Here is a 288,358-nt window from a genome sequence, read left to right as displayed (position 1 = left end):
TGGGGATGTCATGGTCTGCCTGGACTTGAAGGACGCATACCTCCACGTACCCATAAAAAAGGAGGACAGAAAATTTTTGAGAATAGCTGTCCAAGGGAGAGATCAGGTCCATCATTTTCAGTTCAGGGCGCTGCCCTTTGGGTTGTCACCCGCACCCAGGATTTTTACCAAGCTGGTCGTTGTTCTGGTAGCAGCACTTCGGCTCCAGGGAATAAAGATTGTGCCGTACCTCGACGACTGGCTAATCATTGCCAGCAATACGGAAACTTTGAAGAACCATCTTCAAATCTGCCTCTCTATGCTGCAGAAGGTGGGGTTCATGGTGAACCATCAGAAATCCAAGTTAACCCCCTCCTCTCGTGTTCAGTTTCTGGGGCTTCTGGTGGATCTGCAGCAAATGAAAATTTTTCTTCCAGAAGAAAAAATAGTTCGCACAAGACAGAAAATCATGAAGCTCCAGCGTTGCTCAAGAATTTCTATCAGGGAAGCGATGAGTACGCTGGGATTACTAACAGCCTCCATAGAGGCAGTGCCATGGGCAAAAAGCCATTTGAGGAGCTTCCAGCAAGAAATTCTGAAAGCATGGAACAAGAGCCTGGCACATCTGAACTCCTTCATGAAAATCTCCCCTGTTGTCAGAAGGGATTTGCTGTGGTGGACCATCAGGGCGAATGTGAGTCAAGGGAAGAGTTTTGTTACCGAGCATCAAACTGTCATCACTACGGATGCCTCAGCCGCAGGTTGGGGTGCACACCTCGGCAATCACTGGACCCAAGGTACTTGGTCTGCGAAGATGAGATTAAGATCCTCCAACTATCGGGAGTTAAAAGCCATCCATCTTGCCCTGCTCCACTTCGAGTCTTATGTCTGCAAGAGATCTGTTCTGTTGCAAACAGACAACGCAACAGCGGCTTATTATTTAAACAAACAGGGCGGCACACGGTGCGCGACCCTACAACACCTGTGTGCCCAGATCATGCACTGGGCGGAACAAGTTGTCACAGATCTGAAGGCAATTCACATCAGAGGAACTTTGAATCAGCAGGCGGACCTCCTGAGCAGGCAGGCCCTACTTCCTACAGAATGGTCTCTCAACATGAAGCATCTCAGACCACTATTCCTCAGATGGGGGTTTCCAGAGATCGACCTTATGGCAACCAAAGAGAACACCAGGTTGAAGAAATTCGGGTCTCTGAATGCGTGGGAACATCCGGAAGTCCTGGATGCGTTCTCCATCCCTTGGAACAACAAGTTTATCTATCTGTTTCCCCCACTGCCTCTTCTACCGAGAGTCTTAGGGAAAATCCTGAAGGAAGGACCATCGGCCATCCTAATAGCACCATTCTGGCCTCGCAGAGTGTGGTTCCCGCTACTGCTCCAGTTAGCGGAGGGGAGTTTCTTCAGGTTTCCTGCAGCAGTGGACCTTCTAATACAGAAAGGGTTCTTTCATCCTCAACCAGGCAGACTACATCTAACTGCCTGGTTTCTGAGAGGGAAAGACTATTGAACCTGGGTCTCTCTGATGAAGTTATAAATACTTTGCTGTCATCCAGGAGGCCATCAACTAACCTCGTATATACAAAATTGTGGAGAAAATTTGTGAGCTGGCTATCATCGGCTAACCTGCAGTTTTCAGTGGAAAACGTGCTTCAATTTCTGCAAGAGGGGTTCGACAAAGGTCTTAAACCAAATACCCTTAGGGTTCACATGACCTCTATTAATGCAATGTCTGATGGAAAATTTGCAAACCACCCTCTTATTTCCAGATTTTTTAAAGCCCTGAAGAAACTGAGACCGACAGTGAAGCCTCCAGTTGCACTTTGGGATCTGACTCTAGTTTTGAACGCCCTCACAAAAGAACCGTTTGAGCCCATTGCAGAAGTGGAACTAAAATGGCTCACCATGAAGCTTCTCTTTCTCATTGCCATTACATCAGCCAAGAGGGTAGGGGAGCTACAGGCTCTCTCTTCAAAGTCTCCTTTTCTGAAGATCCTTCCAGAGGGTGTGAGACTTCGCACCGTTCCTTCTTTTATACCTAAGGTAGCATCAGTGGCTAACATTAACAGAGAGGTGTTTCTACCAGTGTTTTGCCCCAACCCTGTATCAGAGGAGCAGGAAAAGTTCCATCGACTTGATGTCAAGCGTTCCCTGGTCTCTTATTTAAGTCGAGTCCAGCACTTTCGGAAGGAAGAGAATCTTTTTGTTCTGCCTGCAGGAGCTAGAATGGGTTACAAAGCTTCTAAGGATACGCTGGCCAGATGGATCCGGTCTACTATTGTGGAAGCCTACCAGAAAGATGGAAGGGATCCTCCACATCCATTGAAAGCCCATTCAACCAGAGCTACATCTACATCTTGGGCAGAAAGGGAGCAAGTCTCCTTACTGGAAATCTGCAATGCAGCATCGTGGTCATCTACATCTACCTTCGCCCGTCATTACAGGCTGGACCTGCAGACCCAGAGCCCAGCCTTTAGTACCGGAGTATTGTCTGCTGTTGGCAAGAATTAACCCCCCCTTTGTTATCTTTGGTAGATCCCTTCTGTGCTGCTGTAGGGACGATGAGGAAAGTCGGTATTTACTTACCGTAATAGTTCTTTCCTCGAGTCCCGAAGGCAGCACAACACCCACCCTAATAAATTCGTTTTTGTTATTGCATCAGTTGGTCTTAATTATTACACAGTGTGACATTGGTGAAAGGGGCCTTTATGGGGGTCTGGCCCGCCCCGTTACTAATTAAGTATTAATTGTTAATTAAGTCCTAGGGGACGGTCCTGACATGGGAGCGGGATCTGATATATCCCTTCTGTGCTGCCTTCGGGACTCGAGGAAAGAACTATTACGGTAAGTAAATACCGACTATATATATATATATATATATATATATATATATATATATATGCACATATAAATGCTGGTCATGATCGCCATAGTTTACCCAATCAAACATAGTTCTCCACATACTGGTATGTGAGAGACAAAAAAAGAGAACATAAAAAATTGTATGAAAGCAGGAAAAAATGTATACAGAAACCAGTAAAAACATTTTTTTCATAGTCCACTGAATCTGGCATAGTCCTCTGCAAACTGGTATCTGAAAGGCAAAAAAGAGAACACAAAAAAAATGTACAATTGAGGTTCTCTCCACAGTAGGAAAAAGCACCTGCAAAGTGATGGCAGGCGGTGTTCACACATTAAAAGTATGTCAAAATCGCAATATGTGAACACAGCCTGCCTAAGTCTTACCACTCCAGCTCCTGTCTGTATTTTTAGCCAAACTGTAGCCTTTAGTGACCATCACTAGAGGGCTGCAGTACAAAAGAAGACAGACTGGAGCAGGACTCTCTGTCCTGTATGGACCTGTAGGGGTTACATAGTGATTCTCAGCATTGCTACTTTACTCCTTTCCTGCTTGTCATTTTTTTTATTACACTTTTTAGTACCCTATTTATTTCAATAGATCCAATGAGAAGTAGATCAGAAATAACTCAAATAGTCTTATACATAGCTTATATATTGTATAATATTTCCAAAAATTACAAGCCACAACAATATTGGAACCAACAAATTTTCAAGGAGTTAAATCAAAGTTTATTGAATATAATTAACAAATACCCAACCAGTCACCCGTAAAAACATAAGAACATATGCACACAAGACATAGTAAAAAAGCGATGGGGAAACCAGAAATTCATATGAGTTACAATCTAATTAGATATTATAAATAAAAGAGCGCAATATAGAATAATAATGGCAAATGCCTGTGAACACTGAATAGATTGCACTATTATGCCACTCTAAAGGTAAATCACATGTCAATACAAATGATGAATATATATATAGGGCCAAAAATAGCGAATTCATAAATACCATTTACAATCAGAGATGTGCAAATTCATATATACTATGTACAACTGAACATGTCCAAATAGCATAACAATAGCAGCTTAGTATTAGCAGCAAAATATCATGAAGACATCATCAAAGTGGATATGTGCAAACAGCATAACACTAGCAGCTTGGTATTAGCAGTAAGGCCTCACAGTGGCATTTCTCACAATAAAGGCATAGTTTATGTAAAGTGCAATAGTAAATGAAATAAATGATTGGGTGATAATATACCCAATGCTGCTGATGTCCACAGAATAGTATGTCCCGGCTCCCCCACCTCGCCCTCCGACAGGTTTCACCTCTGATTTGTCCAGGAGCGGTGATTTATTTCAATTTTTGGATTGCAGATAATGAACAGTGCTATGCATAAGCATAGCAGTGATCAGTGTTATCTGAGATCTTCTTCTTCCAGCAGACCAGAGAAGAAGACTGCGGGAGCCGGCTGGATGAGGTGAGAGGAGCTCCATCGGTTATCTGACCACATCGGACCACCTGTGATTGCACCGCGGGTGGTTGGATGTGTGTCTGAACAGACCGCAATACTTCAGATGCCGTGATCAGTATTGATCACAGCATCTGAAGGGTTAATGGCGGACCTCAGCGGGATTGTTGATGTCCGCCATTATCCACAAGATCCTGGCTGCTGATAACAGCAGACGACTGATTCCGATTACCATGTGCACTGTGCGCACCGCGACATACATGTATACCGCATGTCCTCTATGGGTTAAAGTTCTTTATTCGGAAAATAAAGCATTGCAGGAGACTTACAGGCACAGTGTCTGAACACTGTGCCCGACAGCTACAAGGCACTGGTGAGCATTTATAAGCCATAAAGGGAGCTGACTGGTTTCCTTTATCACTAATAAAGAGTTTTTCATATTAACTGTTACCTGTTCTGTACCCCCTTGTGTGACTTGTAACCACCAAGCTGATTTTCTCACTGTGAGGTACTTCTTCTGGACCTATGGGTCTGTGCCTCAGCTTCGGAAGACTGACTGGGCATTTTCCTCAGAGGCACACTTGACTTTCTCTAATTTTTGCCCACTGTTGCCCCTCTCAGTGGAACTCCTCCTCAGGGCAACAACAGATTTCTTTAAAGGGGAACTCCGGTGGAAAACTCTTTGTTTGAAATCAACTGGTGCCAGAAAGTTATACAGATTTGTGAGTTACTTTTATTTTAAAAAAAAGCTTAATCCTTCTAGTACTTATCAGCTGCTGTATACTACAGAGAAAGTTCTTTTGTTTTTGAATTTCTTCTTCACCATTAATGTATAGCAATTGTTACGCCGAGCGCTCCGGGTCCCTGCTCCTCCCCGGAGCGCTCGCGGCGTCCCTCTCTCTGCAGCGCCCCGGTCGGACCCGCTGACCGGGAGCGCTGCACTGACATTGCCGGCGGGGATGCGATTCGCATAGCGGGACGCGCCCGCTCGCGAATCGCATCCCAAGTCACTCACCTGTCCCGGTCCCCGGCTGTCACGTCCTGGCACACGCGGCTCCGCTCCTTAGGGAGCGCGCGCGCCAGCTCTCTAAGATTTAAAGGGCCAGTGCACCAGTGATTGGTGCCTGGCCCAATCAGCCTAATTAGCTTCCACCTGCTCCCTGGCTATATTACCTCACTTCCCCTGCACTCCCTTGCCGGATCTTGTTGCCTTGTGCCAGTGAAAGCGTTTAGTGTTATTCAAAGCCTGTGTTCCAGATCTCCTGCTATCGTCATTGAATACGAACCTTTCCCCCTGCCCCGACCTTCTGCTACGTCTGACCTTGCCTCTGCCTAGTCCTTCTGTCCCACGCCTTCTCAGCAGTCAGCGAGGTTGAGCCGTTGCCGGTGGATACGACCTGGTTGCTACCGCCGCAGCAAGACCATTCCGCTTTGCGGCGGGCTCTGGTGAAAACCAGTAGCAACCCTAGAACCGGTCCACCGACACGGTCCACGCCAATCCCTCGCTGACACAGAGGATCCACATCCAGCCTGCCGAATCGTAACAGTAATATATATTGTGACGTATATTGAAGCATATACATTAAACTGAATTATTGTCATGATTGAATTATTGAAACCTGTCGGAGGGTGAAGTGGGGGAGCCGGGACCTCATATATATATATATATATATATATATATATATATATATATATATATATATATACATACATATGTGTGCATATAAAGTGCGTGTGCTACAAAAAATACATATTAGATATAAAATGCAAATTTGTAAGTTACTTTAATTAAAAAAAAAGCTTAATCCTTCTAATACTTATCAGCTGCTGTATACTACAGAAATAGTTCTTTTGTTTTTGAATTTCTTCTATGTCTGACCACAGTGCTCTCTGCTGACACCTCTGTCCATGTCAGGTACTGTCCAGAGTAGGAGCAAATCCCCATAGCAAACCTATCCTACTCTGGACAGTTCCTGACATGGTCAGAGGTGTCAGCAGAGATCACTGTCGTCAGACAGAAAAGAAATTCAAAAAGAAAAGAACTTTCTCTGTAGTAAACAGCAGCTGATAAGTACTGGAAGGATTAAAAAATTTTAATAGAAGCCATTTACAAATCTAAAAAATACACAATGTAGCCCGGACCTTCTAGGTGAGTAAATGAAAATAGATATACGTGGATCGTGCTTCAATAATAATCAGTATTTATTATAAGAATATTAATAAAATTAGGTACTTCTCACAGGGACCTTGTGAGGAGAACATACATATTAAAAGGCAACCTAACAATATATTTAGGCATATAATAATTAAAACAATAATCCTGGCATAAGATAACAAAAAAATTAGAACTGTACCAAACAAGTATGTTAAAGAATTGCTCTTATGAATATTTAGGGTAGATATGTCCCTTTTAAATGCAGTATCAAACAGTCTGTAGTATTAAAGATTATGTTACCGGTCTTTGAATGATAACTCAGGCGATGGGTGTTGTTCCCGCAATGACTGGGTGTCCGTGGTGCACACAATCCTCTGTGTAGCGCTTCCAATCGTAGGCCCGGTCCAGTATTGTCCGATTGAGAGTGGTAGCAGTGGCTAACGGCTGAGGCGCTGGCAGGCGCCGAAGATCGCAATAGTGCCCGGGGACTGCTGGCGCTGGCGTGCGCTGGAGTTGGTAATTCCTCACCGCTTTGCTGGTTGATAAGCAGGACCGTACACTGGAAGGCTGAAAGCTCGCCTCGTGTTGCCAGCGTCTGACGTCAGCTGTGGTCAGAGTCGGGATGGCTGCACCGGGATGGTTGCACCGGGATGGATTTGAACTGCTGGACCGGGTAGGTAACAGAGTAAGAGCACTGATGGGGGTACAGTTCATGAAAGGTAACCGGCCTTGAGGTTTGGGCACAGTTCTCCAAGGGTAGTATTATGCCAGTAAATGTGCATAAACGACTAGACGCGTTTCAGGGTTGTATAATATAACCCTTTCCTCAGTAGTCATAATGACTTAATGTAGTTTTGCAACAGCCTGAGGCACCCCTGGTTAGAAAACTACTGAGCTGTGCTATATACTACTATCTAGTCCAACATGCTGGGAGTTGTAGTTTTCTTTTGGGGCAGCTGCTGAGCCACAGGCTGTATCAGGGCATTCTGGGAGTTGTAGTTAGTAACTAATTGCAACTCCTGAATTTAATATAAAAAAAAAGCGATTAAAATGTCCCCTGAAAACAAAAATGATACTATTAAAATCTACAGATCGGGGCGCAAAAAATGAGCCCTCATACAGGCCCGTTTAAGGAGAAATAAAAAGTTATAGGGGTCAGAATAGGACATAGGATAAAATTTCCCTCGCATACAGTATGTGTATGCTGTGATGTCACGCATATATAATTAATTATGCAAATTTGCATGGCCGGTATTTTTTGCAAGAAAGATGGCAATCCCATAAACACATCATCATCACATATACATGATGAGAATAGTGTAACACTATAGTGTAATATTTTTTTTAAGTGATACAAATATGGTTTTCACTTAACCCCTTAAGGACCAAGCCCATTTTAACCTTAAGGGGTACTCCGGTTAAAAACATATTTTTTTCTGTTTTTAATCAACTGGTGCCAGAAAGTTAAACAGATTTGTAAATTACTTCTATTAAAAAAATCTTAATCCTTCCAGTAATTATTAGCTGCTGAATACTACAGCGGAAATTCTTTTCTTTTTGAAACACAGAACTGCTGACATCATGACCACAGTGCTCTCTGCTGACATCTCTGTCCATTTTATGAACTGTCCAGAACAGCATATGTTTGCTATGGGGATTTTCTTTTACCCTGGACAGTTCCTAAAAATGGACAGAGATGTCAGCAGAGAGCACTGTGCTCATGATGTCAGCAGACAGCTCTGTGTTTCAAATGGAAAAGTATTTCCACTGTAGTATTCAGCAGCTAATAAGTACAGGAAGGATTAAGATTTTTTAATAGAAGTAATTTACAAATCTGTTTACCTTTCTGGCACCAATTGATTTAAAAAAAAAAAGTTTTTCACCGGAGTACCCCTTTAAGGACCTGGCCAATTTTATTTTTGCGTTTTCGTTTCTTCCTCCTCGCCTTCTAAAATCCATAACTCCTTTATATTTCCATGTACAGACCCATATAAGGGCTTGTTTTTTGTGTGACCAATTGTACTTTGTAAATAAACCTCTCATTTTACCATAAAATGTACGGCGAACCCAAAAAATTATTTTTTAGGGAGAAAATTTGAATGAAAACCACAATTTTGCACATTTTGGAAGCTTTCGTTTTCACAATGTACACGTTACGGTAAAAATGACATGTGTTCTTTATTCTGTGGGTCAATACGATTAAAATGATACCCATGGCTAGATACTTTTATATTTTTGTACCGCTTAAAAAAAATCCAAAACGTTTTGTACAAAATCAATAATCTAAAATTGCCCTATTTTGACCACCTATAACTTTTTCATTTTACTGTATATAGGGCGGTATGAGGGCTAATTTTTTGCGCCGTCATCTGTACTTTTTAACAATACCACATTTGCATATATACCGTATATACTCGAGTATAAGCCGACCCGAGTATAAGCCGAGACCCCTAATTTCAACCCAAAATCCCAGGAAAAGTTATTGACTCGAGTATAAGCCTAGGGTGGGAAATACCTCATCCCCCCCTGTCATCATCCAGACCCGTCATTAACATCCTCATCATCCCCTTGTCATCATCCCACACATCCCCCCTTCATCATCCCCTTGTCATCATCCCACACATCCCCTTATCATCCCACACATCCCCCCTTCATCATCCCCTTGTCATCATCCCACACATCCCCTTATCCCACACATCCCCCCTTCATCATCCCCTTGTCATCATCCCACACATCCCCTTATCCCACACATCCCCCCTTCATCATCCCCTTGTCATCATCCCACACATCCCCCCTTCATCATCCCCTTGTCATCATCCCACACATCCCCTTATCATCCCACACATCCCCCCTTCATCATCCCCTTGTCATCATCCCACACCCCCCCCCCCTTCATCATCCCCACCCCCCTTCATCATCCCCCCCCCCCCCCCCCCCTTCATCATCCTCTTCTCATCATTCGCCCTCAGTGGTCTTCAACCTGCGGACCTCCAGAGGTTTCAAAACTACAACTCCCAGCAAGCCCGGGCAGCCATCGGCTGTCCGGGCTTGCTGGGAGTTGTAGTTTTGAAACCTCCGGAGGTCCGCAGGTTGAAGACCACTGCGGCCTTCAACATGCGGACCTCCAGAGGTTTCAAAACTACAACTCCCAGCAAGCCCGGGCAGCCATCGGCTGTCCGGGCTTGCTGGGAGTTGTAGTTTTGAAACCTCCGGAGGTCCGCAGGTTGAAGACCACTGCGGCCTTCAACATGCGGACCTCCAGAGGTTTCAAAACTACAACTCCCAGCAAGCCCGGGCAGCCATCGGCTGTCCGGGCTTGCTGGGAGTTGTAGTTTTGAAACCTCCGGAGGTCCGCAGGTTGAAGACCACTGCGGCCTTCAACATCATCCAGCCCCCTCTCACCCCCTTTAGTTCTGAGTACTCACCTCCGCTCGGCGCTGGTCCGGTCCTGCAGGGCTGTCCGGTAAGGAGGTGGTCCGGTGAGGAGGTGGTCCGGGCTGCTATCTTCACCGGGGCGCCTCTTCTCCGCGCTTCCGGCCCGGAATAGAGCCGTTGCCTTGACAGCGACGTATCTGCGTCGTTGTCAAGGCAACGTGACTATTCTGAGGCCGGGCCCGAAGCGCTTAGAAGAGGCCTCCCCGGTGAAGATAGCAGCCCGGACCACCTCCTCACCGGACCACCTCCTTACCGGACAGCCCTGCAGGACCGGACCAGCGCCGAGCGGAGGTGAGTACTCAGAACTAAAGGGGGTGAGAGGGGGCTGGATGATGTTGAAGGCCGCAGTGGTCTTCAACCTGCGGACCTCCGGAGGTTTCAAAACTACAACTCCCAGCAAGCCCGGACAGCCGATGGCTGCCCGGGCTTGCTGGGAGTTGTAGTTTTGAAACCTCTGGAGGTCCGCAGGTTGAAGACCACTGCGGGTGGGGGAGTTCACTCGAGTATAAGCCGAGGGGGGTGTTTTCAGCACGAAAAATCGTGCTGAAAAACTCGGCCTATACTCGAGTATATACGGTATATATATATATATATATATATATATATATATATATATATATATATATATATTTATTATTATTATTTTTTTTGATAATTTTTTATAAAAAAAAATTGGAATTAAATGTGACAAAAAAGCAGGATTTTTGGGCTTTTTTAAAATTTTGCACATTTACGCCGTTCCCCATACGGGATCATTAACAATTTATTTTGATAGTTCAGACATTTACGCACACGGTGATATATGGTATATGGTATATGTGATATACGGTGAAATATGTTTATTAAAAAAATTACGCTTTTTGGGGGTAAAATGGGAAAAAGGGACAATTTTCATTTTTATTGGGGGAGGGGATTTTTCACTTTTTTTTTTACTTTTGATTTTTACATTTTTCAACTTTTTTTTTAACTTTTTATGTCCCCATAGGGGACTAACTATAGCAATCATTTGATTGCTAATACTGTTAAATGGGCACTGTCACCAACATTATTTTTTGATATGTTGTAGTACTTATGTACTACAACATATCTGTAATATACTTTTATTATTATTATTTTTTTATTAAAATGGTTTAATTTACATTTGAAAACCGGCCACTAGGGGTCTCCCTCCTAGTGGCCGGCTGCAGCCTGGCGTGACGTCACGCCTGAAAAAGGACTGATGCGACCAGGCATCGGTCCTTTTTCATTCAGCCTGCGCTCGCTCCCTGCCTGTCAATCAGACAGGCAGGGAGCGAGCGCATTGGCTCCCCGGCCACTGGCTGGGAGGCCACTCCTCCCTCACATTGCCGCCGCCTCGTAGCCGCCGCTGTCCCTGCACACCCGCTGCCGGACTCTGCAGTAAGTGTAATGAGGGAACGGGGTATGCGGGAGGGGGGTTTGTGATGGAGGGAACGGGGTATGCGGGGGGGGGGGTTGTGATGGAGGGAACGGGGTTTAGCGTGAGGGGAAGGAGACGGAGGAGAAGGGCTGGCTCCGCAGCGCTGCATGTAACTAACTAATAGTTTATCTACACAGGGTGCCTCCAGCTGTTTCAATACTACAACTCCCAGCATGCCCTGACAGCCAATAGATGTCAGGGCAAGCTGGGAGTTGTAGTGGTGAAACAGCTGGAGGCACCCTGTGTAGATGAACTAAGGGCAGAAGTCCCCCCCAGCAGGCATCAGTGACGTGGTGCCTGCTGGGGAAGTCTGCCTGGTAGTGAGCACACTGCCAGGCAGACAAAAGGCATTTTTAATATAGTAAAAATAAAAATTAAAAGCAGGGAGGGGGTTAGGGATAGATTGGCAATAGGCAGGGACAGAAAAAAAATAGGATGGTGGGAGCTACTCTTTAAGTGCTACGCATAGAGCATAGCACTAATCAGTATTATTGGTGATCTTCTGCTCTGGTCTGCTCGATCTCAGACTAGAGGAGAAGACCCGAGGAGACGGACAGAGGCAGGTGAGGGGACCTCCGTCTGCCATTACAGATCTGTACTGATCACGGCATCTGAGGGGTTAATGGCGGACATCCGTGCGATTGCAGATGACGGCCATTACCGGCGGGTCCGCGGCTGCTGATAGCAGCCGGAACCTGCCGTGTATGATGCGAGCACCACTCCGATGCGCGCAGTCATACACAGGACATAAATGTACGTCCTGGTGCGCCAAGTACCGCCAAACCAGCACGTACATTTACCTCCGTGGTCGTTAAGGGGTTAAAGCGGTACTATCCTTGAGAACTTTTTTTTTGTTTTAAATCATCTGATGCCAGAAAGTTAAACAGATTAGTAAATTACTTCTATTTCTTAATCTTAACCCTTCCAGAACTTAGCTGCTGTATGCTCCACAGGAAGTTATTTTCTTTCTGTCTGACCACGGTGCTCTCTGCTGACACCTCTATCCATTTTAGTAACTGTCCAGAGCAGGATAGGTTTGCTATGGGGATTTGCTCCTACTCTGGACAGTTCCTAAAATGGATAGAGGTGTCAGCAGAGAGCACTGTGGTCAGACAGGAAGGAAATTTAACATAAAGCAACTGATAAGTACTTGAAGGGTTAAGATTTTTTAAATAGAAGTAACTTACAAATCTTTTTAACTTTCTGGCCCCAGTTGATAAAAAAAAATGTTTACCCCTTTAAGAAGGGTGGGGGGAGTATAAGCTTAGCCCCATGCAATTTTCCTTCCTTGCATTCTGTGCACTAAGGAGTTGTATGTGCCCTAAGGAAAAGTTTCATTCAAGAGCATACAATGTGAATTGGGAAACAAATAACACTGCCTGAAGGTTTTCCAAAATACTCTTTCCCGATTATATTCTGGAGGAAAACACTGGGTGATATAAATATTGGTTTTGTCCCAGCACAGGACTGGAAAACAGCTTTGAAATTCCGTCTTGGAGCTAGGCACCAGGAATGGCTCGTGTTTATTTATAGTTACACACGTGCTTCCCTTGGTAACTCTTTCGTTGCAGACGTAATGCTTCATCGGTGTCCAAATCCATCGGTGGATGTGAGCTTTATTTGCCGTATTATTTACACTCAGCAGGAAGGAAGAAATGCTTAATGCAGCTTTACTAGCTAGGACCTACAGAAAGGATTCTTCTGCAGAACTTTTCCTTGGCTCCTACAGTGACGAAACCATGTAATCTGAGAACAGATACCTCTTCTTAGGCATGTCATCAGCCAACAAGGAGAAAAAGCTCCCCAACAGCAGCCCAGATGTTGAAATAGTGTGGTAGCATCCAGCAGAAGAGACCAATCTCACTCACCACAGACAAGTCGTGTGTTACTCCGACTGCTCCTTAAGAAGGCACCAGAGTCTGTTGTATTCTTCACAATATTTTGTCTGCAAACCAAGAAGGATTTTATTTAAGCAGATTTACACTCCCAAGGTGCTGGAGACCTGGAAACCACAGGACAATATTTCATTCGGTAATGTAAATATCATCAGCTTGTGGAATGCAAAGGGTGGATCCAGACGTCAAAGCAAAATATTCTTGCTGGAGTATAGCTTGGGGGTTATAATCCTTATACTCCTGTGACACCACGCTGTCATAGAATACAGTATTCCATTTCTTGCCTCCGGTGCTGGAGAGACGAACAAGTTACAATGACTGGAATTTATCTCCTGTGGTTGGGAATTGTGTGCAACCTATGCTATGGTTATTACAATGGACCCCTCCAGCCAGAAATGTCCAATGGAACTTTGCACCATTACTTTGTTCCTGATGGGGACTATGAGGAGAACGATGACCCCGAGAAGTGTCAGATGCTTTTCAGAGTTTCAGATGAAAGATCCTGTCCAGGAGATGGACAAGCTCTCTCCTTGAGAGAAGAATTTATAGTGATAAAAAGGCACATTGAAGATGTGGAAAGAGCCATTGAAAGCATTGGTAAAAGCATATCTTACGACTTGGATGGCGAGGAAAGTTATGGAAAGTATCTTGGAAGGGAATCGTCTCAGATAAGCGAAGCCTTCTCCAATTCGGACAAATCGTTGACAGAGCTGGAGATCAAATTTAAGCAGAGCCAGGAGAATGAGAAGAACGAGTTGAAGGGGTTAAATGACGACTTTGTGGATATGATGATCCACACTAGAGCTGTTCTGAAGGAAACCTTAGACGTCTCCCTGGGACTGAGGGATAAACACGAACTTCTTTCTTTAACTATTCGAAGTCATGGTGCAAGACTAAGCAGACTGAAAAATGACTACCTGAAGGTTTGAGAAGCTGGAATTCATTGTCCCTATTAATTTATGCAAGTTGATACATAGCGATGGGTAACGCTGTTCACATAGTACAACACAGTTATCCACTAAAGATCTGTGTGACTCTCAATCTGAAGAAGACCTCCTCTTATTGGAGGTGATACCATGCCGCACTCATGGTCCACCAGCCAACAGGCTCATTCAGTTATAGTAAAGGTCTATTCACATGGCAGAATTTCCGCTTGCGGAATTCTGCCTCAAATTAAGGCTCATAGACTTCTATGGGATTCCGCATTTCTGCTTGCGGAATTCTGCCTCAAATTAAAGGCCATAGACTTCTATGGGATTCCGCATTTCTGCTTGCGGAATTCTGCCTCAAATTAAAGGCCATAGACTTCTATGGGATTCCGCATTTCTGCTTGCGGAATTCTGCCTCAAATTAAAGGCCATAGACTTCTATGGGATTCCGCATTTCCGCTTGCGGAATTCTGTCTCAAATTACAGCCCATAGACTTCTATGGGATTCCGCACTCCCATTCACACTTCTGAATTTCCGCTTGCGGAATTCCGCAAGCGGAAATTCAGGAGTGTGAATGGGAGTGCAGAATCCCATAGAAGTCTATGGGCTTTAATTTGAGGCGGAATTCCGCAAGCTGAAATTCTGTCGTGTGAATAGACCCTAAGAGCTGCTGTGCAGTACACTGCAGACCCCCCCCCCCTCCCCCTGGATAGTGAAGGGGTTAAAGGAACCCATGACATCATCCGAATAGTTTACAAGGAAGTAATAAAATGCATTGTAAATCTGTCTATGCATTCTTTTTAATATTTAAATATTTGCTTTCTATGTCAACATTTTGGTTGATCCTTATAAATGTGTCAAATGCTGGCAGAACCATAACCCCCTGGTATCTATAATCCTCTCAGCATTTATTTAGTTAACTTATATAGAAAAGCTTTATGACAGGATATGCACAGGTTCTGTAATATAACTGATATAATGTACGCCGGTATAGTTTATTTATTTGATCAGTATTGCTGTATATAAGTAGCATCCTATCACAGATCCTATTTGTCTGTAAAATGAAATCCCTGAACTGTTTGTTACTAGTGCATCACGGTATTATGCATTGTACTTAGCTATTTCTATATAGAATTAAAATGAGTCTGTTTTATTTCCCTACAACAGCGCCCCTCTTGTATATATAGACTGTCTGCTATTGCAGCTCAGCCTCAATCTGAATGGTACCAGACACATCCCAGAGACAATGCAGGAAAATGCAGATCCTTTTTTTTTTGTAATTTCAGAAAACCCCTATTCTTATCATATATATAAAGTTATTAAATCATATGAGTCCTCCTTTCTCTTTTTAGACTGCTGCCGTCCATGCATTAATTCCAAGCTATATATGAAGTTTGTGTAGTTAATGTGGTGACATTATCATGTTGCATTGTAATAATAATAATAATAATAATAATAATTATTATTATTATTATTATTATTATTATAGTAGAATGTCCCAATAGCGAACACTCACGGGGAATAAAAAAAAGCGTCCACTATTCAGAGATGTCCCTTATTGGGAAAAAGGCTCAAAATTCTTCCTAAATGACAGAATACTGTCCAGTACTCACTCCTGGGTGTAATTACCTATTAAACATGATAAAAAGCAATATTACAGTCCAATCTCCCAGTGTTGTTTAATCTTCCCTTATCCCTCCCCCGTATCATTTCACCACCCTTTATACCCTGTGCCACCTTATTCCCCCATGCCTTGTGCCATATTATCCCCCCTTACCCCCTGTGCCATATCATTTCCTCTTGATAACCCCCCCCCCTGTGCCATATCATTCCCTCTTCATTACCTCTGTGTAAATTAATCGCCCCCTCTTTATGAAGTGGCACAGGGGGATAAAGGGGGAATAAAATGGCACCGGGGGTGGTAAAGAGGGGGTGATGAATTTGCACATGGGGTAATAAAGGGGGAATAAAATGTCACGGGGGGAGCGGGATCAAGAGGAAATGATGTGGCACAGGGGGTAATAAAGGGGGGGGGGTGATTTGGCACAGGGAAATAAAGTGGCACGAGGAGGGGGTGAGTGATGTTGCCAGTGGATGTACAGAAGCAGGAGACCACTGTTTAAACATTGATCTTCTGCTTCTTTACTGGGGCTTCTGCAGGGGGTGCGTCAGGGGCCTGGGCCCCTTTCTGGGGTATTGGCTGTACCCCCTGATGGTGGCCCTTTGTGCAAGGTAGGGACAGCACATAAGCCTGGTTGTCCCCTATTGGGAGTGTTTTGTCCCCTATTGTCCCTATTGGGAGAGTTTTGTCCCCTATTGTCCCCTATTGGGAGTGTTTTGTCCCCTATTGTCCCCTATTGGGAGTGTTTTGTCCTTTCAGGTGTGTCCGCGGACGCTATTGGGAATTTCCCCTGTTCGGTGGGGGCAAATACATTAAGTCTTATGGTACTCTGCCGGGGAATTAAAAACTGTCCATTATTGGGAGGTTCCACTAAGGGAGATTTCACTGTAGTATTATTATTATTATTATTATTATTAATAATAATAATAATAATAATACTCTGGCTGTCAGCTTATTACAGTCTTGGTTATAACAGATTATTGCAGTGATCCCCAATTGACATTACTGCAGACATATCCTAAGCATGGAACACCCCCAGGGGATATCATAATATAAGAGTCAGATTAAGAATCAAAATGTGTATCAACAAATTTGTAAATTCAATGTTTTTGTGTCCCATGTCACCCGAATGCATTAGCTAAAGTTGATATTAGCTGACAAAGCGATGAAGGGTTTGGGACGTCTAGTCTATAGTCTATTTCAGTGGTCTTCACACTGAGGACCTCCAGTTTTTGCAACAACTCAATTTGGTCCTCAATATGGAGACCACTGGTCTATGTCCTGTATGCAGCTTGGTCTATGTCCTCTATATCAGGCACCAAGACAACGAAAGGCATCTGAGGATCCCTGCAGCTATGAATCTTAATATTCTAACCTATGTAAAGCAATTGCTCTTTATGTAACTGCCTGAAATTTTTGTGACTATGTCTCCCTTGCAAATATATACTAAAATAATACTAAAACGGTTTGGTCTATGCAAAAATAATATATAATCAAGATATGTTATGTTCAGGATTAAAGTGGTCCTTTAGAGGGAATATTTTTTAAATCAACTGGTGCCAGAAAGTTAAACAGATTTGTAAATTACTTCTATTTAAAAATCGTAATCCTTTCAGTACTTATCAGCTGCTGAATACTACAGAGGAAATTGGGAAGTTATTTTCTGTCTGACCACATTGCTCTCTGCTGACACCTCTGTCCATGACAGTAACTGCCCATAGCAGGAGCAAATTACCACAGCAAATCTCTCCTGCTCTGGACAGTTCCTAACATGCACAAAGGTGGCAACAGAGAGCACTGTGGTCAGACTGGAAAAAACTACACAACGTCCTCTGGAGCATACAGTAGTTGATAAGTAATAGAAGGCTTAATTTTAAAAAGGAGTAATTCAAAATCTGTATAACTATCTGGCACCAATTCATTTTTTTTTTCATCCAGAGTCCTCCTTTAATGAACCCTCACAGACGCTTTATATTGTGATAAAGACAGCTATGTGTATATAAAGACCAATGGATGGTACATTTACAATGGGCCACTACCTACACCAGTTGCATTATGACAAGTGTACAGAATATCCTACTCTCCTTGGGTCCTGAGCCCAGAGGCCATTGGTATCTGTCCAAGCTTGCACACTTTTGGGAGAAAGCACACAGCACACTAACTCTGGTTATCCAATGTTTTTGGAAGAATTTAAAGGGGAACTCCGGTGAAAACAAGCAGAAAACAAATGTTTTCAAATCAACTGGTGCCAGAAAGTTAATCAGATTTGTAAATTACTTCTATTTCAAAATCTTAATCCTTCCAGTACTTATCAGCTGCTGTATGCTCCAGAGAAAATGATGTAGTTTTTTCAGTCTGACAACAGTGTTCTCTGCTAACACCACTGTCCGTGTCAGGGACTGTCCAGATAAGAAGCAAGTCCCCATAGTAAACCTCTCCTGCTCTGGACAGTTCCTGACAGGGACAGAGGTGTCAGCAGAGAGCACTGTGTACAGGCTGGAAAGAACTTCACACATTTCTCTGAAGTATATCTTGAGCATAAGGCAACTGGAAGTAGTGATTAAGATTTTTAAATGGAAGTAATTTACAAATCTGTTTAACTTTCTGACACCAGCTGATTAGAATTTTTTTCCCCACGGGAGTACCCCTTTAGCTGTTTTTCTATTACTGGATAACCCCTTAAAATTGATATGATCATCTACGGACATTTCAGTAGAAGCTTAATAGCTTAATTTCACAATTTATCTCAACCAATAAATAGTATGGTCACATGTATTCCATACACTATTGATCTATAACTCATGGATCTCCAGCTGCTGCAAAATGACAGCTCCCAATTTCCTTGGGCTGTCAGGGCCTGGTAGGAGTTGTAGTATTATAACAGCTGGTTGGAGATCACATACGGTTATAAGTGCTGCACCATGCACAGCTATGCTCCACAAAGGAATACTATTCCCATAGGGCTCACTTCATTGTATACCACATTTAACTGCAAGACGTGTCCATATATTCCCATTTTATTAGCGGTAAAATAGACTAATTGATCATAAATTTTATACAAGCACAAGAGTCCCATGAAATTGGATACACTCACCGCCAGAGAGGTTCAAGAAGATGCATTTCACTGAATTTATAGGTCCTTAAGTAATTTACAGTCTTATGTCCACCTACTAAGTTATAGATACTCTGAAAGGACCAGTTATATACTCCTACAAGTGTATTAAACAGCACGCACATTATCACATAGAAGCTGTCAGAGGTGAACTATATGTACAGTATGTACATGTCAGCCTTAGGCTACATTCACACTGCCGGTTGTCCTCCGTTATTTTAGGATCGAGAAAAGCCAGAGAAAAAATTGTGCTTGCACTGTCTTTTTCTCTCTGAAAATAATGTTGCCCAATGGACCCCATTGACTATTATGGGTCCATTGAGGTGCATTATTGGCCTGTATGACCCGTCAAAATTACATCCGTCAAACTGCAAAAAAAAAAAAAAGGTAGTTTGACGGCCGAATTTGACAGGGCATACGGGCAGTGTGAAAGGGGCCTAAGACTAGGTCTCCACACAGTTTGTAAAAGTGCCACTGCAATTTTTGAGCCAAAGTCAGAAGTGGATCCAGTAAGAAGGAGAAATATAAGTCCTTCCTTTATATTTCCCATTCCTTCTGAATACACTCCCAGCTTTAGGTCAAAATGTGCAGAGGCAGTTCTCCAAAATATGCCAGAAAAAAACTGCGTGGAAACCTAGCCCTAGGGCTGCGTGACTATTGCACTCAAAGGCTATGTTCACACAACATTTGTTGAGATGCTTCTTCAGCTATAAACAGCTGAAAAATGGAACCCAAAAAGGGCTAAAAAAAACTATGTATTAACAAAAAAAAACTGCCTAAAATGAGACTCTAAAAACAGTGTGTGAACATAGCCATGGCTTGTCATTACTGAAGTGGAAAGCTAGTTCACATTACTGAGATTCCACTCAGAATTTCCACAGGGAAATTCAACAAGGAAACACTTGCAGCAGCCTTATTCCAAAACAAAACGTCCTTCATGGAATTGGATTTTGGTAAAAGCAAAGTCCAGCAGAGAAGTCCCATCTGTCAATAGGACATCACTTATGTTTGTGGCAAAAGTTCCATATCCGGATCATTTCTGCTCCATGTAGATTGCGGATCCACAGAGGAAATTCACAAATAAATTTTCCTGAGGGCCCATTCAGGCAGCAAAATATTGGCTTTTCTTTGACCACTCAGACATGTGCTGTCTCTACTGATGCCAATATCTGATACCGCCAAAAATGTTCATTTTTTTCAGTGTCCAGAATTAGAATTTCCATGGCAGAATTTTCCGTTGAGGAAATTTTGATGTGAGCACGGTGCAGCAGAATCCCATTGAAAGGGATGAAAGGCTGCTGCACCGGAATTTCCAAGATGAATTTTTCCACTCGATTCAACTCAGAAAATCCGCCGTATGAATAGGCTCTTAAAGGTTGGCAGCCTGGGAATGCTCTTCTTGTTTCATACTGGATGTCTAACCCATGAAAAGGAACTGCACAAGGCTTAGGCTAGGTTCACACGGAAAAAAAATTGAAAACTGCATCTCAACTGTTAATCCATGTCAAGCAAAATACTGTAGAATTTTCCTACATGGATTTGTAAATCCTTGTGACGAAGGACGACACAGAAGTGTCTTGTCATTTCTTGACTTGAAATAGCCCCAACGAGAAGGGCTAAAGCCCCATCCAAAACTGCTGCAAATCAGCATCATAGAAAGGGAAAATACATAACATCAATCCAATGGTATGCCTGAAGTTCTGCTGTGGATCCATAATGTATTAAATATCAAAGGAAAGTGCTTAAAACTTAATTTTTAATGAAGTAAAAAAAAAAAAAAAAACATCCACCACTATATTGTGAGGTATAATAGACAATACCCAGGGCTTCTGATTGTGAGCCAGCAAGGACAAACCATATAAACCCTCCACCAACAGTTAAGAACTAAGGGTAAACAAATGTACTGTGGTCTACAGAAAAGTGAGCAATAGAACATATCTCTCACCACCTATCCCTACGCGTTTTGGTCACACCACAAAGGGACCTCATCAGGGGAAAAGGTATAGGGGTTGTTGATAAATTCAAATGCCATAAGACCAAAATAGGCCTATATACAGTATGCAGCATTCCTATATGCCAGTGTTTCCCAACCCCGTCCTCAAGGCACACCACCAGTCCAGGATTTTAATTTTTCCCTGTTCTATTCCAATGGAGTAACTGAAAAAACCCGGAATGTTGGTGTGCCTTGAGGACTGGGTTGGAAAACACTGCTATATGCAATAGCTCTAGAAACCACCTATAGCGATAAATCTAGCCTCGGGTGTACTTCGAGCAAAGTGAGCGACATCCTTGCCCACAATGGATAGGTTAACGGCATCCTAGAAGATCTCCTGTTGTGCACCCACAGTTGCCGGGGGGGTTGGCTTGCGATTATGCCAGCCTGCTCAGCACACACCAATGTGGATCCATAATGGACTTTTCCAAGAGAAAGGTTCATCTTCTGAACATAGCCATGCATCTATTCCTTAGTCTACTCAGTAAAGGAAAAGTTGACCATTTGTCCATAGCAACCATTTACAGGACAGCTTTTCCTCTGCACAGGTTTTGATAAATCTACCCATATGTTATTTAGGAAACTGTTTGCCAGTGTAATTCGGACTCTATTTATCAAAACCTGTGTAGAAATCTGATTGGTTGCTAGGGGTAACTGCACCACTCTTCCTCTACAAAGGTTTTGATAAATCTCCCCCATAGTGTTCCAATAACACTGGCAAACAGTTGCCTAAATAATATAAGAAGAGATCAGGGTCATTTTAACCCCTTCATGACCCAGCGTTTAGATTTTATTTTATCTTTTTTAATTTAAATTTTTTTTTGTTCCTGACATTCTCAGACCCATAACTTTTTTTTTTTTCTTCTGCCAAAGTTGTATTAAGGCTTCTTTTTTTGTGGGACAAGTTGCACTTTTCATAGTCACACTTTATTTTATGATATATTGTATTACAAAGCCAGAAATGAAATATATGTAAGGCAAGAATTGAAAAAAAATATGGAATTGCGTAATGTTGTGGGGCAATAATTTTTTTGGAGTTCACAATATGGAAAATCTGACATTATATCTTTATTCTCTGGTAAATATGATTCCAGTCATACCAAACTCTGATCATTTTTGTTTCCTTTTTAAGGTAGAAAAAATAGAAAACTTGAAAAACCAAAAAAAAAAGTTTGCTCAAGGCAGCCTTAAAGGACATCTGTAGTGCAATATAACGTATCCCCCTATCCGAAGGATAGAGGATAAGTTATAGTTGGCGGGGGGGGGGGGGGGTCAGAGCGCTGGGGCCCTCCCGCGATCTCCTGGACGAGGCCGCGGCAGTCTGCAGGAAGAGCAGTGTCGTCCCCAGCAGAAAGCCGTATCTATGGGATACATGGAGGGGGCATGTCGGCTGCCGCGTCATGCGGGGACGGAACACCCCTTTCCAGCAGACTGGCGGAGCCCTGTACAGGAGATCGTGGGGGGCCCCAGCGCTCGGACCCCTTTGATCTATAAATTATCTCCTATCCGAAGGACAGGGGATAATTTATATTGCACTACAGGTGTCATTTAAGCAATTGCTGATGCCCCGAGGACTAGGAAAGACGAGTAAGTTCCCGTTCTTCCCAAGCAACCGATCTGCAGCCCGTGATTACATTGTGGGAGATTCTGGGCGGACATTTCACATATTTCATTCTATTCTAATGTCTCTAAAGAATATTCCAGCAGAATTAGACATGAAAATTCTGCAGTGTGAATATACCCTAAAAAGCTTTTCCCTGCTTGCTGTTAATGAGCCCCTTTTTAATATGCGTTACCTGTGGACTTTTGCGCATTTCACTTGTCATCAGATATCACATTGTACTGTTTATGTTATGTTTTTGCTGGCTTCATTACATTGTATATTATTATGTTCAACATGTCCGACAAAGGCAAAAGTTCGAAACATTACAAAAATGCTTGAAGACATCAGTACTGTAAATGTAAATAATCAAATAAAAACAGTCATTGAATCTTGTACAAAGTCGTTTTTCATTTATTTACAATAAAGGTATATTCACATGAAGGACTTTTCCAGGTATATCTCAGGTATATCCCTGGATTTCTGTTATGGATTTGCTATGTTTACACGCTGAAATGTCCGCACGGAGAATCTTCGTGTGGAAATTCCAGAGAGTGCAGGTGTCGGAATAATCTGCCAGTGCAGGGACCTCACTGGAACGCGCTGTTTCATAGACGGCTATGCATTCTGTGCAGTTTCCGCACCAAGAATGTATGTGTTCATTCTTTCCGCGAACACAGAAGTTGGGTTTTCTGTACTGGAAACATCTGGCACGGAAATTCTGCCCTGAGCACAGAGCAGCAGAATCCAATTGAATTCAACAGGAGGACTCTGCTGCAGTGGAATCTCCAATGCGGAATCTGGCACGGAAATTCTGCCATGTGAACATGGCCTCAATGTTTTGGACATGGGTTAGCTTACGTAAAAGAAGGATTCGCTGCCACAAAAGTCACATGGTAATATGTATATATTTTTTTCCACAAGAAAGACTTTCAAATTTTGACATGTACATCAATAGGTTGCAGATTTCAGGTCAAAAAAATAGAGTACAGTGATCCCTCAACTTACGATGGCCTCAACATACAATAGTCTCAACATACGATGGTCTTTTCTGGACCATTGTAACTTGAAACCAGACTCAACATACAATGCTATGGAATCTGCGAAACGTGTCAATGGCTGGAAGAACCGACCAATCAGAATGGATATTTCACTGGTAAAACCCCTGTATTCCTAAAGTGCATGCACTGACTGGTGTCTGGTAGCGCCTCCTACAGTACAGGGAGGCATTACATGTTCTGTACTCTTTACCTGTATTACTGAAGTGTATGCACTGACTGGTGTCTGGTAGCGCCCCCTACAGTACAGGGAGGCATTACATGTTCTGTACTCTTTACCTGTGTTACTGAAGTGTATGCAGTGACTGGTGTCTGGTAGCGCCCCCTACAGTACAGGGAGGTATTACATGTTCTGTACTCTTTACCTGTGCCAGAGTTAGCTGCTCCTTTGGGCATCAGGTGAGGGAGGTTACATTTTCCTTTTTTTTTAGGACATTGTGTGTTCTGTACAGGACCCTGAAGAAGCTTCTGTCGTCTACATAGACCAGTGTTTCCCAAAGAGGGTGCCTCCAGCTGTTGCAAAACTACAACTTCCAGCATGCCCGGACAGCCGAAGGCTGTCCGGGCATGCTGGGAGTTGTAGTTTTGCAACAGCTGGAGGCACCCTGGTTAGAAAACACTGAAATAGACAATGATTTACAGCTCCCAGCAGATCTTTCTTACTTTTATATGTAAAGATTTGCTTTATCTGTATCAGTTATCTACTTATTTTTCTTTAATCCTGGATGACATTTTGGTGGCTTCAGAACCAATTACCAGGTTTCCATAGAGTTCTGGTCTCAACATACAATGGTTTCAACATACAATGGTCATCCTGGAACCAATTAATATTGTAACTTGAGGGACCACTGTACATAGCAGGGGTATATAGCTCCATAGCAAAGCATATGCCGACCCCATCATCTTCCAATAAATTCGAATCCAAGTTGGCCCTTTTATGGCGTACTTGGCGGGAACATTGAACACATTCAGTCTTCCACTGGAATCCTATTCCTCGTTGGAAGTTTTTACGCTATGCAACTTCTGACGTGGAAACAAAGCAGCAGAATCCCACTGAAATTAATGGGAGGCTGCTACTAGAGGACTCTACGCTGAATTCATGTAGCGTGAACAAACCCTTATAGCAGAATTTCCCAACTGGGGTGTCTCCACCTGTTGTAAAACTACAACTCTCAGCATGGCCTGACAGCCTTTGGCTGTCCGGGCATGCTGGGAGTTGTAGTTTTGCAACAGCTGGAAGCACCCTGTTTGGGATATACTGCCTCACAGTGCGACAGGAATCAGTGAGACTTTTTTAAACAAAGTATCGTCATTCTTGCGGGAATTCTTTTCATCTGCCCTTTGATCTGTAACTCTCAATGGGCCGGAGCTATAGGACTGAGCAGTCTGGATAATATAAATCAGGTTAGTTATAACGTTTTTTGGATGAAAGGAGAGACGGCTAACAAACAATTACGGTACAAAGAAGCATACAATGTATTCTTTGACAAATCTGTTTTTATTGAACTAATAAATTGTACTGTCAACTTAAAAGGTACCAGTCTACAGGACGGATTTGTGCTTCCAATCTCTTACTGCAAGGCATTGCATGCAACACACTCCATATGGTGTGGTATGGATTTACTATGGTACAACTCAAAGAAGGATTTACTTCTAGGCTAGGCCTTTATGTAGTAATAGTTTATGGAGACTGATGTGTCTCCGTTATGGAAGGGACTAATGGAAGCCAAAACTAGAGAGAAGTCAGAACTACAGAGGACATTGGCCCTGATTTACTAAGAGTGTTGTGTAGGTTTCTTTGTGGGATTTAATTCCCTACAATTTATTTTCCACGGTATTTACTAAGGTTTCCCTACATTTTGCATTTTTCCCTACATTTTGCTTTTCTTTTTTACACATGCTCTGATCTGTAGGGTTTTCCTCAGCTCAAATCCACCACATTTTCTGTGGAAATCTTAGTAAATATGTTCAGTGGCGTCGCTAGGGGGGGGCGCCAGAGGGGGCCATGGCCCCCCCTTGGGCCCCCCAATTTAAAATAAATAGGGATGTCCCTATACATTGATGGCTCCACCCCCAGCACAGGAGAGAACAGGCCGAGAGCTGACAGGTCACACAGCAGAGCGGCCGCTTCATGTGAGGTGAGTGATGTCCACTAGTGTTGAGCGGCATAGGCCATATTCGAATTCGCGAATATTCGCGAATATATGGACGAATATTCGTCATATATTCGCGAATATTCGCATATTCGTTATATTCTCGTTTTATTTTCGCATATGCGAAAATTCGCGTATGCGAAAATTTACATCTGTGAAAAGTAGCATATAAAAAATTAACATACGCTAAAATTCGCATATGCGAAAATTAACATAAGCTAATTTTCGCATATGCGAATGTTTGCACGCCAGTCTCACACAGTAGTATTAGAGCCTTCTTTACACCACACAAGCTGGAAGCAGAGAGGGGTGATCACTGTGATGTGTACTGTGAAGAAAAAACAAAACAAACAAAAAAAAAAAAAACGAATATTCGTAATTACGAATATATAGCGTTATATTCGCGAAATTCGCAAATATGCGATATTCGCGAATAATATTCGAATTTCGAATATTCGCGAGCAACACTAATGTCCACGTGTCCTGCCTCTCTCCCCCCCTGATCAGCAGTATAACGCGGGGCTGAGTAATGTGTATGGAAGCAGTCCAGAGGGGTCACTTTCCCTCCTCCAGTGTCCACAGGTCACCAACAGCCAACATCATCACAACAATTTTTGGGAAAAATCGCTGCAAAAATTTTTGCCGCAATTTTTCCATAAATTGTTCTGGTAATGTGACCTGTTGGAGACCTGTGGACACTGGAGGAGGGAAAGTGACCCCTCTGGGAGGACAACATGTGAACACACTGCTAGTTTATCATTAACCCCTTAAGGGTACATTCACATGTACAGGATCTGCTGCATATTTTTGCTGCATATTTTGTGCAGCTGATTTTGCAACCCATTAGCTTCAATAGGTAGCAAAATCAGCTGCAGAAAATATACAGCAGATCCTGTACTTGTGAACATACCCTAAGGGCTCATTCAGGGGTGGATCCACAGTGTATTTTATGCTGCAGATTCACCGACAATGGACCCTACTGTGCTGCCTCCATCTGTGCCTGCACATAACGGCAATCCGCCACTACGAGCAGACACGCTTTGATGTGTATACTCGCACACATCATGACCGCTCCTCCTGCTCTCTGAGCTAGGCCGAGAGCAGCCGCGATGTGTGCGAGTATACACATGAAAGCGTGTCTGCTCGTAGCGGAGGATTGCTGTTATGAGCAGGCACAGATGGAGGCAGCACTGAAGGGTCCATTGTCAGGGGATCCGCAGCGTAAAATATGCTGGGGATCCATCCGTGTAAATGAGACCTAAGGACACAAGCCGTATGTGTACGCACAGTGCCTGCTCCCACTGTGTTGTATAAATCATTAGCTAGAACACTCGGCTAATGCCAGACATCACCAATCAGGCTAATGTCCGACATTAACCCTTTAGATGCCGCTATCAAAGTTGATGGTAGTGTCCAAAAGTTTTAACGCCTTAAGGACCGAGCGTTTTTCCGTTTTTGCACTTTTCTTTTTTCCTCCTCACCTTTTAAAAATCATAACCCTTTCAATTTTGCACCTAAAAGTCCATATGATGGCTTATTTTTTGCGGCACCAATTCTACTTTATAATGACATCAGTCATTTTACCCAAAAATCTATGGCAAAAACGGAAAAAAATAATTGTGTGTGTATATATATATATATATATATATATATATATATATATATATACATACACGCACACACGTTTTAAAATTGCCCCCCCCCCCCCACTCTTGTCACTGGCCCCCCATGTGCCCCCCCTAAATATGAATGCTGGAGACGCCACTGAATATGTTGGGTCTTTGTGACATGCCTTTTTATGTGACCACACCCCCTTTCCGTGATGGCCAAGCCCCTTTTGGGTTTTCTCAGTAAAATGGAGAGTTGGTTAGGTTTTTTTCCTTTATGGCGCAATGAGACAGAATCTGTCGCAATGCGCCAGCATCTGGCGCACAACCCGACAAAACATGTCGGGTTTACAATAGTAGATCAGGTCCATTGTCTTCCTACTTTTCACTCAAGGATTGAATGGACACAGTATACCTACAATTACATTAAAAGTAGACTAATACATATATATTTATATATATTTTTATATATAAAACTAGCCGTACCCGGCGTTACACGGTTTTTCCTTCCTATGAAGCTTTTGACTTCATATCCCATCCTCATATATTTTTGTCATATCCCAGACCCATATCCTGTCCTCATATCCCGTGCTCATATCCCGTCCTCATATCCCGTACTCATATCTCGGCCTCCTATCCCAACCTCCTATCCCAACCTCATATCCTATCCTCCTATCCTGACCTCATATCCCATCCCCCATCTCATCCTCATATCCTGACTTTATATCCAGACCTCATATCCACACCTCATATCCTGTCCTCATTTCCCAACCTCATATCCTGTCTTCATATCCCGTTCTCATATCCCGTTCTCATATCCCGATCTCATATCCTGACCTCCTATTCCATTCTCCTATCCTGTCCTTATGTCCCATCCTCATATCCCGACCTCATATCCCGTCCTCATATATCGTCATTATGTCCCGACCTCATATCCCATCCTCATATTCCTTCCTCATATCCCGTCCTCATGTCCGATCCTCATGTCCCGTGCTCATGTCCCGTCCTCATGTCATGTCCTTATGTCCCATCCCCATGTCCCAACCTCCTATCCCGGCCTCCTATGCCGACCTCATATTCTGACCTCCTATCCCATCCTCAAATCCTGTCCTCATATCCACACCTCATATCCTGTCCTCATTTCCCGACATCATATCCTGTCCTAATATCTCATCCTCCTATCCTGACCTCATATCTTGTCCTCATATCCCGTTCTCATATCCCGTTCTCATATCCCGACCTCCTATCCCATCCTCCTATCCTGTCCTTATGTCCCATCCTCATATCCCGACCTCATATCCCGTCCTCATATATCGTCCTTATGTCCCGACCTCATATCCCATCCTCATATTCCTTCCTCATATCCCGTCCTCATATCCCAACCTCCTTTCCAACCTCCTGTCCCAACCTCCTATCCTGACCTCATACCCCGTCCTCATATCCTGACCTCCTATCCTGTCCTCCTATCTTGACCTCATATCCCGTCCTCATATTCCAACCTCATATCCCATCCTCATATCTCGACCTCCTATCCCGACCTCCTATCCTGACCCCCTTATCCCGACCTCGTATTCCCTCCTGATATTCTGTTCTCATATCTCAACCTCATATCCCATCCTCATATCCCGACCTCCTATCTCAACCTCATATCCCGTCCTCATATCCCGACCTCATATCCCATCCTCATATCCCGTCCTCACATCCAATCTTCATATCCTGACCTCATATACCGTCCTTATATCCGTCCTCATATCCCGACCTCATATCCCTTCCTCAAGTGGGACTGATTTGTGATGAAGATATTGTAAGCTGAAAATAGAAGGGGATGTGACTATTTGGGACTGGGCGTGATATGCAAGCCTGACACCTCTGTCCATGTCAAGAACTGTCCAGAGCCAGATAATGTCCCCATAACAAACTTCTCCTGCTCTGGACAGTTCCTGACATGAACAGAGGTGTCAGCAGAGAGCACTGTGGTCAGACTGAAAAGAACTCCTCAACTTCCTCTGCATCATACAGCAGCTGATCAGTATTATAAGGATTTAATATTGTGAGTATGTTGTTATATTTTTTTATTTTTTTCCATCAAGGGTATTGGTGGATTATTGTTGTGTTTGTATTGCAGGTACCATTTTGTTCCTGTTAAAGTCTTAAGGGCCTAGATGCTGTGAAAGGACAGCCAAAAGTACTCTCCAGCAGCTGTTGTAGACAAATACTGTTTTAAGCATAGTGGAGCGCATTGTACTCCCCTCATAAGTGCATACCACGTACGTACATCTAAGTGGTTTACCATTTTGTTCCTGTTAAAGTCTTATGGGCCTATATACTGTGAAAGTACACACCTGCTGCTGTTCTAGACAAATACTGTTTTAAGCATAGTGGAGCGTATTTCAAGCAGAGAAGTACCAAAGCGTGCACAGAGGAGTGGCAGAGGCCTAGATTCCTCAGGTGTAGGCAGAGTTTGCAGCAGACTAGGTGGCGAGTGGCAGCGAGAGGCCTGAGCTCCTGTTATCAGCTAGCGGTTGTGTCTCGACCAGCAACCCATCTGCTTTCATTGACTGGTTAAGTCGGTCATCCACTTCAACACAAGTGACATCTGACACCCCCAGTCGACAGTCGGTGGGTTCCTCAGACACAAACATCAGTTGGCATGGCCCGGGAGCAGTCCCTGTCCTCCAATTGCCTCTGTCCTATGCTGTTCCCTCACCCATAGAAGTATCCTATGCTGTTGGTTCAGCTCTACTTTTTAGTCAAGACGATCTACTAGAGCAGGAATACTCAACTGGCGGACCGCTGTTGCAAGTCATACGGACTGCCTGCCAGATTTCCCCTCAATCATTTGTATAGGTCTTTAGACATTGATACAAATGAATAGCCATGGCCAAACGTTGTGTTCCTGCCCACCCGGCGCTTCTTTTGTGATGCAGGCTGCACGATTAGCGTTGCATGCATCATCTGCTCTTGCCAGGCCACTGTTATTGCCACTGCTGCTTTATACAGCGGTGGCTTTTGGGAGGTAGTGTGGCGCAGTGTAACATGCCGTGCGGACTGAATACCGGGAGATGGAGCGAGGAACAGACGTGGGCCGCGCAGGCACGCACATCTTTTCTTGGCCCCGCCTGTATCTTCCATCATGTGCTGAGTGAGGGGGAAAAAGTGAATGCCAGCCCGGTGCACTGGTGCCCTGTCAGAGTGGGCTGTGAGCACTGCCGACCCGCACTACATCCACTGCAACTAAAGCTGCTGAGCGATGCTAATCTCCTGTCAGAAAGGTGAGGGGTGGGGGGGTGAGAAGGGGCACAGTGGCATCATTCATTGTGGGAGAATTAGCTCACAGCCAGCGAGTGCGGCCGGAGCGCATAACGTAACACACCATACATTTTATGGTAAAATAAGTGATGTCATTACAAAGTAAAATTGGTGACGCAAAAAACAAGGATGGAAATATAAAAGAGTTATGATTTTTAGAAGGCGAGGAGGAAAAAACTAAAATGCAAAAATAAAATTGGCCTGGTCCTTAAGGCCAAAATGGGCTTGGTCCTTAAGTGGTTAAGAAACACCATTGCTTTTTTCCTCAGTTTCTATGTGGCATTGCAGCTCAGTTCTATTGAAGTGAATGGAGCCGAGTTTTAATACCATACACAACATAAAGACATGGGTGGTGCTATTTTTGGAAGAAAGCATCAATGTTTCTCTAATCTTGGAAAACCACTTTAACTCTTGTAGTATGCACTATAATGCAGTTTAATATAATGGAACAGGTATCATACGGCGGGGGGAGGGATGGCACATATTGCTAGAGAGATGGCCCACTGGTTTAGCACGCAATACTATAGCCTTTTAATGGGCACTGTCAGATTCAAAAACTTTTGACATATTGTACATCTTGGCAGAATATGCTTCATAAAAAATTATTTATTTTCTTTTTATAGAAAAATTGGCTTTTAACTAGGAGTTCTCATACCACTCGGAACAAATTTTTGTCTGGCAGCATCATCATCCTTGTCCCAGCTGAAGCACAGGCTGGGCAAAGTCCAGGCAGTAAGAGCGGGACTAGTACTCATCTGTGCTCACTTCTGCCCTATCAAACAGCATCAGAATGTAAAAGACTATGAAGGTAAACAGAGAAGATGGGGTTACAAAGAACACTGCAGTGATTGGTTAAAGAGACCCAGCACAGCACAGCAGACTAAGGGAGGAAGTGAATATGCATGGTGAGTGAGGGCAGGCTCAATGCTTTCCTTTCCTGACCAGTGAATGTAAGAATGAGTGAGCGGCAGAACAGAGGAATTTGTGAGCCAGAAACACAAGCTGGACAGATTTTTAAAAAAACAAGTGCACGACCTAGTGAGTAACAAATATAAGCATTATTTTTTTGTTATATGACAGGTACGCTTTAAACTACAGAAACACATATTTTAATATGAATTTGTTGTAGACGCGAAAAGAAATACAATAAGTCCTATAACAAAGTATCCAGACTGAAAAATTACATGAAGAAATGCAAAACTCGTCACTACTAGTACAATCTGTTGAGTTGTTACAATAAACCAGTCATGCACATGGTAAGAGGCTCTCAGACGTGTAGACAGCTGAGGATTCTCACTCTTCAGATGATTTAATGCTACGCGATGGAGATGTCATGCTCAATCTACAACCCCCCACCTGCCCCAACCCCCAGTCAGCTGAGTCACGGGCAGGTTGAGACACAGATCGCTGTCCGGTGAAGGCGACAATGCAAAACACACATTAGGTAATGCAGTACTCCTGTATACACAAAGGGTGAAGTTCATTAGTCATATGAAAGGAAGAATTTTTATAATTTATTTCTAACGTGTCTAACTATTATATTGGTGCTTAAAAGTTTGTGAACCCTTTCGAATTTTCCATATTTCTGTATTCATTTGACCTAAAACTACATCGGATTTTCACACATGTCCTAAACGTAGATAAAGAGAACCAAATCAAAATCCACCACTGACAAGAAGGAGCACAAAAAAGGAGTTACAAAAAATTGGAATCGAATGAACGTATACAGTAAAGTCTCAAGCGTAATTTTTTTTATTATTGGTCACTTCATATACTAGGAAAAAATGAATAAAACTCGATCAAAAGGTGCCATAAAAAAATGGTCCTAAAAAAAAACTACAGTGTTAGGACAGGCCGGATCTTACTGTTAGGAATGTTACGCCGAGCGCTCCGGGTCCCCGCTCCTCCCCGGAGCGCTCGCTTCACTCTCCCCGCGGCAGCGCTCCGGTCACGTCCTCTGACCCGGGGCGCTGCGATTCCGCTGCCAGCCGGGATGCGATTCGCGATGCGGGTAGCGCCCGCTCGCGATGCGCACCCCGGCTCCCCTACCTGACTCGCTCTCCGTCTGTTCTGTCCCGGCGCGCGCGGCCCCGCTCCCTAGGGCGCGCGCGCGCCGGGTCTCTGCGATTTAAAGGGCCACTGCGCCGCTGATTGGCGCAGTGGTTCCAATCAGTGTGTTCACCTGTGCACTTCCCTATATCACCTCACTTCCCCTGCACTCCCTTGCCGGATCTTGTTGCCTTAGTGCCAGTGAAAGCGTTCCTTGTGTGTTCCTTGCCTGTGTTTCCAGACCTTCTGCCGTTGCCCCTGACTACGATCCTTGCTGCCTGCCCCGACCTTCTGCTACGTCCGACCTTGCTTTTGCCTACTCCCTTGTACCGCGCCTATCTTCAGCAGCCAGAGAGGTGAGCCGTTGCTAGTGGATACGACCTGGTCACTACCGCCGCAGCAAGACCATCCCGCTTTGCGGCGGGCTCTGGTGAAAACCAGTAGTGGCTTAGAACCGGTCCACTAGCACGGTCCACGCCAATCCCTCTCTGGCACAGAGGATCCACTACCTGCCAGCCGGCATCGTGACAGTAGATCCGGCCATGGATCCCGCTGAAGTTCCTCTGCCAGTTGTCGCTGACCTCACCACGGTGGTCGCCCAGCAGTCACAACAGATAGCGCAACAAGGCCAACAGCTGTCTCAACTGACCGTTATGCTACAACAGTTACTACCACAGCTTCAGCAGTCATCTCCTCCGCCAGCTCCTGCACCTCCTCCGCAGCGAGTGGCCGCTCCTGGGATACGCTTATCCTTGCCGGATAAATTTGATGGGGACTCTAAGTTTTGCCGTGGCTTTCTTTCCCAATGTTCCCTGCATCTGGAGATGATGTCGGACCTGTTTCCCACTGAAAGGTCTAAGGTGGCTTTCGTAGTCAGCCTTCTGTCCGGAAAAGCCCTGTCATGGGCCACACCGCTCTGGGACCGCAATGACCCCGTCACTGCCTCTGTACACTCCTTCTTCTCGGAAATCCGAAGTGTCTTTGAGGAACCTGCCCGAGCCTCTTCTGCTGAGACTGCCCTGTTGAACCTGGTCCAGGGTAATTCTTCCGTTGGCGAGTATGCCGTACAATTCCGTACTCTTGCTTCAGAATTGTCCTGGAATAATGAGGCCCTCTGCGCGACCTTCAAAAAAGGCCTATCCAGCAACATTAAAGATGTTCTGGCCGCACGAGAAATTCCTGCTAATCTACATGAACTTATTCACCTAGCCACTCGCATTGACATGCGTTTTTCCGAAAGGCGTCAGGAACTCCGCCAAGATATGGACTCTGTTCGCACGAGGCGTTTCTTCTCCTCGGCTCCTCTCTCCTCTGGTCCCCTGCAATCTGTTCCTGTGCCTCCCGCCGTGGAGGCTATGCAGGTCGACCGGTCTCGCCTGACACCTCAAGAGAGGACACGACGCCGTATGGAGAACCTCTGCCTGTACTGTGCTAGTACCGAACACTTCCTGAGAGATTGTCCTATCCGTCCTCCCCGCCTGGAAAGACGTACGCTGACTCCGCACAAAGATGAGACAGTCCTTGATGTCTACTCTGCTTCTCCACGTCTTACTGTGCCTGTGCGGATGTCTGCCTCTGCCTTCTCCTTCTCTACAGTGGCCTTCTTGGACTCTGGATCTGCAGGAAATTTTATTTTGGCCTCTCTCGTCAACAGGTTCAACATCCCGGTGACCAGTCTCGCCAGACCCCTCTACATCAATTGTGTAAATAATGAAAGATTGGACTGTACCATACGTTTCCGCACGGAGCCCCTTCTTATGAGCATCGGATCTCATCATGAGAGGATTGAACTTTTGGTCCTCCCCAATTGCACCTCGGAAATTCTCCTTGGACTTCCCTGGCTTCAACTTCATTCCCCTACCCTGGATTGGTCCACTGGGGAGATCAAGAGTTGGGGGTCCTCTTGTTCCAAGAACTGTCTAAAACCGGTTCCCAGTAACCCTTGCCGTAACTCTGTGGTTCCTCCAGTAACCGGTCTCCCTAAGGCCTATATGGACTTCGCGGATGTTTTCTGCAAAAAACAAGCTGAGACTCTACCTCCTCACAGGCCTTATGATTGCCCTATCGACCTCCTCCCGGGCACTACTCCACCCCGGGGCAGAATTTATCCTCTCTCTGCCCCAGAGACTCTTGCCATGTCCGAATACGTCCAGGAGAATCTAAAAAAGGGCTTTATCCGTAAATCCTCCTCTCCTGCCGGAGCCGGATTTTTCTTTGTGTCCAAAAAAGATGGCTCCCTACGTCCATGCATTGACTACCGCGGTCTTAATAAAATCACGGTTAAGAACCGCTACCCCTTACCCCTCATCTCTGAACTCTTTGATCGCCTCCAAGGTGCCCACATCTTCACTAAATTGGACTTAAGAGGCGCCTATAACCTCATCCGCATCAGAGAGGGGGACGAGTGGAAAACGGCATTTAACACCAGAGATGGACACTTTGAGTATCTGGTCATGCCCTTTGGACTGTGCAACGCCCCTGCCGTCTTCCAAGACTTTGTCAATGAAATTTTTCGTGATCTGTTATACTCCTGTGTTGTTGTATATCTGGACGATATCCTAATTTTTTCTGCCAATCTAGAAGAACACCGCCAGCATGTCCGTATGGTTCTTCAGAGACTTCGTGACAACCAACTCTATGCCAAAATTGAGAAATGTCTGTTTGAATGCCAATCTCTTCCTTTTCTAGGATATTTGGTCTCTGGCCAGGGACTACAGATGGATCCAGACAAACTCTCTGCCGTCTTAGATTGGCCACGCCCCTCCGGACTCCGTGCTATCCAACGCTTTTTGGGGTTCGCCAATTATTACAGGCAATTTATTCCACATTTTTCTACCATTGTGGCTCCTATCGTGGCTTTAACCAAAAAAAATGCTGATCCCAAGTCCTGGCCCCCTCAAGCAGAAGACGCCTTTAAACGACTCAAGTCTGCCTTTTCTTCGGCTCCCGTCCTCTCCAGACCTGACCCTTCCAAACCCTTCCTATTGGAGGTTGATGCCTCCTCAGTGGGAGCTGGAGCTGTTCTTCTACAAAAAAATTCTTCCGGGCATGCTGTCACTTGTGGTTTTTTCTCTAGGACCTTCTCTCCAGCGGAGAGGAACTACTCCATCGGGGATCGAGAGCTTCTAGCCATTAAATTAGCACTTGAGGAATGGAGGCATCTGCTGGAGGGATCAAGTTCTCCTGTTATTATCTACACCGACCACAAGAACCTCTCCTACCTCCAGTCTGCCCAACGGCTGAATCCTCGCCAGGCCCGGTGGTCTCTGTTCTTTGCCCGATTTAATTTTGAGATTCACTTTCGTCCTGCCGATAAGAACATTAGGGCCGATGCTCTCTCTCGTTCCTCGGATGCCTCAGAAGTTGAACTCTCTCCGCAACACATCATTCCACCTGACTGCCTGATCTCCACTTCTCCTGCCTCCATCAGGCAGACTCCTCCAGGAAAGACCTTTGTTTCTCCTCGCCAACGCCTCGGAATCCTCAAATGGGGTCACTCCTCCCATCTCGCAGGTCATGCGGGTATCAAGAAATCTGTGCAACTCATCTCCCGCTTCTATTGGTGGCCGACTCTGGAGACGGATGTTGTGGACTTTGTGCGAGCCTGCACTATCTGTGCCCGGGATAAGACTCCTCGCCAGAAGCCCGCTGGTTTTCTTCATCCTCTGCCTGTCCCCGAACAGCCTTGGTCTCTGATTGGTATGGATTTTATTACTGATTTACCCCCTTCCCGTGGCAACACTGTTATTTGGGTGGTCGTTGATCGATTCTCCAAAATGGCACATTTCATCCCTCTTCCTGGTCTTCCTTCTGCGCCTCAGTTGGCTAAACAATTTTTTGTACACATTTTTCGTCTTCACGGGTTGCCTACGCAGATTGTCTCGGATAGAGGCGTCCAATTCGTGTCTAAATTCTGGAGGGCTCTCTGTAAACAACTCAAGATTAAATTAAATTTTTCTTCTGCATATCATCCCCAGTCCAATGGACAAGTAGAAAGGATTAACCAGATCTTGGGTGATTATTTGCGACATTTTGTTTCCTCCCGCCAGGATGACTGGGCAGATCTCCTCCCATGGGCCGAATTCTCGTATAACTTCAGGGTCTCTGAGTCTTCCTCCAAATCCCCATTTTTCGTGGTGTACGGCCGTCACCCTCTTCCCCCCCTCCCTACTCCCTTGCCCTCTGGTCTGCCCGCTGTGGATGAAATTTCTCGTGACCTTTCCATCATATGGAGAGAGACCCAAAATTCTCTCTTACAGGCTTCATCACGCATGAAGAAGTTCGCGGATAAGAAAAGAAGAGCTCCCCCCGTTTTTTCCCCTGGAGACAAGGTATGGCTCTCCGCTAAATATGTCCGCTTCCGTGTCCCTAGCTACAAGTTGGGACCACGCTATCTTGGTCCTTTCAAAATTTTGTGTCAAATTAATCCTGTCTCTTATAAACTTCTTCTTCCTCACTCTCTTCGTATCCCTAATGCCTTTCACGTCTCTCTTCTCAAACCACTCATCCTCAACCGTTTTTCTCCCAAATCTGTTCCTCCCACTCCTGTTTCCGGCTCCTCGGACATCTTCTCGGTCAAAGAAATTTTAGCTGCCAAAAAGGTCAGAGGGAAAAATTTTTTTTTAGTGGACTGGGAGGGTTGTGGTCCTGAAGAGAGATCCTGGGAACCTGAGGACAACATCCTAGACAAAAGTCTGCTCCTCAGGTTCTCAGGCTCTAAGAAGAGGGGGAGACCCAAGGGGGGGGGTACTGTTACGCCGAGCGCTCCGGGTCCCCGCTCCTCCCCGGAGCGCTCGCTTCACTCTCCCCGCGGCAGCGCTCCGGTCACGTCCTCTGACCCGGGGCGCTGCGATTCCGCTGCCAGCCGGGATGCGATTCGCGATGCGGGTAGCGCCCGCTCGCGATGCGCACCCCGGCTCCCCTACCTGACTCGCTCTCCGTCTGTTCTGTCCCGGCGCGCGCGGCCCCGCTCCCTAGGGCGCGCGCGCGCCGGGTCTCTGCGATTTAAAGGGCCACTGCGCCGCTGATTGGCGCAGTGGTTCCAATCAGTGTGTTCACCTGTGCACTTCCCTATATCACCTCACTTCCCCTGCACTCCCTTGCCGGATCTTGTTGCCTTAGTGCCAGTGAAAGCGTTCCTTGTGTGTTCCTTGCCTGTGTTTCCAGACCTTCTGCCGTTGCCCCTGACTACGATCCTTGCTGCCTGCCCCGACCTTCTGCTACGTCCGACCTTGCTTTTGCCTACTCCCTTGTACCGCGCCTATCTTCAGCAGCCAGAGAGGTGAGCCGTTGCTAGTGGATACGACCTGGTCACTACCGCCGCAGCAAGACCATCCCGCTTTGCGGCGGGCTCTGGTGAAAACCAGTAGTGGCTTAGAACCGGTCCACTAGCACGGTCCACGCCAATCCCTCTCTGGCACAGAGGATCCACTACCTGCCAGCCGGCATCGTGACAAGGAATCACCCCAGGAGGATGGCAGGAGGTGGATTCTCTGGACCTGTGTGGATGGAGACTTGAGCCGTGCCAGGGAGCCCGCCGCAAAGTGGGATGGTCTTGCTGCAACAGGTGGCACCCAGGTCGCTACCCCTGGCACGACTCGTCCACACAGGTAGCTGAGGGATGGCGTGACATTGACATGGACTGGCAGAACGGGGCAGACAGGACATGGCGGGAAGGACTTAGCTGGCAGGGCAGAAGGACAAGGCAGGAACACAGGTACAGGACTTTAGATGGAAAAATAAAAGAGTTATGTCTATTAGAAGGTAAGGAGGAAAAAATGAAACCTCAAAAAAAAAAATGGAATTGTTTAGATGCAGTTATTGCTGCACAAGGGGGTCATACCAGATACTAAAAACAATGGTTTGTACATTTTTACCAGATATGTGAGATTGGATAATGGATAATGTTTCTCTATAAAGAAATTGCTAAGTCTAATATTTTTGACCCATTTGTTTGATTTGGTTCTCTTTATCAATTTTTAGGACTTGTACAAATCTGATGTAATTTTCGGTCAAATGGCAGAAATATAGAAGATTCTAAAAGTTGTATAAACTTTAAAGCATCACTGTATGTTGTAAAGTTATATGTTATAAAGTTTTCATATACCTAATACAATCGAAAAAAAATGTTAAATATATTATTACATTGGGTTTTGTGTCACTTAAAAGGGGTTGTCTGCTATGGACAATCCCTTATTTCCATAGGGTTCATCCACAAATCATCAGTATCATAGATTATATTAGTATCATAAATTATATGGTGGACTGCTGGTGGGAATCCCAAATACCACTACCCAAGCCTTTCCCTGGACAAAACCATGAGAACCTAGGTCAAGCTTCAACCCGTTTGGTGAATTTGCATTGTTCAATAAGGGGTTTTGTTTAATCCTGATTGTGAGAATAAAAAGCTACTTGTCCTGGAGATTGGAATTGGATGTTCTGCACTATGGAGAAGATTTATCAAAATCAGTGCAAAGGAAACGTTACTCAGTTGCTCATATCAACCAATCATATTGTTTCTTTCTTTTTGCAGGGGCCTTGTTAAAAATGAAAGAAGCGATCTGATTGGTTGCTATGGGCAACTGGGCAATTTTTCCTCTGCACAAGTTTTGATAAATCCCCCCCCCCCTATGTGTCTCCCCTTCATGCACTAGTGTGACATCTCTCTTTCTGTATGAGAATTTGGGTGGAGGCGATACTGCTGTGGTGTGAATGACAGCCTAACTGCAGGTGGAGGACTCAGCTTTGGATGATCGGGGTCTTCAGGTCGTATGCAGAGTCCACTATTACAATGAACATTTCAAGCTAAATCCTGACTTATCAACTCCAAAGGTTTTACTCCGTTTAGTTGCCAGGGTGAAATGTTTACATCCCCATCAAGAAGCATTGCTAATGTTGAGAAAATGCTTTGCTGCCTGGCACTATCTTAGACCTTAAAGGGGTACTCTGCCCATAGACATCTTATCCCCTATCCTTTGGATAGGGGATAAGATGTCTGATCGCGGGTGTCCCGCCACTGGGTTCCCCTGCGATCTTGGCACCGGCACCCCAGACGTCTGGTGCATGGAGAGAACTTCGCTCGGTCCTCGATGACTTGCGATGCGGAGGCTCGTGACGTCACAGTCACTCCCCGCTCGTGACGACACAGCCATGCCCCCTCAATGCAAGTCTATGGGAGGGGGCATGACGGCCGTCATGCCCCCCCCCCCCCCCCCCCCCAAAAGACTTGCATTGAGGGGGCATGGCTGTGATGTCACGAGAATCCAGCACTGCACCGAAGCTCTAAACGAATGCCGGGTGCAGCAGGGAGATCGCGGGGGTCCCCAACAGCTGGACCGCAGCTATCAGACATCTTATCCCCTATCCTTTGGATAGGGAATATGCTGTCTAGGGGCGGAGTACCCCTTTAAAGCACATTCTTTCAATACAAGAGTAAACCCTGGTGGGCATAATACCAGATGGTTGCCTAGTAGCACATTGGACAACAAATCCCCTCATAACGCATGTCCCTGACTCCGTATTGGTGTAACAAATCATACTTTGTGATAGATTATTGTGCAACAAAAGGACGATATTTCATCCTTAATATTCTTGAAGGGAAAAAATACAAGACCATAGAAGGTATACAAACATGACAGGGATGACATCCATGTATGAAATAAAACCTTTTTAAAGTACAGGTTGTAACTTGTGTTTGTGTCTTTGTGGAACATGTCATCCAGAGCAGTGCCAATGTTTGCCAACATTTTTTGGCCATATTGAAGAGGAAAATGTAATATTGTTTAACAGTCTTTCATTTGTCTAGACATTGGCATTTCTTCAAATGTCATTAAAATGGAGAAATAAGCGCAAGACGTAAAAGAAAAGGGATCATTCTACATGAAAAGCACGTTGTATGGAAAATGGAGACAAGTACAGTACATGCATCAGATTCCTTTTCCCCTTTAAATTAAACCAGCCAAGGTATTTCTTTCTTCTATTATCTTATGTAAATGCACCCGATGTTAAGAATTACACATTCATATGTGTTTATGGGGGGTCAATAGTATGAATGGCATATGGTAGGTGTGTTGCCTCCTAAAGATTTAGCATTGGGACCAAGGAGCTTCAGATTAAAGGGGTACTCCGCCCCGAGACATCTCATCTCTTATCCAAAGGATAGGGGATAAGATGTCTAATCATGGGGGTCCCACTGCTGGGAGCCCCCACAATCTCTCCTGCAGCACCCCCTGTCATCTGGTGCATGGAGCGAGCTTCACGCCATGCCTTATGACTGGCAATGCAGGGGCTGGAGGATTGTGATGTTACGGCCCTGCCCCCTCGGGATGTCATGCCCCGCCCCCTCAATGCAAGTCTATGGGAGGGAGTGTGATGGCCGTCACGATCCTCCAGTCCCTGCATCGCCAATCATCAGGCACGGAGGGAAGCTCGCTCAATGCACCAGATGACAGAGGTTGCTGCAGAGATCTTGGAGGTTCCCAGCGTTGGGACCCCCCGCAATCAGACATCTTTTACCCTATCTTTTACTCCAGTGGGAAAACTATTTTTTTTTAATTACCTGGTGCCAGATCAGTTAAACAGATTTGTAAATGACTTCTATTAAAAAATCTTAATCCTTCCAGTACTTATCAGCTGCTGTATACTACAGAGGAAGTTCTTTTCATTTTAAATTTCCTTTCTTTCTGACCACAGTGCTCTCTGCTGACACCTATGTCCATGTCAGGAACTGTCCAGAGCAGAAGCAAATCCCCCGTAGAAAACCTATCCTGCTCTGGACAGTTCCTGACATGGACAGAGGTGTCAGCAGAGAGCACTATGGTCAGACAGAAAGGAAAGCACACAGCAGCTGATAAGTACTAGAAGGCTTAAGATTTTTAAATAGAATTAATTTACAAATCTGTATAACTTTCTGGCACCAGTTGATTAAAAAAAACGTGTTTTCCACCAGAGTACCCCTTTAAGCCTCTGGATCTAGACAGCTTGGTTATCACAACTTCATTCCATTTCTTGGAATCCTAGCAGAAAGATGTTGAAATCTGACAGGAAGATGTCATTCCCGTTCTTCAAAGTAATAATATGACTCTTGACCCAATTACAACTTATGTAGAAATGTGTGAGACTGCTGCCAGCTCAGCAGAGAAAGGTTCAAAGGTTTTGTTATGTGGGAATTACACGTCAACAACAAAAGGTTTTACATAAAATGGACTTTGTCATACAGCAGTGCAGCCATCTACAGCGTGGGGTAAATGCCTTTATACAGTCTCCAACTATTAGTTACGCTAGTTATGCTGTACCTAGAGGGCAGGGTGCCCCATAACAAAGATAACAACGAGGCCTCTATCAGGTGCTATTGGCACCAACATGAATATCTTGTTTACTTACATTGGAGCACAAATGGAGACCACATCCTCATGAAGATTGTCATTGTCTATTAAAAAAAGGGGCAAGAGTGTTATTAAATTATCTAGGAGTAAAAAAAATCTTATTTGTTCCAAAAACAGCACCACATCTGTCAGCAGGTTGTGTGTGATATTGCAGCTCAGTACCATTGAAGTGAATGAAGCCAAGTTGTAATACTAAAAAGGTGTAATGGAAAGGTGTGGTGCTGTTTTTAAAACTAGCTGTTGTTCTATTCCTGAATAACCGCTTAGGCGGATAAGTATCATGTAGCATCCAAAGTATAGGGGATAAGTTTTAGAAGGCGGGGAGGGGGGAGCTCTGACTGCTGGGACCCCCCCACGATCTTCTGCATCGGAGCCTGGCTCTCCCCAGGAACGGAATGTGTTGAACCCCGCACAAAGAGGCAGCCAACATGTCCCCTCCATGTATCTATATAGCAGAGCCAGAGATAGCAGAATGGGGAAAGCTGGGGTCCGACTGCCGGGACCCTCTGCTATCTAAAACTCTTCCCCATCCATTGGATAAAGGACAAGTTTTTCTGCATGATAGTTCTCCTTTAATGGCAGCTGGATGGACTGCCTGTATGATACACACGGGTTACATGGCCTCAGGTTACAGGTTGCATTTGAATCTAACAATCAGGGTATGTTCACCCTATATATATGCAGAGAAGAGAGTAAAGGAATACCGGCAACTCACCGACTTCACGTCATCCGACTTCTTTATTATTGATTCTATGTGAGTATTCATTCTAATAAAGAATAAAGTTGGATGACGTGAAGTCGGTGAGTTGCCGGTATTCCTTTACTCTCTTGTCTACACATGAAGATTACACTGTTACATTTTCCAGAGCACCACCACACGACCGCACTTAGCAATTAACATCCACCCCCACCCAGCGCCTCCTAACACCCTCGTAGTGCCGGACCACTCCTGTATACATTCACCCTATATATATGGGATGTCCTAGCACAGGACATGGTTCTGCACTACACTTAGGCCCTGTCAGGTTGAGTCCCTCAGTGACCTGGGGCTCTCCTGCAGTGTCACTATACTGCCATTTATTGTAATAGAATCAGAATAAGTACCATTAATAACCACCCTCTGTGTCCTATCACTGAGCCAGTTACTTACCCACTTGCACACATTCTTCCCCCAGTCCAAGCATTATCATTTTTTGCAACAACCTTTTATGGGCACCATATCAAATGCTTTGGAAAAATCCAGATATACGACATCCAGCGATTCCCCCTGGTCTAGTCTGGAGCTCACCTCCTCATAAAAGCTGATCTGGATAGTTTGACAGGACCGATCCCTCATAAACCCATGCTGATATGGAGTTATACATTTATTTTTATAAAGATATTCCAAAATAGCATCTCTTAGAAAACCCTCAAACTATTTACATACAACGGAGGTTAAATTAACAGGTCTATAATTCCCAGGGTCACCTTTTGACCCCTTTTTAAATATTGGGGAACATTCCCTATTACTATAGAGTCCCTGAATATTAAAAATAGGCAATTACACTACTTAATTCCTTTAGAACACAGGGGTGAATGCCATCTGGACCTGGCGATTTGTCTATTTTGATTTTTTGTAGGCGGCACTGTACTTCTTCCTGGGTTAGACAGGGGACCTGTGCTGTATTTCACCTGGCATTTCCTTTTCCTCAGTGAATACAGTGGAGAAGAATTTGTTTAATATATTTTCTTTTTCCTGATCCCCGTTTAAAATTTCTTCCTCATTATTTTTTAAAGGGCCAATATTTTCATTTTTACCCCTTTTTGCAATTTAAATAGTTAAAAAAAACATTTTGGGGTTAGTTTTACTCTCTTTGGCAATGAGTCTTTCTGACTCTATTTTTGTGGCTTTTATCTGTTTTTTTTTTTTTTTTACATATTTTAAATTTTTCTCTATAGCTTTTTAATGCTTCTTCACTGTCATCCTGTATTAGTAGTTTAAATGCTTTATTTTTGTCATTTATTTCCCCCTTAACGTTTTTATTCATCCATATTGGTTTTCTTTTATTTCTGACCCTTTTATTCCCATAAGGTGTATACATCTTACAGTGAGAATTTAAGATATTTTTAAAAGTCTCCAATTTAGTGTCAGTATTCTTGTTTTTGGCTTTCCGGAGCCAGTTGATATATAAAAGAAAGTTTTTGCCTGGAATACCCCTTTAAGGGCTTCTCTGAGTTGATCAAACTTTGTATCCCTAAAGTTCATTGTTTTTGTGGCCCCTCAAGAGATTCCCTTATTGAAGAACAAGTTATAATGTATTTTATTATGATCACTATTTCCTAGGTGTCCTTCTACTTGCACATTAGTTACTCTGTCAGGTCTGTTGGATAATATTGAATCTAGTAGGGCGCCCCCTCTGGTCGGGTCATGCACCATTCTGGACAGATAATTGTCTTTTGCTATAGTCAGAAACCTGTTTCCTTTATGAGATTCACAGGTCTCAGTCTCCCAATTTATATCAGGATAGTTAAAGTCCCCCATTATTATCACGTCATTTGGATTTGCTGCTTTGTTTATTTGCCTCAGTAATTGATCTTCTGCCTCTTCCATTATGTTTGGTGGCATATAGCAGACCCCTATAAGAATTTTTTAATTTTCATTATCATTTCCCTCTCATATGTCCTCCTGCAGTGCGGCCTTCAGACTCTATTTCACATAAAGACAAACTCCTCCCCCTTTCCGTTTTGTCCAATCCTTCCTGAATAGACTATAACCCTGTATGTTGACCTCCTAATTACAGCTATTGTCCAACCAAGTCTCTGTTATACCCACTATGTCATAATCCTCCTCAGACACTAACCACTCCAGTTCCTCTGTTTTATTGGTCAGACTTCTGGCATTAGTCAACATGCAATTTGCAACATGCAATCCCATCCCTATTAACCATTCTAAATAGTCCTTCAACTCCACACCCAGGTATATTAATAAGTCCTCCCTCTCTATCCTCACTATCACCCTTCTAGCCATCTTCTCCCCAAGGACAACTGCACCCTCCCCATTGATGTGCAGCCCGTCCCTACGGTAGAGCCGGTATCCGACAGCAAAGTCGGCCCAGTTTTCCATGAACCTAAACCCCTCCTTCCTACATCAGCTTCTGAGCCACTTGTTTATCTCCCCAATCTCCCGCTGCCTCTCTGGTGGGGCTCGTGGTACAGGTAATATTTCAGAAAATATTACCTTGGAGGTCCTTACCTTAACCCCTTAAGGACATAGGGCGTATCCATACGCCCCCGTTTCCAAGTCCTTAAGGACCGAGGGCGTATGGATACGCCCTGAGCATTTCTGGCCCCCACCGCTAGCCGGAGGGGAGCAGGAGCCGGATGCCTGCTGAAATCGTTCAGCAGGCATCCCGGCATATCGCCCAGGGGGGTCATTATGTCCCCCCATGTCGGCGTTTGCCGCAGATCACTGGACAATTCAGTCCAGCGATCTGCGGCGGATTCCGGGTCAATCGGGTCTCCAGTGACACAATGACCCGGAATTACTGGCTGATCGGGGCCGTCAGAGACGGCCCCGAACAGCCAGAGCCTGCAGGAGTGAGGTGGCACTGGTGCCACCTCACGATCGCCCTGATTCGTCGGCCGGATTACCGGCCGACCAATCAGGGCGCCTGCTGCGGGTGTCACTCCCGCAACCCGCTCCGCCCCTCTTCCGGAGGACGTGAGCGGGTGCAGGAAGACGACCCCGGGTGCTGGGGACCCCGATCCCCGGCATCCCTGTTGGGATCGGGGCCCCAGGAGCGACGGCGGCGGCGGCGAGGGACAGTCCTGTGTGGATCGTTGGAGGTGAGTGACAGCCTCCTGCTGTTGCTTAGCAACAGCTCCCAGCATGCAACAAGGGCATGCTGGGAGCTGTAGTTATGCAACAGCAGGAGGCAGACCACCACAACTCCCAGCATGCCCTTATGGGCATGCTGGGACTTGTAGTTTTGCAACAGCTGGAGGCACATTCTTTCTATGGAAAAGTGTACCTTCAGCTGTTGTGTAACTACAACTCCCAGCTTGCACAATCAGCTAAAGTGCATGCTGGGAGTTGTAGTGGTGCATCTGGTGGTTGCATAACTACAACTCCCAGCATGCCCGTTGGCTGTCGGTGACTGCTGAGAGTTGTAGTTTTGCAACAGCTGAAGGCACACTGAGTTAAGTAGTAAACCAGTGTGTCTCCAGCTGTTGCATAACTACAATCCCCAGCATCCCCAGCCAATGTAGTATGCCTCCGGCTGTTGCATAACTACAAGACCCAGCATGCCCTTCCGCTGTCCGTACATGCTGGGGGTTGTAGCTTTTGCAACAGCTGAAGGCACACTGGTTGCAAAACACTGAGTTTGTTACCAAACTCGGTGTTTCACAACCTGTGTGTCTCCAGCTGTTGCAAAACTACAACTCCCAGCATGCACTGATAGACCGTCCATGCTGGGAGTTGTAGTTTTGCAACAGCTGGATGTTTCCCCCCCCCAATGTGAACGTTCAGGGTACACTCACATGGGCAGAGGATTACAGTAAGTATCCGGCTGCAAGTTTGAGCTGCAGCAAATTTTCTGCCGCTGCTCAAACTGCCAGCGAGAAACTACTGTGAACCCCCCGCCCGTGCGACTGTACCCTAAAAACACTACACTACACTACCACAAAATAAAATAAAAAGTAAAAAACACTACATATACACATACCCCTACACAGCCCCCCTCCCCTCCCCAATAAAAATGAAAAACGTCTGGTACGCCACTGTTTCCAGAACGGAGCCTCCAGCTGTTGCAAAACAACTACTCCCAGTATTGCCAGATAGCCACTGACTGTCCAGGCATGCTGGGAGTTTTACAACAGCTGGAGGCACCCTGTTTGGGAATCACTGGCGTAGAATACCCCTATGTCCACCCCTATGCAAGTCCCTAATTTAGGCCTCAAATGCGCATGGCGCTCTCACTTTGGAGCCCTGTCGTATTTCAAGGCAACAGTTTAGGGACACATATTTTGGCGGATATTTTCTGCTATTACCCTTTTTAAAAATGTAAAATTTTTGGGAAACCAAGCATTTTAGGTAAAAAAAAATAATTTTTTTTACATATGCAAAAGTCGTGAAACACCTGTGGGGTATTAAGGTTCACTTTACCCCTTGTTACGTTCCCTGAAGGGTCTAGTTTCCAAAATGGTATGCCATGTGTGTATTTTTGCTGTCCTGGCACCATAGGGGCTTCCTAAATGCGGCATGCCCCCAGAGCAAAATTTGCTTTCAAAAAGCCAAATGTGACTCCTTCTCTTCTGAGACCTGTAGTGCGCCAGCAGAGCACTTTTCACCCCCATATGGGGTGTTTTCTGAATCGGGAGAAATTGGGCTTCAAATTTTGGGGGGTATTTTCTGCTATTACACTTTTTAAAAATGTAAAATTTTTGGGAAATCAAGCATTTTAGGTAAAAAAAATATATATTTTTTTTTACATATGCAAAAGTCGTGAAACACCTGTGGGGTATTAAGGTTCACTTTACCACTTGTTACATTCCCTGAGGGGTCTAGTTTCCAAAATGGTATGCCATGTGTGTTTTTTTGCTGTCCTGGCACCATAGGGGCTTCCTAAAGGTGACCTGCCCCCCAAAAACCATTTGTCGCTCCTTCCCTTCTGAGCCCTCTACTGCGCCCGCCGAACAATTAACATAGACATATGAGGTATGTGCTTACTCGAGAGAAATTGGGGTTCAAATACAAGTAAAAATTTTCTTCTTTTTACCCCTTGCAAAAATTCAAAAATTGTGTCTACAAGAACATGCAAGTGTAAAAAATGAAGATTTTGAATTTTCTCCTTCACTTTGCTGCTATTCCTGTGAAACACCTAAAGGGTTAATACACTTACTGAATGTCATTTTGAATACTTTGGGGGGTGTAGTTTTTATAATGGGGTCTTTTATGGGGTATTTCTAATATGAAGACCCTTCAAATCCACTTCAAACCTGAACTGGTCCATGAAAAATAGCGAGTTTGAAAATTTTGGGAAAAATTTCAAAATTGCTGCTGAACTTTGAAGCCCTCTGGTGTCTTCCAAAAGTAAAAACTCATACATTTTATGATGCAAACATAAAGTAGACATATTGTATATGTGAACCCCAAAAAAATTATTTTGAATATCCATTTTCCTTACAAGCAGAGAGCTTCAAAGTTAGAAAAATGCTAAATTTTCATTTTTTTCATCAAATTTGGGGATTTTTCACCAAGAAAGGATGCAAGTTACCATAAAATTTTACCACTAAGTTAAAGTAGAATATGTCACGAAAAAACTATCTCGGAATCAGAATGATAACTAAAAGCATTCCAGAGTTATTAATGTTTAAAGTGACAGTGGTCAGAATTGCAAAAAACGCTCCGGTCCTTAAGGTGAAAAAGGGCTCGGTCCTTAAGGGGTTAAGCTTGCGGCCTATGTCCCTGAAACAATTTTTAAGGACACTCCACCTACCTCTTACTTTGCCATTGGTGCCAATATGTACCATGACTGCTGGGTCCTCCCCAGCCCCACCCAGCAACCTGTCAACCTGATCCACGATGTGCCGAACTCGAGCTCCAGGAAGACAACACACTGATCGGCGATCCTGGTCTTTGTGACAGATCACTCTATCTGTCCCCCTTATAATTGAGTGCCTTACTACCAGTACCTGTCCCGCCTGCCCTGCACTCCTTCCTCCCTCCTTACTGGAGCAGACACCCCCCTGGTGGTCAGAGGCAGAGTCCTGCTGCAGTACTGCTAGCTCTGAAATGGCATCCCCCTCATCTGCCAAACAGGCAAACTTGTTGGGGTGTGCCAGTTCAGGACTAGCCTCCCTGACACTTTTCCCTCTACCCCGTTTTCTAACTGTAACCCAGCTAGCTGCCTTACTGTCCTGCACCTCCATCCCACTATCCTCCCCCACCTCTACCTCAGAGAGTACTTGCTCAGTGAGCAGGAGACTCCTCTCCCAGTTGTCAATACATCTCAGTGTTGCCAGTTGCTCCTTTAGATCCAGGATCTGGGCTACCAAATGAACAACTCGCACACATCTCACACAACAATATGCACCCTCAAAGTTCTGTTCAAGGATTGCATACATTGTGCAAGATACACACTGGACTGCCTTTTCCAACATGGAGGCCATACTAGATTTGGGGATTGCAAAAATGAACAGAAAAAAAAAACAATCAAATATTTCAATTAAACTCCCAGAATTTAAAGTCCCTTTCACTTTTATACTTGCACTCACTTGTATATTTCACACTCTTGTATACAGACACACAATCACTAGCTCAAACAATCGTTTAGTGTACTTGCTTTTATAGTTACCAGATACCACTCTCTCTTCCACTGCCTGGAAGGGAATGCAAAGCTACAGTGTATTGCAAGGCATCTTAAAGAGACAGTGCACTCAAGTGATGGCGCACTCAAATCCTCATAAAGCAACGACACATTCAAATCTTCTTAAAGTGACAATGCACTCAAATCTTCTTACAGTGACAGCGCACTCAAATCTTAAAGTGACAGCACACTCAAGTCTTCTTAAAGTGACTCAAAGAGATTGACAACATATCAGCACCCAACTCTCCAGATCAACCTGGCGAAAGTGCCCCTCCATCACCAGCAGCGGGAACATCTGCTACACCAGAGGTAGGGGTCCTGCCAGTCCCGCTTGCAGTCGATGTCAATCATGTGGGTGCCCAAGCAACCGCACCAATATTTCTGGGGAATCCTGTCATTCCTACCTACAGCGGAGACCCCTTTACCCTGAGGGATTTCAAGAAAATATTCAGAGCTTGTTTGTCTTTTACGCTCTCCCTCCTAATCAACAGGTACCACTGCTCACAAGACAACTACAAGGACCAGCACTTGAGGAAGTCCGCACCTGGCCCGCCTCCATGAAGGCTACGGTAGAACCGATCTTCGAAGGGTTATATCAGGTATTTGAGTCACATTTTCTGTCAGAGGTACGGCTCCGGTTTTACTAGAGGCGACGAAAACCAGGTGAGAGTCTGAGAGCTTATGCAGGGCTTTACAAAATGCTCTAGATACTGTTGGTATCACTCCCAATCAGGGTAACAAAGTATTGATGGACAGGATTATTGAAGGGGCTCTTAACAAATGGGACAAAGCTCAGTTGAGGATGTTAGGGGTATAAAAGTCTGAAGAGAGTTATGCCTCTATGCCAGAACCCCTGGGTGCAGCAGCCAGCCCTATACCACCACCACCACCAGCTCTCGCCCCAGTGTCCAATACCCTACCAGCCTCCACAGCCTCAGAATTTCAGAGTGTCAAACAGGACATTGAACAACTGACTCAGTATGTGAAGGAACTTGCCAGTCAGGTCACTCAGGCCAACCATGAACCGCCCCTACCTAAGAGACCTGTATCTGCTTCTGCCCCTCGTCAAGTTAACCCCTGCCAGAATCTGTCCAATAGGCCCCCAGGGACTCAAAGGCCCTTTTGTACCTATTGCAACAAATCGGGACATTGGAAGGTACAATGTTGGGATTAAAACAGATTTCCCCTGAGGTCGCGGACCAGCCCTCAGGGAAGCAGATATCAAGTCAGAACTCAGAACAATCTAAGAAAGGACTCTCACTATATGCCCCCTGCCCCTATGTAAAAGTCATTGTAGAAGGTATCCCATTGGAGGCGCTAATAGATACAGGTTCACAAGTGTCCACTATATCTAAAGACATGTTTTACAAGTACTGGAATGCTAATTTGTTGTGTGAACCTGAGAGTGTTGATTTCAAGGTAGTGGCAGGTAACGGTAAACCAATACCCAGGCGTGGATATTCGGAGTCCACCATTACATTGGAAAAACATGGGCTTAATGGATAGGGAGTCATTGTAACTGATGTGTCTGATAAGGGGTCTGCAGAATTCACATTGGGTATGAATATCATGAAATATTGCTTTACTTACATAATAGATTCTTTGCATGCCTTTCTGCCCTACATGTCCCCCTCAGGCCAGCGGGCTGCACAGCACCACTTAAAGGTTCTCCAAGCGGAGCAGAAGTTTGCCAATTGATGAGGAGAAGTTTGCAAAGTACTGATTCAAGACATCAGATCGGTAACCTTACAACCTAACACAGAGACAATCCTGTGGTGCCGTGCACGTCCTGGAGTGAGAAACAAGGACTATCAAGCCCTGTTAGAGCCTATATAGTAGGACGTTCATCCACTAGTTCGAGCAGCAAGGAGTCTAGTCACAGTTATTAATAGGAAAGTTCCCGTCCGGCTAGTAAATCTGTCAAGTGTGGCTACCATCTTACCAAAGTATACTCCAGTGGCCCAGTTGTATCTTTTAGAACCAAGTGACATTTTATCAGAACACAAAGTGGCTCGACAGCAAGCAGCTCAGATTCTGTGGAAAGTCCTCCCGAACCCTGGTGTGCACTACTTGAAGTGGGAGACGAGACCATGCCGAAGGATCAAGTCAACTGGGTCATCAATGTCGCCAGGAGGTACCAAGAAGCCTTCAGTAAACATCCTACAGACTTTGGACGTACGTCCATGATCCAGCATTGGATTTTGACAGGCGACAGCCCACATATCAAAGAGAGACACTGTGCGTTTGCGCCAGGCATGTACCAAACTGTCAAGAAGATGTTAGTTGACATGAGGGACGCAGATGTCATCCAGGAAAGTCAGAGTCCCTGGGCGGCGCCCCTTGTCCTGGTCAAAAAGAAGGATAGGACCATCCGTTTCTGTGTCGATTATTGGAAACTGAATGATATCACCCATAAGGACGCTTATCCTCTTCCAAGAATCGAGGAATGACTCACCGCCCTTGGGTAGGCAGCATACTTCTCTACCTTGGACTTAACCAGTTGTTATTGGCAAGTGCCTATGGCTGTGGAAGACCAAGAGAAGACAGCCTTCGTGACCCCCATGGGATTGTTTGATTCAAGAGTATGCCGTTCGGGCTGTGCAATGCCCCTGCTACCTTCCAGCGGCAGGATGGAGCGATGCTTGGGCCACTTAAAATTCCAGAATGTCCTGCTGTACCTCGATGATGCCATCGTATACTCTAAGTCCTACCAGGAGCATCTGTCGGACGTATTCCAAGTGTTGATCAAACATGGACTGAAGATCAACCCAAGTGCCATCTGATTAAACATCAGGTACACTACCTTGGTCGCGTTGTCAGCACCGAGGGAGTCCAGCCTAATACCGACAAGGTAGAAATTGTTAAGAACTGGCCTACCCCGCACACAGTGAAAGACTTCCGGAGCTTCCTTGGATTTGCCGGCTACTCCCGCCGCTTCATTCCTCACCTCGTCCAGATTGCAGAACCCCTCACAGCCCTCTTGCGAGGTACAGCGAAGGAGAACTACAGTGGGAAGCTACCTGTGGACTGGACCAAGAGGCACAAGACAGCTTTCCAAGCCCTGAAACACCTGATGAGAGAACCACCCATCCTGGCGTATCCAGACTACACTCAGCCATTCTGGCTGTATACCAATGCCAGCTTCGAAGGTTTGGCGGCGGTCCTATCCCAAGTCCAGGGAGGACAAGAGCGAGTGATAGCCTATGCCAGTCCTAATCTGTGTGCGTGGAGCAGAGAAGAACGATTCCAATTACAGCTCTTTCAAGCTGGAACTCCTTGCCCTCGTATGGGCTGTGACTGAGAGGTTTAAAGAATACATGGCTGCCCCCCCCCCCCCGTTCACTGTCTATACAGATAATCCGCTGGCCCACCTGACCACTGCCAAACTGGGTGCCATTGAGCAGCGGTGGGCTTCAAGGTTGGCCAATTATGACTTCACCATCAAGTACAGAACCGGCAAGTCCAATGTCAAAGCTGATATACTATCTCGAATGGCCCCCGGCGAAGAACCACCTGTCGAAGCCGAGTGGGAAGGCATGGAGATGCCCCCATTCTACCAGAGATTCGTGAGTCAGAAAACTGTGACCACCTTCAAAGAAGGGGAATCTAGGTCCCAGAAGGTCCAGGAAGATTTATACACCTGGAGGACTCTGCAAAACGAAAGTCGAGTCATGGGGGACCTGTTAGACTCCCTTCTAATGAAAAAGGTACCAACCCATCTAAGCCGGGCTAGGAACGACTACGAGTTGAAGTGTTTGTGGCGACAAAGGAAGCGACTGTTCATACACAAGGGACTGTTGTACTGAAACTCTTTGGATCCGGTTTCAGGTGAGCGACTTCATCAGATCCTGGTTCCCCGAAGGGACACGGCGATGGTCCTCAATGCCTACCATGATCAGGCGGGACACTTCAGAGTCCACAAGACAGAAGCCACTGGCAGTCGGCGGTTTTACTGGATTGGGATGTGAGCGACATTGAGAAATGGTGCAGTGAGTGTGCCATCTACAATGTCACCAAAAACGGGCGCAAGGATGCCAGAGCACCCCTCCATTCCATCCAGAGTGAAAGGCCTAACCAGTTGGTCGCGCTAGACCATGTCAAGTTGTCTCCTAATTGGTCTGGGTATTCTTATATCTCATCATGGTGGATAATTACTCCAAGTTGGTTGTAGTCATGCCAGTCAAAGATCTTACAGCCAAAATCACAGTCAAGATGTTCTACTCCCACTGGGTACAAATCCTCGGATGTCCGGAGTCTGTCCTCACTGATTGAGGAACGGCCTTTGAGGCCCAACTCTTCCAGGAGCTGTGTCAATTTCATGCCTGCAAGAAACACCAGATGACTGCTTATTACCCTCAAGGGAATGGGCTCTGTGAGAGAATCAATCAAGTCTTCATTCACATACTGCGAGCAGCGTCTGTGTCTAGACACGAAGAGTGGCCCCGGTTGTTACCCTAACTATTGGAGATTTATAACAAAACAGTGCACTGTTCCACTGGATACACTCCGTTCTATTTGATGATGGTCTGACATGGCCAGCTACCAAAAGATCGCATGTTTGGACTCCAAGCTCCATTCAATAACTCTCCGCAAGCTTCTATGGAATGGGTCTCCAACCACCAAAGAAGGATCCAGGAAGCAAAAGAGATTGTCAACAGAAAGATGGATGAGGCTCAACATAGGCAGCAGCAAGACTACAACCGTCATGCCTCCGCCAAACCTCTCTAGATAGGTGACAAGGTCTGGCTGCGGAAGTTCCTGAGAACCCAGAAACTGGACTCCATCTGGTAAACGAAGCTCCATACAGTGACTGCAGTACCCTATTCCGACTCAGATGTGTATGCAATCCAGAAGTCAGGGTACGAACCGCAAGTCATTCATCGTAATCTAATCAAGTTGTGTCACAAAAAGGATCTGCCTGTGCTCCCTATACCTCCCTCACCACCAGTCAAACCTACAAGGGAGTATGTGCCCGGAGAGGGAACTCACCAGTCCATGGATGTTCCCATGTTCCCTCCTGGCCGAGCTGCAATCTTCGGTTTCATGCCAACCTGTGGGCCTGTACAACCAACTCTAGTCACCACACCGGCTCAAGTTCTGTCACCGTTGGTGCAAGAGTATACTCCAGTCTCCAGACCACCTGCTTCACCCATGTCCAAACCCCCAAGTCCAAGTCCTGCTAGTGTTGAGCGGCATAGGCCATATTCGAATTTGCGATATTTCGTGAATATATAGATGAATATTCGTCATATATTCGCTAAATTCGCATATTCGTAATATTCGCGAAAATTCGCACGCCAGTCTCACACAGTAGTATTAGAGCCTTCTTACACCACACAAGCTGGAAGCAGAGAGGGATGATCACTGTGATGTGTACTGTGAAAAAAAAACGAATATTCATAATTACGAATATATAGTGTTATATTCGCGAATTCGCGAATATGCGATATTCGCGAATAAAATTCGCATTGCGAATATTCGTGAGCAACACTAAGTCCTGCCAGTCCAGAGTTACAACCTACTTCAGCTGCTGAAGGGGGGGAACATGTCGTTCCTGAGTCCCAAGAGATGGTGCTGCGTAGGTCCCAACGGTCCATGCAAGGGCAGATACCAGCCATATAAAGAGACTAAGCATTTTGTACATATACAATAAGCAGTATGTGTAGTACACATAGTTATGCACACCACAAGTAATGTACACCTCAAGTCACATGCAGTAGTACTGTAGCACTCACAGTCTACACACAGTTTACTTTAATGTCATATGTCAAATGTTGAATGTCATATGTTCTTGTGTTCGTACACAGGGTGCTTTACTGGCCAGAAGGTACTTCTGATACTAGGTAATGCACATAGTCAATATGAGGTAACAGAAATGCCAAAATGTTATCTATATCTGTTATCTGGCATAAAAATGTCTAGAATAAACTTAATATAGTGTTCTGGGGAGAAGTGTTTTAAATGCCAAGGGACCCCAGTAGCCAAGGCATTGGGCAGAAAGCCTCAGGCAACCCAATCCGCAAATGTCTAGTGTAAAGTATTAAAGGTTATCCAGGAAAAAACTTTTTTTTTATATATCAACAGGCTCCAGAAAATTAAACAGATTTGTACCTTACTTCTATTAAAAAATCTTAATCCTTTCAGTACTTATGAGCTGCTGAAGTTGAGTTGTTCTTTTCTGTCTAAGTGTTCTCTGATGACACCTGTCTCGGGAACTGTCCAGAGTAGAAGCAAATCCCATAGCAAACCTCTTCTACTCTGTGCAGTTCCCGAGACAAGCAGAGATGTCAGCAGAGAGCACTGTTGCCAGACAAAAAAGAACTCAACTTCAGCAGTTGATAATTATTGGAAGGATTAAGATTTATTAATAGAAGTAATTTACAAATCTGTTTAACTTTCTGGAGCCAGTTGATAAAAAAAAGTTTTGGCCTGGAATACCCCTTTAACAATATAAAATGGGATAATGTTTTTCCCTGGAATACCCCTTTAAGTCTAGTCATGATTATTATGTTACATGCAAAGTCCAAATGTCATGTTGTGTTTAATCCACTGTTTTGCATAGTCAAGTCCTCAAATGCATAGTCAAGGGTCCTTAAAGTAAAGTTATAAGTATTGGTCCTAGTCATTATTAATCCTGTTCCCGGTTGAGCAATCAAAAAAAATCATAGCATGTATGGACAATATTACAGAGACTCTTATGTTATCAGTTTTTACCAAAGGAAATTTACCAGCCTGGAATGGACATTTGTTTGCAGAAAATGCCTAAGGACTGCATCCGGCCCCAGGGCCACCTCGACCCTTGAACCCGTGTCGAGGGCGACTTGTGTTAAGTAGGGGGGGGGGGGGGTTGTGATGTCTCAGTACATGTTCCTGCACTACACTTAGGCCCTGTCAGGTTGAGTCCCTCAGTGACCTGGGGCTCTCCTGCAGTGTCTACTCTGCTGTTACTATACTGTCATTTATTGTGATAGACTTGTAGTCAGTGTGTTAATGTATAGTTAGTATAAAGGACATGTGAGAGGTCATCTAAAGGACCTGTGAGATGACATATCTTATGTTTATGTTATCACATGTTACCCAGAGGGCACCAGGTTAACGCATGACCCACAGCTTGACCAATGGGCTTTGGTTCAGCCCCCCTCTCACAGCCCCCCTCTCCATTACAATTCTATCTCTTCTACCATCTCTCTTTCTGCTGAGGCGAATAAATCTTGGAAAAACCCGGTTGTAGCGCAAACCACACGGACATCTATTGGTTAGGTGCAAAGTTTCTTTATTTAAGCCAGACAACAACGCGTTTCGAGGCAGTAGTGCCTCTTCATCAGGTAAAAGGCTTGTGTGAGGACAGTAAAGCACAGACATCACAGATCCTGTGTCCAGTACACGTGGAGGCTACGAAGCCTGCACACCAGCCACATTGTCAGTAAGTCATCTCATCTATGTCTGCTGTCTCTACTAAAGTCAAGACACTGATCAAGTCTATTCTAGTCTGTGTGGCTAAACTAAAGTCTATTACAATAACTACAAGTCCCAGCAAGCTGCAGGGCCATTTCCGTATTACTGTTCGACTCTCTGGGATTCTGACCTAGCTGTGAAGATAATAACACCTTTCTTAACTCAGTAAAGCCTCCGTTAAACCATAACTTGGTTGTGGACTCTCCTTTCACTGCCTAGCCATTGGAATAGCGGAGATACCGTTCGTGTGGTTCCGGTACCCAGTCACCAACATTAGGGGTTAATAACACCTTGCCCCTTTGGTTAATACCATCGTGCCCCACCATCCTGCTACACCACTGCACCCCGTGGTCCTGCCATAAGTGTGGGTCACCACATATATATATATATATATATATTTTTTTTTTTTTTCTTCTGAAAAACCTGTTTGCAGAAATCTGAATTGTGCCTTTACATTTCTACTTTAGATTTGCAGATTGTATGCCAATTCAGCAGACTGCACAGATTCTAACTCAAAAAAGTAATATGTCATTTTTTTTTTTTTTCGGAACAAAGCTTTTCTCTGCTGGGTCCAGCTGCTAGCAAACAGCAGCGGTGACATCAGGAATCCCAACCCATGCTCTAAGTCAGCCCTGGAGTGGAAGATACGGAGGAAGATAGCAAGAGAACAGGAGCATGGAACGGGACCAGGTAAGTATTGTTGTCATCAGTGTCACCTGCACTACCTGTCTGTCAGGTTAGTGCAGGTGAAAATGATGACAGATTTATCAATCTGCCTAAAAAGACAAAAGTGTCTGGTTTTGCCCATAACAGCCAATCACAGACCAGATTGGTTGTTATGGACAAAACCAGAAAAAATTTTGGTTTCAGGCAGACTGATAAATCTGGACCTAAGACTTCTCTAATGAAAGCCATTCCTATCTTTTGTATTCTATAATTACAATTAAAAACCTAAACGTGATCACACCATCATAAAGAACAAATCTTGGTATAATACATCACATGTGCATGTTCTGCGCACCGTGTAAGAAGAAGTGAAGCGGTTTGCCAAAGTTTACTGGGTGAAAGGTATTTATTGCCATGTGATCTCTACTAGGTGAAAAGTCTGTGCTTGGACAGCACAGAGTGTAATAACCAAACATGCTTTGTAGAAAGTTAAGCCAGCAACCAAATACACTGCTCAAAAAAATAAAGGGAACACTTAAACAACACAATGTAACTCCAAGTCAATCACACTTCTCTGAAATAACACTTTCCACTCAGGAAGCAACACTGATTGACAATCAATTTCACATGCTGCTGTGCAAATGGAACAGACAACAGGTGGAAATTATAGGCAATTAGCAAGACACCCCCAATAAAGGAATGGTTCTGCAGGTGGTGACCACAGACCTCACTCAGTTCCTATGCTTCCTGGCTGATGTTTTGGTCACTTTTGAATGCGGTAACTCTAGTGGTAGCATGAGACGGAGTCTACAACCCACACAAGTGGCTCAGGTAGTGCAGCTCATCCAGGATGGCATCTCAATGCGAGCTGTGGCAAGAAGGTTTGCTGTGTCTGTCAGCGCAGTGTCCAGATCATGGAGGCGCTACCAGGAGACAGGCCAGTACATCAGGAGACGTGGAGGAGGCCGTAGGAGGGTAAAAACCCAGCAGCAGGACCTCTACCTCCGCCTTTGTGCAAGGAGGAGCAGGAGCAGCACTGCCAAAGCCTGGGAAAATGACCTCCAGCAGGCCACAAATGTGCATGTGTCCACTCAAACGGTCAGTAACAGACTCCATGAGGGTAGTATGAGGACCCGACGTCCACAGGTGGGGGTTGAGCTTACAGCCCAACACCGTGCAGGACGTTTTGCATTTGCCAGAGAACACCAAGATTGGCAAATCCCCACTGGCACCCTGTGCTCTTCACAGATGAAAGCAGGTTCACACTGAGCACATGTGACAGACATGACAGAGTCTTGAGACGCTGTGGGGAAAGTTCTGCTGCCTGCAACATCCTCCAGCATGACCGGTTTGGCGGTGGGTCAGTAATGGTGTGGGGTGGCATTTCTTTGGGGGTCCGCACAGCCTTCCATATGCTTGCCAGAGGTAGCCTGACTGCCATTAGGTACTGAGATGAGATCCTCAGACCCCTTGTGAGACCATATGCTGGTGCAGTTAGCCCTGGGTTCCTCCTAATGCAAGACAATGCTAGACCTCATGTGGCTGGAGTGTGTCAGCAGTTCCTGCAAGAGGAAGGCATTGATGCTATGGACTGGCCCGCCCATTCCCCAGGCCTGAATTCGATTGAGCACATCTGGGACATCATGTTTCGCTCGTTGCACCACAGACTGTACAGGAGTTGGCTGATGCTTTAGTCCAGGTCTAGGAGACATCCATCAGGAGATTATCCGCCACCTCATCAGGAGCATGCCCAGGGATTGTAGGGAGGTCATACGGGTATGTGGAGGCCACACACACTACTGAGCCTATTTTTTTACTTGTTTTAAGGAGTTTTCCATGGGTTGATAAATTTGATTTCCATTGACAATTTTTGTGTGATTTTGTCGTCAGCACATTCAGCTATGTAAAGCTGAAAGTATTTCATACAAATAGTTAATTCATCCAGATCTAGGATGCGTTATCTTAGTGTTCCCTTTATTTTTTTGAGCATTGTTACAACAGAAGTGTCTCACGTGTTTAAGAGGTTATTTCTAGTGGTTTAGCAGCTCTGAAGATCTACCATAATTTTCTAGTGCTGTTTGAGCACCCAAATGAATGGGGCCATCAGAATATCTCTATAAACTATGTTACTATGCGCACATTATTAAAGGAAATCTGTCATCAGTTTCACCTGTACTGACCTATCGGTACAGACAGGAAGTGCAGGTGACACTGATGGCAACTATACTTACCAGGTCCTGTTCTGTGCTCCCATTTTCCAAATATCTTCTTCTGTATCTTCAGTCCCAGGACTGACTTGGAGCATGGGCGGAGCTTTGTGACTTCAATACAGCTGCTAGCAAACTGCAGTGGTGACGCCACAAAGCTCTGCCCATGCTCCAAGTCGACCCTGGGACAGAAGATACAAAAGAAAGCAGCAGGAGAACCAAAGCATGGAAAAGGATCAGGTAAATATTGTTGTCATCAGTGCTGTCTGCTCTGTGCACTGAGGATCTATGACACTCCCCGGCTCACACAGCAGGCTGATTGATAAGCTAGGAGCCTGCACAGAGCTTGCCCTGTCCACACTTTCAATGTTTTGTTCCAGCCAAGACACACAGGCACTAGCTGCAGGGACAAGACCATATTCTGGACAGTGGAGGGACCCTAGTGGTAATAAGTATGGAGCATTGTTTCACCTGAAAATATGTACATTTTTTAACCAATGTATAATATGAATATACATGTAATGTTATTAGCTACATTATATTAAAAGTTTATGTAATACAGATGACACCATCTCTGTTGTACCCTTCCCCCCTAAATTACCAATTGAAGCCCCAAATAATACTTCCATGCCACTAAAAATCACTCAGTTTCTACCAAAATCAATAGCCTGTATGTAATGCCCAGACTTGACTCCTTCCTTGGAGAGAGAGAGAGAGAGACACTCTTTGTATTGCTTTTTTTTTTTTTTTAAGGAAATTCCCCCTTTTATAATAACTTTCCAAAATGTGAAATTATAAGTCCCTTTTAATACCCTATTCTGCTATTTCGAGGTTAACAAGCATGAGTTCATTATACACAAGCTTAAAATGCAAGTTAACATATTGAATGAAGTAATTGGCCGTTTTATGGAGTGAATTGCCGGTAAAATAATATGGGCTCTGTTAGGACTTCAGGCCTCTGTTTTCAATGTAGACATTAATTTTGGATTTTTATGCATATACCTGCCCCGTTACAGGACAGGCAGTCTGAATTTTGACCTTTCATGCATTTTTTCCACCACACAATCACGTAGTATACATGAGGCGATGAAAAGTCAAAGAATAGCTGCTATTCACCTCTGCTGCTTAACTATTACATGTTCGGGCCATTTATGTCACTGTTAATATAATTTCTATAAATATAGGAGTAGATATGTGTTCTCTTGTACATTATTTTAGGAGAAATTACCTATACAGACAAAGCACTATTTCTAATATCTGACGCAACCTATAGAGTCTCAATGAATAAAGAGGACAAACACCTTCATGCTATAACTAAGCTTGTACTGCATCTTTACCCAACAGAAGCTATAACATTAATGTAAACTTTCATTTCTCTGTCTCAGACTTGCATTGTTGTAAAGCAACCATCATACAACAGTATCATGCTACATGAAAGTTGTACTATGACTACATAGGACTATTACATTCAACCTTATCATGGAACCTGAAGACACGATGCAGAGCAAGCATTCTTGATGTTCATTGATGTTCATGCTGCCTGGTTTATTAATATACTAGTAATATATTGTAATGTTATACATTAGCTATTGTTTGGACTATATTAGGGTGTATCTTTAAAGAGGAACTCCAGGTTTATTTTTTTTTGCCCATATTAGGCACACTCACCACCACTATTTCTACAGCACAATCTATTTCATTCCAGTACAGCTACATCCATACATCCTGTAAAAGACCACCGTGAGACCACCAGAACACTACATGGCTTTATGTGTCTCATCACCTATCAGATCCCTTCTGGATACTGCTTCTACATATGGGATCAGGGTATATAGAAGTTATACACCTCCCCTCCATCAGTCATCTGGACCACCAGACAACTCTCTGCTCATTCATTTGTATTGATGTGAATACCCAAGCGCCGCTGGAGCGAAGAAATACTCTGTTCCCTGACAGGCCACCTGGCGCCTCTCCTGTGATGCAGTTGGCATAAATAGCGTTGCCTGCAACATACTGGTCTGACCAAGCTGGACTGTTAGGTGAGTAATTGTTGTTGCAGAACTACAGCTCCCACAGGGGATAAGATGTCTGATCTCGGGGGTCCAGCCGCTGGGCGTCCCATAGACTTGCATTGAGGGGACGGGCGTGACGTCACACGGGGGCAGAGTCCTGTCGTCACGGGCTTCCGTTCCAGTAGTCGCGACTCAGACCCTTCAGCGCTTCCGCACAAAAGCAGGTGGGTGCCGCATGCAATACTGCGGGGGTCCCCAGCGGCGGGACCCCCGAGATCAGACATCTTATCCCCTATCCTTTGGATAGGGGATAAGATGTCTAGGGTGGGGGTACCCCTTTAAGGTGGCACAGACACCCCGTGCATTGTTAAAAGGGATGCAAAGATACAATTATTTGGTACAGGGCACAGTTGTTGTCATTATTATATTTGGGGGCATAGCATGTGGCAGTATTATATTCAGGGTCACAATGTGTGGCAGTATTATACCAGGGGCACAGCGTGTAGCAGTATTATACCAGTTGCACAGTGTGTGGAAGACTTATATTCAGGGGTACTGTGTGTGGTAGTATTATATTCAGGGGCACGGTGTGGAGAAGTATTATATTCAGGGGTACTGTGTGTGGCAGTATTATATTCAGGGTACAGTGTGTGGCAGTTTTATATTCAGGCTCACAGTGTGTGGCAGTATTATGTTCAGGGTTACTGTGTGTGGCAGTATTATATTCAGGGTAGCTGTGTGTGGCAGTATTATATTCAGGGGTACTGTGTGTGGCAGTATTATATTCAGGGGTACTGTGTGTGGCAGTATTATATTCAGGGTTACTGTGTGTGGCAGTATTATATTCAGGGGTATTGTGTGTGGCAGTATTATATTCAGGGGTACTGTGTGTGGCAGTATTATATTCCGGGTCACAGTGTGTGGCAGTATTATATTCAGGGTTACTGTGTGTGGCAGTATTATATTCAGGGGTACTGTGTGTGGCAGCATTATGCCAGAGGCACAGTATGTGACAGTATTACATTCAGAGGCACAGTATATGGCAGTATTCAGGTCATACATGGAACAATAGATTTATGCCTTCCACACTTAAGTCGCTCATTTTATCGTGTGTAATATTAATAGTCTACAACAGGTAGCACCTATCTATTTCATGGCACTGTAGCCACTAGATGAACCAGCCCTAGTTCAGCTTGGACCTTCACTGGATGGCAGACCTGGGTAAGTGAACCCTCAAAACTAGTACCCATGCTCTACATTATCTATTATATAAGTAGCATTTTCCAGAGTGCTTCTTTAAGAAGTAGCATCAAACAGCACGCTTCCCTTATCTACTATATATCTAGAGATCAGTAGGGGTAAAAACACTCAGAGCTGACTGATGGAAAATTTTGAATACCTCTACCTAAAATGTAGTCATTTGAAAAAAGTTTCCACCCCTAGGTATAACAGGTACCATCCTATTACAGTGGACTTAAAGGGGCACTCTGCCCCTAGACATCTAATCCCCTATCCAAAGGATAGGGGATAAGATGTCTGATCATGGGGGTCACGCCACTGGGAATCCCCGTGATCTTCCTGCTGCACCCGTCGTTCGTTTAGAGCGTCAGGTGCAGCACCGAAGGCTCGTGATGTCACGGCCATGCCCCCTCAATGTAAGTGTATAGGAGGGGGAGTGACGGCCGTCACGCTTCCTCCCATAGACTTGCATTGAGGGGGCGTGCCCTTTATGTCACAAGCCTCTGCCCGCATCGCCAGTCATCCGGCATGGAGCGAAGTTCGCTCCGTGCACCGGATGTCTGGGGTGCCACAGCCGAGATCATGATAGATAATGATAGACATCTTATCCCCTATCCAAAGGATGGGGGAGTACCCCTTTAAGTCCTATTCACATGATGTCTTGGGTCCCTTCCACCAGTATTCATCAAAAACTAATACCACATATACCACAGGGTACACATCATGTGACTTTGTTCTGTTTCACAACACAACCATACGTGTTTTAATTCTGAATACTATCCACTGTGTCAGGATGTTTTGTTACGATTATGTAAATATTTACATTTTCATTGTAGTTTTCTATGACTAGAGACTGAATACTGACAATTGTAGTGTAGATGTTTGGATTTTTTACAGCAGCTTTTTCTTCCTCATGCAGAGTACTCTGTAAGGGAGAGATAAGCCCTTGTACTGTGCTCAGGCTGTAGGTGTCACATTTCCAGAAGCACAGGACTGGATTTGTGTGGATGGGATCCAATGGCTGGGTCAGGAGAATGATCTGCCAGCTAGAGTAAGCATGACGAAGGGAGAGAGGCTAAGACAACAGAAGGCAATGCTGGGGGCCGAGTGTGCGCTTCATAGACCACTCTCTGTAATGCTCATATTCTGGAGGCTATAAAGCAGAACAGATACAGAACTGTTGTAGATCAGAAGGTATTGTATTATATTTCCACCACTCGGCTCTTACAATACACAATACAGTGTGCAGGAAATACAAATGCTGTTGTAGTGGTTGGGGGAGGGGAAGTCATGGAAATAGAAAAGAGCTGTGTAAATAGAAGTGTTTCTAGGATCAGCTCTGATATAGTGCGGGGCCCGGTTCAGATTCGCTTTTTTTTGTCTAACAGGTCTGTACAGACTTGAAACAGAAGCAACAGATGTTTAACAAGCTAGCTTCAAGCCTCTTGCGTGGCGGCGGAGTAATTGTTTTAAACAATATATAATTTATTTTAATGTTTTCTTACATTTTTTTTATAAAATATAAAATACATAATAAAATCTGTGCAGTCTACAGGGAATTTTGCTGAAATTAAAGACCACATAGTGTTTTGAAGTTGGACATTGCATTGCACTTAAAAGGATATTTCTAACCTCAGAAGTTATCCCTACTCAACACGAGAGAGGATGAGCTGATCAGTGAGGGGTTAACCGCTAGAACCCCCATAGATCACAAGGATCGGGAAATGTGTCCCCTGAATATATTGCAGCATGTGAGTATGGCTTTTGAACATTCTTGAACAAAAAAAAATCTTAAAGGAGCACAGAAGCCTAAGGCTGGCGTTTTTTTTTTTTTTTGCAAAAACGCCAATTTTCCCGCACAGCATTTTTTCAGCAATTTTGGGCTCAGAGGCTGGTTTTTCAAAACGCCTGACCAAACCTAGTTTGGCATTTTTTTCAGGTGTTTTTTTTTTTCTTTTTTGGACTTTAGCGATCCAAAAAAGTGATAGAGATACCTTTTTTAATAACATTTCGTAGGGTACCATTAAAAAAAATATAATAAAAAAGATACAGTAGTGATGGAAAAAATTGTATTTAACAACATTTATCTTTTTTATTACAAAATTTTTATACATTTTTAAACAGGGATCAAGTTATGTGGGAGGGTAAAGCACTAAAAATGTAGCCGACAATAATAAAAATGTAGTGTGCGTGTGTTTTTCACTTATTTTTTTCAACATTTTTTAGGTAGTACTACTATTCCCAGCATGGGTTCCGTGATGGGAGTAGTAGTACGTGTACTAATAGATCGCCCGTTGCGATCCTTCTGTATAATTTATAGATGCGGCCAGCCATTCTTCTATGGTCCCCTGCACTGCTGTATATATACTCCTATTCATATTTCCCGCAGAGAGCTGTGATTGGCCAGATGGTTCCAGCCAATCACAACTCTCTGTGGGAAACAGGAATATGTGTATATATACGGCCATGCAGGGGACCATAGAAGAGCGGCCGGCCGCATCAATACATTATACAGAAGGATCACAGCGGGTGTCAGTAGTGATACCCTCTGTGATCTGTTCTTAACTACAATAACTACTACTCACAACATGGAGCACACTCTGCTCCATGCTGGGAGCTGTAGTACCTGCATTAATAGACAGATCGCATCATGTGTCAGAAATTACACTCGCTGCAATCTGTCTATTAATGCAGGTACTACAGCTCCCAGCATGGAGCAGAGTATGCTCCATGTTGGGAGTAGTAGTACCTGCAGGTAAGAACAGATCACAGAGGGTATCACTGCTGGCATCCGCTGAGATTGTCCTGTCTATAGCAGAGCTCTCTGCACTGTACTCAAGCCACTCACCATTCATATTTCCCTCGGAGAGCTGTGATAGGCTGCAACCATCCGGCCAATCACCACTCTGGGCGATAAATATGAATGAATGATGTGAATTTCTATTCACATCACTGGCTGGAGTATAGTGATGTGAGCGTTGTATAGAGCCGCATCTCTGCTATATTATGGACGATCGCATTGGGTGTCAGACTGACACCCGGGGCAATATCTCTATTAGTACAGGTTCTATTACTCCCATCATGGAACAGTGTGTTCCATGCTGGGAGTAGTAGTACTACCTAAAAAATGGGGAAAAAAAGTTCAACACACACACAGACACACACTTTATAAAAATAATTATTAAAATTTTGTTCTAAAAAAAAACCAAAACATTTAGTTAAATACATTTTTTTTACATCCCTATTGCATCCTTTTTTTTTTTTTTTTTTTTTTTTTTGGTACCCAACTAATTTTGTACAGAAAATGCCAAAGGGGCCAAAAAAGGCAAATTCCACACAAAGGTAAAAATGCCAGAAAAAAACGCCAAAACGCAGGGAAAAACAGTGGCAGTTTTTCTGGCGTTTTTAAGCCAAAAAAAAAATAAAACGCAGGGCAAAAACCTTATTGGAATTCTAGCCTAATACAACTTATCCCTATCTGCAGGATATCTGTCAACTTCTTAGTGAAGTTGACGACACAGACATTAGCCGCACAGAGCCACAACAGTTCCGGGGCCCCGTACAGGAAATTGCAGGGGGTCCCAACGGAATTACCCCCCACGATCAGACAATTATTACCTATCTGCAGATAGGGAAAAAACTCATCTAAGGCTGCAGTACTTCTTTAAAAAGAGTAGATTAGAAAAACTGGGCTAAGTTCTAAAAACAGCCCCACATCTGTCCTCAGGTTCTGTTAGGTATTACGACTAGGCTCAATTCAATTCAATGGAACTAAGCTGCAAAACCACACACAACTTGAGGACAGATATGGTGCTGTTTTTTGAAGAAATCAGTTTGTATTTCTAATCCTTGACATCCCTTTTAATTGTGATCAGGGGCGCTGAATCAATTCCGCTATTTGTCGTCCTGCACCAATAAAGCAACATGGGAAATATTTAAAATATATGTCCAAAAATGCACCAGCCGCAACTTACAATATGAACAGCAGTGCGTATTCCGATTGAAAATAATGAGCGTGCACTGAACACATAATAACTCGCCAAAATATGTACGGAAAATCTGTGTGAACACAGTCTTATTGGAAAACGGATTGTAAAACAGATGTTGCAATTTTCCAAAAAGATCCTTGGGACAAATGAAATGTGATAAATTTGGTCTGGATTCTATTCCGTTATGACATAATTTACTACACAGAATAGCTTAGTTCACAGACTGGCTCTGTGGTCGATGCACTCCCTATAGCTCTGGAGCCATTTTAGTGGAATCATAGTTGTAAGTTTGCCTGGGAATGGAGCTCTGAGTCATTGGGACAGTCCATGGCCGTGATTGATAGTTCTTTTTCTATATGCACGTACTGAGATATCTGGTAGTCAGGGATGGGCCCTGAGGACTCCAAGGTTGGCTTCCTGTTATGATTACTCTGAAATGGCACAGTTGTTCCGAGTCAATCATGTATCACTGTAATAAGAATGCATTCAATCTTTCATGCTGCCTGTGGTTCAGGCAGCATAAAAGTAGTGACAGCTTACCTTTAAATGATCCTGTCTCTTTTAATGTGTATAATAGACATGCAGCTCAGCACAAGCTACTTAAATTTGTATGTGTAATCAGGTTTTTAGGTTAACCATATTTTTTAATAATTTTTGGTGATGTGTGTTTTTCTAATTTTCCATTTTACGATCTACATTTTATAATAATCCTGAAATCTTGCAGTTGTCACGAGGCCTAAAACTAAGCTGAGACTTTGTGTTCTGTACAGATCTTTTCTCAGTAATCAGGATTACAGTGAAAGGTGACACCTGTAGAGAGATAACACTGGGTCCACCACCATTCACAGTAGAGATCAGCACCTCCTCTTACCTGTAGAATGACCTCTGAAAAGGTCCCAGAGAAGGCCCAGTAATGTCTCCAGTTCATGTAAATGAGACAGGTCCTGTCTTTTGTTGTCTATGGTCCATGAGTCTTGCAGTAAGGCATTTATCTAAATGTTGTTTAACACAGCTCACGCAAGATGGCGCCCACATAATAATGAACAAAAAAAATTACAATCAGAAAATAGAAACATATTGGAAAAAAAGATGTATTATTATCGAATCAGGAAAAGAAAATCTAGGTGATACATCCCCTTTAACATTTGGCAATGACATCATGAAGGTTTCTTAAGATGACAAGGTGTCTTTTGGTCTAGCCTAGGTTCTAAGCATGTAAAGCCAGTCTATGGATGCAGTTTGCATATAGTAGTCTGATAAGAGAGAATTTCAGCTCAAAGTGATCACATTTCTTGAAACAAATTTTGACCATCTTCTTCATAGAAAAATAACCAAGACATATCGAGTGACCAGATAGAAGAGGACAGCTAAATTGCATGATCAGATTAGACTCTGCCTAGTAGTTGGGGTATTGGAATGTTATAACCCCAAAATACTTTCTTTGGACCAAACTATTATTTTTTACCTTATCCATTTATAGGAAATAGCAAAAATCTGGTACATTTTTTATGTATGTTCCAGCATATTCTGCTGCCTCGAAGTAATACAAATATTTATTTCCTTTTCAGACTTCAAGTGAAATTTTAAGAATTGTGAAGGCTGATACACAATGTGGGCTACTGTAGCTAAACATTTATTACGGAGCAAAGTCCAATTCTCTTTGGCACACACATCACTAAAAGTTCAAAGGAACAAATGTTCTCCTTGTAGTTCTCTGCTATATTTCTCCCGCTGGCAGCACAGTGCTCCTGTGTATGAACAGACGTGTCCCACTGAGGCCATGATTCGGAATGTCGAGACTTTAGATGCTCAGCGCTTTGTCTGTGTGCACTGGGAGGATGGAGGACAAAGTCTGTACCCATACGTGTGGCTGAGAGATAACTGCCAGTGTCCAGCGTGCTTCCTTCAATCTGCAAAAGCAAGAAAACTCCCCATAGTGGATTTAGATGTGAACACTGGTCTAAGAAATGTGAATCTGACTGACACAAATAAGGTAATATTATTGTTTTCATAAGGTTACATTGATGCACATCCAAATAATAGAAAATATAGCAATGGCTCTCACCTACAGCTGTTTCGCACAGAGCTTGCTTATTCCGGCCCAGAAAGTTCTGTGTGAAACGGCTGTAGCCCACTCCAGTGGAATATGCCTATGTTGAGCTCCACCTTTTCCCAGTAGCTAAATAAAAAGAAGCCATGGTGAGCACTATTGCTATATTTTCTATTATTTGGATGGACTATGCATTCTTGCCTTCTAATATGTACCTCTGTATTGATGGTCACTGAAAACTAGAGGGCCGAGTCTGAGCTGCATCCCGTTGTGGAATTAAGTAGCACTATTCTGGGACCTGTAGTGCTGACATTTCTAAAATGTTATTGGGTTATATTGATGACATTTATCCGCATCATGCCATCAGTATTGTACATCTGTCACTGAGTAACACTGTTCACTAGACTCCTAAGCACAGAATGAGCAGAAATTTAAGTAAATGAAAGACAGGTTTTACGGAATGTTTTTCCCACGACAATAGATATCAATTTTCTCAACTTCTTCTGTTCTAGGATGCTGGCAGATCAGACAGCTTGTTCAACATGACAGATTAGAATTAGAGAGTGTCTACCAGAGGCCGTCAATACCCGGTCATAAGTGGAAGAAGGTTTATTTATGAATTCATACGAAATACATTTGGCTAAATATTAGAGCAATTTCCTTATAAAGAAACATATTAATGAAAACATATTAACCAAAGTGTTTTATACTGTATTGTAGACTAGAAGGAACAATATACTCTAACTCGGGTAGAAGACCCATCAAGGGTAATATTTTTTCTTAAAGTGTACATATGGTTTAAAAAAAAATGTAAACCTGCATGGTTTCATTTTAAATCTTGTCCTCTATAGCATTTGATTTCGGGAGACATACTGGGGCTGGTATCCCCTGGCTCTTCTCGTGCACAGAGCAGGGTAGAAATGCCGCCTCCATGCATCTCAACAGAAGAGCCAGAAATACAATCCTATAGAGATGGATGGAGGAGGCGTGTTAACCATTCTTCATACTCTGGGAGAGCCATGGCGCCGGATCCCAGCGATCAAACCCCCAATGGTAAGATCCTGTGAATAAGGGATAACATTTAAAGTAGTGGAATAACCCATTAACTCTTCAGAGTGTTGCCAAGTTCACATATTCCGCATTGTTATGCCATGACATATTGCTGATTAAAGTGCAATGACTAGTACACTACTATAGATGGTATTTTAGGAAAGAAGGGATTACTGATGTACTGGGATTGTGCATGAGCAGAAATGAAAAACGTCAGGTCAGCAAGGAAATGGTTAACCTCTTAACCCCTTAGCGACACAGGACGTAAATGTACGTCCTGGTGATGTGGTACTTAACGCACCAGAACGTACATTTACGTCCTGAGCATAACCGCGGGCATCGGAGCGATGCCGGCATCATGTGCGGCAGGTCCCGGCTGTGGATCGCAGCCAGGGACCCGCCGGTAATGGCAGACACCCGCGATCCCACGGATGTCCGCCATTAACCCCTCAGATGCCGTGATCAATACAGATCACGGCATCTGCAGCATCGCGATCACTTAACAGGATGATCGGATCGCCCGCAGCACTGCCGCGGCGATACGATCATCCTGCACGGCAGACGGAGGTCCCCTCACCTGCCTCCGCTGTCTTCCGGGAGTCTTCTGCTCTGATCTACCTTCCCGCAGACCAGAGCAGAAGATGACAGATAACCCTGATCAGTGCTGTGTTCTATACATAGCACTGAACAGGATTAGCAATCGAGTGATTGCTATAAATAGTCCCCTATGGGGACTATAAGAGGGTAAAAATAAAAGTAAAAAAAGTAAAAAAATTAAGTAAAAAAATTTTGAAAAACCCCCTCCCCCAATAAAAAAGTAAATTGTCCCATTTTCCTTATTTTACCCCCAACAAGTGTAAATAAATGATTTTATATACATATTTGGTATCCGTACTATTAAAATAAAATGTAAATGATCCCGTACGGTGAACTGCGTGAAGGTAAAAAAAAAAAAAAAATCCAAAATGGCTGCTTTTTTTTATAACATTTTATTCCCAAAAAAATTTATAAACATGTAATAAAAGTTTTGTATAAGCAAATTTGGTACTAAAAAAAAGTACAGATCACGGCGCAAAAAATGAGCCCTCATACCACCGCTTATACGGAAAAATGAAAAAGTTATAGGTCTTCAAAATAGGGGGATTTTAAACATATTAATTTGGTTAAAAAGTTAGCGATTTTTTTAAGCGCAACAGTAATAGAAAAGTGTATAATCATGGATATCATTTTAATCGTATTGACCCAGAGAATAAAAAACACATGTAATTTTTACCATAAATTGTACGGCGTGAAAACAAAACCTTCCAAAATTTGCAAAATTGCGGTTTTCTTTTTAATTTCCCCACACAAATAGTATTTTTTTGGTTGCGCCATACATTTTATGGTAAAGTGAGTGATGTCATTACAACGGACAACTGGTCGCGCAAAAAACAAGCTCTCATACTAGTCTGTGGATGAAAATATAAAAGAGTTATGATTTTTTGAAGGGGAGGAGGAAAAAACTAAAGCGTAAAAATAAAATTGTCGGAGTCCTTAAAGTCCAAAATGGGCTGAGTCCTTAAGGGGTTAAGGACGCAGGGCTTACCTGTATGCCCTGCACCCGGTCCTGGTTTAAAACGTGGGGTCACGCCGTGACCCCGCATCATATCGGGTCGGTCCTGGCGGCTAATGACAGCCGGGACCCTGGACTAATAGCACGCGGCTCCAATCATTGTGCCATGTGCTATTAACCCTTTAGATGCGGCGTTCAAAGTTGATTGGCACATCTAAAATAAAAGTAAAAGCTTCTTGGCAGCTCAGTCGGGCTGATCGGGATCATCGCGGTGAAAACGCGATGTCCCGATCAGCTAGAACACGAGCGGAGGTCCCCTCACCTGCCTCCGTCGCGTTAGATCGGTGATTGATTGCTCAAAGCCTGAAATCCAGACTTGAGCAATCAACTGCCGATTACACTGATCTTTGCCATGTCAATGATCTGTGTATGAGATCGGTATGTGCAGTGAAATAGCCATCAGGGGGGGCTATAACACTGCAAAAAAAAGTGCAAAAAAAAAAAAGCTAATAAAGATCATTTAACCCCTTTCCTAATAAAAGTAAGAATCACCCCCCTTTTCCCATTTAAAAAAAAAAAAAACTGTGGAAATAAAAATAAACGTGTGGTATCGCCGAGTGCGGAAGTGTCCGAACTATAAAAATATATTGTTAATTAAAACACACGGTTAATGGAGTACGCGCAAAGAAAAATCCAAAGTCCAAAATAGCGTATTTTTGGTCACTTTTTATATCATGAACATTTTTTAATAAAAAGTGATCAAAAAAGTCTGATCAATATAAAAATGGAACCGATAAAAACTTCAGGTCACAGTGCAAAAAATGAGCCCTCATACCGGCCAGTACGCAGAAAAATAAAAAAGTTATAGGGGTCAGAAAATTACTATTTTAAACGTATAAATTGTCCTGCATGTAGTTATGATTTACATAAGTAGGGTATCATTTTAATCATATGGACCTACAGAATAAAAATAGGATGTCATTTTTACCGAAAAATGTATTGCGTAGAAACGGAAGCCCCCAAAAGTTACAAAATGGCATTTTTTCTTCAATTTTGTCGCACAATGAATTTTTTTCCTGCTTCGCTGTGGATATTTTGGTAAAATGACTAATGTCACTGCAAAGTAGAATTGGTGGATGGAATTTTAGTAGCAAAATTGAAACGTTATGATTTTTAGAAGGTGATGAGGAAAAAATGGAAATGCAAAAACGGAAAAACGGAAAAACGGAAAAATCAGAGAACACAGACAGAAAAGAACAACCTTAACTTCAGAAGCTCATAAGTACTGAAAGGATTAAGATTTTTTAACAGAAGTAATTTACAAATATGTTTAACTTTCTGGAGCCAGTTGATATATGAAAAAAAGTTTTTTTTCCTGGAATTCCCCTTTAAAGTCTATACCATGTGATAAAACAATCAAATAATCAGCTCAGAGCAGTTTTCTGGTTAGTAAATGTCTTACGAGACTTGTCTCCTTCACATGAACATTTATTTTGCAAGGCAGATGGACACATGAAAGGAAACAGTGGATTCCTTTAAAGATAATCCAAATGAAAGAATTCAGTGACTGATGCAATAATGGCTGTTTTTTTTCCTTCTCTAATGGTCCATGTAGGTATTAACGCAATTACCCCAAACTGCTTTAATGCGGCCATGATGTAGGGTTGCGAGTAAAGGAAATGGAGGATTAACTTGAATATACTGTGGAAACCACTACTACTACGGAACCAGCTCATTGTACCATACAATAAGAGAATACATCAATTTGGGGGGGGGGGGGGTGAAATGGCCAAATAATTGTTTTAAAGGATTAAGTACATTCTATATTTCTTCTGCTCTCCTAGTAAACTGGGCGAGATATATACAAACGGATGCAAAGAAAAAGTAAACAATGAGAATTCATCTCTTATTTTCCGTGAGGCCCTTAGGCTTGAATTTCACTGAGGTTTTTTTTTGCAAAAACGCCTTTTCAGCGGAAAAACGCAGCATCCAGATGTTAGCTGCAAGTCAATAGTAAACTGCAAAATGCCAGATCCACTTGGCGTTTTTCAGTTTGGCGTTTTTTTTTATCCTTTTGGCGTTTTCAGCAATTTTGGGCTCAGAGGCTGGTTTTTCAAAACACCCAACAAAACCTAGTTTGGCGTTTTTTGCACAGAAATTGTGGAGTTTTTCACCGATTGAAATCTATGGGAGAGCAAAAACACCAAGAAAAACGCTATGTTGGTTTTAACTTTGGCGTTTTTGCCGGAGATGGAGATACCTTTTGTATAAAAATTTCGTAGGGTACCATTAACTTGTTGGGGATGGAGGGCGTCCCTTGTTGGGGATGGAGGGCGAGGATACGCCCTCGCGTCTTTTCACTTAAGGACGGAGGGTGTACCTGTACGCCCTCCGCATTTGGGATGGGATGCCTGCTGAAATCATTCAGCAAACATCCCGTGCCATTGCCCAGGACCCCCCCCCCCCCCCTGGGTCTGCAATCGCCACAAATCGCTGGTGAATTCACACCAGCGATTTGCGGTGATTCCAGGTTAGACGGGTCTCCAGTGACCCGGAAAATAAGGGGGATCGGGGTTGTCCAAGATACCCACGATCCCCCTTAAGGATTAGGAGTGAGGTGGCAGGGGTGCCACCCCTCCTATCCCTGCTATTGGTCATTAAGAAGCGAAAACCAATAGCAGATCGGGGGGGGGGGGGGTTAATGTTCGGTTCCCCGTTCTGCCCACCCACAGTAGGCTGGGCAGAACGGGGAAACTGACAGGGACCACTTACGCATCGGGGGCAGCAGAGGATGGCGATGAGGCTCCCTGGATCCTACGGAAGCCGGGGAGTTGCCTAGCAACATCTGGAGGGCTACAGTCTGAGACCACTATACAGTGGTCTCTAAACTGTAGCCCTCCAGATGTTGCAAAACTACAACTACTAGCATGCACACACAGCAGTTTGCTGTCTGGGCATGCTGGGATTTGTAGTTTTGCAACATCTGGAGGGCCACAGTTTGGAGATCACCGTGCAGTGGTTTCTAAACTGTTACCATTCAGATCTTGCAAAACTACAACTTCCAGCATGCCCAAACGGCTGTCTCGGCATGCTGGGAGTTGTAGTTGCGTTCCTCGAGCAGTTGCATAACTACATCTCCCAGCATACGCTTTGGCGATCAGTACATGCTGGGAGTTGTAGTTTTGCAACAGCTGGAGGCACACTGGTTGGAAAATACTGAGTTAGGTAACAGAACCTAACTGAATGTTTTCCAACCAGTGTGCCTCCAGCTGTTGCAAAAGTAAAACTCCCAGCATGCACGGTCTGTCAGTGCATGCTGGGAGTTGTAGTTTTGCAACAGCTGAAGGTTCCCCCCCCCCCCCCCCAATGTGAATGTACAGGGTACTTTCACACGGGCAGGTTTACAGTGAGTTTCCTGCTGCAAGTTTGAGCTGTGGCAAATTTTCCGCCGCAGCGCAAACTCCTAGCGGGAAACTCACCATAAACCCCTTCCAGTGCAAATGTTCCCCAAAAACACTACACTACCACAAAATTAAGGGTAAAACATTACATATACACCCCCTTACACTGCCCCCCCTCCAATAAAAATTAAAACATGTCGTACGGCAGTGTTTCCAAAATGGAGCCTCCAGCTGTTGCAAAACAACAACTCCCAGCATTTCCAGACAGCCACTGACTGTCCAGGCATGCTGGGAGTTTAGCAACAGCTGGAGGCACCCTGTTTGGGAATCACTGGTGTAGAATACCCCTATGTCCACCCCATGCAATCCCTAATTTAGTCCTCAAATGTGCATGGCGATCTCTCACTTCAGAGCCCTGTAGTATTTCAAGGAAACAGTTTAGGGCCACAAATGGGGTATTTCCGTACTCGGGAGCAATTGCACTACACATTTTGGAGGGCTTTTTCTCTTTTTACCCCTTATGAAAAGGAAAAGTTGGGGTCTACACCAGCCTGTTAGTGTAAAAAAAATTACACTAACATGCTGGTCTTGCCCCATACTTTTCATTTTCACAAGAGGTAAAAGGAAAAAAAAAGACACAAGAAATTTGTAACACAATTTCTCCTGAGTACAGAAATACCACATATGTGGGAGTAAAATGCTCTGCTGGCACACACAAGGCTCAGGAGTGAGAGCGATGTACATTTGAGGCTTAAATTGGTGATTTGCACAGGGGTGGCTGATTTTACAGTGGTTCTAACATAAATGCAAAAAATAAAAATACCCAGGTGTGACCCCATTTCGGAAACTACACCCCTCATGGAACGTAACAAGGGGTTTAGTGAGCCTTAACACCCCACAGGCGTTTTTTTTTGTTAAAGTTGGATGGGAAAATGAAGAAAAACATTTTTTTTCACTAAATTGCTGGTGTTACCTTAAATTTTTCATTTTCACAAGGGAAAATAGGAAAAAAGCCCACCCAAAATTTGTAACCCCATTTCTTCTGAGTAAGAACATACCCCATATGTGGATGTAAAGTGCTCTGCGGGTGCACTGCAATGCTCAGAAGAGAAGGAGCGACATTGGGCTTTTAGAGAGAAAATTTGTCCAGAATTGAAGGCCACGTGTGTTTACAAAGCCCCCATAGTGCCCGAACAATGGACCCCCCACATGTGACCCCATTTTGGAAACTACACCCCTCACGGAATGTAATAGTGGTATAGTGAGCATTTACGCCCCACAGGTGTACAAGTACATGTCATTTTTCATTTGCACAGCCCATTGTTAGGCTGGGTCCACACTACGTTTTGTCCCATACGGGAGCGCATACGGCAGGGGGGGAGCTAAAAGCTCGCTCTCCCGTATGTTACCGTATGCGCTCCCGTATGCCATTCATTTCAATGAGCCGACCGGAGTGAAACGTTCGGTCCGGTCGGCTCATTTTTGCGCCGTATGCGCTTTTACAACCGGACCTCAAACCGTGGTTGACCACAGTTTTAGGTCCGGTTGTAAAAGCGCATACGGCGCAAAAATGAGCCGACCGGACCGAACGTTTCACTCCGGCCGGCTCATTGAAATGAATGGCATACGGGAGCGCATACGGTAACATACGGGAGCGCGAGCTTTTAGCTCCCCCCTGCCGTATGCGCTCCCGTATGGGAGAAAACGTAGTGTGGACCCAGCCTTACAAAGATCTGTCAAACACCAGTGGGGTGTAAATGCTCACTGCACACCTTATTAAATTCTGTGAGGTGTGTAGTTTCCAAAATGGGGTGACATGTGGGAGGGTCCACTGTTCTGGCACCATGGGGGGCTTTGTAAACGCACATGGCCCCTGACTTCCATTCCAAACAAATTCTCTCTCCAAAAGCTCAATGGCGCTCCTCCTCTTCTGAGCATTATATTGTGTGCCAGCAGAACACTTGATGTCCACACATGGGGTATTTTCATACTCAAAAGAAATGGGGTTACACATTTTGGGGGGAATTTTCTACTATTACCCCTTGTAAAAATGTAAAATTTGGGGTAAAACCAGCATTTTAGTGAAAAAAAAATTTCTTTCATTTACACATCCGACTTTAACAAAAAGTCATCAAACACCTGTGGGGTGTTAAGGCTCACTGTACCCCTTGTTACAGTTACATTCCTTTGAGCGTCCCTTGAGAAAGTCGGGTGACGAAACATACATTGGGATGGTGCAGGCAGGCATCCATTATGGGTAAGTAAGGTCCTATACTAATTCCTGGCATGTACTTTGTATGCATTGATATTTATATGATAGGGCGGGCAGCTAAAGATTAGACTATGGGAGGGTCATTCTGACCCCTGTCTGTATTGCATTGCATACTATACGGAGCCTCTAACCATTCTCCTCACCTCATTTAGTATATAGAAATCCATTGTGATTTATATTTCTACCTGCCTCACCCACGTATTGTGGTTGAATCTGTTTACATCTGATTTATATTGCTTTAAATAACACTGTTCTGGTATCTTGCCTCTACTCCATTCAGTCAATAAAATTTGTTTATTATTCAGTAGCGATTGCTCTTTGTTTCATTCTCTGGTGTAAGTAGTTATGGAGCTATACTGATCTAATTATAGACCCCCAGCACATAGTGTACACAACATGCAGATTTTAACACAAAAATAAATATTTGGTGCTGTATTTTCCTGTGTCTAATTCCTTGAGGGTTGTAGTTTCCAAAATAGTGTGCCATGTGTTTTTTTTTTTTTAAATGCTACATGCCCTCAAAAACCATTTCAGCAAAATTTGCTTTCCAAAAGCCAAATGTGACTCCTTCTCTTCTGAGCATTGTAGTTCACCCGCAGAGCATTTTATGTCCTCACATTGGGTATTTCCATACTCAGAAGAGATGGTGTTACAAATTTTGGGGGGAATTTTCTCCCATTACCCTTTGTAAAAATGGTAAATTTTAGGGGAAAAAAACTGCACTTTAGTGAAAAAAAAATATTTCATTTACACATCAGATTTTAACGAAAAGTTGTTAAACACCTGTGGGGTGTTTAGGCTCACTGTACCCCTTGTTACGTGCCTTGAGGGGTGTAGTTTCCAAAATAGTATGCCTTGTGGGTTTATTTTTTATTTATTTTTTTTTTTGCTATTCTGGCACCATAGGGGCTTCCTAAATGCGACATGCCCCTCAAAAACCATTTCATAAAAAAACACTCTCCAAAAGTCGCTCCTTCCCTTCTGAGCCCTCTACTGCGCTTGCTGAGCACTTCACATACACATATGAGGTATTTACTTATTCAAGAGAAATTGGGTTACAAATTTTGGGGGGCTTTTTCTCCTATTACCCCTTGTAAAATTTCAAAAACTGGGTTTACAAGAACATGCAAGTGTAAAAAATGAAGATTTAGAATTTTCTCCTTCACTTTACTGCTATTCCTGTGAAACACCTAAAGGGTTAACAAACTTTCCGAACCTAATTTTGAATAATATTAGGGGTGCAGTTTTTATAATGGGGTCATTTATGGGGTATTTCTAGTATGAAGGCCCTTCAAATTCACTTCAAAACTGAACTGGTCCCCTAAAAAATCCAATTTTGAAAATGTTGTGAAAAATTTGAAAATTGCTGCTGAACTTTGAAGCCCTCTGATGTCTTCCAAAGGTAAAAACATGTCAACTTTATGATGCAAGCATAAAGTAGACATATTGTATATGTGAATCAATATATAATTTACTTGGAATGTCTATGTTCCCTGCAAGCAGAGAGCTTCAAAGTTAGAAAAATGCAAAATTTTCTATTTTTTATCAAATTTTGGAATTTTTCACCAAGAAATGATGCAAGTATCAACGAAAATTTACTAATAACATAAAGTAGAATATGTCACGAAAAAACTATCTTGGAATCAAATTTATAAGTAAAAGCATCCCAGAGTTATTAATGCATAAAGTGATAGAGGTCAGATTTGAAAAAAACACTCCCATTCTTAGGGTCATAATGGGCTCCATCCCCAAGGGGTTAAAAAAATTTATCAGAAAGATACAGTAGTGATAGGAAAAATTGTATTTAATGAAATCTATCTTTTTTATTACAGTTTTTTTTTTTTTTTTTTTAAACAGGGATCAATTTATATGGGGACGGGCAGGGCAATAAAAATGTAGCCAACAATAATAAAAATGTAGTGTGTGTGTGTGTGTTTCCCTTTTTTTATTTTTTTTACATTTTTTATTTAGTACTACTATTCTCAGCATGGAACACACTGTTCCATGATGGGAGTAGTAGTACCTGTACTAATTGACAGATGGCCTCCTGTATAATTTATAGATAGTTCCCTTCACTGCCGTATATATATATACACCTATTCATATTTCCCGCAGAGAGCTGTGATTGGCCAGATGGTTCCAGCCATTCACAACTTTCTGTGGGAAATATGAATAAGTGTATAATATACCACAGTACAGGGGACCATAGAAGAGCGGCCGCCCGCATCTATACATTATACAGGAGGATCACAGCGGTTGTCAGTAGTGACACCCGTTTTCATCTGTCCTTAAAGGGGTATTCCAGGCAAAACCTTTTTTTTATATATGTCAACTGGCTCCGGAAAGTTAAAGGGGTATTCCAGGCCAAAACTTTTTTTTATATATCAACTGGCTCCGGAAAGTTAAACAGATTTGTAAATTACTTCTATTAAAAAAATCTTAATCTTCCAATAGTTATTAGCTTCTGAAGTTTAGTTGCTGTTTTCTGTCAAACTGCTTTCTGATGACTCACATCCCGGGAGCTGTCCAGCTCCTATGGGGATATTCTCCCATCATGCACAGCTCCCGGGACGTGACATCATCATTGAGCAGTTAGACAGAAAACTTCAGAAGCTAATAACTATTGGAAGGATTAAGATTTTTTTTATAGAAGTAATTTACAAATCTGTTTAACTTTCCGGAGCCAGTTGATATATATATATAAAAAGGTTTTGCCTGGAATACCCCTTTAAACAGATTTTTGAATTACTTCTATTAAAATATCTTAATCCTTCCAATAGTTATTAGCGTCTGAAGTTTTCTGTCTAACTGCTCAATGATGATGTCACGTCCCGGGAGCTGTGCATGATGGGAGAATATCCCCATAGGAACTGCACAGCTCCCTGGACGTGAGTCATCAGAGAGCAGTTAGACAGAAAACAACAACTCAACTTCAGAAGCTAATAACTATTGGAAGGATTAAGATTTTTTAATAGAAGTCATTTACAAATCTGTTTAACTTTCCGGAGCCAGTTAATATATAAAAAAAAAGTTTTGCCTGGAATACCCCTTTAACCGCAAGTACTACTACTCCCAACATGGAGCCACTCTGCTCCATGCTGGGAGCTGTAGTACCTGCATTAATAGCCAGATCACAACAGGTGTCAGAAGTTAAACTCACTGCGATCTGGCGATATGTCTATTAGTACTGGTACTACTACTCTCATCATGAAACAGTCTGTTTCATGCTGGGAGTAGTAGTACTACCTAAAAAATGTAAACAAATAAATAAATAAAAAAGAGAGAAAAAAAAGTGAAACACACACACTTTATAAAAAATTATTTATAATTTCATTAAAAAAAATAAACATTTCGTTAAATACATTTTTCTCCATCCCGCCAGAAAAAATGCAACAATGCAGGGAAAAACAGTGGCAGTTCTTCTGGTGTTTTTTCTGGCATTTTTAAGCCCACAAAAATGCAGTGCAAAAACCTCTGTGGAATTCTAGCCTCAGGAATATGAACTCAGCAACTTGACTGATTTCCATATGGAACTACTCCACTTTAAGTTTGCACTAATTTTGATACGTGACATTTGGACATCCATACAGTATACATTATATCTAACTATTTTAGCTATAGTGTTTACACTTGCCTTTCATCTTTAAAAAAAAAAAAAGGTTATTTCTAAGGATGTTTTCAGCTTCCAAGATATCAATGAACTGAAGCTTCAGTTAGTAAAACTTAAAATGTACCTGTCATGATGTCCAGCGGCAGGATATCCTGTGGGCCAGTCTTATTGATAGCCTGTGCTCCATCTGCTTAGGGAGCAGAACGATGCCTAAAAGGACTACTTATGGGGAAGACTTACGGGGAAGACCTACGAACTTCATATCCTATATATATTTTCTATATATAACGCGCTGCCAAGCATTATATATGGTAAGATGTAATGCTTAGTTCCCTTTAAGTTGGTTCTATATATTAGATATATGTTGACCCAACCAATTGTGGCAAGACTGGCCCACTGTTTCCTGATAGCAGATGTGAAGTGAGGGTTGGGTTTCCACTGTCGGATCCTTTTATTCTCAGGGAGATAAGAGCATGGGATTGTTTTTTTTTTCCTTCTTCCTAATGAAAACACTTGCCTCTGTATGGCAGGATCAGTTGAGATATCCATGTATATGGCCAGCTTGGGACTTCCAGTTCTCAGTCTGTCATCCCAAATCTGCCATTTACTACAAAACACAATGCAGTTCCATTGCTCTGAACGTTCATCTTTCCAACTTGGATATAGATCTCTAGGGTACAAGACAGATCCCCAGTGGTGTCCACAGTGACATGTTATACGACGTTTATGCCTTCCCTTTCAGTTGAACGACCACATTTAGATTAAAAACAGCAACTATTTTGACAGTCATTTGATGGTCTTTTGGCATCCTAAAAGATATTTTGGAAGAAAAATATTAAAAATGTAAAGTCAGTGTGATTCATATAGATAATTTTGGTCAAAATTATATAATAAATACCGTAGTATCAGCTTTAGGTTGATCAAAACATGAGGTTATTGAATTATGTAAAAAATATATCTTCAGAAAGACTTGAAGAACAAAAAAAAATCTTCTTTCTTCTGGAGGAAAACTATTATGCATAATGTATTTTTAGCAGGGATTGACCGATATTGATTTTTTAGGGCCGATACTGATAATGTGTGGAGATTAGGGTCGATAATTAATACCGATATTCCAGTATAAGTTATCGGTTATTTCTCCAAACCCCCCCCCGCCCGAAGAAGCTGCTGCAGATCATTGATTTAAAGCAGGCGCTTTAAATCAATGAACTGCAGTGGTTTTTGCGGTGCCAGAGACCGCTGCCACCACTCGCTTCTCTCCCCCTTCCTGTCCTGGGGTCCTCCTGAGTCCTACCACCACCACCGCACCTCACTGCCCCGGCCAGAGACCAAAGCCGCCGCTGCCCCTTTGCCTCCCCCATTCCCGGTTTTATAATTACCTGTTCCCGGGGCCCGGGGTCCGTGCTACTTCTGGCTCCGGCGGCGTCCTCCTGAGCTGTCACTGTGGGCACTGACGGTGACGTCGCGTTGAGGACGTCACTCGTCATTGCGCAGCGCACAGCGTAACAGGACGCCGCAGGAGCCAGAAGTAGCCCGGGCCCCCGGGAACAGGTAATTATAAAACTGGGGATGAGGGAGGCAATGGGGCAGCTGCGGTGGAGGGTGCGGTGCAGTAGGGGGTGCGGTGCGGTGGGGGGGGTGCGCTGCGGTGGTGGGGGTGCAGGGGCGGGGCATTATCGGATTATCGGCAAGGTAATTGCCTATACCGATAACGTCCAAAATCGTGAATATCGGCCGATAATATCGGCCAAACCGATAATCAGTTGATCCCTAATTTTTAGTATTAGGGAATTTATAGAACATGGCTTTACTATGATTTCCAAAATGGACAAATTGACATATAGAAGTGGATCTCTCTTAGCAAAATAGAGATCCGTTCTGTAGCGACACCATCTGTTCAGTAGTGATGAGCGGCAGGGGCCATTTTCAAATTTGCAATATTTTGCTAATATATGGAAGAATATTCGTCCTATGTTCGCGAAATTTGCATATTCGCTATGTTTATGTTCTCTTTTTTTTCATGCAAAAATTCATAATGAAATTCGCATGGTGCGCATGCGCAATTATATCTTTCATCTAAAAGAAGGGAGGAATCAGTGTCCACTCTGACTGGAAGTGCCGATATTTTTGCATATATTATTATTCTCATATATTTGCATATTCTCAAAAAAGGGGGTGGGACCAGGTTGATCACGTGATTGCTTTGGTGGCTGAATTTGAAATACAGAGACAAGCCCTTTCTACTTCCATGGTCATACAAAATAATAACGATACATTAGTAATGTAACAGTAAATTCCTTCTTGTTAGTTTTGAATACTGTATATTTATATATTTTAATGTTATTTTTGCTTTGCACAAAATCTATAACATTTTACGTTCAGTTCTTTTAAAATGACTGCTTTAGAAGAGTGAATTAAGTATACACAGTTGTTCATTAATCTTTTTTATGGGTCGTATTAAAAAGCAGTAAATAACTACTAAGAGAACCAGATCATTTAAGTGATCCGCTAAGATTTATGAGTGGAAGTGGAAATTTTCTCCAACTTTTTTTGTGAACTCTTTAGTCTGGTGAAAGGATTTAGACAGCTGCTTAGACCAGCCTAATACTTCACACACTGGAGAACGCAGCTTGTGGGCACCTGTTATGTATTAAGAGGGCAGAAGATCACACAATAATGATGTCTCCTGTCTGAGATTTACAGCACAGTTTCCTTACCTATACTTGGGATATATTAAATACTCCTTAAAAAAATTATCTTGATTCCCGGTATTGAATTGTATGTTTTTTACTCCAAAGAAACAGTACAACATTTGAGGTCATACTAAGAAGAAAAAGAACAAGCACTTTTGCCAGTCTGCATGATTTTGTGAAAGTTCCTAAAATAAAATTTGTAAAAAAAACGGAAAAAAAAAACAAAACAAGGATCCATCACCCAAGATGGATAGTGCTATGGGAAAGGGTCGGTCAATAAAGAGAAGGAAATTATGCTGCTATTGGAGTTTTAGTTATTAGTTTTTTATTCAATATAAAATTAATGGTCAGATTTTTTTGCTCATGAGTGTATTACCAATGTATACAAACCTCTGGTTGTACAGCACCATAATATGGCCCATAGTGAAGCTCCCCTATGCCTCCATTTTCATATGGAGCCCTACAGAGTTTCCTTTTTCATTAGGATTCCATGTAATTCTGACAGAAAATATCCATTGAAGCCACATTACAGATTCTCACAAGAGATGAGCGAATTTTAGAAAAATTCAATTAGGCCGATTTGCCGAATTAAAAAAAAATAATCAATTTGATTCAAATAAATTATTGGCAAATTTTTATTAGTAATGTTTTTTTTATGATGTGTTTAATAAAGTGTGTGTGTGTTTTCTCTATTTTGTAACATTTTTAAGGTAGTACTACTACTCCCAGCATACAACAGACTGCTCCATAATGGAAATAGTAGTACCTGTATTAATAGACAGATCACCCCGGGTGTCACTCCTGATAATGTATAGATGCGGGCGGCTTTCACACATCTAGATAGGTCGATCATATCGGGAATCAGGAGTGATACATGCTGTGATCTGTCCTCAACTGCAGTTACTACTGCTTCCAACATGGAGCACACTCTGCTCCATACTGAGAGCTGTAGTACCTGCATTAATAGACAGATTATTACTTCTGACACCCGATGTGATAGTCCTGTATAATGTATAGAAGCGGGCGGCCAGCCACTCTTCTCTGGTTCCACTGTAGTATGAGTATATGCCGTATATATACCTATTATTCATATTTCCCGCAGAGAGTTGTGATTGGCTTGAAACATTTGGCCAAACACAGCTCTCTACGGGAAATATGAATAAGTGATGTGAATTCTATTCACATGACTTGCCGTCCGGAGTATAGTGCAGAGATGCGGAGCGCAGGAGAAAGCCGCTCCATCTCTGCAATACAAAGGACAATCACATCGGGTGTCAGGAGTGATACCTGCTTTGATCTGTCTATTAGTACAGGTACTACAGCTCCCATCATGGAACAGTCTGTTCCATGCTGGGAGTAGTAGTACTACCTAAAAAATGAAAAAAAAATTGAGAAAAAAAGTGAAACACACATACACTTTATTAAACACGATATTAAAATACATTACTAATAAAAAAATTAAAATTTCTTAAAAAAATATATATATATATTATTTTTACATTTAAATGGCCCCTTTCTACTTTTTTATTATTATCGGCTACATTTTTAGGTCCCTGCCAGCCCACATATATTGATCACTGTTTAAAAATTAACATTAACATTTTTTTTTTTTTTTTGGTGGCTTTATAATTTTTTATACACCCAAGAATGGAGTCTACATTTTAGGCTGCTTTCACACTATGAGTATTCATCCGTTATTAAACATCCATTTTCTGTATTGCATGATTAAAAAACAGATGTATAATAATGGATGAAATAACGGGTGCTATTGGCTGAATAATGTCCGTCAAAATAATGGGCATATTCATCCGTTAAGACCCGTTATAACATCCTTCATGTACTGTTATTTTATGGCCATTTAAACACCTCTGCCTACAGACTCCTGCAGCCGGGACTACTACTACTCCCATCATGGAACAGACTTGCTTTTAATAATTAATTGCCCCAGGTGTCCTTATTTCCCCTCCCTGATTGCGCTAGGAGCAGGGCAGCAGCGGGGACATGCGGTACATGTCAGCTTCATTCATTCACTGTCGCCGGTTCCCGACATGTCCCGCTGCTGTCCTGCTCCAAGAAGATGAGGAGCAGGCATCAAGAGGGCAAATAAGGACACTGGGCGGGGGGGATAAGGATAAGCACACTGGGGCCAATGAATTATTATAAACACACTGGGGCCAATGAATTATTATAAATATGCATGGGGGCATACATTTGGGGGTCAAATTAGTAGTTTAAAAACCCCGCCGGGAGCCCTGAATGGCTCCTGGGTACCGGCCATTCAGGGCTCCCAGCGGGGAATTTAAAAGTGAAAGTAAAAATACGCTGTACATCGCTGGGGAGCGAAGCATGCCGCCCGTTCCCTGTTTAATAACTTCTGATCGCATCGGATTTCAGAAGTGAGACCCAGTGCGATCCCTTAGCCCATGTACTACAACCCCCATCATGGAACAGAGTCTGTTCCAAGATGGGGTAGTAGTAAAAACACTAATGTAGCCTCCACAGCCACCAGCAGACTCACGCAGAAGGGGAACTTTTACTCCCATTATGGAAACAAGTATGTTCCATGATGGGAGTAGTAGTAGTCCTGGCTGTGGGAGTCTGTAGACAGAGGTGTTAAAATGGCCATAAAATAACCGTACATGATGGACGTTATAACGGGTGTAACGGATGAATATGCCCGTTATTTTGACAGACCTTATTCAGCCGTTACCACCCGTTATTTCATCCGTTATTATACATCCGTTTTTAATTATACAATACAGAAAACGGATGTTTAATAATGGATGAATACTCAAAGTGTGAAAGCAGCCTAAAATGTAGACTCCATTCTTGGGTGTATAAAAAATTATAAAACCACAAAAAAAAAATGTTAATGTTAATTTTTAAACTGATCAATTTATGTGAGTGGGCATGGACCTAAAAATTTAGCCGGCAATAATAAAAATTTAGAAAGGGGCCATTTAAATGTAAAAATAATATATTTTTTATAATTAATTAAAACATGTTTTTTATTAGTAATGTATTTTAATATTGTGCTTAATAAAGTGTGTGTATGTGTGTTTCACTTTTTTCTATATTTTCTACATTTTTTAGGTAGTACTACTACTCCCAGCATGGAACAGACTGTTCCATGATGGGGGCTGTAGTACCTGTACTAATAGACAGATCACAGCAGGTATCACTCCTGACACCTGATGCGATCGTCCTATCTGTTGCAGAGATGCGAGCGCAGGAGAAAGCTGCTCGCATCTATACATTATACTGGACAATCATAGGGGTGTCGCTAATGTAGAAATTAGTTATTTCGAATAGAGTCGAGGTTTGAATTTGGTCCAAAACTAATTTTTCATGAATTTCAGAACGAATTCCACTTCTTCAGATTCGATTCACTCATCTCTAATTCTCACCAGGAAAAATAGGGTTATACAATACCCTAGTGAGGAGCCTGACCATTATTTCTTGGATTTTATGACATTACAGTAGTATAACCATTGTCAAGAAGCAGCATGGGAAGACGTATACAATTCGTCATAGTCCCTTTTTTTTGTTTCACAACATTGCAGGTGTCTATTACATGGCCGGATGATCACCAAAGTGAATATGATGCGCAATGGCTAAAGAAGAGATGTTTTTCAAAAGAGTCAAGAGCAGAAATGCAAGAGGATCTTTTTCTTCAAGGTATATGAGAACAAATTTAAAAAAAAAAGTATTTTTGCATTGAAATAGAAATTTCCTTGAACATTTTAGGATACTTTAAATATCACTTTACTTCATTTGATTATGTCTTCTTTTGGAAAAGGTCTACACTTTGCGTTACCTTGTGAAAATGTATCTACACAATACAATAAAGTTTTAAAAAAATTTCGAAGAAAGTGACATCCATTATATTGGTTAATTGAAAGTGTTCTGCAATTGAAAAACCTAGTTTCAAATACCATATAATTCTGAGTTAATAAAAGAGTCCTTTGTTCAAGATCCTAATCTCTTGGGCATAGTCAAGAGAGGTTACATAGGACAGTCTCTTGCTCCGGCGGACCTGTTTTTTCTTGCCTTACACAGACATCCCATTGATATGAATAGATATTGTGTAATGTTTAATTTCTCCTATAGTGACAATGCAAAGAAACTAACACTTAGGCTGTTGTCACACACGCCACTGCAGTTTTTGAGCCAAAGCCAAAAGTGGATCCAGCATGAAGGAGACGTATAAATCCTTCCTTTATATTTCTCATTCCCTATGTATACACTTTTGGCTTTGACACAAAAACTGAAACTGCAGTGACAGTTTTCCATAACACTACTGTGTGTGACAGTAACCTTACTACAAGGTTTCTCTACAGACTTAAATGGGCACTCTCATTAAAACTAGTTTTTGCTATTGCACTCCTTTTGGTAAATAAAAAATCTTTATAGTGTACTTTGTTTTAAAAAAAAAAGAGGAAATTCAGTCTGGAGTGCTGAGGGGTGTGTGTGTGCAGCCTTAGCCAATCATAGCTCATATCACACTGAACTGCTCTGGGCTGTGTGTAGCAGAGTGAGGGAGGAAGTTCTCCCCTGTATGGCTTCAGATGATGTCACACCTGCTGGGTAACGCCCCTTCCCAGTCTGTGAATCTGACTGAGCAGAAAATACAGAGCAATATCAAGGTAGAAAACTAACTAATAATAAAAATTATGTCAGGCTGGTGGTTGATCATGATGGCGGCAGTGAACTGGGAGGATTATAACATTTAACAAGATCATGATACTGGTACTCTTTAACTGCGCGGGGTCCCAGCAGGGGGATCTTTGTGATCAGCATATTATAAAGTAATACATGGCAATGATCCTAAGAAGAGACTTCCCTTAACCAAGAGAATATTGGGTTTCAATACCGTTTCCACCCAAATGGCCTAAACATGTTGAGAAAGTCATGCATCTCCCATTCTGCAAGCCTTGATAGAATTCCACCAAGGCTTGAAGATCTTTTTTGCCCCTACTAGATTGCTGCAATGGAATTTGTAAGCGGAATTTTTTTCACTGTATTCTGTTCCGAAATTCCATCTTGTGAACATGGCCTTAAGTTTATGTAGACTGGACCCATGAATCAGGTTTGAGATGCTGCAGGTTCCACAGGACCCAATAAAAAAAACTTGCAGTTAAGGGCGGTAATTAGGTTTTTCCGGGCTGGAGTGGGCAGTTACAGAACCTGTGAAGGTTAACGCAAAATACCTCCCAGTCCTGCAAGCCTCTGAAATTCCACAGGGGGCTGATGAAATGGCAAAAGGGGTAATGAAATGGCACAGGAGTTAATTAAATGGTAAGGAGTGTACTGTCTCTAAAAGCTGTGAGAGAATGTTTGTGGGAGCATGCGGGAGTGGAGCACCTTGCGGGTGTATGCGGTAATAGTCAAAAAAAGAGGGAGTGGAATAAAAGGGGTACTCCGCCCCTAGACATCTTCTCCCCTATCCAAAGGATAGGGGATAATGTGTCCGATTGCGGGGCTCCCGCGATCTCTCTGCTGCACCCAGCTTTCGTTTAGAGCATCGGGTGCAGCTCCAAAGGCTTATGACGTCACGGACCCCCTATATCTCGGCTGCGACACCCCAGAAATGCGTCGCATGGAGCTATCTCAACTGGCGATGCCGGGCGGTCGTCACGCCCCCTCCCATAGACTTGCATTGAGGGGGCGTGGCTGTGACTTCACGAGTGGGGTGTGACCGTGACGTTTCGAGCCTCCGCCCGGCATCGCCAGTTGAGATAGCTCCATGCAACGCATTTCTGGGGTGTCGCAGCCAAGATATAGGGGGTCCCCAGTGGTGGGACCCCGCGATCAGACATCTTATCCCCTATCCTTTGGATAGGGGATAAGATGTCTAGGGATGGAGTACCCCTTTAAGAAGACAATCCCATGCAGGGGTTTAATGTAGACTACATTTTAATACCATAGTTTTGTTAGTATTCTGTTCTTCTAGTTGCCACAACCTGCTGTTACAACCTTTAGCAGTCCACATACATTTACAGATAATCATATGGCACAGTTTATCACAACCAGGGAAATTAGTTGTATTTTTGCAACAGCTGGAGACACCCTGGTTGGGTAACATTGATATAGCACATAGAGCCTCATCATGCCATCCGTGACTACATGTAAGAATTTCCAATGTCGATACAAAGTGTTGTGCAGCATTGATATGAGTATGACAGTACGTAACACATTCACTTGTTTGGACAGCATCTTATGTGTCATGCAGGAAATTGCATTCATGTACACTGACCCATATGAGTTTTTATAAGGTTTCAACCACAGGTCACTTTTGTGTTTACCGTATATACTCGAGTATAAGCCGACCCGAGTATAAGCCGAGACCCCTAATTTCAACCCAAAATCCCAGGAAAAGTTATTGACTCGAGTATAAGCCTAGGGTGGGAAATACCTCATCCCCCCCTGTCATCATCCAGACCTGTCATTAACATCCTCATCATCCCCTTGTCATCATCCCACACATCCCCCCTTCATCATCCCCTTGTCATCATCCCACACATCCCCTTATCATCCCACACATCCCCCCTTCATCATCCCCTTGTCATCATCCCACACATCCCCCCTTCATCATCCCCTTGTCATCATCCCACACATCCCCTTATCCCACACATCCCCCCTTCATCATCCCCTTGTCATCATCCCACACATCCCCTTATCCCACACATCCCCCCTTCATCATCCCCTTGTCATCATCCCACACATCCCCCCTTCATCATCCCCTTGTCATCATCCCACACATCCCCTTATCATCCCACACATCCCCCCTTCATCATCCCCTTGTAATCATCCCACACCCCCCCCCCCTTCATCATCCCCACCCCCCTTCATCATCCCCACACCCCCCCCCCCTTCATCATCCTCTTCTCATCATTCGCCCTCAGTGGTCTTCAACCTGCGGACCTCCAGAGGTTTCAAAACTACAACTCCCAGCAAGCCCGGGCAGCCATCGGCTGTCCGGGCTTGCTGGGAGTTGTAGTTTTGAAACCTCCGGAGGTCCGCAGGTTGAAGACCACTGCGGCCTTCAACCTGCGGACCTCCAGAGGTTTCAAAACTACAACTCCCAGCAAGCCCGGGCAGCCATCGGCTGTCCGGGCTTGCTGGGAGTTGTAGTTTTGAAACCTCCGGAGGTCCGCAGGTTGAAGACCACTGCGGCCTTCAACATGCGGACCTCCAGAGGTTTCAAAACTACAACTCCCAGCAAGCCCGGGCAGCCATCGGCTGTCCGGGCTTGCTGGGAGTTGTAGTTTTGAAACCTCCGGAGGTCCGCAGGTTGAAGACCACTGCGGCCTTCAACATCATCCAGCCCCCTCTCACCCCCTTTAGTTCTGAGTACTCACCTCCGCTCGGCGCTGGTCCGGTCCTGCAGGGCTGTCCGGTGAGGAGGTGGTCCGGTGAGGAGGTGGTCCGGGCTGCTATCTTCACCGGGGGCGCCTCTTCTCCGCGCTTCCGGCCCGGAATAGAGCCGTTGCCTAGACAACGACGCATCTGCGTCGTTGTTAAGGCAACGTGACTATTCTGAGGCCGGGCCCGAAGCGCTTAGAAGAGGCCTCCCCGGTGAAGATAGCAGCCCGGACCACCTCTTCACCGGACCACCTCCTCACCGGACCACCTCCTTACCGGACAGCCCTGCAGGACCGGACCAGCGCCGAGCGGAGGTGAGTACTCAGAACTAAAGGGGGTGAGAGGGGGCTTGATGATGTTGAAGGCCGCAGTGGTCTTCAACCTGCGGACCTCCGGAGGTTTCAAAACTACAACTCCCAGCAAGCCCGGACAGCCGATGGCTGCCCGGGCTTGCTGGGAGTTGTAGTTTTGAAACCTCTGGAGGTCCGCAGGTTGAAGACCACTGCGGGTGGGGGAGTTCACTCGAGTATAAGCCGAGGGGGGTGTTTTCAGCACGAAAAATCGTGCTGAAAAACTCGGCCTATACTCGAGTATATACGGTAGTTTTATATGTGGAATATATGTATGAAGTCACCTATGTAACTGTGCATTTTACACTTCTAAAGATGCAGTAAAATTAATGATAACCAGGATTTCGTTTTCACATTCATTCTTTCCCTAGGGTCTTTTTCCTTCATTTTTTCTTGGCTTCTACACATAATTCTTCTACAAATTGTAATTTTCTCCAGTTATTCGTTTATTAAGGCAATACAATTCAGCTTATATGGTTGTGTTTTTCTTTCTTTTTTTTTTTTTTTGAAAAGAAGTAAATGCATTATTATTCCGAATTTGGAGCGTCTGTACTGCTTAAATTTTCGTTGATACTTGCATCATTTCTTGATGAAAAATTCCAAAATTTTCATTTAGCATTTTTCTAGCTTTGATGCTCTCCTTGTAAGGAAAATAGACATCCCAAATAAATTATATATTGATTCACATATACAATATATCTACTTTATGTTTGAATCATAAAGTTGACATGTTTTTACTTTTGGAAGACACCAGAGGGCTTTAAAGTTAAGCAGCAATTTTCCAATTTTTCACCAAATTTTCAAAATCGTAATTATTCAGGGACCAGTTCAGTTTTAAAGTGGATTTGAGGGATTTTCATATTAGAAATACCCCATAAATGACCCCATTATAAAAACTCCACCCCCAAAGTATTCAAAATGATATTCAGAAAGTTTGTTAACCCTTTAGGTGTTTCACAGGAATAGCAGCAAAGTAAAGGAGAAAATTCAAAATCTCAATTTTTTTACACTAAAATGTTCTTGTAAACCCCATTTTTGAATTTTTACAAGGGGTAAAAGGAGAGAAAAAAAAAAATTTGTAACACAATTTCTCTCGAGTAAAGAAATACCTCATATGTGAACCTAAAGTGCTCTGTTGGTGCACTAGAGGGCTCAGAAGCGAAGGAGCGACAATGGGATTTTGGAGAGTGAACTTTGCTGCATGTTACATTTAGGAAGCCCTATGGTGCCATAACAGCAAAAAAAAAAAAAAACACATGGCATACTATTTTGGAAACTACACCCTTCATGGCATGTAACAAGGGGTACAGTGAGCCTTAACACCTCAAGGGTGTTTGACAACTTTTCGGTAAAGTCGGATGTTGAAATAAAAATTAGTAAATGTCCCCCAAAAGTTGTAACCCCATTTCTTCTGAGAATGAAAATACCCCATGTGTGGACGTAAAGTGCTCTGCACTACAATGCTCAGAATAGAAGGAGCCACATTTGGCTTTTTGAAAGCAAATTTTGCTGAAATGGTTTTTGGGGGGCATGTTGCATTTAGGAAGCCCCTATGGTTCCATAACAGGAAAAAAAAATACATACCATTTTGGAAACTACACCACTCAAGAAACGTAAGAAGGGGTATAGTGAGCCTTAACACCCCACAGGTGTTTGACGACTTTTCATTAAAGTCGGATGTGTAAATGAATTTTCTTTTTCACTAAAATACAGTTTTTTCCCCCCAAATTTACCATTTTTACAAAAGGTAATAGGAGAAAATGCCCCCCCAAAATTTGTAACCCTATTTCTTCTGAGTAGAAAAAAATGTGCCACCAGCTGTTGCATAACTACAACCCCAAGCATGCACAAACTACATAAGAGCATGTTGGGCGTTGTAGTTGTGCCTTCTGCTGTTACATAACATCAACTCCCAGCATGCCCTTTTGTGCATGCTGGGAGTTGTTGCTAAGCAACAGCAGGAGGCCAGCCATTACCTCCTGATGCTGCGTGATCATCCTCCTGCCTGCTGCCACCAGACTCCATGGCACCCGCTCTTGTCCTCCGGAATAGGGGTGGAGTGGGTGCCATTAGGGACACCCCCACAGCAGGAGTCCTGATTTGTCAGCCGGTAATGGCCGACGAATCAGGACGGACATGAGGTGGCACCAGTGCCACCTCACTCCTGCTTCTAAAGGTTGATAGGTGCCCTCACAGATGGCAGCTATCAACCTTTTTTTTCCGGGTCACCGGGGACCCGATTGACCCGGAATCGCCGAAAATCGCCGATCTGAATTGATAATCGGGGGTCTCAGGACCCCCCCCCCAGGGGTTTGCACAGGGTGCCTGCAGGGACCGGAATTCCCATTGGCGTACCTGTATGTACGTACCTGTACACCAATGGTCCTTAACCTCTTAAGGACCCATGACGTACCGGTACGTCATGAGTCCGCTCCCAATCTATAACGCGTGGCCATGGCGTGGCCCCACGCCATAGCAGGTCAGGCCCGGCCTCTAACAACGGCCAGGACCCGTGGCTAATAGCGCACTGTATTGATCACGGTGCCGCGCACTATTGACCCTTTAGTTGAATGCTGTGTCTAAAGTGAAAGTAAAACCATGCCGGTTAGCTCAGGGAGCTGTTCGGTATTGCCACGGCGAAATCGCGGCATCCCGAACAGCTTACAAGACAGCCGGAGGATCCCTACCTGCCTCCATGCTGTCCAATCGCCGAATGACTGCTCAGTGCCTGAGAGCCAGGCATGAGCAGTCAAGCGGCAGAATCATCGATCAGTGATTTCTTATGAGAAACCATTGATCAATGTAAAAGATCAGTGTGTGCAGTGTTATAGGTCCCTATGGGAGCTATAACACTGCAAAAAAAAGTGAAAAAAAAGTGTATAAAGATCATTTAACCCCTTCCCTAATAAAAGTTTGAATCACCCCCCTTTCCCCATTAAAAAACAGTGTAAATAAAAATAAACATATGTGGTATCGCCGCGTACAGAAATGTCCGAATTATAAAAAAATATATCGTTAATTAAACCGCACGGTCAATGGCGTACGCGCAAAAAAAATTCCAAAGTACAAAATAGTTTATTTTTGGTCACTTTTTATATAATGAAAAAATGAATAAAAAGCGATTGTTACGCCGAGCGCTCCGGGTCCCCGCTCCTCCCCGGAGCGCTCGCTACACTCCTCTCACTGCAGCGCTCCGGTCGGTTCCACGGACCCGGGGCGCTGCGATACCGCCTCTGGCCGGGATGCGATTCGCGATGCGGGTAGCGCCCGCTCGCGATGCGCACCCCGGCTCCCGTACCTGACTCGCTCTCCGTCAGTTCTGTCCCGGCGCGCGCGGCCCCGCTCCCTAGGGCGCGCGCGCGCCGGGTCTTTGCGATTTAAAGGGCCACTGCGCCGCTGATTGGCGCAGTGGTTCCAATTAGTGTTTACACCTGTGCACTTCCCTATATCACCTCACTTCCCCTTCACTCCCTCGCCGGATCTTGTTGCCTTAGTGCCAGTGAAAGCGTTTCCTTGTGTGTTCCTAGCCTGTGTTCCAGACCTCCTGCCGTTGCCCCTGACTACGATCCTTGCTGCCTGCCCCGACCTTCTGCTACGTCCGACCTTGCTTCTGTCTACTCCCTTGTACCGCGCCTATCTTCAGCAGCCAGAGAGGTTGAGCCGTTGCTAGGGGATACGACCTGGTCACTACCGCCGCAGCAAGACCATCCCGCTTTGCGGCGGGCTCTGGTGAAAACCAGTAGTGACTTAGAACCGATCCTCTAGCACGGTCCACGCCAATCCCTCTCTGGCACAGAGGATCCACTACCTGCCAGCCGGCATCGTGACAGTAGATCCGGCCATGGATCCCGCTGAAGTTCCTCTGCCAGTTGTCGCTGACCTCACCACGGTGGTCGCCCAGCAGTCACAACAGATAGCGCAACAAGGCCTACAGCTGTCTCAACTGACTGTTATGCTACAACAGTTACTACCACAGCTCCAGCAATCATCTCCTCCGCCAGCTCCTGTACCTCCTCCGCAGCGAGTGGCCGCTTCTGGACTACGACTATCCTTGCCGGATAAATTTGATGGGGACTCTAAGTTTTGCCGTGGCTTCCTTTCCCAATGTTCATTACACTTGGAGATGATGTCGGACCAGTTCCCCACTGAAAGGTCTAAGGTGGCTTTCGTAGTCAGCCTGCTGTCTGGAAAAGCCCTGGCTTGGGCCACGCCGCTCTGGGACTGCAATGACCCCGTCACTGCCTCTGTACACTCCTTCTTCTCGGAAATTCGAAGTGTCTTTGAGGAACCTGCCCGAGCCTCTTCTGCTGAGACTGCCCTGTTGAACCTGGTCCAGGGTAATTCTTCCGTTGGCGAGTATGCCGTACAATTCCGTACTCTTGCTTCTGAATTATCCTGGAACAATGAGGCCCTCTGCGCGACCTTTAAAAAAGGCCTATCCAGCAACATTAAAGATGTTCTGGCCGCACGAGAAATGCCTGCTAATCTTCATGAACTTATTCACCTAGCCACTCGCATTGACATGCGTTTTTCCGAAAGGCGTCAGGAGCTCCGCCAAGATATGGACTCTGTTCGCACGAGGCGTTTCTTCTCCTCGGCTCCTCTCTCCTCTGGTTCCCTGCAATCTGTTCCTGTGCCTCCCGCCGTGGAGGTTATGCAGGTCGACCGGTCTCGCCTGACATCTCAAGAGAGGACACGACGCCGCATGGAGAACCTCTGCCTGTACTGTGCTAGTACCGAACACTTCCTGAGGGATTGTCCTATCCGCCCTCCCCGCCTGGAAAGACGTACGCTGACTCCGCACAAAGGTGAGACAATCCTTGATGTCTACTCTGCTTCTCCACGTCTTACTGTGCCTGTGCGGATGTCTGCCTCTGCCTTCTCCTTCTCTTCTGTGGCCTTCTTGGACTCTGGATCTGCAGGAAATTTTATTTCGGCCTCTCTCGTCAACAGGTTCAACATCCCTGTGACCAGTCTCACCAGACCCCTTTACATCAATTGTATAAACAATGAAAGATTGGACTGTTCCATACGTTTCCGCACGGAGCCCCTTCTAATGAGCATCGGATCTCATCAAGAGAGGATTGAACTTTTGGTCCTCCCCAATTGCACCTCGGAAATTCTCCTTGGACTTCCCTGGCTTCAACTTCATTCCCCAACCCTGGATTGGTCCACTGGGGAGATCAAGAGTTGGGGGCCCTCTTGTTCCAAGGACTGTCTAAAACCGGTTCCCAGTAACCCTTGCCGTGACTCTGTGCTTCCTCCAGTAACCGGTCTCCCTAAGGCCTATATGGACTTCGCGGATGTTTTCTGCAAAAAACAAGCGGAGACTCTACCTCCTCACAGGCCTTATGATTGTCCTATCGACCTCCTCCCGGGCACTACTCCACCCCGGGGCAGAATTTATCCTCTCTCTGCCCCAGAGACTCTTGCCATGTCTGAATACGTCCAGGAGAATCTAAAAAAGGGCTTTATCCGTAAATCCTCCTCTCCTGCCGGAGCCGGATTTTTCTTTGTGTCCAAAAAAGATGGCTCTCTACGTCCTTGCATTGACTACCGCGGACTTAATAAAATCACGGTTAAGAACCGCTACCCCTTACCCCTCATCTCTGAACTCTTTGATCGCCTCCAAGGTGCCCACATCTTTACTAAATTGGACTTAAGAGGCGCCTATAACCTCATCCGCATCAGAGAGGGGGATGAGTGGAAAACAGCATTTAACACCAGAGATGGACACTTTGAGTATCTGGTCATGCCCTTTGGCCTGTGCAACGCCCCTGCTGTCTTCCAAGACTTTGTTAATGAAATTTTTCGTGATCTGTTATACTCCTGTGTTGTTGTATATCTTGATGATATCCTAATTTTTTCGGCCAATCTAGAAGAACACCGCCAGCATGTCCGTATGGTTCTTCAGAGACTTCGTGACAATCAACTCTATGCTAAAATTGAGAAATGTCTGTTTGAATGCCAATCTCTTCCTTTTCTAGGATACTTGGTCTCTGGCCAGGGACTACAAATGGACCCAGATAAACTTTCTGCCGTCTTAGATTGGCCACGCCCCTCCGGACTCCGTGCCATCCAACGTTTTTTGGGGTTCGCCAATTATTACAGGCAATTTATTCCACATTTTTCTACCATTGTGGCTCCTATTGTGGCTTTAACCAAAAAAAATGCCGATCCCAAGTCTTGGCCTCCTCAAGCGGAAGACGCCTTTAAACGACTCAAGTCTGCCTTCTCTTCGGCTCCCGTGCTCTCCAGACCTGACCCATCTAAACCCTTCCTATTGGAGGTTGATGCCTCCTCAGTGGGAGCTGGAGCTGTCCTTCTACAAAAAAACTCCTCCGGGCATGCTGTTACTTGTGGTTTTTTTTCTAGGACCTTCTCTCCGGCGGAGAGGAACTACTCCATCGGGGATCGAGAGCTTCTAGCCATTAAATTAGCACTTGAGGAATGGAGACATCTGCTGGAGGGATCAAGATTCCCAGTTATTATTTACACCGATCACAAGAACCTCTCCTACCTCCAGTCTGCCCAACGGCTGAATCCTCGTCAGGCCAGGTGGTCTCTGTTCTTTGCCCGATTTAATTTTGAAATTCACTTTCGGTCTGCTGATAAGAACATTAGGGCCGATGCTCTCTCTCGTTCCTCGGATGCTTCTGAAATTGAACTCTCTCCTCAACACATCATTCCTCCTGACTGCCTGATTTCCACTTCTCTAGCCTCCATCAGGCAAACTCCTCCAGGAAAGACCTTTGTTTCTCCACGCCAACGTCTCGGAATCCTCAAATGGGGTCACTCCTCCCATCTCGCAGGTCATGCGGGCATCAAGAAATCTGTGCAACTCATCTCTCGCTTCTATTGGTGGCCGACTCTAGAGACTGATGTGGTGGACTTTGTGCGAGCCTGCACTATCTGTGCCCGGGATAAGACTCCTCGCCAGAAGCCCGCTGGTTTTCTTCTTCCTCTGCCTGTCCCCGAACAACCTTGGTCTCTGATTGGTATGGATTTTATTACTGACTTACCCCCATCCCATGGCAACACTGTTATTTGGGTGGTCGTTGATCGATTCTCCAAAATGGCACATTTCATCCCTCTTCCTGGTCTTCCTTCAGCGCCTCAGTTGGCTAAACAATTTTTTGTACACATTTTTCGTCTTCACGGGTTGCCTACGCAGATCGTCTCGGATAGAGGCGTCCAATTTGTGTCTAAATTCTGGAGGGCTCTCTGTAAACAACTCAAGATTAAATTAAATTTTTCTTCTGCATACCATCCTCAATCCAATGGACAAGTAGAAAGAATTAACCAGATCTTGGGTGACTATTTACGACATTTTGTTTCCTCCCGCCAGGATGACTGGGCAGATCTTCTACCTTGGGCCGAGTTCTCGTATAATTTCAGAATCTCTGAATCTTCCTCCAAATCCCCGTTTTTCGTGGTGTACGGCCGTCACCCTCTTCCCCCCCTCCCTACCCCCTTGCCCTCTGGTCTGCCCGCTGTGGATGAAATTTCTCGTGATCTCTCCATCATATGGAGAGAGACCCAAAATTCTCTCTTACAGGCTTCTTCACGCATGAAGAGATTCGCGGATAAGAAAAGAAGAGCTCCTCCCATTTTTTCCCCTGGAGACAAGGTATGGCTCTCCGCCAAATATGTCCGCTTCCGTGTCCCTAGCTATAAGTTGGGACCACGCTATCTTGGTCCTTTTAAGGTTTTGCGCCAGATTAATCCTGTCTCTTACAAACTTCTTCTTCCTCCTTCTCTTCGTATTCCTAATGCCTTTCATGTTTCTCTTCTTAAACCACTTATCATTAACCGTTTCTCTCCCAAATCTGTTCCCCCCACTCCTGTCTCCGGCTCCTCGGACATCTTCTCCGTTAAAGAAATTTTAGCATCTAAAAAGGTCAGAGGGAAAACCTTCTTTTTAGTGGATTGGGAGGGTTGTGGTCCAGAAGAGAGGTCCTGGGAACCTGAGGACAATATCCTGGACAAAAGTCTGGTCCTCAGGTTCTCAGGCTCCAAGAAGAGGGGGAGACCCAAGGGGGGGGGTACTGTTACGCCGAGCGCTCCGGGTCCCCGCTCCTCCCCGGAGCGCTCGCTACACTCCTCTCACTGCAGCGCTCCGGTCGGTTCCACGGACCCGGGGCGCTGCGATACCGCCTCTGGCCGGGATGCGATTCGCGATGCGGGTAGCGCCCGCTCGCGATGCGCACCCCGGCTCCCGTACCTGACTCGCTCTCCGTCAGTTCTGTCCCGGCGCGCGCGGCCCCGCTCCCTAGGGCGCGCGCGCGCCGGGTCTTTGCGATTTAAAGGGCCACTGCGCCGCTGATTGGCGCAGTGGTTCCAATTAGTGTTTACACCTGTGCACTTCCCTATATCACCTCACTTCCCCTTCACTCCCTCGCCGGATCTTGTTGCCTTAGTGCCAGTGAAAGCGTTTCCTTGTGTGTTCCTAGCCTGTGTTCCAGACCTCCTGCCGTTGCCCCTGACTACGATCCTTGCTGCCTGCCCCGACCTTCTGCTACGTCCGACCTTGCTTCTGTCTACTCCCTTGTACCGCGCCTATCTTCAGCAGCCAGAGAGGTTGAGCCGTTGCTAGGGGATACGACCTGGTCACTACCGCCGCAGCAAGACCATCCCGCTTTGCGGCGGGCTCTGGTGAAAACCAGTAGTGACTTAGAACCGATCCTCTAGCACGGTCCACGCCAATCCCTCTCTGGCACAGAGGATCCACTACCTGCCAGCCGGCATCGTGACAGCGATCAATAAGTCCTATCAATGCAGAAATGGTACCACTTAAAATTTCAGATCACGGTGCAAAAAAATCGCCCCATACCATCATATACGCGGAACAATTAAAAAAAAATGATAGGGGTCAGAAGATTTTAAATGTATAAATTTTCCTGGATGTAGTTATGATTTTTTCCAGAAGTACAACAAAATCAAACCTACATAAGTAGGATATAATTTTAATCGTATGGACCTACAGAATAAAGAGAAGGTGTCATTTTTACCAAAAAATGTACTGTGTAAAAACAGAAGCCCCCAAAAGTTAGAAACTGTCCGGAGCAGGAGAGGTTTCCTATGGGAATATTCTCCTACTGTGGACAGTTCTTGACACAGACAGATGTGTCAGCAGAGAGCACTGTGGTCAGACAGAAAAGAACAATTCAACTTCCTCTGGACAATATAGCAACTGATAAGTACTTGAAGGATTAAGATGTTTTAATAGAAGTAATTTACAAATCTGTTTAACTTTCTGGCACCAGTTGATTTGAAAACAATTGTTTTACCCCGGAGTACCCCTTTAAGGAATGATAATTATAAACACTTAGCAATACGTCCATTTGGCTGCTTTGTGTAGGTGTCTCGGGAAATATATTTATACGCGGTAAAGGATGAATATCTCTGAAATATTCTCCAACCACTGGTTCAGGAGCTGACGCCAGAATTTATTTTCCACTGTGGATTCCAGAGTATCATAATACATTTGTTGTTTCATTGCATTTGGCAACTAAACCACAATTTTACTCTCTAATGGATTCAGCCTCTTGATGGTTACTATATACAGTAGCTGGGGAAATACCACTTTGTTGTTAGGACACAAGTAACATTGTGTTACTTATTTGTAATTCTTACAGAAATGGATATTTGCTACATTTATTAACAATATAATAATGGCACAGATCCAGTAACAAACAAAAAGGGGGCTAAAAAATAATAAAAATGTCTAAATTTGCAGAGATGTGGCTCCCCATGGATGATGGCAGCTGACATTTTTGGGAGAGGCCATGAGTTCTCCTACTGGCTTTTGCAACCTGTGCATTTGTGCAGACTATATCCCTTGTCACTACTGAAGGGGACTCCATTAACTCTGACAACTCTGAGTATGGGGGGATTTCACAATCAATGTGATTCTTGGCATCTAAACCCATCTACAGTACAGGCAAATGCATTCCCTAGTTTACTAACTGAGCATTCCTATTTAGGAACTATTATTTGAGTACTGTATGGTATAGTCAGTGGCGTAGCGTGGGTTGTCAGCACCCGGGGCAAGGCAAGTCATTTGCGCCCCCTAACCCGTGGATTTTAGCACTCGAGTCTCTTCCACTAGATTAGTTAAAGAAACCCTTACCCCCTAAGCACATGTATTGTTTGTTATGAAAATACTGATGTAATGAAAGTAAAATGCATCTAAATACAAGTTTATTTTCAAACACTTTATTGAGAGCGAACATGCATTACACATTCTCCACATTTTCAGCAGGTCTATGAATACAAATCTACAAATGTAGTAACCTAGCATGGGCCATGCTATTATATATCGTCTCACAACCATCGTAAACGACAAAAAAATTGCCCTGTTGCCCCCCCCCCCTTGGATCCGCCACTGCCTCCACAGTGAGCGGCGGCTCGGATCGGATTCGCACAGCCAGCACTGCAGAGAGAGTGAGTGAGCCAGGCAGGGGCAGAGAGCTGCGAGTGCAAGCGTGCCCCCCCAGATGTTGCGCCCCCCCCCAGAAGCTACGCCTCTGGGTATAGTTAGTTGTAACTGTATATATACTGGTAATTTGGCTACTGTGTAGCACTTGTGCTGGAATACTTTTGTGTTTTGTAAATGTATAGTGATACATTTTATTTTATTTATTTATTTAAAATATATATTTTTTATGTATGTCAAGGTGACATTTATTCAAGGGCACAATACATATGCATAATATTTACATACATATATATATATATATATATATATATATATATATATTTTTTTTTTTTTTTTTTTTTTTTTAAAGGAGAACTGTGGTTAAACATTTTTCATTTCCCCTGTAACCAGGCTACAAAAACTTTAAAAAAAATAAAATAAATAAACTTCAACTCACCTTCCTACTAGTGCTGAGCTGCAAGGGCCATATTCAAATGTGCGATATTTCGTGAATAATGGACAAATATTCTTCCTACGTTTGAGAAATTTGCATATTTGCTATGTTCGTTCACTTTTTTCCATGAAATTCGTATAGTGCACAAGCGTGATTATATCTTTCAACTAACAAACACTATAGCCTACACTAGAACCTATCTGCTAAACTAACTTACTCTATGTAAAGCTAAAAGAAGGGAGGGATCAGGGGGGAAGAGCCAATATTCGTGAATATTTGCATATTCCCATATACAAAATATTCGCGCTCCACACGGACTCACACAGTAAATAATATTGGAGCCTTCTTTGGACCTCAAGCTGGAAGCAGGGAGGGATGATCACTTTTTTTTCTACACAGTACACATCATTGTTGTGATGTGTACTGTAAAGGAAAAAAAAGAATATTTGTCATTACGAATATATAGCGCTACATTCTAAATATTCGCAAAGTGCCGATATTCACAGTAAAAATTTGCATTTCTAATATTCACACCCAATACTACTTTCTACGTTCCCTCAATATCAGTGTCCAGGTCTTCCGTGCTGGTCTTCTTCCTGCTTCTTGGGCTCGATGACTCATACTGGGCTCAGCGAAGTATGGAAGACAAAAAGGGGCAATGTGCCTATCTATGTGCCATTATCCTTAGTACAAGTGACAGGTGAGGAAGCGTAAGGAATGCTCTCACCTGGTGGTGTTATGCTGAGAGCATAACACCTGTTGCAGCTTGAAGGGGCCCAACTGGTGTGGGTAAGTGGAAATCCACGGTGTGCTGCCCGGATCCACCCGTCCGGCCGGACGGTCTGAGAGTAGGAGTGATAGCGGTGAAAAAGGAATCCGATCCTGGCGCTCACCCATGCAGCAGCTGAGGAAATTATGTCAGGAGCCGTAATGAGGTAAAAGATGCACTTTATTTTGGATAAAGCAGGGACTACGCGTTGCAAGGGGACACGCTCCCCTCTTCCTCATGGCCAATCGATTGGACCTGAGGAAGAGGGGAGCGTGTCCCCTCGCAACGCGTAGTCCCTGCTTTATCCAAAATAAAGTGCATCTTTTACCTCATTACGGCTCCTGACATAATTTCCTCAGCTGCCGCACGGGTGAGCGCCAGGATCGGATTCCTTTTTCACCGCTACCACTCATACTGGGCTCAGCGTATCACCGGCTGCAGCGATGTCCCTCCTTGGCCCGTGATAGTATGAGTGCAGTGTCATGTAAGGAGCCCAGACAGCAGGAAGAAGGCAGGGCTCGGGCTCCTTACATGACACTGCATTCAGCCTATACTCTGAGTGCATGATGAGTCACCGAGCCCAAGAAGCAGGAAGAAAACTGGCACTGGAGGACCGGGATGCCGATATCGGCACAACAGGGGAAAGTAGGAATGTGAGCTAAAGTTAGTTTTTTTTTTTGCAGCCAGTGCACAGGGGAAATGGAAGATATTTAACCACAGTTCTCCTTTAACATGCAAAACAAGTACAATAAACATGAAATACACGTGGCAAGTATGAATACAAGTGACAAACTGGCACAGAGAGGTAGAGAGGACCCTCCCCATAGAGGCTTACAATGTAAGTGTTTTCCATCTTCCTTTGCATTTAGAGAAATTTATTCTCTAATATAGTGTCAAAAGAAGTGCAGATTCAGTGCATAAAGAACAGTAAATGGGTCCAATTTATTCCAAAAAAAAAAACATGGGCACAAGTGGAATGAAAGAAGTCAAATGTTTCGGGTGTGCTCCAGCATTCTAAACATTTTGTTCAGAACGCTCGGAGCTGGAGGCCGAGATGGGGAGGTCACGGAAACACCCCCTCATGATGTCACGCCACAACCCTCCATTCATGTCTATGGGAAGGGGCATGAATGGAGGGGGTGTGGCTTGGTGTCACAAAGGGCGTGGTTGTGGCATCACAACCACTGCTGCAGGAACTCAGTGTTTGTTTAGAATGCCGGGTGCTGCTGGAGATCATGGGGGGGCCCAGTAGCAGGACGACGGCAATCAGACATCTTATACTGTATCCTTTGGATAGAGTCAGGGCCAGATTAAGACTGCCTGGAAGATGGAGCACTTCATTATGATGCCCCCCCCCCCCCCCCCCGATAGTCTCCCTTCCCTTCCACTGAGACCTGTTGCGGGCCTGTCAAGTAAGGAACAGACTAAAACCAAAAATAGGCCTGGGTATATTAGACTATGTCCCCTTTTTTTTTTGGGTGTTGGGTGGGTGTCACAGGAGTCAGGCCCCCGTTAAAATAAAATGGGCTGCATGGTCTAAAATCACTTCACTTCAAGTCACTCTTTCCAGCTGTTGCAAAGCTACAACACCCATTATGTCTGGAGATCTTCAGGCATTATAGGAGTTGTAGTTTTGTAACAGCTGGAGCCTCAAATTGGGGAACAGTGTCATCCATTATTAGTGCAAAACTAGTCAGGAGAAAACACAAATATAAAATGACTGACAGGAGACGTCTTCTCTATTGTCTTTCCTTTTCTTCTTCATCTGGTCCAGACGCCAGGTCGTCTTCCAGCTCCATCTTCCTCTGTAAAGTTTGACGCCTGGACATCATTGGTTCCTCACTCTGCCAGCCGCTCCTCATCCTCTGTATAAAGACAACAATCATTAAAACCCTTCAAGAGACTGTGCTTCCTAAATATAATACTGCCAAACCCTGTGTACCCTGTATATTATACTGCCAAACATCATGCCCTTTTAAAATAATACTACCACACACTGTGTTTTCCGTAGTGTGCACAGAGCAGCAGCATCCCATTGAAAGCAAGCAAAATTCTGCTGGCGGAAGTTCGTAGTGTGGACGAGCCCTAATTCCCCCAGACCCTTCTACCCCCCCAGACCCCTAAGTCCTCCTCCAGACTCCTGCTCCCAAAGAACCCTAAGGCTAGGTTTCCACCTTTTTTTACCTGCAAAAACACAGAAAAACTGCTACTGCTTTTTCCTGTGTTATGGTAATTTTTTGGCATTTTTTTTCTTGTGCTTTTGCCTTCTCTGGAAACTTAGCCTTAGTCCTCCCCTGGTCCTTAAAGGGGTACTCCACCTCTAGACATCTTATCCCCTATCCAAAGGATAGGGGATAAGATGTTTAGGGGTGGAGTACCCCTTTAAGTCCCCCTTCAACACTCCTGGTCCTTCTCCACTGCACCCCCTACCCCCCCTCAGTCCCCTTCACACTCCTCTGCCCCCTTTACCAAACCCACACTTACCTCACCCCCCCCCCCCCCAAACAACCTCACTTCAGCCCCCCATGCCCTCCTGGTCCTTCTCCACTACACTTTTGTCCACCAACCCCACCCCCAGTTCCCCCACATTAGGTTGTAGTTCCCCCACATTAGGTTTTAGTTCCCCCACAGTAGGTTGCAGTTCCCCCGCATTAGGTTGTAGTCCCCCCACTTTATGTTGGCAGTGTCCCCCACAGACATACAACCTCCAGCCATATACAATGTATGGCTGGAGGCTGTATGTCTGTTTACTGCCCCACTACAGTGCTCCGACCACCGCTCCTCTGGTCCGGGGTCATGATCTACTACAATGGCCTAGGGGCCATAGCAGTAGGTCCCGGGACTGGAGGAGCAGTGGTCAGAGAACTGAAGACGACGTGTGGGTAACTTACCATGCTAGCATCCTCGTTGCTCCGCTCCTATGGGCGCACGCACAGGACGTCAGTGATGTCCCTGCGTGCACTACCTCCCTGCATTTTTAAAGTTATTGGGAAGCCCTGCTGAATGTGAAGGGGGGGAGGGGGAATTACAGTATTTATCTGCTATAACACACACTGGCATATAACACATACCCTCATTTTCACAGGAAAATTTGAGGGGAAAAAATAAATGTAAAATAAATGACTATAGCTCTGAACTATATGCCTCATCATCCCCCCAACTTTGATTCCCCTTGATCCTCAGTTTCCCCCCCCCTTCTTCCTCCCCCTTTTATCAGCCCCTGTGCCATATTTAACCCCCCCCCCCGTCTCCTTTCCCATGTTTTCCCCTGCTCATCATTCCCCCCCCTCCTGCTCATCATTCCCCCCTGCTAATCATTCCCCCCCTGCTCATCATTCCCCCCCTCCTGCTCATCATTCCCCCCTGCTAATCATTCCCCCCCCCGCTCATCATTCTCCCCCCTCCTGCTCATCATCCCCCCCTACTCATCATTCCTCCCTGCTCATCATTCTCCCCTCTGCTCATCATTCCCCGCCTGCTCATCATTCTCACCCCTGCTCATCATTACCCCCCTGCTCATTATTACCCCCCCCTGCTCAATATTACCCCCCTGCTCATTATTACCCCCCTGATCATTATTACCCCCCCTGCTCATTATTACCCCCCCTGCTCATCATTACCCCCCCCTGCTCATTATTACCCCCCTGCTCATTATTACCCCCCCTTTCTCATTATTACCCCCCCTGCTCATTATTACCCCCCTGCTCATTATTACCCCCCTGCTCATCATTACCCCCTGCTCATTTTTACCTCCCTGCTCATCATTACCCCCCTGCTGATCATTCTCCCCCCCTGCCAACCCGCCGCTCATCATTCCCCCCCGCTCATCATTCCCCCCCGCTCATCATTACCCCCCTGCTCATCATTACCCCCCCTGCTCATCATTACCCCCCCTGCTCATTATTACCCCCCTGCTCATCATTAAAAAAACCCTGCTCATCCCCCCCCTGCTCATCATTCCCCCCCTGCTCATCATCCCCCTGCTCATCATTCTCCCCCCCCCCCCTGCTCATCATCCCCCTGCTCATCATTCTCCCCCCTTCTCATCATTACCCCCCCCCCCTGCTCATCATTCTCCCCCTGCTCATCATTTCCTCCCCGCTCATCATTACCCCCCTGCTCATAATTCTCCCCCCCTGCTCCCCCCTGCTCATCATTCTCCCCCCCTGCTCATCATTCCCCCCTGCTCATCATTACCCCCCTACTCATCATTACCCCCCTGCTCATTATTACCCCCCCTGCTCATTATTACCCCCTGCTCATCATTAACCTCCCCTGCTCATCATTAACCCCCCCTGCTCATCATCCCCCCTGCTCATCATCCCCCCCTGCTCATCATTCCCCCCTGCTCATCATTACCCCCCCTGCTCATTATTCTCCCCCCTGCTCATCATTCCCCCCTGCTCATCATTCCCCCCTGCTCATCATTCTCCCCCTGCTCATCATTCTCCCCCCTACTCATCATTACCCCCCTGCTCATCATTCTCCCCCCCCCCTTGCTCATCATCCCTCCCCCTGCTCCCCCCTGCTCATCATTCACACCCCTGCTCATCATTCCCCTCCTTGCTCATAATTAACCCCCCCTGCTCATCATTAACCCCCCCTGCTCATCATTAACCCCCCTTCTCATCATTAACCCCCCTTCTCATCATTAACCCCCCTCCCGCTCATCATTAACCCCCCTGCTCATCATTAACCCCTTGCTCATCATTAACCCCCCCTGCTCATCATTACCCCCCCGCTCATCATTAACCCCCCTGCTCATCATTACCGCCCCCCCCGCTCATCATTCCCCCCCTGCTCATCATTCCCCCCCATCATTGCTCCCCCCACCTCCTCCTCTAGGAGCCGCCGCTGGTCACTGTTTTAAAGTGGCCGCGGCCAGGCTATCGGGGGGCCCCGATCCGCTACTGAGCATCCCACAGGGATGTCCCGAATGTGACGTGGCCCCCTGCGGGCACGGGGCCCGGAGCACCAATGAGCGCCAATGATTATCCTGCCCTGGATAGGGTATAAGATGTTTAGCAGCGGAGTACCCCTTTAATCATACCATTTGGTGGCATAAGAACTAGGCTTCTTCTACAGTGTGACTACCCTTCTTTGATTTCACTTTACTGTAGCAATATCTTATTATTCATTGGGAACACTGCCTCGCCCGGAGTGTTTTTAAACATTTCATGACTGTATGGAAATGTTTACATAGGCTGTTAACACAGCAATAAATTACATTGTACGGCAAGGAAACCATGGCAGTGTACAAGTCATACTTAATATAATGTATTACTAAACATCTGGCTACAAGGAAACAATTATGTAATCTACACCAGACAATGGAGTAAAGGCTACACTTGTACACAATTACACATGTTACATGTGCCGTATTAAGATTGCTTTGCCTTTGATTCCCAGTCATGGGACTTAGCAGTTCATGGTGGTTTCCTGTGCTATGGATGCAATGCAATTTAGTAAAAAAAAACAAAACAATTTAGAACAATTAAACCAATGATTTAATCATCGCCATTGGGATCTCTGACCAGAATCCATAGGAAGCCTTTTAATTACAAAGAAGTGAACACATTTAGAAATATTAAATGTCATCCTTCAGATATATATTAAGTCATAGTAATCATCTGAAATGACTCCTTTAGTAGTTTGATCTACAAGATTTACTGGTGACTTTTATTAAACAATTTGAAATGTTCTTAATAATATTTTTAAAAAATGGTATTTATTTACTCTTATTTTTCCATAGGATTATTGATGCATTTTTAAGGATCTAAATTTTGTACATATGGCTGTTGGCATGTTTAATATAAAAGCCATTCTCCCCTACCTCGATCCTCCTTAGTTGGCATTCTGATGCCTCCCACTCGTCATTTTTCAGGGCCATTTCTTGCTTCCCAAGTCATCTCTTTGATCACAGCAGTATTCAAGGGGTGCTCCGCCCCTAGACATCTTATCCCCTATCCAAAGGATCTCTCCGGCAGTACTCCCATTTCTCAGCTGCACAGAGCGAGCATCGATCTGTGGCTGATGAAGGGCGATGCAGGGAACAGAGAATCGTGACATCACGGCTCCGCCCCCTTGTGATGTCACGTCACGCCCCCTCAATGCAAGTCTATGGGAGGGGGCATGGAACTCACCACGCCACCTCCCATAGACTTGCATTGAGGGGGTGGGCGTGACATCACGAGGGGGCGGGGCTGTGATGTCACGATGCTCCGGCCACTGCATCGCCAGTCATTGGGCACAGAGCGAAGCTCGCTCCATGCACCAGATGACATGAAGTGCTGCAGGAGATAACGCAGGGGGTCCCCAGTTGCAGGACCCCCATGATCAGACATCTTATCCCATATCCTTTGGAAAGGGGATAAGATGTCTGTGGCTGAAAGGGGTACTCCACCCCTAGTCAATGATTGACTGAGCAAGGTCAGCACTTAAAGGGGTACCCCGGCGGAAAACTATTTTTGAAAATCAACAAGTGCCAGAAAGTTAAACAGATGTATAAATTACAGATGTACAGATGTGTACATCTATCATACATTCATGCATACATCTATTGTAAATATATACAGTCATGGCTGTAAATGTTGGCACTACGGAAATTTTTCTAAAAAATTGAGTATTTCTCACAGAAAAGGATTGCAGTAATACAAATTTTGCTATACACATATTTATTCCATTTTTGTGTATTGGAACTAAACCAAAAAAGGAGGAAAAAAGCTAATTGGACATAATGTCACACCAATCTCCAAAAATGGTCTGGACAAAATTATTGGCACCCTTAACTTAATATTTGGTTAACTGAAATCAGTTGCTTCCTATAACATTCAATAAGCTTCTTACACCTCTCAGCCGGAATGTTGGACCACTCTTCCTTTGTAAACTGCTCCAGGTCTCTTTTATTGGAAGGGCGCCTTTTACCAACAGCAATTTTAAGATCTCTCCACAGGTGTTCAATGGGATTTAGATCTTGGCTCAATGTTGGCCACTTCAGAACTCTCCAGCGCTTTGTTGCCATCCATTTCTGGGTGCTTTTTGACATATCTTTGGGGTCATTGTCCTGCTGGAAGTCCCAAGATCTCAGACACAAACTCAGCTTTCTGACACTGGGCTGTACAGTGTGATCCAATATCAGTTGATGTCCGCCGCTCCCTTGAAGGCTCCTTGGCTTTTTGTCTATCTGTTCTGAGGTGGATCGGCTGCCGGCATACTTTTACACAAGCCTTTTTCCATTGTTATACTTGGCGAGTGTAACATCCTGGTTGAGCATTGTATTTACTCTGTTCACCCTTGTATTTTTAAGTGGTAATGCGCTAGGTTGCACCCTCTCTATTCTTTGCTGTTGCACACTTTCAAGGCACCTAGTGCCAGAGGCAGCAAAACAACCCCAAAACATCATTGAACCTCCACCATATTTCACTGTAGGTACTGTGTTCTTTTCTTTGTAGGCCTCATTCCATATTCGGTATAGAATGATGTGCTTTAGTAAAAAGCTCTATCTTGGTCACATCTGTCCACAGGACGTTTTCCCAGAATGATTTTGGCTTACCCAAGTTCATTTTGGCAAAATGTATTCTTGCTTTTTATGTCTTTGTGTTAGCAGTGGGGTCCTCCTGGGTCTCCTACCATAGCGTTTCATTTCATTTAAATGTCGATGGATAGTTTGCGCTGACACTGATGCTCCCTGAGCCTGCAGGACAGCTTGAATATATTTGGAACTTGTTTGGGGCTGCTTATCCACCATTAGGACTATCCTGTGTTGACACCTTTCATCAATTGTTCTCTTCCGTCCACGCCCAGGAAGATTAGCTACAGTGCCATGGGTTGCAAACATCTTGATAATGTTGTGCTCTGTGGACAAAGGCAAATCTAGGTCTCTGTAGATGGACTTGTAACCTCGAGGTTGTTGATATTTTTCCATAATTTTGGTCCTCAGACAGTTCTCTTCTCCTCTTTATGTTGTCCATGCTTAGTGTGGCACACACAGACACACAATGCAAAGACTAATTGAACTTTTCTCCATTTTATCTGCTTTCAGGTGGGATTTTTATATTGCCCACACCTGTTACTTGCCTCAGGTGAGTTTAAAGGAGCATCACATGCTTGAAACAATCTTATTTTTCCACAATTTTGAAAGGGTGCCAATAATTTTGTCCAGACCATTTCTGGAGTTTGGTGTGACATTATGTCCAATTGACTTTTTTTCCTCCATTTTTTTGGTTTAGTTCCAATACACACAAAGGAAATAAACATGTGTATAGCAAAACATGTGTTACTGCAATCCTTTTCTGTGAGAAATACTTCATTTTATAGAAAAATTTCAGGGGTGCCAACATATACGGCCATGACTGTATATCTATAATGCATGCATCATACATCTATCTTCTATCTATCTATCTATCTATCTATCTATCATACATACATACATCTTACATGCACACCTCTATCATGCATACCTTCAACATCCCCTCCCCTCCCCTCCCCCTTTGTCACCCTTTTGACAGGAGATCAGCTTTGCTCGTTGCTCAGCAGCTTCAGTGCAGGAGATGTAGCAAGGGTCGGCAGTGCTCACAGCCAGCTATGACACCGTACTTCACTTAACTTTTTCTCCCTCACTCTGTGGGCCTAGGAACAGACGTGCGTGCCTGCACGGGGCACGTCTGCTCCCAGCAGCCTCCCTGCCCCATCTCCTGGTGTCCAGTCCGCGCGGCATCTGGCGTACCTACGTGCAACATGTCACGCCACGCTTCACTACTTCCCAAAAGCCACCGCTGTCTTAAAACAGTGGTGGAAATAACTTGAGATCCAGGGCTATGGGCTTGACACTCAGGGCTATAGCCCCGTTAAACACCCATCCCACACACACACATACCTGCGGTGAAGCCCCTGCGTTTGACCCTAGAATTTTACTCCCTCTTGCAGCAAGACAGAGTCTGATCAGATACCACCTGTTATCATTTACATATATGCTTGAGACATAACTGCATGGCAAGTTGTGTAGCAATGCAACAGTTGTATTTGGGTGCATAGTTTTTTTGCAATGGGTATATTTATGATTTTCCCTGAGTGGCAAAAGAGGCTATTAAAACACTTTCCTTTAAAGTCTTAACAATTCTGCTTTCTGTCTTTACCTGTGTACATACTGTTTATCTCTCCTGCAGACTGCCTTGTATCTGTTCTCCCCTCTTTTTTCAGCTGTGTAAGCAGCCCTCCATATTATGCTCTCCAGACTTCCCACACTCTGAACTTGTGTGTAACTAACTTCCTCTCCCTGCTCCTATCTCTAAAGGTATGTTCATACTATGGAATCTCCATTCGCGGAATTCCACGAGCAGAAATTCTTTCACGTGGCCGCCGTCAAAAAAACTTTGGCGGTAAGATCGCAGGGCACTGCACCGCCACCAAGGACGGCTATGCAGTACTCGCGGAATTACGCGCAATGAATGAACATGCTCTTTCTTTGCCCTGAAATTCCGCAGGGTGAACGGGTCTTGCGGAAGATCCATTCACACTGACGGTACTCTTCACTGCACGGAATTCCACAGTGTCAACATACCCTAATACTGAGAGAGCAGTAAATTCACCTGATGGAGTTATCTTATTTTCTCTGAGTAGCAGCTAAATGATAGAGCATTTTCTAATTAATACTATTTAGAAAGCTGCAGTTTGCATTCAGGAAACAGATCAACAATAGAGGAAATTCTGGGATAAAGATGTCAATAATCTTTAAGAATCAAATGAAAGTAAAGTTGACTTAGAATATATATGAAACATCCAAGGAATGTTAATACAAGGTATATTTAAAGGGGTATTCTGGCTTCATACATCCTATCCCCTATCCAATGGATAGGGGTATGATGTGTGATCGCACAGGTCCCGCTGCTGTGGACCCCCACAATCTCAGTGCAGCTCCAGGCATTCTGTGCCAGGCGCTGCCTCCATGACAGGGACATGATATCATGGCCACGCCCCCAAGTGGCGTCACACCACACCCCTCCATTCATGTCCATGGGAGGAGACGTGACGGCAGTCACGCCCCCTCCCATGGACATGAATAGTGGGTGCATGGCATGACGTCACTAGGGAGCATGGCCGTGATGTCACATCCCCGCCTCGGAGGCAGCGCCCGGCACAGAATGCCAGGGGCTGCACAGAGACCACGGGGGTCCCCAGCGGCAGAACCCCTGCGATCATACATCTCATCCCCTATCCTTTGGATAGGGCATAAGATGTATAAAGCCAGAATACCCCTTTAAGGTTTCAGAGAGTTTGCAAAATGTCATGGCCTTCCATCAAAGAGAAACCCATTCAGATGTTTACCTTTCTGCAACAAATGTGCTATGTGAGTCTAGAAAATAAGGTGCAACTCAAGGGCTGATAAAGCTCATTTGAGTCATATGATGATGAATGTAGGCGCCTTCAGGTAAATTTACATTCTATAGACCTTTGTTAAACACATAATCAGTCTTTGAGTCTTCTCCTAGACTTTGTTCTACAGTAGTTTGAAGATGTCTTGAGGGCTTTTACTGTAAAGAAAGTCTGAGATAAGACAAAAAGCCACAGATGTTGTGAAGTTGTTAGTACATGTAATCTGCATGTGTCATACTTTCCAAAAAGCTTCAGAGTGTCTGTGGGTTTTCAAGGTTCTTCAAAAATTCTTTCTTCATTTGCATTGAGAAAATTACAAAAGACATCCGTAATGTCTTCTAACCATGACATTTGACAGTCTCCTTGAACACATCAGCAAGTTCATGTTGTTGTAGATGAATTCCTGACATAGCCTCAGATGAAGACTGGCTGTCGGCAATATGTCTACATGTAAGATTTTGGGGTTTTCTTTCCATTCATTTTTCTTGGAACTTCTGGCATCTACCAGATTCCTGGTACTGAGGTTCTGGTTTACTTTTCTAGTCCTTATTAAAATAAATGAGTCTTGGCTTCTGAATAACAATCAGTAATGTGCTCCTTCAGTTACATTTACTGCGTTACGCTCCAAAGGCAGATCTGGTATCTGTTCTTTCCTTACTTTGTGGTCTGACTTCAGCCAAGTTAATATTTTGGGATATTTTTATTTACTTTTCTATTACCAGAGGTACTTCCTATGCAGCTATTACTTTCTGCACAACGCAGTAAGTTCTTGGTTCTTTAGATCAAGAATCATTAAAGCAGCTGATCTAAGAAGATACATTGGGTATTATGACTATAGTTCAGTCACAGGACAAGAACTAAAAACATGTTGTTCCTGTATGGATCTCTCACTATCCAAAACCAGTCTTGGGTAGGTACCCTTAATGTACAAATGTAAGGCATCGTTCCCATTGCTTTCGGACTCTTTGGAGTCCACTCTGCAATTTTGCCAGAACGAAAGGAATTTAGTGAAGAAAACAAAAGTGCTTGCACTATATTTCTCTGCTAAACTACCGGATCTCCGACAAACCCCATTCAAGTGAATGGGATCCATCTAGACCCGCCATTGTCCTATGTGTTTCAACCTGTTTCAAGGTTGTTCTGCTCAAGGGGAAAAAGAGCCACACAGACCCTGAGCAGGACGAAATACCACAGCAATGTGAACCTAGCCTAAGGATTTTTCTATTCCTGCCTCTTCAACATCTGTAAATGATGTCCTGAGTCATCTACATCAACCATTACTTCCTTTACTGGATCCTATAATATAAAATATTATATAGGGTAGTTATTTATGAAGAGAAATCGCATATGATTATTGATCTGTGTGCTTTGATCCTGCTTGACAGTATCCAAATGTTTACGGTGGGAAACATACCAATTTGCTTTATGTTTAGTCCTATTTTGTTTTTTTCTCTTTGAAACTTTTACTTACATGTCTCCTAATTTACTTTGTTGATTTATTGATTAGAATATGCTACAGGAATTCTACCAACATTACTACAATATTCGTTGTGATCAACATGGGTTTATTTATGAATGGTGCCAATATGTATAAACCACCAGAAATCCACCGATTTCACATGTCCACCGCTGATTTATCCATGTCAGGAGAAGTTCCCCCAAGGTGCTGTTAGATCCCAACATGTGGGAACTTAAAAGGTTCCCTAAGACAAATAAGTATATACTATTCTCTGGAACCATAAAAATATATTCCTAGTATTTACCTTTGCTCATAAACATAAATAAACAACAATCAGCATATGTTCAGCATACCGAGTGAACTGTATATGTATTGCATATGTATGGAGGTCTCCACACAACCATTAAGCAAAAAAAGACAAATAAATGGAGTTCTCTTCTATAAAGAAGAATGCTTTCATTTGTAACATACAAGTAGCCTTTAATCTTTTAAAGTTAGTTATTTTAGTAAAAAATGTGGAGAAAAAAAATCTGTGTTCTCCTTGTATTTGGGTTCTGGTTGCTGTTCAAAATGCAACAACCCAAATGGAAACCAGATGGAACCCATTAAAATCAATGAGATTCATTAGAATTTCTTGAAGTTAGGGATGAGCAAACCTCCCGAAATTCTGGGGGACTGGCTTGAATTGATTGTCAAATATAATTAGGATTTGACTGCCAGTTCTGATTCATTCAGGAGCAGAGACTTCTTTCAAGCTACAGGAGTCCCTGCTCCTGTACACTGAGCAGTGAGAAATAGGCGGTATGCCTTGCTTCACACTACGGAATTTGCTGGTAATGAGATTCTGCTGCATAGTGCACACTACTGACGCTGAAATAATGCTGCCAAAAGAATGAACTTGTCCATACTTAAGACAAAATCTGCTCTGCGGCACATCTATGGGGACAATTATATCTGCGCAGTCCGAGCACCGACTAAGTCAGTCGGCGCTGGCCGCACACAGAAGCTCTGGATGTCAGTTTTCTCTCTGAAGATTCAGAAATGGGAACCCGGGCCTAAGAGGTGATTGCTTATATCAGGCATGTACACACAGCAACATTTTACTAACACATGCACCAATACAGAATTACCAATGCAATCCTTTGATGTGCCAAATCTATTAAAATCTGCAGTGTCTTTAATATATGCCTGGTAATCAAATAAATAACCAGATAATTCCCTTGCAGAACATCAGTATTGGGGCAGTGATCTGAAAATACCTACAATGTCATATGAAGAAGTCCTTTGCTGTGACCAGGCGGCTTTCCAGTGGCTCTGCACCCTGCGGAAGGTGGGGATTGTCCTATTGAAAGGTGCCCCCGTGAAGCAGGGGGAACTGGTTACACTTGGCAAAAGGATTGGCTTTATGAGGCACACATTTTATGGGTAAGTATATACATATGATATTATTGCTATTTTTTTAAAGGGGTTTTCCAGGAATAGATAAACACAGCTAATTTCTTTCAAAAACAGCTCCACATATGTCTCCAGGTTATGTGTGGTATTACAACTTGGCTCCATTCACTTTTATGGGACTGAGCTGCAGGACCACACCCAATCTAGAGACAGATGGGGAGCGGTTTTTGATAGAAAGTAGCTGAGTTTATCTATTCCTGGATAACCCTTTTAAATGGTCCAAACAGGCCGAAAGTGTGATCTGAATGTTGTTAAACTTGTCTGTTTGAGATAAATGCTTGTCGTAAAAGCGATTTCTTTCTTTGTGAACCCTGGAGAAGATTTGGAAATAGCAGTCAGTATGTTTATATGTAGTTTGTTTACAGAAAAGTTTGCACAATATTTCACATTACTGAAATGAAATAACACATTACTCATCCAGTCCAACATATTTACAAATTCCATCCACATGCTGCAAAAACGAAAATGTTATTATCCACAGTGTGTCGATTTCTCCTGTACATTTGTACTGTAGACAACACTCCTTTTACTGAAGCAGTCGTGTAATCCATGCTGCATAACCTTTGTAACTGTGCCAGTAAAATCCGCTGGGTGCTGACCTACCTTAAAGGGGTACTCCACTGCCCCAGGGTCCACTGACCCCTCAATGCCACGCCCCCTTCCATAGACTTTCATTGAGGGTGCGTGGCGTCATGCCACGGGGGCGTGACGGGACATCACTGGGGCGTGGCCATGATGTCATGACCCCCACACCCAGCGTTTGGAACGAAATGTTACGAACACTGGGGCAGTGGAGTACCCCTTTAATGTTACCGCTGTGAGTGCTCTACACATGTTCAAATAATGCATTCAGAAAGTTTTCGGACCATTTCCCTTGTTTTCCCATTCTGTTATGTGGCGGACTTGTGCTAATTAAATACAGAATGTTTTTCTAGAAACATTTGCTAATTTATGGATATTGAAAAGAAAAAACTTAAATATACCATTGATATAAGTATTCCGACACTCTATTTGGTTGAGGCACCTTCCCCATTGATTACAGCCTCCTGTCTTCTTGGGGATAACATCACAAGGTTTGTACTGGATTTGGGGATTTTCTGCAGATCATCTCAAGCTCTGTCAGGTTGGATGGGGACCATCAGTGGAGAGACATCAGTGGAGAGGCATCACATCATGGTCGGTCCCGGCGCTCATCAACGGCCGGGACCCGCAGCTAATACCACACATCGCCGATTGCGGCAATGTGCGGTATTAACCCTTTAGAAGCGGCAGTCAAAGCTGACCGCCGCTTCTAAAGTGAAAGTGAAACTATCCCGGCTAGTCAGTCGGGCTGTTCGGGACTGCCGCGGTGAAATCGCGGCATCCCGAACAGCTTACAGGACACCGGGAGGGCCCTTACCTGCCTCCTCGGTGTCCGATCGACGGATGACTTGCTCGTGCCTGAGATCCAGGCAGGAGCAGTCAAGCGCCGATAACCATGATCACAGGCGTGTTAATACACGCCAATGATCAGCATAGGAGATCAGTGTGTGCAGTGTTATAGGTCCCTATGGGACCTATAACACTGCAAAACAAAGTTAAAAAAAAGTGTTAAGAAAGGTCATTTAACCCCTTCCCTAATAAAAGTTTGAATCACCCCCCTTTTCCCATCAAAAAAATAAAACAGTGTAAATAAAATAAAAAATAAAGATATGTGGTATCGCCGCGTGCATAAATGTCCGAACTATAAAAATATATAATTAATTAAACCGCACGGTCAATGGCGTAAGCGCCAAAAAAATTCCAAAGTCCAAAAAAGCGTATTTTTGGTCACTTTTTATACCATTAAATAATGAATAAGAAGTGAGCAAAAAGTCAGATCAAATCAAAAATCATACAGATAAAAACTTCAGATAACTGCACAAAAAAGAAGCCCTCATACCGCCCTGTATGTGGAAAAATAAAAAAGTTATAGGGGTCAGAAGAGGACATTTTTAAACGTATAAATTTTCCTGCATGTAGTTATGATTTTTTCCAGAAGTGCGACAAAATCAAACCTATATAAGTAGGGTAGCATTTTAACCGTATGGACCTACAGAATAATGATAAGATGTCATTTTGTACCGAAATATGCACTGCGTAGAAACGGAAGCCCCCAAAATTTACAAAATGGCGTTTTTTCTTTGTTTTTGTCGCACAATGATTTTTTTTTTCATTTCGCTGTGAATTTTTGGGTAAAATGACTAATGTCACTGCAAAGTAGAATTGGTGACGCAAAAAATAAGCCATAAAATGGATTTTTAGGTGGAAAATTGAAAGGGTTATGATTTTTAAAAGGTAAGGAGGAAAAAACGAAAGTGCAAAAACTGAAAAACCCTGAGTCCTTAAGGGGTTAAAGGAGTACTCCACTGGAAAAAAAAAATTTTCTAAATTCAACTGGTGCCAGAAAGTTAAACAGATTTGTAAATTACTTCTATTGAAAAATCTTTAATCCTTCCAGTACTTATCAGCTGTTATATGCTCCACGGAAAGTTCCTTTCTTTTTTAATTTCCTTTCTGTATAACCACAGTGCTCTTTGCTGACACCTCTGTCCATTTTAGGAACTGTCCAAAGTAGAAGCAAATCCCCATAGCAAACCTATCCTGAGTGTGCTGGAGCTTTACAATAGAACTCCATGCAGCTGGCTGGATCTACACTATCAATACCTCATAATCCAGTTGGGACCCACAAAAGAGAAGAAAAAAAAATTGTGTTAAACAAGTATAAACAGTGAGGGGATGAACAAATATTTTTATCTTACTTTATTATCCACATGAGTAGCACAAAGGTTCTTTGTGTGAAACAATTCTTATTTAAAATATTTTAGTGAAGGCCTGCCATAAATTGTAAACCGCTGAGTCCTAAAAATTAGTGTTATATAGTATGAGTCACCCACACGACCTGCCAGATTGGGCTTTATTCGGATTGATACCCTTGTGAGGAAGTTAATGAGGTGGAAATGAATAATTAAAATGACCCTGGAACAGTGAGAATATTGCACAATTCTTGGCACAGGGACGCGGCGTACAGGATATAAATGTATGAGATGTTTCATCAGGGAGTCCTCCTTCCAAAGCTTCTGCAGCCGCTGGGAAGAGGGCATTAAGGAACTAAAGAGAAGAAATCATAGAGGCATAGTAAACATATGTGGTGAGGGTGTTCGAAAGGCAGATGTTGTTAACACTTTGTGACGCCAGGGCCTAGTTATCCTCTACACCACCTGAGGTATGGCTGCTGGTTCCGGGGCCAGGCGCAGGGTAATTAATCACTCCGATGCAAGGTTACGGAACAACGGCACTTGACTGAGGCAGACAGATGTTATAGTCTTTACAGCTCAGTTCAGGCCCAAGGAGATGCTCGGTGAACTTTAGGGAGCTTGTAGCTCGCTGGGACTTGTAGTAGATTTAGACTGAATGATACAACCCACGCTGACTTGAGTAATTGACACTTGACTGACTTGACTAGACTTCTCTCCTGTATTTGTGCTTACCAGGCTTTGATTTTCACCTGCAGGGGTTACTGGTGGTGGATGCATGGCTACAGGACTATGCCTTGGTCTCCCTCAGGAACACCAGACAACTCTCAGGACCCCCTATTAAGATATATATATATATATATATATATATATATATATATATATATATATATAATGCTACTACTCAACAAAAAAGTCTTGACATGTTTAGATTAAAGGGGTACTCCGCCCCTAGACATCTTATCCCCTATCCAAAGGATAGGGGATAAGATGTCTGATGGTGGGGTACCCACCGCTGGGGACGACCGAAATCTCCCTGCTGCACCCAGTATTTGTTTAGAGCGTCTTGTGTCTGTGATGCCGGGATGGCCCTATAGATTACATTATGAAGTCGTCCAGGTCATGTGACACAGAGGTGGGAGAGAACGCTCTAATATTCCCTTTTAATTATTATTTTTTTATTAAAGAAAGGTGCCTATTAAAGAAAGCCCCCTGATGTCGCAAAAATAAATAATAAAGCATACACCCTGTCACTGCCTTTCTGACAGCTCCAGGTCCCTGATGCTCTCTGCTTAAAGAGGTACTGCGCCCCTAGACATCTTATCTCCTATCCAAAGTATAGGGGATATGATGTCTGATCCCTGGGATCTGACCGCTGGGGACCACCGCAATCTCGGCTGTGGCACCACAGACATCCAGTGCACGGAGCCAACTGGTGATGAGGGGCGGAGGCTCGTGACATCACGGTCACGCCCTGCTTGTGACGTCACAGCCATGCCCCCTCAATGCAAGTCTATGGGAGGGGGTGTGATGCCATAGTCTTACATTGAGGGGGCGTGGCCATGACGTCACGAGCAGGGCGCGGCCGTGACGACAAGAGCCTACGGTGCTTAACCAGATGCTCTAAATGAATGCCGGGTGCAGCATGGAGATCCTTTGGATAGGGGACAAGATGTCTAGGGGTGGAGTACCCCTTTAAATAAAATTAAATTATAGGGGAATTAAGAAGTAGGTGGTACCCCACATGCCTATCGGCCCCTGTCCTGCTGAAGTTACCATGTCTACCCTCCTGCACCAGGTAATTGTGCACATTGACAGGTATTATCAGACATGCAGAGCTTACTATGGCGCCACTATAGTCATGTGCTTTAGAAATAGAGTAGCTTCCAGCGCAGGCAGACAAGGCTTGGTGACACTTTAAGGAAGTGCAAATTACCTTTTGATTAATAAGGACTGTCTAACTTGCCATGCTTTTTCCATTTTACGAAAGTAATTCACGTACAGCCACCGCCAGAGTGACTGCTACGAATTAGGAAAATATTTTTTCTATTTTAAGTGGTCTCCAAACCTAGTTATTATTAGTACCAATAACGTAACAGGCCCTTCATGTCTGAAAGCAAATGCACAGATGTGTTTAATATTTCTGTCGTCCTTGATTTTTTTTTAAACAGAATTACTATTTTAAACAAGCAGTCAATTTAAAGAATAGAAAAAACCTCCTCTTTGGACTATTTTCATTGCATACAAGCAATTGTATTAAAAGAGTTTTCCCAAAAAGCAAAGTTGGGAATATAACTGTATACCTAATACCTACCTGTAAAGGAAAACAAATGACCTTCATCCCTGTAGAGTTCTTCTCTCTTATGGATCAGTTCACCTGATTTACTCTCTGAACTGTGACCCTGCTATTGCCAGGTAGCAGAGCACACACTTTCCCACAACCCTCTTGGTTGCATACACAATACATACTAACAAGTCTTTTTTTTTTTTTTTAAATCAACTGATGCCAGAAAGTTAAACAGATTTGTAAATGACTTCTATTAAAAATTCTTAATCCTTCCAGTACTTATTAGTGAATAATCTAAAAGGAAAGCAGGAGGCGCTCCATGTGCGGGATCAGCAGGTCAGGCCCATAGGGAAAGGGAATAGATCTATCCCACGCCGCTTACCAGAGTTGGTTGTGTGCACACACACAACAATGGGAAGCGCCTGTAAGTATTTGTGTCCTCATCCGCAGCCCTCCTCAGAGGCAATAGACAAGCAATTTGACCGTATGGTAGGAGATGTCGGCGCTGGATGAAGTAACCAGGAGGAGTGCAGCATAAAATCAAGCTGGGTTTATTAGATGCAACGCATTTCGCTGCGCATGCGCAGCGAAACGCATTGCATCTAATAAACCCAGCTTGATTTTATGCTGCACTCCTCCTGGTTCCTTCATCCAGCGCCGACATCTCCTACCATACGGTCAAATTGCTTGTCTAGTACTTATTAGTGGCTGTATACAACAAAGGAAATTCTTTTCTTTTTGGATTTATTTTCTATCACGACCACAGTGCTCTCTGCTGACAACTCTGCCCATGTTAGGAGAGCAACAGAGCAGGAGAAAATCCCCATAGTAAACATATGCTGCTCTGGACAGTTCCTAAAATTTACAGAGGTGTCAGCAGAGAACACTGTGGTCTAAAGTGAAACTAAAAGCTTCCTGGCAGCTCAGTCGGGCTGATCGGGACCACCGTAGTTAAACCGCAGTGTCCCGATCAGCAAGGATGCACAAGCAGAGTCCCTTACCTGCCTTCTCGGTGTCCGATCGCCGAATGACTGCTCTGTGCCTGACATCCAGGCAGGAGCAGTCAAGCGGCAATAACACTGATCAATGCTATGCTATGGCATATCATTGATCATTGTAAGAGATCAGCCCCCTATGCGTACGAGATGTAGAGATCAGCCCCCTAACAATGCATAAAAAAGGGGGGGGAGTCAATAAAGATGATGTAACCCTTCCCCTAATAAAAGTTTTAATCGACCCCCTTTTCCCATTTAAACAAAAAACTGTGTAAATAAACATATGTGGTATCGCCAAGTGCGTAAATGCCCGAACTATAAAAATATATCATGAATTTAACCGTACGATCAATGATGTACGCGCAATAAAATCCAAAGTCTAAACTAGCATATTTTTGGTCACTTTTTATAAACATAAAAATGAATAAAAAGCGATCAAAAAGTTCGATCAAAACAAAAATGATACTGATAAAAACTTCAGATCACGATGCAAAAAATGTGCCCTCATACTTCCCCGTACGCAGAAAAATAAAATAGTTATCGGGGTCAAAAGGTGACATTTTTAAATGTATTAATTTTATACAGAATATACAGAATAGAGATAAGGTGTCATTTTTACGGAAAAATTTACTGCATAGAAGAAACGGAAGCCCCAAAAATTTACTAAATGGCATTTTTTCTTCAATTATGTTGCACAATGATTTTTTTTTTTTTTTTTGTTTCGCTGTAGATTTTTAGGTAAAATTACTACGTCTTTGTCATTGCAAAGTAGAATTGGTGGCGCAAAAAATTAGCTACATATGGATGTTTAGTTGCAAAATGGAAAGGGCTATGATTTCTAAAAGGTATGGAGGAAAATACCAAAGGGGAAAAACTGAAAAACACACAGTCCTTAAGGGGTTAAAGGGGTACTCCACTGGAAAACCTTTTTTTTTTTTTTTTTTTTAATCAACTGGTGCCAGAAAGTTAAAACAGATTTGTAAATTACTTCTATTAAACAATCTTATTCCTTCCAGTACTTATCAGCTGCTGTATACTACAAAGGAAGTTCTTTTCTTTTTAAATTTCCTTTCTGTCTGACCACAGTGCTCTCTGCTGACACTTCTGTCCATGTCAGGAACTGTCCAGAGCAGGATAGGTGTGCTATGGGGATTTGCCCCTACTCTGGACAGGTTCTAAAATGGACAGAGGTGTCAGCAGAGAGCACTGTGTTCAGACAGAAAGGACATTTAAAAAGAAAAGAACTTCCTCTGTAGTATACAGCAGCTGATAAGTACTGGAAAGATCATGTTTTTTAAATAGAAGTAATTTACAAATCTGTTTAACTTTCTGGAACCAGTTAATAAAAAAAAAATGTTTTCCAATGGAGTTCCCCTTTAACCTCCTAATGACCACCGATATACCTTTTTATAGCACTTTGCATCACTGAATATAGAGCAACCTCAATAGCTGAGCCTGCTCTATATCCATGGGTGCCAGCTGTATCTTATAGCTGACACCTGCTAACAACTACTGGCAGATTAACCTTCTACATGCCCCGATCAGTAGTGATTACAGCATGCAAAGAGTGAACTGACAGGCCGATCGGCACTCCCATGACAGAATCGTAGGAGTGACAGACGGTTACCAAGGCAGCCAGATGCCTTTTAAAGCAAAAGGCTGCTAAAAAATAGCATGTAGAGGGAGAATAGGATACTGATGCACTGGAATTAAAAGGTTCTATGTGTATAGAAATACAAGAAACAGCAGCAGCAATGAATGGAGTTAGAATAAGCTCTGAGCTGAATTGAGAAGCTGAAGGGGAAGAGGGGACAGTACACTGCAGCACTGTGGGTATATAGCAGTAGGGGATAAGATGTCTGATTTCGGAGGTCCCGCTGGAACCTCCCGTGATCTCTGCTGTGGCATCCCAGTAATCCGGTGCATGGAGCGAACTTCGGCGTAGGTTTGTGATGTCATGACCACGCCCCCCCTCTTGACGTCGTGCCCTCCTTCTCAATGCAAGTCTATGGGAGGTGGCATGACGGCCACCACGCCCTCTCCCATAGACTTGCATTTAGGGGGCAATGTGTGATGTCACTAGGGGGCGTTGCCATGATGTCACAAGCCTCTGGCGCTGCAGCCGGCACTCTAAACGTACGTCGGGTTCTGCAGGGAGATCGTGGGGTCCCAGTGGCAGGACCACTGCGATCAGACATCTTACCCCTTATCCTATGGATAGGGGATAAGATTTCTAGGGGCGAAGTACCTTTAAGGGGCCATGGAAATTTTTCAGTGGGCCCCAGAAGCTTCACATTCCGACTCTAAATGGATGTATTCATATCACTCCTAAACAAAGCTCTTAAAATTCACAGATGTTACTTTTATGAATATTGTATTAGTTTTCACTTTTCCACAGCCACGTTAAATTAATCCTTACAGATTCTTAGATTTGAATGGCACAGACCAGACATCTCTTTTTCTGTATGAAATTAATATATGTTATGAAAATGATTTTCTACTGTAATGTTTCCACCATACTAGAAAATGCTAATGCTGCCCTAAACAAGACCACATTTGCATCTACGATACTGCATTTAGGTAGTGCGTACATGCTAAAGAATGAATATCACAGATGTATATGCTATGAATTGGTTTCCATGAATAGCCGGTACTTGATATTTCATGTATGACGTGAAAAGGCTCCATTTGGTTTGCCAATGAAAACATAAGGTAACGGGGTCATCATCTAGTCTCATTTCCTCCGGGAATTCCAGCATTGAATACGTCATCTGACAAATTCCAGATGTCAGTAACCTAGGTTGTTGTATGAGTCCTTTAGGCATCAGTGAACTCTTCAGGATTGACCGTGTCTAAGTGGCAGGGGACGTGTGCTTTGGAATTAGGATGATCAGTATAGTTTATTTCATTTCGCTAAATATTAAGTGGAAGAGACAGGTAGGCTTTTCATGTCAACTAATGTGAGTGGTACCAATTGTTTTCCCCTTTTGTATATTAAAAATGAGTTGAAAAGTTTGACTTAAATAGTCCTGGTGCTAGATTAAGGTCTTAAAGGGGTACTCCGGTGGAAAACTATTATTATTACTTATTTTATTTAATTTTTTTCAAATCAACTGGTGCCAGAAAGTTAAACAGATTTGTAAATTACTTCTATTTAAAAAATATTAATAATTCCAGTAATTATCAGCTGCTGTATGCACCACATGAAGTTAAGTAGTTTTTTTCAGTCTGACCACAGTGCTCTCTGCATACACATCTGTCCACGTCAGGAACTGTCCAGAGCAGGAGTGGTTTGCTATGGGTATTTGCTTCTACTATGGACTAGGATTAAGATTTTTTTTAATAGAAGTAATTTACAAATCTGTTTAACTTTCTGAAGCCAGTTGATATGAAAAAAAAAATTTTCACCAGAGTACCCCTTTAACCCCTTAAGGACGCAGGACGTAAATGTACGTCCTGGTGAGGTGGTACTTAACGCACCAGGACGTACATTTACGTCCTGTGCATAACCGCGGGCATCGGAGCGATGCCCGTGTCATGCGCGGATGATCCCGGCTGCTGATCGCAGCCAGGGACTCGCCGGCAATGGCCGACGCCCGCGATCTCGCGGGCGTCCACCATTAACCCCTCAGGTGCCGGGATCAATACAGATCCCTGCATCTGCGGCAGTGCGCGATTTGAATGAATGATCGGATCGCCCGCAGCACTGCTGCGGGGATCCGATCATTCATAACGCCGCACGGAGGTCCCCTCTCCTTCCTCCGTCCGGCTCCCGGCGTCTTCTGCTCTGGTCTGAGATCGAGCAGACCAGAGCAGAAGATCACCGAAAACACTGATCTGTTCTATGTCCTATACATAGAACAGATCAGTATTAGCAATTATGGTATTGCTATGAATAGTCCCCTATGGGGACTATTCAAGTGTAAAAAAAAATGTAAAAAAATGTAAAAGTAAAAAAAAAAGGGAAAAATCCCCTCCCCCAATAAAAAAGTAAAACGTCCGTTTTTTCCTATTTTACCCCCAAAAAGCGTAAACTTTTTTTTTAGACATATTTGGTATCGCCGTGGGCGTAAATGTCCGAACTATTAAAATAAAATGTTAATGATCCCGTACGGTGAACGGCGTGAACGAAAAAAAAGTCCAAAATTCCTACTTTTTTTAATACATTTTATAAAAAAAAAAATTATAAAAAATGTATTAAAAGTTTTTTATATGCAAATGTGGTATAAAAAAAAAGTACAGATCATGGCGCAAAAAATGAGCCCCCATACCGCCGCTTATACGGAAAAATAAAAAAGTTAGAGGTCATCAAAATAAAGGGATTATAAACGTACTAATTTGGTTAAAAAGTTTGTGATTTTTTTTAAGCGCAACAATAATATAAAAGTATGTAATAATGGGTATCATTTTAATCGTATTGACCCTCAGAATAAAGAACACACGTCATTTTTGCCATAAATTGTACGGCGTGAAAACGAAACCTTCCAAAATTAGCAAAATTGCGTTTTTCGTTTTTCCCCACAAAAATAGTATTTTTTGATTGCGACATACATTTTATGATATAATGAGTTATGTCATTACAAAGGACAACTGGTCGCGCAAAAAACAAGCCCCATACTAGTCTGTGGATGAAAATATAAAAGAGTTATGATTTTTAGAAGGCGAGGAGGAAAAAATGAAAACGTTAAAAATAAATTGTCTGAGTCCTTAAGGCCAAAATGGGCTGAGTCCTTAAGGGGTTAAAGGTATCATTTAAGCACATTTATACTATACATTTTAGGCAGTATTGAGAATCTGACATAGTAAAAAGTGTTAACCCTCCATATAGACTCTGATGGGAATGTATGTAATGCGTTTCTGGTTGGCTTCAGGTGAGATTATTGGTGCCACCTAAAGCAGGTACCAAAACATGGATTTCGGCAAAGTAGGCAGAGTATTTGTGCAGCCAGCAAGATGGACCTCCATGTATTAGGGGCATCTGTGGCTGGGGTACTTCAACTATTTCTTTTCTATCCAACTGACTAAAGAATTACATCTCTTTTCGTATGTTGGAGAATATTGTTGTTGATGGTTATGGAGTCTTACAGGCAATGCATCCTGGGAAAAGAGTATGTAAATTTGCTCTTCTCCATAAGTAAGAAAACTGGGGGAGATTTATCAAAACCTGTGTAGAGAAAGAGTGGTGCAGGTGCCCCTAGCAGCCAATCAGATCGCCTCTTTCATTTTTCACAGGCCTCTTTAAAAATGAAAGAAGCAATCTGATTGGTTGCTAGGGGCAACTGCACCACTCTTCCTCTACACAGCTTATGAAAAATCTCCCCCACTGTCTTTACTGCCACCTAATGAAGGTAGCATTCTTTTAGGCAGATGTTCAACCTACCGTTTTTTTTTTGTTTGTTTTTCTTTTGGCAGACATTTTAATTCTCTAGAGTTTTATTAGATGAGTTGCCATTTCTTGGAAACGTCTCATTGGTACCCTGACAGCCAGACAGGAAACACATGTGCTGCTGAGAATGATATAATAGGAGTTACATGTATCCCAGATGGAGTCACCTCACATCTAACACAGGAAGAAGCTTGTTACAAGGTACATTAAGAATAGCGGTATGGTAGGACACGTACTGTCAAGATATTGGAAAAGATGTTGGAAATACTATACAGACATGAGAAAAAATTACTTTAATACTCAATAGCTGAAGCATATTAGTCTAATTTGTAAGTAAGAAAAGTCTGTATAGCAATCCTGCTAAGTGTTAGAGATGCTCAGCTGGCAAAAAGAAATATTGTCCTACAATATTAATGCTGACATCCTGCAAATAACATTGCACAACTCAGACTCCATATGTAACGCAAGATATATTTAACTCATGCGCAGATCGCTCCCCGGGGACGCACAGCTCTCATGTCATCAGGACGTGACAACTGCATAAAATATTCAGCGCCTGCGCTTTGCATACAGAGTGGAGTGCTCAGGGGGCATGTGACTCCATGTCACTAGGACTTGCCGGTGGGTAACACGCCTGCAGAGCGCATCTGAAGGGGGTGAATTACGGGACTATAAAGGACGAAAACTCGGGGGAAACCCCTGTATGGACTCCTGTTCACCCAGGGTATTGGGTTTAGTGTGGGTGAACTTGCTGACAGTTTTCCTTTAATACGTCCTCTGGGCAATGCTGGAAGCTACTCTTCTTATTTCATAAATTGCTGTATAGGTTAGATTAGAGCCCTTGTAGGTCCCATTGAAAATGTAGCCCAATCTGCGAGCAGCATGTAATACAGAAAAATGAACTAAGCAGACGGACACATATTTCTGGGAAATGATTCGGTGTAACTAGTAAGCTCATACTGGGTTTAGGTCCATTTTGGGTTTAGAGTCCAGTCGGCAGTCCTAATGAGTAAGCAACAGCCTCCCGTGTGTAAGAGTGCAATGAAATATCTGGGAACCACTAAGTAGGAACACCCACTGGACTCCTAAGTCCTGAATGAGCACAATTTTTTTAAGGGAACCTGTTACCAGATTTTACCCTATATAAATGATGGCAACATGTTCATACTGGAAAATAAGGTTGCTCGACATGTGCAAGTGTCCACATTCACATCTACGATGCATAAAATGAGTTTTGAAAGTGTCCTACATCATATGCTAATAAGCCTCAAATTGTCATTGGGGCATTAATTTCAGGCATCAGTGATAGCCAGGGCTTGGCCGATGTCACCACTTTGCTTCCAGACATTAGCCCAGAAACTGCTTCAAGGCCCAGGATATAGCTACCTCTGGGCTTGGTAGGGCATAAGTAAACCACTGCCACTGTACAATCATGCTGGATTTATCCAGAGGCACATTTTCGGAGCTGGAGAAAATTTCAACTACAACTTATCGCTGCTAGAAGGTGTAAATTTGGAGCACAGGTGCTAAACCCCCACCCCCCCCCCACCCCCACGCAAAACCACCCCCCACCCTGCACCAAGCTCTGACTATTCGGCAAGCACAGTGCAAAACTTTTTGCTGATCTTTGCCAGGTGCACACTTTAATCAGCTCTCCCCGTTTAACAAATAATTTATCTTTATAAACATAGTAGATTTGGTGGCCATTAGGAATTATTTCCTATGGATTAAATTGAACTATGTTTTATGAGCGGAATTGCCAAGTCCGGTAGGCAGTAAAGGTCCTGGGCTCCTTAGCAGCCATTAGAAACATGGCTTAACAAAATTTTATTTGAAGTAAAACTATCTCATGCACTTTTATAATGCCATTCACTCAACTTCAGAATGCTGTAAGTAAGTGTGGTTCCCTTTGACTATGGTCCCCTGTGCACTGTCCTAATGGTCAAAGTTAGTGCTGGACATCTAGTTCAGCACTAACTAACATTGTAGAACATCTCGTTTTATTCCATTTATTATCTGTCCAGTAATTTTTTACCAATTTTACCATCCATAGATGTATAACATAACATACTGTTCTTCAAGATCCTCCTCTTCACCCCACAAAGCCCTCATGCCATATGAGCTTTCCTCTTCTTAGGTACAACTGCTACTTGTTAGTGTTCACAGAAATGCTGACTTAACCAGTCTCCATTTTATGTGTTTGAGGCAGCTTTATAAGTTATATCATTTTCATTAGTACATTACTTTTAATAGCACATAAAGAACGGGTTAGACTTGTGTTATTTAATCATGAAGTTCTCTTGCCAAAGCCATTGCAAGCTCTCTGTCCATTTCACCGCTGTAACCAGAACAGCCAGGGTATCCCTGCCAAAGGGGGGATTTCTAAGTCAGATAGTAAAACTCTCGGTTAATGTTCATTCTTGTCCTTACCACCTCAACACATAGGTTAACAATGTGTGCAGTGGACATGGTTTAACTCTTTGTCTGTAAAAGCTTAAAATGAACGCTATGGGAGTAAAGGGGGGTGAGGGGGATCAGAGTTTTTTTGGCAGGAGTTCCACATTCTTTCCAGATTAGAACATAGCATCGAGAAGGTTTCCTTCCCCGTAATAAGTTTAGACCACATATGAGTCGTGTTAACGTCTTCTACTAGTACAGTTGATGAGCCCAATATGATGATAATCAAAGAAATGCGACCGCAACAATGTTCATACTTAAACTAGGGGGAGATGACAGAGGTTGTTTGTTTCCCATTACTAGGAATTTTCTGGCATAGATACTATACACAAAAGAACCTATGTAAACAACTATTGTGTAGTCAAAAGGATCCAAAATATCTCAAGAATATCCTCATTCTAAATTATTTGATCAATTGCTAAAATGCAATTTTGTTTTGTTTACACGGTCGTGATGTTCCCCAAGAAAACACTATTCAATGATTTATTATATAGCAGAAGGGAGTAAGTGACGGGTTACAGTAGTGGTCTGCTGTGTGTAAATTCTTCATAAACCGCTCTCATAGATCATCGTTCTTGTTTCTTCTCTCACTCAGTCCCTCCAAAACATTCCTGAATCCAAGGAGTGTCTGGGTAGAATTTTTTTAGTTCTGGTTCAGAGTAAATTTGATCCAGGCAGCGAACTCTTGCATAATACATTTTGTCCCAATAACTTTATTGAAAGAAGCATTTACTGTGTGTCATTGTGCTGCAAACTTATTAAAGCAAGACTAATACTTACTAAAGCCTTAGGCCCCTTTCATATGACATTTGGACGGTCTGCTTGGTTGTACGAAATTCTGTGTGATCTCGCTACAGGGTACAGGGGAAACATTCTTTATGGAAACACAAGGGAATGTTACTCTTGTGCCAAGTTCCAATCCTTTTGTTGATCACAAAAATAAAAAAAATGCAAGAGAACAGATATCGGAAACGTGATGTCAAATGGCCTATCACAACTAGTTTCTGTCATTACTAATAGCCTTAACCATATACGTGTATTATTTCTTTAAGTTTTTAATTTGACTGTTCTTTTTATTACTGTGGGATGGGATATTCATACTATAAACCCTCTATTACATGTATAGCTTGAACAAGCAAAGAAAAAATAGCATATGAACTCACCCATTAAAACTTAACGCTTATTGGTCCATTAAAATGCCCACCGGCATGGTGAACGTGGATCTAGCCGAAGCAGAGGATAAGAAAGGCAACAGGCTGTTTCATGGATACTCCCGCTTCATCTGGGCTTCATCTGTCGGTGGGCATTTTAGTGGGTGAATAAATGTTAAGTTTTACTGGGTGAGTGCATAGGCTATTTTTTATTTACATGTTAATGTGATGGATTTTCTATATAATCATATCGCACCCACAGAACTTAAGCTCCAAGCAGGAACATTCCTTCATGCACGCTAGGTGTAGTACTTCGTGCCGTGGTGCCGCCCGCATATTCTCTGTGCCTACATGTGTCATTGTAGGCTCTTCTACTGTCCACAGGAACAGTATACATTCTAGATAGGACTTTGATAACCCCTGTGAATATTGTTGAAGGAGTTATCCTATGTTTACCAGTTATCCCCTATCCTCAGAAAAGGAATAACTATCTTACTCTGTGAAGTCTGATTACTGGGATCTGGATAATCTGGAGAACAAGGACCTGAGTCCCCCATTAGAATGAAGCGGTGGGACGTGCATGTGAATTGCCACCCCATAGCTCCAATCATTCTTTTTGGGAGTGATGGAGAAAACACTGAGCTGCTCATTGCAACCCATTGCCTGGTGGGATACTCCTCGGGTCTCCATTTTCAAGATCGCAGGAGGTCCCGGCAGTCTGCAGATAGCTATTCCCTATCCTAAGAGTGCACCATGACAACTGGCCCCTATCCTGTAAGTACATACCCTCTTCATGCATGTTGATCTTCCTTCCCCTGTGAAATCTCATGAGCAGACAGATATGACTTACTGTCTCCTGTCAGCAACGACTGCGCATGCGTCGCTTCCAGGCTACATCCAGAAACAGCGGGCGGTGCATCTCTACAGATGCAGTAATCTTTGACTGTGTAAGCAGCATCCACATTATCATGAACACAGTGGAAGGAAGATTAATATGCATAAGGAGGGCATTTACTTTGAGGATGCTGGCTGGATGTCACACTGCACTTGGGGCTTAGAAACGACAAGTGCCAGGTAGCTGCTACCAAGTAAATAGGATACATCAAAAGGTACATGACAGGAAGGTAGTCTTCAAGTAACTAATCTCACCACATGTGGAGTATTGTGCAGAATGTTAGGCACCTGCTTATAAGAAGGACATAGCAGATATAGAGTGAATGCAGAAATAAAAAGGTAAATTAGGGAATGGGGGGGGAATACACCATGATAGATTACCAAACAGATTTGTAAATTACTTATATTTAAAAATCTTAATCCTTCCAGTACTTATCAGCTGCTGTATGCTGCAAAGGAATTTTTTGATGCCTGACAACTGAGTTCTCTGCTGACACCTCTGTCCATATAAGGAACTTTTCAGAGAGGGAGAAAATCCCTATAAAAAACCTATCCTGCTCTGGACAGTTCCTGACATGAACAGAGGTGTCAGCAGAGAGCACTGTGGTCAGGCATAAAATAATTTAAAAAAGAAAATAACTTCCTCTGGAGCATACAACAGCTGATAAGTACTGGAAGGATTACGATTTTTAAATAGAAGTAATTTACAAATCTGTTTAACTTTATAAAAAAAATTCCACTAGAATACCCCTTTAAATAGAAGAAGATGTGTAATTATGTAACAGTAAAATAAGATATATTATATCATCACGTTTGAGGTGTTAAAAGTAAAATATAATTTAAAAGAAAGTAATAGGTTTTGGTATAATCAAGTTCAGCATGCTGATAGGTGTACTAAGGATAGGTCATACTTGATAATAAACTCACATAGGATGGTGATGTATTTAATGGAATCACAAATGACCCAGAAGCCGCTAAAAATTATATATAGATTGTTGATAGGTGAATTAGCTAAGGATTTCCATATAAAAATAAATGGGAAGCAGAAATAGGGAAACTGAATGAGATGTAGTGGGAGAATATAATTAGAAATGTGGAGTTTTGCTCATCAAGTAAAAAATTTCAATATATGCAATTAAAGTTGATTTACCATTTATATTATACACCAGTTTTCTTATGTAAGATAGGGAAAAGGAACAATGCATTGTGCCCGAAGTGTGGGGGGGTAGGAGGCCGGTGTTGGGCATCTTTATATGGGAGTGTTCAAAGGTGGAAAAATTCTGGAAAGAGGTGGCGGAAAATATAAAAAAAAAAAACGGTTGAAATTTTAAAGGGGGGGGGAGTAAAATGTAATGTAATACGTCTATTTATGTTGCTGTATTTGATGTAAAACTTGATAGGAAAAAAAAATAAGATATACTTTTAAATTATTCCCCATAGAATTTGGGCTTTCAATATAAAATGGTGTGCATTCAATTCAAATCCAAAAATAGGCTTATCATTTGTTTTCTTAGATCCGTAATGGTAGCCAGTATTCATAACCAACTTGTTAACAGTCATCCAGGACCAAAATAGTGAATTCAGGAGAGGTTTGTTCGGACTGAATAGGGAACAGTAGTAACACGTCTGGGGTTAGAGCCATGTTTAGAAGGTCAGTCTTGAGAAGTCTGGCTGAGCTGTCAGTTACTTGCAGTATAAACACCAAGGTGAGTTGTTTGAGTGTGAAAGTTGCACCTTCTTGGTATGTAGAAGTGAGAAAGTACAAGGTATGCCTTGTAAGACTATATTACAGGTGAAGAGGTCAGATTTTATTCCAGAAAGAATATGCAACTGGGAATTGAGGTGTTCTGGACGTTGTGATTCTTAGGGAAAACACTGCATCGTTGAATTACGATCCCCACTGGTCAGCCGTTTCTCATTAATCTATGGAAACATATAGGAGCTTTGTGTGTGGAATCTTAAGAAATGAAATGAATGATTAAAGTTAGGAAGTTATAGATTATTGAAAGAAGATTCACATCAAAATAGCAAAAATTATTTTGGCAGGTTTAACATTACATATGTGACCTGTGACTTTGTTAGTTCTATGCAGAATAACATACAACCACAGTATAAAATTGTAGTCAGGCGCACAGTTGTACAGTAATATTTATACCTGGTACTTTGGGCCTTCAGTGCTTAAAGGGGTACTCCGCCCCTAGACATCTTATCCCCGATCCAAAATATAGGGGATAAGATGTCTGATCGCGGGGGTCCCGCCGCTGGTGACCCCCGTGATCTCCCTGCTGAACCCAGCATTTGTTTAGAGCAAGCATGTCAAACTCAAAAGCTAACATGGCCAAAAAAAACAAGGTTTAAGTTTATGTGGGCCGCATCCAAAAAAGGACATAGTAACGCCGGCCCTTGAATTCTGGGAGCGTGACGTGACGTGAGCGAACATCAATACGAGGCCCCTACATTAGGTGTAGTATAGTTCCCCCACATTAGGTGCAGTATAGTTCCCCCACATTAGGTTGGCAGTATAGCTCCCCCAAATTAGGTTGGCAGTATAGTTCCCCCACATTAGGTGCAGTATAGTTCCCCCACATTAGGTTGGCAGTATAATTCCCCCACATTAGGTTGGCAGTATAGTTCCCCCCCAGATTAGGTTGGCAGCATAGTTCCCCCCACATTAGGTGCAGTATAGTTCCCCACATTAGGTGCAGTATAGTTCCCCCGCCATATTAGGTGCAGTATAGTTCCCCCTACATTAGGTGAAGTATAGTTCCCCCCACATTAGGTGCAGTACAGTTACCCCACAGACATACAGCCGTCAGTCATATACAGTGTATGGCTGGAAGCTGTATGCTTGTGTACTGCCCAACTTCAGTGCTCTGACCACCACTCCTCTGGTCCGGCCATAGCAGTTGGTCCCGGGACCAGAGGAGCAGTGGTCTGAGCACCGAGGCTGACGTGCCACTGGTCACTCACCATGCTGGCCAGCACGCATCTTCCACCTCCATGTTCCGGTCCTCCGCACCTCCGTTGCTAGGGGCGCATGCACAGGACATAAGTGACATCCCAGCATGCGCTATCTCCCGGCGGCCCCTGCGTTTTTAAACTTAACACGGGCCGCTGAGAGTTGACGGGGGTATCCCTGTGTCCCGAAAACATATTTTGGGACACAGGGATGTGCTTAATAGTGATGGGGGATCCACCACTATTATATACGATAATACTCATCTGTACCCTTAAATTTTATCATACTGGAATAAAGATAAAAAGTTTTTATATTCATTTGCTGGTGAAGAAACACATCAATCAATTTAATCCAGAGCACTATTTTAACACCACAATACAGACATAGTCATTTGTTTATCCCAATAATGCCATAATCTTTCATCTGCTCAGGTGGGTCTCGCAGGAGTTTGAGTCAACCACCTGTTTATTAGTATGACGCGCTATAGATGAAGCATTTTTTACAGACTCTTATGAGGTATGTCCTATGCCAAGCCTTCAACCACACACTGATTCACTTCCTTATATTATCTCTTTATATAACATTCTCCTGGTACTACAGAGTTTTCAATTCAATGCACTGAATTACATGTAAACCTAACCTTTAGAAAAATCTGTAAAGACAATTGTGTAATATATATAAATGCACACACAGGAATCAATAGAAGTATATACTTAGCTTTTACAAAAGGGGGGGGGATAACATTTACTTTACATTGCAGTCTGGCAGCAACAACACAGGAGGACATGACATAAGGAAAGGTAAATGCAGCAGCCAATGTCAACTTATAATTTCAACACAATATGAGAACAACATCTTAGCAAGAACCCTTTGTATTTTCTGGCAGTAGTCAATCCATGAATCCAGGTATACAGTGGAAACTGTGAACACAAAATATGTAATTTGCATCCATAACGCACATATTTCTTCAAGTACAATATTTATTACGGTTGTTATTAACCTCAAAGTCAAATGCTGATTCATTTCCAATTGAGACAAGATTAAAGCAGATTATATTTTATAAACTCCTTTGTTGGGGAACCATTCTCATGTCAAAATAGTGTTTGAAAAGTCATCTGGAATGCATACAGTACAATACATGTGTATCACTATAATACAAATTCAGATCAAAAGAAAATAGATGTATACCAATGAAAGACTGATGAGTGCTGAGCAGTCATTCTTGAGAAGTACAGTACTTAACATTTAGACAATACTATTCTAATTTGTTCATTCTTTTGTGTGCTTAGACTATATTTTATGATATTCCTGAACTTGACATACTACAGAATAGTCTAAAGTCTCATAGGCAGGAACATAAGATCTTTAAACTTTTGATTTATTCTATTGTTCCATCAAAATTGATGGCAAGGATAGTGGAACATACAGCTCTATCTTCTGCTGTCAAAATATTCAGCGGGGTACAGACTCTCACGGAGGAGGGCAGCAGTATGGAGATTTTTTTTCAAGCAATGTGACTTGGAGAAAAAGTATTCAGATTTGCTTGTCTCCAGAACCAAGAAAACTGTGTTATCCAAACCAGGGAGGGTGTCCTAATAAGGAAGAATCACCCATCTGTTGACACCTATTTTGGGGTATTTGCCTCTACTGAGACAATCAGTTTTAGTACATCTGTGCCAGGGGCTTTCCTATAAAAATAACTTGAAATGCACCGGATTTACCACAGTATACCTGACTGATAAATTTGACACATCTGAAGACTGTCTGTTTAGGCTAACTATTAGTGTTGCTCGCGAATATTCGCAATTCGAATATTATTCGCGAATATCGCATATTCGCGAATTCGCGAATTTCGCGAATATAGCGCTATATATTCGTAATTACGAATATTCGTTTTTTTTTTTTTTTTTTTCTTCACAGTACACATCACAGTGATCATCCCTCTCTGCTTCCAGCTTGTGTGGTGTAAAGAAGGCTGTAATACTACTGTGTGAGACTGGCGTGCGAAAATTCGCATATGCGAAAATTAGCATATGCTAATTTTCGCATATGCGAATTTCCATATACACTAATTTTCGCATGCGTGTATTTTCGCATACGCGAAAATAAAACGAGAATATAACGAATATGCGAATATTCGCGAATATATGACGAATATTCGTCCATATATTCGCGAATATTCGCGAATTCGAATATGGCCTATGCCGCTCAACACTACTAACTATTGGTTGTCATTAAGTGCGCCAGAAGTTGCCCTGGATTTTGATGCAATTTTGTCGCATCTAAAATCGGGTCACTTTTCCTATGAAACAATGCCCCCTTGTACTGATGCCATGCTTCTTTTCAGACCCGAAAGAAGAAGAAGTGTCTAAAACTTCTAATAAAAATGGCACAAGGAATGCACCTCTTTTGCGCATTTTTTTATGTAAATCTTGGCCGTATGCTTTTTTAATCTTGTACAACTTATTTAACTTAAAGGAAATGTATTGCCTAGATTTATTTTTCCTGATTATAGCCAGATACTGAAACATGTTCTTTTTTTTCCTAATGTAATTTTGCACATTATGATGGAGGCTGCCATCTTGTCTCCGCAGTTTTAACAGCATTTAGTGATATTCTTTACAGTAGGACCCATGGACCATAGACAGCAATAGACAGGACATGTCCCAGTCACATGAACTGGAGATGTTACTGAGCATTCTCTGTGACCTTTCTATAGGGTGATGGACCCAGTGCTATCTCTCTACAGGTGTCACCTTTCACTGTACTCCTGTCTTTGTTTAGTAGAAAGGCATTTCCAGGGAAATAATCTGTACAGATCAGGAAGTCTCAGATTAGTTTTAGACCTAGTGGCCAGAATGAAACCTGCAAGATTTCAGAATTACTATAAAATATAGATAATAAAAGGCAAAAAAATAAATAAATAAAAAATAAATAAATATATATATATATATATATATATATATATATAATCAAAAGTTCTTAAAAAAAATTAGTCTAGATAAAAACTTTATTTAAACAATAGTTAATTTTTGAATGACACATTCGCTTTAAGCCTACCAGAAGATCTTATAAATGTCTGCTATTTATTTCAGATATACCTGGCAAGTGCAAGATAAGACTGACGCAAATAATGTTGCCTATACATCAGGAAAATTAAGTCTTCATACTGATTACCCTGCTCTTCAGTATCCTCCAGGGGTAAGTACTCAGGACAAAACTCATAGTCTGTGTTATGCTTGGAACAGGTATGTTTTCTAGGAATAAATGGTTGCAGTCCCCAGGGGTGTAGCTAAAAGGGTAGCAAAAGTATATGGAGCAACTTACGAGGACTCGGAACTAAAAGGTATACTTAGTGGTGCTGAGCCGGTGTTTGATGGTGAAATAAGGATACGGACCAGATGAAAAGTAAAAGGAGTTTTATTAAAGATACAGACAAGGAGTTTCATGGGGGGGCGTCTCCCCTCTTCAGGTCCTGTGTGCGGATTATCTTACTACATGCCTTCTTTGGTCTTGGCCCGCAGCACAATGAATCAGGGTGAATGGAACATCTGTATTTCCATTGCACCTTATTCTAAGTTGATAATGGCACATAGAGCGTCCCTCTGCTTTGTTTTCTTTTCATGACTTTGGATTCATAGGGTAGTAGTTGCATCAAGACCCTGGTGCCTTATTGGAATCAAATACAACAGTATTAATGATGGCACATTACCGGTGGAAGGGCTGATTCTATCTTGGGGCCTAGGAGCTTCAAGTCTAACTTTTAGCCTCCAGGAATAAGTATAATTCTTAGCATAGATCAGAGACCTTGGGGGAGATTTATCAAACCCTGTGCAAAGGAAAAGTTGCCCAGCTGCCCGTAGCAACCAATCAGATCACTTCTTTCATTTTGCAAAGGCCTTGTTAAAAATGAAAGAAGCGATCTGATTGGTTGCTATGGGAATCTGGGCAACTTTTCCTCCAGACAGGTTTTGATAAATTTCCCCCCTTATGGTGAGATGTACATCCACAACTTATAACCAAACGACACCATACGTGTCAACATCATCCTGAAGATGAACTGCAAAAGAGTAGAAGCTTATGCAATCCCACGCATATAGTGGGTCTTTGGGGGCATTCCTGGGGATGGGGCATAAATGTTAACATTGATAAGTATGCAGATACTATCATTTCAATTTACCCAAACACATTTCCAAATGCAGTGAATTGTATGTCTAAATAACATACAAAACCAGCAGATTATATATATATATCAATCAGAGGTCATAATGTATTCCTTAAAGGAAAGTGGTCATCCTGTTCACCCACCCTAAACCCAATACACTGCATTGCAGTGTGGATGAACAGGAGACAGATGAGGGGTTCAATGAGTTAAATACATACCTGTAGTCCAGAGCTGTACTACAACAGAAGGAATGGTTAAAATGTCTCTTACCTCACAACCCCAGCAATAAGCTGTAATCTGAAGAAAACATCATAGGTATTATCTTTTCCTCCATCACAGGTAAAAGTGAAGCATTACATGGTTTGTCTGTGCAATGCAGACAGGGCAGTTCCTCCAGAGCTAAATACTAGTGTTGCTCGCGAATATTCGCAATGCGAATTTTATTCGTGAATATCGCATATTCGCGAATTCCCGAATATAGCACTATATATTCGTAATTACTCCACAGTACACATCACAGTGATCATCCCTCTCTGCTTCCAGCTTGTGTGGTGTAAAGAAGGCTCTAATACTACTGTGTGAGACTGGCGTGCAAATTTTCGCATATGCGCATTTTCGCATATGCAATTTTTTTTATATGTTAATTTGCGAAGATAAAACACGAATATTACGAATATGCGAATTTAGAGAATATATGACGAATATCCATCCATATATTCGCGAAATATTGCGAATTCGAATATGGCCTATGCTGCTCAACACTACTAAATACATTGTTACCAATCTGAAGTGATAAGCCTCCTGAACAAAATACCCTTATCAGTTTAAAGGGTACTCCACCATTTTAAAACATATTTCCTATCAGCAAGATAGGAGATAAGTGTCTGATTTCAGGGGTTGCGGGATGATCTCTGGGACCCCCCACGATCTCCACAATGGGGCACCAGCTCTTCCTGTACATAAAGCCATGTGTGTTTCATGTACTCTCTATGGGAGCGCTTGAGATACACAACCCCTTTAATTCAAAATTCTCCAATACAGATTTTTTAACAATGAGTTTTGTAATCTTGAAGATCCTTTTAAACTGTTCAAGTAAAGGAATCTGCACCAGTACTAGTCACTTTCAGCAGCAAGATGTCCAGCTTTATTCTTAGGCTATTTCGATGTATGAGGCTATTTGTTCCTACCATAAATCAGAGTTCTCTAGGCATCGGTGGGGAATGTTTGAGTAGAGATTTTTTCAAATCACAAGTTCTTGAAAACTAATTTTGTTTTTAAGATTGTTAATTGTGAAGACTGTAAAAGTTCAAAGCGAACCAATAGGTAAAGGACTATGTACATGAGAACAGATGTGTGTGAGGTCACATGCGTGTGCATGCCAAGGATTACATACACCCATAGGATTACAGAATCCTGTCCAGTTCTAGACTTCCATGCAAACACCACTGTATAGATTCACTTGGACTAAAAATCTGTATATGACATCATCCACCAACGTTTTATCTATGATTTATGTTATTTCAATTAACTTTGCAGACATTATTGCATACAAACAATAGCGCTCCAGTGATTCCAAAGAGGCTAGTATAAACATCCAGGGCCATCAGGCCAGCACGTGTAGCTCATTACAGTGCTAATGTTCACGGCAACTGGAATACATTGAGAGAATCATCTTTAATAAGATAGTACGTCCTTATACAAGCTATTAGTAGAGGGCTGCAAGGGCGCATTTGTTCAGGCTTTGTCTATGGGATTATGTGAACACAAAGGTAATGTTTAAAATGCGTATGTTGGATATTTTTGCTTACTTGGGCTGGAAGCATTTAGGGCAGCACTAACTAATGCCTTTAAAAAATGTGCTACAAGGAAGGAGATTTATCATTCTTTTCAAACGTATGGCTTTTATATGACTTTGTTTTTAACTTACTTTTGCTTACATGCGACCTATTTATCAAATAGTCGCACAACCTTGATAAATAAATCACATATAAGCAAAAACCGGGAAACCTGCTTACAAAAGTATTTTTTAAAGCAGTAACGTTTTCCCTTATGTTAATAGCTGAAGTTCTTTATCTACCCGTTATTACCAGTAGCATTGCTAGAGAGTGACGGGGAGGGGGGCATACCGCATCGGGTGACACCCTGCCTGGCCTGCCTGGCAGTAAATAGCTGCATTCCAACTATCCCACAATAACCCATCCACCCTCCTCAGAAAAAAAAAAATATTAAAAACATACTATGCCTCACCATGAATATCCGTACTCTGTAGGCTTTTTTGTTTAATTTTGAGCCGCATTTTGTGACGTTGGTGAGTCTTGCATCACTGCACTGAGGCCAGAGTTTACGTCAGGAAGGAAGACAGAGCAGCACCAACAGGCACATAAACAATAGTGAAGCCACAAAAAAATAATAAAAAATAACACCCCAAAATGTGCATGAAGCTGAATTACTATGGATATTTCTTTTTTTTTTTAAGGAAAAATGTTAGTGTCACATATGGGTTATTTACGTAGGCTGTAAAAATTCTTACACAATTTTTTTGTGCCCTATTCTATTTTAACACAACATTCATTTAAAAATTTAGTGGGTATGCCAGCATGTACCTGTCCTAAAATGAACAGCAATGTGTGTTTTCAACCATAAAATAATAGTTATTAGTTAATTTTGTCTATAATTAACATTAATGTAGTAGCTTTGTTTCATGATGCAGAACAAAAACAGTTGTTAAAGTGGGTGTTAATGTCCTTTCTGCAGATGTATGCACTTTCTGTAAGCCAGGTTGGACCTGGAATACACACAGTCATGGCCATAAATGTTGGCACCCCTGAAATTTTTCTAGAAAATGTAGTATTTCTCACAGAAAAGGATTGCAGTAATACATGTTTTGCTATACACATGTTTATTCCCTTTGTGTATATTGGAACTAAACCAAAAACGGGAGGGATAAAACAAATTGGACATAATGCCACACCAAACTCCAAAAATGGTCTGGACAAAATTATTGGCACCCTTAACTTAATATTTGGTTGCACACCCTTTGCAAAAAAAAAAAAACTGAAATCAGTCACTTCCTATAACCATCAATAAGCTTCTTACACCTCTCAGCCAGAATGTTGGACCACTCTTCCTTTGCAAACTGCTCCAGGTCTCTTATTGGAAGGACGCCTTTTCCCAACAGTAATTTTAAGATCTCTCCACAGGTGTTCAATTGGATTTAGATCTGGACTCATTGCTGGCCACTTCAGAACTCTCCAGCGCTTTGTTGCCCTCCATTTCTGATTGCTTTTTGACATATGTTTGGGGTAATTGTCCGGCTGGAAGACCCAAGATCTTGGAAGCAAACCCAGCTTTCTTACACTGGGCTGTACAAAGTGACCCAAAATCCGTTGGTAATCCTCAGATTTCATGATGCTTTGCACACATTCAAGGCACCCAGTGCCAGTGGCAGCAAAACAACCCCAAAACATAATTGAACCTCCACCATATTTCACTGTAGGCACTGTGTTCTTTTCTTTGTAGGCCTCATTCCATTTTTGGTAAACAGTAGAATGATGTGCTTTACCAAAAATCTCTATCATGGTCTCATCCACCCACAAGACGTTTTCCCAGAAGGATTTTGTTCATTTTCATTTTGGCAAAATGTAGTCTTGCTTTTTTATATCTCTGTGTCAGCAATGGGGTCCTCCTGAGTCTCCTGCCATAGTGTTTAATTTCATTTAAATGTCGACTGATAGTTCGTGCTGACACTGATGCTCCATGAGCCTGCAGGGCAGCTTGAATATCTTTGTAACTTGTTTGGGGCTGCTTGTACACCATCCGAACTATCCTACGTTGACACCTTTCATGAATTTTTCTCTTCTGTCCACGGAGTTTAGCTACAGTGCCATGGGTTGCAAACTTCTTGATAATGTTGCGCACTGTGGACAAAGGCCAATCTAGATGTCTGGAGATGGACTTGCAACCTTGAGGTTGTTGATATTTTTCCACAATTTTGGTCCTCAAGTCCTCAGACAGTTCTCTTCTCCTCTTTCTGTTGTCCATGCTTAGTGTGGCACACACAGACACACAATGCAAAGACTAAGTGAACGTCTCTCCTTTTTATCTGCTTTTAGGTGTGATTTTTATATTGCCCACACCTTTTACTTGCCCCAGGTGAGTTTAAAGGAGCATCACATGCTTGAAACAATCTTATTTTTCCACAATTTTGAAAGGGTGCCAATAATTTTGTCCAGACCATTTTTGGAGTTTGGTGTGACATGTCCAATTTGCTTTTTTTCTCCCTTTTTTGGTTTAGTTCCAATACACACAAAGGGAATAAACACGTGTATAGCAAAGCATGTGTTACTGCAATCATTTTCTGTGAGAATTACATCATTTTCTAGAAAAAATTCAGGGGTGCCAACATTTACGGTCATGACTGTATGCGACTTTTAAATGGAGATGCAACTTTTTTTCTTCATAAATAGCAACTATCAAATTTGATAAATACATGACCACTGCAAAGTTAAAAAAGAAAAATTAATACATGAGCAGATTTCAGAAATGTGCTTTGGAACAAGCAAAAATCTAAAAGTCGCAGCATGTATAGAAAAGTCGCACATGTGCAAGTAAGTTTTTTCTTACGTTTTTTTACGCAAATCTACTATGGAGCTTAATAAATCTCCTTCAAGTTGAATATCTATCAAAGTAGGGAAGGGGGTCTGTGTTATTAAAAAAAAAAATAATTGCACAGCCCGCTAGCATGATAAAATAACCTAAGAAGCTATACTAACATACTGTATGATTGTTTAGTCCAGTGGTGCCACTCAGATACCCCTTTGTTTACTGCCCTGTAGCATTGACCTGCATAAACACTTTGCAGTCAACCCTGGCCTCAGTGGTCTCATGCCGACTACGACTGAGGTCAATGATTCCCTTTGGGGTGCCCCAGGGATGTCATCTGCGTAGTACTGAAAATACATCATACAGGGAAGTAAACAAAGGTGGTGGGGAAGACTGGAACATTGTCACTGGACTCACATTGCCAAAACTGCCCATTCTCCAAAAGTTCAAGAACCCTTTGCCACATACATACCCAATATTGCCCAAGTATACCCCAAGGCTCAAAAGGTTTTTCTTATACAAAAGAACTGCCTTGTTACGAAGAAAGAGTTTAAAAAAATGTACTGATGCTAGATTTAATTATACTATTATATAGTATAAGTATTTCCTTTGCATATCCCCCTGGCATACTTTAACCATATCTATAATCTATAAAATAATAAACCAATCTTCCGGCAAAAGGTAAAGGTAGACAGCTCCAAACCTCCCGCTGTTACACAAATTTAAAAAAAGTAATAAATGTTTATAACCCCTCCCCCTAGTAAAAGTTTGAATCACCCCCTTTTTCCATTTTATAAAAAAAAAATGTTAAAAAATTGATTTTAGAAGTCGTGGAGGAAAAAATTTACATGCAAAAAATGAAAAATCACTACGTTGCTTAACAAATTCTATATTACCACTGTATACAGTATATGAAGAACTTTTCAAGGAGCATTACAGGACTGTATTTCTCCCTTCGTGACCGCGTTACATATTTTTAGAACAGTTCCACATTGAAAATAATTTCCATTTAGTGGACAATATGGACAGATAGTTACATAGTTCGTAAGGTTAAAAAAGACGAGTCCCTCAAATTCAACCTAAAGCCCTACTGTGTTGATCCAGAGGAAGGCAAAAAAAAACATGTGACTGATGCCAATTGCCCCGTGAGAGGAAAAATTCCTTCCCCACTACAATAGATCACAGATCTAGTTTCCATAGCCTGTAATATTTTATTTCTCTAGAAAAACATCCAGTCTCCCTTGAACGTGTTTATTGAGTCACAAATCACAACATCATGTGGCAGAGAGTTGGTGATGATGGTGAAACCTTCTTTCCTCTCGACGTAGAGGATGCCCTCTTGTCATGGTTACTGGCCTAGGTATAAAAAGATCCCTAGATCTCTGTACTGACCATTCATATATTTGTACATTGTGATCATATCACCCCTAAGACGTCTTTTCTTCAAAGGCTTGATAACCTGTCAGGCTTGATAAGCTGTCTTGCTCCTGTAATCCTCCCATGCTATTGTTTATCTTTGTCGCCCTCCTCGGCACCCTCTCCAGTTCAGCCATGTCCTTCTTAAATACAGGTGCCCAGAATTGGACACAATACTCCATATGTGGTCTGACTAATGATTTATACAGAGGAAATACTATGTCTCTGTCATACGCCTCTATGCCTCTCTTGATACATCCCATGACTTTGTTAGCCTTGGCAGCCACTGCCTGGCACTGGTCACTAAATTACGGTACCCCCAGGTACTTTTCGGTAGAAGTTTTACCTAATGTCTTATTATTTAGCACATTATTGTACATTTTGTTTTTACTGCCAAGTGCATAACCTTACATTTATCTGCATTCAACTTTATTTGCCATGTCTGTCTGTGCCCAAACCTCAAGTTTCCCCAGATCCCTCTGTAATATTATATTATCCTCTGTGGTGATCACCTTACCCAGTTTAGTGTAATCCGCAAATATAGAAATTCTCCTCTGTAATCCCTCTAGAAGGTCATTAAAAAAAAACTTTAAATGGATGATATCTGCTACCTAATGTACATCTGCTTATGTATGTAATACTTGAATTCACTGAATTCTAATTCATGCAAATTTGATCTAACAGGTACAATTTCTTCACTGTTTAAAACAAGCTGAAACTGGAGGTGAGAGTGAAGTGGTAGACGGGTTCCATGTGTGCAACAAACTGCGAAAAGAGAAACCAGAAGCATTCGACATCCTCACATCCACACAGATCGACTTCACAGACACCGGGGTGGATTACTGTGACTTCACCCTCCAGTCCAAACAACGGATTATAGAGTAAGCCCTTCTAAATGTAGTTAGACTAGTGAATTTATAAGATTAGCAACGAGGAAATATGTAGCAGGAAATGACTGCCTCCCTGTGGTGTAAAGTGGTACAGATGACTATATCGCACACATCCTGTAACCAATAGACAGAGGCATCATGCCACAAGCTGTATAATATAATATATATATATATATATATATATATATATATATATATATATAATTTATACCAATTTTCTGTCATAAATTATAAATGGGTCCACAGGAGGCCTCACCTCTCCTTCTATAAGCCCTGCTTAGAAAGTGGCATGAGTAGCACCAAAATGATGGGTTTATGCAAAAGGGAGTGCACCAAAGTTTGCAATCTTTTTCTAGAAAACTGCCTTAAATGGGCATTGTCAGATACAGTAACTTTTGAAATGTTATAAAGCATGCAAAAACAAAATGTTTTGCAATTGCTTTCATCAGAAAATTTGTAGCATTTCATACTAAAAAAGAGATCTTATATACACACTTGAACAACCACTCCATATGTTAATAATAAACTTTATTGAGAACATCATTTGATAAAAACAGTTTAAAAAGGACAGTATAGGCAGACAAAAACTGGAGTTGGTAAGGTAGGTAATGTATCATTAATTAACATAAATGCAAACACAGCATAGCTATTCCTATCTAGAGAGTAGGGCCACCAGTATAACAAGAATTATAAGTTACACATAGAAGTCATGCAAGAATTGCACAGATATCAATACCTAAATAAGGAGGTCAGGAAGCCTGAGGAAGCCAAACGACGAAACAACGTTGGGGTACTGGCGTTGTCTGGGTAGGTACACTGTCTATGTCTCCCAGCCTGTGCTCTGTGAATGGGGAAGCTCTATAATTATGTTGTTGCTCATTGTGCTCAAGATGTGCGGGCATTGATTGTTATGCTCTTATCTGCACCTTGTTACTCCCCTTTCCTCCTGAACACTCGCTGGAGGCCATTTGTTCAGTGACCTCCTTATTTAAGTATTGATATCTGTGCAATTCTTGCATGACTTCTATGTGTAACTTATAATTCTTGTTATACTGGTGGCCCTACTCTCTAGATAGGAATAGCTATGCTGTGTTTGCATTTATGTTAATTAATGATACATTACCTACCTTACCAACTCCAGTTTTTGTCTGCCTATACTGTCCTTTTTAAACTGTTTTTATCAAATGATGTTCTCAATAAAGTTTATTATTAACATATGGAGTGGTTGTTCAAGTATGTATATAGGATCTCTTGTTAGTTACTAACACACCTGACTGAATATATATTGGTACTACTTTGCCCATTTTTTTGGGATCTATTATACTAAAAAAGACTAGGACTACTAGGGGTCCCCCTGCCTCCTGGGACACATACCAGTCCTGCAGTGTCCAGTGATCATCAACACTTCATGGACACCATGAATGATTGACAGGGCTGCAGGCAGGTCCATGGCCCTCTGTTAGTCTGAGCAGAGTGAGGGAGTGGAAGGAGTCATCACAGCAAGGAGAAGAGAGGGACACGCCCCATGCCTTTGCATGGACAGAAACCTCGCTGAGCAATGATGGCAAGTAAATAAAGGTAATTCTGAGAGACTTATAGGTCCTAGACACATTGGGGGAGATTTATCAAAACCTGTCCAGAGAAAAAGTTGCTGAGTTGCCCATAGCAACCAATCAGATCGCTTCTTTCATTCTGCAGAGGTCTTGTTAAAAATGAAAAAAGGATCTGATTGGTTGCTATGGGCAACCGGGCAACATTTTTTTTTGGGGGGGGGGAGAGAGAACCTGCAAGTACGCTTTCACAATAATTGCCTCTACAACAACTTTGCCTCTACATAATCTGAAAACTTATTTTTTTGTATTTTGTGTATTGCAGTATTGGATCAGGACTGATTTTGGAAATACATAAAAGTTGTCTTTAGTGATGAGCTTCTGCAATCACAGATAGGGACCCAGTGGAAATAAAGTGTAGAAAGCTTCATGAATTGAGACCACCTCATTATAAGCCAGTCTTAACGACCCTTTATGACCCATGAAAAAAATTTTTTGTGCTTACATTTTTTTTCCCTCCTCTAAGACCTTTTTTTCCCAGTTTTCAGAGTTCAAAATACGGTAAATATGACATTCCAAATTTATTCTTTGGGTTAGTCTGATTCCGATGATAATTTTTGTTTTCTTTTATTGGTAAAAAAAAAAAAAATATATATATATATATATATATATATATATATATATATATATAGTGAACTTGAAAAAGAAAAAAAGAAGTTTGTTCAATGCTGTGTTCTGACCCCTATAACTTTTAATTTTTCCACCTATGCAGCTGTATTAGGGTTTATTTTTTGCACCATGACCTTTCATTTTTAACAGTACTACTATTGAGTTTATTGCTTTTCATTATATATTTTTGGGGACGTGATGTAACCAAAAATCAGCAATTTTGGCGTTCGGAACATTTTTGCATTTACGACGTTAATCGTGCAGAATCAGGAACATCATAATTTGATAGTTCAAAAAAATTCTGCACGCGATGGTAGCAAATATGTTTATTTTATTTTTTACAGTGTTTTATTTGAAGAATGGGAAAAGGGGGAGTGATTTTAATTTTCATTGAGGGAGATTTGTATGTGTTTTTAAAAACATGTAAAAATTTTTTTTTTTTTTTTACACATTTTTTGCACTAACCCCACCTTTTGCCCTTCTGCTCCACGGGAGGTTTCTATCCTCCCTGAGCTTGCCTTAGGACACCTGCGTTACGTTTTGACAGATGTAGCCCCAGTCAAACTCCCCACCTGAGACTGTCAGCAGATGGCTTACATAGGTTAATGTATTGCTATTGCATTACATTGATCTATGTTATCATGCTCGATTGCTGAGAGCTTGTTTTTTTGCACCTCCAATTTTACTTTGTAATGACATCAATAATTTTTCTACAAAATCTATGGCGAAACCAAAGAAAAATTATTTGTTGGGCAAAATAAAATAAAAAAAAACTCTATTTTGTAACACTTTGGGCTTTCAATTCCACGCAGTGCACTTGTCAGTAAAAAATTTCACCTTATCTTTATTCTGTAGGTCCATATGATAAAAATGATACCCAACTTATATAGGTTTTTAGGAAGGCCTGTGAAAAATTAAAGAAGCGATCTGATTGGTTGCTATGGGTAACTGGACAACTTTTCCTCGGCACAGGAATTAATAAATCTCCCCCTATAACTTTTTGTACGAAATTTTGCATGTTTAAAAAAGTCCTCCTCTGACCCCTATCATTTTTTATTTTTATGTATACAGTGTTGGGCTAATTTTTTGTGCCGTGATCAGTAGTTTTTATTGGTACCATTTATGTTTTAATGGGCCTTTTTAATCACTTTTAATACATTTTTTTAGGGTATACAAAGTGATCAAAAATACACAGTTCTGGACTTTGGTATTTTTTATGTATATGCCATTGACCGTGCGGTTAAAGTAATGTTAAATTTTTATAGTTCAGACATTTATACACACAGCGATACCACATATGTTTATGTTTATTTTTGTTTAAATAGGAAAAGGGGGGGGACATTCAAACTTTCATTAGGGAAGGGGTTAAATCCCTTTTTGTAAACTTTTTTTTTTTTTTTTACTTTTTGTACACAATTCTATAGTCCCCGCAGGGCATGGGGCATCAGAGCACCAATCGGAAGGTGAAGAGGCAGGTAAGTGCCATCCCGCCATCCTCTCAGCTGACCGGGACACCACGGTTTCACCCGATCAGCACAGTTGAACAACAAGGACATGTCTTTTAACATTTTAGATGCCGCCATTTTAGAATTTTAATATTTTGATTGCGGTGTCTAAGGGGTTAATGTCGGGAATCACCGTGAGCGGGGATGTGTGGCATTGGCCACTGGTCCTGGTAGCTGTCTGCTATGACCCGTGCCCAGCTCCTGAGCGCGCATCATTGAAAGGGAGTGGGACAAGGGTGTACAGGTATGCCCTTCGTCCTCAAAAGGTTAAGCAATCGCCAACCTACTGAGCACTGGGAAGGACTGGTAAGTCCCCGTTCTTCCACAGCAACTCACCAGCAGCACACTATTACATCGTGGAGCTTCTAATGGGTCCACTAGACACCAGTGATTATTGACACTTAACCACTTAAGGACATAAGGCGTTCAGGTAAGCCCAGGCTCCCTGCTACTTAAGGACCCAGGGCGTACCTGTATGCCCGTGGGAATTCTGGTCCCGCCGCTCACCGGGGGGGGGGACCGGACCGGGATGCCTGCTGAAATCATTCAGCAGGCACCCTGTGCAAACCCCCCGGGGGGTCCTGAGACCCCCCCCCCCCATGTCGGCGATCACCGCAAATCGCCAGACAGACTGGTAATCTGCAGCAATTCCAATGATCGATAGCAGATCGGGGGCGGGAAGTTAAAGTTTGGTTCCCCCACTCTGCCCTCCCCCGCTCTGCCCACCCAGGGCAGAACAGGGGAACTGCGCTGTGACCGTCGTTCACTTACTCGTGGCGGTCAGCGACGGCGGACGGCAAGGAGGTGCGGCTCCCTGGTGCAGACTACGGAAGCCTGTGAGTTGTTGCCTAGCAACATCTGGAGGGCTACAGTTTGGAGACCAATATACAGTGGTCTCTAAACTGTAGCCCTCCAGATGTTGCAAAACTACAACTCCTAGCGTGCTCAGACAGCTGTTTGCTGTTTGGGCATGCTGGGATTTATAGTTTTGCAATATTTGGAGAGGTACTATTTGGAGATCACTGTGCAGTAGTCTCTAAACTGTGGCCCTCTAGATCTTGCAAAACTACAACTTCCAGCATGCCCACACAGCAGTTTGCTGTCTGGGCATGCTGGGATCTGTAGTTTTGCAACATCTGGAGGGCAACAGTTTGGAGATCACTGTGCGATGGTTTCTAAACTGTGGCCCTCCAAATCTTGCAAAACTACAACTCCCAGCATGCATGAACAGCAGACGGCTTTCTCGCTGGGAGTTGTAGTTGCGTGCCTCCAGTTGTTGCATAACTATATCTCTTTGGCAATCCGTACATGCTGGGAGTTGTAGTTTTACAACTGGTTGGAAAATGTTGAGTTAGGTAACAGAATCTAACTCAAGGTTTTCCAACCAGTGTGCCTCATGCTGTTGCAAAAGTACAACTCCCAGCATGCACGGTCTGTCAGTACATGCTGGGAGTTTTAGTTTTGCAACAGCTGGAGGTTTGCCCCCCCTCCATGTGAATGTACAGGGTACATTCACGCGGGCGGGTTTACAGTGAGATTTCTGCTTCAGGTTTGAGCTGCGGCAAATTTTCCACAGCAGCGCAGACTCCTAGCGGGAAACTCACCGTAAACTCCGCCAGTGCGAATGTACCCTAAAAACCCTACACTACACTAACACATAATAAAGGGTAAAACACTACACGGCAGAGTTTCCAAAACGGAGCTTCCAGCTGTTGCAAAACAACAACTTCCAGCATTTCCGAACAGCCACTGACTGTCCAGGCATGCTGGGAGTTTAGCAACAGCTGGAGACACCCTGTTTGGTAATCACTGGCATAGAATACCCCTATTGACTGTACTCAGGAGCAAATTGCGTTACAAATTTTGGGGGCTTTTTCTCCTTTTACCCCTTATGAAAAGGAAAAATTGGGTTCTACACCACCCTGTTAGTGTAAAAAAATGTACACAAATATGCTGGTGTTGCCCCATACTTTTTATTTTCATAAGAGGTAAAAGGAAAAAATAAAGACCAACAAAATTTGTAACGCAATTTCTCCTGGGTACAGAAATACCCCACATGTGGGCGTAAAATGCTCTGCGGACGCACAAAAAGGCTCAGGAGTGAGAGCGCACTATGTACATTTGAGACCTAAATTGGTGATTTGCACAGGGGTGGCTGATTTTACAGCGGTTCTGACATAAACGCAAAAAAATAAATAATTCCAAGAGAAGAGATGGGAACTGGCACTCCTATATAAGGCAAATTTGATCAATGTATGGCCCCTTGGAGGGGATAGCAGCACTATATGTGCACTTATGGTGGTGCAAGCCTTAGCAACAAGTCCAAGTAATATGCAAAGTAGAAGAAAGGAAAAAGGCTCCAAGACAGCACCCGCTATTGTGCACCCCCATGTCTCGCGTTTGTGAATAAAAGCACTGAAGATATACTTGGTGAGTGCAGCCTTTTTCCTTTCTTCTACTGTGCAAAAAAATAAATACCTATGTGTGACACCATTTTGGAAACTGCACCCCTCACGGAATGTAACAAAAGGTATAGTGAGCCTTAACACCCCTCAGGTGTTTGACGAATTTTCGTTAAAGTTGGATGGGGAAATGCTGTTGTTACCCTAAAGGGAAAATAGGAAAAAAAAGCCCCCCAAAATTTGTAAAGCCATTTCTTCTGAGTAAGAACATACCCCATATGTGGATGTAAAGTGCTCTGCAGGCTAACTACAATGCTCAGAAGAGAAGGAGTGCCATTGGGCTTTTGGAGAGAAAATTTGTCCGTAATAGAAGGCCCCCATGGTGCCAGAACAATGCAACCCTCCCCACGTGTGACCCCATTTTGGAAACTACACCCCTCACGTAATGTAATAAGGGGTACAGTGAGCATTTACGCCCCACAGGTGTCTGACAGATTTTTGGAACAGTGGTCCGTGAAAATGAAAAATTAAATTTTTCATTTGCACATCCCACTGCTCCAAAGATCTGTCAAATGCCAGTGGGGTGTAAATGCTCACTGCACCCCTTATTAAATTCTGTGAAAGGTGTAGTTTCCAAAATGGGGTCACATGTGGAGGGTCCACTGTTCTGGCACCACTGGGGCTTTGTAAACGCACATGGCCTCCGATTTCCATTCCAAACAGATTCTCTCTCCAAAAATTCAATGGCGCTCCTTCTCTTCTGAGCATTGTAGTGCGCCAGCAGAGCACTTAACATCCACACATGGGGTATTGGGGGCATTTTCTCCAATTACCCCTTGTAAAAATGTAAAATTTGGGGAAAAATTGCATTTTAGTGAAAAAAAAAATTTTCATTTACACATCCGACTTTAAGGAAAAGTTGTCATACACCTGTGGGGTGTTAAGGCTCACTGTACCCCTTGTTACGTTCCTTGAGGGGAATAGTTTCCAAAATAGTATGTCATGTGTTTATTTTTTATTTATTTTTTTGCCTTTTTGGCATGATAGGGGCTTACTAAATGCGACATTACCCGTCAAAAACCATTTCAGCAAAATTTGCTTTCCAAAAGACAAATGTGACTCCTTTTCTTCTGAGCGTTGTAGTGTGCCCGCAGAGCATTTTACGTCCTAACATGGGGTATTTCCATACTCTGAAGAAATGGGGTTACAAATTTTTCTTCCATTACCCTTTGTAAAAATGGTAAACTTGGGGAAAAAAATTGCACTTTAGTGAAAAAATATGTTTTCATTTACACATCCGACTTTAACGAAAAGTCGTCAAACACCTGTGGGGTGTTAAGGCTCACTGTACCCCTTGTTACATTCCTTGAAGGGTGTAGTTTTCTAAATATTATGCCATAGTTTTTTTTTTTTTCTTTTATGGCACCATAGGGGCTTCCTAAATGCAACATGACCCCCAAAAACCATTTCAGCAAAATTCACTCTCCAAAATCCCATTGTCGCTCCTTCCCTTCTGAGCCCTCTAGTGCACCCACAGAGCACTTTACATCCACATATGAGGTATTTCCTTCCTTGAGAGAAATTGGGTTACAAATTTTGGGGGACTTTTTCTCCTATTACCCCTTGTAAAAATTCAAAAACTGGGTCTACAAGAACATGCGAGTGTAAAACACGAAGATTTTGATTTTTCTCCTTCACTTTGCTGCTATTCCTGTGAAACACCTAAAGGGTTAACAAACTTTCTGAATGTCATTTTGAATACTTTGAGGGGTACAGTTTCTATAATGGGGTAATTTATGGGGTATTTCTATGAAGGCCCTTCAAATCCACTTCAAAACCGAAGTGGTCCCTGAAAAATTCCGATTTTGAAACGTTTGTGAAAAATTAGAAAATTGCTGCTGAACTTTGAAGCCCTCTGATGTCTTCCAAAAGTAAAAACATGTCAACTTTATAATGCCAACGTAAAGTAGACATATTGTATATGTGAATCAATATAAAATGTATTCGGAATGTCTATTTTCCTTACAAGCAGAGAGCTTGAAAGTCGGAAAATTGCTAAAAATTCTCCAAGAAATCATGCAAGTATGGCTGAAAATGTACCACTGTGTTAAAGTAGAATATGTCACGAAAAAAAAAATCTTGGAATCAAATTCATTAGTAAAAACATCCCAGAGTTATTAATGCTTAAAGTGACAATGGTCAGATGTGCAAAAAATGCCTTAAAGGGGTACTAACGTGCCAACAACTTATCCCCTATCTAAAGGATAGGGGATGAGTTGCCTGATTGCGTGGTGTCCCGCCGCTGGGGACCCCCGTGATCTCGCACGCAGCACCCCGCTCTCATCAGGCCCCGGAGCGAACATCCGCTCCAGGTCTGATGACGGGGCCGGTGATTGTGATGTCACAGCTCCGCCCCCCTGTGATGTCATGCTCCGCCCCCTCAATGCAAGTCTATGGCAGGGGCAAGACAGCTGTCTCGCCCCCTGCCATAGACTTACATTGAGGGTGTGGAGCGTGATGTCACATGGGGGCGGAGCCGGGATGTCACGATACTCCAGCCCCCTGATCGGCAGTCATCAGACCCGGAGCGATGTTCGCTCCGGGGCCTGATGAGAGCGGGGTGCTGTGTGCGAGATCGCGCGGGGTCCCCAGCGGCGGGACCCCGCGCGATCAGGCAACTTATCCCCTATCCTTTAGATAGGGGAAAAGTTGTCAGCACGGTAGTACCCCTTTAAGGGGAAAATGGGCTTGGTCCTTAAGGGGTTAATGCTTAAATGCCATGCTATTAATCAAAGCATTTAAACATTTAAACCACCTCCGATGTCCGTCATTACCAGCACATTTCAGCTGCTGATAGCAGCGGGCATCTTTCGGTTATGATGTGGACCCAACATGTGGTCTGGTGCCATATTCCCTTTACCCGACCCATGTTCCAGTATGTCATGGGTCAGGAAGGCTTTAAAGGGGCATTTCAGGATTTTTTTTACTTCAGCCTTTGAGCCTGTGATGCCAGTTAGAATACTGTGCACCGTATTACCTCTGTGCACCGCTTTGTCCTATTTTTATCCATGGGACCCACATCTGAAAAAAACTGCAGTGCAAGTCCTTTTATTTTACTGTTGTCTCTGACCTTTCCCAGCATTCCAAGACAATATGTCAAAAGTCACATGGTCTCCAGGGGGGCATGGCTATTCTGCAGTGGGTGAGTAAATAGCATAAAGTAAATCCGTTCTACCCTGCTATCCCCCCCCCCCCCCACCCACCCACTGGAGCATAGCCACACTCCATGGAGACGGTGTGATTTATGACATATTGTCTCTGGTGACATGGAATGCTGGGAAAGTTCAGAGACAACAGTAAACTAAAAAGACTTGCATTACAGTACTTCTGGATGTGGGTCCAGTGCATAAAAATGGGATAAAGTGGCCCACTGATATAAAAGAAGCATATAATATATTATTATTACTTGGCATCATAGCTTAAAGGCTAAAGAGAAGAATTCTGAAATTATTAGATTATACCAAAATTAGAGAATTTTAGACATCATAAAACAGGCATAAAGAGCCTTAATCCTGCCCATACAGCTTTTTATGGCAGCGTAGGAATAGCTTGGTAACAGTTTCTCATGAAGGATGTTGCTCATCTGTCTCATCATAGCTGGGTTCATGTTCTAATGAAGAACATTAGAAGACCTCAGCAATCCCAGATATCTATCCCATTGAAAGTAAAACTGACACCTAATAGTTTAATATGGCGGGTCACCCCTTTGTTAGCCCATCAGTAGCCTGGAGATAAAGTCGTGTCATGCGGAGGGTTTTCCATGACAGCTGGCGGGGCCTAATAAAAGTCCTAGGTCTGCCATGTTTAGGCTCTTCCTTCCAAAGGCCTTTTATTGTCAGCTATCCCGCTATTTTGTATAGAGACCGGCCCATCAATCAAGCCTACTTTGTGGGGAGAAGTCGGCAGGAACCACCCAGATTATTTTCAGGCTCGTTTTTAAAAGATGATATTTTTGAAAGTGTACAGTGTTTCAGAGTAAATCATAGCTACTTGTTATGAGAGAGTTTGTCCTTGTTCCATGCTGCTTGTGGTATTCACAGCATGAAACTCCTGACAGGTCTCATTTAAGATGCTACGCAACTGAACACCAAAAATTGGGACAATGAACTACTGGATACCAGAAATTGGGTGACATCAGTGACTAAGCCACTAAACATTACAGAATACGCAATACATAGACCCTAGCAGAAACAACAAGGAACTGCTGCATGTCAACATGAAATAAAAATGCAATAATACCTCTTTGAGACAACCACCCAAAATTGCACAAGAAAAATGGTCTTCTAGGAAGTAGTTTTTTCAAAGAATGCCTAATAAATGATGGAATTAAAATCCATCACAGGATCTGGTCTGGACATGGGGTAGCCTTCTAAAATAGGGGGTCACTGTACAGGAGAAGCAAGAAACACTGCTATACGCTGTTTGTGGGGAACATGAAAAGCATAACTCTTCTAATCCTGTTCCTTTTCTGCCATGCATGGCTAAAGCTGAAGTGGACTAACGTAAGCCACATATGGAAAATTCTAAAGATGACATCATCTTTGAGAGTTTCCAAAACTTGAGAACCTCGAAGATAATATACACCATATACCAAGACTTGAAGCAATTCTATAGAAAGTATGTTTTAACTAGGGCAGAATTTTTGGCCATATATCAAGCAGTATTCTGTATAATGTAATGAACAGGTTAATTAAGTGGGAACATATGATGCTTGTCGGTAACCACAATTGTTTCTCTGAAGACTTAAGAAACATTGTTAATTCGAGTTAATGAACTGCGTATGTGACAGCGGGTACTGTAAATCTGGGACAGGACCGTGACCGGCCTTGGGACTTACCGGCTGCTAGACAATTGATGGAGCCTGGAGGGACCCCAGTTCTCTGATTGTATCAGTATTATATTAATTTCATGCCAGTGTTCTCTAAACTACATTTGCTGTGTGTAGGAAGGACTGTGACGAAATCCACTGTTATGTTTAGCTTACGTTGAAGTCACCGAGGCTATTAATGCTGTGTGTAGCACTAGTCTTGTGAAATCTTTATTAAATCCAGTAAATTGTAGTGGGAAAAAAATATTAAATGAACTATTCATCTGCATTGGAATGTATGAAGGCTTTGTCGGGTGATTTATTTTAAGTTTCAAAAGGGGCCAGGCTGGGCTAAAAAAAAAAAAAGAAGGAACACTCACTTGCCACAATTCCTGGTCACTGCCATCTGACGATGCAGAGTCCCCACTGCTTACTGTTTCATGGTCGCTTTAAAGGGGTACTATGTCCCTAGACATCTTATCCCCTATCCAAAGGATAGGGGATAAGATATCTGATCGCGGGGGTCCCGCCGCTGGGGACCCCCACGATCTTGGCTGCAGCACCACAGACATCCGGTGCAGGAAGAGAACTTCGCTCCATGTCGGATAACTGGCGATGCAGGCGGAGGCTCGTGACGTCACAGCTGTGCTCCGCTCGTGATGTCATGGCCACACACTCTCAATGCAAGTCTATGGGAGGGGTCGTGGTTGTGACACCATGCCCCCTCCCATAGATTTTCATTGAGGGGGGCGTGGCCGTGACGTCACGAGCCTCTGGCACTGAACCCAACACTCTGGGTGCAGCACAGAGATCACGGGGGTCCCCAGCAGCAGAACCCCCGTGATCAGGCATCTTATCCCCTATCCTTTGGATCATTTTGATAGGGGTTAAGAGGTCTAGGGGTAAAGAACCCCTTTAAGGGTGCATGCACACCACGTTTTTGCTATACAGTTCCCGTATACGGTTTTAAGTTAAAAACCGAATGGGACTGTATAGAAAACCGTATGCATTGACTTAACATTGTAAACCGTATGTCAAACGCATCATCCGGTTTAGTCCGTTTTGCATCTTATACGGTTTTGTCTGTTTTTTTTACCCGTACCCAAAACCGTAGTCTACCATGTTTTTTGGTCCCAGTGAAAAATTTTATTAAACCGTACACATTTTTTTAAAACATGGGAGTCAATGGGAACCGTATAGAACTGTATGTGCGTACGGTTCCATCCGGTTTTCACCATCCGGTTTTTGACTTTGAAATTCCCCCCCCCCCAAAAAAAAAAACTGTGCAATCAAATAAGTGAAACTTTATTCAAAATGGAGTGAAAAGTTAAAAATGTATATGTTTTTTCTTAAAAAACGGATGCAACCGGATTTTTTAAACCGTATACGAGTTAAAATTTGTACACACGTTTTGATACAGTTTAGTCAGGTTTTGAGGAATCCGTTTTTCATCAAAAACCTGATACGGGAACTGTGTTGCAAAAACGTGGTGTGCATGCACCCTAACACATGGAAGTGTCTACTTGGAAGTGTGGCTGGGATGGGTAACTACACTGGCCAGTGATTGATGATGGTCATTTATTTATGTTGAGAGGAGTCCAGGAACCGTTTTACAGTACAGCGGGAAATTGCATTATGTAGTGTACCCTTTTTATTTTTCTAACCAAGCCTTGCCAGTTAAAAATAATAATAATAATAATAATAATAGGTACCAAACAGCCCCTTCAGAGTAACTTAATGTCATGTTTGGGTTCTAATACAAATCAGATATCTTGTAGCATATATGTCTAACCAAGTGATAAAGCAGTGTTTTTCCCCAGAACACCAGTCTGTAAGCATAGCGTCTTGTAGTTCTCACCTCATAATAGTGCAGTGCCTTCAATCAAATCTTGATGGGAACCTTGTAGGAATGTAGAATCTTCCTCTTCTGTCAGGGGTAGACTGGGTAATCCCTTTGCTAAGCTCAGTATACACATTTAGAAGAGGTTAGAATAAAACAGACTTATTTTTTTAGGGGTTTTATGGTTTAATGGCCAAGTAGAAGTAATACAGATTAATGAAAAGTACAACACATCACATAAATGTGCGGCACTGCTATGAGTAACTTAGCTCAATGCCATGTCTCCGGACGCATTGATCGGGTCAGGATGGCTGCTGTTATCTAACAGCAGCCGCGCCAGCATATTGCCCAGAGGGGTCCTGAGACCTCTCCTTGTCAATGCTTGCCGTGATTGACCGATCAATTCTGACCGGCAAATCACGGCTTTTCCAGGCCCATCTGATCTCATGTGATGATGACCCTAAAGGATAGAAATGAGGTGGCAGGGGTGCCACCCCTCCTATCCCTGTGATTGGTCATTGATGAGCGACTGACCAATCGCAGATTGGGGGCAGGGAGGGGTTAAAGTTAAGTTTCCCCCGTGGTGCCCACCCAGGGTAGTCCGTGGGGGTGGGCGGAGTAAAATGGGCAGCAGAGTTGCTTACCTGCGGGTGGGCTTGTGGCAGCAGCGGGTGCGGAGGCGGGTACGGCAAAGTCTGGTGTGCTTCGTGGCATTGTGACCATCTACAAACTATGACCCTCCAGCAGTTGCAAAACTATGGCTTTGGCTGTCTGCGCATGCTTGGAGTTGTAGTTTTGCAACTGCTAGAGAGCCACAGTTTGGAGACCGAGGACTTAGTGACCCTTTTTTTTTTTAGCAGCACTGTACTGCTGTGGGTCACCAAACTGCGGTCCTCAAGATGTTGCAAAACAACTTCCAGTATGCCAATGGCTGTCTGGACCAGGGCCGGCGTTAGGGTGGGGCAAACCAGGCAATTGCCTTGGGCCCCCATCCCCCAGGCCCCCTTCTAGCTGCTTAGTAGCGGATCAGCAGCCCGCTGCAGCGCAGCCGCGGCCACTTTAAAAGAGTGACCAGAGGCAGACCCGGACACTTCTCCTGCTTTTTCTACTTTTCATATTTCCTTACCTGGCCGCGCTCGGCAGGCTCAGGTAATGTGGCGGGTTTTGTGGGCTGTGTGGATAATATGATGAGTGACGTCTCCTGCTGGCTCCTCTGCACGGTGTCTGGGACGTCACTCCTCATTCCCTACAGCTCCAGCTGCATAAGTTTAGCAGTCCGGCTGCAGGAAATGATGAGTGACTTCCCTGCCAGAGGAGCCGGCAGGAGACGTCACTCGTCATATGATCCACACAGCCCACAAGACCCGCCACATTACCTGAGCCTGCCGAGCACGGCAGGGGGAGTGGGGGGACCTAATGTGGGTGAGCTATACTGCCAAACTAATGTGGGGGAACTATACTGCCAACCTAATGTGGGGGACCTATACTGTCAACCTAATGTGGGGGAACTATACTGCCAACCTAATATGGGGGAAACTATAGTGCCAACCTAATGTGGGGGGAACTATACTACCAACCTAATGTGGGGGAACTATACTGCCAACTTAATGTGGGGGAACTATACTGCCAACCTAATGTGGGGGAACTATACTGCCAACCTAATGTGGGGAAACTATACTACCAACCTAATGTGGGGGGAACTATACTGCCAACCTAATGGGGGGGACTATACAACCAACCTAATATGGGGGAACTATACTGCCTACCTAATGTGGGGGAATTACACTGCCTACCAAATGTGGGAGATCTATACTGCCAACCCAATGTGGGGGAACTACAACCTAATGTGGGGGAACTATACTGCCAACCTAATCTTGGGAAGCTATACTGGCAACCTAATGTGGGGGGGACTATACAGCCTACCTAATGTGGGGGAACTACAACCTAATGTGGGGGAACTACAACCTAATGTGGGGGAACTATACTGCCTACCTAATGTGGGGGAACATACTGCCAACCTAATATGGGGGAACTATACTGCCTACCTAATGTGGGGGAATTACACTGCCTACCAAATATGGGAGATCTATACTGCCAACCCAATGTGGGGTAACTACAACCTAATGTGGGGGAACTATACTGCCAACCTAATCTTGGGAAGCTATACTGGCAACCTAATGTGGGGAAACTATACTGCCAACCTAATCTTGGGAAGCTATACTGGCAACCTAATGTGGGGAAACTATACAGCCAACCTAATGTGGGGGAACTATACTGCCAACCTAATGTGGGGGGAACTATACTGCCAACCTAATGTGGGGGAACTATACTGCCAACCTAATGTGGGGGAACTATACTGCCAATCTAATGTGGGGGAACTATACAAAAATATTAAATTGTACTATTCTGATCCCTATAACTCTTATTTTTCTGCATACGGGGATGTATGAGGGTCATTTTTTGCGCATTGATTTGTAGTTTTTATTGATACCATTTTTTTTTTATGGGACTTTTCAATTACTTTTTTAGATATTTTTTATGGTATTTGAAGTGACCAAAAATTAGCAATTCTGCTTAGTGCACTATTACGACTTTTGGGGCCCCTCTTATGATTTTGCCTAGGGCCGCGCTAAGTCCGGCCCTGGTCTGGACATGCTGGGAGTTGTAGTTTTTCAACATCTGGAGGGCCATCATTTAAAGACCATTTGTCTACCTCCTTTCCCTGCCTTTTTATGGGGTGAAGCTTTTTCGAGGGTTTTTCTTTTGCACTTTTTTGTGGGGCATTTTCGGTCTATGTGGCCTGACCGTACCCAGTGTGCAGATTGCGTTGATTGCTGATCAGTAATTTATTACTGATCTGTGGTAACATGGTGTCATGCAGGGCAGATGGAATTACCCTAGGGGCAGATGGCATTAACCCCTTGTGTTTGTGACGCCAGGGCATGGTTTATCCTCGATACCACCTGAAGGTATATCGCTGAATCCTGGGCTAGGCACAGGGGCAATAATGACTCCAACGCCATGTTAGGGACAACGGTAGCTTTACTGAGGGTAGACAGATGGTGAAGTCTATACAGTTCAGCCAGGGCCTACGGAGGTGACCAGTGACTCAGAGACCTTAAGGGTTTGCTGGGACTGGACAATTTAGTAGGACTGGACAATTTAATGCAGGCCACGCTAACTTGACAGTTGCTGACAGGGACTGACTTGACTTGACTGATGACTGACAAAGCTATGACTGTAGCTTACCTGCAATTGACTGTGGCTGCAGACTTGACTTGAGGCCTCCAATGACTCTGGACACACACACTAGGACTTAACTTGTCCTCAGCAAAGACTCAGGAACTAAGAGCGCGAGCTAGCTCCACCCAGGGCTTACGTGGGGAAACTAGCAGGGAGCCCATAGGTCCCCCCAGGGATAAGCTGGTCACTGATACCTCCTGGGTAACAATCACATGGTACATTTCTTAAAGTGACACATTATATATCACAATACACAGCAAAACATATGTACAGGGGGGGAAACAAGTACAAGGAGGCCAAGGGGACACAGAAGGGAGGCTGCCTGATGGGGTAGCAAGGGTACAGGGCAACAACTCCCGTTTTGGGCCCTCTTAAATACAGCTGTCCTCGGTGCCCAGTCCTGGAGGGCGGACGACTGATGTGGGCACTGAGGCCTAATGACAGTTCCTGGGGCATTGTAGTATAAAATATCCTTCACAGGTCTGGGTGATCAATAATAACAGGGGATGAGTCCATGTAGCACTTTTAAATGTCCTTACGTGCTCTTTGTTTGGCATTACTGAGTAAACATGTGAGATTTCTTTACGCTTGTAGCTGCATGAGTAATACATTTTTAAGCACTATAACACATTGGTGGCGGATTGAGTTGCCAGAGGCTATCTTCCCAATGCCTTAGCTTCTGGGGCCCTTCGGTTCTAAACACTTCTCCCCAGAACTCAATATACATTGCTATACTATACAACAGTGTTACCAGTACATACTGTACTCTGTCTCTATATATCTTTACTATCTTTCTGGGGAACCCTCTGGCCAGTAGAGTACCCTGTACACATGGCCAGGAAAGAAAACACTATACATATATGGGCATACATTTAAAACTGGTGGACTGGGACTACAAAGGATGTTACAGTCCTAACTTAGTTATTTTCATATGTGTGGACTATTTTGATTATACATGGACTAACTATGTGTGGTACATAACTATACACATTATATTGTGAGCTAATCATTGTACCTTGTGGGAATTTGTCCTTGTGGCGACCGTTGGGACCTACGCAACACCACTTGGGGGAATCTGGAACTCTTTCGTCTTCTGGAGTTCTTGGAACCTCTGAAGCTGCAGCTAACGCTTCCTCGACGAATTCAAGAGCGGGTATTGGTCCAGGGCTGGCGGGACCCAAAGTCACTGATGTCTGTACTGGAGAGGCTGGAGATGGAGTTGGTACTCTAGAGAATGGTGTATAGGCCAGAGTCAATGGTGACAAGACTGGGACTGGTATAGAGATTAGAGTAGGTTGAACCAGCCCTAGGGTTGGGGAGACACAGAAGATCACAGGCTTAGTTTGAGAAAACATGGGGAAATCCATGGATGGGTGGATTCCCTTGGCTGAGACGTACTCTCTCGTAGGTCTGACAGCGGGAGTAGGTGGTGCTGGGAGCACTGGTAGATCTTCTTTCAGACATAACTTGATTCGGTTTCGGTGAATAACTTTCAGCTCATACCCAGGCTTTTGTACTTCGTATACATCAGATTCCGGATAGGGTACAGCAGTCACCGTGTACGGTTCTGTCTCCCAGATGGAGTCTAACTTGTGAGTGCTATGAAACTTCTGCAGCCAGACCCTATCGCCCAATTGAAGTGGTTTGGCAGAGGCATGACGGTTATAGTCGTCCTGTTGTCTCTGTTGGGCCTCACCTATCTTCTTGCTGATAATTTCTTTGGCCTCTTGGATTCTTCACTGGTGGTCAGAGACCCACTCCGGGGAGGTTTGTGGAGAGTTGTTGAACGGAGCTTGGAGCTGAAATGTTCGATCTTTAGGATGCTGCCCATGTCGCCCATCATCAAAAAGAAAGGGTTGTACCCTGTAGATGTCAGGGCCACTCTTCCTGTCTTGACACAGAGGCTGCTCGCAAAATGTGGATAAAGACTTGATTGATTGCGCTCACAGAGCCCGTTTCCCTGGAGGTGGTAAGCAGTAGTCCGGAGTTTTTTGCAAGCATGGAAATTACACAGCTCTTGGAACAGTTGGGTCTCAAAGGCCATTCTTCAGTCCGTTAGGACAGACTCCGGACACCCAAGGGTTTGTACCCAATTAGTGTAAAACATCTGGGCCGCTGTCTTGGCTGTGAAGTCTTTAACGAGTACAACGACAACCCATTTAGAGTAGTGAGCCACCATGGTGAGAGAATATGTGTACCCAGACCAGGTAGGAGACAACTTGACATGGTCTAGTGCGACCAACTGGTTGGGCCTTTCACTCTGGATGGAATGGAGGGGTGCTCTTGAGTCCTTGCGCACATTCTTGGTGACGTTACAGACTGCACATTCACTGCACCATTTCGCAATGTCGCTCCGCATTCTGATCCAACAGAATCTTCGCCCGACAGTAGCTTCGGTCTTGTGGACTCCAAAGTGTCCCGACTGATCATGGTATGCGTTGAGGACCATCGCCGCGTCTCCTCGGGGAACCAGGATGAGGTTGATGACCAGAGACCGGATCCAAAGAATTTCGGTACAACAGTCCTTTGTCCCCAAAAGTTGTTTCCTTTCTCGCCACAGATGTTTCAACTTGTAGTCACATTTGTTTTCACCAGAAGGTAATCCAACAGATCCCCCATGACTCAACTTTTGTCTTGAAGAGTCTTCCAGGTGCATAGGTCTTCCTTAACCTTTTTGGACCTGGGTTCACCATCCACGAGGGCGGTCACAACATTCTGGTTCACGAACGATGGGTAGAATTGGGGCATCTCCACGTCTTCCCACACATGTTCAACAGGGGTTTCTTTGCTTGGGGTCACCCTAGACAGTACGCCGGCATTGACATTCGAATTGCCACTTCTGTACTTGATGGTGAAACTGTAATTGGCTAATCTTGAAGCCCAACGCTGCTCAATGGCACCCAACTTGGAAGTGCTCAGGTGGGCCAACGGGTTATTATCCGTGTAGACAGTAAATGGCATGGCAGCCAAATAGTCCTTGAACTTTTCGGTCACGGCCCACACCAGGGAGAGAAGTTCTTCTCTGCTCCTTGCAGGTTACAATTCGCATAGGCAGTTACTCGCTCTTGCCCTTCCTGGACTTGGGACAGGACAGCTCCCAGACCCTCAAAACTGGCATCAGTATACAGCCGGAACGGCTGACTGTAGTCTGGATATGCCAGGATGCATGCTTCGGTCAGCAGACATTTGAGAGCTCGGACCGCCGTCTCTTGCTCTTCTGCCCATTCAACACGTAGTCTTCCATTGTAATTCTCCTTCTCTATACTTCGTAAGAGAGCTATGAGGGGTTTCGCAATCTGGGCGAAGTGGGGAATGAAACAGCGGTAGTAGCCGGCAAATCCCAGGAAGCTCCTGACATCTTTCACCGTGCGTGTGGTTGGCCAGATCTGGACTCCCTCTGCGCTGACAACATGACCCAAGTAGTGTACCTGAGGTTTGAGCAAGTGACACTTTGATGGTTTGATCTTCAGCCCATGCTTGATGAGGACTTGGAAGACGTCTGACAGGTGATTAAGGTGTTCCTGGTAGGGCTTGGAATACACAATGACATTGTCCAGGTACAATAGGACACTCTGAAAATTCATATGGCCCAGGCACCTTTCCATCAGACACTGGAACATAGCAGGGACATTGCACTGCCCAAACAGCATACTTTTAAACTCGAACAGTCCCATGGGTGTCATGAAAGCGGTCTTCTCCCAATCCTCCACAGCCATGGGCACTTGTCAATATCAACAGGTTAAGTCTAGGGTGGAGCAGCCGACCCAAGGGCAGTGAGTGACTCCTCGATCCTTGGCAATAGATAAGCATGTAGTCGACACAGAAGTGGATGGTTTCATCCTTTTTCTTGACTAGGATAAGTGGCGCCACCCAGGGGCTCTGACTTTCCTGGATTACGTCTGCCTCTTTCATGTTGGCCAGCATCTTCTTGACAGTCTGATGCATGCCGGGCGCGACAGGATGGTGTATTTGATAGGTGGGCTGTCACCTGTGAGGATTCAATACGGAATCATTGAAGTCTGCCTGAAGTCTGTGGGGTGCTTGCTGAAAGCCTCATGGTACCTCTTGGCAACACTGATGATTCCATTGACTTGGTCCCTTGGGGTAGTGTCGTCTCCAACCTGGAGTTGCATCAATCAGGGCTCTGGAGGGCTCACACTGGATCCTCTGGCCACTTGAGCTGCATGCTGTCGGGCCTTTAGACGTTCTGTCACATAGTCTTTCGACTCTAGGAGGTACAGCTGGACTACTGGAGTATATTTGGGCAAGACAGTAGCGGACTCTCCCGTTGGTGCACCGGGACTCTCCCGTTGGTGACAGTGACAAGGCTTCTTGCAGCTCCAACGAGAGGATAATCTTCCAATTGCATAGGTTCCAGCAGGGCTGGATAGTCCCTACTCTTGACTCCAGGATGTGCATGACACCAGATGATGGTCTCCGTATTGGGTTGTAAGGTCACCGACCTGATGTCCTGAACTCATACTCTGCAGATTTCACCTTGCTTGTTGACAAACTTCTGCTCCGCTTGTAGAACTTTCAAGTGGTGCTACGCAGCCCGCTGGCCTGTAGGGGAAATATGGGGAAGAGAGGCATGCAAGGCTTCTAACACTTCAGTGAAACAATTCTTCATAATGTTCATCCCCAATATAAACTCAACAGACCTCTTATCTGTCACATTAGTTACAATCCCTCCCTGCCTGCTAAGTACATGCTCTTCCAACTGAATGGTGGGCAACCAGTCCCCAGACATGGATACCAGGAGCCAATTACCTGCAACTACTCGGAAGTTAACATCATCAGGCTCACACAATAAACTAGCATCCCAATGCTGATAGAAAACACTTTTAAGTATAGTAGACACTTGTGACCCTGTATCTATCAATGCCTCCAACAGTACAACTTCTACAATAACTTTTACCTAGGGGCAGGAGGCGACATAAAGTGAGAGTCCTGACTGGTCGTTCGGAGATTGGACCTGATGACTGTTTTCCTGAGGGCCAGTCCGCGACCTCAGGTGAAATCTGTTTAAATCCCAGCACTGCATTTTCCAATGTCTTGACTTATTACAGTAAGTGCAAAAGGGTCTTTGAGTCCCCAAGGGTTTACTGGGTGGTGGATTGCGGTAATTGAAATTGCGGGGAGCAGGGGCAGGTTTTTCTAGGCTGGGGCAGTTCCCGGTCAGGTGGAGCGGCCCGGGTGGCAAGCTCCTTCACAGCCTTAGTCAGTTGTTCAATGTCCTGCCTAAAAATCTAAAATCTGAGGCTATGGTGACTGGCAAAGTAGGTGACACTGGGGTGGCGGCTGGTGATGGTGGTGGTATAGGTCTGGCTACCGCCCCTAGTGGCTTATGAACAGGTGGACAAACTTCCTCTAACTCAGTCCCGGACTCAATAACTTGGATAGCCAGTCTCTTGAAAGCGGGGAATGACAAGTTGGGGTTTTGGACCACTAACGTTCTCAGCTGGGCTTTTTTCCACTTATGAGCCCCATCAATAAATCATCCCATTAACACCTTGTTGCCCTGCACGGAAGTTATACCATCTAATTTTTGGACAGTCTCTAGGGCATTCAGTAGGGCTACAGCATATGCTCTCAAGGTCTCACCTGGCTTCTGTCGCCTTTCATACAGCCGGAGACATACCTCTGATGGAGAATGTGACTCAAACACCTGGTACAGGCCTTCAAAGATCTTCTCTACAGTTGTCTTCTTGGAGGCTGGCCATGTGCGGACTTCCTCTAACGCTGGTCCCTGGAGTTGTCCTGTGAGCAATTGCACCTGTTGGTTAGAAGGGAAAGAGTAAAAGACAAACAAACTCTGGATCCTCTCTTTGAAATCCCTCAAGGTGAAGGGTTCTCCATTGTAGGTAGGGAGGACAGGGTTCCCCATGAATACCGGTGCAGACACTGGAACACCAGGACTGTTGATGCTGACTGCAGGCAGGGCTTGCAAGAACCCAGCTGCTGGGACAGGTGATGACCTTGCTGTTGGAGATAAAGGGGCGCTGTCACCTGGTTGATCTGGAGAGCTGGGTTCTGACATCCTGTTGACTTTTGAGTGCTCTGTCGCTTTAAGGGAAATCAGGTGCTTTCCCCTTTAAGATGATTGCTGAAGTGCAGCAGCGGCTTAGACTTGGCTAATGGGGGTACTGTAATGAATGCTCCGCCTCTATTTTGCAGGCACCCTGTTGTAAATAGTCTTGCGACCAGACTTGCAGGTACTAATAGGTTAATGCTAACAGGTACTGACACCAGAGACGTAATACTGGCAATGGTGTTTGCAGAGTCTGCACTGCAGCGGGTGCTTGACAGATAACAGCAGAGCCAAACGCAGCAGCCGAAACCTCCAATATAGCTGCATCCAGGGAACTCCCTGTTTTGGTCCGGTCGGCAAAGCCTTCCCCTGTGCAACACAGAGCGGCTCTTTGGTTCTTCCTTGCTGTGCTGAAGAGGCGTTACCGCTGGGGACTGACGGGGTGGAGCTGCGACCGCTTGCGCATGGGAAACACAAAACCACATAAACCCTTTCAGGTACCAACTCTCTACAATCCACAATGGCAAACAACAGTCTTTTCTTCACCTCCCCCTCTATTTCACAAGCGCCATCAGTAAAACACTTTCCTCTGACAAAGTCCCATACACTTTCTGGTGCAAACTTTATACGCATCGGCATGCGATTCTTGCAGACAATACTGGACACAGTTCAGACTAGGGGGGGGAGGGCTTGTGGCATAAGTCACACACCCGTATCCTGTTCGTAGTTGTGGTAATGGGGTGTGATGCAGGGCAGATGGAATTGCCCTAGGGGCGGATGGCTTTAACCCCTTGTGTTCGTGACGCCAGTGCGTGGTTTATCCTCGATACCAGTCGAAGGTATACCGCTGAATCCAGGGATAGGCATGGGGGCAATAATGACTCCGACGCCAAGTTACGGACAACGGCAGCTTTACTGAGGGTAGACAGACGGGAAAGTCTATACAGTTCAGCCAGGGCCCACGGAGGTGACCAGTGACTCAGAGACCTTAAGTGCTTGCTGGGACTTGTAGTAGGACTGGACAATTTAATGCAGGCCACGCTAACTTGACAGTTGCTGACAGGGACTGACGACTTGACGGATGACTGACAAAGCTATGACTGTAGCTTACTTGCAATTGACTGTGGCTGCAGACTGGACTTGAGGCCTCCAATGAATCTGGACACACAAACTAGGACTTGACCTCAGCAAAGACTCAGGAACTAAGAGCGCGAGCTAGCTCCACCCAGAGCTTATATGGGGGAGACAAGCTGGGAGCCTATAGGTCACCCCAGGGATCACCTGGTCACTGATACCTCCTGGTTAACAATTGCATGGTTCATTACAACACATTATATATCACAATACACAGCAAAACATATGTACAGGGAGGAATCAAGTACAAGGAGGCCCAGGGAACACTTAAGGGAGGCTGCCTGACAGGGCAGCAAGGGTACGGGGCAACAACTCCCATACTGGGCCACCAAAGATCAGTACATTTTTTTGGGGGTACAGATGTTTTCTTTTGTTCTATTTTAAGGGGGGGGGGATTTGCGGTTCGACCACTCAGCTCAGAAAAGTCGATGGTGGCACTGACCACAAACACCCAGCATTACACAGTGCTCATTAAAATATGCAATACAGGAAAGGGCAGGTCCTTCAGAAAAGCAGAAACTTTTACTAACTAATCTTCAAGTAGAATCCTGAGCAGGGGGCCCCATATTATTATGTCAGAAATATAGAATATAAAAATGTGTTTTCTAAACTAGGCAGCTCCTTTTAAATGTTTTATAGATGTCAAGATGTCAACATCTCTGTTCCATTTCAGGTTAGATCCCAATGGAGATCTTCTACGAATTAATTTTAATAATGCAACAAGGGACTCCGTTCTTAATATACCCCCTGAAAAGGTGCAACCATTTTACTCTGCCTTGAAAGACTTTGTCGATTTGATGAATCATCCAGAAAATACTTTTTGTTACAAAATGAAACCAGGTCAGTAAAATGATTTATGTTTTGCTCTGTGCAAATGTTGTTGTTTTTTTAGTTTGTTGATCATTTAAAGAAAGCAAAATAATATAATATAAAAGGAATAACTGCTTGTTAGCTTATACTTAAGGCATTTCTCACTTAAAGGGGTATTCCAGGATTTTTTTTTTAATTTGACTATGCTACAGGGGCTGTAAATTTAGTGTAGCACATAATATAGTGTCTATACATGTGTTTGATGGTAGCAATTCTTCTGTGATCTTTGCCCTGGTGTTTATTTTTAACAGCATACAAAATTAGTGTTGTCTAAGGTTTTCCCAGGTTGCAGTGCGGCCCGAAACATAATTTCACTAGTCAAGTGTTCAAATGAGCCTGTCTGCTTCAATGGGTAGAGGGACCGCTGGGTGTGTAAAGTCCACAAGCTGAGAAATTTACATTTTATCATTTCAGAATTGTCACCCAAGCAGATCAACATTTTGTTGTTACAATGCTATAGCTTCTAAATTATTGTCAAAGCTAGTCAGGGACTATAACCTATTGATGTTTATCACACTGAAGGAACAGTGGGATAATATTTAGCACCTTGATACCCAAGGAATGTCTAAAAAACAACCAACTTTTGTCAACTGAATATTCACAGTAGCAGAAATAGTTGACTTCATAGTAACAAAGTAAAATAGTTCATAAGGTTAAAAAAAGACAAACGTCCCTCAAGTTCAACCTATGTCCCTATAGTTTACCTACTGTGTTGATCCAAAGGCAAAAACCCTATGGGGCTTATGCCAATTGCCCCATAGCAAGGGAAAAAATTTATTTCCAACTCCAAATATGGGTACTGTAGTCCTCCCATTTCCCGTATTACTCTGGTTGCCGGTCTTTGAACCCTCTCCAGCTCCACTATATCTTTCTTGTACACTGGTGCCCAGTACTGTACACAGTATTCTATGTGTGGTCTGACTAGTGATATGTATTTCCATGTCGTGGGCATCTATTCCCCTATTGATGCACCCGATCATTTTATTTACCCTGGCAGCAGCTGCCTGACACTGGTCACTACAGGTAAATTGACTGTTAACCTGAACTCCTAAGTTCTTTTAAATGTCAGTTGTCCCCAGTGTTCTCCCATTTAATACATAATTCCAGCCTGGACTTTTCCTCCCCATGTGCATTACGTTACATTTATCAGTGTTGATCCTCATTTGCCACTTCCCAGCCCAAATCTCTAACCTATCCAGAGCCATTTGTAACAGTGCACTGTCTTCTTTTGTGTTAGCTGCTTTACTGAGTGTATTATTAGTCATGTGCAAGTCATTTTGTAATGAATAGATTTTTGTAGGAAAATTACTTATTCAGACATTAGGATCCATACAAAGCTACAAACAAAATTTGTTCATATACAAATCCACTATTCCAAATAGACAAAATGAATAAGAACATCAAAAGGACTATAATGCCAATGATGAAGAAGATTAAAATTTGGAAAATGAAAACTGTCTAATAATGAACAAATTCAAGTTTTTTTGTTATATTATAAAAAATTTTGCTGGGCAGAAATAAGGGCAGTGTTATTGTCATGTGGATCTTTAGTCAAACTGCAGACAGGGAGGGCGTTGTTTATCTTGTAGTAGTGTTGCTTGCGAATATTCGCAATGCAAATTTTATTCACGAATTCGCAAATCTTCGCGAATATAGAACTATATATTCGTAATTACGAATATTCGTTTTTTTAAATTTTTTTTTCACAGTACACATCACAGTGATCATCCCTCCCTACTTCCAGCTTATGTAGTGTAAAGAAGACTCTAATACTACTGTGTGAGACTGGCGTGCGAATTTTTGCATATGCAAAAATTAGCATATGCTAATTTTCGCTTATCCTTATTTTTGTATATGCAAATTTTCGCATATGCGAAAATAAAATGTGAATATTATGAATATGCTAATTTAGCGAATATATGACAAATATTCGTCCATATATTCGCGAGATATCGCGAATTCGAATATGGCCTATGCCGTTCAACACTATGTTGTAGTAGGAAGTGGAGCAAATCTTTTTCAGAGGCCTTTTTATAAAAATAAATAAATAAAAAGCAATCTGATTGGATGGGAAACTGGTCAACTTTTCCTCTGCACAGGTTTCCATAAATCTCCCTCATTGTAACTTTACCGAAAGAATGCTGTTGTGAATGCCATATCGGCCTGAAACAAAAATTTCACTCCAGAATAATAATTAGTTGGTAATCTTATTAGAGTAAGGAAGAAGATCGAAAAATGCAAACGGCAGGAAAAAAAATGCACTTAACAAAAAAAAAACTAAACTTAACTAAATTTTCCACAGTGTGAATAACAAAAAGTTTAGAATACGAAATGAGGTTGAAAAACAGAACAAAAATGCACTTATCTAAACAAACAGAACCAAACCTTTTCCTCGTGCACATGTTTACTTAGTATCATCTGCAAAGATTTACACTTTTCTATACAATCTCTCTCTACAACGTCATTAATAAATATTAGAGATGAGCGAACTTACAGTAAATTCGATTTGTCACGAACTTCTCGGCTCGGCGGTTGCTGACTTTTCCTGCATAAATTAGTTCAGCTTTCCGGTGCTCCGGTGGGCTGGAAAAGATGGATACAGTCCTAGGAAAGAGTCTCCTAGGACTGTATCCACCTTTTCCAGCCCACCGGAGCACCGGAAAGCTGAACTAATTTATGCAGGAAAAGTCATCAACTGCCGAGCCGAGAAGTTCGTGACGAATCGAATTTACTGTAAATTCGCTCATCTCTAATAAATATATTAAATAGAATAGGACCCTAAACTGACCCTTGTGGTACCCCACTAGTAACAGTCACCCAGTCAGAATGAGTACCATTAAAGGGGTACTTCAGCCCTAAGACATTGTATCCCCTATCCAAAGGATGGGGGATAAGATGTCTAATCGTGGGGTCACGCCTCTGGGGATCTACTCAATCTCTCATGCAGCACTCACCTGTCTTAGCTGCATGGAGCAATGATTGCTCCATGTCTAAAGAATCACGACCACGGGGCCGGAGTATCGTGACATCACGACTCCACCCCCGTGTGATGTATTGCCCTGCCCCCTCAATGCAAGCCTACAGGAGGGGCATGATGGCCGTCACGCTTCCTCCCATAGGCTTGCATTGAGGGGGTGGGACATGATGTCTCAAGGGGGATCCGTGCAGCTGAGACAGGTGAGTGCTGCATGAAAGATTGCGGCGGGGGCGGGTCCCCCACAATCAGACATATAATCCCCTTTCCTTTGGAAAGGGGATAAGATGTCTTAAGGCCGGAGTACCCCTTTAATAACCACCCTCTGTTTCCTTTCACTGAGCCAGTTACTTACCCACTTGCACACATTTTCCCCCAGCCCAATCCTTCTCATTTTATGTACCAGCCTTTCCTGTGGCACTGTATCAAATGCTTTTAATCAAGATATAAGACATCCTGGGATTCACCCAGGTCAAGTCTTGAGCTCACCTCCTCATAAAAGTGGATCCTTCTGTGTATATCTTAAGAAACCACAGCCTGCTGTCTGGTTTAATTTGATTAAGATTGGTGACATGGTGATTTTGAGGCTTTCACTCCTGTTGTTGAGCCCCTGAGTGCCATCCATGGGTCATACACAGTACATACACAGGCCCTTCCTCCCTTAACTGCCTAGTCAATCACAGTACAGCCTTACTCTGTGCCATGAAATAGTGCTGGTGAAAGTACACTGAACATGTTGACTGGGGGTGTTTTGCACAGTACATTACTAGAAATGGTATGTGAAGGGAGAAGAGATTACAGATGCATTTGGTTTGCAAGGATTTGTGTGAGCTAAAATGCAAGAAACCGCAGAAACAATGATGGAGTTACACTAAGCTGGTGCTGAGAAGCTAAAGGGAGTGGGGAGGGGCTACATACACTGCTTTTAACAAGCTGTCTCGAGCTTTATTTAGGTTGTTAGAGATGAGAGGGAAGCCTTGATTTACCTTTGTGGATCATCTTCAGAAGACTGACTCGGTTTGCAGGTACACAGCCTAGGTTCTGTCCCTCTCCTGCACACTTCAGTAGCTAACCCTATCCCCATTTCCTTTTTTGTCCAGGGTCTCTCTGTAACTAGAGACAGAAATCTCTTGACAATAGACAGTGGGCAGCAGTTTGCAAAGATGGGAGATACTTAGTTACCATGGGGGAGATTTATCAAAACCTGTCCAGAGGAAAAGTTGTCCATAGCAACCAATCAGATTGCTTCTTTCATTTTGCAGAGGCCTTGTTAAAAATGAAAGAAGCGAGCTGATTGGTTGCTATGGGCAACTTTTCCTCTGGACAGGTTTTTATAAATCTCCCCCCACAACTTTAGGGTTGTGTTACTTTTTGTAAATGAAGTGATTTACAAATAAGATAGAAATCACAGACTATCCATTGTAGGGAAGTTGTTTAATCAATAGGGAACATTTTAAGATTTTAGTTGCTGGATATTTTATCTGCCATTAAAGGGGTTATTCCCCAGCTTGAAAAAATCGGTGTCATTAAAATAAACTTCTGACACATTCTCCAGACATGCCAAAGGTTTAGATTGCACCCAGGGCCAGATTAAGGCTGCCTGGAAGATGGAGCACTTCATTATGCTGCCCCCCCCCCCCCCCCCCCCGACAGTTCCCCCACATTAGGTGCAGTATAGTTTCCCCACTTTAGGTGCAGTATAGTTCCCCCACATTAGGTGCAGTATAGTTCCCCCACATTAGGTGCAGTATAGTTCCCCAACATTAGGTGCAGTATAGTTCCCCCACATTAGTTCCCCCACATTAGGTGCAGTATAGTTCCCCCACATTAGGTGCAGTACAGTTCCCCCACATTAGGTGCAGTACAGTTCCCCCACGTTAGGTGCAGTACAGTTCCCCCACATTAGGTGCAGTACAGTTCCCCACATTAGGTGCAGTACAGTTTCCCCACATTAGGTGCAGTATAAGTCCCCACATTAGGTACAGTACAGTTCCCCCACATTAGGAGCAGTACAGTTCCCCCACATTAGGTACAGTATAGCTCCCCACATTAGGTGCAATATAAGTCCCCACATTAGGTGCAGTATAGTTCCCCCACATTAGGTGCAGTATAGTTTCCCCACTTTAGGTGCAGTATAGTTCCCCCACATTAGGTGCAGTATAGTTCCCCAACATTAGGTGCAGTACAGTTCCCCCACGTTAGGTGCAGTACAGTTCCCCCACATTAGGTGCAGTACAGTTCCCCCACATTAGGTGCAGTACAGTTTCCCCACATTAGGTGAAGTATAAGTCCCCACATTAGGTACAGTACAGTTCCCCCACATTAGGAGCAGTACAGTTCCCCCACATTAGGTACAGTATAGCTCCCCACATTAGGTGCAGTATAAGTCCCCACATTAGGTGCAGTATAGTTTCCCCACTTTAGGTGCAGTATAGTTCCCCCACATTAGGTGCAGTATAGTTCCCCAACATTAGGTGCAGTATAGTTCCCCCACATTAGGTGCAGTATAGTTCTCCACATTAGGTGCAGTATAGTTCTCCACATTAGGTGCAGTATAGTTCCCCCCCCCCATTAGGTGCAGTACAGTTCCCCCACATTATGTGCAGTATGGTCCCCCCACATTAGGTGCAGTACAGTTCCCCCACATTAGGTGCAGTATAAGTCCCCACATTAGGTGCAGTATAGTTCCCCCACTTTAGGTGCAGTATAGTTCCCCCACATTAAGTGCAGTATAGTTCCCCCACATTAGGTGCAGTATAGTTCCCCCACATTAGGTGCAGTACAGTTTCCCCACATTAGGTGCAGTATAGTTCCCCCACATTAGGTGCAGTATAGTTCCCCCACATTAGGTGCAGTACAGTTCCCCCACATTAGGTGCAGTACAGTTCCCCCACATTAGGTGCAGTACAGTTCCCCCACATTAGGTGCAGTACAGTTCCCCCACATTAGGTGCAGTACAGTTCCCCCACATTAGGTGCAGTACAGTTCCCCCACATTAGGTGTGGTACAGTTCCCCCACATTAGGTGCGGTATAGCTCCCCCACATTAGGTGCGGTATAGCTCCCCACGTTAGGTGCAGTACAGTTCCCCCACATTAGGTGCAGTATAGTTCCCCCACATTAGGTGCAGTACAGTTCCCCCACATTATGTGCAGTATAGTCCCCCCACATTAGGTGCAGTACAGTTCCCCCACATTAGGTGCAGTATAAGTCCCCACATTAGGTGCAGTATAGTTCCCCCACATTAGGTGCAGTATAGTTCCCCCACTTTAGGTGCAGTATAGTTCCCCCACATTAGGTGCAGTACAGTTTCCCCACATTAGGTGCAGTATAAGTCCCCACATTAGGTGCAGTATAGTTCCCCCTCATTAGGTGCAGTACAGTTCCCCCACATTAAGTGCAGTATAGTTCCCTCACCTTAGGTGCAGTATAGTTCCCCCACATTAGGTGCAGTACAGTTCCCCCACATTATGTGCAGTATAGTCCCCCCACATTAGGTGCAGTACAGTTCCCCCACATTAGGTGCAGTATAAGTCCCCACATTAGGTGCAGTATAGTTCCCCCACATTAGGTGCAGTATAGTTCCCCCACTTTAGGTGCAGTATAGTTCCCCCACATTAGGTGCAGTACAGTTTCCCCACATTAGGTGCAGTATAAGTCCCCACATTAGGTGCAGTATAGTTCCCCCACATTAGGTGCAGTACAGTTCCCCCACATTAAGTGCAGTATAGTTCCCTCACCTTAGGTGCAGTATAATTCCCCCACATTAGGTGCAGTATAGTTCCCCCACATTAGGTGCAGTACAGTTTCCCCACATTAGTTGCAGTATAAGTCCCCACATTAGGTACAGTACAGTTCCCCCACATTAGGTACAGTACAGTTCCCCCACATTAGGAGCAGTACAGTTCCCCCACATTAGGTACAGTATAGCTCCCCACATTAGGTGCAGTATAAGTCCCCACATTAGGTGCAGTATAGTTCCCCCACATTAGGTGCAGTATAGTTCCCCCACATTAGGTGCAGTATAAGTCCCCACATTAGGTGCAGTATAGTTCCCCCACATTAGGTGCAGTATAGTTTCCCCACATTAGTTGCAGTATAGTTCCCCAACATTAGGTGCAGTACAGTTCCCCCACATTAGGTGCGGTATAGCTCCCCCACATTAGGTGCGGTATAGCTCCCTACGTTAGGTGCAGTACAGTTCCCCCACATTAGGTGCTGTATAGTTCCCCCACATTAGGTGCAGTACAGTTCCCCCACATTATGTGCAGTATAGTCCCCCCACATTAGGTGCAGTACAGTTCCCCCACATTAGGTGCAGTATAAGTCCCCACATTAGGTGCAGTATAGTTCCCCCACATTAGGTGCAGTATAGTTCCCCCACTTTAGGTGCAGTATAGTTCCCCCACATTAGGTGCAGTACAGTTTCCCCACATTAGGTGCAGTATAAGTCCCCACATTAGGTGCAGTATAGTTCCCCCACATTAGGTGCAGTACAGTTCCCCCACATTAAGTGCAGTATAGTTCCACCACATTAGGTGCAGTATAGTTCCCTCACCTTAGGTGCAGTATAATTCCCCCACATTAGGTGCAGTATAGTTCCCCCACATTAGGTGCAGTACAGTTTCCCCACATTAGGTGCAGTATAAGTCCCCACATTATGTACAGTACAGTTCCCCCACATTAGGAGCAGTACAGTTCCCCCACATTAGGTACAGTATAGCTCCCCACATTAGGTGCAGTATAAGTCCCCACATTAGGTGCAGTATAGTTCCCCCACATTAGGTGCAGTATAAGTCCCCACATTAGGTGCAGTATAGTTCCCCCACATTAGGTGCAGTATAGTTCCCCCACATTAGGTGCAGTATAGTTCCCCAACATTAGGTGCAGTACAGTTCCCCCACATTATGGGGCAGTATAAGTCCCCACATTAGGTGCAGTACAGTTCCCCCACATTAGGTACAGTATAGTTCCCCCACATTAGGTGCAGTACAGTTCCCCCACATTAGGTGCAGGACAGTTCCCCCACATTAAGTGCAGTACAGTTACCCCACATTAGGTGCAGTATAGCTCCCCACATTAGATGCAGTATAGTTACCCACATTAGGTACAGTATAACTCCCTACATTAGGTGCAGTACAGTTCCCCTATAGACATACAGCCTTCAGCCATATACAGTGTATGGCTGGAGGCTGTATGCCTGTTTAATACCTTACTTCAGTGTTCCGGCCACCGCTCCTCCGGTCCGGGGACCCCGGGGACTGGGTTCACGATCTTCTGCTATGGCCTATGGGCCATAGCAGTAGGTCCCGGGGGCCGAGGTCGGAACACTGAAGATGACATTCCGCTGGTAACTTACCATGCGCGAGTGTCCTCCTCGCTGCTCCGCTCTGCATTTCTATGGGCGCATGCACGGGACGTCAGTGACATCCCTGCGTGCGCAAACTCCCGGCGGCCCCTGCATTTTTAAAGTTAACGTGGGGGCCATCGCAGAGAGGTAACCGCCGGGACATCCTTGTGTCTGGGGCCCGCAACAGGTGCTCCATGAGCGCCAATGATGATCCGGCCCTGATTGCACCAAATCTCTCATAAGTAGCCGGCTAAAATGTGCAGCAGCACTAGCTTGATTCCCCTCCTGTCAATCAAATGCGAATCTTTTACTGCATTAGTCTACTAGTAAAGGGGTCATATGCAGTGGCCGGCCTGTTTGTGTGCTGAGATATACTCATTACTGTATTTTTATAGGGCCAACAATATCCCAATACAGGTGATACACTGTAAGGGATGCAAGTTAGCCATCATGTGCAGCTTTTTTTAATTTTTTTTTATAGGATGGACAGGAAATGAGAGCCTGGAGTGGCCGAGTGTGTTATACTATTTTACACTAATTTATTTTTAAGAAATAAATTCCATCTTTATAATCTTTATTACCAGAGAGATAAACAATAATAAAGACTTGTGGCCAATATATACTAACGCTCCAGTTATCTGTGGTTAATATTAGGTAGTATGTTAGAGGATAGAGGGGTTACCAATCAAATCAATTTCATTTTTATGTGTTTATGTTTACATGTATGAATCTCGCCCCTTTTTACTGTTTAAGGGTCTATTCACACGTACTGTATCCTGGGCATATTTGATGCGCAGGTTTTGAACCTGTATTAAAGGGGTACTCCGGTGGCAAACTTTTTTTTTCTAAATCAACTGGTGCCAGAAAGTTAAACAGATTTTTAAATTATTTCTATTAAAAAATATTAATCCTACCAGTACTTATTAGCTGCTGAATACTACAGAGGAAATTATTTTCTTTTTGGAACACAGCTCTCTGCTGAATCACGAGCACAGTGCTCTCTGCTGACATCTCTGTCCATTTTAACCCCTTAACGACAATGGACGTAAATGTACATCATGGTGACGTGGTACTTAACGCACCATTACGTACATTTACGCGCCGACATGATCTTGAGCACCGGAACGGTGCTCGCGTCATGCCCGGCAGGTCCCGGCTGCTAACAGCAGCCAGGGACCCGCCGGTAATGGCGGACATCCGCGATCGCGCGGATGTCCGCCATTAACGCCTCCGATGCCGTGATCAATACAGATCACGGCATCTGCGGCATTGCGGTACTTTGCACGGATGATCGGATCGCCCGCAGCGCTGCCGCGGGGATCCAATTATCCAGCATGGGGGCCGGAGGTCCCCTCACCTAGCTCCGGCCGTCTCCTGGGGTCTTCTGCTCTGGTCTGAGATCGAGCAGACTAGAGCAGAAGATTACCGATAATACTGAGCAGTGCTGTGTCCTATACATAGCACTGCACAGTATTAGCAATCAACTGATTGCAATGAATAGTCCCCTATGGGTACATAAAAAGTGTTAAAAAAAAAGTAAAAAAAATGTAAAATAAAAAAGTCAAAAAATGTGAAAAATCCCCTCCCCCAATAAAAAAGTAAAACGTTAGTTTTTCCCATTTTACCCCCAAAAAAGCGTTACAAAAATTAATACACATATTTGGTATCACCGCGTGCGTAAAAGTCTGAACTATTAAAATATATTGTTAATCATCCCGTACGGTGAACGGCGTAAACGTAAAAAAATAAAAAACAGTCCAAAATTGCTGCTTTTTTGTCACATTTTATTCCCAAAAAATTAATAAAAAATTAATAAAAAGTAAAACCTAAGCAAAAGTGATAATGATAAAAACTACAGATCATGGCACAAAAAATGAGCCCTCATATCGCCCCATATACGGAAAAATGATATAAAGTTATAGGTAGTCAAAATAGGGTAATTTCAAACATACAAATTTTGTTAAAATGGTTTGAGATTTTTTTTAAGCGGTACAATTATAGAAAAGAATATAATCATGGGTATTATTTTAATCGTATTGCCCCCCAGAATAAAGAAAACATGTCATTTTTACCGGAAAGGGTACAGCATGAAAACAAAACCTTCCAAAATTTGCTAAATTGTGGTTTTCTTTTCAATAATATTTGTTTTGTTGCGCCGTACATTTTATGGTAAAGTAAGTGATGTAATTACAAAGTACAATTGGTGACGCAAAAAAACAAGCCCTCATACGGGTCTGTGGATGGAAATATGAGAGAGTTATGATTTTTAGAAGGCGAGGAGGAAAAAACAAAAATGCTAAAATAAAATTGGTCTGGTCCTTAGGGGTCCTTAAGGGGTTAAGAACTGTCCAGAGTAGGAGAAAATCCCCATAGCAAACAGATGCTGTTCTGGACAGTTCCTAAAATGGACAGAGATGTCAGCAGAGAGCACTGTGGTCATGATGTCAGCAGAGAGCACTGTGTACTAAAAAGAAAATAATTTCCTCTGTAGTATTCAGCAGCTAATAAGTACTGGAAGGGTTAAGATTTTTTAATAGAAGTAATTTACAAATCTGTTTAACTTTATGGCACCAGTTTCTTTAAAAAAGAAAAAAAAAAGTTTTCCACCGGAGTACCCCTTTAAGCCAAAAAAGCCTGCTTTTATGTACACTCCCATCGTCTTTCCCTAATCTTCGGATGAATTCCCTACACCCTCGTACGAAACCCCATTTGAAGAGGGTATTATGTACGAATGGCCTAGGCCTAGCTTTGGTAAATTACTTTTTTCTTATGCAAGAAATGTTTTTTAGGGCAAGTGGTGACATTTGATAACTGGCGGATCTTGCACGGACGTAAAAGCTACGAATCAGGAGCTGAAATCTCCCGTCATCTGGAGGGATCCTACCTGGATTGGGATGTTGTGATGTCGAGACTGAGAGCCCTGAAGAGCAAGTTGCAGAACTCAAGCTGATTCTTGTCCATATTCTACACAAATGTGTATTTTTGTTATATACTGTACACCTATTTTATGATCATTGAACTATATATAAGCATTGACGGGTACTAATAAATTATTTTAACATATTAGATTATCTTCATACTATTGCACTTTCTATTGTGATTTTTGCCAACCTACCTATTCATTATTGAGATGGATTGATCAAAAGATGTAAAACTCATGCAAATATTTCCATATGTTCCTTTAAAAATAATGTCTCCTAAGCATTTCTATAGTGACCGGTGATGAGTAGAGTTGAGCAAACTTACAGTAAATCGGCTCTTAGCGAACCTTGTGGCTCGGCCATTGATTACTTTAGTCTGCATAAATTAGTTCAGCTTTCCAAGGGCTCTGGTTGCCTGGAAAAATGACAGTATTAGGTCTCCTAGGTCTGTATCCACTTAGGTCTGCAACAGGGCCCCATATGCCAATTATAATACTGGTCTCTTATGGGGCAGATGTGCTTTGCGGCCCCCTTAGGCACCAGGGTCCCGGTGTGACTGCTACCTATGCTACCTCTATAGCTACACCCCTGACCGGAGCACTTGGAAAGCTAAACTTATTTATGCAGACTACTAAGTAATCAACGGCCAAGCCGTGGGGTTCGCTAGGCGCCAATTTACTGTAAGTACGCTCAACTCTAGTGATGAGGAAGCAGATACCATGGAGCATGGTAAACGGGGTCCAATGACACAAATTGGTTGGTTTGGCTGACTTTTTTCTAATGTGAGTCCAAGGGCTGACTGGTTATACAGTCTCACCGAGCAGTTAGTCAGATCGCCACAACCCCACATGCCCATCAAGGTCGACTGACTGCCTCAGCACAGGTTCTTCTCCCTGAACTTTGGCTGTCATTTATCACCATCTGGGTGGCAGGGGGTAAAGTAAGCTGACTGTAACTGCTAGCTGCCAGCGATTACCAAAGTAGCCAACATTGACCAATGAAGGGCACTGGAAAACTCCAGCAGGGCAGTAGTAGCCTCAGGTGCAATTGTGGCCATTGGATAAATAAGGGGGTTGTGGAAGCATAATGGTAAAAAATAAAAAAAGTTCTTCTGTTGTGTAACAGCTAAAGAGTTAAGTTTATAAAACATACTTTATTTTCCAACTAAAAACACAAAATGCAATTCATAACTGATCAGTGGTTAAGTAAATGTAATGTGTCATAGCAAAGGGTCTCAATACTTGTGTTGATGAAAAAGTTTGTTTTTAGTTTTAATAAGTTAGTAAAAATTTCTAAAATGTTATTTTCATATTCTCATCATCATGAGGTATTGAGTGGCGAATGATAGCGGGAAACTGGTTTGTTTTTTGAGGTGAAAGGATCTAAAAACTTTCTGAATGCATTATATATATATATATATATATATATATATATATATACAGTAGAACTCTCTAGAATCTTAGTGGACACCTCCCAACAGGGGACAATTTTTAATTCCCTGGCAGAGTCCAATATTTGCCCCCTCCGAATAAGGGACATTCCCAATACCGGATGCGGACACACCCGAAAGGGGACAATAGGGGACAAAACACTACCAATAGGAGACAACCAGGCTTATGTGCTGGCCCTACCTTGTACACCGGGCCACCATCAGGGGGTACAGCCAATACCCCAGTAAGGGGCCCAGGCCCCTGCTGCACCTGCCTGCAGAAGCCCCAGAACAGAAGCAGAAGACCAATGTTTAAACAGTGATCTCCTGCTTCTGTACGTCTGCCGAACACATAATTCACCCCCTCCTTCCCTGATCCCCCATGCCACTTTATTCCCCCTGAGCCAACCCCCCCCCCCCTCCTTTATTACCCCCTGTGCCACATCATTTCCAGTTCATCACCCCCTGTGCTATTTCCTTCCCCCTAAATTGCCCTCTATGTAAATTCATTACCCCTTCTTGGCACTACCACCCCTGTGCCATTTCATTTTCCCTTGTTCCCGGTGCCATTTCGTTCCCCCTTTATCTCCCTGTGCCACTTCATAAAGAGGAGGTGATGAATTTACACAGAGGGAAATAAAGGGGGAATGAAACGGCAGAGGGGGTAATGGGAGTATAACTTAGCACAATGCAAGGGGGGGGGGGAATAAGATGGCAAAGGGTATAAAAGGAGGGGATGAAATAGTACAGGGGACTGACAAGGGGAAATTAAACTGTAATATCGCCTTTTATTGTGTTTCATAGGTAATTACAATCTGCAGTGAGTACAGTACAGTATTCCGTCATACAAGAAGATTTTTTAGCCTTTTTTCCCAATAAGGGACATCTCTCAATAGCGGAAACTTTCTCATTCCTCATGAGTATCCGCTATTGGGAGATTCTACTGTGTGTGTGTATATATATATATATACACGTATTCTGAAATTTAGTTCATGCTGCTATTTTAAATTCTGACCACTAGATGGCAGCAGTTATTCACCACATTTCTCATAGAGTTCATCTGTACATGACGCTCTTCATTAAACATGTATATAAACCAGCTTACTTGTTCCATTGGGGCAGCTGAAGCCGTGAAGGAACAGCAAACACACTTAATTCTAGGCAGCATTGTGGGAGAGGATACGTTCTGAATAGTATTACCACATAATGAACTGTGCTTCACAGTTTATCCTGAGTTCATCTATTCTGCACAGCAGAGGTCCCTTGTAATATGCCATCAGGTTCATTGTCTGAGCAAATAGATAGAGGTTACATAATAATAAATATAGTGGAGTAAATGTAGCAGAAACAGATCTCACAATGACGGTCCAGACAGTGGAATATAAGAAGACAACATTGGGAAGCTATAATACATGAATAGTAAAATCCACCTGTACGATGGTCCTATTCTGGGTTGGGGGGGCCCTGTGTTTCATGCTTCAGATAACTTTACTACTTTACTCTTTTATTTTTATATATTTTCAGTGTGTTCTTCCTCACTGCAGAATAGTTAAATAAATAAAATAAATGTGTTGATAAATAGAAACCAGGGCCAAAAGGAAAGGTGAGGCTCATGCATGGGGGCACAGCGGTAGCGGCACTATGAGAAGGAATAGTGGCAGTGAAATATATCTATGTGCACAGATGCTTTTACCGCCACTGCGCCCCGTCATAGCTCTGCCACTGCTGTGCCCCCTTGTAGCAGAGGGCATTGCCAGCATTAGACTCGTAAGGATCAAGGCCCGGCTTCTTTTGCCCTGTGCCCTTATCTCCAGGACACTGCCATCCTTCACTGTATCTGTATCTGGATGCGAATGCAGTGATATAGAATGGCTGTCAGCTTCCTGCACCACCATATAGTCATAGCCTACTGGCACTTTAGGCCTGCAGCCTGTGAGATGCTGGGATGGGACCAGTTCGAGACCAGGACTAGTATGATTTGTTTTGTTATGTAATTTTTTTTTTTTTTTTGCGCCACAATAGGGAATTATAAATACATGCGTGTTCAGGGGGCATTGTTTGGATATTATTACTTCTGAAGGGTGTTATAACTATATGGGGCATAAGGGGGCATTATAACATGGGTGTTCCAAAGGTGCAATATTAATAAATGGGGCATAGAGTGGCACTAATTATTATGATTATTATTATTATTATTATTATTAATAATAAAGGGGGCATTGTTAGTACATGGAGGCACACAAAGGCATTATTTGTATATGGGGCACAGGTGGTCATTATTACTGTATGAGGACACGGGATGCATTTTTACACTGGGCACAAAGGGGTATTAGAACTTATGGAGGGCATTTTTACTACATGGGGCACAATAGAGGCATTATTAATAGATGGGGGCACAGGGTGGTAGTATTACTTCAGGGGGCATTGTTACGCCATGCAGGCACAGTGGGGTAATTTTTACTAAATGGAGGTACAGGACGGCATAATGAATAATTGGTGTTACAATTGGGGCATTATATGTAAATGAGATCACAGTATAAGAAGTAAGGGGCACAGATCTGTTAAGCCATCATGATGGTTCGATAGAGAAGAGAAATGAAAGAGAATGACTCTGACCACAGAAGATGTCACTTATACAGGCTGCAGAGTTACTATACAGAACTTGTATCTGCCGCTATATGGGCATTGAATGGGAGGAATATTGGTTATATTTCTCTTCGTGGTAGATATAGCATATACAGTGGGGAGAACAATTATTTGATACACTGCAGATTTTGCAGGTTTTCCTACTTACAAAGCATGTAGAGGTCTGTCATTTTTATCATATTTACTCTTCAACTGTGAGAGACAGAATCTAACACAAAAATCCAGAAAATCACACTGTATGATTTGTTAAACGGTACCTCTCATCAAATAAACTTTTTATATATTTTAGATTAATGAATGTTGAATAACTTTCCAATAGCATGTTAATGAAAAATATGCTTCTTTCTATTGTATTTTTCCCGATCAGTCCTGTCAGCAAGCATTTCTGACTCATGCTGGAGTCCTAAACACTCAGAGCTGCCAGCCTGCTTTGTTCACAGCCAAACAGGCTGTGAACAAAGCAGGCTGGCAGCTCTGAGTGTTCTCCTTTGTGAATAAAGCAGACTAGCAGCTCGTAGGGTTTAGGACTCCAGCATGAGTCTGAAAAGCTTGCTGCCAGGACTGGTAGGGAGACCCCTAGTGGTCATTTCTTCAAAGTGGAAAATTAAATAGAAAGAAGCATATTTTTTTAATAACATGCAATTGTAAAGTTATTCTGCATACATTAATCTATAATATATCAAAAGTTTTTTTGATGAGAGGTACCCTTTAAAAAAAATTATTAGCATTTTATTGCAATTGAGAGATTCCTTCAAAGGCTGCCTACCAGCTTTGGACTAAACTCTAAATTCTAAGACTAAACTCGAAAGTGAAGACTTTGTTTGTTATATGGTCATTTTGTGTACTTCATCCCCTTTGCTTTTTACATTCTTGTCCCAGGACTGCTGCCTTTTTGTGCTGATTTCCTCCTTTTTAACCATGTGGTTTTAAATGTATTGTCATTCATGCATAATGAAGTTTGGGTATTTTTTCATTAGTTATTCATGAGTAGCTCAGTTTTTTGTAATTAGTTCTGATATTTTGGAGTCTATAATTTAGGCATTTCTACATTGGGTGGGGGAATCTTCAATCAGCTTTTTTGCGAGTCATTACCGTATATACTCGAGTATAAGCCGTCCCGAATATAAGCCGAGGCCCCAAATTTCACCCCAAAAACCCAGGAAAAGTTATTGACTCGACTATAAGCCTAGGGTGGAAAATACATCATCCCCCCCATGTCATCATCCAGACCCCCCGTCATCATCCCCCCTTGTCATCATTCCCCCTCGTCATTATCCCTCCCCCTTCATCATCACCACCTGTCAATGCCTTCTCAGTGGTCTTCAACCTGCAGACCTCCAGATGTTGCAAAACTACAACTCCCAGCATGCCCGGACAGCCATCAGCTGTTTGTAGTTGTGAAACATCTGGAGGTCCGCAGGTTGAAGACCACTGCGGCCTTCGTCATCATCCAGACCCCCTTTTGTTTTCTACTCACCTCCCCTCGGTGGGAAGGAAGGGTGAGCGGGTCCGGGCCATCTATGCTACAGGGACCGTCCGGTGGGGAGGGTTAGTCGTTCCGGGCTGTCCATATTCACCGGGGGGGCCCTCTTCTCCGCTCCAGGACGGCCCCCGACTAGTGACGCTGCCTTGACGCCACCACGCAGGGACGTCACACACGACTAACCCTCCCCACCGGACGTTCCCTGAAGCATAGGAGGTCAAATATGGACGGCCCGGGCCAGCTCACCCTTCCTTCCCACCGAGGGGAGGTGAGTAGAAAACAAAAGGGGGGGTCTGGATGATGATGAAGGCCGCAGTGGTCTTCAACCTGTGGACCTCCAGATGATTCAAAACTACAACTCCCAGCATGCCCGGACAGCCGATGGCTGTTGGGCATGCAGGGAGTTGTAGTTTTGCAACATCTGGAAGTCCACGGTTTGAAGACCACTGATTGACAGGCGGAGATGGACGGTCGGAACAATCCCCTCACAGCTAAAGCCAGAAACGAAAAATCATGCTGAAAAACTCGGCTTATACTCGAGTATATACGGTACTTAGTACACGTTTTTTTTTTTTATCCCCATGCATGTAGTTAATGTAGATGTTTTTTGTTTCTTAAAATGTTTGGACTGTAGAAGAAGCCATTCATTTTTATGGCTGTGACATTTATGGCCATAAAACTGTTAGGTGCAGGCACTAGGGGTGGTTTCCCAAGAAAACAAAAAAATATGTATATTTATTTTTGCCTGCTCTTTGAGCTGCAAACAGTAATTCTGTGTGATTTAGGTTATAAAACATTGTGCAGAGGGAGTCCAGTCTCTGGGACCTCCACAGTACATAGGCCGGCATTGATCTAATTGCAGTGCATTCACGTAACACAGTACAGCTCTGTTCACAATAAAATTTGATGGATATTTCCATCACAGAAGTTTTTTGAACAATGAGCCATAAATTGAAAAAAAATATTATTTTACCCTAAAATGCTGGGGTTACCCAATTTTTAGCATTTTAAAAGGGGTAATGGGAGAAATTGGGTTACAAATTTTGGAGGTCTTTTTCTCCTGACTATGGAAACACATCCATATTTGGGGTAACGTGCTGGGCGAGCGCACAACAAGGCTCAGAAGGCATAGAGGTCTGTTTGCATTTGAGGCATATGGCATATCAGTAGCTGACGGTTACATTCATTCAGAGGAAGATACAGAACTGAAACACCCACATGTGACACCATTATAGAAAGTACCCACCCTGAGGAATGGGTATAGGGGTAAAGAGGACATTTTGAACGCACAGGTGTTTCCCATCTTTCTGGGAACAAATAACATGTGACTCCGAATTGTTGCCTGGGAAGGGAAGGTCTATAGGGGTGAAGTGGAGATTTAAAATAGACGAGTGTTCCTTAAATTTATTTTCCAGGAATGGATGAAGTTTACTATGGGGGGGGAATGAAAATTGCAATTTTAATACTGATATGCCAATTATTTTCCCAGAATGATGACCAGCCAAAAGTAAAAGGGATGCCCGGCCCAAACCTTATGCTCTGAATCATCATTCTGCGAATGTGATGTGTGTGGCTGTCCCTATTCTGTTACCTCAAATGCGCACCCCACTCAGGTGGGGAGAGAGCGCTGCGCATTTGAGCGCTGGGTTTGCGGCGATGAATTGTTGGACGTACAGATTCGTCTTGTCAACCATCAGATTGACAAAGTCATCACTGAAATAATAACTAAAATAGTCTATTTCAGTGAACCCGACGATGTCAATCTTGATTCCTGAGTCGCCAACAAACTCGGGAATCCCGGGCTCATGGTCCGCTGGCTCAGTCCAGACAAGTTCATCGCTACGGGGCACCAGTGAACTTGGCAGGGGGGCTTGACTTGTAGGAGCGTCAGGGGGACTCATACTAGCAGGGGGAACAGGGTCAGGAGCAGAGGATTTTGCAGTCCCACATGGCAGCGTCTCCACTGCCTTGGTGGCTCATCATCAGAAGTAGATGATGAGGAGGACAAGGAAAGGAAGGTGGGGTCCTCGTCGTCCACTGTGGCGCTTTCAGTGTCGGAGGCAAGTATGGCACCATGCATGCCATTTCCCTACTGGGGATGGGGGGGTATGTATGTGTGTGGGGAAAACTTTATTTGTGTGCGTGCTGTGTGTGGTGTGGTGCGATAATACCTCCCTAACCTGCCCTAACCTAACTAACTAAACATATGAACTAAAAAGGGAATAAAGGAAAAGAAAACTTAAAAAAAAAATGAGAGAGACTTCTAGTGCAAAAAAAGCCCTGTGCCAAAAAAAAGCGTTTACCTAATCAGTGGTGTGCGCACGGATTAGCTCTTGGTAGTGGCAGGGGGCGCAGAAGTCAGTGGGGGGTCCGGCCACTCAGCCCAGAACAGTGGCTGGTGGCACGTACACAGACCCCCACACAAAATACCCGAAAAAGAAAATAAAAAAAAACCTTAACCCTGAAAAAATGCACCTGCCTGAACCCCCCCCAAAAAAACGCTGATCAATGATAAATCACTGACAGTGGTGGGGCAGGCCTCACACAGAGGTACAGTCCATCCACATAGCACAGGCTTGCCGCTGGTGGCACGGACCGCCAATAGGTGCAAAAAATAAAAAAGCTGATATAACCCGAAAAAGCGCCTGCACCACAACTGGAAAACGCTGATCAGTACTACGGGACGGATCAGCGGGGGGTGGGCTCTAGCTAACGGTGGGAACTCCTCTTTTATAGCTAAGAGGGCCCGGCCACATATTCAGAAAAAAAAAGTCTGTGCCAGGCTGCAGCGACCCAGTAGGGCTGGGGTCATGCAGCTAAAGGTGCTACAGACCCGCTGGCACCTACAGTATGGTACACTGTAAAAAAATAAATAAAACATCTTTTTTTTTTACCCCTAACCTGTCCCTTCCTAATGTAAACTTTTCCTGATTGCTTTCTGTGTCAAGGGGCCACAGAAAGGGGGCAAGGGGGGAACTTTTTACACACTGAGGGGGAGATGGCAGCACGTGGCTCCGTCCTGCACACCAGATCACAGAAGTGTGGTGGGAAGAACAGAGCAACATGCTCCTTGACCAACCTCCCCCCTCCCCAAACTGTTGTGATTAGTGTGGTCACTATGGCCGCCCAATCACAGCTGTACAAGGGGGTGACAACACTGCTACCTCCCAGTAGAGTACAGGTGATGATTGGTGGTGTATATTACACTACTGCTCATCATCCTTATCCGGGTCATGGGGTCACACATGACCCCCATGACACGGAATGGCCGCAAATTGCCGGTTTGTATTTACCTGCGATCTGCAGCGATCGGCGATATGAGGGGTCACAGGACCCTGTCTGGCGATGAGCCGGGATGCCTGCTTAATGATTTCAGTAGGCATCCCGGTCCGGTCCCCGCCTGGTGAGCGGCGGGAACCAGAATTGCCAAAAATCATTGGTCTAAATTGACACGTGACCCCCATGACCCAGAATTGCCGCAGATCGCCGGTTTGTATTTACCGGTGATCTGCACTCTCTGGACCCCCCCCCCCATTGGCCACATGCCGGGATGCCTGCTGAATGATTTCAGCAGGCATCCCGGTTCGGTCCCCTACCGGCTAGCCGCAGGGCCTAAAATTCCCAAGGGCGTACCTGTATGCCCTGCATCCTTAAGGATTCAGGATACAGGGCGTATGTATATGCCCTGTGTCCTGAAGAGGTTAACGTCATTCACGTGCATGAGATGCTGATTTCATGCAGATATTGATGCTGAATGTGCACTGAAATCAATGTTAAAAAAAAATGATATAAACATACCCAAATAGTAGAACAAACTAACACAATCTATTTTTTTTCCTTATTTTTATATCATGCAAGTATCTCTGCTCAGCAGCAGCTTCTTGTTCTGACAGTGACTACTGCAGGAAGGTGCTACATGTAGAAATAGCAGCTGTCACTTGCTACATCTCACCTTCTGTTAGCTGTTGTCACATTAATGTAAAGCAACACCCAAGAAAAACGCAGTGGTGACAAGTTGTGTTAGGTGATGGCATCAATTATACTGAAGCTCCACCGCTAACTAACAGTGGCTATGTAGTCTATACATTAGAGATGCATAATAAGACTAAAAGATCTGTCAACAGCAGCTTATTGGTGGTTTCCATCATCCATCAGAGACGTAGCTGGCTCCATTTGTGTCCAAGGCAACATTGCACAAAAAACATAAAATATATACTTAGGTACTCTTCAACTGTGAGAGACGGAATCTAAAACAAAAATCCAGCAAATCACATTGTATGATTTATAAAAAATGTACTTGCATTTTATTGCATAAAATAAGTATTTGATAAATCAGAAAAGCATAATTCAATATTTGGTACAGAAACCTTTATTTGCAATTAAAGAGATGAAATGTTTCTGTAGTTCTTGACCAGGTTTGCACACACTGCAGCAGGGATTTTGGTCAACTCCTCCATACAGACCTTCCATCCATTCATCCTTTAGGTTTCGGGGCTGTCACTGGGCAATATGGACTTTCAGCTCCCTCCAAAGATTTTCTATTGTGTTCAGGACTGGAGACTGGCTAGGCCACTCCAGGACCTTGAGATGCTTCTTACAGAGCCACTCCTTAGTGTCCCTGGCTGTGTGTTTCGGGTCATTGTCATACTGGAAGACCCAGCCACGACCCATCTTCAATACTCTTACTGAGGGAAGGAGGTTGTTGGCCAAGATCTTGTGATACATGGACCCATCCATCCTCCCCTCAATACAGTGCAGTCGTCCTGTCACTTTTGCAGAAAAGTAGCCCCAAAGTATGATGTTTCCACCTCCATGCTTCACGGTTGGGATGGTGTTCTTGGGTTTGTACTCATCCTTCTTCTTTCTCCAAACACGGTGAGTGGAGTTTAGACCAAAAAGCTCTATTTTTGTCTCATCAGACCACATGACCTTCCCCCATTCCACCTCTGGATCATCCAGATGGTCACTGGCGAAGAAACACATTCAAGGTGAATATTGTTTTACAGTAAATACAACAAGAACCCTTTTAAAATGTAATGTTTATTAGTTATTTTAAGAAAATAAATCCCCCAAGTTGGCTAAAAAAAAATAATTAACAGTAAATCAATAGGTGTATTTGTGAGCAACTAAAAAGGATAGGTATTAGATACAAATACAAACATACAAAAGGTCTATGCACAAGTAATCAGCAGGTTATTATGGACAAATATATATACACAGAAAAATTGTCCAAAAGCTAATAAATGTAACTAGTGAAGAAACACAGTCCAGTGGGAGATTCATCCAGGTGGGATAATAAACTTTTCTACAGAAGGAAAATTATATATCAAATTGCAGAAATAATCCTCCAAAAGGAAACCCTCACTAATTCTCCTGCTGTCCCCTCCCTGGACACTATTTAAACCTACACTGTAGGACTGAATATGTATCTGTACCCTAAGATTATGCATCATTATAACCTATTATAAACACATAAGTGAAAAAAGCAAAAAGTGCAGAAACAAGTGATGTTAAAATACAATGCATGCATGTAAAATAGAACCTCTACGCGTTCCCCCCACATAGGAGGTATATAACACGGATATTAAGAGCTATGCATAATGACAGAAAGCCAGCACTTATGATAAATTGCTGGTCTGATACTAAAGCATAGGGGTTGCAACTGGATGGTTAATTTATTTATTTGCTTTTGGACAATTTTTCTGTATGTGTATATATATATATATATTTGTGGTCAAGTTAATACGTTAGACCTGACATGGATAACTCCCTAACCTGTACCAGCCTGAGGTGTGCCTGGCCGGCCGACCGAGGTAGCCTATAAAAGAAGGGGGCTACCCTTAATGAAATAAATAAAATACATAACCTTAAAGAAAAAGGGGGCAGGAGTGGTGGGAGCAAACGCCGCTGACACCACGAGGAACCTATTGCTCGGGACCCTAGTAGATATAGTGGTGCCAGACTCCTCCCACAAATTCAATTAGCTGTGTTCACAGCTAACTTCCACTTGTGGTCAAGTTAATACGTTAGACCTGACATGGATAACTCCCTAACCTGTACCAGCCTGAGGTGTGCCTGGCCGGCCGACCGAGGTAGCCTATAAAAGAAGGGGGCAAAACACCGACATGTAGTGAAGATCATTTATTAATACATATAACAGAAGTTTAAACATTTGCCAGCTGGTTGAAGGCGCTGGCTATTTCCCTCTGTGGGTCAGGTATGTACCTCTGGAAGCAAGGCGAATTCCACCGAACTAACCGTTTAATGATATGGGCGGGTATGGCATGCCTGGAAGCCGAGGAGGCTGCCCCCATCCTGAAGGAATGGCCGGAAATGGTACTGGGGTCCATGCCTATGTTTCGTGCCAGTATACGAACATGTCTAACAAAGTCGTTGGATGACAGTGGCTGCACGGGAAATGGGAGCAGAGGTGAGTCTGCCTTCTTACCATGCAGAAGTGCCAATAACTTCCGGAGCACTGTAATAGGACACCAGGGGTTGTTAGTTGCATAGTAATTGATGATAGTTTCACTAACCTGTTGAGTTTTAGAATGTTCTAACTTTAACGTGAACCCTGAGCCTGCCGGAGATAGATGTTTAAGAAGAAGTGTGTGAGCACTATAGGAAGTCTTTGTAAATTCGCCTAGTCTGAGGAACCCATAATAGCTTAAGTAAACGGCTGCTTTGATCACTAGACTGGCCGCCGCTCCAAAAGGCTCTCTGTCCAGCAGACAACTAAACTGCTGAAACTGAGCTGCAGATAGAGGAACCCTAGAAGGAGGCTTGGATCTTTCGGTCTTCTGGATTCCTCTTAAAACGGCCTTAACCGGGTGAGCGCACAGAATAGATGGAAGATTAGGACAGCTCAAGGAGCAGAAATGTTGGACCCCGGCTAAATACAAACGTATGGTGTTGTGGGATAGTTTTAAAGATGAGTGGCAAAACACGACAAAAGTGAGAATGTACTGAAGATCAAAAGGAAATTGTGTGGGGTGACTATCTAGAAATTTCTGAAAAGTGTTCCAAGCTAAATTATAAGACCTAACAGTGTTGGCTGCCAGAGAGTGATGAATCAAATCAAGGGCCCCTAAGTAAAGATTACTTAGTCCATCGTTAGAGAACTGACATGGGGTACTGGAGTAGCCACTGCATCTGCTTCTGGCATTGCTTCGTGGAAAACCTGGAATTTGAAACGGGACAAGGCATCAGCCGCCACATTCCTGACTCCATCAATATCCACACACTGAACATGGAATTCCCCCTGCAATGCGGTATGAGTCAACCTGCAAAGGAAGGACATGATACTGAGAGATTTCGACCTTCCCTTGCAGATTATGTCTCGTGTCGCTGTATTGTCCGTGTAAAAGACCACTGTCTGCCCTTTCCACAGATGCCCCCACGTAACAGCGGCTGCCACGATGGGGATGATCTCGAAAAGAGCAGAAGTGGTAGTGAATTCAGGTAACCGTAAGATCTCGGAAGGCCAGGCTGACGAGAACCAGTGAGGCGCAAAGATCGCGGCAAAACCCGTAGAGGCTGCCGCATCAGTGACCACAACCGGAGAGTCCTGGCTTGCTCTAGGGATAAACATGGAAATCCCATTCCATGCCGTCAAGAAATGGTCCCACATGGCTAAGTCTGCCCTGGCTGCCTGGTCCATGACCACTGGAGAATCGGCATCGGGTGCTGCTGGCAGAAGGGCTAATAGCCTAGAGACAAATGCCCGGCCCTGTTGGATGATCCTCATGGCGTAGTTGAGCATACCTAGCAGACTCTGCAATTGCTGTCTATTGGAGACTTGAGAACGGGACATACTATGAATCGTAGACCTGATACGCTCTAGCTTCTCTTGAGGTAAACGAGCTTCCATCCTAACTGAATCCAAGATGATGCCTAGGAATGATAAGGAAGTGACCGGACCCTCCACTTTCTTATCTGCAACTGGGACATTGAGATTCCTGAAAACTGACAGCAAAGTCTGCAGATCCCCAGGTGGACAGCCACGACTTTCCAGAAGCAGGAAGTCATCCAGGTAGTGTAATACACTTGTACAGGACCAATGATTGATCAAAGACCACTCAAGTGCGGCTGCAAATGTATTAAACAACCATGGGCTGCTTCTTGACCCGAAGGGGAGCCGGGTGGCAAAATAATACTGCCCACACCACCTGAGGCCATGCCATTGCCACAGGTCGTTACAGATTGGCAACAGCTTGAACGCATCTGAGATGTCTGCTTTAGACATCCAGGTGCCAGGCCCAAAGAACAGAACGCGCTGAATAGCTTCGTCCACTGATGTGTACTTCAATGAGAATTCTTCTGCCGGTATTAAAGAGTTAATACTAGGAATGGTAGACAAATGGGGAGCCGACAAATCATAAATTAAGCGAAATTTATTAGAAAATTTCCCACGAACAACTCCAATAGGGCTGACCCTCCATTGATTGAAGGGAGCTATGTGGAAAGACCAATAACGAATCCCTTAAGGACCTCAATCCTCAAGAGTTCCGACACTGTTTCCGGGTTAACTGTGGCTGACTGCAGGTTCCTACATTCGTATGTTTCCTGAGGGAGACATACCATGCCGGTGTTGAAGCCATGATCAAAACCCTCACATAGGAAATCGACCAAATCCGGACGGGGATGACCGACCAGATAATCCCTGAGGACTTGAGTGTCAATGCCGCCTAGTCATGCATCTGCCCCTGCCTTCTTTGGACACTGGCTTTTAGGATGGGCACGGTGGCAAATACAGCAGACGTGTAACAGCCTACACTGACTAAAGCGACATGAAGAAAAGTTAAAATTGTTACAAATCTGTGCATTACCAAGATAATGCACAGGTCTGCCCAACTTATCCACCGATGGTCCCGTCTGAGTCTTAGGCAAGCCAGTGGGTTCGGTGGCTGAAGTACTGGCAACCGCACTAGGGTACCAATTTGTCGCATGTGTGGACGATTGACAAACCACACAAAGTGGTGCCCTAAGTCCGGCGAAGTGCCTGCAAAATAGCTCGGTATCAAGTACCGCCCAGTTGGTGGTTTGTTGAAACTGGAACAGCGTGGCTGCAGCTTGTGCCGAAAATGAACGGTGATAGTCATAGAAGGCGAAGCCTCCGTACTTGTACCCGAGATCGACTAATTTATGGAGATACTGGTCAAGCTCAATTCTCCTGCTAGGACTGGCCGCACACACAACATCTCTATAAAGGCCAAATGCCAGTACAAACTCGGGAATATTTAATTTCCTGTTTAACCTGGGATCCCTTGCCTTGACCACTACGGAAACTTCACCGCAAGCAAACGTTTTATTATCAAGCACGTCCTGGGAAGCCACTAGAAGGGAAGCCAAATTCACGTCTTTCCCTTCTAGGATATCCCTCCTGATGGCTTCCAGTATGAAGTGCGCAGGAATTAGAGTAACAGCTGGAGCAGACGTACCTGTGTCTGCGACCCCCGCTGCGGGGTTGACCCCTAATGACGCTGTGCCCGACTCTTGTGGGGCAGGAGGCACAGAGGAGACCGCTGGTGCCGTGACAACAAGAGAGGCCTGACCGATCGCAGACCCTGACGAGCCTGCCACCTGCGCAGGAATGCCCTGCGCTGAAGTTGCAGCGGACCCGGAAGCTACAGCCGGAACCACGGGGGCAGGACGAGCCTCCAAAGTTGTTAATCTGTCCTGTACATTCTGCATAGATGTAGTAAGAGAGTTGAGCATAGCATGGATCTGGACCAGCGCAACAGACCCCTGATCTGTCTGATCCTGAGACCCCGGGGTGCCTTGAGAGCACATTATACGATATAGCTCCGCCTTTCTAGCCATTGCAGGGAAAGGAATCCCCCGACGACATAGTTCGGCTGTTATCCTAGGAACGGTCCAGGTCCTAAGTGACTGTACGCTTCCCGCTGAAGATGACCTGGCGGGTGAAGGGGGAGCGGCCGCCCCTTCCATGCTGTCCGAAACCAGAGACATCAAAGAATGACAATGACAACTATCAGGGCAGACGACTATAGCCCCTTGTCTCCCATAGAAAAGAAAGACACTGAAACAAACAGGAGGCGCGTGGATTGACGAACAATCTGCATCTAGGATTGGACAAAGACAAGACAGGTGAACTGAACTATATAACCTAAGCTGGACTACAAGGCGCGAGGATTGACGAGGGCAACCCACCTATACCAGCATGCCCTTTAACGCACCCGCCCTGGCAAGACAGGCTGAGGAGTCGAGGATTATCCGATAATCCACCTCAGAAATCGGAAGACGAAAACTACTACCATACAGCAACTAGCAGAGACCCCCCCCCTTCAAGAAAGTAATACCTTGAACAACCCGTGAACCGTGAGCTAAAACAGCAGAAAAAGAAGTGACTCATGTGCAAAACATGTTTTAACCATGTGCCTACCCCTGCAAAAACAAATTAAGCTACCTTAGATATACACGAGAAAGTAGGTGGAAAGGAAGGAATGACCGAGGAACTACCTAAGAAAAAGACATCAAATACAGAGCATCGGGGACACCCCGGGGACTTGCCGACAGCGATGGAGGGCGACATCCAGGGCAGCCATGACGAGCAGTGACGGTCCGGTGGGGAAAGGTGTGTATAACATCCTATACTTTACATTGCACGGATCCCTCAACATACGATGGTTTCAACAAACAATGGTTCATTTGGAATGGATTACCATAGTATGTTGAGGGACCACTGTATATGTTTGTCCATAATAACCTGCTGATTTCTTGTGCATATACCTTTGTACATTTGTATTTGTATCTAATACCTATCCTTTTGAGTTGTTCACAAATACACCTATTGATTTACTGATATGTTTTTTATCCAATTTGGGGGATTTATTATCTTAAAATAATTAATAAAAGTTATGGTTTAAAAGGGGTCTTGTTGTATTTACAGTAAAACAAACATCAGACGGGCCTGGACATGCACTGGCTTGAGCTGTGGGACCTTGTGTGCGCTGCAGAATTTTAGTCAATGACGGCATAGTGTGTTAGTAATGGTTCTCTTGGAGACTATGGTCCCAGCTCTCTTCAGGTCATTGACCAGGTCCTGCCGTGTAGTTCTGGATTGATCCCTCACCTTCCTTATGATCAATGATACCCCACGAGGTGAGATCTTGCATGGAGGCCCAGGAGATTGACCGTCATCTTGAACTTCTTCCATTTTCTGATAATTGCTAATAACCTGACCTAATGTCTATACCCAGAGTACTAAAAATCTATATATAATACATAGGTTTAGCGACCCACCATTTGAAGACCATTTTTTTTACCTAAATAGTTGCTAATAATGAAATGTCTGTCTAGAAGTTTTCTGTATAAAATGTATACATTGTGGATCTATTCACACACACACATAATCCCAGATTTATCAAACTGTGTGTGAGAAAAAGTTGAGGGATTTTTTCACAGAAACCAATCACAGCTCAGCTAACGAGCTCTTGTAAAGTGAAAGATGAGCTGTGATTGGCTGCTGTGAGGAAATCACTCCACTTTTTCTCTCACACAGTTTGATAAATCTGCGCCATAGTGTACATTGAAATTTGCAGCTTCAAGTCCTGTGCTTCAAACATATGCACAATACTGTACGTGTGAATACACCTTAAAAGGTTGTTGCTAGCATATACCATTACTGACTGGTTAGGGTCCAGCCCTATGGAGAGATGATTGAACTAGGAACTCTTTCTGCAACCTTCGAGAAGTTTTTGCATAAAAACTTAGGGCTCTTTCACATTAACGGCAATCCCCATTAATTCATGCCAGTTCTCAAATCCATTTAAGCCTTTTGCAAACAGCTGTAAATAGATCCCATTGACATCAATGGTATTTTTTTTAGTTATTTAGTTATTTTTAAGTGGAGAAAAGACGTTGCATGCAGTATTTTTTTTCTCCGTCAAAAATAACGGATTAGAAACGGATATATAAAATTTTACATCAAATAGTATGGCAAATGGATGAGCCTGTAATGTCATTCATTTGCATCCGTTTTTTTTTCAATCCGTTTTTGATTCATTATTACTTCTGAGCATGCTCAGAAGAGGTGTGAGCGTGTCCTTTTACCCCGCATGGCACCCTAGCATATATAGGGTATCACAGATAATTACAGGACCCATCTGAGATCTTGAGAATCTTTAGGATACATCTAGTGAGGAGCCAATATGTGGTTCTTTCATTACTAACCCCTCCATGTAGTGTTCTTATTCAAACTACAATTGTTTAGATTTATACATGTTTCTGACTTCTTTGTGTAAGTCGGTTATAATTTTGTAGCACATTAGTTTACTGTACATCCCTTGCATCTCTATACTTTTTGCAATATATATTAACGCCAATGCTACTGAATGTGATCACTCTGTTCCTTCAATATGTTTTCACCTGTTATTCGCACACCTGCGTGGTGCGCATCATTATTTTATTTCATTATTCTCTTATATTTGAACGGCTTGTTCTCTTGTTATAATATTTAAAAAATAAAAATTATAAAAAAAAAAAAAAGGAAGAGGTGTGAGCAACCAATAAAGGATACAAACGGATAAAAAACTGATCCAACAGGATGTCACTTATTGGCATCCTTTTGCATCAGTTTTCATCCGTTTGTTAGTATGGTCCGTTTAGCAGCAATGATGGGAGAATAGTGGGACGGGAGAGAACAGCCATGTGAACCTAGCCCAAGCTGGGGAGCATGTCATGTGACCAGGGCATCATTCATCTGAAATACAGCAGTATGCAAATATGTAACCCTGAAAGTGTCTCCAGTTAAGGCAATAAAATTAACTCAAGTTTTGCAAGTTTATTAGGTTATTTGGCATTAGAAAAAAAAACCTTTATACAGGTTGTGTATGGTATCTCAGCTCAATGCTATTTAAGTGAATGGAGCTAAGTTGTAATACACACAATTGACATATGGTGCTGTTTTTGAAAGAAATTACTTCAGTTTTTTTTATTTCAGGATAACCCCTTTTAACTCACAGTCTCCCATACACTGGTTTATGTAGGTAATGTGAAGAACGGATACTGGGACACTTCAAATGACCACTTTGCATAATGTATGTGGACTGAAATTCCAAAATAACCTGGTACCAATAAGAGAATGGCCGTCTCACAGAGATTGCCTTTTAGAGGGGTTTCACTGTAAGATTTAAAAAAAGAAAAACTTATTGCCTTTACTGTCTTCTGGTGCAGATTTTTTCATGTGCAAATACACATAGAAGATCTGCAACATTGCTATCCCACGTTCCTGTAGGAAAACATTCAAAGCAATTTCCATGTTTAAAACCTATTTTTATTCCAGTGTATTAGAGGAAAGATGAAGGTTCTGTATTCGGTGATAAGTGTGTGGATAAGCTGCTAAATATTCACACCAAACATTTGCCCAGCAGAATTTCCCATTGTGACATGTTGTTTGCCTTCTAATGGCTGTATAATTAGTTCAAAGGAAATGGAGGCAAACATTAGCTGATGATAAGATTGGCGCAACACACCACCCAAAACAATGGTGGTAGTCATCTCCGCACAAAAGCAAATATGCTAATAATTCCTTTTTTGACTGAGCTGATAATTTGGTTGGCAAAATAGAAGTCAGTCCTTTGTCCTGAATATGAGAGTAATAAATGTGTCTTTCATATGCCACCGTGACCCCAATTACTGTACATTCCCATAGAGAACAAGAAAATGTCATGGGACATGAAGTATATTTTATAACCTAAATTATAGCTGACAAAGGGATCAAGGATGGTCAACCCATGGGCAGTCTTCTTGGACCTAAAAGCTGAAGGTGCGCAGAGGCTTCCCTTATTTACCATGCTGATGGAGGAGTCCAACTGTGAACTTTGCATTTTTCCCTTGTGATATACAGTACATGGAACCAGGGTCATATATAGGCTTTCTTATAGCTTTAGGTCCGTCCCCTCATCCCACAATATGAACAAATCCTTGTAAGTTGACATGCAGAAGATTCTAGTTTAAAAGGAAAATCATAACCAACTGGTGTCACCTTGATCTTTACCACCACAACAGTGACCCTTGTGCCTCTGCTCCATCTCTTGGTATTGAAGGTAGGCCAGACACTAAGTATTGGTTTAGCAAGTGGAGAAACTATGATCAGCATCCTGCACTCACCACTAAGTACCGGACTTGGCGCTCCTACATGGAGAAATCTGCGGGACCAGGCTTCAGAGGGGACGTGGGTGCTCTAATGAGCATACCTTCTGAAGCCTAGTCCTCCGGTTTTCTCCATGTAGGAGCATCAAGTCCGGTACTTAGCGGTGAGTGCAGGATGTTGATCGTAGTTTCTCCACTTGCTAGATATTAAAGTCTGTCCTCAATTACTTCCTAGCCCTTCCGCAGGACTCTTTATTGTCGGCACCACATGTCCCAGTAGTGAGTGTTCATCGAACGGTGGTTGGTGTGCTGAGAAATATAGTGGTGCCATCCTTTTGTGGACACGTAAGTTTTGGTTTATAGTATATACAGCATTGTGTCATTTTGTTATTTTATTTATTTATTTATCTTAAAGTATTTCAAAGAAGACCTGTGTCCTATGAAATAAAACTGAGAGGTCATCATACATGTGGATCTGCTGCTCCCTGTATTTGGGTGCCTTTTTGTAGGCCCCCTATTCACTAGAAATTAGTACTAGAGGGCCTAGGCCACCTCTCAATTCTTAATAGGAAGATCCTCAGGTTTGTGCGATATGAGAGCAATAGAGACAGCCCACTTGACAATGCAGACTGCAACTATGTCCATAGACTGCCATGGGGACGGTCACTACTGCTCTCAATTGGGCATGAACCTGAGGCAGTTCTCATTACTTACTTGAGAGGTGTTGTTGACCATCCACTTGACAGACTGGGCCCTTATTAGCGTATATTATGAAGACGCTAACAACACCAATATGAAGTGAATGGGGGCCTTAAAAAACAATAGTGCCCAAATCCATTGAGCAGCAGCATAACATGGATGATGGTGGTACTTGCTTTTGAAGAAGTGACAGGCCATGTTAAATATACATTTTTCTTACCATATACAAGCAAATTATACAGTATATGCCAGTATTTTATGCCTGTGCACAGACACCTGTCGGGGCATACCATAACAGGCCTATACTGGGCCCTGGGTAATTTTGAGGGCTGCTCTATTGTGAGGCCCCCTCCAGTCATATTGTAACTCAGACTGGTTCAGTACCTTAGTTAGATTTAATTGTGGCACTCAATGGTTTAACTGACAGAGTTTTACAGTCAAAGGGTAATCTAGACTGTAGATTGCAGCAGTCAATTGTTTTATTGCCCTAGATTGCAGCAATCCATCTTAACCATAAATATGAATATATACACAGATCTGACAAATGTATACAGTGCATTCAAAATGTTTCCAGACCCTTTTAAACATGTTATGTTGCAGCCTTGGGCTTAAAAAAAAAATGTGCTTGAAAAATGTATGTGTTTCTCCCATAATTCTGCAGTCAATACCCCATATTGACAAAGTGATAACAGAACCTTAAAAATCTTTGCTAATTTATTGAAAGGTTAAAATTAAAATATTGCATTGCCTTAAGAATTCAGACCTTTTCCTAAGTACTTAGTTGAAGTGCCTTTTACAACCTCTGGTCTTCTAAGGGTTGATGCCACAAGGTTTACACACCTGAATTCGGGGTTTTCTCTTCCATTCTTCCATGAAGATCATTCCAAGCAATATCAGGTTGAATGGACACCATCGGTGGAAGCCATTTTTAGCTATCTCCAGTAATGTTTGATTGGGTTCAAGCCAGGGCTCTGGCTGGGCCACTTAAAGGGGTACTCCATGGAAAAACATTTAATTTTTTTTTTTAAATCATCTGGTGCCAGAAAGTTATACAGATTTGTAAATTAGAAGAAAGAATTGTGTGTGCAGCTCACAACCAAAACATCTGAGGTATATATGGTTAATAAAGTCGATCCTCATCGACCAATAATAAAGAAGAAATCAAAAAAAAAAAAACATTAACCATACCTCAAGGATTTTACCATCCCAAATGGTACACAATGAAAAAACAAATGTCTGAATAATATAAAATGTATTACATAATTGTAAAATAATAAATAATAAATGTGACAGAATTAATTAGAATATTGCAATATTGGACAAAGAAATTCACTAATAAAATATATAGAATGATAAAATATATAATGAATTATGCACTATAATTGTATCTATCTACCATTGGGTCCTAATGGTAGAAATATGGTGTAAGAAACACTGTTGCTGGATCTCAAAGCGCTATTTCTGGATGAGTTATAACTGTAACTTGATGTTCTGATGGTTCGGCATAGAATCTTACTGATAGTCCGGCATAGAATGTTACTGATAGTCCAGCATAGAATGTTACTGATAGTCCGGCATAGAATGTTAATAATGAGATGATAACTGTGCTCTGAATATTTAGACAGTTCTATAGATGACTGAAAGTATCCTCCTATACAGTTGTTAAATAGTATCTCACCGATCCTCCGGCCGCTGGTCTCGTGCTGCGACAGACCTAATCGAAAGTCCTGCGGCTGTTGTAACGGTGTGGGCGCTGGAGTTACTCTCTCTGTTGCGGGCAGCTGTTAGCTCCGTATATGCTGTATGGAGCGATCTCGCATGAGGCAAATAGAGTTGTTTCTCTGGCAGGAGACTCGTGGCTGACTGGCAACATTCTCAATCACTGATCAGAGGATCAGGTGTGGTAGGTTGGGTCTTTTGCAATGTATGAAGCCGGTACTTCAATATGGATTATAGCCAAGCAGCAGTGCTTTTTTTAGTGCTAGTTTCAGACGATAAGGGTGACTCTAGACACGTTTCAGGGTGCTCAATCGACCCCTTCCTCAGTAGACAAATTGTAAATTACTTCTATTAAAAAATCTTTACCCTTCCTGTACTTATTAGCAGCTATATGCTACAGAGGAAATTCAATTCTTTTTTTGTCTTGTCCACAGTGCTCTCTGCTGACACCTGATGCCCGTATCAGGAACTGTCCAGAGCAGGAGAAAATCCCCATAGCAAACCTATGCTGCTCTGAACAGTTCCTGACACGGACAGAGATGTCAGCAGAGAGCACTGTTGACAAGACAAAAAAGAAATCCAAAAAGAATAGAATTTCCTCTGTAGCATACAGCTGCTAAGAAGTACTGGAAGGGTAAACATTTTTAATAGAAGTAATTTACAAATCTGTTTAACTTTCTGGCACCAGTTCATTTACAAAAAAAAAAGTTTTCCATCGGAGTAACCTTTTAACCCTTTAACGACGCAGGACGTATATTTACGTCCTGCGCCGGCTCCCGCGATATGAAGCGGGATCGCGCCGCGATCCCACATCATATCGCGTCGGTCCCGGCGCTCATCAACGGCCGGGACCCGCGGCTAATACCACACATCGCCGATCGTGGCGATGTGCGGTATTAACCCTTTAGAAGCGGCGGTCAAAGCTGACCGCCGCTTCTAAAGTGAAAGTGAAAGTGACCCGGCTGCTCAGTCGGGCTGTTCGGGACCGCCGCGGTGAAATCGCGGCGTCCAGAACAGCTGACCGGACACCGGGAGGGCCCTTACCTGCCTCCTAGGTGTCCGATCGACGAATGACTGCTCCGTGCCTGAGATCAAGGCAGGAGCAGTCAAGCGCCGATAACACTGATCACAGGCGTGTTAATACACGCCTGTGATCAGGATGAGAGATCAGTGTGTGCAGTGTTATGGGTCCCTATGGGACCCATAACACTGCAAAAAAATTTTTAAAAAAAGTGTTAATAAAGGTCATTTAACCCCTTCCCTAATAAAAGTTTGAATCACCCCCCTTTTCCCAAAAAAAAAATAAAACAGTGTAAAAAAAAAAAAAACAAACATATGTGGTATCGCCACATGTGTAAATGTCCGAACTATAAAAATATATCATTAATTGATCAAAAAGTCCGATAAAAACAAAAATCATACCGATAAAAACTTCAGATCACGGTACAAAAAATGAGTCCTCATACCGCCCTGTACGTGGAAAAATAAAAAGTTATAGTTGTCAGAAGATGACATTTTTAAACGTATAAATTTTCCTGCATGTAGTTATGATTTTTTCCAGAAGTGCGACAAAATCAAACCTATATAAGTAGGGCATCATTTTAACCGTATGGACCTACAGAATAATGATAAGGTGTCATTTTTACCAAAATATGCACTGCGTAGAAACGGAAGCCCCCAAAAGTTACAAAATTGCGTATTTTTTTTCGATTTTGTCGCGCAATGTTTTTTTTCCGTTTCGCCGTGCATTTTTGGGTAAAATGACTAATGTCACTGCAAAGTAGAATTGACGACGCAAAAAATAAGCCATAATATGGATTTTTAGGTGGAAAATTGAAAGGGTTATGATTTTTAAAAGGTAAGGAGGAAAAAACGAAAGTGCAAAAACGGAAAAACCCTGTGTCCTTAAGGGGTTAAGGGCAATAACAGGTTGTCCCCTTAGTTGCTGGCCGGGTTGCTGATCTTTAGCAAACAGCTGGATCTGCAGACACTTTTAATCAGTGACCAGCGGCAGGTGCAGGGGATGATGAGTGATATCCCTGATGCCGTGCAGAGGAGCCGACAGAGGACGACACTTATCAGTGCACTGAACCTGAGCCTGCCAGAGTGCAGCCAGGTTAGGAAAGATAAAAGAAAGAGAAAGAAAAAGCAGTGGAGAAGGGAGGAAGTGATGAGGGGTGATCACAGGGGGAAATGATGAGGCACAAGAGGAACTGATGAGGCACAAGGGGAACTGATGAGGCACAGGGGAGATCACAGGGGGCAATGATGAGGCACAGGGGGATCAGAGAGGGGGGAAATGTTGTTGCACAGGGGGGATCAGACTGAGAAGCAGGGGGAATGATGTGGCATTAAAGAGTACCTGTCATATACTGCCATATTTTCTAAAGTAGCTAAGAATATATTCCCTAACACCCCTCCTGGCCTTAAAAAAAAAATTCTGATCTTTAAAAAGCTCTGTATTATACCTTTTCCCTTGCTCACATTGTGTGAGCGCCCGTCAGGAGAAGGTAGGCATTCCCCAGCAGGCATGATTTCACTGAAGCCTGCGAGATCTGTGCCTTGCCATGCTCTGTACACACTTCCTGAGTTTGGTCTCCTGCCAGGCCAGAAGGAGACCAAACTAACTGTTTTGACTTGTGGCAGGGAACAGAACAGAGCCACCTACTGGCCACTTTTTCAATCACATTAAAACATATAAAGGTGGAGAATTTTAACAGCAAAGCAAATAGTAAAGTGTCTTATAATTACATAAGGAACAATATAGTAAAAGTTTTGTTTGGCGACAGGTAAGTTCAGAGCTTCCAAGTAATTAATTTGACATTTGTTTACTCAAATTTCCCTGTTAAAATGAGGATGCATGTTATACGCCGATAAATACGGTATTTACAAAAAATCACAAAATTCTATTGCACATATTAATTATGGGTTATTGAATGAATAACCACTTAAGGACTCAGGGCGTACCTGTATGCCCCGAGTCCGCTCCCTTTCTATAACGCGGGGCTACGGCCGGGACCCGTGGCTTATAGCACGCGACACTGATTGCGGTGCCGCACAATATTAACCTTTTAGACGTGCCGTTAAAGTTGATTGCCGTGTCTAAAGTGAAAGTAAACTTATCCCGGCTAGCTCAGTCGGCTGTTTGGGACCGCCGCAGCGAAATTGCGGCATCCCGAACAGCTGGAACACACAAGGAGGGCCCCTACCTGCCTCCTGCATGTTCGATCGCCGAATGACTGCTCAGTGCCTGAAATCCAGGCATGAGCAGTCAAGCGGCAGAATCATTTGTGGTGAGCCACTGGTGTATGGCATGACCACGGGTGTAGCGGTGTGAGTGGTGGGGCCAGATAGTATTAACCGCTGGGGCAAGATGTTGTTAACCCCTAGTGTTCGTGATGCCAGGATGTGGTTGTATGGTGTAGGGCACCGCCGACAACCAACCCAAAACGGCATATATTAAATGAGAGTCAAAAGCAGGTTTTGATGCAACTGGAACTTTACTGAAGAAGACAGTATAACATTTCTTACAGATAGCCAACTTCCACAGAGGTGACCGGGACACAGGGAACCTCTCAGGCTTGCTTGGACTTGTAATGGTAATAATGATGATACAGGCCACTGTGCTCCTGTTATGACTTTGGTAGGGACAGTAGAGACTTGACTTGTAGACATAGAAGAGACTTACAGATTAGATGTCGCTGTAGACTTGTAGGCTTTGGCCTAGCTGGACTGGACTGAACTTGTACAGGATTGTGCTTGCTTTACTGTCCAGGAATCAAGAGAGAGACTGTGGAGACTACAGCCCTTTATATATCAGGGGGCTGGACTAATGCCCATTGTTAGCTGGTTGCCTGTGGTTACCTGTGTCTCTGGAACTTTGGGTATCATGTGATCACATATCACATGACAATATCACATGACCTTAGGAAGGTCCTATACAATGTTAACATCCTAATAACCTTTATACACAGTTTATATTCACTCTACAATACTTATAATAAATGTACATGAGTAGTATACAATAGTAATGACCTAGGGGGACCCTGCAGGAGAGCCCTGTGGACTTGAGGGACTCTACCTGAGGGGACTTTAGGACTGTACAGAACCATGTTCTGTGTCGGGACACGACACATTGATCAATGTTATCCTATGGGATAACAATGATCAATGTAAAAGATCAGTGTGTGCAGTGTTATAGCCCCCTATGGGGGCTATAACACTGCTAAATAAAATTGAAAAAAAAAGTTAATAAAGATCCTTTAAGCCCTTTCCTTTTCCCATTTAAAAAAAACTGTGTGAATAAAAACTATCATAGTTTATCGTTATGTTAAACCGCATGGTCAATGGCATATGCACAAATTCCATAGTCCAAAATAGCAGATTTTTGGTCATTTTTTATATCATAAAAAATGAATAAAAGCGATCAAAAAGTCCAATCAATACAAAAACTGTACTGCTAAAAATTTCAGATTACGGCACAAAAAATTAGCCCTCATACCGCCCCGTACGTGGAAAAACAAAAAAGTTATAGGGGTCAGAAGATGACAATTTTTGTGCACATAGTTATGATTTTTTCCAGAAGTACAACAAAATCAAACCTATATAAGTAGGGTATCATTTTAATCGTATGCACCTACTGAATAAAGAGAAGTTGTCATTTTTACCGAAAAATTTACTGCGTTGAAACGGAAGCCCCCAAAAATTACAAAATGGCCTATTTTCTTCAATTTTGTTGCACAATGTTTTTTTTTTCTGTTTCGCCATAGAGTTTTGGGTAAAATGACTGATGTCATTGCAAAGTAGAATTGTTGGCGCAAAAAATAAGCCATCATATGGATTTTTTGGTGCAAAATTCAAAGAGTTATTCTTTTTTAAAGGTAAGGAGGAAAAAAAACTAAAGTGCAAATACGGAAAAACCCAGAGTCCGTAAGGTTTTAATAATGGGGGAAAATATATATATACACATATATATATATATACACATATATATATATATACACATATATATATATATATATATATATATATATATATATATATATATATATATTTATATATATATTTTTTTTTTAGCAGAAGGCCACAACAATACAAAATGTGAAAAAAGAAAAAGGGTTTAAAAAGTTTCCAAATGCATTGTATATCTTAATAGACACATTGTTATTGGTTGATGCATAGCCACAAATGGATGAAGAGTATATAGAGGCGTTTGTGTCTCCATACAAGTACATTCTACGCTTTGCTCATTTCATTTCCAATAAACAGTGACATAACATTAAACAGGATAGAGGTCAAGTTTCCAAATGGTGCATACAGACCACCCACCATGTGGCCAATAACTGCATCATTGTGGCAATTAAATGAAAACAAATTCCTGTTGTGTTAATGACTTGCACTGGGCTGGAAGGATCTGGGGGGGGGGGGGCTGGACGGATCAGAAGATGCTATGCAGGGCAAATGATTACTTACAGGAATCCTTTTGTTTTATTTAACACACTGCTGGGCATGACAGACACCAATTCTCTGTAAGAGTTAACTCTTTATGTGGATGGTCCTGGGATGGCTCATGTGGGTGGCAAGAAAAGCCTCTGTGGGGGGTCACTTCTCCTACCTGGGATGGCACAGATCAGTAGTGCACGTTTCGGCTCTGTCTTAAATGCAGATATTTTTCATGATTATGCCCATTTATTGCAGAGAATTCTAGGAGATTTTAAAAGCCCATAAAGTACTTCTTGTCTTAGTTTTTTTTTGCACTTAAAGGGGGTTGTCCAGGCAAAAACTTTTTTATATATATCAACTGCCTCCAGAAAGTTAAACAGATTTGTAGATTACTTCTATTAAAAAATCGTAATCCTTTCAGTACTTATGAGCTGCTGAAGTTAAGGTTGTTCTTTTCTGTCTAAGTGCTCTCTGATGACACGTGTCTCGGGAAATGCCCAGTTTAGAAGCAAATCCCCATAGCAAACCACTTCTAAACTGGGTGTTTCCCGAGACACGTGTGATCAGAGAGCACTTATGAGCTTCTGAAATTAAGGTTGTTCTTTTCTGTCTAAGTGCTCTCTGATCACACGTGTCTCGGGAAATGCCCAGTTTAGAAGCAAATCCCCATAGCAAACCACTTCTAAACTGGGTGTTTCCCGAGACACGTGTGATCAGAGAGCACTTATGAGCTTCTGAAATTAAGGTTGTTCTTTTCTGTCTAAGTGCTCTCTGATGACACGTGTCTCGGGAAATGCCCAGTTTAGAAGCAAATCCCCATAGCAAACCACTTCTAAACTGGGTGTTTCCCGAGACACGTGTGATCAGAGAGCACTTAGACAGAAAAGTACAACCTTAATTTCATAAGCTCATAAGTACTGAAAGGATTAAGATTTTTTAATAGAATTAATTTACAAATCTGTTTAACTTTCTGGAGCCAGTTGATATATATAAAAAAAAGTTTTTTCCTGGAATACCCCTTTAATGTGGATTCTCTAGAGCAGTGGTCCCCAACCTGCGGACCTCCAGATGATGCAAAACTACAGCTCCCAGCATGCCCGGACAGCCAACGGCTGTCTGGGCATGCTGGGAGTTGTAGTTTTGCAACATCTGGAAATCAACAGGTTGAGGACCACTTCTCTAGGGCTTTGTCACATAACCTTCACCTAACTAGTATATCTCTCTAGTTATGCAGTTGTGCACCACCTATCCCTATTTCCTATACTAGTAGTAGTAACGCTTGGGATCTGGAATATTCTTGTTACTCTCTTGTCTCCTGTCTATAAGTCTGTGTGAGGCAAGTACTATGCAACTGTCTCATAGCCTGATCCAGAGCAATGGGACCCGCGATCTTGCTGGCTTAGACCTCAATAGTTCTGACTTAGGCTTCATCGGTTATCCTCTCTTTAAAGGGGTACTCCTGTGCCCCAGCATTCTAAACATTCTGTTCAGAATGCTTGGACTGGGGGGCCGTGATCGTGACGTCACGCCACACCCCCTCCATTCATGTCTATTTGAGGGGGCGTGATGAACATAAATGGAGGGGGTGTGGTGTGACCTCATGAGGGGCGTGGCCATGACATGACGATCACAGCCGTCCGCTCCATGCGTTGTGAATATAATGTTTAGAACGCTGGGGAGTACCCCTTTAAATGATCCTTGGCTTGTTCATTTCTCTGAGGACTGTAATACATGCGCTTCGAGTCTGTCCAAGTGTTTCTTGTATCTCTTTAGTTATATGTTCTTGTCCTTGTTTTCAATTTCATGGGTACTTTTTGATTCATGTTTGTGTTATCCAAATATTTTTCCTCACAGTCTCACTTACTTTGCTTTGTTGCAGGTTTTTGCAGTTTTTGATTTTGCTCACATTTGTTTCTGTGGGTTCTGAAGCCTTCTTGTTGTTTCTTTAGGCATAATAAAGCATTTTAGTCATTTAAATTAACTTTTGACATGTCGCACAGACTATGGGGCATGTCAATTTTTTTTCTTCACAGGTATGTTTTAAGTCCTGGGGGTATCTGAGTCCTGGGAGCCACAGATAAAGCCTAGTAAAGTCAACTGCTATAGGTGAATCCCAGCTCTGCCATCTAGTGGCCAGCTGTCAATGTTTCAGTATTAACCAGGGAGTAGATAGAAATTATGGTATCAAATATCAAAATTGTAAATGATTCTACATTATATATTATATAGTTAGCTTTACTGACTAATGTTGTTCTGTGGCACTGTTGTTTTATAGCCAGTACTTCATATATGTATCATAGGTAAGGGCTCACTAACTTGCCCACTCAGCCGATCATTGGCTGCAGCGATGTCTGATCTTGGCCAATGATTGGCTGAGAGGACAGGTCCTGTGCTCTCATCTCGGAAGCAGCTAAATGAGAGGAGCAGCAGGAGACCAATAGATGAAGATCTGAAGCTGTGGCAAGACCAGCAGGGGACTGGGGTGTATAAGTATAGGTTTTCCTCCTTATGCAAGGTCACAGCAACATATTAATGTTTTTTAAAGAGACAAAGTGCCACTTTCAATATCAGTATACAAGGATACTAATCCCCCTCATCAATATTGCATGCTATTGGACCTCTCTCTGCAGTATGTTATCCTTACATTGGACAGTATAGTCTCTCAACTGATGGTCCAGTTGTCATATGCAATATTGCATGAAAGCATGGTCAAAATTGCAGGTATCTGGATCCACAATATTGCCACTGTCCCATAGTATTGTAACCAAACAGTAGGGATCTGCGGCTTTCACCCCTTCCATATCCTGCCTTAATAAAAAGAAAAGTGCGGCCATGGTGGTACATGGGTACCTTGGACTCTCAATCTCATGGCCCCTTTTTTGAATTCTGTGACGTTGGGCCCAGAATGTCATACGGTCGCTCAAACAATCACTAGCCGCAGCAATGTCCCATCTTGGCCAGTGATCGGCTGAGCGGCAGTATGACACTATGGGCCCCTGACGTCACTCTAGGCCCAAGCTTCATGATTTATGACAAGAATAGGATCATAGCTGGGGACCGTACAGAAGAGGTATATTTTTTTATATAATGTAGACTGGCCATTTTTCTAAAAAAAACAAAAAAAAAAACTCCCACTGGATAATCCCTTTAATTCTCTTAGATGTTACCTGATTGATACATAGTAAAGGAAAAGAGTTGCTTGAGATTATAGGCATTGTCCCCATTCAAGTGCACTGGACACTTGCTTGAATTTACCATTTAGAAAAACATTTTCACGAATATCATTAGTTTGGAAATAGACTAAACATTCACTAAGAAATAATATTGCATGTCTTCCATAATGCTACCACTGCTGATGCTGATAGCATGTTCTATAGAGATATAGGGGAATAAGATCTCCTCTACTGTGTGTGCAGTGTATGGAAGACATCATAACAGCTAGTCTATACCCCCTGGATCAGGGACAACTGAAAATCAGAAATGGCACATGTATGGCACATACAAGGCTTATAATGGCCAGATATAGTGTTGTTCCTTATGTACATACATGTAACAGCTTATCCTGAAAGGTTATCTGAAAGTCTTCTTTGTATGATAAACTTTACAGGAGTTGCCTGTTTAGCTTTGTACAATCCCAAAATCATGTACATTAATATGAAGTTGTGCCCATATTGCAGCCATAACAATCTGGATTGTTTCTGTGGGAATTTGTGCCTTTTCTGCCAAAAGAGCATTTGTGAGGTCAGAAAACGATGACAGGGTCTGGCTCTCAACCAGCGTTCCTATTCATCCCTAAGGCATTCAGTGGGGTTTAGGTCAAGGCTCTGAGTAGGTCACTAATGTTCCTTTACACCCAAATTGTCAAACCATCTTCATGAAACTAGAGTTATGCACAAGAACAGGAAAGATTCTTCCCCAAACTTTTGGTACAAAGTTGGTAAAAAATAAAATAATTAGTCTAAATGTCTTTGTCGGCTATAACATTAACATGACTATGTTAACATAACATTAACATGACAGTATCTCTCCTTCACCAAGCTTTACAAAAATAATTCTTCAATATTCATTCTAATAATGTTTTTTTCCAGGAATCCACCAAATCTCAATTTTCTCATTAAAAATGGCAGTTAGTAAACATTATCCATTACTTAAAGAAATATGTTCTCACTGCCCTATAGTCCAGTAGAAGCAGGCTTTACACCTCTAGCCAACTCTTGGCATTCTGCATATGCAGTGTCCCACTGGGAACTCTGCAGGACCTATGGCTGGGTGTCATTCAGCCAATGCTTTATTTTGTTGGGGTTATATTTTGTTGGTGTTTTTTTACTTTCGTACAATTTTATGGTGTATTCTCATCTTTTCATAGTGCTGATATTTACCGTATGTTCCAGGTTTGGCTGTGAACAAGGGGCTAATACCTGCACTCTCATGCAGACACATTACTTAGTGAGAGACCTTCTGGAGTAGGGAAGAGTTTGCTCAGTGCTCGGCACTCTACTAGGAAAGAGAGGAGTGTGTCGAACCAGGTGTTAATTAAGCTTCCCTCCCTGGGAGTAGTTAGTTTGCAGATCCTACACTGCTTGTGGGTTTTTTAGCTTATTCTTTGAACCCTGTCTCAGTGATCATTCCATCCTGGCCCCTCCTAAAAGCTAACGATAAAAGAGATTGAGCAGAGGAAGGATAAAATTACACAGCACCTGGGGAGTAATTGTACAAAAGCCCCCCAGCATCACCCAAAGACCTCTTTGGTCTTAAGGTCAGGCCTAAGACCAAGTGATGGCCAAGCTATGGAACCTCAGAGACCTGTACCCCACAGTTGGACATTGCAGCTGCTGTAGCAGTTGTGAGTGGAGCCTTTTGGATATGGCTAGGTGCCAACCAACTTGGATATGCCTCAGAAAGGAGAGATAAATGGACTATTTACACAACAGTTTGTTGGCTAATTTAGTTCCAGCCAAATCATGTTTGCCAAACTAAACAGACCGTGCTTCATTTGTAGAAGGATCTGTTACTTCAGTAAAGACGGTGGGGGAGATTTATCAAAACTTTTCCAGAAGAGAAGTTGACCAGTTACCCATAGCAACCAATCAGATCGCTTCTTCCATTTAAAAAAAAAAAAAAGACCTCTGCAAAATGAAAGAAGCGATCTGATTGGTTGCTATGGGCAACTCAGCAACTTTTCCTCTGGACAGGTTATGATAAATCTCCCCCTGTGTCTTTTTCAATTATACAGCATTTGACCTTCTGTTCTGCGCTTCATCATCACCACAGACACCCAAAAATAACAGCACCAGGTAATGCACTATACAGGGTCTTCCCCCGGGATTTTTACCCTCCATCCAATACTGTTTAGCTCTCCACTCACTGTGCAGGGAAGCCCTTGTGTGTGACATACACCCTGACTAATGGAGGAACGAGCTGAGCGAAATGCATGAGGATACACATACTCAGTCACTGCTCCACAGTCAAGCCTCGACATAGTGACCGGAGCCGAGCATGGAGCCTGGCAGCATTACTGAGAAGAAGGGACTATGGGGGGAACTTTTATCATGATTGTCTTTCGTGATTTCTGCCGTAATTTTTTTTTTTCTTTTTTTGTGCTTCAGTTTTGCTTGTGCTACATATTTTCATAGTGTGCTTCATATTTATTATACTAACACAGGGGGTTAATAAATTTGTAGCACATAAGCAAAACACAAAAGTCGCAGTTAAGACTTTTTTTTTAATACTTTTTTGCAACATTTTAAAAGTGCTTACAAAAGGCAGTTTTGTAAGGCTGGGTTCACACCACGTTTTGTTAAATACGGTTCCCGTATACGGCTGGGAGGAGGGGGGGCGGGGCTTAAGCCCCGCCCCCCTCCTCCCAGCCGTATACGGGAACCGTATTTAACAAAACGTGGTGTGAACCCAGCCTAAGCCAGGTCAGATCTGGCTTTGACTTGCAACATTTTTAAGGGGGTGTGCAACTTTTTTTTGCCTTTGTGCGACATTCGCACTTCGTAAATTCTTGACCACTGCAAAGTGAAAACTGAACGTTGCTTAGGTAAGGCTGTGTGCAACTTTATGGCAAAAAAAAAAAAAAAAGCTTAGGCGCACGTGTGACTTTTTGAGCTTCGGGAGTAAGCAGAAAAGAAAAAAAAAAAGTCCCGCAATATTTTCAGCCGCCACAAGGGGATGGAGATTGACTTCATCCAGAGCCTGCCCCCATCTTAACAAATCTACAGGGGCACTAACTGAGACACACAGAAGCAAAACATGATATAAAATGTCTTTTTTTTTGGGCTAGACACATTTCAGATTACTTTGAATAACTTAGCAGGACGATCTGTATGAAAATATTAATATGTATAGCAACATCTCTGGTCCTCTGGAACAAGACATGGACCTTTTCTGGGTAATATATGAGGATTCTCCATTATCTCTAATATGGTACTTAGAAATCCATGAACAACCCAACAAGTAAATGTTAAAGGCGTACTCCGCTGGAACACTTTTTTTTTTTTTTTTTTTTTTAAATCAACTGGTGCCAGAAAGTTAAACAGATTTGGTATTTACTTCTATTAAAAAATCTTAATCCTTTCAGTACTTATTAGCTGCTGAATACTGCAGAGAAAATTCTTTTCTTTTTGGAACACAGAGCTCTCTGCTGACATCACGAGCACAGTGCTCTCTGCTGACACCTCTGTCCATTTTAAGAACTATCCATAGTAGGAGAAAATCCCCATAGAAAACATATGCTGCTCTGGACAGTTCCTAAAATGGACAGAGATGTCAACAGAGAGCACTATGGTCATGATGTCAGCAGAGAGCACAGTGTTCCAAAAATAAAAGAATTTCCTCTGTAGTATTCAGCAGCTAACAAGTACTGGAAGGATTAAGATTTTTTAATAGAAGTAATTTACAAATCTGTTTAACTTTCTGGCACCAGTTGATTAAAAAAAAAAAAAGGTTTTTGACCGGAGTACCCCTTTAACATTTACTTGTTGGGTTGTTTATGTTTGAAAATGGATTTCTAAGTACCCTATTAGAGATAATGGAGAATCCTCATATATTACCCAGAAAAGGTCCACAGGAAAGGGGATAAGCAGATGTAACCACCCCCCCTTTAACAATAGCAAGTTGTAGTTGTATTTTTCGTTCTGAATTTTGGTTCGGAGTTTCCTGATGCTTTGTTTTCATGGACAACGGCCAGGCAGACAGGATATCGCAATTTGAGAAATACATATTTGTTTCCTGTTTTTATGTCAAAATGATATGTCCATAAAGTTACACCTTGCTGCCTCTTTACCTTGCACCAACACAACTTAATCTTATCGCTGGGCCCAACCTTTCTTTATCGCTAGTAAGTCTGAAGTTATCACGTCCCCCACTACAGTAGATATAGACCTCAGGTTCAAAGTACAGACTGTGTAGCCTGGAAAATGAGTAACTGCTGTGCTGGGAAAATGTTATATTGCATAATTGCATAAGAAAATAAAATGTTTAACTGGAGGGGTTTTTTTTATCTGTTAAATGTCATAAAATTTATTATATTCTAGAAATACAAGTGTCGCAGATAAGATTATACACAAAGCCTCCATTGTCTACCCAGAGCCAATTCATTTTACCCAGAAAGGCAAAGTTAAATAGAGAATAATTTGCTATCTTATGAATCCACAATAAAATGGAGAAGAGGGCGATTGGGTTGTTGGGTTTAATCATTACTAGTATTTCACTGGAATGGGTGGATGTACTAGTGGGGTGACCGAGCAGGGTCAACATACAGGATGAACTGTAATGAACCAAAGACTGCTTCATCCGCATGGTGGCACCATGAATATTTAAAGAGTCTTCCTTCTAAAAGAGTGTTTCCCAACCAGGGTGCCTCCAGCTGTTGCAAAACTACAGCTCCCAGCATGCCCGGACAGCCAAGGCTGTCCGGGCATGCTGGGAGTTGTAGTTTTGCAACAGCTGGAGGCACCCTGGTTGGGAAACACTGCTCTAAACATTATTCTATGTTTTTATATATATATTTTTTTTTTTTTATATTTTCTTAAAAGTTGGTCTTTTTAGAGACAATTATAGAACAGGGACATAAGAATCCATAGCTGCCAGGTTGTGACCACTTTAGTCTTGGTTTCCCCATATGATGTCCTTTTAAAATTTTGGAAATATCTTAGGCTGGGTTCACATCACGTTTTTCTCCATATGAGAGCGCATACGGCAGGGGGAAGCTAAAAACTTGCGCTCCCGTCTCCTGCTGTATGCGGTCCCGTATGTAATTCATTTCAATGAGATGACCGGAGCGAACTGGTCAGCTCTTTTTTCCCCCATATGCGGTTTTCTTACACGGTTTTAGGTCCGGTAGAAAACCGTATACGGGGAAAAATGAGCCGACCGGTTCACTCCGGTCATCTCATTGAAATGAATTACATACGGGACCGCATACAGCAGGATACGGGAGTGCAAGTTTTTAGCTCCCCCTTGCCGTATGCGCTCCCGTATGGAGAAAATCGTGATGTGAACCCAGCCTTATTGAGTGAGATTAGGGTCATCAACAATAGGAAAATCCCTAATGACCTGCTATAGACCTGCATAGGCTTTAGAATAGGCAAGAAGGCAATTGTTCACCAGGCTTTAAATGCTTCATCCTATTAATGAGGTTGACAACATATGGTGGCTTTCTTCTCAAAACGCGTTGTGTATAGTATTGCCACCCAACTCCATTTACATCTATCAAGCTGAGCTGCAGTACTAGACAAAACAAATAGACAGGCTTGGTGTTGTTTAAAACTGTTAAAGAGTACCTGTCACCAAATAACACTTGTAATATAGTGTTCCTTGTGTAATTAGCAGACACTTTCCCATTCACTTGCTTTTAAAATTATCAACATAAATATGTTTAAAATGTATTAGAAAAAATGGCCACTAGGTGGCTCTGTTCTGTTCCCTGCCACAATGAACACAGTGAGTTTGGTCTCCTCCTGACGTGTGAGGGGACCAAACTCAGGAAGCGCAAGAATGTGAGCAAGAATAAAAGGTATGATACAGAGCTTTTTAACCCCTTAAGGACCGGGGGTTTTTCCGTTTTTGCATTTTCGTTTTTTGCTCCTTGCCTTTAAAAAATCATAACTCTTTCAATTTTGCACCTAAAAATCCATATGATGGCTTATTTTTTGCACCACCAATTCTACTTTGTAATGACGTCAGTCATTGTGCCCAAAAATCTACGGTGAAACGGGAAAAAAAATCATTGTGCGACAAAATTGAAAAAAAAAACGCCATTTTGTAACTTTTGGGGGCTTCCGTTTCTACGTAGTACATTTTTCGGTAAAAATGACACCTTACCTTTATTCTGTAGGTCCATATGATTAAAATGATACCCTACTTATACAGGTTTGAATTTGTCGCACTTCTGGAAAAAATCATAACTTCATGCAGAAAAATTTATACGTTTAAAATTGTCATCTTCTGACCCCTATAACTTTTTTATTTTTCCGTGTATGGGGCGGTATGAGGGCTAATTTTTTGCGCCGTGATCTGAAGTTTTTAACGGTATCATTTTTGCATTGATAGGACTTATTGATCGCTTTTTATTCATTTTTTCATGATATAGAAAGTGACCAAAAATGCACTATTTTGGACTTTGGAATTTTTTTGCGCGCACGCCATTGACCGTGCGGTTTAATTAACGATATATTTTTATAATTCGGACATTTCCGCACGCGGCGATACCATATATGTTTATTTTTATTTTTATTTACACTGTGTTTTTTCTTTTATGGGAAAAGGGGGGTGATTCAAACTTTTAATAGGGAAGGGGTTAAATGATGTTTATTCACTTTTTTTTTGCACTTTTTTTTTGCAGTGTTATAGGTCCCATAGGGACCAATAACACTGCACACACTGATCTTTTACATTGATCACTGGTTTCTCATAAGAAACCAGTGATCGATGATTCTGCCGGATGACTGCTCATGCCTGGATCTCAGGCACTGAGCAGTCATTCGGCGATCGGACAGCGAGGAGGCAGGTAGGGGCCCTCCCGCTGTCCTGTCAGCTGTTCGGGATGCCGCGATTAGCCGCGGCTATCCCGAACAGCCCACTGAGCTAGCCGGCATGCTTTCGGTTTCACTTTAGACGCGGCGTTCAACTTTGAACGCCGCGTCTAAAGGGTTAATAGCGCGCGGCACAGCGATCAATGCCGCGCGCTATTAGCCACGGGTCCCGGCCGTTGTTAGAGGCCGGGCCCGAACCGCTATGACGCGGGGCCACGCCGTGGCCCCGCGTTATAGATCGGGAGTGGACACATGACGTTCCAGTACGTCATGTGTCCTTAAGGGGTTAAAGTAGTTAGGGAACATAGCCTGAGTTAGTTTGGAAAAGTTTATTTGGTGGCAGGTACTTTTTAATTCACAATCTCCGCATGACTTAAATCCCAGAAAATAAGTGCAGAATAGGCCTTCCCCACACCTGTGTGTGCCATAGGAAACCAACTATGATCTCTGCCAGCCATTTGACGTACTACAACCAAATATTGTCTTCAGGGACCCCTTTTCTTTTGCCTTTTAAAAGGGAATATGTTCATGTTTTGGTATGATACTAGTGCTATGTGCTGCATTTGAGCCATACAGATCTTTCCGTACTTCTGTTCCTGCTCCCCAATCACTGCAGTACAGAGATACAGTACACTGCAGCTGCATTCCCCTCCTCCCACTCTTTTTGAAACTGAGAAGGTTTCAGAACATTTTGGAAAGCCTGCAGACAGGGAAAGGGGAACCAGAGGCTTCTAAGTAGCAACTTTCATATGACAAGGAAAAATAGTGAGAGGCAGGCGCAGAATGGGTGAAACCTGTTGTCTACCTAGTGAAGATATTGAAGGGGTATTTATGAAGCATTTAATCCTTTTTTTTTTTAAAGTTGCATGCTTTGGCGCAACCCCCCAAAAAGCGTGCAAATCCCCACCAAATAAATAATAGCTTAAAAAACACACATTAAAAAGCATCTTTCAAATTCCTCTTTAATAGAAGCAAACTACCTTGTTCGATAAAAAATTGTAAATATTACATTGATATTTTCATAGCTAAAGAGATAAAATGGAATAAAATGTTATACCTCCCCCCCCCCCATTGTGCTCACCTATATTTGTTGGGAATATGTGAATAGGTCACCACTTTCATTGATGTTGGTGCTCGTGGTGGATCAGGTCCAACATACATGAATAGAAGATCCTGGCACTCACTGAGTCTGCTAAAATACTTAAAGGTTTATTTCACAGTATAGAAGCAAAACAGGACGTGTTTCGGCAGTAGCCTTCCTTTGCGGTTGTGAGACAGCAGAGAAAGGCTATTGCTTAAATCCGTCCTGTTTTGATCCTACAGTGTAAAATAAACTTTCAAGCATTTCAGCAGACTCTGTGGGTGCCGGCATTTTCTACTCACAACAACCAGTGCAGTCGTATCACTCAAATAACAAGAAGCTGGTGACAAACGTTCCTTCCCGGGAGAAAAGTTGACTTCTTTGTTTAAGACATTAGGTGTTGAAGGAACAAGATTGCCATCCCATAGCTACAGGTGTGCATCCAGACTCAGGATCAGCTTGACTAGGTGACATTCAGTTGGGTTTCAATGATGGGAGAATTTCTTAGAAACTTAAAGGTGTACTCCACCCTTAGACATGTTATCCCCTATCCAAAGGATAGGAGATAAGATGTCTGATTGCGGAAGTCCCGCCGCTGGGGACCCCCGCGATCTCCCTGCTGCACCCGACGTTCGTTTAGAGCATTGAGTGCAGCGCCGGAGGCGTGTGATGTCACGGTCATGCCCCATTTGTGATGTCATGGCCACATCCCACTTATGCCATCATGGCCACACACCCTCAATGCAAGTCTATGGGAGGGGGTGTGACGGCCATCACGCACCCTCCCATAGACTTGAATTGAGTGGGCGTGGCCTTGATGTCACGAGCAGGGCAAGGCCGTGACCTCACAAGCCTCTGACCCGCATCGCCAGTCATCCGGCATGGAGCGAAGTTGCTTTTAACTTGATAAAGGGAGGAATCCCAAAAGCTTGTCTCTACAAAATTCTGTTAGTCCAATAAAAAAAAGGTATTACAAGATACTGCAACATTTTTTGATTTTGCATCTATATATATATGTATATATACACACACACTGCTCAAAAAAATAAAGGGAACACTTAAACAACACAATGTAACTCCAAGTCAATCACACTTCTGTGAAATCACCCTTTCCACTCAGGCAACACTGACAAACAATTTCACATGCTGTTGTGCAAATGGAACAGACAACAGGGGGAAATTATAGGCAATTAGCAAGACACCCCCAATAAAGGAGTGGTTCTGCAGGTGGTGACCACAGACAACTTCTCAGTTCGTATGCTTCCTGGATGATGTTTTGGTCACTTTTGAATGCTGGCGGTGCTTTCACTCTAGTGGTAGCATGAGACAGAGTCTACTACCCACACAAGTGCCTCAGGTAGTGCAGCTCATCCAGGATGGCACATCAATGCGAGCTGTGGCAAGGTTTGCTGTGTCTGTCAGCATAGTTTCCAGAGCATGGAGGCACTACCAGGAGACAGGCCATTATATCAGGAGACATGGAGGAGGCCATAGGAGGGCAACAACCCAGCAGCAGGACCGCTACCTCCGCCTTTGTGCAAGGAGGAGCAGGAGGAGCACTGCCAGAGCCCTGCATGACCTCCAGCAGGCCACAAATGTGCATGTGTCCACTCAAACGGTCAGAAACAGACTCCATAAGGGTGGTATGAGGTTCAGACGTCCACAGGTGGGGGTTGGGCTTAGAGCCCAACACCATGCAGGACCTTTGGCATTTGCCAGAGAACACCAAGATTGGCAAATTCTCCACTGGTGCCCTGTGCTCTTCACAGATGAAAGCAGGTTCACACTGCGCACACTGAGACAGACGAGACAGAGTCTGGAGATGCCGTGGAGAACGTTCTGTTGCCTGCAACATCCTCCAGCATGACCGGTTTTGCCGTGAGTCAGTAATGGTATGGGGTGACATTTCTTTGGGGGCCCGCACAGCCCTCCGTGTGCTTGCTAGAGGTAGCTTGACTGCCATTAGGTACCGAGAGGAGATCCTCAGACCCCTTGTGAGACCATATGCTGGTGCGGTTGGCCCTGGCTGGAGTGTGTCAGCAGTTCCTGCAAGAGGATGCTCTGGACTGGCCTGCCAATTCCCCAGACCTGAATCCGATTGAGCACATCCGGGACATCATGCCTCGGTCCATCCACCAACACCACGTTGCACCACAGACTGTCCAGGAGTTGGCGGATGCTTTAGTCCAGGTCTGGGAGGACATCCCTCCAGAGACTATCTGCCACCTCATCAGGAGCATGTCCAGGCATTGTAGGGAGGTCATATGGGCCCGTGGAGGACACACACACACTACTGAGCCTCATTTTGACTTGTTTTAACCTCTTAAGGACCAAGGACGTCCTGGCACCCTGTGCCTTAAGGACCAAGGACATCCCCGGACGTCCTGGTGTTTCTCCGGTCTCTGCCGCCCGCCGGGCAGAGATCGGAACGGCATTCCTGCTGAAATCCTTCAGCAGGCATGCAGTGCAAATGCTGAGGGGAGTCATCAGACCCCCCATGTCGGCGATCGGCGCAAATCGCGAGTTAATTTACACTTTTGATTTGCGCCGATTCCGGGTCATATGGGTCTATGGTGACCCGGAAAAAAAGGGGGATCGCGGTTGTCCATGACACCCAAGATCGCCCTGTAGAGATAGGAGTGAGGTGGCAGGGGTGCCACCCCTCCTATTCCTGCTATTGGTGGTCTAGACGTGACCATCAATGGCAGACTGGGGGCGGGAGGCTTTACTTTCGGTTTCCCCGTTCTGCCCACCCACAATAGGCGGGGCAGGACAGGGAAACCGACAGGCACCAGGCGCCGAAGTCCACTCACCCATCGGCGATGGCAGCGGGGGACGATCGATGACGGCAGCGGGCGACGATCGGTGGAAGAAGAGGACGGCAACGCAGCTCCCTGGATCCTACGGAAGCCGGTGAGTTACTTAGCAACATCTGGAGGGCTACAGTCTGAGACCACTATAGTGGTCTCTAAACTGTAACCCTCCAGATGTTGCAAAACTACAACTCCCAGCATGCCCAGAGAGCTGTTAAGGCATGCTGGGATTTGCAGTTTTGCAACAGCTGGAGGTCTACAGTTTGAGACCACTGCACAGTGATCTCTATACTGTGCACCTCCAGATCTTGCAAAACTACAACTGATAGCATGCCCACACAGCGGTTTGCTGTCCAGGCATGCTGGGATTTGTAGTTTTGCAACATCTGGAGGTCCACATTTTGGAGACCACTGTGCAGTGGTCTCTAAACTATAGCTCTCCAGATGTTGCAAAACTGCAAATCCCAGCATGCCCAAACAGCAAACAGCTATCTGCATGCTGGGAGTTGTAGTTGCGTACCTCCAGCTGTTGCATAACTACATCTCCCACCATGCCTTTCGGCGATCAGTACATGCTGGGAGTTGAAGTTATGCAACAGCTGGAGGCACACTGGTTGGAAAATACTGAGTTGGTAACTGAAGGTTTTCCAACCAGTGTGCCTCCAGCTGTTGCAAAAGTACAACTCCCAGCATGCACGATCTGTCAGTACATGCTGGGAGTTGTAGTTTTGAAACAGCTGGAGGTTCCCCCCCCCCCCCATGTGAATGTACAGGGTACATTCACACAGGCAGTTTTACAGTTAGTTTTCTGCTTCAAGTTTGGGCTGCGGCAAATTTGTCGCCGCAGCACAAACTCCTAGCGGTAAACTCACTGTAAACGCCCGCCAGTGTGAATGTACCCTACACTACACTACCACATAATAAAGAGTAAAACCCTACATATACACCCCTTACACTGTCCCCCCCCCCACCCCCCAATAAAAATGAAAAACGTATCGTACGGCAGTGTTTCCAAAACGGTGCCTCCAGCTGTTGCAAAACAACAACTCCCAGCATTTCCGGACAGCCACTGACTGTCCAGGCATGCTGGGAGTTTAGCAACAGCTGGAGGCACCCTGTTTGGGAATCACTGGCGTAAAATCCCCCTATGTCCACCCCTATGCAATCCCTATGAAGTCCTCAAATGCACATGGCGCTCTCTCATTTCAGAGCCCTGTCGTATTTCATGGAAACAGTTTAGGGCCACATATGGGATATTTCTGTACTTGCACTACAAATTTGGGGGGCTTTTCATCCTTTTACCCTGTTATGAAAAGGAAAAGTTGGGGTCTATACCAGCCTGTTGGTATACATTTTATTTATTTTTTTACACTAACATGCTGGTGTTGCCCCATACTTTTTATTTTCACAAGCGGTAAAAGCAAAAAAAGACCTCCAAATTTGTAACGCAATTTCTCCTGAGTACGGAAATACCCCAGATGTGGGCGTAAAATTTTCTACGGACGCACAAAAAGGCTCAGGAGTGAGAGTGCACTATGTACATTTGAGGTCTAAATAGGTGATTTGCACAGGGGCGGCTGATTTTACAGCGGTTCTGACATAAACGCTAAAAAAAAATACCCACATGTGACCTCCATTTTGGAAACTACACCCCTCACGGAATGTAACAAGGGGTATAGTGAGCCTTAACTCCTCACAGGTATTTGACAAATTATAATTAAAGTTGGATGGGAAAATGAGAAGAAAATTTTTTTTTCACTAAAATGCTGGTGTTACCCAAAATTTTTCATTTTCACATGGGAAAATAGGAAAAAAGCCCCCCAAAATTTGTAACCCCATTTCTATTGAGTAAGAACATACCCCATATGTGGATGTAAAGTGCTCTGCTGGCGCATTACTATGCTCAGAAGAGAAGGAGCGCCATTGGGATTTTGAAGAGAAAATTTGTCTGGAATTGAAGGCCACTTGTGTTTACAAAGCCCCCACCCATAGTGCCAGAACAATGGAACCCCCCCCCCCCCCTCCACATGTGACTCCATTTTGGAAACAACACCCCTCATGTAATGTAATAAGAGGTACAGTGAGCATTTACGCCCCACAGGTGTCTGACAGATTTTTGGAACAGTGATCCGTGAAAATGAAAAATTTAATTTTCCATTTGCACAGCCCACTGTTCCAAAGATCTGTCAAATGCCAGTGGGGTGTAAATGCTCACTGCACCACTTATTAAATTATGTGAGGGATGTAGTTTCCAAAATAGGGTCACATGTGGGGAGGTCCACTGTTCTGGCACCATGGGGGGCTTTGTAAATGCACATGGCCCCTAACTACCATTCCAAACGAATTCTCTTTCCAAAAGCTCAATGGCGCTCCTCCTCTTCTGAGCATTGTAGTTCGCCCGTAGTGCAACTTATGGGGTACCTCCAGACTCAGAAGAGATGGGGTTACCAAATTTGGGGGGTATTTTCTGCTCTTAACCCTTGCAAAAATGTGAAATTTGGGGGGGAAACACACATTTTAGTTAAAAAATATATATATTTTTTTTTACATATGCAAAAGTCGTGAAACCCCTGTGGGGTATTAAGGCTCACTTTATTCCTTGTTACATTCCTCAAGGGGTCTAGTTTCCAAAATGGTATGCCATGTGGTTTTCTTTTTTGCTGTTCTGGCACCATAGGGGCTTCCCAAATGAGACATGCCCCCCGAGCAAAATTTGCTCTTAAAAAGCCAAATATGACTCTTTCTCTTCTGAGCATTGTAGTTCGCCCATAGTGCACTTTAGGCCAACTTATGGGGTACCCCCATACTCAGAAGAGATGGGGTTACAAATTTTTGGGGGTATTTTCTGCTATTAACCCTTGGAAAAATGTGAAATTTGGGGGGAAACACACATTTTAGTGAAAACATTTTTTTTTTTACATATGCAAAAGTTGTGAAACACCTGTGGGATATTAAGGCTCACTTAATTCCTTGTTATGTTCCCCAAGGGGTCTAGTTTCCAAAATGGTATGGCATGTTTTTTTTTTTTGCTGTTCTGGCACCATAGGGGCTTCCTAAATGCAACATGCCCCACAAAAAACATTTCTGAAAAGCATACTCTCCCAAATCCCCTTGTCGCTTCTGAGCCCTCTACTGCGCCCGCCGAACAATTTACATAGACATATGAGGTATGTCCTTATTCGAGAGAAATTGGGCTACAAATATAAGTATACATTTTCTCCTTTTACCCCTTGTAAAAATTCAAAAATTGGGTTTACAAGAACACGCGAGGGTAAAAAAAATGAAGATTGTGAATTTTCTCCTTCATTTTGCTGCTATTCCTGTGAAACATCTAAAGGGTTAAAATGCTGACTGAATGTCATTTTGAATACTTTGGGGGGTGCAGTTTTTATAATGGGGTCATTTGTGGGGTATTTCTAATATGAAGACCCTTCAAATCCACTTCAAACCTGAACTGGTCCCTGAAAAATAGTGTTTGAAAATTTTGTGAAAAATTGGAAAATTGCTGCTGAACTTTGAAGCCCTCTGATGTCTTCCAAAAGTAAAAACACGTCAATTTTATGATTCAACATAAAGTTGACATATTGGAAATGTGAATAAAAAAATTATTTTTTGGGAATATCCATTTTCCTTACAAGCAAAGAGCTTCAAAGTTAGAGAAATGCAAAATTTTAAAATATTTCATCAAATTTGGGGATTTTTCATCAAGAAAGGATGCAAGTTACCACAAAATTTTACCACTATGTTAAAGTAGAATATGTCACGAAAAAACAATCTCGGAATCAGAATGATAACTAAAAGCATTCCAGAGTTATTAATGTTTAAAGTGACAGTGGTCAGATGTGCAAAAAACGCTCTGGTCCTAAGGTGTAAAATGGTCTGGTCCTTAAGGGGTTAAGGACAGTACATCAAAGTTGGATCAGCCTGTAGTGTGGTTTTCCACTCTGATTTTTGAGTGTGACTCCATATCCAGACCTCCATGGGTTGATAAATTTGATTTCCATTGATAATTTTTTGTGTTATTTTGTTGTCAGCACATTCAACTATGTTAAGACGAAAGTATTTAATATGATTAGTTCATTCATTCAGATCTAGTTCCCTTTATTTTTTTGAGCAGTGTGTGTGTATTATTATTTTTTTTATACTGTAGTTGTGAAAATAATGAAATTCTTAGAAAAGAGAAAATAGAAAACTAGATTAGGAGTCCCATACAGAATGAAAAATTCCTTTAAACCAATCACTTGTCAAAGGAGTTCATGCATTGATTGATGCAGAATGGGCATTGTAAATGAGGTAACTTTAGGCTATTTGAAAAAGAACAATTGATGTTACACAATCGGGGCAGAACAATTTATACTTTCAGGAATATGAAGCCCAATAAATGAAGTCAAACTATCATTATGTTGACAATAACATCTGCAATATTGTAATACATCTCTTAATTTGACTGGAAATCTTGTATACTTGTCCATGACCTGTTACAAATACCTTCTGGAATAAGCGAACAAAGGCATTCCACGATAAGAGTCAAATAAGATGAGATTAAGTCACAATTATACAGTGGACACCAGAGCAGTAGTTGATTCTTAACCACTGAGCCATGTCACTTGGATTAGGATCTGGTATGTGCCCTTGTACATATCTATTTGCTCTGTAATTGGATTTGTTCCCGGGAGAGTGAAGATGGAAAGACTTTCAGCAGAAAATAACTTTTTGGAAAAAAGAAATAGAAAAAGGAACATGGACTGCAAATACAGCTAGGTAAATAGGCACAAAAATAACTTAAACTGTATCTGGCATTTCAAAAGGTTTTTAAAAACCGGCATGATTAACCCTTTAGAATTGTGAAAAGGTGATTTTAGTGACTTATTTGCTGTTATTTAGTCCCTTTAAGACCTCCCATTATGGTGCACATCTATTTCTCATTCTGTCCATTTAAAGGGGCAGGACCAGAGCTGGAATGTTTACCAGTAGCACTAAGGTAGTGCTTACCCCTTTACTTCTCTGACCAGTCACAAAAAACACCTAGTCCTCCCTGCTGTGCCATGACATAGTGCTGATGAAAGTGCCCTGTGCTGAACAGGTTGGCACTGTGCTGGGGAATGATTTATACAGTATGGTATCAGATGGCATGTAAGAAGGTGGAGGACTTACTTATGCAAGGCGCCATATGACTTTGCAAGGTGCTATATGAGCAGAAATAATAAGGAAATAACTAAGGAAGGGGTAACAATAAGCACTGAACTTCTGAGATGAGAGGGAAGCCTTTCATTCATAATGTGGATCCTCTGGAGGACAGAAACAGGCTCATAGATGGTAGGTACACATTACAGTCTCTCTTCTTTTGTCCTACACATAGCACTAGCTAAACTCTACCCCATTGAATATGTTTTGTCCTGGTCTCTCTATTACTAGAGATGGCCAATTTAGCTCTTTTTTTCTCAGTTAAAGGGGTACTCCGCTGAAAAAATCTTATCCCCTATCCAAAGGATAGGGGATAAGATGTTAGATCGCGGGGTCCCGTCGCTGGTCTCATCACGATCTACACTGCGGCACCCCTGTCATTTGGTGCACGGAGCAAACTCTGCTCCGTGTCCGATGACTGGCGATGCCAGCCGCCACACCTCCTCCATTCACGTCTATGGGAGGAGGCGTGATGGCTATGTACTAGCTGTAACTCCCCCTCCCATAGACATGAATGGAGGGGGCGTGGCGTGATGTCATGAACGTGGAAGCTGCAAGCTTCCGCGATCCAGACGCTGCCGGCCCAGAGATCGCGGGGGTCCCCAGTGGTGGAAGCCCCACAATCTAACATCTTATCCCCTATCCTTTAGATAGTGTATGTATTATGTCCGCTCACCCTTGCTGCTAATCCTTCAGCACACCTGTGCTACAGACCCACCGGTCCCACCCTCGGCTTCTCAACAGTAGCAAATGAAATGATGTGTCCGGCACTCAAGGCGTGTGGATAAAAGATGCTTGCTTTAATGATGTCTTGTCTTGACACAGAAATCACATACAGGTGAGAATGTCTCAAGCGTTTCGCACCAGCCGGTGCTTGATCAGAGTCTACGATTAAGCACCAACTAGTGCAAAACACATCAGACATTCTTACCTGTATGTGATTTCTGTGTCGAGACATCAATAAAGCAAGCATCTTTTATCCACACGCCTTGAGTGACGGACACATCTTTTCGTATCCTTTGGATAGGTGATAAGATGTTTTCAGAAGAGTACCCCTTTAAGTAACAATTTTTGGTAAGTGAATTGATTCACAAATGTGTTAGAAATCCCACAGGCTATCAAATAGAGGGGAACTGTTTGACACAATGGTGCCCAGTCTAATATATATATATATATATATATATATATATATAGTATGTATGTATGTAAATATATATAACAATTGGTGTTTTTTTTTACTCTATATGTCATTATGATCTTCCAGTGCAGGCATGTCGGGATGTAACAAGTAGCCATGAGATTCCAAGACTTGGCGTCAGCTCCAGCACAACTACCTTCTGCAGGAAATGTGTTCCAGATTTCACAAGCTGATAGCGATGATATTATTGGCTCTCCACTCTGTCCCCTATGTCTTCCTCTTTTTAATGGTCTACCAATATTGTGTATTCAATTTTCCTCTGTGATCACTAGTGTTGAGCGGCATAGGCCATATTCGAATTTGCGAATATTCGCAAATATATGGATGAATATTCGTCATATATTCGCGAATATTCGCATATTCGTAATATTCTCGTTTTATTTACGCATATGCGAAAATTACCATATGCGAAAATTAACATATCCAAAATTATCATGAACGGAAATTCGCATATGCGAAAATTAGCATATGCAAATTTTCGCATATGCGAAAATGCGCACACAGTCTCACACAGTAGTATTAGAGCCTTCTTTACACCACACAAGCTGGAAGCAGAGAGGGGTGATCACTGTGATGTGTACTGTGAAAAAAAAAACAAAAAAAAAACGAATATTCCTAATTACGAATATATAGTGCTATATTCGCGAATATTCGCGAATTCGGGAATATGTAATATTAGCGAATAAAATTCGCATTGCGAATATTCGTGAGCAACACTAGTGATCACTGACTTGGAGACTAGCATTCTTAACTTCTGGATGCCAAAATAGATGGTATACCTGCTACCCTGGTAGGTTGTGATGGGGTGAACAGACTATTTCTTTAGGATAAATGTAAAAGTGGTAAACTATAAAAAAACAATGCAATATACAATCTTGCTCTAAGACCCGTGACATATACTATAAATACACCTATGATTTCTAAACCACAACATTCATCAAACCTCTCCCCTCAGACTCTAAATGCTGCCAGATGTGAAGCTGCCACATACCATAAAATATAGATGTACTATACTTTTGTCCAACATATGGTATAATTCCAATTGTACACGCACCATCGCTCAGCCATAATGAAAACTAAATAAGCGCTGTTGACCAAACCAAGACCATAAAATTATATTCAAATGCTGGATCATTTGTCTCTATTATATGTATATAATTGCAGGAGTTCTATTCCAGTACATGGTTATCCAAATACAGAGTTTAGGACCATGCAGATCCCTTAATAATCTAAATACCTTAGTGATTTTTTCTGTAACCTTTCACAAGAAATGCATTGTCATATCCTACTAGTATTGTTTGTTATGTACTGTTATGTGTGATGTTGGCCCCTAGAGCTGTTCTTCGTTGATTTGGCCCATTAGAGTACCAAAGGGTTCTTTGATGGGACCAGGCTCTGACACAATAATGGGCCCCTAATGTAACTAAGACACCACGTCTAACTATCTCATTTGGAGCTGACTGGAGCCACTGCGGTCTCTTTCATTTGCGCTGATTCCCAAATAATCTGAGAATAATTTCCTATTGGGCCCAAAAAAACAAAAACAATCCGATGCTGGTCTTACCATTTCCAAGGTCTCTGCTATCTTCAGGAAGTAGAAATCTATGGTGCCTTCTTCATTTATTGTTGGGGTGTACTTTTATGTTAGAAAACCATGATGCACGAATGAGCACCAATAGAAAGAGGCACCATTGTGTACAAAAATATTGAATTAAATTAAGCAATGTCTTAGGCCCAGATACTACTGAGGTTCAGAAAGTCACGATGTCACCACAACATAACTACACAAAACATTTTATTTTATTAACTTTTCCAGCTGGTTAAAAGAGCATTGGAGTGGAGTAAACTGGCAATCCTATCATGTTATTTTGGACAAAAGGACGAGGCCATAGCTCTTGTGAAAAATGTAATCTCTAATAGTTTCCTTAATCCAGCATCCCAGAGATGGTTTAGAGGCTCTAAAGAAGTACTCCAGTGAAAAACTATTTTTTTAATTTTTTTAATCAACTGGTGCCAGAACGTTAAACAGATTAAATTACTTCTATTTAAAAATCTTAATCCTTCCAGTACTTATCAGCTGCTGTTGACACGTATGGGCAGGGAAGGAGTACTCGCTAAGCTCACCCGCGCCCCTGTCCCTGCCTACTTGTCCGCCAATCCTAAATGATAGGCCGGAAACTGGTCGACAATCCCTTCCTAAATAAGTGAGGGGAGTCAAATGTCAACACAATAAAATACAATCCTGTCAGTTGTCAGGAGCAACAGGGCAACTAACAAAGACAAACTAAACATACACACATAAAGTCAATGTCAGTCAAACCGAGTCTAACCAGGAGTGGGAAGAGGTGCCGAATCGCCATAACAAAAGAGAAGTCAGATAGGAAGCCAGAAGTCAAGTTGCTGGGTATACAAGGGAATAAGGAAATGCTAGCTACTCAGGTAATGACCAGTTTCACAGGCATCTTCCCAGTGACTGATGCCTGGTAATATAGGGAGATGCACATGTGGTCAATAAGTAGCTAGCCACTCAGACAGCAGGGCGTAAACTGGCAACCTAGCAATAACACCTTGTCAGCACCTGTTAACCCTGCTGGTGCTGACAGTACCCCCCTTTTAAGAGAGGCCACCAGACCCTTATAACTGGGTCTAGGTTTGTCTGGGTGAGAATCGTGGAATTTCCTAATTAAAGTGGCCGCATGGACAAAAGAGGCCGGAACCCACGATCTCTCCTCCGGACCATAACCTTTCCAATGAACTAAGTACTGGACAGAATTCTGTACCCTTCTGCTATCCAGTATTCTAGCGACCTCATACTCAAGCTCTCTGTCAACCTCAACCAGAGGAAGCAGACTCGGGACTGGAGACTGAGTAGGAACAGAACGTTTTAACAAGGAGCAATGGAACACATTATGAATCTTAAAAGAAGATGGTAATTTTAATCTGTAACTCACAGGATTAATAACTTCAATTACCTCATAAGGTCCAATGAAGCTAGATGCCAGTTTCTTAGATGAAACCTTGAGACAAAGATTTTTCATAGATAACCACACTTTATCACCAACTTTAAATTTTATGCTGCAAGTACGTCTCTTGTCGGCCGATTTCTTTTGTAGTACTACTCATAGTGGTGTTGACCTAAGGGTTATCCCTATCAGTATAGGTGCAGGGTCTCTTAGGAATAGATAATGGACACAGCTCCCCTGCAGGACGAATCCGAGGAATCTTAGCTCGGGCACACACATCACAAGAAGCAACAAAAGCTTTCACATCCCTGTTCAGGGTTGACCCCCAAAATCTCTTTTGAAGCAATCTCCTTGTACCATGGATATCAGGATGACCTGCTAATGGCAAACAATGATATTCCTCGATTATAGGGAAGCTAAACTGATTAGGTACAAAGATTTTGCCTCTAGGAGTCTCTGGAGGAACCAAACCTTGATTACTCAAAATTTCCAATGTTAAATCGGCAGATACTACAGAGATAACCACACCTTCTGGAAGAATAGTCTCAGGATTAGAGTCTATAGGCTGAGAAGCGCTGAAACTTCGAGACAAGGCATCAGGTAAAAGTTCAATAGCGCAGACATAAACTCAGTGTGGGGGCAAAGCGGAGGAGGCCTCCTCAGAAAAAACATCACAAAAATCTGAAAAAAATCTGGGTTGAATACTTTTACCCACACCGAGAGTAGCAAGAGAGTCGGTAATGCATTTGTTAGAACACTCAGATCCCCACTTAATAAGTTCCCCTGAGGTCCAATCAAAAACAGGGTTATGATTTCTTAACCAGGGTAAACCCAGAATCATATCTACAGACACATTTTTAAGAACAAAAAAGGTGATTTTTTTCAAAATGCATAGAACCGACCAATAATCCCACTTCGGGAGTAGAAAAACTGACACAACCCCCTGACAAGGGTGTATAATCCACTCCAGAAATGGGAATTGGGTCCTCCAACCGTCTCAAAGGTAAATTTAAAGACTTAATAAATCTTAGATCCTCAAAATTAGCAGCAGAACCAGAATTAACAAAAGCTTGACCAAATATTTTTCTCTTTTGAAAACATATTTGCACTGGTAACATTTTTGAAGATAAAATCGGAGGTACCTGTGCGCCTAAATGACCTCCCTGATTGTCATTTAGGCGCTGGCGTTTGACGCAATTCTGGAACCAATGTCCTTCGTCTCCACAAAAGAAACATGTGCTTTTCTTCCGAATGGATTTTCTCTGCTGAGGGGAAAATGTCCCTATCTGCATAGGTTCCTCGGCAGAGACATGAGGGACAGGAAAAGATGGAAACATGGAGGAAGGAGAGTGAGGAACAGAATTAAAAGTCCGCTCCTGATCTCTTTCTTTCATACGTCTGTCAAGTCGTATAGCTAATGTCATGGCTTGTTCTGATGAGTCAGGTGATGGATAACTTACAAAAGCATCCTTAATAGCGTCAGATAATCCTAGTCTGAACTGACACCTAAGGGCTGGATCATTCCAACCCGAAGCCATGCACCACTTCCCAAAATTCGCACAGTACTCCTCTGCTGTTCTCTTTCCCTGCTTAAGATTGACTAGCTGCGATTCTGCAAAGGCTGCACGGTCTGGCTCATCATAAAAAAGGCCCAAAGCAGAAAAGAAAGCCTCCACTGAACTTAATTCAGGGGCTGAGGAAGGTAAGGAGAAAGCCCACTCTTGAGGGTCTCCTTGCAACAAAGACAATACAAGTCCTACTCTCTGATCCTCTGTACTATTAGACTGTGGTCTCATGCGAAAATATAGCTTACAACTCTCTCTGAAGACAACAAATTTCTTTCGGTCACCTGAAAAACGGTAAGGAAGATTAATTTTAGGGTCACTTGAAACAGCTGGAGGACAGACCACTGACTGACCATTAGCTGTCTCCTGAGCCTGAACCCTCTCAACAAGAGAATGCACTAACTGGGTTAATCCCTGCATTTGCTCTACTAAAGCAGTCATTGCTTCCGTCATAGCAGATGCTGGTAGTAGTTTGGGCCTGTGAAAATGTCACGTATGGGCAGGGAAGGAGTGCTCGCTAAACTTACCCGTACCCATGTCGCTGCCTACTTGTCCGCCTATCCTAAATGATAGGCCGGAAACTGGTCGACAATCCCTTCCTAAATAAGTGAGGGGAGTCAAATGTCAACACAAAAAAATACAATCCTGTCATTTGTCAGGAGCAACAGGGAAACAAGCAACTAACAAAGACAAACTAAACATACACACATAAAGTCAATGTCAGTCAAACCGAGTCTAGCCAGGAGTGGGAAGAGGTGCCGAATCGCTATAACAAAATAGAAGTCAGATAGGAAGCCAGAAGTCAAGTTGCCGGGTATACAAGGGAATAAGGAAATGCTAGCTACTCAGGTAACGACAAGTTTCACAGGCATCTTCCCAGTGACTGATGCCTGGTAATATAGGGAGATGCACATGTGGTCAATCAGTAGCTAGCCACTCAGACAGCAGGGCGTAACCCGGCAACCTTGCAACAACACCTTGTTAGCACCTGTTAACCCTGCTGGTGCTGACAGCTGTATCTTTCCATAGGAAGTTCTTTTCTTTTTGAATTTCTTTTCTGTCTGACCACAGTGCTCTCTGCTGACACCTCTGTCCATGTCAGGAACTGTCAAGAGCAGGAGCAAATCCCCATAGCAAACCTCTTCTGCACTTGACAGACTTCTGAGACAGCATGAGGTGTCAGCAGAGAGCACTGTGGTCAGACAGAAAATAACTATACAGCTTTATACAGGAGTGTACAGCAGCTGATAAGTACTGGAAGGATTACAATTTTGAAATAGAAGTAATTTACAAATCTGTTTGACTTTCTGGCACCAGTTCATTTAAAAAAAATTGTTTTTTACCGGAGTACCCCTTTAAGACTTCTATTCTTACCTGAAAACAGTATTAGGATATTGTCATTTCTCCTGAACTTCAAGGATCTGGTAATAGACCCTAAGACACCTCAAAAGGGCCAGGGAGGGAGGTTTTTCTTCTTTTCATTTGAAAGTTCAGGGTAGAAGGTAGGTAAATGAAATGACCTGAATTATATTCCTAAAAGAATATATCATAGTAGCACTCTATCCAATATATGGCTCTTAAACTGAAAAAGCCTGAAAACTCTCTGAATCTCTTTGCCAATGTTATGGTGAGTAGGAAAGTAACCTTGAGGGTCAAGAAGCTTTCATTGACTTCCTTCAATGGTTCAAAGAGGATAACCCCCTTAATTTTATGTCTTTATCCTATAAAGTAAAACTATCTAAGAAGACAGACATAGCTTCAGTTTGGACAATAAGAGTGGCAGGTTAGAAGGATCCATAGTCTTCTCTTGGCATCAAGAAGAAGTCAAGTTGCCGGGTATACCAGGGAATAAGGAAATGCTAGCTACTCAGGTAATGACCAGTTTCACAGGCATCTTCCCAGTGACTGATGCCTGGTAATATAGGGAGATGCACATGTGGTCAATCTGAATCTCTGAATCTCTTTGCCAATGTTATGGTGAGTAGGAAAGTACCCTTGAGGGTCAAGAAACTTTCATTGACTTCCTTCAATGGTTCATAGAGGATAACCCCCTTAATTATATGTCTTTATCCTATAAAGTAAAACTATCTAAGAAGACAGACATAGCTTCAGTTTGGACAATAAGAGTGGCAGGTTAGAAGGATCCATAGTCTTCTCTTGGCATCATGCTGAAACATTTGGTATCACACAGGCATTAGTAGACTCAAAGAGGGAGATTTATCAAAACCTGTGTAGAGGAAGAGTGGTGCAGTTGCCCATAGCAACCAATCAGATTGCTTCTTTCATTTTCCACAGGCCTCTTTAGAGGCCTGTGGAAAATGAAAGAAGCGATCTGATTGGTTGCTATGGGCAACTGCACCACTCTTCCTCTACACAGGTTTTGATAAATCTCCCCCAGTGAGGTTATTTAGGAAATGTGAAGGGCTTATATAGGCATTAACCCAAATTCTTAATTTACCAGGACACAGAGGAAAGATTAACCCCATATTGTGCTACTGGTAGGACTGATAGGGAATTAATATGTGCATGTGTAAACATGCCTTTACATCTTGTGTTTCATGGGTATCTTATTCTTGTTTAAGAGTTAAAACCAATATTTGTTCTTATTCTGAAATACTAATATTTATTTTAATATCTTATAAGTTAGCATTTTTATTTAGTAATAAACGTGTAATAAAATATTCAATTCCTTGACTAAAATATCAATGGTGTGCTCACACATGGTGCCTGCCACATATGGCAAACAACCATGCTTACATTCAATGGGCAGTGGCCACGCAATGTTACCAGGCTTATTGACATGGTTTCTGCCACATATTAAAACTTGTATTATTAGACAAAACCAGTGTAACCGACACAGACAAAAACTATAATAAAGGAGTAATGGACCCACTGTTGGTTTAAGCTAAAAATTCTGACTAGAATATTTTGTGTGAACCCTTGATCCAGCCCTTCCTCTCAGCTGATAAGTAGTTAGCATTGTATCCGGTCTAGGAAATGCTCAGTGAGCTAAATATATCAATAGCAGCTTCATGATTGTATGTGCCCTACAGGGATAACTCTGCACAACTAGTGTGGTAGGGGAAGTACCAATTGAATCTTTGTATTGCAAAATGGTCTGTCCCATTCATCCAAATGCTTCCCACGAAAATAGCATTATTCAGAACAATAGTACCGGTTTTATATAGCAAAATTACCGCAACAAGTCTGTGGCATGTGAATTCACCCTAAACGCTCTCAGTATATGTGCTTGTAAACTTGATGCTTGGCACCCTGAACCCAAAACTGTATTTAACTATAACTTGAGTAACAGTATATTAAAGCATACCTCAGTATGGTATTAGTTTACTGAGAGAGTAGTGGATGCATGCAATAGCCTTTCTGCAGAAGTGGTTGCTGCAAACACAGTGAAGGAGTTAAGGCATGCATGGGATAGACATAAGGCTATCCTTCATATAAGATAGGGCCAAGGACGTTCTCTGTTTCTATGTGTCTAACCGTCATTTGCATAGCTTTTCATATAATGTAGACAATAACATTATATGTAGACTTGTAATATATGTTGGTTAAAAAATGTGTATATTTTTGGGTAAAAAAAGGCTGTATTGTCCACGTAGATATTGCCTGTGTGTCTCTGTGCTGAGACAAAATACAGGAAGTGTGGGTGGGACAAGCAGGACAAGCATAGCTCTGTTCAAGCTCCTGGCTTGTCAGTCATCCTCGGGGCATGTCTCAGAGCTTCATTGCACAGAGCCCTGCTTATCCTCAGTTCTCAGTACCCTGCTTGTCCTCAGTGTACAGAGCCCTGCTTGTCCTCAGTTTACAGAGCCCTGCTTGTCCTTAGTGTACAGAGCCCTGCTTGTCCTCACTGCACAGAGCCCTGCTTGTCCTCAGTACACAGAGCCTTGCTTGTCCTCAGTGCCCAGAACCCTCCTTGTCCTCAGTGTACAGAGCCCTGCTTGTCATCAGTTCTCAGTATCCTGCTTGTCCTCACTGCACAGAGCCCTGCTTGTCCTCAGTGTACAGAGCCCTGCTTGTCCTCAGTTCACAGCACCCTTCTTGTCCTCCGTGTACAGAGCCATGCTAGTCCTCAGTGTACAGAGCTCTGCTTGTCCTCAGTGTACATAGCCCTGCTTGTCCTCAGTGCACAGAGCCCTGCTTGTCCTCAGTGCACAGAGCCCTGCTTGTCCTCAGTGCACAGAGCCCCACTTGTCCTCAGTTCTCAGCACCCTGCTAGTCCTCAGTGTACAGAGCCCTGCTTGTCCTCATTGTACAGAGCCCTGCTTGTATTCAGTGTTACAGAGCCCTGCTTCTCTTCCCAAACGTCCTGTAATTTGTCTCTGCACAGTGAGACAGAAGTGAGGCAAAAGGTGCAGAGACAAGACAGCATTTTTTCACCACAAAATGTATACATTTTTTGATCAATGCACAGGTGAAACTCAAAAAAATTTGAATATCGTGCAAAAGTATATTTCTTTCAGTAATGCAACTTAAAAAGTGAAACTAAAATATGAGAGAGACTCATTACTGTCAGTATTCGGCAGGCTGGATCCTCTGTGACAGAGAGGGATTGGCGTGGACCGTGCCGGCGGACCGGTTCTAAGTTGCTACTGGTATTCACCAGAGCCCGCCGCAAAGCGGGATGGTCTTGCAGCGGCGGTAGCAACCAGGTCGTATCCACCGGCAATGGCTCAACCTCTCTGACTGCTGAGATAGGCGCGGTACAATGGATTAGGCAAGAGCAAGGTCGGACGTAGCAGAAGGTCAGGGCAGGCAGGAAGGATCGTAGTCAGGGGCAATGGCAAGAGGTCTGGAACACTGGCTTGGGACAAACAAGGAACGCTTTCACTGGCACAATGGCAACAAGATCCGGCCAGGAAGTGCAGGGGAAGTGAGGTTATATAGGGAAGTGCACAGGTGAACACACTAATTAGAACCAGGCGCCAATCAGTGGCGCACCGGCCCTTTAAATCGCAGAGAGCCAGCGCGCGCGCGCCCTAGGGACGCGCGCCGGGACAGAACAGACGGGGAACGAGTCTGGTAAGCGGGCCGGGATGCGAATCGTGAGCGGGCGCTTCCCGCATCGCGGATCGCATCCCGGCTAGGGACATTATCGCAGCGCTCCCGGTCAGCGGGTCTGACCGGGGCGCTGTGAACAGGAGAATGCTGCGAGCGCTCCGGGGAGGAGCGGGGACCCGGAGCGCTCGGTGTAACAATTACATGCAAAACAAGATAAGTCAAGCTGTGATTTATCATAATTGTGATGATTATGGCTTACAACTCATGAAAACCCCAAAGCCCCCCCCCAATATAGTCTATGATTTGGGAAGCCATGTCATCTGCTGGTGTTGGTCGACTGTGATTCATTAAGTACAGGGTCAACACATCCGTCTACCAGGAGATTTTAGGGAATTTTTTTGAATTTTTTGAGTTTCACCTGTATATTGTAAGTACACATATTTGTTAATATCTACATTATATGAATGTTCTTAAAATTCTGTCACAGACCTGCAATATTTTATAACACCAAATATGACTTTCCTCTGGCTTTCTACTGTTACCATTGCGAATAAGCCTGTATACTTTTCCATGACATCCAATAACCTAGAATAGTTTATAATTCAGCTCTGAGGTCCTGTTAATCCCATATTAAAGGAATTCTTCTATATTATAATAAATGAGCGCTGGTCCCTTTAAGATCATAAAACCTGTCTGCACATTTAATTGCCCAGATCAATATTTCGATTTATGCTATTACAGTAATTCTGCTTAGGGAAAAAAAAGGCTTAAGTAGATTTCGAGCAGCTACAGTCACTTTTTTTATTCTCCAATATAGCTGTGTTATCACATCCAGGTTTTCGTTTTTTTGGGCATACAAGCATGTGATTATCATGCACGTCTCAGTTTACAAGAGAGGATTAGTGAGACTGTTGACAGATGGTCAAAATGTGAGGTTGAGACTGCAATTACTTTATCAATAAGCATCAACATTGCTGTCAGGCCATGGCTCTTGCTTTTGAAAGGGTTTCTTGAATTCCCAACCTAATAAATGTAACTGGAACTGTGCGATAGAAATATGAAAATAAATATGCTATTATACTGTGCCCAGATTTTGGGTTAAATGGGAAACAAAAGACTTTTCACATGACTCAGTAGAACTCTGAGACTTGGACACCAAGGCTTTCTATTCAGTTACTATATTAACCCTTCCGAGCACAAGCATGTAAAATATCGATTTAAGGGATACCGATACAGTACAGGAGGGCTGTACCAAGGTGGGCGCATGTAGTGCACTGCACCCGGAATTGATGCAGAATGAGGAGTAGAGGAACACAGATCGCAAGATCAACGAGTTCCTTTTTTTCCACTCCAGAACTTAAAGGGGTACTCCCACCATAGACATCATATCCCCTATCCAAAGGATAGGGGATAAGATTAGAGATGAGCGAACTTACAGTAAATTCAATTCGTCACGAACTTCTCGGCTCGGCAGTTGATGGCTTTTCCTGCATAAATTAGTTCAGCTTTCAGGTGCTCCGGTGGGCTGGAAAAGGTGGATACATTCCTAGGAAAGAGTCTCCTAGGACTGTATCCACCTTTTCCAGCCCATCGGAGCACCTGAAAGCTGAACTAATTTATGCAGGAAAAGTCATCAACTGCCGAGCCGAGAAGTTCGTGACGAATCAAATTTACTGTAGGTTCGCTCATCTCTAGATAAGATGTCTGATCTCGCAGTATTGCATTTGGCACCCACCTGTTTTTTGTCCGGAAGCGATGGAGGGAATGGAAGTCCGTGACGTCAGGACTCTGCCCCTGTGTGACGTCACGCCCGTCCCCTCAATGCAAGTCTATGGGAGGGGGCGTGACAGCCGTCACGCCCCCTCCCATAGACTTGCATTGAGGGGAAATTACGTCACACGGGGGTGGAGTCCTGACGTCACGGACTTCCGTTCCCATAGTCGGGACTCAGACCCTCCAGTGCTTCCGGTGGGTGCCGCATGCAATACTGCGGATCAGACATCTTATCCCCTATCCTTAGGATAGGGGATAAGATGTCTAGGGTGGGAGTACCCCTTTAAGCACTATTCTGGCCAAGCTAAATAGCAGTGTTTTTTGAAAAAAAAATTATGTGGCTTGGTCTTTGTATGCCACTTGGCTTTATCTAGCAGGAGATAGCAGCCCTTGCTGAATCTTGATTGGATCAAAGGGGTGGGCTTTTGGATTCACTCGGTAACGTCAGACATCTGCCTGAGCACCAGAGGCAGGGAGGTCACAATGCTTGTGAAGAGCAGAGCACGGGAGCCCACCAGTATGGCAGCAGGAGTCCAAGTGACAAGCAGTCAGTGTCCCCAATCAGACAAGTAGCCAACCAAACTAAAATTGATGCAGGTGTTACAGGCTCTACTCAGTGTTAGGAACTATCTCTTACTTCTCCGCTTAAATAAAGTGTATTCTTTCCTCTCACCATACCCAGTAATAACACCCTTAAGACCTGACAAAAAGAGCAGTACGCTCTCGAAACACTTTGTCCCTAGCAGTAAATTTTACACTTTGCCCAAGATTATTGAGTGGTTCAAAGAAATTTTTAGGATATGTAGAATGGAAGAACTTCTAACCACAAACACACAACAGGCTGATGCACAAACTAAATACTACTGTAATACTTCTAGAAAAATGGAGTCATTAACTCAAAATACCAAAAATCATGATGTTTATTTATACATTTTTTTTAAAACACATGGGAGAAAAACAAAAGTGGGGGAGAAAAACACCAAAAAGTGTCACACTGGACCCTGGTAATACACCTCATAAGCTTATAGCATATCAAGACATATATAAACTGCGTATATCCTATGCATATAAATCATGCTATATACAATTCAGATAGAAGTATCTATCAAGCTGTGCCGATACATACTTATCAACAAAGAGCAACGGGTCCCAGGGAGCAACGTGAAACCACCCCATATAATACTTCATCATTTTCTAGTCCTGCCCGCTTTACCGGGTAAGGTTAACTCTTTCCTTCAATAGCACAAGGAGCACCATCTGAAGATGTCTAAATTTGATTGCTGATTCCCGGAGATATTCTGGCATATAGAAGGCTTTACTGTGAGTGTATCTTGATCCAGGGGTGGGGGCATGGGATATATGTGGCCCATTATTTATGAAACCAAATAGTTTTGCCTACAAATAGGATTCCAAAAGAGTTTTAGACAATTATCAACTATGACATCACTGTGCAAATGTTCTCTATCGTGTGACACCACAATGTGTGATAACCCTTTCTTATGACTGCACAGTGTTTGATATTCATATACTGTGTTATCACTTTTATTTCTCTTTTGTGACATCAATATGTGCAATATCCTTATATAATGATAGAACAGCAATCCATGTTTGCATCATGGCAGCACAGTCATGTGACTGTGTGGTGAGCTGGGGTGTGGCAATCGTGTAGAAGGGTCTGGTGGTATTAACCCTGCGGGGTAAGGTGTTATTAACCCCTGATTATTCGTGAAGCCAGGATGTGGTTCTTCTGGTATGGTAACCGCCTTCAACCAACCCAATAACGGTCTTCAATAAAGAAATGTCCACAGCAGGAATTATGCAAGAACTGGAAATTTTACTTGTAATTCTTAAGAAACAGTCTTTACAGTTATGCAGTTTCTCTAGAGGCAACCGGGACACAGGATACCTCACAGGTTTGCTGGGACTTGTAGTATTGAGAATATCTATACAGGCCACTGTGCTGCTAATATTATTCTTGAGTTGAGTAGTAGTCACTAGAATTGTAGATAGAGCTTGATAACTCACGTTTTGAAGTGGCTGCAGGTTCTTTAGGCTTTGACCTAGCTGAGATGAATTTAGATAGTACAGGTATTGTGCTTGGCTGAAATCCAGGAGATGAGAAAGCGAGTTTACAGACTACAGCCCCTTATATACTAAGGGGGCTGGACTTAAGCCCATTGGTTGCAAAGCCTGTGGTTCCTGTGCCCATGGAACTCTGGGTATGTCCTATGACAGTGGTTCACATGACTAACCTCTATACATTTGTACAACTTTATGTATAATGAACAATATGTACACAATATATACAATGCATTTATATGAGACAATAGAATGTGAGCAAAGGGGTGAACCCTGCAGGAGAGCCCTATGGACTGCAGGGACTCTTCGTGTACCGGGACACCACAACTGTAATTCTTATTTCTATGCTTATGCTGTTACTTCACTTTGATGTTGTGACAAATACTGTGGTTGTTGTGCCCACAGTTTATTCTCTCTGCTGGACAACATCATACACAGAGAAGTCAAAGTTACTGTATATGTATAATAAATATAGATGCAATTTTGGCATCTCTGTGTATATTACTTCTAAATGGTGTCATCATGGTTCATGATCTCAATACTAATCACTGTTATCCCTGCAGTATGACATCTGTGACTGTTTTTTATCCCATGTGCTATGACATCAGAGGGTACTTAATAATTGCACTTTATTTTTGACTGTGTTTTCCCTGCCCCGCCACGCTCCCTAGTGGAACCCTTTTGTCGCAATTGTGCTTTTTTGTAGGGTTTTAATATGGAAATTACATTATATGAGAAGTATATGCAATACATTTGAAGAGACTTAGTTTTTTTTAGTTTGAAGCAGTCTTCTTGGATAGGGTAATACAGTTATATAATATCTGCACATATGCACTTTTTTTAATTCACTTTATATTATTGAGTATTTCCATACCCATACATTGGCCCTAATTTACTAAGACCGGAGAGTTGTTTTTTTTTGGAGTGTTTTTGCTTTTCCTCCATTATTTTTCTCACCTTATTTACTATTGTCTCGCAAGCGTCTGTTTTTTTCTGTTGCACAGAATATTGTTTGGTCGCACAAACTAGACGGGTAAAACCCGGGTTAAAAAAAAATAAAATGCAGACTTGGAGACCCTATTGAGAAGAGAGGACATTTGTAGAAAATGACTATGTTCAAAGTAATAACAATCAAAATATTCATCACTAGTCAAAATTAATTTTAAAGTTTACAAAAATAGTACATGTAAAGAAAGGCTGACTAAAGGGCACAAAATCAACCTCCAGCTTGTTAATCTAGCCTGAGAGATGCAAATAACATCTCTAATGGCTGTTGTTGTGAACATCATTAAAGGGCTACTAAAGGTACATCATTAAAGGCATATTTTCTTTATAATTTGTAGTGTTAATATTTATTTATAGCAGTTGCCAATTCATAAGTATTGTGGCACCTAGTTCTTTGATTTGTATCATGTTAGCTTTGTAAAGTGATTCCTTTGGTCATATTAAATATGTACCGTATTTTTCGCCCTATAGGATGCTCCGGCATATAAGACGCACCCAATTTTAAATGAGGAAAATCTAGAATACAATGTAAAGTATAGGTCACAGTGATCTTCAACCAGCGGCCCTCCAGATGTTGCAAAACTACAACTCCCAGCATGCTGGGAGTTGTAGTTTTGCAACATCTGGAGGTCTGCAGGTCGAAGACCACTGGTAGGAGGTAATACTCACGTGTCCCCGCCGCTCCGGACGCGTCACCGCTCATCACCGCTGCCCTGGATGTCGCCCTCCACCGCTGCCGCCGCGTCCCCGGGGTGTCCCTGTCGCTCTGGAACGTCTCTGCTACCGGGTATCCTCGCTCTCCGTCACCGCTACGCACGCCGCTCCTATTGGATGACGGGGCGGTGTGTGCGATGACGTGATGACGATGAAGGAGAGCGCCGGCCATGCAGGGGATCTCGGCACGGAGCAGGCAGGTAAGGTCCCTCCCGTTGCAGCCGGGTTAGTGTCACTTTCGCTTCAGACACAGCGGTCAGCTTTGATCACCGCGTCTGAAGGGTTAATACAGGTCATCACCGCGATCGGTGATGTCCTGTATTAGCCGCGGGTCCCGGCCGTTGATGGCCGCAGGGACCGCCGCGATAGGTGTGTATTCGCCGTATAAGACGCACCAACTTTCCCCCCCCCCCCAGTTTTGGGGAAGAAATAGGGCATTTTATACAGCGAAAAATACAGTATATATTATTTACCGTAAGAAACACCATGTTATAAATACAGTTGAAAGGATAAAGAAGAAATGAATGAACATCAGAACGTTTTCGGAGGCTGCCTGAGATTGTGCTGCAGACAGAAAGTAAAGAGGAGATGACAGAATGTCACCTATGTGAGAAGAAACATGGCTCCTCAAAGACAAAGAGCAGAAAGGAAAAGCAAAGGAGGGGCTGTGATCAAAGAGAGCACAACACACTGGACAGCAATGGTGATATGTCCAGGCCTGGCATTGCTCATACAAATAGAGTGCAAAGTATCTACTGTATCTCCACTGCACAGGAAAGCCACCACAAACTATGCCTCTCCATAGAAGTCAGTGTAGTCAATTCAAAGTGTGGACAATGTAAGAATACTGCGAATGCTATATATAACCGCAGACCTTTAGGAACTTCTTCTACCAATCCTTCTTCACATGTATGGTGAAGGCTACATTATGGCCTGTTGTGAGGGTCTATATATATGGGGGAGATTTATCAAAACCTGTCCAGAAGAAAAGTTGCTGAGTTGCCCATAGCAACCAATCAGATCGCTTCTTTCATTTTTGACAAGGCCTCTGAAAAATGAAAGAAGCGATCTGATTGGTTTCTATGGGCAACTCAGCAACATTTTCTATGGATGGGTTTTAATGAATCTCCCACTAGGAATATATAAAACGCCAGGAAAGTAAGTGTGGTAGCCCTTGGGGGGATATAATACAGTGGGGGTGTTGCATCGGTATATGAGGGGTTAATTTAACCCCTGTCACTCATGACGCCAGGGTGAGGGTTAATACGCTGAGGTAAATCTTCGGCCTATCGCCACCCTTCCCAGGAACAATAGGTGTGTGCTTAAATGAATGAAGGTCCACAATAGGGATGAACTTGAACTTGCATAAACTTTACTGAAGTACTTGCGGTACATCCAATTAACAGCAACAGTCTTAGTAATACAGTCTCTATACAGCTCAGCAATGATTGACAGATGCTGCGGACCATTGACTTAACCATGGCTTAATAGAATTAGGATTTGTGCAGAGATCCGTCCGGATTTAGGGGTCTGTTTAGGTCCGGTGATCTTGCGAAGTTAACAGGGATTGAGATAACTCACAGTTTTGTATGAATGGCTGTTGCTGCAAGGCTTGGGCCTAGTCACTGCGGAAGATAGCTGCGCAGATCCGTCCTCATCAGCAGCGCAGGAACAAGAGCCAAATTAATGGCCGCCACTCCCTTATATGGGCAGGGACAGGGCCGTTTTGGATTGGTCCGAGTCAGCTGTCACTCACCGTTACAAGGCATGGTGGGTGAACACGTCACTGGGACCTCCTAAGGTCCTAAAGCAAAACCATAGAGTTTTCCACCTGATCACATGACCCGCAGGTCCTGTTACGCTACAAACAGGTAGACAATTCAATATATACACTTTTTATACTTATAACTGTATAAATATCAGATAGAACTACTATACATTTAGTGGCTAAGTGAGAGGTGACAAGGGTAAGACTAGAAAAGAGGGACCCCGACGTCCTAGGGACTCTGACTATGGGGACCTCTACATAGGTAACGTATAAAATACGGTACCGGGACACCACATAAGTGATGACCTGGACCTCCCTATAAACATGCCCTTGAGATAACATGATATGCCAACCATATAGGTTAATTCTGCGGAAAGTAAAAAAATTATTCTGCCATGAACCATTCCTTTGAAGACTGTATTGAAATAATGGTTGGACATCTAGCAACTGGGGCCATTGAGGATGAGTGGTAGCTGTAAGTTACTGGCTGCAGATGGATAATCATCATGGACATGTTTCATACCATCTGATGTGTCTATATATTATATTAAGATAACAATTGGAAATGAGCAAACTTTTCAAAAGTTCGGTTCTACTGGTTTGCCAAACTTTGTCAAAAAGTTCTGGTTCTAACCAAACTAGTTCTGTCAGGACCTGTACTTCACCAATAGAGAAAACATGTTTGTATAACATTGTCTAAGAGCCCAAAAGCCCTGTATAACAATGTAAGGAAACATAGAGGTGTAACTATTGTATGTACGTCAGAGTTTTTTTTAGAGGTAAACTTAATTTCATCTATGGTTGTGGGTAAACGGATCGTACCCCGGGGTAACTAACAAGTTGAATAGAAACACAATGCACTAGCAGATTTTTTTTATGATTTTTAAAATGAATGACCAAAAATTATTAGGTGTTTATATGCACACAGAAGTATCAAAAGAAGCTATGGAGTAGTGCAAAAATAGCAACAGGTTTTGTTCCTGAAAAGTAAAGAAACAGTATGTTTTAAAAAAAATTTTTTTTTTTAAAGCTTTCAAAAATGATTCCCATTTTCGGGTATAGCGAAAGGATTGGCATCCTAGAAAGAGCACAAAATCCCCTATTGTCACATAACTTCCATTTAAAACAGATTTTGCACTTAACCCCTTACGGACGCAGGGTTTTTCCATTTTCATTTTTTCCTCATCACCTTCTAAAAATCATAACACTTTCAATTTTGCACATAAAATTCCATATGATGGCTTATTTTTTGTGCCACCAATTCTAGTTTGCAGTAACATTAGTCATTTTACCCAAAGATCCACGGCGAAATGGAAAAAAAATTCATTGTGCGACAAAATTGAAGAAAAAATTTCATTCTGTAAATTTTTGGGGCTTCTTTTTCTACGTAGTACATTTTTCGGTAAAAATAACACCTTATCTTTATTCTGTAGATCCATACGGTTAAAATGATACCCTACTTATATAGGTTGGATATTGTCATACTTCGGAAAAAAATCATAACTACATGCAGGAAAATTTATATGAAAAAAATTCTCATATTCTAACCCCTATAATTTTTTTATTTTTCCACGTACGGGCCGGTATGAGGACTCATTTTTTGCGCCGTGTTCTGAAGTTTTTATTGGTACCATTATTGTATTGATCGGACTTTTTGATTGCTTTTTATAAATTTTTTCATTATATAAAAAGGGACCAAAAATACACTATTTTGGATTTGGAATTTTTTTGCGCATACGCCATTGACCATGCGATTTAATTAACGATATATTTTCATAGTTTGGACATTTACGCATACGGCGATACCACATATGCTTATTTTTATTTTCACCGTTTTTTTTTTTTTTTTTCTTTTATGGGAAAAGGGAGGTGATTCAAACTTTTATTAGGGAAGGGGTTAAATGACCTTTGTTAACTTTTTTTTCATTTTTTTTTTGCAGTGCTATAGCTCCCATAGGGAGCACACATTGATCTCTTACGCTGATCCCTGCAAAGCCATAGCTTTGCATGGATCAGCGAGATAGGGGCTTGATTGCTCAAGCCTGTAGTTTAGGCTTGGAGCAATCAAACCCAGATCGGACGTGACGGAGCAAGGTAAAGGGGTCTCCGCTCGCGTCCTAGCTGATCGGAACATCGCGATTTTATCGCGATGTCCCGATCAGCCCAACTGAGCTGCCGGGAAGCGTTTCCTTTCACTTTCAAATGCGGAGGTCAACTTTGATCGCCGGGTCTGAAGGGCTAATAGCGCGCGGCACAACGATCGGTGCCGCGCGCTGTTAGCCCAGGGTCCTGGCTATGAATAGCAGCCGGGACCGACCAGGTGTGACCCTGTTTTAAACACCGGGACCGGGCGTAGGGCATACAGGTATGCCCTACGTCCTTAACAGGTTAATATCACCCATATACTTTCTCCTGAGCTGGGAAAGCTATTTGAAATGTATTATAAGATTTCCTGAGGTCATGTGATCCTTCCTCCTATGTTCGGCCATGTAGCTAATGTAGAATCTGTTGAACCGAACTTTCGCAAAGTTCTGGCTGAACACAGGTTCTACAGGTTCGGGTATTTAATCTCTCATAACAATGTGTCAAATAACAGAGTTCAGTGTAACTTGAAGCTCTTTGGTCCCAATGTAAAGTCAGTCAAAGGACCTCTGCCTACCTTGTGCCTACCATGTGGCATGGGGACCTATGGCCCTCTGAGATGCTAGTGCCCAGGTATGGCTGTACTTATAGCTAAACCTCTTTACTGTCAATGCTATTTGGAACAAAGTGCAGTTAATATATCCTCAGAAAATAATAATGTGTATATTTAATGCTTCTGCATATAGGATGTGTAGTGATTTTCCTGACCACAAAAGGATGCAGGTGTTGAACTATTACAGAGAAGAATGGGAAACCACATGTTTTGGAGCACAAGTAAAGGCTATATTATCCATATACATGCATAAACTATTTCCTAAAGACAATTCCTACAGGACAATGCTCCATTACTTTCAAAGTGTTATAATTGGCATAATGACATCAGACATGAAGCAGACCTGCGGAAGTCCATTTTATGCACATTTACGTGAAGGGATGACATTACTTTTCAATTTCTATATTGCAAACTAATGAGCATCCATAGAGGTGTGCAGGTGCACATAGAGAAGGAACCTTTGCTTTGCGGTTGGTTGTAAGGTCAGAAAGGAAATAGGGGAGGAAATATTTTAGGAGGCAGGATACGTCCCGGTTCCCCTGGAGAGCCTGTAAAGCATGTGGGAAACTAGATCTAGTTTCAGAGCAGGAAATGGCCACAGGAAAGAAAGCAACAGCAGGTTTTTATGACTTATATTGAGTGGTGAGAAAACATTATTCAAAACGCTTTTCCAGATCCTTTGCTATCCCATTGAATTGGGGGAAATGGATATTTTATTCCATCAATTTTTTGACAATCTACATAGAGCATTAAGACATTTATTGCCTATTAATACCTCCTTCTAGCTCTTATTTTGACATACATTAAAGGACCAATTGATGTAAAAAATATTTGGAAGAAATCAAAAATAGGTCTGTGACATATTACCATTGTGACAAACCACCTGATGTACAGACAAGGGAAAGCCTTCCATCTCATTACCAACAGTATGTTGTGCCCAGAGATATAAAATGGGTATTTCCATTCTTCATATACAGGAGCAAGTTGGATCTTTGGTGGTTCATAGGACAAATAGGACAATGGTGGTTCATAGAACGAATAAGCAAAATGATGGTGAGATATATGGTGAGAACTGGCCAACAAGAAGGTACGAGGAACCTTTGGTGGGACCAGATTCTGAAGAACAATGGGCCACAGCCAAAGTAGAGTCCATGTGATTAAGGATAACCAACCCTATTGGTACCAACCCATCTTGTGGATCACTTTTACTAGGATATACAATATTTTTGGCTTATTTCAAGATACTGGCTAACAATATGATCTGTGTGATATTAAATCAACAGAATTTACACCATAATGAATCTGTCCATGTCAGGAACTGTCCAGAGCAGGATAGGTTTGCTATGGGGATTTGCTCCTGCTCTGGACAGTTGTGTCAGCAGAGAGCACTGTGGTCAGACAGAAAATAATTCCAGAAAGAAATACAACTTTCTCTGTAGTATACAGCAGCTGGCAAGTACTGGATTAAGATTTTTATATAGAAGTAATTTACAAATCTGCTTAACTTTCTGACACCAGTTGATTTGAAAACAATTGTTCTCCACTGAAGTACTCCTTTAACCCCTTAAAGGGGTACTCCACCCATAGACATCTTATCCCAAATCCAAAGGATAGGGGATAAGATGTCTGATCGCGGGGGTCTCGCCGCTGGGGACCCCCGCAATATAGCATGCGGCATCCACCTGTTTCTGCTCCGGAAGCGCTGGAGGGTCTGGGTCCCGACCACGGGAAGGGAAGTTCGTGATGTCACGACTCCGCCCCCGTGTGACATCACATCACGCCCCCTCAATGCAAGGACAGTTCCCAACATGGACAGAGGTGTCAGCAGAGAGCACTGTGGTCAGACTGAAAAGAACTCCAGAAAGAAATACAACTTCCTCTGTAGTATACAGCAGCTGATAAATACTGGAAGGATTGCAATTTTTTAATAGAAGTAATTTGCAAATCTGTTAAACTTTTTGGCACCAGTTGATTTATAAGAGAATGTTTTCCAGAGGAGTACCCCTTTAAGGCCAAAATGGGCTGCGTCCTTAAGGGGTTAATATCAATTTTCTGCTCTGTATTACAGTCTCATCAAATATAAATTGACTCTGAGAACTTATATAATGGAGAAAGCCATATGATATGTATCATATAGCTGGTCCTGTGACATCATGGAAGCCATCTCATACATCTCCCCTTCTTATGTGGTGCCCACATTTGGCAGTGGTGCCCAATCCTGCAAATACCCAAAATCTACAGTTCATCTTGAACTTGGCTTGTTGGTTTCCTCATCTCCACTTGAAAAAAATCTACCCATATTTTTCGCCATATAAGACGCTCTGGCATATAAGACGCACCCAATTTTAAAGCATGAAAATCTAGAAAAAAAAGATTCTGAACCTTCAACCTGCGGACCTCCAGATGTTGCAAAACTACAACTCCCAATATGCCCGGACAGCCATTGGCTGTCCGGGCATGCCAGGAGTTGTAGTTTTGCAACATCTGGAGGTCCACAGGTTGAAAACCACTGGTATAGGAGGTAATACTCACCTGTCCCTGCCGCTCCGGACCCGTCACCGCTGCCCTGGATGTCGCTCCATCGCTGTCGCCGCATCCCCTGGGTGTCCCCGTCGCTCCGGAACGTCTCTGCTGCCGCGTATCCTTGCTCTCCGTCACCGCCATCACGCCGCTACGCATGCCACTACACATGCCACTATGCACGCCGCTACGCATGCAGCTTTTATTGGATGACGGGACGGCGTGCGCGACGATGGATGACAACGAAGGAGAGCGCCGGCCATGCAGGGGATCCCGGCACGGAGCAGACACTGAGGAGGCAAGTAAGGTCCCTCCCGGTGTCCTGTAAGCTGTTCGGGACGCTGCGATTTCACCGCGGCGGTCCCGAACAGCACGACTGAGCCGGGTTAGTGTCACTTTTGCGTCAGACGCGGCGGTCAGCTTTGATCGCCACGTCTGAAGGGTTAAAATAGGGCATCACAGCGATTTGTGATGTTCTGTATTAGCCGCGGGTCCCGGCCGTTGATGGCTGCAGGGACCGCCGTGATAGGACAGGTTTTATGTGTATTTGCCGTATAAGACGCACCAACTTTTCCCCCCCAGTTTTGGGGAAGAAAAAGTGCGTCTTATATGGCGAAAAATACAGTACATGTTTTTCCACTTCTTGATGTGATTGTTCATGTTAATTATTGAACAATAAAATAGAGAGGCCATGTTAAATGACAGGATCTTGTGCAGCCAATTTGATCTTCATAACATTTGTAAGAAAAATACAGCAAACGAATATTGATTTACACATCAGAATTCTCATCTGGGTGGTCTTCAATAGTTGACAGATGTCTTCACTATGAAATATATACAATCCACGTACGGCCAATAAGTTTAATAACAACTGCAAATGTTTGCAAACTGTGAGCATTTAAACAAAGCTGTGAATGGATCCAGTCAGCAATACGGCTGTGTATGGTAATCAGTCATGAACCGTGATTCCAGAACTGTGTATATTTTCTTATGTCCCAAGAATATATCTCCGCTCCAGATATCATTAGCACTGTTTTATTCCGGGGTAAACATGTGTCACTCACATTTAGGAACTGAATGGCAGATCTGAACATTTTGTTTGGAAAGTTGTCAAGTTTTTGTCACACACGTTTTTGTGATTCTGAGACTCGTGATAAGATGTTCGGAGAAGGTGTTGGCAAATCAAGTGACAAGCTTCTATTAGGGTCAATGGCCTTTCAGATTAATTCAAGATTATTCCAGCTGTGAGGTCAACCAGTGGTGCAACCATTAGGGTTACAGAAGTGCCAAAATTTAGGGCTTCCACAAGGACAATGACAATGCTATCAGTGGGTGGTGCAGAAGTGCAAGAAATGGTGGTAAATTGGGCAATGATGTGATCCTACAGAATACATCGCACCAGAAAAAACTCTATTTTTAAAGTGTATGTAGGTCCTTAACCATATGACATAAACATATCTAGACCCATTACATCATTGACATCATTTCATCAAGGCCCAGTATGAAGCTTTATGCATTATAGACATGGTTATTTTATGGATCTGTGTTGTAGCGGTGATTATAGGCTGCCATGGGTCTATACTTTCTGCACCCCATGATTTTTGCTAAATCTCTAAACAAATATCGTGGCATGTAGTAGGTGTTCCTCTCTAGAAACATTCTCTTCCAGAAGAAAATATTGTACAGGTGGAATACATATAAGTCCATAATACAGGGTTTATGCAAACACATTTACTAGATTTGTGTAACTAATAAATATATATATCCAGAGATTTATTCTGATGCCATATTTGAGTCAGGAAGGAATTTTTCTCCCTGGTATTGGCATCAGCCTCATAAGGGATTTTTGCCATCCTCTAGATCAACACAGTAGGCCCACGGTAAGGATATAGGTTAAATTTGATGTCTTTTTTCAACCTTATTAACTATGTAATTATGTAAGATGTGATGCTACACATAATGCTACTCAACTTCTGTTTCCCTATAACCATAGAACAAAAACATATTAACACCAACAGAAGCTAAATTTCACATACATCACATCATATAGAGCAGCGAAACTCCACTAGCTTTACTAAAGGTCTCTCTATAAACCTGCCAGGCTCCCAGCCAGTGACATTTTAGTTACAACTTGTCCTAGTTCACGCTACGTTGGTTAAAAGCGGAGAACTACTAGTAAATCTTTATGGAGTTGTAATCTTTTTTCGCAAAGCCCTTTTAGGGGATATTTTTACAAAGGTATAAAAAATTTAATAAATGGTTTCCCTGTATTTATAAAAATAACAACAACAAAAAAGTAGCAAAAGTTTACAGTATACAAATCATCTCCCCCTTCCACCAAGGACAGTAGCGTGAACATCCCGAAGTTGCTTTTGGTTCTATGTCAGCCATATCAGTATCCATTGTTAATACATTTTCTGTAGGTTATTATGAAAAATGGTAACCTGAATCACAGTCTTTACAAATCCTGCTTACTTTTTCTCACATCTAATGGCCAGTCACAACCTGTTCCTGTCCCATTCTATGCTTTCCAACAGAAATCAATAGTCAGATGAGAAGCTTTGGCAGAACCAAGACTCTCAGTGCTCTGATAATCCTATTTTCTTCTCATAATAAGAACATCCTGATATGGTTGTGTAGGGCAACGTGAAGGTTATCCATACCATAGATAAAAAGGTTATCACAGTGACCGGGTCATTCCGTTCACACCAACATTTAAAGGGGTTTTATGGGCTTAAAGGGGTACTCCAGTGGGAAATTTTGTTTTTTTAAATCAACTGGGGCCAAAGGGTTATAAAGATTTGTAAATTACTTCTATTTAAAAATGTTAAGCCTTCCAGTACTTATCAGCCGCTGTATGCTCCACAGGAAATTGTATTTCTCTCTGGAATTCTTTTCAGTCTCACCACGGTGCTCTCTGCTGACACCTCTGTCCGTATGAAGAACTGCCCAGAGCAGGAGAGATTTGCTATGGGGATTTGCTTGTACTCTGGATAGTTTGTAATACGGACAGAAGTGTCAGCAGATAGTAATGTGGTCAGACAGAAAAGAATTCCAGAAAGAAATACAACTTCCCGTGGAGAATACAGCAGCTGATAAGTACTGGAGGGGTTAAGATTTTTAAATAAAAAAGTCATTTACAAATCTGTTAAACTTACTGGCACCAGTTGATTTTGTTTTCCACCGGAGTACCCCTTTAAGAAAAATTGCTGGGGTCAGAGATTGGGAAAGGAAAGAGAAAAAAACAATATTTAACCCTTTGGCTCAGTACTGCCACTGGGCGTGTGTCCGTAGTAGAAGTGTCCCAGTGATGTCTTCGTACACTATTGCAGAGGACCCTGCAGATAATCCCTTGTCTAAGAAGTCACATACACTTGCTGGGCAAAATCAGCTAGAAAGGTTAATTGACAGTAAGAACTATAAAATACTAAGAACACTTATAACATTTTATATGATGAGCAAGATAGGACATCGAATTTGGTCACATCCACATTGGAAACAGACCTGGCCGGACAATTGGCATTTGCCTGAAGAACTGGGGTGCTTGAATGTAACAATTGGTTGATTTAGAATTGTATAACCTTTTTGAGGATGACCATAAAAACATTACAATATGGCTAAAGATCTTATCTGTCAGAGGAATTTATCTAACATATTAGAGACCATATTAACTATTATAGAACGTATGATATAACAGTTTTTGGCAGGGTCTGACTGGAGTACCATAGGAAAGCATTCCACACCCACTTCTCACCCCCCTCAAAGACTACATAGATATAAGACAATTGTTTATGTATGATAATACAGTATACCTCTAAAAAAAAATGTCATTTAACACCTTTATACGAGGAACAAATACCCCATATAATTAGTTAGCATTTTTATCCACTTACTATGTAGTGGTATTGTCTGGACATTATATGGTGGTGTTATGTGTATATTAGTTTAGTAACAGATGAACAAATCTCGGTATTCCAAGACGAATATTATCAATGTGCAATGGACACAAAATACTGCCACACTATGGGGGAGATTTATGAAAACCTGTCCAGAGGAAAAGTTGAGAGGAAAAGAGTTGCCCATAGCAACCAATCAGATCGCTTCTTTTATTTTTCAGAGCCCTTTTCAAAAATAAAAAACACCACCATACTGTTACTAAGTAAGACACTGGCCCTGATTTACTATCGTAAACTTGACCTGTTTTGTTGCGCCAAAATGTGTCATATTGCACCACAAATTGTGTCTTGCAAGAGAATTTGCTCCAGAATTTGCTCCGAAAATTCAAAATATCCGACCAACTCTCCATTTAACAAAAAAAAAACTGAGAAAGGGGCATGGCCATTGATAAGGGGGCATGTGCCGGACATTTTCGAAAAATCTCACCCTATTTACTAATGATTCCACAGTAAATGTAGTGGATTTCAAATCTGGAAAACCCGACAGCACAGAGCTTGTGTAAAAAGAAAAGCAAATCGTAGGGAAAAGTGATAAATGTAGGAAAACATTAGTAAATACCGTGGAAAAATCCCTGTCGGGAATGAAAACCCACAAAGAAAAATCTACACTCCACTCTTAGTAAATCAGGGCCACTGTGCCAAGTACAGCTACATCCAGTGACTTACAGGGGACATCTTCCTTGTGAGTAAGTGGCCACAACCCTACAAATAGTCATAAATCCACCCGTGATTAAAGGGGTACTCCAGTGGAAAAAAAAATTAATATCTACTGGTGCCAGAAAGTTAAACAGATTTGTAAATTACTTCTATGAAAAATTGTAATCCTTCCCGTACTTATCAGCTGCTGTATACTACAGAGGAAGTTGACCTGTTCTATTCTGTCTGATAACAGTGCTCTTTGCCGACACCTTTGTCTGTGTCAGGAATAGTGATGTCGCGAACATAAAATTTTCCGTTCGCGAACCGCGAACACGAACTTCCACAAAAGTTCGTGAACCGTCATTGACTTCAATGGGCAGGCGAATTTTAAAACCCACAGGGACTCTTTCTGGCCACAATAGTGATTTAAAAGTTGTTTCAAGGGGACTAACACCTGGACTGTGGCGTGCCGGAGTGGGATCCATGGCAAAACTCCCATGGAAAATTACATAGTTGATGCAGAGTCTGGTTTTAATCCATAAAGGGCATAAATCACCTATTATTCCTAAATGGTTTAGGATAATGTGCTTTAGCACCCTTTAGGCAGCACATAGAGCCCCCCTTTAGGCATCACATAGTTAGATTCCCCCCTTTAGACAGCACATAGATTCCCCCATATTAGGCAGCACATAGTTAGAGCCTCCCTTTAGGCAGAACATAGTTAGATCCCCCATGTTAGGCAGCACATAAGATTCCCCCATATTAGGCAGCACATAGTTAGAGCCCTCCTTGAGTCAGAACATAGTGGGATTTGAACCCAAGGCCCCAGCGCTGCAAGGCAGCAGTGCTAACCTCTGAGCCACCATGCTACCCTTAGCATACATCTAATATCCACGGTTAAAATGGACAGAGGTGTCAGCAGAGAGTACCAGAAAAATTAGGCATGTTCACATGCCTGAAAAATTTGGTATTGTTGCAGCCGCTTCTGTAGCAGCGGCCAGAAAAATTGCAGCACCATGACAAGTGCAGCAGCAGAGGTCAGAAAAATTAGGGATGCACTCATGGATGAAAAATTTGGTATTGTCAAAGCCGCATCTGTAGAAGCAGCCAGAAAAATTGCAGCACCAGAAAAAGGGCAGCAGCAGAGGCCAGAAAAATTAGGCAGGTACACCTGGCTGGAAAATTTGGTATTGTCGCAGCTGTAGCAGCGGCCATAAAAATTGCAGCACCATAACAAGTGCAGCAGCAGAGGCCCGAAAAATTAGGCATGTACACCTGGCTGGAAAATTTGGTATTGTCGCAGCCGCTGCTGTAGCAGCGGCCAGAAACATTTCTGTTTGTTTCGCCAGGCAGAAAGTGCCCTAAAACATTGCGGCTTGAACCCTAGTTGGTGGCGGATAAGTCACGCAAGTCATCCGGCATTCAGAGTTCAAATACAGCAGCGTGTGGACCATTTTTAGCCCAAGGCAGCTCATCTCATCAGGCCTTGTTCAGTCAAATGTATCAGTGTCAGTCCCTTCGGGATCCATCCCTCATTCATCTTAAGAAAGGTGAGGTAATCCAGACTTTTTTGACCAAGGCGACTCCTCTTCTCAGTGACAATACCTCCTTCTGCACTGAAGGTCATTTCTGACAGGACACTTGAAGCGGGACAGGCCAGAAGTTCGAGCGAAAATTGGGATAGCTCAGGCCACAGGTCAAGCCGGCACACCCAGTAGTCAAGGAGTTCATCGCTCCTCAGAGTGTCGATATCTGCGGTTAAGGCCAGGTAGTCTGCTACCTGTCGGTCAAGTCATTCTCTGATGGTGGACCCCAAAGGGCTGTGGCCTGTGCTTTTTAAGGACTTAAAAAGCTCTGCATGTCCTCCATCAACAGCATGTCTGTACAGCATCCTGTCCTTGCCGGCGTGTTCGTGGGAGGAGGAGAAGGATTACTTTCACCTCTTCCCCTGTTAGATCCCTGTTGTGCTGTGACATGACCCTTATACGCTGTGTACAGCATACTTCTTAATTTATTTTGGACCTGCTGAATCCTTTCCGCCTTGCTGTAATGCGGTATCATATCAGGCACTATATGTTTATAGCGGGGGTCTAGTAGCATGGACACCCAGTACAGGTCGTTCTCCTTCATCCTTTTTATACAAGGGTCCCTCAACAGGCACGACAGCATGAAAGACCCCATTTGCACAAGGACGGATGCCGAGCTACTAATGTCCCGTTCCTCGTCCTCAGTGATGTCAGGGAAGGTAGAATCTTCTTCCCCCCAGCCACGTACAACACCACAGGAACCAGATAGGTGACAAGGAGCACCCTGGGATTGGTCTTCCTCCTCCTCTTCAAAGCCACATTCCTCCTATGACTCCTCTTCCTCACAATCCTCTTCCAGCGTTGCCGCAGGTCCAGCAAGCGATGCTGATGAGGCTGTTTCTGGTGGTGATGGTGTCCACAACTCTTCCTCTTCACGCTCATCTACTGCCTGATCCAGCACTCTTCGCAGGGCACGCTCCAGGAATAAAACAAATGGTATGATGTCGCTGATGGTGCCTTCGGTGCGACTGACCAGGTTTGTCACCTCCTCAAAAGGACACATGAGCCTACAGGCATTGCGCATGAGCCTCCAGTAACGTGGCAAAAAAATTCCCAGCTCCGCAGATGATGTCCTAGCACCCCGGTCATACAAATATTCGTTGACGGCTTTTTCTTGTTGGAGCAGGTGGTCGAACATTAGGAGTGTTGAATTCCAACGTGTCGGGCTGTCGCAAATCAAGCACTTCATGTTATTTCACTGCTGGATATCTGACAAGTGCGCCATGGCCGTGTAGGAACACCTGAAATGGCCACACACCTTCCTGGACTGCTTCAGGACATCCTGTAAGCCTGGGTACTTGAGCACAAAGCGTTGTACAATCAGATTACACACGTGTGCCATGCACGGCACATGTGTCAACTTGCCCAACCTCAATGCCGCCAACAAATTTGTTCCGTTGTCACAAACCACCTTGCCGATCTCCAGTTGGTGCGGAATCAGCCACTGGTCCACCTGTACGTTCAGGGCCGACAGGAGCGTTGGTGCGGTGTGACTCTCCGCTTTGAGGCAAGTCAACCCCAAGATGGCGTGACACTGCCGTTTCCGGGATGTGGAATAGCACCTGACGAGCTGGGGGAATGCCGGGGATGTGGAGCAAGAAGCAGCAGTGGAAGAGGACTCGGCTGAGGATGTTATGGAAGAGGATGGACTAGGAGGAGTAGAGGAGGTGGCAGCAGGTCTGCCTGCAACTCGTGGCGGTGTCACCAACTCCTCTGCAGAGCCACGCATTCCATGCTTGCCAGCCATCACCAGGTTTACCCAATGCGTAGTGTAGGTGATATACCTGCCCTGACCATGCTTTGCAGACCAGGTATCAGTGGTCAGATGGACCCTTGCCCCTACACTGTGTGTCAGACATGCCATAATTTCCTTTTGCACAATGGAGTAAAGGTTGGGGTTTTGTGCAAAAAAAATTTGGCCGGGTACCTTCCACTGCGGTGTCCCAATGGCTAAAATTTTTTTAAAGGCCTCAGACTCCACCAGATTGTATGGTAAAAGCTGGCGGGCTAGCAGTTCCGACAAGCCAGCTGTCAGACGCCGGGCTAGGGGGTGACTTTGAGACATTGACTTCTTGCGCTCAAACATCTCCTTGACAGACACCTGACTGTGGGCAGATGAGCAGGAACTGCTCAAGGCGAGAGACGGAGAGGCGGATGGTTGAGAGGGGGCAAGGAGGGCAGCAGTGGTTGACCTGGCTGAAGATGCTGGACCAGGAGGAGGATGGCGGCTTTGACTTTGTGTGCTGCTTGTACTGACGTGTTGATCCCATAGATGTTTGTGATGTGAAATCATGTGCCTTCGCAAAGCAGTTGTGCCTAGGTGGATGTTGGACTTCCCACGACTCAGTTTCTTCTGGCACAGGTTGCAAATGGCCTCGCTGTTGTCAGAGGCAGACACGCAAAAAAAATGCCACACTGCTGAGCTCTGCGATGACGGCATTCTGGTGGTGGCAACAGCATACGTTGATTGGCGTCCCGTCTGGCTGACCCCGGGTGCCGATGCATGCTGTTTGACTGTGCCATTAGCTCCTTGCGACAACCTCCCCCTGCTTCCAACTCTTCTCCTCCTCCTCTCTGTCTCCCCATCTGAACTTTCCCCCTCTTCTTCTTTCCAAGCAGGCACCCACATGGCATCTACGGACACATCGTCATCATCAACACCTTCACCGCTATCTGACACCTCAAGAAAGGAAGCAGCAGCGGGTACAACATCATCATTACACCATACGTCCATGTGTGTAATGCTGCCTGACTGAGACATATCTCTGTTAGCTACATCCTCTGGCAATAATGGTTGTGCATCACTCATGTCTTCAAACTGATGTGTAAATAACTCCTCTGACGGATCAAGTAAAGCTGATGTTGTGCTATTGTTGGTGGTGGAGGCAGGCGGGCAAATGGTAGCATGAGAGATGCCCGAAGCTAAGCTAGAGGAGGAGAAGGACGGTGCGTCAAGGTTCCGAGCGGAAGCTGTAGTAGATTGGGTGTCTTGTGATAGCCTCTCAACTAAGTCCTCAGAACTTTGGGGGTTCAGGGTACGTGGCCTCTGAACACTGGCCATTCTAGGGCCAAAGGGAATCCCAGCACCACGATGGCCCCTGCGGGGTGGCCTTCCTCTGCCTGTAATTTTTTTGGTTAAATTTGCACAAGTGTCACACCGAATGTGATTTGCACTAGGGTGACACAATTTGCCCTACAGGCAAAAAAAAAAAATGGCAACTGTGACGTGAACTGACAGTGATGACTGATTTTATTTAACAGTCAAAAAAGGTATTTTTTTTTATTTGCACAACTATCACACCTAATGTGATTTGCACTAGGGTAACACAATTTGCCCTGCAGGCAAAAAAAATGGCAACTGTGACGTGAACTGACAGTGACGACTGATTTTATTTAACAGCCAAAAAAGGTATTTTTTTTTATTTGCACAACTATCACACCAAATGTGATTTGCACTAGTGTGACAATGATCAAAAAAGCTTGCCAGCGGAGTTCCCCTTTTAAGCAGTGGTCCCCAACCAGGGTGCCTCCAGCTGTTGCAAAACACACGGATTGATATATTTCAGCCCTATGAATACTGTAGTAGTTAGTTGCTTGAAGGAACTTTAGTTTGATTCTGGAGTACCCCTTTTAACCAGCGGTACCCTCCCAACCAGGGTGCCTCCAGCTGTTGCAAGATACACGGACTGATATCTTTCAACCCTTTGAATACTGTAGTAGTTAGTTGCTTAAAGGAACTTAAAGGGGTATTCCAGGCAAAACCTTTATATATATATATCAACTGGCTCCAGAAAGTTAAACAGATTTGTAAATTACTTCTATTAAAAAATCTTAATCCTTCCAATAGTTATTAGCTTCTGAAGTTTTCTGTCTAACTGCTCAATGATGATGTCACGTCCCGGGAGCTGTGCATGATGGGAGAATATCCACATAGGAACTGCACAGCTCCTGGGACGTGAGTCATCAGAGAGCAGTTAGACAGAAAACAACAACTCAACTTCAGAAGCTAATAACTATTGGAAGGATTAAGATTTTTAATAGAAGTAATTTACAAATCTGTTTAACTTTCCGGAACCAGTTGATATATAAAAAAAGTTTTAGCCTGGAATACCCCTTTAAGTTTGATTCTAGAGTACCCCTTTTAACCAGCAGTTCCCTCCCAACCAGGACTGATATCTTTCAGCCCTGAAAGGGGCTTTTTTGGGTCCTTAAAGCAGATGTTACACTAGTGCTTTAGAAGTAAACGGGACCCTGAATACACCACCTAGCAGCCACCTTGCTATTGCTTTCCCTATACAGCAGGAGCAGCTTCTCTGACCCTCCACTTCCTAAGCCTGCAGCATGCCAAATGAAGGTAAAATGGCGTCCGTGCAAGAGGTAGAAGGGTCTGAAAGGGAGGGACTGCTGCTGATTGGCTGTAATGTGTCTGCTGACTCACAGGGTCAAAGTTTACTGCAACGTTAAAGTATAGGGGGCGGATCGAACTTCACATATGTTCGCCCGGCGATGCGAACGCGAACATGTTAAATTCACCGGGAACTGTTCGCCGGCGAACAATTTGCGACATCTCTAGTCAGGAACTGTCCAGAGTAGGAGCAAATCCCCATAGCAAACAGTTCCTGACATGGACAGAGGTGTCAGCAGAGAGCACTGTGGGGAAAAAAAACTATACAACTTCCTCTGTAGTATGCAGCAGTACTGCAAAAATTAAGATTTTTTAAAGTAATTTACAAATATGTTTGTTCTGGTACCAGTTGATTTAAAACAAAAAAAATTCAGCCTATTTTCACCTTAAAGGGGTACTCAGATCGCCGGGGTCCCGCTGCTGGGGACCCCGGGGATCGCCGCTGCAGAACCCCGCTATCATTACTGCGCAGAGCGAGATCGCTCTGCACGTAATGACGGGCAATACAGGGGCCGGAGCATCGTTACATCACGGCTCCGCCCCTCGTGACGTCACAGCCCGTGCCCGTCAATACAAGTCTATGGCAGGGGGCGTGACGGTCATCACGCCCCCTGCCATAGACTTGCATTAAGGGGACGGGCTGTGATGTCATGAGGGGCGGAGCCAAGATGTCACGCTGCACTGGCCCCTGTATCGCTCGTCATTACGCACAGAGCGAACTTGCTCTGTGCAGTAATGATGGCGGGGTGCCGCAGCAGCGATCCCCGGGGCTCCCCAGCAGCGGGACTGCGGCGATCTAACATCTAATCCCGTATCCTTTGGATAGGGGATAAGATGCCAGGGGCAGAGTACCCCTTTAAGGACACAGCTAATTTTCTTTTTTTTTGCATTTTCGTCCCCTCCTTCCCTTCTAAAAATCATAACGCTTTAAATTTTTCCCCTACAGATCCATATAAGGGCTTGTTTTTTGCATCACTAATTATACTTTGTAATTACCACTTATTTTATAGTATAACCTGCGGTGAAACCAAAAGAAAAAAATTATTTGTGTGGTGAAATAAAAAAAGAAACGCCATTTTGTAATTTTGGGGCCTCCCTTTTCTACGCAGTGCACTTTTTGGTAAAAATGACACCTTATCTTTATTCTGTAGGTCCATACAATTACAGGATGCCCAATATAGGTTTTATTTTCTTTTAATGCTTAAAAAATTTATAAACTGCATGCACCAAAATTACTATGTTTAAAATTGGCATTTTCTGACCCCTATAACTTTTTTATTTTTCCATGTACAGGGGGGTATGAGGGCTCATTTTTTGTGCCGTCATCTGTAGTTTTTATCGGTACCATTTTAGTTTTGATGGGACTTTTTGATCACTTTTTATTAATATTTTCATGGTTTATAAAGTGACCAAAAATGCACAATTTTGGACTTTGGTATTTTTTTACATGTACGCCATTGACCGTGTTGTTTAGCTAAACTAATATTTTATATTCAGAAAAGAAGGGGTTATTTTGGTAAGTGGTTGCAAGTGAGAATCCAGCCAGTCTCCCAGTCTCTTTCCCAACGATCCTATGCCGGCCACAATGGGCCAGAGGGGAGGTGTAAAGACCCCTTTATGTAGTTTGGGGAGAGAATGGAAGACTGGCATGATAGGATTCTCCACATACAAATATTCTTTTAGCTTGGTGTTCATTATCCCCATAGCAACTCCTTCCTCCAACAATTTCTGGAGGGCAGACTGGCATGACTTGGTGGGATTAGTAGACAGTCTTTTGTATGTGGCGGTATCACTGAGCAATTCAAAATGTAGTTTTGAATACAAAACTGAGTTTAGAAGTCGAACTGCACCTCCCTTGTCAACATTATGTACGATTAAATCGTCATTATTTTTAATCTCCTGGAGGGCAGTTCGTTCTGCCAAGATCAGGTTACTGTGAGCAACATATATATATTTAAACCTCGATGCAAGCTAACCAGATCTTTTTCTACTAGTTCCTGAAATTTGTCCAAAGCAGTTGTTCTGGACACCAATGGATAGAATATCGGGTTGGGAATACGAAAAGGAACGCTTTCATTATAATAATCAGTAGATTCAAGACTGAGAGTATGCAATAACAGAGTGTTATATTGATCAAAAAAATCTGTACAAAAAGCATGTTCACACTTTGTTATTGCATTTTTGAGAAAGGTAGAATATGGGGGGCGTGGCCTGGATGCTGGACTGAGAGGACATGTGAGCCAGAGCTCCCTCAGCCTCTAAAACCCTGATATATCTATCCTGAGGGTCTGCAACTCACCTGGCCTTGATGGTGTGGATACCTGCTGCTGCCCTGCCTGTGGTGGAACGTTCACTTCTCCTGCCGGGGAGTCCTTTGGTCTAGAGCTGAGGGCCGTAGCTGTCGGGAGTTGTGGCTGGTGCTTCTCTACGGTGGTCTCCTGTGAGGTCCTGGGGTCCCGAGGTGCCGCGGTACCGGTGTGTAGGTGTCCGGGAGCTTTGAGCAGATTGCTGGAGGGCTGTGGGAGCGCCACCACTGTTGCCTTCGTGTGCAGGCCCAGCTGGTCTCCTAGGAGATTTCTGCTGGCGGGACTGAGTGGCGCACTGCACTTGACTTCCTCCAGACTCTGCTGATTTCCGGCTGCAGGTGCGGTGCGGACATCTCTCTGCTGCTGAGCGCTGCACGGGAAATCTTCGGCTGGTCATCTGGATTGCTGCTGGTGGTGGGGGAGCCCTAACCTCCCGGTTGTGGCCTCAGCTCATCCTCTCCTGCTAGTGAGGTGGAACCTACTCTGGTTTGCCTGTCTGTCAGTGTCTTGTGCTGCTGTTGTGCCTCTACCCTGCTCTGAAACATTGAACTGTGAGTCTGCTGAACTTTGTGGTTCTTCCCCTTGGTGCTGGACTGCTGCCTTATTGATAGTGCTGCCCGAGGGATACCTTCTGGTCTGCTCCCCTTGTATATACTCTCTACAAATCCCTACCTACCCTCTGCTAAAAAGCTAAAAAGTCAAAGGTTACTACAGAGGCGGCCCGGCAGTCCTCTGAAGATGACAATTCCTCTAATGAAGGCTCTCAGCAGTCCAGTGGACCATCCCGCAGGGACTCATGTGCACCTACTCCTTTAACATCCAAAGTGTCGGCCCATGCAGCTTAAATGCTCAGTCAATACTCCAGGGCCCAGGACAAGCCATGCCGTGCTTCTCCTGACCCATCCCTCCCACTGTTTAAAGGTTCCTGAAAGTCCCCTGGCCCCGCTCTCTGGGCCATTCTTCCAATACTGCCTCAACTATTGACCAGAAATTTGACGAAGAACTGGCAGCCATTACAACCTGCCAAACGTTAATGCTTTCCAAGGTTGATAAATTGAGGCAAGACTTTGTAATTCTGCGTCATGAAACCCAGAAGATCAGAGAGATCCCCACGGAGGTGGAGCGCAGGGTCTCTACAGTTGAGGATACATTGCAGCCAATTCCTCAGCAAATAGCTACTCTCCAGCGCCAGATGAAAGAGTGGCTGACCGGGCAGACGACTTTGAGAACCATTTACGCAGAAATAATATTCGATTGGTTGGCCTCCTGGAGAGGGCAGAGGGAACTGATGCTGTAGCCTTACTTGAAACCTGGCTTAAGGAGCTCCTGCCTGCCAATACTTTTTCTCCTTACTTCTCAGTGGAGCGGGCGCATAGGGTCCCGGGCAGACCTCCCCCACCTGGGGGTCCTCCTAGACCCTTTCTGGCAAAATTGATGCACTACAGAGACAGAGACACTATCCTGAGAGCAGTAGGGGAGTTAGGGATTCCCTGTTTAGGGCCTTCCCTGGGTTCCTGCTTCCCTAGGGCTTTCAGTCACAGGGGTATTGGCCTTAGGTAGGTTAGTTGCTCCCTATAGTTCTTTGGTTGGGGGGTGGGGGTGGTTTCCACTGATTCTAGGTCTGTTTAGGGTATAGGTCTGCACATGTTTTCTTAGTGTAAGACTGGGAGTTTTGGGAATGTTCTTCACTGTCCTTGTTTTTGTGTGTCTTTGTGCCCAGTTTGTTGGTATGTCTGCCATTTGTCTGGTTTGTGTGCCCTTGGGTGCTCCTCCCTCCATCTGGTGCATTGGCGATTTTAGGAAGGCAAAGTTTGACTAACTCAGAGAAGCCCTTAACAATGGGATAATGTCCTCAAAAACAAGAATACTGACACTAAATGGGAGACTTTTTAAAAATATCTTAAACTCTCACTGTAAGATGTATATACCTTATGGGAATAAAATGGTCAGAAATAAAAGAAAACCAATATGGATGAATAAAAATGTTAAGGGGGCAATAAATGACAAAAATAAAGCATTTAAGCTACTAAAAGAGGACGGCAGTGAAGAAGCATTAAAAAGCTATAGAGAAAAATGTAAAATATGTAAAAAACAGATAAAAGCCGCAAAAATAGAGACAGGAAGACTCATTGCCAAAGTAAAACTAACCCCAAAATGTTTTTTAATTATATAAATAGCAAAAAGGTCAAAAATGAAAGTGTAGGCCCTTTAAAAAATGAAAAAGAAGAAATTATAAACGGGGATCAGGAAAAAGCAAATATATTATTTTGGAATATCTTGATACAAATAAATGTATGACTCCATATCAGCATGGCTTTATGAGGGATCGGTCCTGTCAAACTAACCTGATCAGATTTTATGAGGAGGTGAGCTCCAGACTGGACCATGGGCAATCGCTGGATGTCATATATCTAGATTTTTCCAAAGCATTTGATACAGTTCCACATAAACGGTTGGTGCATAAAATGAGAAGGATGGGGCTGGGGGAGAATGTGTGTAAGGGTATGTTCACACTACGGAATTCCCCGCGGAATTCCGCTGCATAATTCTCCGAGCAGAATTCCGCAGTGTGAACTTAACATTAGTGTGAATGGGTCTCCGCGAGACCCGTTCACACTGCGGAATTTCAGCGGCAGACAACTCCGCCGCTTAAATTGTTCCGCGCAAAGAAAGAACATGTTCATTCTTTGCATGGAAGTCCGTGAGCACTGCATAGCCGCCGGCTGCCAGTCTGAATCTCCGCTCGCTGAATTCAGCGAGCGGAAATTCTGTTCATACTTTGTAGTGTGAACATACCCTCATTGGGTAAGTAACTGGCTCAGTGATAGGAAACAGAGGGTGGTTATTAATGGTACTTATTCTGATTGGGTGACTGTAACTAGTGGGGTACCACAGGGGTCAGTATAGGGTCCTGTCCTATTTAATATATTAATTATTGACCTTGTAGAGGGGTTGAGTAGTAAAGTAGCAATCTTTGCAGATGATACTAAACTCTGTAAGGTGATCAACACAATAGAGGACAGGGCACTGTTACAAATGGATCTGGATAGGTTGGAGGCTTGGCCTGGGAAGTGGCAGATGAGGTTCAACACTGATAAATGTAAGGTAATGCACATGGCGAGGAAAAATCCGGCCTGGGATTATATATTAAATGGGAGCACACTAGGGACGCCTGACGTGGAAAAGGACTTGGGAGTTTTAGTTAACAGTAAATTTAGCTTTAGTGACCAGTGTCGGGCAGCTGCTGTCAAGGCTAATAAAATCATGGGCTGCATCAATAGGGGCATAGATGCCCACGACAAGGAAATAATTCTACCACTGTACAAATCACTAGTCAGACCACACATGAAATACTGTGTACTGTACCAGTGTACTGTACCAGTGGGCACCAGTGTAGAAGAAAGATACAGTGGAGCTGGAGAGGGTTCAAAGATGGGCAATCAGGGTAATACGGGGAATGGGAGGACTACAGTACCCAGAAAGATTATCAGAATTAGGGTTATTTAGTTTAGAAAAAGAAGGCTTAGGGGAGACCTAATAACTATGTATAAATATATCATGGGACAGTACAGAGATCTTTCCCATGATCTATTTATACCAAGGACTGTATCTATAACAAGGGGGCATCCTCTCCGTTTAGAGGAAAGAAGGTTTCTACGCCAGCACAGACGTCTCTGTCTCTCAGGGTTCTTTTATGGACCTTAATCTAGTGCTCTTTTTGATGCTTACTGCCACCAAACTGTAGGGTTGGTCCTCTCTGCCCCTATCGTTAGCAGGCCGGTTGAATATATTTAAAATGATCTATCTTCCTAAGTTTCTCTATCTCTTTCATCTGTCCCCTATTGTTCCTCCTAAATGTTTTTTTAAACAACTGAATGCTACTTTGAGATCCTTCTACTGGCAGGATAGACCCTTGAGACTGAGTCAGGCTCTTCTCTAGGCGCCAAAGCAACGAGGTCGTCTTGCAGCTCCGAATATTTATGGTTATTTTCTTGATTCACAGCTGGTGTACGCGGCATGGTGGATCGACCTGGATCTCTCTAATGCAGCAACGGCGCTGGCGGAGGTGCTTCTGGGGTCCTATAAGTCCATGACTATACAGGTATTCCTCCTCCTTGTTAGGTCCTATAAAAATGGTGGCGTTAGTCTGGTCGGTGGTCTCAGCTCGCTTTCCACTGCTGGTTATCTCACCCCGAGCACCCCTGTGGGGTAAGCCAAATTTGGCACACCTTCAGGGGTTGAGGCGGTCGGATTCTGGAGCTCACAGGGAGTCAAGTTTGCTATGCACCTATTTGAGGAGGGTGTATTTCCTTACTTTTCTGATATGCAGGCTCCCTTTAATACTTCTAGGAGTGCCTATTTTAGTATCTTCAACTTAGACATGCAATTCATGCACAGTTCGGCTCCTTGGAGGTAGCTCCTGCTTTCTCTGATGTTGAACTGCTGCTGAGTACCACTGACCTTGCCAAGCAGCTTTTGCAGGCGTATGGGTTGTTTCAAACTGTGGAAGCAGATCCTTTGGCTTTGGCTTATACAAAATGGGTGGAGGATATACCGGGCCTGTCGGAGGAACAGTGGAAAGAGGTGGTGCTGTCCTACTATACTACTGTAGTTAGTGCCCATGATCTCCTTATTCAGTTTTGTCTCATTCTCCGCCTGTATTATACGCCCATCCGCTTGCTTTGCATGGGGGTTTTGCCTTCTGATATCTGCTTCTGATGTAGTATTAACAGGGGCTTGCTTTTACATGCTGTGTGGGAATGCGCGAGTGTGGTTCCCTTCTGGAGGGAGGTATTGCAATTCATGGCAGATCACCTTAAGTTTCCATATGTTTATGCCCTGGAGGTGTGTCTGTTGGGTGTTATTAATGGGTTGGAGTCTGGTACGCATAGGCGCCTCTTAGTCCATTTTCTTCTTTTCTGTACTTGTAAAGTGATCATCATGGCCTGGAAAAATACTGTTACTCGCTTTCCCATTGGGGGGCCTTGGTTAATAAGTATGTCCCCCGTATCGTGCCTTGTACATTGGTCGATGTTGTCCACAAAGATTTGATAGGTGTGGTCACCTTGGTTGCGGCTGGAGTCTTTGGCTGATCCTCCGGTTAGGTCAGGGTCACGGACTTGTTAGTTGTCATAGAGGAGTGGAGGGTGGGAGCCCCGGTGTTGTGTGAGTGAGTGTATGGTTGTGGGTTTGTGTGCTAGGCTTTTTCTTGCTGTGAGCTACATGGGCTGGGACTATCCCTGAGGGGTGTTGTAAGAACGATATGGGACTACCGTATTTATCGGCGTATAACACGCACTTTTTAGGCAAATTTTTTTAGCCTAAAGTCTACCTGCGTGTTAGACGCCGATAAGCCACTGCAGTTCAATGATTTAAAGCGGGGACTTTAAATCAATGAACTGCAGTGGCTTTGCAGGTGCAGAGAACTGCCGTAGCTGCCGGCTTCTCTGCCCCTGCCTATCCTGGGGTCTAGAGCCCTGCTGCCGGCCCTTCTCTCCCCTGGCTATCGGTGCCGCTGCCTGTTCTCTCCCCCTGGCTATCGGTGCCGCTGCCCCATTGCCGGCGCCGATAACCAGGGGGAGAGAAGCGGTGCCGGCAATGGGGCAGCGGCACCGACAGACAGAGGGAGAGAAGGGACAGCGGCACCCATTGCCGGCGCCGCTGCCCCGTTGCCTCCCCCATCCCCGGTTGTCGGGACCGCGCTGCTTCAGGCCTCCGGTGTGCGTCCCCTGCGTCGTTGCTATGCACTGCGAGACGCAATGACGTCACTCGTCATTGCGCCGCGCCGTGCAGTGCATAGCAACGACGCAGGGGACGCACACCGGAGGCCTGAAGCAGCGCGGACCCAACCCCAGCAACAGGTAATTATACAACCGGGGATGGGGAAGGCAACGGGGCAGCAGCGCCGGCAATGGGTGCCACTGCCCCTTCTCTACCCCTGGCTATCGGCGCCGCTGCCCCATTGCCGGTGCCGCTTCTCTCCCCCTGGCTATCGGCGCCGGCAATGGGGCGCCTGCAACGATAGTCAGGGGGAGAGAACGGGCAGTGGTGCAGATAGCCAGCGGGAGATAAGCGGCGGCAGCAGGGCTCTAGACCCCAGGAAAGGCAGGGGGAGAGAAGCGGGCAGCAACGGCCTCTCTCCCCCTGCCTTTCCTGGGGGCTTCTGTGGGGTCAGAAACAGTGTATCGGGGTATACGCATGCACACACACGCACCCTCATGGTAAAATGAGGGTGGGTGTTATAGTCCGGTGCGTGGTATACCCCGATAAATACGGTATTCTGCTACAATTTATTATATGGACTTTGTCTACTCCCATGATCCTGTGGCTCCTAGCTGTATTTTTTTGTTTGTTACTATTCTTAAAAATGTATAAATAAAACTTAAAAAAGAGACAAAGGTAGAATATGGTATGCGCCAAAGTTACTTAACCCCTTAACGACCAAGGACGTATATTTACGTCCTTGGCCGGCTCCTGCGATATATCTGAATGTATCTGAAGCCGGGACCCGGGGCTAATCGCGGTGCAGCGCACTATTAACCCTTTAGACATGGCGTTCAAAGTTGAAAAAAACGAAAGTGAAAGCTGCCCGGCTGCTCGGTGGGGCTGATCGGGACCACCACAGTGAAAGTGCGGTGTCCCGATCAGCTGGGACACAAGCAAAGGTCCTCTGACCTTCCTCCGGCGTGTCCCTTCGACGATAGATTGCTCTAACCCGGAGATGCAGGCTTGAGCAATCGACCGCCGATAACACTGATCAATGCAAAGCTATGGCTTTGCAGTGAACAGGGTATAAGGTCAGTGTGTGCAGTGTTATAGGTCCCTATGGGAGCTATAACACTGCAAAAAAAAGTGTAAAAAAAAAGTTAATAAATGTCCTTTAACCCTTTCCCTAATAAAAGTTTGAATCACCCCCCTTTTCCCATAAAAAAACATGTAAATAAAAATAAATATAAACATATGTGATATCGCTGCGTATATAAATGTCCGAACTATAAAAATATATAATTAATTAAACCGCACGGTTAATGGCGTACGTGCAAAAAAATCCAAAGTCCAAAAAAACGTATTTTTGGTCACTTTTTATATCATGAAAAAATGAATAAAAAGCGATCAAAAAGTCCGATCAATACAAATGATACCGCTAAAAACTTCAGATCACTGCGCAAAAAAAGAGCTCTCATACCGCCCCATAAGCGGTAAAATAAAAAAAAGTTATAGGGGTCAGAAGATGACAATTTTAAACGTATACATTTTTCTGTATGTAGGTATGATTTTTTACAGAAGTACGACAAAATCAAACCTATATAAGTAGGGTATCATTTTAATTGTACAGCCCTACAGAATAAAGATAAGGTGTCATTTTTACCGAAAAATGTACTGCGTAGAAACGGAAGCCCCTAAAATCTACACAAGGGCGTTTTTTCTTCAATTTCATCGCACAATAATTTTTTTTCTGTTTTGTCATAGATTTTTGGGTAAAATAACTAATGTCACTGCAAAGTAGATTTGGAGGTGCAAAAAATAAGCCACCATATGGATTTTTAGGTGCAAAATTGAAAGGGTTATGATTTTTAAAAGGTGAGGAGGAAAAAACAAAAGTGCAAAAATGGAAAAACTCGTGGTCCTTAAGGGGTTAAGGACATGCGCCAAATGATAAATTTGGCGCACATCCGTAAAAACCAAAGTAAAGAAAAATGGGTAAAAAGAAACTGACAACAGATAAAAAGGATAAATACCCCCCAATGTGTAGTCCTGGCCTAACAGTGTCACCTTTTGTAGAGTGCTTTATACAATAATAGTACCCAATCAGTAATAATGCACGTGTCCCACACAGCAAAAGGTTTCCTCTTAATACACTGTGCACTCTTTTTACCTTTTAGATAGTAAATATGTGGCTTTGATGGTACCAATTCCCCCTTGGTCCCCCCTTACAGAGTAATAATGCCCACTAAACCTGATAATTATTTAAGCCTGTAAGCCTGACACTACTGTATTGTTGTCAGCCTGAGTGCTGTATACTTTATACCAAAAACAGATAGGAAATTCACCAGAGGTATGCAGTACAACCAATTTCACAACAAGTTTTCCAGTTTTTCTTCTGAAATCTATTTTTTTATTTAGAAAATCCATTGCTCAATTACTGATCAGGCATCCATGTGAGTAAAGCCTAAGGGCCTAACTAAAAGAAATACATCTGTGGTTATAATACAAAGACATGATAGGGTTCAAATGTAAGATCTCTACAGAATATTTTTTCAGCTTAAAATGTATATGTTGCTGGGGCCCTTAAATGGACACTGTCAATTGAAAAAACATTTGCAAAAACATTATTGGGGAGTAGTGCTGGGCGGTATACCTGTTATATAGGTATACTTTCCCATCCCAAGGAAACGGCAAGAGGACCGCAGCGCAGGACAGTGAAGAGGGTACCAGAGCCCAGGAAACGTTATTTGTAGTACAGTACAGATTTCTAGCGCCAGCGGTCCACAACTTATATGAGGATGAGCAGAGGAGCGCTTGCGGTGACATGATGTGGGGACAGATGTGGGGAAAGCGCAGATGATAATTCATTGGGGGGGCTGTTGGAAGAGAAGCGGCGCCCAGGACACATCACTTACAAAAATACCGAGATACACGTTTTTGCTCATACCGCCCAGCTCTATTGGGGAGATTTATCAAAATCTGTGGAGAGGAAAAGTTCACCAGTTTCCCATAGCAACCAATCAGATTGCTTCTTTCATTTTTAAGGAAGCCTCTGAAAAATAAAATGAGTAATCTGAATAGTTACTATGGGCACCTGGTCAACTTTTATTCTGCACAGGTTTTTATAAATCCCCCTATATGTACAATTTATTTGCAATATACAGTGGTTAAAAAATGTGTAAATGTGTTTTTGGGTGAAAAAAATTCAGTCTTGTCCCTGCAGCTACAATGGGGCAAAAAAGTATTTAACCAGCCACCAATTGTGCAAGTTCTCCCACTTAAAAAGATGAGAGAGGCCTGTAATTTTTATCATAGGTATACCTCAACTATGAGAGACATAATTAGAAAAAAAAATCCATAAAATCCCATTGTCTGATTTTTAAAGAATTTATTTGCAAATTATGGTGAAAAATAAGTATTTGGTCACATACAATTAAGCAAGATTTCATGCTTTCACAGACCTGTGACTTCTTCTTTAAGAGTCTCCTCTGTACTCCATTAGTTACCTGTATTAATGGCACCTGTTTGAACTTGTTATCAGTATAAAAGACACCTGTCCACAACCTCAAACAGTCACACTCCAAACTCCGCTATGGCCAAGACCAAAGAGCTGTCGAAGGACACCAGAAACAAAATTGTAGACCACCACCAAGCTGGGAAGACTGAATCTGCAATAGGCAAGCAGTGTGATGTGAAGAAATCAACTGTGGGAGTAATTATTAGAAAATTGAAGACACACAAGACCCCTGATAATCTCCCTCGATCTGGGTCTCCATGAAAGATCTCACCCCGTGGTGTCAAAATGATGACAAGAACGGTAAGCAAAAATTGCAGAACCACACGGGGGGACATAGTGAATGACCTGCAGAGAGCTGGGACCAAAGTAACAAAGTCTACAATCAGTAACACACTATGCCGCCAGGGACTCAAATCATGCAGTGCCAGACGTGTCCCCTTGCTTAAGCCAGTACATGTCCGGGCCTGTCTGAAGTTTGCTAGAGAGCATTTGGATGATCCAGAAGAGCATTGGGAGAATGTCATATGGTCAAATGAAACCAAAGTAGAACTTTTTGGTAAAAACTCAACTCGTCGTGTTTGGAGGAGAAAGAATGCTGAGTTGCATCCAAACAACCAGGACGACTGATCCGTGTAAAGGAAAGAATGAGATTTTGAGTGAAAACCTCCTTCCCTCAGCAAGGGCATTGAAGATGAAACATGGCTGGGCCTTTCAGCATGATAATGATCCAAAACACACCACCTGGGCAACGAAGGAGTGGCTTCGTAAGAAGCATTTCAAGGTCCTGGAGTGGCATCGCCAGTCTCCAGATCTCAACCCCATAGAAAACCTTTGGAGGGAGTTAAGTCTGTATTGCTCAGCGACAGCCCCAAAACATCAGAGCTCTAGAGGAGATCTGTATGGAGGAATGGGCCAAAATACCAGCCACAGTGTGAGAAAACCTTGTGAAGACTTACATAAAATGTTTGACCTCTGTCACTGCCAACAAAGGGTATATAACAAAGTATTGAGATAAACTTTTGTTATTGACCAAATACTTATTTTCCACTATAATTTGCAAATAAATTCTTTAAAAATCAATGTGATTTTATGGATTTTTTCTCTCATTATGTCTCTCATAGTTGAGGTATACCTATGATGAAAATTACAGGCCTCTCATCTTTTTAAGTGCGAGAACTTGCACAATTGGTGGCTGACTAAATACTTTTTTGCCCCACTGTATGGGGGGGTGAGACAAGCAGGGCTCTGTGCATTGAAGGTAGTGTGATGAGCTTCTTTGCATATTCCTTTTTCCAGAATGCCCAGGGAAGTGCTAATGGGAAGTGTTAAGTGATAATGAGAGAAACAGGATAAGAGGATATGGTGCTGGTCAAAGCTCCAGTTACTTGAGAAGCTGAATAGACTGTCTAAATGCTGTCCAGAAAAGAAGCTGCTGAGAGTGTAGTTTGAAAGCCCTGTTACCCCTTTTACTGACAGTGACTGTGCCCCTTTTTAGGAGGGCTGGGTAGACCGGGCCTTCTGGAATTTGCCAGAAATGCCAGATGGCCAATGCAATGCATGCATGCTACATGCATGTTTAAAGCCTGTCCCTTATGTACTTCTATTCAATCCTTAAAGGAGTACTTCGGCCCTAAGACATTCTTATCCCATATCCAAAGGATAAGGGATAAGATGTCTGATCGTGGGAGTCCTGTCGCTGGGGACCCCCGCAATCTCTCATGCAGACACCCTGTGGTAGCTGCACAGAGCGATGTTCACTCCGTGTCTGAAGGGTCACGACACGGGGCCAGAGTTTTGTGATGTCATGACTCCGCCCCCTTGTGAGATCACACCCCGCCCCTCAATGAAAGTCTAGGGCAGTGGGTGTGACAGCTGTCACACCCCCTCCAACAGACTTGCATTGAGGGGGCAGTAGGCGACAGGTTGGCGTCTGCATGAGAGATTGCGGGGGTCCTCACCGATCAGACATCTCATCCCCTATCCTAAAATGTCTTAGGGCCAGAGTACCCCTTTAAAGAGAATCTGTTAGCTCTGTACCAGATATAGAGATCTCAGCATGTGTTAGGGAGATATGACTAACAGGACCTTTAGTGCTGCTTTCGCTGTTTGTAAACTTTTAATATCATCCTTTTTTTCCAGCTGAAGTATCATAGAAGCCGAGCTGAGCTCAGCAGCCTGACTGCTCCCTCACCCACTGTTCCCTGCAGGGTACCACACTGAAAGAGATACCTTGTATGTCAATCATGCAAGACAGGGTTGGAAAGAAGGGAGGGGGCATGCTTCTATAGCTTGGCACCACCACTATGAATCTTCAGGTAACAAAAATCATGATTTTATGATTACAAACAGTAAACAGGCAGGCCCATTTTCCATGTTTCAAAAAGCATTTTTCCAGGAGAAGGAGGAGTGTCTCCCCTTGATGCTTCTACGGATGCCCATGGCCCCCTGTCCCATATATAGACTGCTTCCATGGGCCCCTCTCTCATATATACTGCTCCCATGGCCCCCTGTTGGATTGAATTTGATAAATTTTGTGTGGGTCACAGAATAGTAATTATTGTTGGTGATGTCGGAAAGAGGAAGGCAATATTCTCCATATCTTTTGGTCATGTTCAGTGTTAACAGAATTCTGGGGAAAGGTACATGCGACAATTACCAAAATAATGGGGAAAGAATTCCCTTTTACACCGGCTTTCTTTCTTTTACAACATAATGACATTACTATAAAATAATAAATGATCGTTGCTCGGGTATTTAGTAATGTCAGCTAGGAATTGTATTCCTTTTTTATGGAAACAGGAGAGAGCACCAACAGTGTCCCTTTGGTACACAAAAGTTGACAATCTGATGTATATGGAGAATTTGAGATCTGTCTGACACAACACTAATTCATAATTCCTTAGTATATGGTTGAACTGGGCCAAATTTAAGGAATCGAGGGGTTATGACGAATTAATGAGGGAGGGAGGCAGCCTAGATGAGAGGGAGGGCTGGGGGGGAGAGGGAAGGGAGGGAAGGGAAGGGGAGAGAGTGGTGGGAGGGAGAGAGGGGTGGGGGATTAAAGCGGGAAGTTTGGGGGAGAGTGGCAGCAAGAAGAAGATTCTCTGGGGAAGGAATTTATAATAGTTATACTCAAAGGTAGAGATAGAGAACCAGAGAATTAGGTAGAAACGAAGGTTCTAGGTTCCAGCTCCTATCTTCCCGTAGGTGATAAGAGAGGATTACAATAGTGAGGATTTATGTGTTTCATTATGGCAAGTAATGTTTTCTTTTTTTGTTATGCTTTTTCTATTATCTTGTCTTGCCTACTTCCTGTACCACCTCTCAATACCTAATAGCAATATGCACATACGGGGGAGTGGCTACCTCCATGTTGGCCTTGCACCCCACCCACCTCTATCAGGTGTGTATATAAGGTGTCTTGGATGTTCCAGATCCTGCCATGCTTACTGAACTGTTCACACAGAGGCATATTCATAGTGTAGGGTCCGTCCCAATGAGGCCACCTTATTGAGGTGGGACGGTCCAAGCTATTTGACCGCCGGCGGAGACAAATTTGCGAGCTAAGTGCCTCACTATCTCATAGTTTCACATTTGCATATATTACACCATAGCTGTATAGCTCTCCATGTTTTATCTGCATGTTCATGTTTCACCTATATCCTTGTGCTGGCAGTGTGCTGCTGCATTTTTTTGTTGTTGTATATTTAGCCTAGTAGCGTGCACCTGCAGGCCAGGTCCATATAATAGTTTGGTATCAACTAAAGTGCTGGCTGACTTATTCTTTGTCTGTATTACACATATGGCGGAGTGGCTACCTCCATGTTGGCCTTGTACCCCACCCACCTCTATCAGGTGTGTATATAAGGTGTCTTGGATGTTCCAGATCCTGCCATGCTTACTGAACTGTTCACACAGAGGCATATTCACAGTGTAGGGTCCATCCCAATGAGGCCACCTTATCGCGGTGGGACAGTCCAAGCTATTTGACCGCCGGCGGAGACAAATTTGCGAGTTAAGTGCCTCACTATCTCATAGTTTCACATTTGCATCTATTACACCATAGCTGTATAGCTCTCCATGTTTTATCTCCATGTTAATGTTTCACCTATATCCTTGTGCTGGCAGTGTGCTGCTGCATTCTTTTGTTGCTGTATATTTAGCCTAGTAGCGTGCACCTGCAGGCCAGGTCCATATAATAGTTTGGTCTCAACTAAAGTGCTGTCTGACTTATTCTTTGTCTGTATTACACATACGGGGGAGTGGCTACCTCCATGTTGGCCTTGCACCCCACCCACCTCTATCAGGTGTGTATATAAGGTGTCTTGGATGTTCCAGATCCTGCCATGCTTACTGAACTGTTCACACAAATGCATATTCATAGTGTAGGGTCCATCCCAATGAGGCCACCTTATCGCGGTGGGATGGTCCAAGCTATTTGACCACCGGCGGAGACAAATTTGCAAGCTAAGTGCCTCACTATCTCATAGTTTCACATTTGCATCTATTACACCATAGCTGTATAGCTCTCCATGTTTTAACTGCATATTCATGTTTCACCTATGTCCTTGTGCTGGCAGTGTGCTGCTGCATTCTTTTGTTGCTGTATACTCAAAGGTAGAGATAAAGAACCAGAGAATGAGGTAGAAACGAAGGTGCTAGGCTCCAGCTCCTATCTTCCCGTAGGTGGTAAGAGAGGATTACAATAGTGAGGATTTATGGGTTTCATTATGGCAAGTAATGTTTTCTTTTTTTGTTATGCTTTTTCTATTATCTTGTCATGCCTACTCCCTGTACCACCTCTAGGCTTACCAATGCAGATAATATACTTAATCTAAAACCAAATGGCAAAAATATGTAGTTAAATAAGTATAAATATACATATACAAAAAAAAACGATATTTTCTTGTTCTTGTACAATATAGAGATACAAAGTGGAAAGATAAATTGAACAGGGGGAAAGAATAAAAAATGCTAATAAATAAATCAGTGCCTGAGAAAACAAATAAATAAATATAAAACTAGCAGAGTTTATGATCAGCTGCGAGGTGATTACTGCTGATATGTACAGTATTATGCTCCCAGCAGTGGCTTCTGCTGTGTTGTATTAGATTGATTGTGACTTAAAACTCCAGCTGTCTCCACATAAAAATGACCAATAAAAACAAGATGGATAGCTCAAGGGAACTTTAGGACTGTACAAAACCATGTTCTGTACCGAGACACGACAACATTATATGTCTGAATTGGATATTTGTATATCACACAGGCCCTGTGATTAACCCCTTCATGACCCAGCCCATTTTCACCTTCATGACCTGGGCATTTTTTGAAAATCTGACCACTGTCACTTTAAACATTAATAACTCTGGAATGCTTTTACTTATCATTCTGATTCCGAGATTGTTTTTTCGTGACATATTCTACTTTATGTTATCGGTAAAATTTCACTGATATTTGTATCCTTTCTTGGTAAAAAATCTAAAAATTTCATGAAAATTTAGAAAATTTAGCATTTTTCTAACTTTGAAAGTCTCTGCTTGAAAGGAAAATGGATATTCCAAATAAATTACATATTAATTCACATATACAATATGTCTACTTTGTGTTTGCATAAAAAAATTGACAAGTTTTTACTTTTGGAAGACACCAGAGGGCTTCAAAGTTCCGCAGCAATTTTCCAATTTTTCTCAAGATTTTCAAAATCGTAATTTTTCAGGGCCCAGTTCAGGTTGGAAGTGGATTTTAAGGATCTTCATATTAGAAATACCCCATAAATGACCCCATTATAAAAACTGCACCCCCCAAAGTATTCAAAATGACATTCAGTAAGTGTTTTAACCCTTTAGGTGTTTCACAGGTATAGCAGCAAAGTGAAGGAGAAAATTCTAAATCTTCATTTTTTACACTCGCATTTTCTTGTAGACCCAATTTTTGAATTTTTACAAGGGGTAAAAGGAGAGAAATCGCCCTAAAATTGGTAACCCAATTTCTCTTGAGTAAGGAAATACCTCATATGCATATGTGAAGTGTTCGACGGGCGCAGTAGAGGGCTCAGAAGGGAAGGAGCGACAAGGGGATTTTGGAGAGTGAGTTTTTCTGAAAGGGTTTTTGGGGGGCATGTCCCATTTAGGAAGCCCCTATGGTGCCAGAACAGTGGACCCCCCCCCCACATGTTACCCCATTTTGGAAACTATACCCCTCATGGAATTTAATAAGGGGTGCAGTGAGCATTTACACCCCACTGGCAATTGACAGATATTTGAAACAGTGGACTGTGCAAATCAAAAATTTTATTTTTCATTTTCACAGACCACTGTTCCAAAAATCTGTTATACACCAGTGGGGTGTAAATGCTCACTGCACCCCTTATTACATTCCGTGAGGGGTGTAGTTTCCAAAATGGGGTCACATGTGGATATTTGTTTTGCGTTTGTCAGAACTGCTGTAACAATCAGCCACCCCTGTGCAAATCGCCTCAAATGTACATGGTGCACTCTCCCTTCTGGGCCTTGTTGTGCGCCCCCAGAGCACTTTGCGCCCACATATGGGGTATCTCCGTACTCAGGAGAAATTGCGTTACAAATTTAGAGGGTCTTTTTTCCCTTTTACCTCTTGTGAAAATGAAAAGTATAGGGCAACACCAGCATGTCAGTGTAAAAAATTTTTTTTTTTACACTAACATGCTGGTGTAGACCCCAACTTCACCTTTTCATAAGGGGTTAAAGAAGAAAAAGCCCCCCAAAATTTGTAAGGCAATTTCTCCCGAGTACGTCGATACCCCATATGTGTCCCAAAACTGTTGCCCTGAAATACGACAGGGCTCCAAAGTGAGAGAGCGCCATGCGCATTTGAGGCCTGAATTAGGGATTTGCATAGGGGTGGACATAGGGGTATTCTACGCCAGTGATTCCCAAACAGGTTGCCTCCAGCTGTTGCAAAACTCCCAGCATGCCTGGACAGTCAATGGCTGTCCGGCAATACTGGGAGTTATTATTTTGCAACAGCTGGAGGCTCCGTTTTGGAAACAGTAGCGTACCAGACGTTTTTCATTGTTTTGGGGAGGGGGGTCTGTGTAGGGGTATGTGTATATGTAGTGTTTTTTACTTTTTATTTTAGGTTAGTGTCAGTGTAGTGTAGTGTTTTTAGGGTACAGTCACATGGGCAGAGGTTCACAGCAAGTTTGCCGCTGGAAGTTTGAGCTGCAGCGCAAAATTTGCGCCATCTCAAACTTGCAGCACTCACTGTAAACCTCCACCCATGTGAGTGTACCCTGTACATTCACATTGGGGGGAGGGGGCAAACATCCAGCTGTTGCAAACTCCGAGCATGCCCTTTGGCTGTCCGTGCATGCTGGGAGTTGTAGTTTTGCAACAGCTGGAGGAACACTGGTTTGGAAACACTAAGTTAATAAACTTTCAAGTGTTTTGCAACCAAACTTAGTGTTTCCAAACCAGTGTGCCTCCAGCTGTTGCAAAACTACAACTCCCAGCATGCATGGTCTGTCAGTGCATGCTGGGAGTTATAGGTTTGCAACAATTGCAACAGCTGAAGGCACTGAGGTAGGAAACGGACAATGTTTCCCAACTAGTGTGCCTCCAGTTGTTGCAAAACTACAACTCCCAGCATGCCCAGACTGCCAAGGCATGCTGGAAGTTGTAGTTCGGCAATATCTGAAGGATCAGATGTTGCCGAACTACAACTTCCAGCATGCTTGGGCAGTCTGGGCATGCTGGGAGTTGCAGTTTTGCAACATCTGGAGGTCCACAGTTTGGAGACCACTGTATAATGGTCTCCAATCTGTTCTCTTCCAGATGTTAGAGAACTACAACTCCCAGCATGCCTGGACAGACTGAGCATGCTGAGATTTGTAGTTTTGCAACATCTGGAAGAGCACAGATTGGAGACCATTATACAGTGGTCTCCAAACTGTGGACCTCCAGATGTTGCAAAACTACAACTCCCAGCATGCCCAGAAAGCCAAAGGCTGTCTGGGCATGCTGGGAGTTGCAGTTTTGAAACTCTCAGAGGCAGCAGTGAGATCGCTTTACGGCGATCTCACTGCTGCCAATGAAGATGCCGCCCTGCTGCCGGAAACTCACCTCCGGGACGCAGCGCAGCCGGGACCACACGGAGGACGCCGGGATCGCACGGAGGACGCCGGGACCGCTCGGGACACCGCTCGGACGGGTAAGTGACGCCGGGGGACGGGTCAGGGACACTTATCAGAGTGGTGTGTGTCCCGATCCCCGTGATCGGAACTCACACACCGCGCTGCTAAGTATTCTGATAGCGAAATGCTGCTATCAGCTAGTCAGATTTGACCAGCTGATAGCAGCGATCGCTGGGGGGGGTGGGGGATGAAACCCCCCGTGGTCGCACGGTAAGATGGCTGGCTATCAGTGATAGCCACCATCTTTCCGGGCGCTGCGGGATGCCGCGAGTAGCGGCAGTAATGTCCATGACGTACCTGTATGTCATGGGTCGGGAACACCTTGCCACCCATGACGTACAGGTATGTCATAGGTCGGGAAGGGGTTAATTTTATATGTGACATAATTTTATATTGTAATAAAACTCATTTTGTACCAATTATCCTGTCACGATTCGGCTGGCTGGAGGTGGATCCTCTGTGCCAGAGAGGGATTGGCGTGGACCGTGTTGGTGGACCGGTTCTAAGTTGCTACTGGTATTCACCAGAGCCCACCGCAAAGCGGGATGGTCTTGCAGCGGCGGTAGCAACCAGGTCGTATCCACCAGCAACGGCTCAACCTCTCTGACTGCTGAAGATAAGCGCGGTACAAGGGAGTAGACAAGAGCAAGGTCGGACGTAGCAGAAGGTCAGGGCAGGCAGCAAGGATGGCAGTCAGGGGCAACGGCAGGAGGTCTGGAACACAGGCTAGGAACACACAAGGAAACACTTTCATTGGCACAATGGCAACAAGATCCGGCGAGGGAGTGCAGGGGAAGTGAGGTATAAGTAGGGAGTGCACAGGTGAACATACTGATTAAGCCTGCTGCGCCAATCAGTGGCGCAGTGGCCCTTTAAATTGCAGAGACCCGGCATGCGCGCGCCCTAAGGAGCGGGGCCGCGTGCGCCGGGACAAGACAGACGGGGAACGGGTCAGGTACGGGAGCCGGGATGCACATCGCGAGCGGGCGCCTCCCGCATCGCGAATCGCATCCCGGCTGGGAGTGATATTGCAGCGCACCCGGTCAGCAGGTCTGACCGGGGCGCTGCGAATGAGAGGATGCTGCGAGCGCTCCGGGGAGGAGCGGGGACCCGGAGCGCTCGGCGTAACAGTACCCCCCCCCCCCCTTGGGTCTCCCCCTCTTCTTGGAGCCTGAGAACCTGAGGATAAGACTTTTTTCTAGGATGTTGTCCTCAGGTTCCCAGGATCTCTCCTCTGGGCCACAGTTTCCCAATCCACCCAAAAAAATCTTTTCCCTCTGACAGTCTTGGAGGCCAGAATCTCCTTCACAGAGAAGACGTCAGATGAACCGGAAACAGGAGTGGGAGAAACAACTTTGGGAGAGAAGCGGTTAAAGATGAGTGGTTTAAGGAGAGAGACATGGAAGGCATTGGGAATACGAAGAGAAGGAGGAAGAAGGAGTTTGTAAGAGACAGGGTTAATCTGGCACAAGACTTTGAAAGGGCCAAGATAGCGTGGTCCCAGTTTGTAACTGGGGACACGAAAGCGAACATATTTAGCCGAGAGCCATACCTTGTCTCCGGGAGCAAAAATGGGGGGAATTCTTCTTTTCTTATCAGCAAATCTTTTCATCCGGGATGAAGCCTGTAAAAGAGAATTTTGGGTCTCTTTCCATATGGTGGAAAGATCACGAGTCACTTCATCCACAGCGGGCAAACCAGAGGGCAAGGGAGTAGGGAGGGGAGGAAGAGGGTGACGGCCATACACCACGAAAAATGGGGATTTAGCAGAAGATTGGGAGACTCTGAAGTTGTATGAGAATTCGGCCCATGGTAGAAGATCTGCCCAGTCATCCTGGCGGGAGGAAACAAAATGCCGTAAATAGTCACCCAGGACCTGATTAATTCTTTCTACTTGCCCATTGGATTGGGGATGATAAGAAGAAGAGAAGTTTAATTTGATCTTGAGCTGTTTACAGAGGGCCCTCCAGAATTTAGACACGAATTGGACGCCTCTATCCGAGATGATATGCGTGGGCAAACCGTGAAGGCGAAAAATGTGTACAAAAAATTGCTTTGCCAACTGAGGCGCTGAAGGAAGACCAGGAAGAGGAATAAAATGTGCCATCTTGGAAAATCGATCAACGACCACCCAAACAACTGTGTTGCCACGGGATGAGGGCAAGTCCGTAATAAAGTCCATACCAATCTGTGACCAAGGCTGTTCAGGAACAGGCAGAGGATGAAGGAGACCAGCAGGCTTCTGGCGAGGAGTCTTATCCCGGGCACAGACAGTACAGGCCCGCACGAAATCAACAACATCAGTCTCCAGAGTCGGCCACCAATAAAATCGAGAGATGAGTTGCAAGGATTTTTTGATGCCCGCATGGCCTGCGAGGTGGGAGGAGTGTCCCCATTTGAGAATCCCGAGACGCTGGCGTGGAGAAACGAAGGTCTTCCCTGGAGGAGTTTGCCTGATGGAGGCTGGAGAAGTGGAGATCAGACAGTCCGGAGGAATGATGTGTTGCGGAGAGACCTCTACTTCAGAGGCATCAGAAGAACGAGAGAGGGCATCGGCCCTAATGTTCTTGTCAGCAGGGCGAAAATGGATTTCAAAGTTAAAACGGGCAAAGAACAACGACCACCTAGCCTGGCGAGGGTTCAGTCGTTGGGCAGACTGGAGATAGGAGAGATTCTTGTGATCAGTGTATATGATAACTGGAAATTTTGATCCCTCCAGCAGGTGCCTCCATTCCTCAAGCGCCAATTTAATGGCCAGTAGTTCTCGATCACCAATGGAGTAGTTTCTCTCCGCCGGAGAGAAGGTCCTAGAAAAAAAAACACAAGTAACAGCATGCCCGGAAGAATTTTTTTGTACAAGGACAGCTCCAGCTCCCACAGAGGAGGCATCTACCTCCAATAGAAAGGGTTTAGATGGGTCAGGTCTTGGGGAGACTTGGGGAGACCAGGACTTGGGGTTGCCATTTTTCTTGGTTAAAGCCACGATAGGGGCCACAATAGTGGAGAAGTGTGGAATGAATTGTCTGTAATAATTGGCGAACCCCAAAAAACGTTGGATAGCACGGAGTCCGGAGGGGCGTGGCCAATCTAAGACGGCAGAAAGTTTATCTGGGTCCATTTGTAGTCCCTGGCCAGAGACCAAGTATCCTAGGAAAGGAAGAGATTGACATTCAAAGAGACATTTCTCCATTTTGGCATAAAGTTGATTGTCCCGAAGTCTCTGAAGAACCATGCGGACATGCTGGCGGTGTTCTTCTAAGTTGGCAGAAAAAATCAGAATATCGTCCAGATAAACCACAACACAGGAATATAGGAGATCACGAAAAATGTCATTAACAAAGTCTTGGAAGACGGCAGGGGCGTTGCACAGGCCAAAGGGCATGACCAGATACTCAAAGTGTCCATCTCTGGTGTTAAATGCAGTCTTCCATTCGTCCCCCTCCCTGATGCGGATGAGATTATAAGCACCTCTTAAGTCCAGTTTGGTAAAGATGTGGGCGCCTTGTAGGCGATCAAAGAGTTCCGAGATAAGAGGTAAGGGGTAGCGTTTTTTTACCGTGATTTTATTAAGTCCGCGGTAATCAATGCAAGGGCGTAGGGAGCCATCTTTTTTGGACACAAAAAAAATCCAGCTCCGGCAGGAGAGGAGGACTTGCGGATAAACCCCTTTTTAAAATTCTCCTGGATGTACTCCGACATGGCTAGAGTCTCTGGAGCAGACAGAGGATAGATTCTGCCCCGGGGTGGAGTAGTACCCGGGAGGAGGTCAATAGGACAGTCATAAGGCCTGTGAGGAGGTAAAGTCTCTGCTTGCTTTTTGTAAAAAACATCAGCATAGTCCATATAAGCCTTAGGAAGACCGGATACCGGGGGAACCACAGGGTCACGACAGGGAGTACTGGGAACTGGTTTAAGACAGTCCCTGAGACAAGAAGTACCTCAGTTCTTGATTTCTCTTGTGGACCAATCAAGGGTTGGGAAATGGCGTTGAAGCCACGGTAATCCAAGAAGAATTTCGGAAGTCCAGTTGGAGAGGACCAAAAATTCAATTTTTTCGTGATGGGGTCAGATGCACATTAGGAGAGGTTCCGTGCGGTAACGCACGGTACAGTCCAATCTTTCATTGTTAACAGAATTGATGTAGAGGGTTCTGGCGAGACTGGTCACCGGGATGTTGAACCTGTTGATGAGAGAGGCCAAAATAAAATTTCCTGCAGATCCGGAATCCAAGAAGGCCATAGCAGAGAAGGAGAAGGTAGAAGAAGATATCCGCACAGGCACAGTAAGGCGTGGAGAAGCAGAGTTCACATCAAGAACTGTCTCACCTTTGTGCGGAGTCAGCGTACGTCTTTCCAGGCGGGGAGGACGGATAGGACAATCCTTCAAGAAGTGTTCGGTACCGGCACAGTACAGGCAAAGATTCTCCATGCGGCGTCGTGTCCTCTCTTGAGGTGTCAAGCGAGACCGGTCAACTTGCATAGCCTCCACGGCGGGAGGCACAGGAACGGATTGCAGAGGACCAGAGGAGAGAGGAGCCGGGGAGAGAAACCGCCTCATGCGAACAAAGTCCATATTTTGGCTGAGCTCCTGACGCCTTCGGAAAAACGCATGTCAATGCGGGTGGCAAGATGAATAAGTTCATGCAGGTTAGCAGGAATTTCTCGTGCGGCCAGCACATCTTTAATGTTGCTGGATAGGCCTTTTTTAAAGGTCGCGCAGAGGGCCTCATTATTCCAGGATAATTCGGAGGCAAGAGTACGGAATTGGATGGCGTACTCGCCAACAGAAGAATTACCCTGGACCAGGTTCAGCAGGGCAGTCTCAGCAAAAGAGGCTCGGGCAGGTTCCTCAAAGACACTTCGAATCTCCGTGAAGAAGGAGTGTACAGAGGCAGTGACAGGGTCATTGCGGTCCCAGAGCGGTGTGGCCCATGACAGAGCTTTCCCAGACAGAAGGCTGACTACGAAAGCCACCTTAGACCTTTCAGTAGGAAACTGGTCCGACATCATCTCCAAGTGCAGGGAACATTGCGAAAGAAAGCCACGGCAAAACTTAGAGTCCCCATCAAATTTATCCGACAAGGATAATCGTAGGCCGGAAGCGGCCACTCGCTGCGGAGGAGGTGCAGGAGCTGGCAGAGGAGATTGTTGCTGAAGCTGTGGTAATAGCTGCTGTAGCATCATGGTCAGTTGAGACAGCTGGTGGCCTTGTTGCGCTATCTGTTGCGACTGCTGGGCGACCACCGTGGTGAGGTCGGCGACAACTGGCAGTGGGACTTCAGCGGGATCCATGGCCGGATCTACTGTCACAATTCGGCTGGCTGGAGGTGGATCCTCTGTGCCAGAGAGGGATTGGCGTGGACCGTGTTGGTGGACCGGTTCTAAGTTGCTACTGGTATTCACCAGAGCCCGCCGCAAAGCGGGATGGTCTTGCAGCGGCGGTAGCAACCAGGTCGTATCCACCAGCAACGGCTCAACCTCTCTGACTGCTGAAGATAAGCGCGGTACAAGGGAGTAGACAAGAGTAAGGTCGGACGTAGCAGAAGGTCAGGGCAGGCAGCAAGGATCGTAGTCAGGGGCAACGGCAGGAGGTCTGGAACACAGGCTAGGAACAAACAAGGAAACGCTTTCACTGGCACAATGGCAACAAGATCCGGCGAGGGAGTGCAGGGGAAGTGAGGTATAAATAGGGAGTGCACAGGTGAACATACTGATTAAGCCTGCTGCGCCAATCAGTGGCGCAGTGGCCCTTGAAATTGCAGAGACCCGGCGCGCGCGCGCCCTAAGGAGCGGGGCCACGCGCGCTGGGACAAGACAGACGGGGAACGGGTCAGGTACGGGAGCCGGGATGCGCATCGCGAGCGGGCGCCTCCCGCATCGCGAATCGCATCCCGGCTTTGAGTGATATTGCAGCGCACCCGGTCAGCAGGTCTGACCGGGGTGCTGCGAATGAGAGGATGCTGCGAGCGCTCCGGGGAGCGCTCGGCGTAACATATCCATTGTACATCCATTTTGGTTGAGGTACTTGAGGACTGGGATTCTCTTTCATATTGTCAGCTGGTATAAACACGCCCCCTCAATTCATCTCTATGAGAGAGGCGGAGACACAGCGTTCCTGTGATGAATACAGGGGGAGTGTTTGTACCAGCTGATGTGCTGGGTACGGAACTCGCTCTAGCAGCGCAGGGCCGATCCGGAGCTTCATACGGGAGATTATGGGGGTTCCCAGCGATCTGACCCCCCCCACAGTCAGACCTTTATCCCCTATTCTGCAGATGCGGAATACATTTTTAGCACTGGACATCTTCTTTAATTTACTTATCACAGAATGAGATGGGGTTGTCTAGGGGGTGGCATGAAAGATATTACCTGTTCTGCTCCCCAACGCTCCACCTTCTGCACATCTCGAAAGTATACATTCAAAGGCAAGAGGACATGTGTTCCAAGTCATGATAATCATGTATGGCCAAAACCATGCCCACATGCAGTGTCCAATAGCTTCACAATGTCGCTGCAACATAGTGCAGTTATTTGAGA

At 43.6% G+C, this 288,358-nt stretch overlaps 2 protein-coding genes and 1 long non-coding RNA gene across 4 annotated transcripts; all 3 read left to right on the top strand.

The window, feature by feature from the left end:
- Positions 1-12,863: 12,863 nt before the first annotated feature.
- Positions 12,864-14,662, top strand: FIBIN (fin bud initiation factor homolog). Its single transcript, XM_056526696.1, has one exon. It carries the CDS (start codon positions 13,568-13,570, stop codon positions 14,180-14,182), a length of 615 nt encoding a protein of 204 aa, XP_056382671.1. The 5' UTR covers positions 12,864-13,567; the 3' UTR covers positions 14,183-14,662.
- A 16,719-nt stretch (positions 14,663-31,381) lies between these two features.
- Positions 31,382-50,037, top strand: LOC130277706 (uncharacterized). Its single transcript, XR_008845539.1, has 4 exons — positions 31,382-31,541; positions 40,490-40,647; positions 49,574-49,726; positions 49,909-50,037. It is a non-coding gene; the product is annotated as an uncharacterized LOC130277706 (long non-coding RNA).
- Positions 50,038-63,983: 13,946 nt separating this feature from the next.
- On the top strand, positions 63,984-181,816 carry BBOX1 (gamma-butyrobetaine hydroxylase 1). 2 transcript variants are annotated; one of them, XM_056528427.1, is made up of 8 exons: positions 63,984-64,190; positions 68,554-68,978; positions 87,177-87,291; positions 116,028-116,226; positions 138,255-138,360; positions 146,027-146,223; positions 170,147-170,313; positions 181,456-181,816. In XM_056528427.1, exons 2-8 carry the CDS (start codon positions 68,595-68,597, stop codon positions 181,614-181,616), a joined length of 1,329 nt encoding a protein of 442 aa, XP_056384402.1. In that variant the 5' UTR covers positions 63,984-64,190; positions 68,554-68,594; the 3' UTR covers positions 181,617-181,816. The 2 variants fall into 2 exon arrangements, with proteins under 2 accessions (XP_056384402.1, XP_056384403.1); XM_056528428.1 differs by lacking the exon at positions 63,984-64,190 and adding an exon at positions 64,632-64,747.
- The last annotated feature ends 106,542 nt before the right edge of the window (positions 181,817-288,358 follow it).

This window comes from Hyla sarda, chromosome 6, assembly GCF_029499605.1.
Source record: "Hyla sarda isolate aHylSar1 chromosome 6, aHylSar1.hap1, whole genome shotgun sequence".
Classification (NCBI taxonomy): domain Eukaryota; kingdom Metazoa; phylum Chordata; class Amphibia; order Anura; family Hylidae; genus Hyla; species Hyla sarda.
Note: the sequence above shows the minus strand (reverse complement) of the source record. Positions and strands in the feature narration are given on the sequence as shown.

Excerpts from the sequence above, each read along its gene's own strand:
- FIBIN (XM_056526696.1), top strand. The coding sequence starts at position 13,568 with ATGACTGGAATTTATCTCCTGTGGTTGGGAATTGTGTGCAACCTATGC.
- BBOX1 (XM_056528427.1), top strand. The coding sequence starts at position 68,595 with ATGTGGGCTACTGTAGCTAAACATTTATTACGGAGCAAAGTCCAATTC. Across the intron at positions 146,224-170,146 it reads TCCAAACAACGGATTATAGA|GTTAGATCCCAATGGAGATC; the intron begins GTAAGCCCTTCT and ends GTTCCATTTCAG. Across the intron at positions 170,314-181,455 it reads TTGTTACAAAATGAAACCAG|GGCAAGTGGTGACATTTGAT; the intron begins GTCAGTAAAATG and ends AATGTTTTTTAG.